Consider the following 288,358-nt stretch of genomic DNA (forward strand, 5'->3'; position numbering starts at 1 on the left):
CTCTATGTGCATGAGCTGCCACTACTATGGTGTCCAGATCCACCTCTCATAGTCAGTGGAGTGATGTCACGTCCCGCTCAGACAAGGGAGACAAGTGACTCAGATTTGCAAATCCCTGATGGAGCGGACAACAAGTCTCCAAGTCCAAACATTTATTAACTACCCACAATGTACTAATTGAACAGACGATAATTGGCTAAGTATATAGCAAGTTGTGGCAAGCAATACAATATGCCTTGCATTTCTTAATGGGAAAGGGAAAAGAGGGAGATAGAGGGAATGGGGAAATACAGATCACCGGTCTGGGTTTCTGCGCTGATCCCGCCAGCGAGGGTTCCAGGAGGCATCTGTCTTCTTCGCTTCACTGCATTCTCCAGGCCCCCCCCCTTTCTTTCCCCCCCCCTTGATTTATACACACTTTCCTTGGGTCCGTCCCCTAGGTCAACCCACATACCTATGTATCCCCTGTACGGGGAGGGGTAAGGTGTTTCATGGGATGATGTAATTAGCATGATCATGTTAGCCTTCGTTAGCATATTGAGGGGTGTTAACTTTAATATGCATTTCGTGGATAATGAAGCAAAGTTCATTCACCGGACAGATGGCTCTTGAAATTTGTCCAGGTGTCCCAGAGCAGAGCTGTCCTGTCTCCACAGGCCTCCCTCCTGCCGCTGCATGTTGTGTTATTCGGGCAGCCTTATCAGCTTCGAACTCCACACTATCCACCCTGTGACTCATAGTTTTGTCATGAGAGTGTTTGAGACATTTCTTCGATCAGCCTCAACTTTTGCTTTCTCAGGCTGTTTTTCTTAGTTTCTCACAGGCCTGGTTTCTCGTCTCTCACATCCCACCCTGTGACTCAAACACTCCAAGTTCTTCTTTGACCATTGTGATCTCAAAAGGTATAGGGAAAAAGAAGAGAGAAGGTGAGAGAGCATATATCTAACTGCTGCAAGGCATACCAATAAGAGCAAAAATTTTCATAATATCACAATACTAATATCTACAAACCATCTTCCCCACCCCATGAGTCCTGAGGATCCCAGTGATGTGACCCATGACCCAGGGTTCCATCCATCAAAGCAGTCCATCAGTCAAAAAAGTTCTCTGTTCCTGTTGGCGACCTTCTTCATTGTGGCACGGGTCTCCTCTATAGAGGTGGTGGCATTGTGGATGGGGATGCAGCATTCTCCCTCAGTTAGCACACCATGTTCCTTCAGCAATGCTAGCCGGATTCTGCAACACCATCTTAGATGCTTGTTGGGTCTGCACCTTTAATTCCCTAAAGGCATACCTTGTTAGTACATATAATTGCTAAGTTAAATTTTCTAAAACTATTTGAGGTTACACAATCACATTAGCAGGATTTAAATGGGAATACAATTCAATATTCAGGTACAACTCATTAATGCTTAATCTGTGGAATCAGACCCCTCCAGCCAGTCTTTGATTACTTCATCGTGCTGTTGGTGGATGTGGTGTTGTAAGGACCACATACAGTTATATGAGCGAGCACTGTAATCTGTTTGGTATTTACAAGCACCAATGTGCATTCACAGGTGACTCACAAGCTTCCTTTATTTTAGAGGTGATTCCCAATAAGGTAACTTAAGGCACAACTCCAGGTTAACCTTCCAATAAGTGGACTCATTAAATGTACCTGTAAAATTTCCTGGATTGTTGATTGTAATTGATTGGCAATGATTTACTCCACACTCAGCAAGTATGATTCCACAAATTATATAATAATGTAAGCAGATTAAAAATAATAAATAGCCAATAATGCCTATAACTATTGAAAGCACTAAAAGTAACATAGGTCTCCTGTCGTCCAGGATCAATGCCCTGTAAAACACATATATACATAACAAAACAATGATGGTTAGAAACAAGGGACAATCCACCTGGTATTGATGCAGTATTCTTTCCCATGGGCATCAGTAGCCACCCACGAACAAATATTGATGGGAGTTTTTAGGGTTAGGAGTACTTGCCCCACGGTGGGCAAGTCTACTAGAAGAGGTTGTCCAGGAGAATGGAGCGGGTTTGCAGGGTCTTTAGTCTCTTTTTTCCCGGCGAGTATGGACGGAGGCTTAGGAGAGAACGCGGTAAGTCATGGGCATCCATTAATTCCCCACCGGCTGTTTATCCTCATTACTGCGTCTGGCACCTGTTGTGGCCATCCTGGTTCGAGGGGTTTTAGGGCCTGTTTTAAAAGTCCGTTGGTGCGTTCCACAATCCCATTTGCTTGGGGATAGTTTGGAGTATGGAAAATCCACTGAATTCTTTCATCTGGAGCCCACTCCTGAACCACCCCGGCAGTAAAGTGACTACCATTGTCTGATTGAATCAATTTGGGCTTAGGCCCGCAGCTAAACCAGCGTTTAACCCCTTCACTGTATTTTCTGCAGTTGCTCGAGATACAGCTTTTGTTTGGGTTAGGTCCGACACTATTTCCACCCCCACCAATACAGAGCGTTTTCCCTCGGAGAGCTGGAAAGGACCAATATAATCCACGTGCCAGGTGTCCTATAGTCACTTGTTGTCCCTTAGGTGTAGGGGTTGGTCCTTAAGAGGGTTGTGCTCTCCCAGCCGAGTACAACATAGACTACACGCTGAAATAATGGTATTGCACAATTCCCTGGTTACGGACCATCCCCTGCTTATTGTCTCTTTAAACAAATCTTTGCTTCCTGAATGACCCCACTTTACATGCAGCCATTCCAGTAAGTGTTCCCATTTCTCCTCCTCACCTTCTGTAGCCATTCTCATCAAATGGGTCATTGAATCCACCTGGTTGTTTAGCAGGTGGGCAGGTGATTTCCTGACTGGTGTGCAGTGACTCATCCGACTAAAAAGGACTTCCATTTTGCAATGTTTAAGATTTCCTCCCACTTCTCACACTGCCACAGCGGTACCCGAATTACTTCCCAGTGGTTTTGTTCCCAACATGTGAGCCATTTGGTACACCCCTTGAATACAGCATAGGAGTCTGTGTAAATAAATCCTGGTTCTGTAGTCACAGCTTCTTTAACAATCATGCTCCATACCGCTGTTAACTCTCCCACCTGAACCCTTCCCTCACCCTCTGTTATGACTCGGTCCCCCAAGTCAACATGCAGTGCTACCGCTCAGTATCTCCATACCTTTCGCTCTCTTCTAGAGGACGCGACGGTGAACCATACATTCTTTAGGTGGGTTTCAAATGGGGGAGCAGGTTTTATGTATGAGGGAGGGGGTTCAGGGTGATCAGAGGGTGGATCGTGTATTTTGAGCACTTTGGGTGCCCCCTCCTCTATCTGATGCGTGTGTCAGTAATGATCTAATTGTGCTCACCACTTCCTCACTGCCTCTCGCTGCGCAACACCCACAGGAGGGGGGGTTCCGGCCAGTACTGGTTTCAGGACCTTAAAGGGTCCTCGTAGAATGATTGGTGGCTGCTGTATGATTTTTTCAGCTTCCTGCAAAGCTAGGCTAGCCACAAAAAGACCCTTCTTCCAGATCGAGTAACGCTTTTCTGCATCTTTGAAACTGTGCGAATGAAACCCTGTAGGGTGGGTTGTACCCTCCCTGGCCCCTAATGGTAAGGCATAAGGTTTCACATTAACAATTTTAGAAGGAGGAAATGCAGGCGCTTGCTGTAAAAGTCTTATAGAGGCAGTTGGGGACCCAAATTTCCATTCCCTTCCTTTTGAATCCACCCAGGTTCGTCCCTTCAATAGGTCAAGTCCCAGGATATTTGTGGGGAAATTTCCCAGGATCACAATAGCCTCTGTTGCAGTTTCATTCCCAGGTAGCCAGCATTTCACCCGAGCAGTCGGCTGTGGCTTAGAATCTCTGAAAACATCTGGAACCCAGACCTGCTTTTTGTCAGCAATTATGCCATTCCGCTTGGCAATATTAGCTTGGAGTGCTGAAATCTGAGCACCCATATCTACTAGAAATGTAACTGGAGTTTTAAGGGGGCCGAGCAGAAAGGTAATCAAGTCTCCTTTAGTATTGTCTGTGAGCCTCCTTAAGTGGACCCACCCGCCATCCCCCGGCTTACTTACTGGGGATGGCGTGTCCAGTTTCCTGACCCTAAATCAATCAAGCCCTCTTCAAGGGCAGTTGGTGTTTGAGAAGCAATTACCACCATCTCATTAGTTTTCAGTTCTGTCCCTTCCCTCTCCCGAAAGCTCTGCTTGGTTGGGGGGGGTGGGGGTGGGGGGGGGCAGCTTCTTTTTGTCTTTCCAGGCTCCAGTGAGCTTTTCTAAAACTGTAGTAGGCATACCATTCATTAACTCTCGGGGAATCCCCTGTCCAATTCCCTCAGCCCACAAGAGGTTTGTCTTTGCCCTTAAGACTTGTGGAGGGGAAGGAGACGGATTCTCTTGCTGTTCCACTCTGCGTACCGAGGGCTTAGGTTTACCCGTTCCCCCAGTAAGGCTCATTCTCTGGCCATAATTAATATATTAAGTCCTGAGCTATCTCTCCAAAGTCATGGGTCCTCTCTCTGCCCATCTCCACCCTTGTGGGGCTAATGCATCCTGCAAAAGATCTTGTAGTTGTACTGCATATAATTTCAAAGAGTCCGGCAAGCCCCGAATCAGAGGAGTCATTTGATCGGGGTTAGCAATTAATAGCATCGGGGAAGGCTGCTGCGGAACCAAATGCGTGTCATGCATTAATTGGAGACAAGCAGTCTTCTGCAGACTTTAGGTCAAATGATTTATGGTTGGGGTCTCAATACATACTGGATCCCCCCTTTCCAAGGGGTCCAGACCCCCAGCCCAATAAGCAGCTCATTGAGTTAATGACTACACCTCTCTCTGGTTGTCAGTAACTAAGAGAACACCTGTCCCCCAGTACCCCTGGGCCTCATTTTCTGATAACAGAGTTCGGTCACCACCAGTCAAAGATACCCTCCACACATATTCAGTCTCAGTTTCCAGAGCTTGTCTGGTATATTCCTCCTGAATGTTCGCAAGCTCAGTCGCTGGATACGGTGTCGTTCAAATGGTGACCTGCGGAGCTCTTCCACCCTGACCATCGGTGGTCTCCATTTTAATTAATAGTCTTAAATTTGCCCCCTCATTTTTGGGGTAAAAGCTTTCTCGGCTTATCTCTAAATTCTTTGTTGGATACAAGGGTCTGGCTGCTGATTTTGCCAGACTCATAACTCCCTGTTCACTATCTGGAACAGAGCCGAGATCTGTCCGGTTGTGGGTTTCGTGTTCATTCCCCTCTTTTTTGGACTGTAAGATTTTTTCTCGGTCCAAGGCATCTAACAGAGCTGTGTGGAGTCGCTGAGTGGTGTTACACTCATCAGCTAACTGGCTTTTCAAAACTTCAATTTGCTCTTGCAAGAATTTAGCTTTTTGTTCAGTAACTTTACGTTCCTCAACCAATTGATCCTGGAGAGCTTTTACCAGATCTTGTAAGGATTTGATCATTTTCCCTGCTACTTCTCTGTTAAAATGTTTCTCTTTTTGGGCTGCAGTCAGTGCTGTCCCTAATACAGCGCACACTACAGCTTTTCTTTGCCTGGTCACTACCCTTGCACCCCCGCAAGCACACTGATATAGCTTGCCACTGCTTCTGGATTATGCCAATTATCGTGGGCCCAAACCTCTACTAAAGGAGGAGGACAAGCCTTATACTCCTTCAGTTTCTCAAAAATAGGGGACCAGTCAAGCACCAACATTTCCTGGCCAGTCATGGCTTGCCAGTACTCGAACTTCTCCTGGCTTAGAGATAAGAGGTCACTCCCTGATTCTCCCTGTCCAAATTTATCGGATAGAGAATCGGTATGCCTCCGACCCTCTCCCAGCATATAGCTGAGGGGCCAATTCCCGATTGTCCCTGTCCAAATTTATCGGATAGAGAACCGCTATCTCTTAAGACTTTCCGACACCGAAGGGGATCCTGCTGACTACGTCAATTTTAATGTCACGTCCCGCTCAGATGAGGGAGACAAGTGACTCAGATTTGCAAATCCCTGATGGAGCGGACAACAAGTCTCCAAGTCCAAACATTTATTAACTACCCACAATGTACTAATTGAACAGACGATAATTGGCTAAGTATATAGCAAGTTGTGGCAAGCAATACAATATGCCTTAATGGGAAAGGGAAAAGAGGGAGATGGAGGGAATGGGGAATACAGATCACCGGTCTGGGTTTCTGCGCTGATCCCGCCAGCGAGGGTTCCAGGAGGCGTCTGTCTTCTTCGCTTCACTGCATTCTCCAGGCCCCCGCCCTTTCTTTCCCCCCCCCTTGATTTATACACACTTTCCTTGGGTCCGTCCCCTAGGTCAACCCACATACCTACGTATCCCATGTACGGGGAGGGGTAAGGTGTTTCATGGGATGATGTAATTAGCATGATCATGTTAGCCTTCGTTAGCATATTGAGGGGTGTTAACTTTAATATGCATTTCGTGGATAATGAAGCAAAGTTCATTCACCGGACAGATGGCTCTTGAAATTTGTCCAGGTGTCCCAGAGCAGAGCTGTCCTGTCTCCACAGGGCTCCCTCCTCCGGCTGCATCCTGTGTTATTCGGGCAGCCTTATCAGCTTCAACCTCCACACTATCCTCCACACTATTGTGAGTGTTTGAGGCATTCCTTAGATCAGCCTCAACTTTTGCTTTCTCAGGCTGTTTTTCTTAGTTTCTCACAGGCCTGGTTTCTCATCTCTCACAGTGAACAAAAGCAAACAAACCCCTTTTATTTCTAGACAATACCACCTTTGAGTCTTGTTAATTTCACTGAGTATAACTATATATAAATATCTATAGATTTGTGTGTATATATATATACACCAACATATGCCCAACAAGTACCTGTATCAGAGTACAGGATTTGGGTCATGGTTTTCTCTTTAAAAGCATAGTGTCATTATATAAATTATAAATTATATAAATTATTCTATAGTGTATTTAATAAGGATAAAATTACTTCACCGTACAGATACTTGATATCAAATGTAGAAATCTTTTTCTACATTGTTAACATTATTAACGTTAATAAAACTGTTCCGTCCAGCTTGTTATCCTTTTGGTTACGAAAACAGTCTGCCTGTATTGTATCAGAAAGAAGAAAACCATCTAATCTGCCAGTATAAAGTAATTACAATATGCTGTCTGTCTGAAAGGGAGGTAGTTTTTTGGCTTGTTGGGAGAGTTCTATCCTGTCATTGCATCTGATATTTATAGATGTTATTCTGCTGGGTGCCTTCCTCCCTCTTCACTTCAAATAGGATCTGTACACACTCAAACTGCGGATGTTACTAGGCCACGCCTACACGCTTAACTCCACTTACTCGAAATAGGAATTTTCTGTAAATCTTCCGTGATAGATGGATGGCTAAATTCCGTCCTTGGATATGCTTTATAAATCCTTCATACATATCCAACGACAGCCATTAGCAACTAAAGTTAATTAAGAAGTGGAATTTTCAACATTTTTTCAGGGGGTTTTGTTTTTGGTTTTCATGTATACCTTAATTTACATAGTCGTGTACCCTTAAAAGTATTCCTATCCCCTGTTTCTTTCATTCTAGATATTGTTTTCACATTAATTCTTAGAAACTGATGGATATCAAATATCTAACTAAGGAGGTAATTAACCTTTTAAATGTTTATTAGAATTTGTCTGTAGTATTACTGAATTTTTAAGATCTTTAGCAAAGATTTTTGAGCAATTTATTAAATACGATGTTTCTGTGTACTGCACTTTTTGATAATAGAAGGCAGTGAATTTTAAAGCCATGGTTCTTGGCTTCCATGCACTGCTTTTATACCCTCAATCCAAGGAATATATATATAAAAATATTTTTTTTTTAAACAGCAAACATACTGTTGTCCTAAAAATAAATGCAAACTTTACTGCAATGTGGGTATATTTTCATAAGTGGAATGTTTAATTGCAGACACTATCAGGACAATTATAAAAACCTCTTGAAGCTACAATCTTATTTAAATATAAGCCATGACAATTTTATTTTCCCTTCTTGATTTAAGTCACCTTTTGATATTTTCAAAGAGAAAAGGACTCGCTCTTAAATTTGTACATGCTAACCTATACATAATGCCAGGAACATGTTCTCCCTGTTGTTTTAATACTTTGATATATTTATGCAAAACCATTTGGTTAACATATATTCTCCCTGTTTACTAAATTTTCAATGTAACGAGACCAGAACCAATGCTGATTACAAATACACATCAGTTTGAAGATTAAGCACATAGACTTCAAAAACTTCCTTGAGTGATATGCTCAAATTTCTGTAAATACACACAAGTTTAAAAGCAATTATACTGTACATGTAAATATATGCTGTCTGTTATGTGTACAGTATGTATAAATTCCCTTTCTAGCTACAATAAAATGTAAGCCATCAAGAGGAATACTGAAGTGGTGTTGTACTAAACCTTTGCTAATGATCTTTACCCAATCACTTAACTTTTCACTTTCATGGACCTTTCCAACTCACTCTTACGATAGCCTGCTTATATTCCAGTTGGTTATTTTACTCAGTCTCGAAAAAAGTATTGTGATTCATTTTGTAAACATGACTGTAAAAATAAGAGATTTAATGCTGTCTTTTAAATACCCCAATTTTCATTCTAATATGCATGTTGTTATATTGTACTTAGAAACTGTACCTTTAATATTACATTACCTTTATTAAGTGCATTGAACACATCGATTTTAGATGTGCTTTACGTACTGTTATCCTGTAATAAAACTTCAGCTTCTAATGGAAAGATCTGTCTTAATTTTTTGTCAATAGCATCTTGTTTTTCTAAATTGTGGTTTATTAGGTTAATTCCTTAAAGAATGCGCCGTTACAAAAGTAGGCTGTGCTTCCAAACATGTATATCAGAGCTGTTTAGCATATACATCACGTAATGTTAGGCAGTAGAGAAACAAGAAGACTCCTTAAGATCCTCTTTGGCCAACAAGAGCTTTAAGCCTCCTCAGAACGAATGTGGATTAATCTACCTCCCCCCTCCTTGAAGGTATCATCTTGTTTGAAATCACAGTTCACTGCATCAAGTGCAAGATACAAGAAATCTAAATGAGAACTTAGGTATCAGAATTGACATTTTAATACAATTTAGGCATCAAAATTCAGAGCTGCAACTCCCCTCTCCTGTGCTAACTTTGGGAGCACCTGAATGTCAGCAGTACACTTTGGTCTTAAGACTTCAGGCATGTAAAATTAAACTTCTGCACCTACCTAGAACTGCTTCAGCCTTGACAGAGCTTTTACAGCTCAGCATTTATGTGCCTGACCACGATCCAGAAACAGATATCAGCATTCATCTTTGAAGCACTGTATCTGGAAGCAGCCTTCACCTACAGATCAAATCTACCAAAAAAAGTAGTGAAAGTGATCGCTTTCTTAGAACTGTAGCACTAAGTAGTGCCATTTGTTCTACAGCAGTTCCATGACTAAAGCTGTCTTTGGGACATTGAAAACCCAGATTTAATTTTCTTATCCTCAGGACATGATTCCTGCCCAATCTTTCCACTCACAGGAAAGTTCCTAACCACCAAGATACAGGTTAGGCAACAACTATTTATGTTCAATATAAAACACAGGAATTCTTCTGAAGTGAGACAAACCAAGGACTCCCATGTCCACCCATAAGGAAAGCTAAACTGTAGGTTATGAGGTGGTGTCATGTTTTTTTTCACAGAATCACAGAATGGTTGAGGTTGGCAGGAACCTCCAGAGGTCACAAGCAGGACCACCTAGAGCCAGTTGCCCAGGACCATGTCCAGCTGGCTTCTGACTATCTCCAAGAATGGTGACTGCACAACCTCTCTGGGCAACCTGTGCCAGTGCTGGTCACATTAGATGACTTTGTCACAGTGACAAAGTGTTTCCTGATGTTCATGTTTATGTCGTGGAAGTAGGAAGGTCACATGCAGGAAGCAGCACCATTTAAAAAGAAAGCAAAAAAACCCCAACCAGACACTGCAGGTTTTAGAGATGCAGATTGAAGTGGGACTTAACCTGCCATTTTCACAATACGAGATAAGTCTTCTAATTGTTCGGCTATGTAACTGTTACCATACCTGGCTTTTGAAGTAAGGTTACTCCTTACAAGGCTACCTCCAGGACTGGGCTCTGAGTGGATCCAGCAGGGAGATAGAAACCTTTCCACTTCTCTGAGATACACAAACCAAAAAAGGGCAGAATTAAAATCAAACAGTGTCCTTAAAACTGTTCTGCAAGCAAGCTAAAGTGACTCCTTTGTTGGTGGGTTTGGACATCATTCTGAATCATCTCAGTATTCTTACTATTTGTGTATAATGCCCAGGGTTTTATTTACAGGATTAGGTGCTGTGAACACTTTGCTTCGTGCCACTTCCCTCTTAGTTTCTCCACCTGTAGAGCTGTGAAGGGGATCGCCTTTTCTTGTAACACCACAGCAAATGGGCTTCCATCACCTAGACTTACAAATACTGAGAATATTTGAATTCCACATTTTACCACACTGGGAAGCCAGATCAGAAAAAAGGTTTTGCACCTCTGCTCACATGTTAACAAATGGGAAGTGTGAACTAGGGAAAGTGGAAGCCCAGGGAGAAGAGGGAAGCTGATAAATGCAGCAACCTCTGCGGGGCACCTCAGCCCTCTCACACACAGCCCCAACCCCCCTCAGGGACAAGCCACCAGGCAGAGCCCTGCCCAGACACCTCTGCACACCCAGGGTGGGAACTACCGCTCGAGGCACCCAACACCTGGCCAGGGCCACACCTTAGTGAAGAACATGGAGTCAGAGCAGAGCCCACAGCGTGGAGAGGCCTTGGGCACATTTCATCTCCCGGTGAGGCGGGACAGGGTCGGCACCGACCGGGGCGTTGGCGGCAGTGCGCCCTCCACTCCCTCACCCCCACCCTGCAGCGGTGCCGCCTGCCACAAGATGGCCACTGCAGAGCCGCCAGCAGCTGCGCGAGCCCACGTTGCCATTGTCTGGCTGAGAACACCAGATCCGCGTGCCAGACGCCCTGCTACGCCGATTGGCCAATGCTATGAGGCAGCCTCATGCGGCAGAGAGACGAGGAACTGGCGAATACGCTTCCTGGAGGGGTCCGCCAAGATGGCAGCCAATGGGCAGCTGCTGACCTGATAAGTGTGTTTCCCCTTCTCCCCCTAGCCTGGTAGGGCTGCTGAAGAGCGGAGAGAGGGAAGCAGCCCCGCGCTGCCCCGCTGAGAAGAGCACTCCACCCAGCCCACCATGCCGCGGGGGTCGCATCCGCGCGGGGGAGCGGGGTGGGGCTGTGTTCCTGCCCCTGCCCGGCTCTTCTCAGTCACTGGGGGAGGGGCGGGTGGCAACATTTTTTGTTGTTCTCTCAGTGGAAGAAGGGAGGAGTGAGTGTGCTTTGCCTGCAGAAGAGCCTGGATGTTTGTGTGTGTTCAGAAATGAGGAACAGTAATGCGCATCCATGGTATGAATTGGGGGTAGTGATATGGTTCTTGTTTTTAACACAAAAAGCCTTACAAAGAAGTAATTCGGCTTTGTAAGGGTGGAGAGGTGAGTTGGTTTTGAATTAGTTTATTTGTGAGGAAGACAGAAATGAGTATTTCCTCATGCTTTTCAAAATAGTTTGGGAAGAGTGGCACTGTGTAAACCCTGTACACCAGAAGAGCTATATTAAAAAAAAAAAAAAAAAAAAAAAAAAAAAAAGTGCTGTATAGAAGGCAAAATACCTCTTTTCTGAAAAATTAAAACCAAGATTGTTATATTGCTCTCAAAATTCCATCAAGTTCAACCCAATGTTTGGTTTTGGTTAATGAAGATCTGAAAGTGTGTAACTGCATCAGAATTTCTCTTGCCTTATCTAGAATTTATATCCTGTATTAATGAAATTGTTCTTTTTGAACTGTGAAGAACACATGTATTTTACTATTGAAAACCAATAAGGACTTGGATAGTATGTATGTAACTTCCATAAAGTGGGAATGGGGAAGCACTGTAGTGTGGTGGTGCAATTCTTACACACACACACCCCCCCCCCCCCCGGCCCCTCTTTGTTGGGCTCCTTGGTGCTATGTGCGATTCCACCCACATCCCCCGAGCTATACACCAATCTGTGGAGATAAGGACTGACAATGTTAACGAGCCTGGCTCCTGCCCCTCCCAATTGCTCGGAAACAGCTATAACGGCCCATCAACTCCTAAGGGCCTGGCACACCTGTGCCTGGGATGTGGTCAAATGGGAACAATAACAGAGTCGCACATTAATCAAATTCTTTTATAAGTACTGGAAGGCACCAGAAGGTATCTGACAAAAGTCAATTATCAGTGCAGGGACAGGGCTGGCTCTGACAGGGGTCATGGAGCAGCTGGCAGGAGGTGACACCACGGACTGTTCACAAAGGATAAATTTATGTATATTGACTTTGTTGTTTTTAGGAAGGCAAAGCTGGCCTGGAGCCTGTGATAGACAGTAAACTGTTTGTTCATCAAATTCCATTAAAGATACTGGGAGCTCGTGACATGTTATTCCATAAACTATGTAGGCCTAAACTTAACTATTACACTGTGTAACGACTAACTGACTGCAAGTGCTTATCTAAGTTGAAATGCTGAAGCAAGGACTCCTACTATGCAAAAGACTGAAAAGAGGGAGAAAGGGAAGAAGGACAAAGGGGAGAAGAAGAAGAAAAAAGGGGGTAGTGTCTATATTCTGTAAGATATAAACAAAAGCTTTGTGAGCCACTCTCAGGAAAGCAGGAAATACAAGGAGTTGGTGACGCGAGGAAGACCCAGATGGAACGACCCCCTAGCTGCAAAGTACGCAGACGCAGAGTACGCCCCTCAGAGAGACCCGGTACCGGAAGGCGGAGGATATAAAAAAGACGAACCCTCGGGAAGTGAGTGCGCGCCGTTGGTGGAGCAAGGACTCCCCGGCCGCCCAGCGCTGTTTTGCTTGTTGCCGCTTGCTAAATAAACAATTGAAATTTTGATTGACTCTGACTCACATCAATTTGAGAAATCTACTTATAACAGAGCCAATGGTTGTAAGGAAAGTCAAGAGCAAACAGACAAGCTTCAGTCACTCATTAGATGCCAAGGCTGAACAAGGGAAATGCAGGGCTGCTGCTGAATGGGGAGGGTGATTTCATAACAGCAGACACAGATGGGGCTGGGGGACTCAACACTGTTATAGACTATCTTGCCAAAATGATGCAAGTTAGGACAAATTAAATTTCAATTATTTATTTTAGCAAGCGGCAATAAGCAAAACAGCGCTGGGCGGCCGGGGAGTCCCTGCTCCACCAACGGCGCGCACTCACTTCCCGAGGGTCCGTCTTTTTTATATCCTCCGCCTTCCGTTATCGGGTCTCTCTGAGAGGTGTATCCTGCGTCTGCACACTTTGCAGATAGGGGGTCGCTCCATCCGGGTCTTCCTCACGTCACCAGCTTCTCGTATTTCCTACTTTCCTGAGAGTGGTTCACAAAGTCTTTGTTTATATCTTACAGAATATAGACACTACCCCCTTTTTTTTTTTTTTTTTTTTTTTTTTTTCTTCTTCTCCCCTTTGTCTTTCTCCCCTTTGTCCTTCTTCCCTTTCTCCCTCTTTTCAGTCTTTTGCCTAGTAGGAGTCCTTGCTTCAGCATTTCAACTTAGATAAGCACTTACAGTCAGTTAGTCGTTACACAGTGTAATAGTTAAGATTAAGCTTAGGCCAACATAGTTTATGGAATAACATGTCACGAGCTCCCAGTATCTTCAATGGAATTTGATGAACAAACAGTTTACTGTCTATCACAATCCCCCCTTTTTCTTTTTATCATTTTGTTCATCAAATCGTTGTAATTCTTGTTGACTTAACAGGAGAGTTTTTTTCAATTTAAAGTCATCATTTAATTGATTGTTTTTGGTTTTAATGAGTATTGGACGGGTGACAGATATCAGATATGTTACCCGTTGCATCATTCTCCAAGTTATGACATATAATATTATTGACAAAGTCAAACTGATTAAGATTAATATCAAGAGAACCACAATGGGGTGACACAACTTGTTCAAGATGCCTGTAGTAGTAGGTGACCATCCAAAAAGGGTGTCCCACCAGTTATGTTCTGCATTCTTTTTTGCTCTTTCCAAGACTCGGTGTATTTCTTCCACATTGTGATGAACAGTTATTAGAGTTTTCTGTCCGTTTTCTCTAACTTTTTCTAAAATTCTAACTAAGTCTTTGTGTTGAAGTAATTGCTTAACCAAAGTGAGATTCATTCCAATGGGTGTAGGTTGTAGATTATGTATTAATGTATAATTGGATTGCAGGAGTTGGTAAGACGTGACCGGGGTTAAATAGGAAAAGTCACATCCGATTATCTTTGTGAAGTTGCAAACACAGAGATTTGAATAATTTTTTGTCTCTATTATGATCTTGTCTACGGTTAAGAATTCACAAACCGTCCTCAAACATACGCAACCTTCGCCAATATATATAAGTACTGTTTTAGGATTTTCATTGGGATGGACCTCAAAGTGACAAATATTTTGTTCGGTATCTAAACAAATATCTTGTGCCTCAATTGCATTGTCTTCACAAATGAATCCTTGTTGTTCCCGTACAATGTAGGACTCTAGATTGACAGTTTGCCATTTTTCGTTTACCTTTCGGGTCCATACTCTATGTTCAGAAGGATAGAGTATGGTTCCGTTGTGATTCAGCTCTAATGTAATGATAGGATAAATTTGGTATATGGTGGCATTGTAAATAGTGAGTATAAAGGTAGTAGCTGTGTTTGTGATGGGGTCATAGGTAAAGTTTACCAGGTTCCACCAGGATTGGAGTTTCTTTTCAAAATTAGTAGCACTGTCCCAAATTATTCTCCGAATTTCAGTAGGAAGAATACCTTCTTCACCTTCTCTTATAATTGAGGCAGCTATCGACTGCATCCATATTTGAGCCTGGATGCAGCTGAGAGCTAAAGAGAGGTTATTTTGAAGCACACTGAGTGCATCTGTAATCAATTCATGATCCTTTATATTTACCTTTTCCCCTTTTGGTAATATATTCGACAACAGCCACTGGTTAGCCTCCAAAGCCAATAAGGAAGATTGCAAAGGTCTTTGTATATTAGTTAAATCACTAATTGAGGTAGTCAATTTGTTCATTATCACCTCCGAATCAATATTATTTAAAATTCCCAATCCTGTTCCCAAAGCACCGGTTAAGTCTCTCTGCGTTCTTTTTGTGTGAGGAGTTTGTTTTTGCAGTCAGGTTGTCCATCCCTCGTAAGAAGTCTTTAGGAAAGGTGAACATGTTGGTTGAATATTTGAAACATTATTTTGCATTAACAATTCAACTTGTTTGAGAGACCACGCCGGGTTAAACAGCATTTGTTGTTTACCTGTATTTTTAATTGCATATGGTCCAATTTTAAAAATTCTTGGGCTAAGCACGACTGTTGGTTGTGTTGGAACAGTATGAGTAGTCTGAGTAGTCTCTTTGGGAGTGTGGGTTGTGGTTGTTGTAGTTTCCTCCTGTATATTCAATGGAAATCGGAAAGATATAGCTTGATCTCCTGACCTGGTCCCTCCCAAACAAACTATGGACACTGGTTGGGTTGCAGTAAATGCATACCAACAGGCCTCTGACTCACAACGGGTTTGAGCTATTTTAGATTCTGTCTTGTCTCTGATAACGATTTGAGTAAAAGGGGGCTGACGGACGGTTTGAATTAAAGGGTGCCGACTTATTATCACATTTACATTGAATACTCTGCAGCCTATCTGTATCTCATCTCCTTTTTTAGCTGTCCAGGTATGGGATGAATTCTCCCATTTATATGTTTGGAGTGTTAGGTTATTGCTTAGTATGGCAGTTGCTAACTCTGTCCCATACAAATCTGCATCCATACTTCCTGTATGTCCATAATAAGCATCTGTCCAAGGCCATATAATTTGATTAGTTAGGGTATGTTCAAAAGGTTGGTGGGATTGGTTAGTCGTTTTAGCCCATTTTGGTAGTGTATTCATTGTAGCTAATACACCTAGCCAGACTATTCAATAGCTCCAATAGAAGGCTGACGGGATTCTATAGATTTGCATATTTTTTCTTAGTCTCTTTTGTATCGGGGTGTCTGACACTCTCGTCTGGTTCTTCTCCCTCAGAGGTTCTTTTTTCTTCAGAGTAGGGCAGTAAAGTTTTTCCCACTTTGGTACGTCTCTGCCTCCTCTGCCTACTCTGTTGCTTAGAGCAGCAGGGTGTTCCATCTTCTCGGCAGCAGCCGTATTCTTCAGGGGTACGTTTGCCTCTACTCCGGGACACATAGGTCTCCCAGTTTTTATCTTTGACTTCGGGTTCACGACAGGGGACCCAGGAGATGTGCTTTCTACAGATCACCCTTAGGATCTGAGAGTGCTATTGAGTAGGCCAATTAGAGTGAGTGTACTCTCTTTCGGGATTTATCCCTTTAGTAAATATTTTCTACCAAGTTTTAGAATCTCCAGTTTTAGGGCCTGATTAGTTAATCTCCGTTCTCGTTAATAACACTGATTACAACTAGACCGAAGATTTATTCCATGTGCATTATGAATCCCCCAGCCTTCTTTACATATATTACACTTTACACTTTATGCATATAAAAGGAAAACAAATATAAGTTTCAATTGGACAAAAATATCAGGGTCTCACTCATCGAGTCCTTCGTAGGTTCTTATCTCACAATGTGTAGAGAGTTCTTCCAGGTTTTCTGAAGGGTGACTCGTAGATCCCCAGGAGGGCTGGTCACTTTCCAGGCCGGATCCTGTATAGGTCCCTTTACTCGGCTTGCGTGTGTCCACCCCTTCTCAGCAGTCCGAACAGTAGTTTCTGTAGTGATAAGAGCAACATAGGGTCCTTCCCAACGGGGGGTCAAAGAAGATTCTTTCCATGATTTGATTAGTACTTTATCTCCTGGTTGGATTTGATGCATGGCCACATCCAATGGAGGTCTTTGTACTACCATCCCCCGAGTCTGTAGTTGTTTTCTCCTTGCCATTAGCTGTATCAGGTAGGACTTTATCTTTAATTCTTCAAGTTGGGGGTGATCCGGTGGCATTTCTAAATCGTAGGGCATCCCATATAGCATTTCAAAGGGAGAAATGCCTACATCAGTTCGGGGCTGAGTTCTGATATTTAACAAGGTTAAAGGGAGACACTTTACCCATGACATTTTAGTTTCTAACATTAGTTTGGTAAGTTGTTTTTTTATTTCTCCGTTCATACGTTCAACTTTCCCTGAGTTCTGCGGGTGCCACGGAGTATGGTATTGCCACTGTGTACCCAGGGCAGCCAAAGTCTATTTGGCTACTCTGGATACAAAGTGTGGATCTCTATCTGAGTCTATTGCTTCTATTGCTCCATACCGAGGTATAATTTCTTCAAGTAATATCCTTGTTACTGTGTGAGCTGTGGCTCGGGCTGTGGGAAAGGCTTCTACGAATTGAGTTAAATGATCTATAATTACTAATAGGTATTTATACCTCCTCACCTTTGGTAATTCAGTAAAGTCTATTTGTATTCTTGCAAAAGGTCTATGAGCCAATTCTCGCCCTCCATATACTCGTTTTCTTATTTGATGTTTATTTACTTTTTGAGAAACGAGACATTCTCCTATCACTCGTTTGGCTATATCATATATCCCAATGCACATATATTTAGTTGCAAATTGATCCACTAATGTTTGAGTTCCCCAATGAGTGTTTTTATGGAATTGCTGCATTATCTTGGTAGCTATGGGTTTTGGGAGAACTTCTCGGCCGTCCGGGAGTTCCCATTTTCCATTAGCTTTCTGTTTAATCCCCATTTGATTTAATTTTGCTTGTTTTTGAACAGTAAAACTTAAAAGTTCATAGGATTTTCCATGGAAAAAGCACCACTTAAACCCTGGTCTTTCACATACACATTCTATACCGTCTACTCCGTATTCTTTCCAGCAACCATAACAGGGGAGGTAATTATCTCCACAATTAACACACCGCTTTCTGTCCTCTATCGGATCATCCAAGTGCAGTGTTAATAGCGCTGCTCTCTTTGCCTCTTGATCCACAAGGTTATTCCCCCGTACTAAAGGATTTAGCCCCCTCTGGTGTCCTTTTACGTGTACTGCCGCAATTTCGCTGGGCCCTCGTATAGCTTGCAAAATTTGTGATACTAACTCCTGATGTACTAGGGCCTTCCCCCGAGAATTGATTAGGCCTCTCTCTTCCCATATTTTCCCAAAGGTATGTACTACTCCGAAGGCATATCTAGAATCGGTGTATATAGTTCCCACTTTTCCATTTAGTAATTGTAAAGCCTTTAATACTGCATATAATTCACATGCCTGTGCTGACCAGCTGGGACTCAAGGGTCCTGATTCTATCACCTTAAAAGTTTTTCCATCAATTATGGCATACCTTGATTTTCTTTTCCCTTCTACCACTCGAGAGGATCCATCTACAAATAATTTTTCTCCTTTCCCTAATTCCTCCTCTTCCAAATCTGGTCTTATCTTAGTCTGCTCCTCGATGTTACGGAGGCAATCATGAAAAAGATCTTGACTAGGTTCTCCATACAAAAATTGGGCTGGATTTTGTAATGATGTTGTTTCAAGGGTCAGGTGGGGGGGACGTAATGAGGATTGCCTCATATTTTACTAGTCTAGCATCGGTTATCCATTTTTCTGCTTTTTGTTGTAACACACCTCTAATATTATGGGGTGATAGTACCCTTAATTCACTACCAAAAGTTATTTTATGCGCTTCCTCAACTAACAAAGCAGTTGCCACCACAACTTGTAGGCACGTAGGCCATCCCCGACTTACGGGGTCCAGTAATTTTGAGATATATGCTACTGGTTTCTTTTTTCCTGCCCATTCCTGGGCTAATACTCCAAATGCAGTTCCTTCCTCTGTGTTGACAAATAAGAAAAATGGTCTTTTTAGGTCGGGCAAGCTCAGAACAGGAGCATTTACTAATTCAGTTTTTAGTTCTTTTAACCGTTGATCATCTTCCTGAGTCCATTTTAATAATCCATTTTTAGTTATTTTGGTGTATAAAAACTTTACCTTTCCACTATACCCTTCGATCCACTGCTTACAATATCCAAATAGTCCTAATAGCTGCCGGACTTGTTTTTTAGTTTTTGGACTTGGTAGGGAAAGTATCCCTTTCACCCTTTCTGGATCCAATTTCTTAGTTCCTTGACTTAATCAATGCCCTAGGTATTTAACTTCCTTTTCAACAAATTGCAATTTGGATTTTGACACTTTCAGTCCCTTTAAGCTCAGGAAATTTAACAACTTGATGCTTTCTTCCCGAACCCTTTCCTCATCCTCCCCTGCTATTAAAAGATCATCTACATACTGGACTAGGGTAAGGGTATCTCCTATCTGGTAATCCTGCAAAATTTGTTCTAAAGCTTGCCCAAACAGGTTTGGGGATTCAGTGAAACCTTGGGGTAGGACTGTCCACCGGAGTTGAGTTTTCCTGTGGGTGTCTGGGTCCTCCCACTCAAAAGCAAAATAGTTTCTACACTCCTCTTTTAAGGGACATGCCCAGAAAGCGTCCTTCAAGTCTATTACACTATACCACCGGTCGTTCGGGTCTAATTGACTTAAGAGAGTGTGTGGGTTAGCTACTACAGGGAATCTAGTTACAGTCCTTTTGTTAATTTCCCTTAGGTCATGGACTAATCTATACCCCCCATCTGCCTTCTTGACAGGTAAAATGGGAGTATTAAAAGGGGACATGCAGGGTTCTAATAATCCCTGCTTTATTAATCTCTGAATTTCTGGTTTTAATCCTTGTCTTCCCTCCAGAGGTATGGGATATTGCTTAATCCTCACCGGTACTTCAGGATCCCGGATGGTTAGCATAAAAGGTTTAACATTCAATTTTCCCACCGTATCCGGAGTGTACCACACTTCAGGGTTGATTTTAGTCTCATCTTCAACCCGTAGGGGGCATAGTTTGATTTCAAGTTTGTGTTCTGTTAATTCCAAACTAATTCCTAATTCAATCATTAGATCTCTCCCCAGTAGGTTATAATCTGCCTCAGGTACTAACAATAAGGATCCCACCCCCACTTTAGAATCTGTTTCAAGGAGTACATCTTTAATTACCGGTACTCCGAATGGTTCTTCTTTCGCCCCAACTACTTGTACTTTTTCTGATGAAATCTTACATCCTTGGGGCAATGATTGAACAGTAGATCTCTCCGCTCTTGAATCTACTAAAAATTCTACCTCCTGTTGCTGAGGACCTACTTTTAATTTTATCAAGGGCTCAGTTCGTTCTCGGGTCCCCAGAAAATAGAGCCCCTGATACCCCTAATCTTCTTTAAACATTCTCTCATCCATCATTCTCCTTCTGCAGCTCTTCTTTGTGTGACTTTTTCTTCCGCAATAAAAGCAGACAATACTCCCTTTTTCTCTCTCTCTCTCCGGTTCCTTTGATCTATAGCCTGTTCTTTGACTTTCTTGTTTTCTCCCAGCACTGTTCACTCTCTGTCCTTCCCTTATCGCAGTTACCATCATTCTGGTATGTTTCTTTTGAGTCTCGTCCTCCCTTCGGACATAGACTTTCTGTGCTTCTCTCAGTAATTCATCCAACCCGCGATCCTGCCAATCTTCTATTTTTTCTAGCTTCTTTCTAATATCTGTCCATGCTTTTGCCACAAATTGTGTCTTTAACAATGTCTGTCCCACTGGGGTATTAGGGTCTAGTCCTGAGTAAAGCTGAAGATTTTTCCTCAGTCTCTCTAACCACTCAGTAGGAGTTTCATCCTTTTTCTGATGTTCACTAAAGGCTTTATTTATATTTTGTCCTCTAGGGACTGATTCTCTTATACCCTGGATTACAATCGTCCTCAGGTTTTGCATATGACCTCTATCGATTTCATTTTGATTATTCCAATTAGGTCGATTTAGAGGCCATTTTACATCTGCTGCCGGACCTTGTTGATGCTGTTGATTCCAAATTCTCATTCCTGCTCTCCTGATCATATCCCTTTCTTCAACAGTGAATAGTATAGCCATTATGGCTTGTATTTCATCCCAGGTATAGATGTTTGGTCCTAAAAACTGATCCACCCGCTCCGCCACACCTAAGGGATCCTCCAATAGATTCCCCATCTCTTTTTTAAATTCTCTGACGTCCCCTGAATTAAGAGGGACAGTCACATATCCCATGCCAGGCTGGGGTCCTCCCATCGCAACCTCCCTTAGGGGGTACAAGCCACTATCACCCCACCCCATTCTAGTTTGACTACGGGTTATTCGTCTCGGTTCTTTTGGGGATTCAGGTGGGGAGTCTGAATTCTCTGGGTCCTCCGGCGCAGTCGGAGGAGGTGAAGGCGCCGGAGGTGGGGGTGGAGGTATGTAAGGAGGAGGAGAGGTGGGAGGTTCGTCCTCATCACGTACCTTCTTTTTCTTAACTTTTTCTTTTAGAGGATATAGATTTATTCGGGTATCTGATGCTATCCATATCTGTGCATATTCACTCTCCTCTAAATTAAAGGGTTCCCTTGAGTTGACATAAATGTTTAGGGCTTGGTAGACCCATTCTTCAAAGGACCCAAAAACAGGTCAATAGAGATGATCGCCTCTGATTTGTTTCCCTCCCCAAACTTCCATACAATAATAAATAATTTTTGCTTTGTCCTTACCCCACCTAGAGGGGTAATCTTCCCAATGGTTTAACATCAAGCCTAAAGGGCTATCTGGTGGTATTTGGGGGTACCTCACCTCGGGTCCCAAATCACCCATGGGATCAGAAGGCTTGCTTTTCTTCTGTCCCATCTTCCGGAGCGCCTTCACACACTCACACAATTCGCTTCCCCCTTTTCGTGACCCAGTCCCTCGCGGGATATCGGAACTGCACTACCGAGGGGTCCGCACTCGCTTCGCCCTGCTGGGCGTCTCACACACCATGCTCCGGGAAACCCAACCCCAACCGAACGGTAACCGGCCTATACTCACGCAACCCTGCGTCTTCGTCCGGGGCTTCGTGTACAAAGATTACGGGGTTATCGGTATTTTTTTTGCTTGTTGTCGAGTTTTGGAGTTCGTCGGTAGAGGGTGTGATGTGATAGCACTCAGCCGGGGCCGCTGAACTCAGCGGGGCGCGCCTCCCCGTATGGGGCTTCCCACCAGATTGCCTCTATCCGAGTCACGGCACCAATTTTGTTATAGACTATCTTGCCAAAATGATGCAAGTTAGGACAAATTAAATTTCAATTATTTATTTTAGCAAGCGGCAATAAGCAAAACAGCGCTGGGCGGCCGGGGAGTCCCTGCTCCACCAACGGCGCGCACTCACTTCCCGAGGGTCCGTCTTTTTTATATCCTCCGCCTTCTGGTATCGGGTCTCTCTGAGAGGTGTATCCTGCGTCTGCACACTTTGCAGCTAGGGGGTCGCTCCATCCGGGTCTTCCTCACGTCACCAGCTTCTCGTATTTCCTACTTTCCTGAGAGTGGCTCACAAAGTCTTTGTTTATATCTTACAGAATATAGACACTACCCCCTTTTTTTTTTTTTTTTTTTTTTTCTTCTTCTCCCCTTTGTCTTTCTCCCCTTTGTCCTTCTTCCCTTTCTCCCTCTTTTCAGTCTTTTGCCTAGTAGGAGTCCTTGCTTCAGCATTTCAACTTAGATAAGCACTTGCAGTCAGTTAGTCGTTACACAGTGTAATAGTTAAGATTAAGCTTAGGCCAACATAGTTTATGGAATAACATGTCACGAGCTCCCAGTATCTTCAATGGAATTTGATGAACAAACAGTTTACTGTCTATCACAAACACCATCTTTGCCTGAAACTTTATTGAAAAGATGTCCAGGCCTCAGTGCTCAGGGAAGGGGCCAAATGAGCAGGAGAGCACGTACTGGCAGGAATCTCAGGGAATGCAGCAAGGACAAGTGCCAGCATCTGACCCTGCAGGACATCCCCCTGGCAATGACACACGCTGGGGGCTGCCTGGCTGGGAGAAGCCCCATGGGAAAGGTCTTGGTGGGTTGGGCAGGAGGCAGCCGTGTGTCCTGGCAGCAAGGGAGGCCAGCTGCCCCCAGGGCTTTATGGCCAGGAGTAATGCCAGGAGATCAAGAGAGGGCATTGTCCAGGTTACTGCATCCAGATTTCCGCTCCCCAGTACAGGAATGATGTTGGCAAGCTGGAGGGGGGTTGGTGAATGGCCCCCAAGACAGACTGGGGCTGGAACACTTTTCCTGTGAGGAGAGGCTGAAGGAGCTGGGCTTGTTCAGCCTGGAGAAGGGAGGGCTGACGCGGAACTCATCGCAGCCTGTCGGCACCTTCGAGGAGGCCATAAAGAATAGACAAGTAGGCTTTCCAACACAGTGCATGTTAAAGGCATGAAAGATGAGTGTTGGGTGAAACAGGGGATGTTCAACCTGGAGATAAGGATAAGATTTTTCACCCATCTCAGGGCTAGTGTGAACATGGTGGCCATAAGCCCTGCCTGCCCTTCTGTCTGCCACAGATGGTCAGGTCACAATAACAGAAGTGCCCCCCAGACTCAGATCCCAGGTGGGCCTCTTCCACCTGCCTCACCTCACCCCTCCACAGTGATGTAATTTCTGTTGGGTGGGTTCTCTGACCAGCATGTCTCCTGAGGGCCAGGCAGGCTACTGCAGTGGAAGCGACCTCATAAGCATCCCCATTCCAGCAAGCTCCCCTTGGCCTGCCTCTCCTCTTCCTCTCTGTCCCTGTCTTGTCTCTGCTGGGATGAGCTGTTTTGTGATGAACATCTTGTCCTTAAATTGCTGGGGCCAGCTGCTGGCCAATCAAGCTCCTGTAACAGGAGTGGCCACACAATCAACATCACAAATTGTGGTGCCTTTGCCCATCCTTCCCCATCCACTCCCTTGACTTTTCATCACTGCTGGACTCCACGTTCAACAGCCAAACCCAGCCCCTTCACTGGCCTTTCCCTCTCCCCTGTCCCATGGGTTGGCAGAGCCAGGGTGGGACGCGTCATGTTTAGGCTTTTGCAGTGCTCATGCATAATTACTGTCACAAAGTCGGTGCGGAGATCAGACCCAGTGGTGTGGAGAAAACCCCATCAAGAAATAACAGCGTTAAACAGTAGATTTGCAGTGGTGGCAACCTCTGGCCTTGAGCTTAATCAGGTATTTGAGCTCTGCACTGATGCCATTACTCTACTTTGGGAATCATCTCATGGAGGCAATTAACAATTACACTTTTTCCTTTTCTGCTCCAAGGGGTTTTCAGTGGAGGAAACACAGAATGGTACATTCACTATCTTCTTCTGCATGGCAGATATTTACTCCCTTGTTACAAAACTCTTCAGTATCTTGAACATCCTTGGGTAACAAAAATACTCCTATTGGTACGTCTCAAGAATTTTTTTTCAGCTTTTTCTAGGGTTAACCAATTATTTAGGAATATCACTAATATATATTAATATAAAGGCAGGGACATGAGATGTTATACTGGGGTTCTGCTACAGGCCACCCAACCAGGAAGAGTGGATGAAGTCCTCTAGAGACAGATGGGAGCAGTCTCATGTTCACAAGCCCTGCTCCTCACGGGGTACGGCAAGCACCCCGATATCTGTTGGAGGGGCAACACAGCAGGGTATAAGCAATCCAGCAGATTCTTGGAATTTGTCGATGATAACTTCCTTCTCCAAGTGATAGAGGAGCCCACAAGGAGAGGGGCTTTGCTGGATCTTGTTCTCACCAAGAAGGAGCTGGTGGGGAGTGTGAAGCTCAAGGGCAGCTGTGGCTGCAGTGACCATGAAATGGTGGAGTTCAAGATCCTTAGGGCAGCGAGGAGGGCACACAGCAAGGTCATTACCCTGGAGTTCAGGAGAGCAGACTTTGGACTCTTCAGGGATCTGCTTGGCAGGGTAACATGGGATAAGGCCCTGGAGGGAAGAGGGGCTCAAGAGAGCTAGTGGATGTTCAAGGATCACCTCCTCCAAGCTTAGGAGTGAGGCATCTGGACAAAGGGGAAGTCGGGTAAGAATGCCAGGAGGCCTGACTGGATGAACAAGGAGCTCCTGGACAAGCTCAAGCATAAAAAGGAAGCCTACAGAGGGTGATAGCAAGAACTGGTAGCCTGGGAAGGATACAGAGAAATTGTCTGAGCAGCCAGAGATGAGGTTAGGGAGGCCAACGCCCTGATAGAATTAATTCTGGCCAGGGACATCAAGGGCAGCAAAATGGTCTTTTACAGTTATGTTGGTGAGAGAAGGAAAATGTGGCCCCTCTCTGGAAGGAAAAGGGAGACTTACTCACCTGGGATATGGAGAAGGCTGAGGTATTCAATGACTTTTTTGTCTCAGTCTTCATGGGCAAGTGCTCCAGCCACACCACCCAAGACACAGAAGGTAAAGATGGGGACTAGGAGAATGAAGAACTGTCCACTGTAGGAGAAGATCAGGTTTGAGACAATCTAAGGAACCTGAAGGTGCACAAGCCCATGGGACCTGATGAAATGCATCCATGAGTCCTGGGGGAACCAGTGCGTGATGTGGCTAAGCCACTATCCATCATATTTGAGAACTCCTGGCAGTCTGGTGAATTTCCCGCTGACTGGAAAAAGGGAAACATAAACCCCATTTTTAAAAACGGAATAAAGGAAGTCCAAGGGAACTACAGGCCCGTCAGTCTCACCTCTGCCTGGTAAGATCATGGATTGAATCTTCCTGGAAACCATGCTATGGCACATGGAATATAAGGAGGCGATTGGTGACAGCCAATGTGGCTTCACTAAGGGACTATGCCGCCTGACACATTTGGTGACCTTCTACAATGGGGTTACAGTGCTGGTGGATAAAGGAAGAGTAACTGACGTCATCTACCTGGACTTGTTCAAAGCATTTGACACTGTCCTGCACGACATCCTTGTCTCTAAATTGGAGAGACATGGATTTGACAGGTGGACCACTCGGTCGATAAGGAATTGGCTGGATGGTCACACTCAAAGAGTTAGGATCAACAGCTCTGTGACCGAGTGGAGAGCGGTGACGAGTGGTGTCCTCAGGGATCGGTGTTGGGTCTGGTGCTGTTAAACATCTTTGCTGGTGACATGGACAGTGGGATCGAGTGCACCCTCGGAAGGTTTGCCGACGACACCGAGCTGTGTGGTGCAGTTGACACGCTGGAAGGAAGGGATGTGCCATCCAGAGGGACCTGGACAGGCTTGAGAAGTGGGCCCATGAGAACTGCATGGAGTTCAACAACACCAAGTGCAAGGTCCTGCACATGCGTTGGGGCAATCCCATGCACAAATACAGTCTGGGTGAGGAGTGGATGGAGAGCAGCCCCCAGGAGAAAGACTTGGGGGTATTAGTGGATGGAAAACTGACTATGAGCCAACAATGTGCGCTCGCAGCCCAGAAAGCCAACTGTGTCCTGTGCTGCATCAAGAGAAGTGTGGCCAGCAGGTCGAGGGAGGGGATTCTCCCCCTCTGCTCTGCTCTCATGAGACCCCACCTGCAGTGCTGTGTCCAGCTCTGGGGCACCAACATCAGGAGGACATCAAAGCGGGTCACAAAGATGATCAGGGACTGGAGCACCTCCCTTATGAGGACAAGCTGAGAGAGTTCAAGATGTTCAGCCTAGAGAAGAGAAGGCTCTGGGGAGACCTTATAACAGCCTTCCAGTACTTAAAGGGGCTACAGGAAAGATGAGGAGGGACTCTTTATCAGGGACTGTACTGATAGGGTGAGGACTAACAGTTTTAAACTGAAAGAGGGGAGATTTCATTTAGATATAAGGAAGAAATTCTTTACTATGAGGGTAGTGAGACACTAAACAGGTTGCCCAGAGAAGTGGTGGCTGCCCGCTCCTTGGAAGTGTTCAAGGCCAGGTTGGATGGGACTTTGAGCAACCTGGTCTAGTGGAAGGTGTTCCTGCCCAGGGCAGAGGGGGTGGAACTAGATTATCTTTAAGGTCCCCTCCAACCCAAACCATTCTAGGGTTCTATGATTGCCATCATGGGGTTGCTCTCATTGAGGTTGTCATAGGTGGGAGCATACCAGTGTCTCTCTTTGTCTTCTCCAAGAGCACTGGCATTCCCTTCCTGCCTCTTCCCAGACACCTGCCTCTCCCTTCGATGCTGGGATAATGGGGCTGATGCTCAACAACTGGAAGGTAAGGAAGCCTAACAGCTGGGTTCCCTTGCTAGAAATTGAAGAATTGAAAGGGGAATCAGAAAAGAGACAGCAATTTTCAGTCTGTGGAGACGCCTCCTTTCAAGTGTTAGAGCAAGATATCCTTTCAAGGAAGATCTTATGGACAACTCCCCAGGGAAGTGGGCTACTGCGGATGAAGGTGTCCAGTACCTGAGAGAATTAGCAGTGCTGGAAGTCATCTATGGTAATCCAGATAAGATGTCCTGTGCACACGGGCCATGTGGAGGAAGGTGATTAAAGGTGCGCCATCCTCATATTCTGCCAGCTTGGCCGTGATGTACTACCCAGAAATGGATGCGGGAGAAGGGCTAAGATGTACACCAACTGCGGAGGCAGTCTCTTCCTGGCTTCAGAAAGTTGAAGAGAGTCTTGGTACCTCCTCATCTCTACGGGCAAGCACCCTGGATGTCAGGAGCACCCCAAGAAAGCAGTTCTCTTCCACCCCGGTCAGAGGGAAAGGGAAACCCAGGCGCGTGACATGTGGCGAACTTTGGTTCTTCCTGCGTGACCAGGGGGAGGATATGAGGAAGTGGGATGGTCACCCCACCTTCAAGTTGGAAGCTCGTGTACATGAATTGTGAGGAAAGACCCCTGCCAAGAAGAAGACATCCAAGAAGGTTGTTAATGTAACTGGTGTAAAACCACAAGAAAGTAATCAGCGATTTCCCAGATACAGGTAGACTGAGATCACCTGCCTTGGCCCTGATGAAGGAGTTTCTGGCCTGGCACAGCAACGGTCAGACAGTGAATACTCCGACCAAGGACAGGAATAGAGGGCCCCTGCCTCCAGCCAGGAGGAGGAAACGGATGAGCGGGTGTATTGGACAGTGTGGATTCGGTGGCCTGGCACATCAAATCCACAGAAGTACCAGGCTTTAATTGACACCGGGGCACAGTGTACATTAATGCCATCAAGTTATAGAGGGGCAGAACCTATCTGGATCTCAGGAGTGACAGGCGGATGTCAAGAACTCTCAGTACTGGAGGCCGAGCTTAGCTTGACCGGGGACAAGTGGGAAAAACATCCCATTGTAACTGGCCCAGAAGCCCCTTGTATCTTGGACATTGACTACCTCAAGAGGGGGTATTTCAAAGACCCAAAAGGATACCGATGGGCTTTTGGTGTGGCCAGTGTGAACACAGAGAAGGTCAAACAGTTGTCTAATCTGCCTGGCCTCTCAGAAGATCCTTTTGTTGTAGGACTGTTGCGAGTTTAAGAACAACAGGTGCCAATTGCTATGAGCACCGTGCACCGACGGCAGTATCACACAAACTGAGACTCTCTGGCTTCCATCCAAGAACTGATTCGTCAACTGGAGACCCAAGGTGTCATCAGTAAGACACATTCACCTTTTAATAGCCCAATATGGCCAGTGCGAAAGTCTGACGGAGGGTGGAGGTTGACAGTAGACTATCGTGGCCTGAACGAAGTGACGCCACCACTGAGTGCTGCTGTACCAGATATGTTAGAGCTCCAATATGAACTGGAGTCAAAGGCAGCCAAGTGGTACGCCACAATCAACATTGCCAATGCAATCTTTTCATTTCCTTTGGCAGAAGAGTACAGGCCACAGTTTGCTTTCATGTGGAGGAGTGTCCAATATAACTCGAATCAACTGCCCCAGGGGTGGAAGCACAGCCCCAGTATTTGTCATGGACTAATTCAAACTGCACTGGAAAAGGGTGATGCCCCTGAACAGCTACAGTACATCGATGACATCATTGTGTGGGGTAACAAGGCAGAAGAAGTGTTCAAGAAAGGACAAAGAGTAATTTCTCAATTCTACTGAGAGCTGGGTTTGCCATAAGGAAAAGCAAGGTCAAGGGACCAGCACAAGAGATTCAGTTCTTGGGAATAAAATGGCAAGATGGACGCCGTCATGTGCCTATGGATGTTGTCAACAAGATAGCAGCTATGTCTCCACCAACCAACAAGAAGGAAACACAAGCTTTCTTAGGACTTGTGGGATTTTGGAGGATGCATATTCCAGGTTACAGTCAGCTGGTGATCCCTCTCTATCAAGTAACCCGAAAGAAGAACAATTTTGAGTGGGGTCTTGAGCAACAACAAGCCTTTGAGCACATCAAACAGGAGACAGCTCGGGTGGTAGCTCTTGGGCCTCTTTGGACAGAACCAGCTGTGCAAAATGTACTTTACACATCAACTGGGGAGCATGGCCTCGCATGGAGCCTCTGGCAGAAGATACCAGGTGAAACTTGAGGTCGACCATTAGGATTTTGGAGCCGGGGATATCGAGGATCAGAAGCCCACTATAGTCAAACTGAAAAGGAGATACTAGCAGCATATGAGGGGATTCGAGCTGCTTCAGAAGTTGTTGGTACAGAAGCACAGCTCCTCTTGGGACCGCGATTGCCTGTATTACATTGGATGTTCAAAGGAAACATCCCTTCTATGCACCATGCAACCAGTGCTACCTGGAGTAAATGGGTAGTGTTAATCACACAACGAGCTCGACTGGGAAAACCCAACCGTCCAGGAATCCTGGAAGAGATCATGGACTGGCCAGAAGGTAGAGATTTTGGAGCATTGCCTGAGGAGGTGGCTCGTGCCCAAGAGGCACCACCATATAACGAGGTACGAGAAGATGAAAGGCGTTATGCGCTGTTTACTGATGGATCCTGTTGTGTGGTAGGAAACCATTGGACATGGAAAGCTGCTGTGTGGAGTCCCACAAGACAAGTCATTGAGGCCACTGAAGGAGAGGGCGAGTCAAGTCAGTTTGCAGAAGTAAAAGCGATCCGACTAGCCCTAAAGATTGCTGAACGAGAAAAGTGGCCAGTACTGTATCTCTACACTGACTCCTGGATGGTGGCTAACGCCCTGTGGGGGTGGCTACAGGAGTGGAAGAAGACCAATTGGCAGCACAGAGGTAAACCCATCTGGGCTGCTGCATTGTGGCAGGATATTGCTGCCCAAGTGGAAAACATGGCTCTAAAGGTACATCATGTAGATGCTCATGTGCCCAAAGGCCATGCCACCGAAGAACATCAAAACAATGAGCAAGTAGACAAGGCTGCTAAAATTGAAGTAGCTTGGCTGGACCTGGAGTGGGAGCACAAGGGTGAGCTATTTGTAGCTCGATGGGCACATGAAACATCCGGGCATCTGGGAGAGATGCAATGTACAGATGGGCTCGTGATCGAGGGGTGGACCTGACCATGGAGGCCATCTCACAGGGCACTCATGAATGCGAAACATGTGCTGCAATCAAGCGAGCCACACGAGTAAAGTCTCCCTGGAACAGAGGGCGATGGCGGAGTTTTTGGTATGGTGAGGCCTGGCAAATTGACTATATTGGACCACTGTCACAAACACTCCAAGGCAAGCGCTACATACTCACCATGGTGGAAGCAACTACTGGTTGGCTCGAAACGTACCCTGTAAATCATGCCACTGCCCGAAATACCATCTTAGGTCTTGAAAGGCAAATTTTATGGTGACATGGTACTCCTGAAAGAATCGAATCAGACAATGGAACCCATTTTCGAAATAATGTTATAAACTCCCGGGCAAAGAAACATGACATTGAGTGGGTGTATCACATCCCTTATTACCCACAAGCATCTGGAAAGATTGAAAGATACAGAATCACAGAATCACAGAATTGTCTAGGTTGGAAAAGACCTTGAAGATCATCCAGTTCAACAATTGACCTAACATTGACAGTTCCCAACTATACCATATCCCTCAGCGCTATGTTGACCCTACTCCTAAACACCTCCAGGGATGGGGATTCCACCACCTCCCTGGGCAGCCCAATCCAACACCTAACAATCCATTCTGTAAAGAAATGTTTCCTAATATCCAGTCTAAACCTTCCCTGGCGCAACCTAAGGCCATTCCCTCTTGTTCTATTGCTTATTACTTGATTAAAGAGACTCATCCCCAGCTCTCTGCAACCTCCTTTCAGGTAGTTGTAGAGGGCGATGAGGTCTCACCTCAGCCTCCTCTTCTCCAGACTAAACCCACCCAGTTCCCTCAGCCGCTCCTCGTATGACCTGTGCTCCAGACCCTGCACCAGTTTCGTTGCCCTTCTTTGGACACGCTCAAGTGATTCAATGTCCTTTTTGTAGTGAGGGGCCCAAAACTGAACCCAGTCATCGAGGTGCGGCCTCACCAGTGCCGAGTACAGGGGAAAGATCACTTCCCTCTCCCTGCTGGCCACGTTATTGCTGATGCAAGCAAGGATGCCATTAGCCGCCTTGGCCACCTGGGCACAGGTCCAAACCCCCCTGCCACAGGCAGAGATATCTTTCACTAGATCAGGTTTCTCAAAGTCCCGTCCAACCTGGCCTTAAACACTGCAGGAAGGATTTGTTTCACTGGCAGGAGAAGGGGAGAAGTTTACCTCCTCTCATCTACATCAGCAAATGACCCATCCAGCACCTAATATCAGATTTTTAACTGCTAACTCATAGATTCAAGATACCACAATGTGGTTCTCATAAAAGGACATTTACTGCAAGCAGAAATTCCAGCAGTATGTGACCATAGACCTCTGTGTTCCTGGCTGAATGGGTTACAGAGCAGATGGAGTTCATCTGAATGTTTATATCTGAGTAATGGGATGCTCTACCTGGACAAAATTTCCAGCATTTTAATAGTATTTATTTAAACACTGATGTTTCCGTTAGTGTTCAGGAGCCCCAGGCCTGGGCCTGCGCTAGCTGACAAGAGAATAGAGAGAGAATGCCTGTTTGTCACAGAGCTCACAATGTCTTTCAAATCAAAAGATGAATCTTTGGTGTCTTCCTAATTACAACAGGAGCTAACAAGCTGTTCTTTGAAAGGCAGTTCTTGGGGAATTTTCACAAAATAAATTATAGTGAAAGATGCTTCATTTTCTCCGATCCTTTGGAAATGTTACCATAGTTCTACACCTTCCCGTTTTCACTTCCCACTTTTCTACTCCACAGTTTTCTCACGGCACTCTTCACCTCCTTATTTCTTAGCGTGTAGATGAGTGGGTTCAGCATGGGTATGATGACAGTGTAAAACACTGCCGCGCTCTTGTCCTCCAACACATTTAGATGGGCGTATGTAGATGAATGTGCAAAGCACAGAATCACCACAGTGATGTGGGACCCACAGGTGGAGAGGGCCTTGTGCCACCCTTCAGCTATTTGACTTCAAGGAAACCAGGATGACAATGGAGGACATGACCAGGATGAAGAAACAGCTCAGAGTTATCATTCCACTGTTGGCAACAACAATGATGCCCACAGTGTAGGTGTCGGTACAGGCCAGTTGTAGTAGAGGGCGGACGTCACAGAAGTAGTGGTCAGTTTTGTTAGGGCCACAGAAAGGGAGCTGAGAGGTTAGAAGAGTTTGCACTATGGAGCGCACAAAGCCTCCTACCCACGAGCCAATCACCATCTGGTCACACACGCGCCTGATCATGAGGGTAGTGTAGTGGAGAAGTCTGCAGATGGCCACGTAGCGATCGTAGGCCATCACTGTGAGGATGAAGAACTCTGTGCAGACAAAGAAATGCACCCCAAACAGCTGTGCTATGCAACCCACAAAGGAGATGGTTTTATTTTCAGCAAGGAAGTCAGCAATCATTTTGGGAGCTGTGATGGAAGAGTAACAGATATCTAGAAAGGCCAGGTAGCAGAGGAAGAAATACATGGGGGAGTTCAGACACTGACTGCTAATTACAGTGATAACAATGAGCAGATTCCCTGCCACAGTAATCATATAGAAGAACAGAAACATCACAAAATGTATTTTCTGTGCTCCTTGGTTCTCTGAGAGGCCCAGAAGAATGAATTCCTTCACACTGCTTGCATTCTCCATGTTACTCAGTTGGGTGGCGATATGCAATGCACAGCCTAGGCACATGGAAAAATAAAGACAAATGATTCATCAGGTTTTTTCATTCTTAAAAATGAATTCTTTATCAGAAGTGCATGCACACTAAGAAATAGACAGGATTAGTATTAAGTTTATGAAGTGGTTTTTTTGCTGGTTTTTACTTTAGAGTTTCACCAAAAATAGGCACCTCTTAGAAACAAACTATCTGTATGGGATTCATCCTAGTATCAAAACATTCCCAGGCAACTGCTGTTAAAATGACCGTGGCAAGTCCTGCCCAATAAAAACACAAGCAGTTCTCCCTGTTTGTGAAGGTCATCTGAGCACTTCTGTGGAATGATTCAGTTAATTCAAATTATCTAGTGCCTATTTAAATTTACGGCAAAATCTCTTGTGCAAGCAAAAACTGGTCAAACATCCACAGGAAACACGGAAATGGAGAAAACCCAAAATTGCTCTCAAAGCCACAAAGTAAAGCCTAGAGAGGAAGATGGGAAAGTTAGGGACTTTTCCTGTGCTTACAGTTGTACTAACAGTAGGTAAAAGGTATTCAAGAAGGGGAGTAAAATTTACATGGATAATTCCTTTTCTGATATATCTCCAAGAAGAAAAGATCAGTAAGAACAATGTGACATCGATTTCTACCTAGTCTTACCAAGCTGTGATCCTCTCCATCCCTCCTCTTTTCACTTAGCACTGACATAGTTTTCTACAGAAAACAAAGGACAAAATGTGTGCATATTTATGGCTGGGCAGTAGTCAGAGGAAGAGAAACAGCTGGGCTCCATCTAGGCCAGGGCAGAACTGGAAGCAAACCCCTCCAGTCTCGGTGTCATGTTTAGGCAATCAGTGGTTCAGAAAGGAGTGACCAAGAGATAAATGATCAAGGAAAACTATATTCCTGAATAACGGCAGATGGGAAACTCCTGATGGAAATGGGAAACAAGGTGTATACTTTTAAAAAGATTGTAAAGATATGACCCACTCACCACAAGACAGCTCTACTGTGTGTCCCTCTTGGTAAGGCCCCCGTCACCATCACCAAACTGCATTTTACAGTATATTCACCTGCCTCATTCCATCTCATTGCCTTACGTCATGTAGGCACCTATATCTGAGCCAGTCGTGCACTCTTTTTTCTGCCTTTGCAGGGCAACTCATGACCAGCCTAAGGTGTGTACTTAAGGTGTCTAAGATGTGATGAATTACCTTCTGGAGATGCCTCTTTCTTTCTGTTGACTCCAAGAGAATGACTAGAATGACTAATTCAGGGGAAGATTCCCACAGAGGAATACTTCTAAAAGTATCTTTTCAGGGAGAGACTATAGGTATGCGATATAATGCAATCAATTGCAAAATAAAATAAATACAGTGTGGAAGGTTAACTTTCAAAAAGGATGGGTAATTGCACCATCTCCTTGCTCCTAAGGAGGAATGCTTCCCTAAAATCTCAGGTGGTTTATGGGAAACAAAACAACAAAATACCCTAATCTGGGGCTACAGAACTAGCTCTGCATGCTTCCAACCAAAGATAGCCATAGACAATTGATAACTTCAGTGAAAATTTCTTTTTGTATTTTCACACTTGTCCAAGAAGGGAAACAAAAGAGGAAAGTAAATCAGGAAAAGAGGAAAGGAAACAAGAAAAGAAAAGAAATGAAATAAGAAAGGATCTCGAGAACCTGGGAAACTTACCTCCTCTGTGTTTGGAGATCTAAATTTTTCTGTAAGAGCTGTATGATTTTATCTCCCCAACACCTGTCTTCCCTGGTAGGAATATGTTAGAGCACAGACTCTTTAAAGAACATAGAATACCTTCTGGAAATCTTCCAACACTTGCTTAGGAGGTGCCTTTTACTATATAATCCCGTCTAATTTCATTTCTTGCATCACAAGTGTATCTTGGTATTTTCTGCCTGTGTGAGAACTGCTTTGGTGGGCTGTCTGGGTAGTGTGGCCTGGCCTGGGTGCACGGAAGGATGCATTCACAACCCAGCAGCAGAAAGAAGACTGAGAAGAAAACTGCTTTGGTAGCACTCTTTAACCCTCTCCAAGGAAATCTCCCACCGCAAGGGCTCTTGGGGCTGGAGGAGGGAGGTGTGGAGGCTTACTGAAGGGAAGGCATGAAAGGAAGGGGCAAAGGAGGAGAAAATAACTCTCTCCTGACTGAAAAGTTTGAGCAAACATATATTAAAGAAATAGCCATCAGTCAGTGATGATGATATTCTGAAGGTATTTCAGGATTTCTCCAGTAGAAATAACAGCCAATGGATTAGCTGAATATTAAACTGGACAAGCATTTGCAATGACCTAGTCCAGTTAACCCTTTCCAGAGTCTTCCAGTAAGCCATGATTTAGGGTTTTCCCAAGAGTGGAGGCCCATTAGATCCACGGCTTTGGCTTTATAGCATTGTGAGTAATAAAACAATACATTTAAATCTTTGTGTATCCCAAAAACAAAACACATAAACCACAAATCTTTTTAAAAAAGTCAGAGAGATTTCTATTAGTAAGGAGAGCGGTGCCATGCTCTGGGGCTGGCAGTTACCTGTCACAATAGTCTTGTAAAGGGCAAGTCAGGCACACTTCTATCCGTGGTGCTTATGACTGAGCTTTCACAAAGACAGGAGATGCCCTGCGTTACCTCTTGATGGCCCTTCAAGTCCTCTCTTGCATGAAATTTCATCACTGGCAACCCAATGAATAAAGCCTCTTGTAAGAACTTGCACGTTTTAGCAAAGGTCAGCAAATTACAGAATGAGTAAAAAACATCCTGCTTTTACAAATGGGAGAACCGAGGGAGGAAGTCAGCTATTTTATGCTGTGGAAGTCAGCTGAGGTGAGTCTTCGTCACTCTAGGCTTTCCTATGGAAAGAAATACAACTCTCCAGAATTTGATTCACCTGATCTACCTCAGACCTGATTTTAGGATGGGATTAGGTCTGAAATAGACGTTTAGATGTTGAACAAAATTGCTTAGGGCAGACAAAGGCTGCGTCAAAGAGTTGCAGTCAATGGCTCAATGTCCAAATGGAAACCAGCAACAAGTGGTGTCCCTCAAGGGTCCATGCTGGGACCAATACTATTTAATATCTTCATCATTTATATAGACAGTGGGATCGAGTGCACCCTCAGCAGGTTTGCAGATGACACCCAGCTGAGTGGTGCAGTTGATACACCTGAGGAAGGGATGTGCCATCCAGAAGGACCTTGACAGGTGTAAGGAGTGGGCCCATGAGAACCTCATGAAGTTCAGCAAGGCCAAGTGCAAGTTCCTGCACATGGGTTGAGGCAACCCCCACTATCAGTACAGATCGGAGGATGAAGGGATTGAGAGCAGCCCTGCAGACAAGGACTTGGGGATACTGGTGGATGAAAAATTGAACATGAGCCGGCAATGTGCGCTTGCAGCCCAGAAAGCCAGTCATATCCTGGGGTTCATCAAAAGAAGCATGGCCAGCAGGTCAAGGGAGGTGATTCTCCCCTTCTACTCCACTCTGGTGAGTCCCCACCTGGAATACTGCATCCAGCTCTGGGGTCCTCAGTACAAGACAGATACGGACCTGTTAGAGCGGGTCCACAGGAGGGCCATGAAAAAGATCAGAGGGCTGGAACAGCTCTCCTATGGAGAAAGGTTGAGAGGCTTCAGCCTGAAGAAGAGAAGCCCCCTCAAGACCTTCTTGTGGCCTTTCAAAATTACATAAGAAAGACAGAGAAAGGTTTTTCAACAGGGCCTGTAGTGATAGGACAAGGAGCAACAGTTTTAAACTGGAAGAGAGTAGATTTAGATTGGACACGAGGAAGACATTGTTTATGATGAGGGTGGTGAGACACTGCAACAGGTTGCCCAGAGTATTCAAGGCCAGGTTGGATGGGGCTTTGAGCAAACTGATCTAGTGAAAGATGCCCCTACCTATGACAGGGAGGGTTGGACTAGATAATCTTTAAAGGTCACTTCCAACCCAAACCATCCTATGATTCTGTGCAATCTTGCTGTCAAGAAGAGCCTCGTCTTTCTTAACTTAAAGCTTCTGCAGCCAAAGTTGAATCTATGAAATCAAACAGAATAAAGCAAATGGAGATGCTATTTCATGCATCAGCTCAACTCATCACTGCTCTGAAGTCTACTGAGTATTTTTAGCTTCTGACTTACGGGTGTCAATTGTTTCATCCACAACCCATTACTTTGGTTCACTGACATTTCTTGAAATTTAGAATGGCCAAATAACAAGCAAGGCAATGTAGGCATCTCCCGACGCAGAATGCCAGCGATCCATGCAGTGGAAATGAAAACCCCCAAATTAATGAGGATGTTAAATACTGCTCTAAGTGAAAATAGTCTTCTAACTTAAATATCATTCACCCTGTAGCCTGGAGTCCTGGCCAGATTCACAAGCGGTCGCAGTAGTCACTATAGGAAACAGAGTATTGGGTAAGAAAGTAAAAACAGTCTTACAGTCTTTGGGAAAGGAAGAGGAACAGCAAATGACAGAAGCAGCTAAAGGTGAACCAGCAGGTATCTAGCCTGCTAAGCTGTTTGGGCCAGATCTGCCAGTTTCTGTATCCACTGACTCACATGGCAGCAATTTGGCTAGCATCATAGTCATCTCCTTTTGTCTCCCTGTCCAAACGGACTAGCAGAAGGGACTTAATTCACCAGCCCAAATCAAGAGTTGCTGGTATCTCCTGTTGCAAAACAGTTTCCTAGAAGGATGTGCTTACTACCAGGAAAGGAGAAAGGTGTTTTCTCCATTTTCACTCCACTGACCGTGACAGGTGGGTCTGGACACCATGGTGGTGGCAGCTCATGCACACAGAGGGACTGTACATGGTGAGAAGATGAGTGAGGTGTTGTGGGTAGGTAGTAAATGCTGGCAAGGGGCTGTCTTGATAGAGACATGAGGTGTGGATTTGATGGTGGGCAGGATGGGGCTGAGGCACTCTTTGGGGGGCAAGTTGTGAAACTGGAAGTGGAAGGCACAAGGCTGGAGGCTGTCTTGAGGGATTTTGGGAAACCTCAAGTGCCTGAGGTGTGGGGAAGGACTGTGCTGAAAGACAGCATGAAGTGGCAGGTAATACTGTGGGGCGTGAAGTTACATCAGAAGAGCTCCTGCCATCAGAACGGGCATTGTTTATTGAAGGCAGCACAAGCAGAGGTTGTGGGGTCCCAGCGCTGTCACTCCCCCACACACCCCCCCCCAGTTGCCCCACACACTGTGTGCCTGCTCCCCCCAACATCCCCTGCAGGGGTTTGGGGGGGGGGTCCCACTGATGCCAACCCCCCATCCCTGCACCCCCAACCCCTCGAGGACACCTCCCAATGCCCCCCACAACCCTTCCCCTCAGATTTGGGGACCCTGTTGTCACCCATGTGCCCCCCACCCCCCTGGAAGGGGACCACACCAGGCTGACAATCAAAGCCACCAGTGGCCTCCACTTGTGCATCAGCAGCATCGACCGGGATGAGGGACACAGGGACACCCCAGGGGGGACACAGGGACATGGAGACACTTCCCCCATACTCCCATGGGTCTCCTGGAGGTCTCCAAATTGATACCCTGGCGATGGGAGGGGACATGGGGACCCCAAGTTGGCTCTTGTGGACAGCCCCATCTATGACACATCCCCCACGTTGATACCCCATGACCTTGAGGGGACACAGGAGACCCCAAACTGGCTCTTGGGGACATCTCCATCTGTCGCGGATGAAAGTATTAACACGGTTATGATTTAACAGGAAATCTAGATTTATTAATAACTAACAGCACTTGATCATTACAAAAGAATTCAGAAAATGTTATAAAAATAGCAACTTATCTACAGATTCTAAGATGACAAGATTCACACTAACTTACTTTACAGTATCTTAATTTATACATATGTACATGCGCATAGACCAACACAAAACGTACAAACACACACAGAGACAAAAGTATCCGGATCCAGTAGAATGAAGTATGTACCCACACACCAGTAAGCAGAGAAAGAGTGGCTGAAAGAGAAGCTAGCTCAAAGGAAAATTTCCCTCCTCTTGAGTTTAGAGTAAATACCCACAATGCCTCGGCATTCCTCTGTCGCGGATGAAAGTATTGACACGGTAATATTTAGTAAGAAATCTAGGTTTATTAATAACTAACAGCAATTTATTATTATAAAATAATTCAGAGATACTAAAAGAAAGAAAAGCGACTTATTCAGATTCTAAAATGACAAGATTCACACTAACTTACTTAACGGTACCTATATATATATATACACATATGCATGCACATAACAAAATGGACAAACATACAGAAACAAAGGTGTTTGGATTCAGTAGAATGAACACAGAACAGACATACACACGCAGAAATGAGGGTACATACCCACACACACACACACACACACAGAGTAAAGAGAAGCTAGCTCAAAGAAAATTTCCCTCTCAAGTTTAGAGTAAATACTCACAATGCCTTGGCATTCCTCAACGGGCGATAATTGAGACTCAAGCGGGGGACTTCGCCCTGGCCTTCCGTCTGGAGCAGACGACACCTTAAGGGTTTGGTACCTGAGAGGCGTCCCAGCTCAGGGGAGATGCTGGTCACAGGCCCGCTGCGATCCAGGAGAGCTCAAAGGGTCTCCCTGGTGGTCGCCATTTATAGGGTCCAAGATAATTGACTTTTGTCAAATGCCTTCTGGTGCCTTCCAGCAGTTACAAAAGAATTTGATTAATGTGCGACTCTGTTATTGTTCCCATTTGACCACATCCCAGGCACAGGTGTGCCAGGCCCTTAGGAGTTGATGGGCCATTTTAACCATTTCCGAGCAATCGGGAGGGGCAGGAGCCAGGCTCGTTAACATTGTCAGTCCTTATCTCCACAGACTGGTGTATAGCTCGGGGGATGTGGGTGGAATCACACATAGCACCAAGCAGCCCAACAAAGAGGGGCGGGGGGGGTAAGGATTGCACCACCACAATCCACCCCGTGACTAAAGTCAATTTATCTTGTCCATAGAGTGGCAGTGTGGTTGCCTCTTGCCTCTATGCCTATAAACAGAGGATGCCATAATCCAATTACAGTTGAAGGAAATTTTGTGTTTGATTAGCTTCAAAAAGAAAAACAAGTTATTTTGGGATGGTGTACATACGGGGATACTTCTGTAACTGAGTAATCTGTCTAACCATCCTCCAAACCTTAATATACAATACAATTATGAGCAGTAAACATATTAGAATTAGAATTAAGAAAATCATGACCGGGTGGAACATAGAATTAAACAGTCCTGTTGCGGTGGGTGACCATCCAGATGAGCTTTCCCACCACTGATGTTCTCCATTCCTTTTGACTCTTGTTAACACTTGATGTATTTCTTCTATATCATGTTGGACCGTGATAAGAGTCTTTTGTCCAGTTTTCTGTGCTTGTTGCAGGAGGTCGATTAAGTCAGGATGTTGGAGGAGTCGTATGGACAGTACCATCTATTAATAAGGAATCACATCGTGTTCGCATGCAAACACATCCTTTTCCAACATATATGACTACGCTTTCAGGGGTTTCATTTGGGTGGATCTCAAAGTGACAAATGTTTTGTTCAGTATCAAGACAAATGTCTTGAGCCTCAAGAGTATTTCCTTCACAAATGAAGCCTCGTTGTTCTCGCACAGTACATGCATTTACATCAATTGTTTGCCATTTCCCCTCCTTCTGGTGGGCCCATACTTTATGTTCTGAGGGACAGAGTATGTTTCCATTGTGATTTAGTCCTAATGCAAGGATTGGGTGTATGTTGTACACTGAAGCATTGCGTATAGTGAGGACAAATGCAATAATCCTGTCACCTTCTGTGTAGTGAGGAAAGTTGACCAATTAGACCTGCCTTGTAGTGTTTTGATGCTTCCAGTGTATCTCAGTAATGCAAGATCCCAAGGATTTGATGTGTGAGCCATTGTAAGTGTCTTTACTCTCATGAGCAGAAAAAGGAAGAGAGAAGAAGAGCCGTATAGACACCATTGTTGTAGCAATCGAGGTATGATGGTGAGGGAGAGAAAGGGTAGGTGCAATGCTGTGAAGAGTCTCATATTGAAGATGAGGGTTGTTCCCACGGTGCTACTGGTGGACTTGCTGGGTATGGTGTCTGCTTCCACATTGTCGTTGGTGGAGTCGGTTATTTCTGAAAAGGAAAGAAAAGAGAACGGTCTCGGGGGTGGAGCGGGGGGGGCGGGGGGGGGGGGGGGAGGCTGAACAGGTTACCCCTTAGGATGCTGGATAAATCCATCTAGTACTGATTTTATGTTTTATTCCATTATTATCAATAGCATCCCATGCTAGAAATCCTCGTGGTTTGACCAGGATTACTGGTATTGTTCCTACAGATGGTATTTTTGCCATCACAGGCTGTCCTGCTTTCATTGAGGACCAGGTGTGCTCATTATTTAGGTTTGTTTCTGAAGAAAGTGTTAAGAAGGCTCGAGTAATTGGACTTCCATAGGGACCATACCGATTATTTAACTGCTGTAAAGTTTCAGAAAGACGTCTGTCCCATTGTCCTTCATGTGGTTTAAGATATTTTTTCAGCAGTCCATTGGCTCGTTCAACTATACCATTAGATTGTGGGTAATAAGGTGTGTGGAATACCCACTTTATTTCTTTTTGCTTTGCCCATTCCTGTACTTCTTTACTAGTAAAGTGTGAGCCATTGTCACTCTGGATAGAATCAGGGACAGGTAAAATTGAGAACCATGAGAAAAGGCCTTGGATAGTATTCTGTCCATTAGCCTTTTGCAACTTGGTAGCTGTAAGGAGTCCAGATATTATCTCTACACCTGTTAAAATATATTTGTACCCAGCAGAGGATTTTAAAGGACCAATGTAATCAATTTGCCAAGTAGACCACAAAGTTTTCCCTTCTTTAATGTGTAAAGGTGGTGCTTTGGCAGGGTGGTCCATCTGCAATTTTAATTTACACTGGGGGCACTCAGTGAGGATGGTTTCACATGTTTTCCTACTGAGGGGCCATCCCCGGCTTTGGGCTGAAAAGTAAAGTGCTTCTCGACCTGTGTGGCCTAATTTTTGATGTAACCATTCTCCTAGTCGATACCATGTGGGGTCTGAGGAATCTTCAATGTCTATTTTCCTAATTTTTGTCAATTCATCCACCCTTTGGTTCCAATTTGTAGCTGGTTTGTTGTCATTAGCATGAGCTTTTACCCATCCTATTTGGAATGGTGTTTTTCTGGCCATGGTTAATAGCAATTGCCAGTCTTCAGTTCTCCAGATTGGTGATTTCTTTATCTCTCAGTTTAGGGCTTCCCATTGGCAAAGCCACTGTGTGGCACCTGCCCAGACAGCATAAGAGTCTACATAAATGGCTTTTGCTTCATTTTGTGCTGCCAGAACAACTGCTCTTAACTCTCCTACTTGAGCACTGCCTTCACCCTCTTCAATAACTTGTTTGCCTGGTTTGATTTCTAATGCAACAGCTCTATATTGCCATTTACCATCCACTCTTTTTGCCGAGGCATCAGAAAACCAGACACCCTCGGTTGGTGAATCTTCAGTGAAGGGAGGTGCATCTAAAATTGGTGAAGGTTTGAATGGTTGTTGTAATGCCAGGGGGTCAGTATTAATAGGCATTTGCAATTTAGAAACTTTTGTGTGTCCTTCAGTTAATTGCATTTCATCTGCCACACCCACTAGATAGGCATACCATTTCCTGATTGTAGGTTTTTGTGCAATTCCCTCTGGGGGAGCAGTCCCTTTTAGGATTGTGTCTAATAAATTAAAGGGACCTCTGGTCTGAACAGCTTGTTCTTGACGTATTTTCTCAACTTGTTTGACTGCACGGACTAGAGACAAAAGACCCTTTTCCCACTCTGAGTACCTTTGTTCAGTCTCTTTAAATGCAGTTGAGCTAAACAGTAAAGGTCTCTTTGGCCCATCAGGGCCGATCTGAAATAAGTTACAATAAGTACCATGTTCTGCAAAACCCCATTCTGCTATAATAGGGTCACGAGGATGAACAGGTCCTAGGGATTGATATGTTTTTAATTCCAGTATTAGAGTTTTAATTGCTTCTTCATGTTCTGAATCCCATCTCCACGATTTTCCTTTTCGTAAAAGTGAATAAAGTGGGCGGGCAATGATGGAGAATCCAGGTACATGTTTTCTCCAATATCCTAAAGTGCCCATCAGCTGTTGTAATTCTTTTCTAGATTGGGGCATTTCTGATTGTTCTATTTTATTTAGAGTATCTGGTGGGATTGCTACACTTCCAGCAATCCACCAAGTGCCCAGGAATTTCACTTCTTTACTTGGTCCCTGACATTTTTCAGGTGGAATTTCAATTTTTGCTTCATGGAATGTTTGCCAAACTGTTGCTGCCACTTCTCCCACCTTGTCAGGAGAGGGTCCTCCGATTAGAATATGATCTATATACTGATACAGTTTTACATCTGCAGGGAGTGAAACTGTCTGTAAAAGTTCAGCAAGTGCAGTATGGGCAATTGTGGGTGAGTGTTTATATCCCTGTGGGAGCCTGTTAAAGGTATATTGGATACCTTCCCATGTAAATGCAAATTTTTCTTTATCTTTTTCCCTTAAAGGGACCATGAAAAACATGTCTTTTACATCTAGCACTGCCATCCAAGGATGTGCAGCTTGCAGCATAGCGGTTAAAGCTGCAATGTTGGGAACTGCCGCTGTCAATGGGGCTGTACTGGCATTTAAACGCCGATAATCGACTGTTAAACGCCACCTCCCATCTGGTTTGCGGACTGGCCAGACAGGAGAATTGTATGGGGAGTGAGTTCGGGAAATAATCTGCCATTTTTCTAAGTCCGCAATCACTTCAGAAATTCCAGTTCGTGCTGTAGCAGAAATTGGATACTGTGGGACATCAGTAATTTTTGATTCGGGAAGTGCTGGAGCTGCACGGAGTACACGCACTGTGGCAGTTTGTTGATTTTTATTATGGCTGGGGTTGGCAATTGAACCAAAAGACCACAGACTGCCGTCTGGCAAATGCCAGGTCCGGCCGTTCAGTGCATCAAAACCCAGGATATTTTCATAATGTTCCTTGATCGCAAAGCGAAGAGATGTTACACGTTTTTCACCAGGGAGCAGTAAATTAACTTTTGCTGTCTGGCACACAGTGCTAATTCCTGTAACTCCGGTAATTTTAACCTTTCGCCGGCCAGGTCGTATGCCTAGCTTATTGGCACCTCACTGTGTAATTATTGAAATTTGTGCACCAGTATCAAATAAAAATGTTATTAATTGTTGTTGAGGACCAACTGGAATTAAAATGTAAGGGCCGTTCTCATTTATCCACTGATAAGCTTCTACTTGCCGGACCGGCAGGCCCAATTGCCGTCTGGACCTTATCAGTTTTTTGATCCTGTGCTTTGCAACTGATCCTCTTGAGGGAGGAAAGGGTTATCTTTTTTTTTTTTTCTAGGAGCTGGCGACGGAGGGGGGGGGTTGGAGCATTTGAAGCCATACCCTTTAGAAATGCCTGAATCAGACTCAGAATGACGCCGCTAGGCTGTCTCTGAATGGCGGCTCTAGGAATTCCTAGTGACAGTGCTTGCTTCCACAGTTCATTTCTCCACTCCTGACCCCTAGATTGTTGGTCAGAGGGTTTCTGTTCCTGAGAATTATTTTGATGCAATTGTTTAATTTGCCTAACAGTGCGACCTATATTTTTTGTTTCATTGGGAATTTCATCCCATCCCATTTCTCGGGCATGATTTACAGTTTCATGTACTAAAGTTGCCCAAGTGGGTAATACTCTTGGTTCTAATTCTCCTTCCCCACTATTTCCAACAGTTTGTGTTAGATTTACCAATTCATTATAATTTAAGTCTCTCTGGATCTCATCCCGTTTTGCAATGAGAAAAGGTTTGAGCATGGCAGGGGCTCCTTTTATCAGTACTTTAAGTACAGCAGGAGCTACAGGTGCCGAAAGAGGACCATCAGTAGGCTTACGCTGATGCATGGCTTGAATACAGGCAGCTTTTGTAAAAGCTGTGGAGAGGTCACTTAGAGATTTGATAGGTATTAACAGAGGTTCTCCTCTCTCTAAGGCATCAATGCCACCAGCCCAATATGCCACTCTGCTTGTTCGTGAGTGGGGGTCATTCGGGGGGTTGGGACCAGCATCCAAAAAGACACCAGGACCCCAATATCCACTGGCTTCATCGCCATCTAGTAAAATTCTATCTCCCCCGTTTAGAGACACTCTCCATAGGTATTCAGTTTCAGTCTCTCCAGGCTTACGGCCGTAACGATCTTGTAAATGGGCTATTGGAATTGGATCAAAAAGGGTTGTTTTGCTGATGCGACTTCTCACACCACCCCGAGGTCCTGTTGTTTCCTCTGTTTTAATAATTGGTCTGACTGCAAGAGGGGGAGACTCAGGCGGCTGCAAATAATTATTTTCGTCTGAGTCGTCATTATGTGTATCACTCCAAATGTTCCCATCCCAGTCTTCAGGGGACACAATTAATTTTCTGATTTGAACAATATCAGGGGGGTTCGGAGACTGCATTAGCATCATTTCAACACGTTCCCCCAGTTTTTGTTGTTTCAATTGGGATTCCTTAAGTTGCTGTTGCAGCTGCTCTATTTTAATCGATAACAGCAGATTGGTGGATTTGTGCCCTGTAATCTCATCTTGTAAATTTTGTATTTTACGATTAACTTTCTCTCGTTCATGACAGGCAGCTTCCAGGCACACTCCCAACATTTTACAAATCATACCTTTATTTTTTCCAAATTTAGTTGCACCTCGAGCAATAGTTAACTGTTTTTCTACCTCTTCCCAGTTGTGCCAATTATTATAAGCCCAATCCTCTGGGAAGGTGGGATTTGGTTGGATACCGTGTTTTTGTAAGTATTTGGTGATTTTGCTTGTCATCCTGCCGACTACGCCAATTTGTCGCGGATGAAAGTATTGACACGGTAATATTTAGTAAGAAATCTAGGTTTATTAATAACTAACAGCAATTTATTATTATAAAATAATTCAGAGATACTAAAAGAAAGAAAAGCGACTTATTCAGATTCTAAAATGACAAGATTCACACTAACTTACTTAACGGTACCTATATATACATATATATATACATATGCATGCACATAACAAAATGGACAAACATACAGAAACAAAGGTGTTTGGATTCAGTAGAATGAACACAGAACAGACATACACACGCAGAAACAAGGGTACGTACCCCCCCCCACACACACACACACAGAGTAAAGAGAAGCTAGCTCAAAGAAAATTTCCCTCTCGAGTTTAGAGTAAATACTCACAATGCCTTGGCATTCCTCAACGGGCGATAATTGAGACTCAAGCGGGGGACTTCGCCCTGGCCTTCCGTCTGGAGCAGACGACACCTTAAGGGTTTGGTACCTGAGAGGCGTCCCAGCTCAGGGGAGATGCTGGTCACAGGCCCGCTGCGATCCAGGAGAGCTCAAAGGGTCCCCTGGTGGTAGCAGTCTATAGGGTCCAAGATAATTGACTTTTGTCAAATGCCTTCTGGTGCCTTCCAGCAGTTACACAAGAACTTGATGAATGTGCAACTCTGTTATTGTTCCCATTTGACCCCATCCCAGGCACAGGTGTGCCAGGCCTTTGGGAGATGATGGGCTGTTATAACCGTTTCCCAGCAATCGGGAGGGCAGGAGCCAGGCTCGTTAAGGGGGCGCCTTAACGTTAGCAGTCCTTATCTCCACAGATTGGTGTATAGCTCGGGGGAGGTGGCTGGAATCACACCTGGCACAGAGCAGCCCAACAAGGAGGGGTGGGGAGGGGTGAGAATTGCACCACCACAATCCACCCCGTGACTAAAGTCAATGTATCTTGTCCATAGAGTGGCAGTGTGCTTGCCTCTTGCCTCTATGCCTACAAACAGAGGATGTCACAATCCAATTATAATTGGAGGGGATTTTGTGTTTGATTAGCTTCTATTAAAAAGAAAATTATTTGGGGGATGTATACACATGGGGACACTTTTGTAACTGCGTAATCTGTCTAACCATCCTCCAAACCTTAATATACAAAACTATAATAAGCAGTAAACATATTAAAGTTAGAATTAGGAAAATCATGACCGGGTGAAACATGGAATTAAACAGTCCTGTGGCTGTTGGTGACCACCAAAATAAGCTTTCCCACCATCGATGTTCTCCATCCTTTTTGACTCTCATTAGCACTTGATGTATTTCCTTTATATCATGCCGGATCGTCATAAGAGTCTTTTGTCCAGTTTTTAAAGGCCTTTTAAAGCCAACCACCAGAGCCTACCTGGAGCCATCTTGGACCAAACCTGGCCAGCCAGATCCTAGTCAGGGTTGCCTTTGATCCTGGCCTGCCACGCAGAGACTAATTAGAGCCCAGTTGGACACCACCTGGTCACCCAGAGGCCACCTAGAACCTGCCTGGAGCAGAGGTAATCCCCCCAGAGCCTACTCAGAGCCCTTGTGGCCTACCGCCAGCTAGCCAGAGATTACTTGGAGCCCATTTGGACCAAAGGTGGCAAGCCAGAGGCAACTCAGAGCTCTCCATGAGGCATGCCACCCAGAGCCTACTTACTGTTCAGTTGGACACAAGCTGGTCCGCCAGAGGCTCTGGCTCTCTGGCTAATGCAGGAAGGTGGGCTCTGGCTCTCTTGCTTAGAACACAAGACAATGGGCTCTGACTCTCTGGTTAACATCAGAAGGAGGATTCTGGTTTACTGGATGACTCAAGGAAGGTGGGCTCTGGCTAAACAAAGGAAGGTGGGCTCTAGCTAAGGTTGGAAGACGGGCTCTGGGTGTCAGGCTAACAATGCCAGAAGGCGGGCTCTCTGGATCACAATGCAGAAACGTAGCTTCTGGCTCTCAGAGCCCTCTTGGACCCCGTCCTGCCAGCCAGATCCTACTCAGAGTTGTCCTGGAGGCGGGTATGCCACCCAGAGCCTATATAGAGTGCAGCTGGCCAGGCAGAGGAGACCAAAAACCTGCCAGCCAGGACCACAGGTCAGCCAGCCAGAGTCTGCTCAGAGCCCTGGTGGCCAGCAGCACTCCAGTCAGAGCCTACTTGCAGCCCTCTTGGACCAAAGCTGCCCAGACAGATCCTACTCAGATTTGTCCTTGAGAATGGCATGGCACCCAGAGCATAACAAAATTCGGTCGCCACCAGTCAAAGATACCCTCCACACATATTCAGTCTCAGTTTCCTGAGCTCGTCTGGTATATTTCTCCTGAATTTTTGCAAGCTCAGTCGCTGGATATGGTGTAGTTCGAATGGTGACCTGCGGAGCTCTTCCACCCTGACCCTCGGTGGTCTCCGTTTTAATTAATGGTCTTAAATTTGCCCCCTCATTTTCGGGGTAAAAAATTTCTCGGCTTATCTCTAAATCCTTTGTTGGATACAAGGGTCTGGCTGCTGCTTTTGCCAGACTCGTAACTCCCTGTTCACTATCCGGAACAGAGCTGAGATCTGTCCGGTTGCAGGTTTCTTGTTCATTCCTCTCTTTTTCGGACTGTGAGATTTTTTCTCGGTCCAAGGCATCTAACAGAGCCATGTGAAATCGCTGAGAGGTGTTACGCTCATCAGCTAATTGGCTTTTCAGAACTTCAGTTTGCTCTTGCCAGAGTTTAGCTTTTTGTTCAGTAACTTTACGTTCCTCAACCAATTGATCCTGGAGAGCTTTTACCAGATCTTGTAAGGATTTGATCATTTCCCCTTCTAATTGTTTCTTAACATGTTTATCTTTTTGGGCTGCAGTCAGTGCTGCCCCTAATACAGCGCACACTACAGCTTTTCCTTTGCCTGGTCGCGACCCTTGCAGCCCCGCAAGTACATTAATATAGCTTGCCACTGCTTCTGGATTATGCCAATTATCGTGGGCCCAAACCTCTACTAAAGGAGGAGGACAAGCCTTATACTCCTTCAGTTTCTCAAAAATAGGGGAGCAGTCAAGCACCGACATTTCCTGGCCAGTCATGGCTTGCCACTGCTCGAACCTCTCCTGGCTTAGAGCTGAGAGGTCACTTCCCGATTCTCCCTGTCCTTATCGGATAGAGAATCGGTATCCCTCCGACCCTTTCCCAGCGTATAGCTGAGGGGCCAATTCCCAGTTCTCCCTGTCCGAGTTGGTCGGATAGAGAACCAGTATCTCATAAGACTTTCCGACACCGAAGGGGATCCTGCCGACTACGCCAATTTTAATGTCACGTCCCGCTCAGACGAGGGGGACAAGTGACTCAGATTCGCAAATCCCCAATGGAGCAGACAACAAGTCTCCAAGTCTAAACATTTATTAACTACTCACAATGTACTAATTGAACACACGATAGTTGGATAAGTATACAGCAAGTTGTGGCAAGCAATATAATATGCCTTGCATTGCTTAATAGGAAAGGGAAAAGAGGGAGATAGAGGGAATGGGGAAACACAGATCACCGGTCTGGGTTTCTGCGCTGATCCCGCCGCCGAGGGTTCCGGGAGGCACAGGAGACATCCGTCTTTTTCGCTGGCATCCGTCTTCTTCGCTTCACTGCACTCTCTCTCTCCTCGGGGCGCGCCACCCCCCCCACCCCCCCTTCTTGATTTATACCCACTTTCCTTGGGTCCATCCCCTAGGTCGACCCACATACCTACGTATCCCATGTACGGGGAGGGGTAAGGTGTTTCATGGGATGATGTAATTAGCATGATCATGTTAGCCCTCGTTAGCATATTGAGGGGTGTTAACTTTAATATGCATTTCGTGGATAATGAAGCAAAGGTCATTCACCGGACAGATGGCCCTTGAAGTTTTGGCCAGGTGCACCAGAGCAGAGCCGTCCTGTCTTCACAGGGCTCCCTCCTCCAGTCCCATCTTGTGTTATTCGGGCAGCCTTATCAGCTTCGACCTCCACAGAATGCACCCTGTGACTCATAGTTTTGTCTTGCGAGTGTTTGAGGCATTTCTTTGATCAGCCTCAACTTTTGCTTTCTCAGGCTGTTTTTCTTAGTTTCTCACAGGCCTGGTTTCTGGTCTCTCACATCCACCTGGGCTCTAAGCAGGCTCTGTGTGCCATGCCAAGCTCAAAGACTACACTCAGTAGGATTGACTGGCCAGTTTTACTGTTCCACTGGGCTCCAAGTGGGCTCTGACTAGCAGGCTGCAGGCCACAAGGGCTCTGAGTAGGCTCTGCCTGGCAGGATGGGGTCCAAGAGGGCTCTGAGAGACAGAGCCCACCTTCCTGCATTGTTCACCAGAGACCAGAGACCACCTCCCTGCCTTGGTAGCCAGAGAGCCAGAGCCCTCCTTCTTTCCTTGTTAGCCAGAGACAGAGACCAACTTCCTGCCTTGACAGTCAGAGAGCCAGAGGCCCCCTTCCTTGTGTTAGCCAGAGCCCACCTTCCTGTGTGTTTAGCCAGAGAGACAGAGCCCACCTTCCTGCGCTCTTACCCTGAAACACAAAGCCCACCTTCCTGCATTGTTAGCCAGAGAGCTGGACTCCACCTTCCTGCGTTGTTCACCACAGAGCCAGAGCCCACCTTCCTGTGTTCTGCATCTGAGCCCACCTTCCTTTGGTTAGCCAGAGCCCACATTCCTTTGGGTGGCCAGAGAGCCAGAGCCCACCTTCCTAGGCTGGTAGTCAGAGCCCAACTTCCTGCATTGTTGCCCCGAGACCCAGAGCCCAACTTCCTGTGTTGGTTGCCAGAGCCCACCATCCTGCATTGTTAGCCAGAGAGCAAGAGCCACCCTTCCTGCGTTGTTAGCCAGAGATCAGAGCCCACCCTCCTATGTTGGTTGCCAGACAGCCAGAGCCCACTTTCCTGCCTTGTTAGCAAGAGAGCCAGAGCTCATATTCCAGCGTTGCACAGAGCCCACCTTCCTGCATTAGCCAGAGCCTCCCTTCCATGTGCTTGCCAGAGAGCCAGAGCCCACCTTCCTGAGTTAGGCAGAAAGATAGATCCCACGCTCCTTGAGTTGCCTTGAGAGCCAGAGCCCACCTTCCTGCGTTGTAAGCCAGAAAGCCATGACCCATCTTCCTGCTTCCTTAGCCATAGAGCCATGGCCCATCTTCCTGCTTTGTTAGCCACAGAGCCTGAGCTCACTTTCCAGCATTGTTCAGAGCCCACCTTCCTGTGCTAGCCAGAGTGTTAGAGCCCACATTCCTTCCTTGCTATCCAGAGAACCACAGCCCACCTTCCTGCATTACTAGCCACAGAGCCAGAGCCCACCTTCCTTTCATTAGCCAGAGCCCACCTTCCTTGTGTTCTTTGCCAGAGAGCTAGACACAGCTTCCTGTGTTGTTACCCAAAGAGCCAGAGGCCACCTTCCTTCCCTAGCCCACTAGCCAGAGCCTCCTCAGAGCCCTCTTTCACCCGTTCACGACAGCCAGAGACCTACATCTCTAGCTGAGCAGCCAGAGCATACTCAGAGCCTCATGGACCACACTGAGCCAATAGAGCCTACTCAGAGCATTCTTGTGACACAGGCAGCCAGGTCAGAGCCCTGAAACCAGCCAGCCATCACCTACCTGGAGATGTCTTCATGTCCAGCCTGCCACCCAGAGCCTACTGAGAGAGACCCACGTGGACATCAGCTAGCCGTCTGGAGGCAACGTAGAGCCCACCTCAACTATCATAGGTCAGCCAGGTGGAGTCTATTCAGAGTGTTCTTGGACCCCAGCTCACCAGACAGATCCTACTCAGAGCCCTTTTGGCCTGCAGGCTGCCAGCCAGAGCCTACCTGGACCCCTCTTGGTCCCAAGCTGGCTAGCCAGATCCTACTCAGAGTTGTCTTTCAGGCTGGCCTGCCACCCAGAGCCTCTTTAGAACCCAGTAAGACACCACCTGGTCAGCCAGAGGCAACGTGGACCTCGCCGGAGCCGCAGGTAATCCAGCAAGAGTGTATTAAGTGCACTCTTGGACCACAACCAGACAGCCAGGATGTACTTCTGCAACCAGCCCACCAGAGTCCACTCAGAGCCCGCCTGCACCCGAGCGGGCCAGCCCTAACCTTCTCAGACCCCTCTTGGACTCCAGCCAGCCAGAGCCCCACTTCCCCAACCAGCCGTCTAGACACTACTCAGAGCCCTCTTCCATCCTGCCCAGCCAGCCAGAGACTGCTTAGAGACCTCTTTTACCCCAGCTCCCCAGCCAGAACCCTCTTGGAGCCCAACCAGCCAAAGCCTTGCTTTCTATTAGCACCACCGTTGTGTTAGAAAACGTGTCACAAGCCTTTCTAAAGTCTAGGTGTAGAATATCCTTTGCTCCAGAACGTGGCCTCTGGCTCTCTGGCTAACAGCGCAGGAAGGTGGGCTCTTTATCTCTGGCTAACAGGGTAGGAAGGTGGGCTCCAGATCTCTGTATCAAAATGCAGAAAGGAAGCCTCTGGCTCTCAGAGCCCTCTTGGACCCCATCCTGCCAGCCAGAACCTACTCAGAGTTGTCCTGGAGGCGGGTATGCCACCCAGAGCCTATATAGAGTGCAGCTGGCCAGCCAGAGGAGACCAAAAACCTGCCAGCCAGGACCACAGGTCAGCCAGCCAGAGTCTGCTCAGAGCCCTGGTGGCCTGCAGCACTCCAGTCAGAGCCTACTTGCAGCCCTCTTGGACCAAAGCTGCCCAGACAGATCCTACTCAGATTTGTCCTTGAGAATGGCATGGCACCCAGAGCCTACTTAGAGCTCACTTGGACACAAGCTGGCCAGCCAGAGGCAATGTAGAGCCTGCCTAGACCACAGCTCAGCCAGCCAGAGCCTACTCAGGCTTGTCTTTGAGCCCAGTGTGCCAGCCAGAGCCTTCTTTGAGCCCAGCTGGACACAAGCTGGCCAGCCAGAGGCAACTTAGAGTCCACCTGCACAAGAGCTAATTCAGGCAGAGCCTACTTGCGTCCCTCGTGGAGCACAGCTGGCCGGACAGGTCCTATTCAGAGTTGCCTTTGAGCCCGGCCTGCCACGCACAGCTTATTTATAGCACAGCTGGATACCAGCTGGCCAGCCAGAGGCAACTTAAGAGTCCGTCTGGACCACAGCTCAGCTAGCCACCACCTGCTCACAGCCCTCTTGGATGGCAGCAGCTGGTCAGCCAGAGCCTACCCAGAGCCATTGTGGCCTGCAGCCTGCGATCCAAAGCCTACTTGGAGACCACTGGACAGCACAGCTGGACAGCCACAGCCTACTCAGAGTACTTCTTGAGGCCAGCATGCCATCCAGAGACTAATTGGAGCCCAGGAGGACACCACCTGGCAACCCAGAAGCAACCTACAGCCCGCCTAGACCACAGCTCAGCCAGCCAGATCCTACTCACAGCCCTCTTGGACCCTAGCTGGCCAGAGACACCCTACTCAGAGCCCCTGTGCTAGCATACTTGGGGCCCCCTTGGAGACTAAAGCTGGCCAGTCAGATCCTACTTAGAGTTGTCTTAGAGCCTGTCCTACCACCCAGAGTGTACTGAGAGCCAGTAGGCTATCAGCTGGCCATCCAGAGGCAACCAAGAACCCTCCTACACCACAGGTCAGCCAACCACAGCCTACTCACAGCCCTCTGGGACCTCAGCTGGCCAGACAGAGCCTACTCAGAGCCCTTTTGGCCTGCAGGCTGCAAGCCCGGGCCTGGAGCCTGTAGTATAGGCCCTTGAGACCCCAAGATGCTAAACACTGGTTAAGAAAGCAATTTTAAATATACAAATCTAATTTCCTTCAGTGTTTAAGTAACTGAATGAACTGCTCCTCCATCCTGGCTACCAGCTCTTGCTAGAAGGAGGATTCATTTCTCTGCATCTTGTATGCGGCTCCTGTTTAAAATACTGAGCTGAATCAGCAGATCCTGTCCTGGAGGAATAGGTAACCCTGTTCAGAACCTCTCTACATCACGCAGCCCCAATTTGTCTCTGCAGATTAAGGGCCAGAAGCAGGATAGCAACAGGACAAAGTATCAATCTGGCAAGTGACAAAGATACAGCAGCTTTTGGGAACAGTTCTTTGAAGGGAAAGCCAGAGTTGACAGGCATCCCCGCTGGAAGGCTCTTACAGAGGAGAGTGTTAAACAGTGTCAACTGGCAGGTTTAAGCATTGTCTGGGAAATGTCAAACACTGCCAAGATACCACAGAGCTCTCTGCAGCCAAGCCCCAGCGAGGGACAAAATAAAACCCAACCACTGCAGCAGCGAGACAGCTGTCCCAGGTGTAGAGATCTTCAAAGCCCTGAAATAAATACTCTTGCCTCTGGCTTCCAGCTGCATGGGATTGCTTTATAGCACCTTACACAAAACCCACAATAAAATAACTCCAACAAGTTACCAAACAAACAGCATTAAGGTTGTCCACGGGATCAGGCATTGGCTTCTAAACCCCCCATTCTTTGGTACCTTCAGCAAACCGCCAGCTCTGATTCAGCCCTCGGTTGGTTTCTGAAAGGGTGACAAAAGCAGCTTCAGCAAGATGAGAGTCAGACCACAAAATCTGCTTCCTTTAGAGATCAGGCCCTGCTGTCTCTGAGCAGCTCAGATCCCCCAACAGCCGCTGGGCCTGCAGGAACTGAACAGCTCGAGTCTGACCAGGGGACGAGGCAAAGCCTGGGGAAGAAGGCCAGCTGTGAAACAGTCTGACAGAGAAGAGGGGAGAGAGAAAATGTGGGGCAATAGAGCTTCCCAAGGAGATTAAAAGAATCAGGGCTTCACGAACCCAATCCATGAACTAGAGGTTCTGTATCTGTACAGATGTTACTGTACTCGGAATGGCAGAACACTACAATCCACTGCCCAGGGGAACAGAGAAGCTTTGGAGATGAGCACAGAGCACAGCGCTGCCAACTCTTTAACAGCCAGCAGAGCACACCTCCTCCCGGGGGGGCAGCTCTAACTGCCACACTGCTGCAGTGAGGACAGGGGAGGAGAGTCAGGACAGCTGCAAAAAGTTCAGGAGACTTCTCAAAGGGGAAAAAAAGGAAAGAGAAAATAACCAAGATCTTTTTACCAGGCTGTCTGTGACACGAGCCATCAAAACATGAGAGTGGGTGATGGACAGCTGGGGAGAACAGTCAGGATTTGACAAAACAGTTCAGACAGCATGAAATCAGAATGAGAAGGAACATTCATCAAAAAAATCACTTCGTATTCTGCTTTGCCCGAGAGGTACCTCTGTGTCACAGGGTAAATATCCCATTCTGCTGCCCAGGGCCAGACCAAGACCGCTCCTTTCCCGAAGGCGACTGCCACAGCCCCGAGGCAGGGTGACCATGGACACCATCTCTTCTCCAGCTGGTGAACCTGGGGAAGAGCAGCTCCCTCTGCTCCCACATGCTGACTTTGGCAGGTATTCGAGTGGGCTGTGCTGCTCACGGTCATGTATGGCAGGCTGGGCTCATGGGCTTGTCAGAGCCACAGCGGGAGCTAAATCCAAAGCTCAGCCACCCCGACCTTCCTCATCTGCTCTGGTTTCATAGAGGTAATGCGAGTTTTGAAATTAACTCCACACAACTCAGCTTTTGTGCCAGGGATCCCATCTTCAGTAGGGTTTTCCCTCTTTCCTTAAGGAAAAAGGAAAGGGCAGGGGGGAGACAGAGCAACTTGTTTCCCATCCGCGGGGAGCATTTGCTCAGCCCTCCAGCACTGGGAGGCAAATTATCTCTTGGTGCGAGGGCACAGAGTTCAGCACAGTTCTGCCAGCAAAGAGCTTGGCCCAGGACTCCCTTCTTGATCCCTGCTTTCTAACAAGCATCCCATTGCTGAGCCAGGATTCAGAAAAGGGGCACTCACACAGCTGAGGAGGCCCAGGCTCCCTCTCCCTCCTCCTGCCTTCCACAGCAGACCTAACACCCAGGAAAAATAAGATCTGGGAGTCATCACACATAACATCCCCTTTATTCCTTACAGCTGACCCTGTTCCTTCCCCCATGGCATTATGGTCAAAATACAAGGTAATTAGCATCCCCCCTGTGGGTACATTCTCCACAAGGTTTTGAAGGGCAGCTCAGAAGCAGAGCTCCATCTAAATGGAGCCACCTCTGAGATCTGCATCCCAAAGCTCAGTGGGAAGCGGGCAAGCCAAGTCTTGACAAAAAGTCAGTCTTGCCCAAGAAGCCACCTAGGACACAATTTCCGTGCCCTCTGCCCTGTGCTCTAGCAATTCCCTTTGTCACATCAAAGGGCTGCGATGTCTGACGGTGCAATTCGACAAACGGCTCCCTCTTGTTGCTTTACAGCACTCCTGCTGTCACAGTATTGCCTCCAGAGCTCCCTGTTTCCCAACGCGAGCAAGGCTGCCCTAGCAGTCAGACATCAGAGAACAGGTTTACCTGACGCTTTACAGTCAGCTCCGGCACAGATCAAGCCCTGCACACCTTATGGTGCTACTGGAAGCTGGTGGCTATGGTTCAGGTAGCTGTGCATTTGGACAGGCACAGCCTCATCCCACCCGCCACAGGTGTCACCAATTTCAGAGCTGTGGCTGCCCTGAACAAGTACCAGACTCGGCCACAAGCACCACAGTAGCATAAAAGAGACAATCCCCGACCCAGAATAATCACGAACTGTGTTATCAGCATGATCTCAGATGAAGACGTCTAGTTTCCGCCATGAACTACTTTATCCTTAAGGATTACAAAAACTGAGCGGACCACCTTCAGACAAAAGGCCAAGACTAGAAAGGGACACCCTAAGACACAGTCAGAGCGACCCTGGCTGTAGTGAGGGAATAACCAAGTCAGACAGAAGCAAAACACCTCTACCATTTACTTTCCAGAAATCCTCAACAACGGAGAATTCTTCCACTAACCCAGGGCTTTTCTACACAATGACCTCTGCAGCCTGGGGCCATGCAGCCGTGCATTCGAGTACATGCACACCCAGGGTGTGCAGGCTGGCAGCTGAAACCTTTGCATACTTCTCTCTTCATTGCTGCTGGAACATTTTGACTCCCCAACCCTACGCTCTGGTTCTGCAACAATTCCCCACACAGTCAAACTACAGCTTCAGGCACATCCCATTGCCTGCCCAGGATGGAATCCCCAAAGTGCCACTGCTCCCAATTCCATTTTTCCCGTAGGAAGCAATGGGATAGAGAGGAATGTGTGCAGGCACTTCAGCAATGCACACGGCCGAACCACGCAGGAACAGCTGGTGTGATGTGGAAGATGGTGAGACAGAAGCGAGACCTCTGGGGTTGTCAGCTGCCACTTCAACACCTGGGAATGACAGAAGTGGTAAAGGAGATTCTAACTGCTCTTAAAATACCAAATCTCTTACGGCCAAAATACTGAGCTTCTCCGGTAAGCTGGGGGTTAAAAACAATCATGCAGAATCACTGATGATCTCATCCAATACACAGAGAGCTCGAGGCTGAAGCGTCTAATTTGCTTGACAAGCAAAGCAGACGCACTGACAGGGAGGGAGTAAAACACATTAACTACAGACTGAGTGAGAGGGTATCAGAAAACATTCTGATATTTCAGAAAACCATCTTTATGATCTCAAAAGCGCATGCAAGGCACTTAGGGGGAATCTTTGGCTGGCTTCTCTTGCCAAAAACAACTGGAGGTTGACAAAACTCAGCACTATGGTGGGCCTGCACCTTCAGCACACACACAAACGTGTATTACCCCAAGGAAACAAGTCCCCCGCCCTCAGAGACCTGCAGGATGTGGGTTTGGTAGCCACTACATCCAAAGGCAGTGGTAGAAACTGTAACCAAGGCATAGCCAAGACACCAATCAAATGCAATAAAATCACAGAGCAGTAAAAATTCAGCTTTGGTCTAGAAAAAACCCCACCACTATTCTGCACGGTGTCACTAACGCTCAGGACAACATTTGAAGGCTTCACCAGATGCCAGATTTCTTTATCGTCACACACGATGGACAGCACTTCCCATCTTCAAAGCACACACGCACCGATGTGAAGGGATGTTTCTGCAGGAAACGCGACCAGGGACACCCGGCACAGTGACTGCAATGCCAAAACAAGCAGTGACACGGGATGGGAACAGCTGGCCAGGGAGCAGCCCTGCAGGAACAGGCCTGGGAGCTGCAGGGAATCAGAAGCTGGATGCACACCGTGTCTCATAAAATGACAGCAAAGGTCCGCGGGATGTCTGAGCCGGAGCAGAGCCTCCAAGGCACGAGCAGCCACCCCTCAGCTCTGCCCAGCACTGAGGAGGCCGCTGGGCACTCGGCTCCATGGGAGCGAGCTCACGGGCTGAACGACCAGCAATCTAGGAAGTACCATGGACACGTAGGAGAAGCGTGGAGCCAACGGAGCCGTCCAGCCTTTGGAGGAACTGGGCTCTGCATTTCTGCAGCAGAGGACCAAAGAGACAGAACACAGCACAAGGACAGCCAGAGAGCTGAGGAGCAGCAGCTCTGCTGAACGTCAGCCGTGAGCGAGACGGGAAACAGCAGATTTCAACAGCAGCAGGGATGCTCCAGGTTAGAGCTCAGGGCAAACTTCCTAGTGTAAAGGCTGATGAAGCACTGGCAGAGGGTGCTTACAGGAGAGGTGGAGACTTTGAGGATTAAACCAACATCTTGCAAGAAGAACACGAGCACATCTGACCCTGCTTGAGGCCAGGAGGCCAGACGAGGGGACAGCCCACGGCCCCGTCCAAGCCCACGGAGCTGCGTGTGGCAGCCCTGAGCCTCCCCACGGGGCCCTGCAGAGACACTGCAGAAGGACAGAGCTCACCCCGCTGACCTGGGACAGTAAAGCAGACACACGCCCAGGAGACCTCCAGCTACAAGGGCAAAGTTCTCAAAACCAGAGGCTTACTGAACTGTTTACCTCCCTCTCCTTTTAGAATTCCTCCACACACACAGTTTTAATAAAATTCCAGGAATCTGAAATATATGTAAGAATATATTCTTACAGCTATTATCTCCATACTACAGGTTTGACAGTGAACTCTGTACAGTGCCTTAAAACTCCAATGTAACTTGTCATCGGCTCCATCACCATTTTTCCTCTTATGAGCCTTCCCACACTCCTGCTACTTTCTTATTTTATTTATTCTTTTTTCCCCTACACTGTGGAATTATAGTGAAAAGCAAGATAAACAAAGATGATTAGATGAAGGCCACAAGCTGAAATATGAGAGATTTGGTATCAGCAGGGTTAAATACATCAGGGAGGAAGGAGATATATTGACAGCTGAAAGGTTTGTTCATTTGGGTTTGTTTTTACTGCAAATTTTCTGCTAGATCCACTTTTGAGAAAGTCAGAGTGCAATAAACAGAGTCATTCTCTGTGGGGTTATTGATGAGGGGGAAAAAAAAGAGTTATAATAGTATTGATTTGGGGTGAAATGGTAAAAAGTGACAATCAATAGAGCTTAGTCAGATATAAACCTGAAGGAGTCACACCAGGCATGACAGGATTGTTACAGGAGCCAAATCCTGGCACCAGCTCAGGAAGGGAAGAAGCTCTAAATGGGATCCCCAGTGTAAGCCGTGGATTGTTTGTACAAAAAATAACCCTAAACTATTCATTTTCCTCTTTAATATGTCAGATGGTTTGTATTTCAGCATATTGTCACTGCTGTTTTTCTAAGCTTTTGAAACAAACTCTTCCCACCTCTGTAGTATTTTCATTAAATGTCATCAACGCTCTTTGCAAATCTCTCAGAGAAGTACAATTCTCCTGATTTAACAGGTAACGAGGAGATGGAAAGGGATTGGGGCTACATTTTCCCGAGCAGTCAGTAATGCTGGCTATGCAAATCCATAAAACGAGAGCCGTACAGAAAGGGAATTTTCAAAGGTCCTGGGAAACTCTAACTTTGGTCGATGTCAACGGCTGCTTCCAAGTTCTCAAACTCTGGGTCACAGGCTGGGGGGCCAAAAGCGGAGCCTTCACAGAAAGCTGTGTAACGCACAGCAAGCTCGCTCCCAGCTACCCCAGAGCCTAAACCGGGAGGGATCCTAACTGACAGTCCTCTGCTCTAATTACAGGGCTAATTAACTTTACCACTCGAATGACTCAGGGTGAAAAACCCCACCACCATACACTATACCCCATGAAAGTTCTGTACATTCACTGGTGTTTATATAGCGCCTGACTTCTGAGCACAACCACACCGGAAAGTAACAGCAATAACAACTTCAGAACAGCAAGGAATGAGTATTTGTCACTGGTTATTTCACCCATGTACCATCGCTCAGTGTATTGCCTTTTTCCTAGACTCTGGACCCCAAAAAATAATCCTTGAAAGATCCTAAAATGCCTCACAAGTGGAATTTGATGCAGAAGTAGTTACACCCCCGAGGTGAACGGCAGCAGTGTTAGTAACGATCAACATCCCAGCAGAACTCCCTGCAGGCTGGGATGAACCTGCTGCACCCAAGGGAGACACAAACCCCGTTTGGAAGAACCTCTGGCACCCATCAGCTACAGAAATGCCGACAGTCAGCCTGGGGGATGTGCACAGCCTCGGGGAGGAGGGGCCTTGGGACAGTCTCGTGTGTAGGAGCGGAGCCGTGAGCAGGAGGTTGGGGAAGGACAGGGGCTCCCCCAGCTCTGACTGCGAGGAAGGCACAGGACAGGCAGAACGGCCCCGCCACGCCGAAAGGCGAGCTGGCCGGGAAACCGAGGGGAATGGGGAAAAGAGCCACTGATTAATAACGAGGGATTGGTAGAGACTGCGACGGGTTAAACGCTTGTTTAGCTGGAATGCCATTTGCACACACGGGACTATCGCCTCCAGATCGAAAATTCGGGGTGAAGCCCATCAAGAGGAGGATGGACAAGACGACCCTCTGAGCTCCTCTCCAGGTGTATTTCTGTAAGTCCACGCTCCATGACAGAAAACCCCCCTGGGTCAGAGCTGCCTGGGCTGAGGCGTTCACGGGAGCAAACTCTGCCCTAAGCTCTGGCAGGAGAAGCAGCCCAGGCAGTTTTTCCCTTGGGCTCTGTCTGCCATCAGCGATGGGATTCAACCATAAAATGGCTCCTTCCCCCACACCAATATCTCACCCCGTGCCGCAGTAGGGATGGGAATCTGCTCCCAGTGCCCAGCCAAGGCCATCTGGCAGCAGAGCAGTTTAGGCCTTTCCCAGCAATCCCAGTCTCACTCCGGAATCCATTTGGAGCAGTTTGTGATTAAAGGTACCTGCTGGAGATACCTCCCGGGCTCAGGGATTTACAGGGAGAGAGGCAAAATGGAATTAAAGCGGCCAGATGAGGCTGGCTCGCTCCTCCACCAGGACAGTGCTGAAGGACGTTGCCTTTCCAGCCCCAAACTGCTGCTTCCCCCCCCATTTCAGCTTCCCCCGGGAATTCAGCACCAAGAGCCACCGGACAGCCCGAGGGGCCGCGGGGGGTGAAGCCGCTTTTCTGGTTTTTTTTCCCTTTTCTCCCCCAAACGTGCCGCCGTTCCAGGGTCCCGCTGTACTCACCCAGAGTGGCTGCTCCCTCGCAGGGGCGGGGCAAGGCTGCCTCCTCCCGGGGGTCCCCACGGGGGGGGCAGAGGCGGTGGGGGCTGGGGGGGGGCAGGATGGAGCGGCGCTTCGCTCCCTCAGAGGGCGCCGGGCATGGGGCGGGGGGCAGTTTCCCTGCTCGCCCCTCCTGGGGCCGGGGCTGTGGGGGCAGCAGGGGGGGGGCGGTTCTCGGTGAGGGGCTGGGACGCAGCTTCTGCCGGCAAAGGCGGCCAGTTCGCTGCCGCCGCCATCACCGAGAGAGCCGCTCTGCTCCGCCCACTCCGCTCCCCCCGCCGGTGCCCGGGGCTCAGTGTCCCGTCCCCGCCCGCCCGCCTCTCCAGGCCCTCACGGCCCCGCCGCTCCCCCGGCCCCGCCGCCGCTGCCGAACCCCCCCCCCCCCCCCCCCCCCCCGCCAGCGCCGACCCCGGCAGGAACCTCCCTGGCTGCTGACACCGCCTCCGCCCCTGGGATAGGCCTGAGGGGAGGGGCGGGGCCAGGAGCCCATTGGCAGCTGGAGGGGAGGGGGCAGGGCAGCAGCCCCTCTGAGCACTGTTCCCACCCCCAACCGACCCTCTCCCTCAGGCCCCAGAGGGCGGTTCCAGTGCAGCCGCCTCCAGCTGGGAAATGCGCTGTGCTGGCCGGATTTCAGTCACACGAAGCGTTTTTGGCCAAGAAAAGGGCCAACGCAGCCCCAGCGCACACTCTGCAAACCCCGAAGCTGGTCACAGGCCTGAGCGGGGGCAGAGGCGGGCGAGCGGCCCTGCAGGAAGGGCTGTGGGTTCCGGCGCCAGCAGGGCCTGTGTGCGGGGCCTGGGGAGCTGGAGAGCAGAGGGATGGCGGGAGCTGGAGCAGCCCCAGGCCAGGCACCGGCCAGGCTCTGCCTGTGAGGAGCCAGGCAAGGCCCAGCAGAAGAGCCTGTGCAGGGCCCATCGGGGAGCTGGGAAAGGAAAGGGAACTCGTGGCACTGACACCCCCGGGAAGTTTTGTCAGACCTCTGTGGTTTGATTGCTCGAAAAATAAAGAGCATTTCATCCTTGCAGCGTGTTGGGATGTGGGTAAAGCTCACGGGAGGGATGTGCCAGCCACACGTCAGCTGGGACAGCCTGTGATGTGACGAGCACGGCGACGTCCCTGCAAGGAAATCCGCCACAGGCTACGGCAGAGAACTGCAGGAGCTCAGCGAGGGCAGGAGGAAGGAGGTCTCTGCCAAAAGCCTCGGCAGGGGCTGATGGGGAGAGGTGGCGCAGGAATGCAGCGCTGCTGTCTCCGTCCTCACAGCCAGTTTGGTCACAGACATATTCTCACCCAAATGGAACGTGTTTTTTCCATTGCGGTCCAGGACAGGGCATGAAAAGAAAGAAGAAAATGAAGAAGAGAAGCAAGAGTGACCTTGCAGGGTGGAGTAGCAGAGGGAAGATGTTTTGGCTGCTGGTATTTTCTGGTGCTGGCATGTCTGAGAAGCGGGTGCGAGGGGCTGGCTGCTCACATGGCAGCCCGGCTGCTCAGGAGCGTATCGAGCTGCGCGGAGCGAGCATTTCCCTCTCTGCATGCTGCCTGTCTTTCCGGGGAGCAGGAGGGCTCTATGGTTTGGCCAGCCAGGACAGAAGGACGCCTTTAGCCTGGAAGAGAGAGGGGCTGCCTGTGGAGGGCTGTGGGGGTGAGTGCTGGTGATCCTGAAGGGCTGGGAACGTCCTGGGGAACAGGCTGGGATGGAGAAAGAGACACTGAGGGAGTTGAGGCCTGAGCTCGATCCACTGCCCACAGCCGCCGATACACAGCAGGTCACACAGGAAGGCCTTCCGCAAGTGAGAGCTAAAGAGTTTCTGCACAACATGCCCCTCGTTCCCCGTGTCCCAGGGCCACGGCTGCCCCTCGAGGTGCCTGCTGTAGCCTACCTGCAGCTGGTGTTGCTGTCTCTCTGCAGATGGGCAGAGTGTTAAACCAAAGGCTCGACAGGTCTCCTGGGCAGGCTAGGCTCTGTTTCCTGCTGCTGGGGCATTTTTATGGTCCCCCTCGAGGGGAATTAAACTCACGTTTGGGCTTAACTATAAAGAAAAAAAAAAAAAACAAAACAAAAACAACCAATGCATTGGGCAGAGTCCTGCAGCACTAAGCGGTTCACAGCCAGGTTCTCGATCCCAGCAGCAATATCTCGCCCTCAGTCAGCAGCCCAGACAGATTTGCCTCTGCACTGCCAGTGGCTCCGTTTCCACTGTTGTAACCACCCCCGCAGCCCATTTGCCACCACCCATGAGTCAGTGCAGAGACAGAGCACTGGCCACCTTTCTCACTCGGCGATAGCCAAGGCCAGCTGGATGGCTTTCACCTCTGCACACTGACTCAGTAGGCACGGGCCAGTCCCCAGCACAGAATCACAGAATCACAAAATCATCTAGGTTGGAAGGTACCTTGAAGATCATCTAGTCCAACCGTTAACCCAGCACTGACAGATCCCAACTACACCATATCCCTAAGCGCTATGTCAACCCGCCTCTTCAACCCCTCCAGGGATGGGGACTCCACCACCTCCCTGGGCAGCCCATTCCAACGCCTAACTACCCGTTCTGTAAAGAAATACTTCCTAATATCCAGTCTAAACCTTCCCTGGCGCAACTTGAGGCCATTCCCTCTTGTCCTATCGCTTATTACTTGATTAAAGAGGCTCATCCCCAGCTTTCTTCAACCTTCTTTCAGGTAGTTGTAGAGGGTGATGAGGTCTCCCCTCAGCCTCCTCCTCTCCAGACTAAACAACCCCAGTTCCCTCAGCCACTCCCCATCAGACCTGTGCTCCAGACCCTTCACCAACTTCGTTGCCCTTCTCTGGACACGCTTGAGTAATTCACAGAATCACAGAATCAACTAGGTTGGAAAGGACCTTGAAGATCATCTAGTCCAACTATTAACCTAGCACTGCCAGTTCCCATCTACACCATATCTCTCAGCGCTATGTCGACCCGACTCTTAAACACCTCCAGGGATGGGGACTCCACCACCTCCCTGGGCAATCCATTCCACTGCCTAATAATCCGTTCTGTAAAGAAATACTTCCTGACATCTAGTCTAAACCTTCCCTGGCGCAACTTGAGGCCATTCCCTCTTGTCCTATCACTTGTTACTTGGTTAAAGAGGCTCATCCCCAGTTCTCTGCAACCTCCTTGCAGGTAGTTGTAGAGGGCGATGAGGTCTCCCCTCAGCCTCCTCTTCTCCAGACTAAACAACCCCAGTTCCCTCAGCCGCTCCCCATCAGACCTGTGCTCCAGACCCTGCACCAGCTCCGTTGCCCTTTTCTGGACACGCTCGAGTAATTCAATGTCCTTTTTGGAGTGAGGGGCCCAAAATTGAACACAGTAATCGAGGTGCAGCCTCACCAGTGCCGAGTACAGGGGTAAGATCACTTCCCTGTCCCTGCTGGCCACGCTATTTCTGATACAGGCCAGGATGCCATTGGCCTTCTTGGCCACCTGGGCACACTGCTGGCTCATGTTCAGCCGGCTGTCAATCAACACCCCCAGGTCCCTCTCTGACTGGCAGCTCTCCAGCCACTCCTCCCCAAGCCTGTAGCGCTGCTGGGGGTTGTTGTGGCCCAAGTGCAGAACCCGGCATTTGGCCTTATTGAACTTCATACAGTTGGCCTCAGCCCATCGCTCCAGTCTGCCAGGTCTCTCTGCAGAGCCTCCCTACCCTCGAGCAGATCAACACTCCCACCCAGCTTGGTGTTGTCTGCAAACTTACTGAGGGTGCACTCGATCCCCTCGTCTAGATCATCAATAAAGATGTTAAACAAGAGTGGCCCCAAAACCGAGCCCTGGGGGACACCACTCGTGACCGGCCTCCAACCGGATTTAACTCCGTTCCCCACAACTCTTTGGGCCCGGCCATCCAGCCAGTTTTTTACTCAGCAAAGCGTGTGATCATCTATGCCTCGAGCAGTCAGTTTCACCAGGAGAATGCTGTGGGAAACGGTGTCAAAGGCCTTGCTAAAGTCAAGGTAAACTACATCCACAGCCTTTCCCTCATCCAATAAGTAGGTCACTCTGTCGTAGAAGGAGATCAGGTTTGTCAAGCAGGACCTGCCTTTCATAAACCCATGCTGACTGGGCCTGATCATCTGGTTGTCCCGCATGTGTTTTGTGATGGTACTCAGGATGAGCTGCTCCATCAGCTTCCTGGGCACCGAAGTCAAGCTGACAGGCCTGTAATTTCCCAGATCATCCTTCCGACCCTTCTTATATATGGGCATCACACTGGCCAGTTTCCAATCTGTTGGGACCTCCCCAGTCCACCAAGACTGCTGGTAGATGATGGAAAGTGGCTTGGTGAGCACCCCAGCCAGCTCCTTCAGCACCCTCGGGTGTATTCCATCAGGTCCCACAGACTTGTGTGTGTCTATGTGATGCAGTAGGTCACTGACTGTCTCCTGGATAACGGGGGGGTCGTTCTCCCAGTCTCTGTCCTCTGGCTGAGGAGGCTGGATTCCCTCAATACAACTAGTCTTGTTATTAAAGACTGAGGCAAAGAAGGCATTAAGGACTTCAGCCTTCTCCTCATCACTTGTTATCATGTTTCCTCCTGCATCTAGCAGGGGATGGAGGCTCTCCCTGGTCTTTCTTTTGCTACTGACATACTTATAGAAACATTTCTTGTTGTCCTTGATTTCTGAAGCCAGATTAATTTCCAGCTGGGCTTTGGACCTCCTGATTTCTACCCTGCATAGCCTCACAGCCTCTTTGTAATCACTGTGAGTGGCTAGTCCTTCTTCCAAAGGCTGTAAACTTTCCTTTTCTCCTTGAGTTGCAGCCAAAACTCCCTGTTCAGCCAGGGTGGTCTTCTCTGTCGCCGGCGTCTCTTACAGCACCTGGGGACTGCCTGTTCCTGAGCCATAAACACTTCCTTCTTAAAGAGTGCCCAGCCTTCCTGGACCCCTATACCCTTCAGGATCGTCTCCCAAGGTATCCTTTCAAGCAGGTGCCTAAACAAGACAAAGTCAGCCCTTTTAAAATCCAGGTTGTCAGTTCTGCTTTGCTGACGCGGAAGTCCCGGACACAACTTAGACGATCAATGTGATCAAGTTGATGCCACTTTATTAAAGGCTACACAGCAATTTATACACTATCACAAGCTTCACACGCTGCTATCTTATTGCTTATAGGCTAAAGCTACTTGTTCACGCGCCCTTTTGCCCTCTATGATTGGTCCCGGTGTGGTGTCCATGCGCTGCTCTCCCCCCAGGTAGGCCCCCTGTTTTCGATGTTCCAACTTCTTTATCTCTTGGCCAGGAATGTAGTTTCTCAGGCCATCTCGGCCTTGTTTATGTCCTTGAACACAGCTGCAGCTTGTTGTTACAGTGAGGCCCCTCGATCTGGATCACTCATGATATGTCTGTTGTTTTCCAGCCATTCCACAAATCCCCCTTTTTGTTTTTGAGTGATCCAGACTTCTCCTTTCTTAAACATTTGTTCAATTAGACTATTCAACATCCATCGCAAACACTGAAACAGACAAGGAAGGAGCAACATCAAAATTAATAAAACTATTAGCACTATCAATACTCCTTTGACCAATGTCTGCAACCAGCCCCCCATCCCGAGTCTAGTGAGCCAATCGGAAAAGGGGTCATGTCCTTCAGTAATATGTTTCATATTCTCACGCAGTTTTGCTAATTGCTGGTGTATGCTCTGCGAATGGTCAGACAAATTAAAGCAACACATCCCTTCGAAGTCTTCACATCTGTGTCCATGTGCTAATAATAAAAAATCTATATCAGCTCGATTTTGTAAAGTAGCATGTCTAACACTATCAACATCAGTGAGTAACGCACTTATCATTTGCGAAGTCAAATTAAATTGTTTCTCACCCCAACAAGCCAATCGCTGTATATTTTTTGCATTTATGGCAGCCATTCCTCCTGGGAGGAAAAAGGATGTGACTATAATTGTGGCTAACGATGGCAGCCGCACTTCATCGTTGCATGTTTCATCAAAGTTTCGAATAGATCTGCGTGATCTTCACCCCTGACTCTGACTGGGATTTAGCAATTCTCTCATGTGGGGAGCAAACAATGTTAGTCATCCAAGATAGCAAGGACCACCGACAGGTCATATAGGAATACCAGGCCATGCTCTATCCCCACAAATCAGAAACACTCCGGGTGGAAGTTTAAAACCCCCTGTGGTTTTTACGGAGAACCCTCCTGTTCTCAAATCATTCCAAGAGGAATTCCCTGTTACATTTTGATAGCCTACAAACAAATCTTGGCGTCCATTCTGCGCCAACCAAATATGCCATGGATCGCCGAACCAAACCACTCCTGTGCCATTCACTGGCTGCAGCTGGGGAACCATGTTATGACAGTTCTGCATCCTGGTAACATCAACATACTCAACAGGTGTAACACTGGCCAACAAATCCAATTCTTGCAAGGGTAAAGAAGTTAACTGATTTAGATTCTCAATGACTGTCTTTTGCCAAGCTGCGTTACGCATGGAAGGCCAATTTAAAATGAAACAACTATCATCATTTTGACTGCCAATCAGGTTCACCCTCTGTTGTTTCCAATATCCTTCAAAATCAGTTTCATTTTCCCACAACGGAATGCCAATTAAACAGATTCTAAAAGGATCATCTGCTTGTTGCAGACTCAAACAGAAATCCTTTATCCCAGATGTGTTTGCCCAGGTTACCCAAATGTTTGCTCTGGGTTCGATGTCAAAAATCCCTTCACTGCCTAATATGAAACAAGTCAAAATAAACGTGATCCACGTTTGACGTGTAGTCATCATTTCACCTCCCTTTTTCAGTTGTCCTGGTACACCTGTCAGCTTTGAGGACCGTTTTTCCCAACACCACAACTCTTATCTACTATCTTATTGTTCTAATTAATACACTGCAAAGCCAAGCGTCTACAAAGCTCTGAGCTAATTTCTGCTAAAACCCTTTGTCCAAGGTTTTCAATTAAGCCTAAAACTTTAAAAAACTACTGCTGCTTTCTAAAAACTAAGCATGCCTTTCTGTATTAAAAGCAGATTGCTGATATGTTGGCTCGTCTACAAAGTCAGACAACCAACTTGCTTCAGTATAAAATTAAAACAGGGTCAGCAATTCAAACCAAGCCCTCCACAAGCTATGTCGTGTCCCTCTGTCTGATCTGTGATAAGCGGTTGTATTCGAACAGCCGTGCAAAATGACTGCAAGCCCGGTAAAAGGCAAAAACCTTCTCTGTTTGCTGGATGTAGTGCTGTTAGCAACGGGGTCAGAACCAGGTTCAGTCGATGTTGGTGTCTCTGAAGTGCCTCAAAACACAGGGTGCTTCGTCCACTTCGCAGGGGCCTACGTAGATGAATTGTTACCTGTAGAGACACAAGCATAAACCCCTGCCTAGGACCTGTGAGTGAGCCTAGTGCTCTGCGTCGTTCTTCCTGACTTCCCCTTTCCAGGGCCGCACCCATCAGCTCAGTACCCATCTGTAACAACACAAGCATATCCACGACCGGTCATTCTTAGTTCTGCAGGTCCTCTCCATTCTTCTGTAACGACATCCCTGTATTGAACAAAAACATTATTGTCACATTGGTTTGTACCAGATTTCAAACCCAAATTATGTATTATTACTGGTGGTTCATTTCTATCACCTGTGAACCGCAAAAAATTTAACACATACACCGCTTTTGCAAGTCGCTCTGCAGCAGCCAAGACTTCTCCCCCTTTTTGTTTTTGCAAAAGTGCTTCCAAGGTTTGATGCGCTCTTTCCACGATGGCTTGTCCCGTGGGGGAATGCGGTATTCCTGTGATGTGACGTATACCCCAGAGTTGACAAAAATGAGTAAATTTCTGAGAAGTGTAGGCCGGACCATTATCAGTTTTGATCTGTGCAGGCACGCCCAGTGCCATAATTGCAGCATGCATATGTTTAATGACATGCCGTGCTGTTCTCCTGTTTGTGCTGTTGCCCAGAGTGCTAGAGAAAAGGTATCAATAGAGACATGCACATATTTAAGCCTGCCAAATTCTGGGATATGAGTCACATTCATCTGCCAAAGTTGTAGAGGTTGGAGTCCTCGGGGGTTCACTCCCAAACCAAGGCCTACTCCCACCTTCTGGCAGTCGGGACAGGATTGCACAATTCCTCTAGCATCAGCCACAGGAATGTGAAATTGTCTGGCTAACATTTTTGCCGACTGGTGAAAAAACTCGTGCGACAGCCTGGCTTGTTCAAAGGTGTTAACAGCAGGACCCGTCCAGGCTGGAGCAACAAGCTGATCGGCCCGGGCGTTTCCCAACAGAAGGCCTCCACATCGCTGATGACTGCGAATATGCATAATAAAATATTCATTCTGACGTTGGTTCAAAAGTGTCAGCAATTGTAACAACAAAGTATGTAATACAGGATTTTGTACAGGTTTCACCATGCTGTTTTCCAGACGTTGTACTGTACCTACAACATGCAATGAATCTGATACTACATTGAGAGGTTCTTGAGACCAGCATTGAAATGTCCAAATAACAGCTCGAAGTTCTAAAGTCTGTAAAGAGTCACCAGGCACTCCAGGGAGTAATTGATGTTCCCAGGTGTCCCCTTCCTTCCAGGTGACTGCAGCCCTTCGAGATTTTCGTCCAGCATCAGTGAAGACAGTTATCCCTTCTACTGGAACCTCTGATCGCAGAGGTAAATGTACAAACCGCTGATGGCATAATAATGACAAAAGCTTATCCGATGGATAACTATTGGTGATAGTACCTAAGAAATCAGCAATTGCTATTTGAAAGGCAGTTGAAGCGGTTAATAACCAATCTAAATAGAACTGAGATACAGGTATGTAGATGAGTTCTGGTTTGATGCCTGAGATGTCTAAAATTCGCTGCCTCACTTTTATGATAAGCTGTGAAAATAATTCAGGGCGTGTAACAACTGTGTTTCTGGGCTGAAAAGGGAGAAAAATCCATTCTAAAATTCGTAAATTTGGTTTTGTTTCACTCAACTGAATAAGAAGCCCTAATGGGTATTCACATTTACCCCCAGAGTTAACTAACATAAAGGAAAGAGCTTTATCATCCAGTCGCCTGTGAACATAAGTTGTCATGATTTTATTGGTAATTACTTGTAAGGCTTGCTGTTGATCCTCATCCAGTTGACAGCGCTCCTGAGCTTGTACAGACGTGCCCAGGAGTGGCATCAAAGGTTTCAGATCATCGTTCGTAATTCCACAGATATTACGAACCCACTGGATATCCCCAATTAATCTCTGCACATCAGACAATGTTTCTATTTTTGCGTTAATTTTTACCTTTTGGGGACGAATCATTGCATTTGTAATAATCCAGCCCAGATACAGCCATGGTCCCTGTTTCTGAATTTTCTCTGGTGCTATCTCTAATCCCCTCTCCCTGAGACTGCATGTTAGCTGACCCAATATTGTCTCACAGTCCAATTGTCTTCCTGCCACTAAGATATCATCCATGTAATGATAAATGAGTAAATGAGGATACTGTTTCCGGATGGGTTCCAGAGCCCACGCGACAAAGGACTGACAGATCGTGGGTGAATTTTTCATCCCTTGTGGTAGCACCACCCAATGATACCTCTTTGCTGGTTCGGCCTTATTAATCGATGGCACTGTAAAGGCAAACTTTTCAGCATCCTCTGGATGTAAGGGGATTGTAAAGAAGCGGTCTTTTAAATTGATAACCACCAGATCCCAGCCTTCAGGCAACATTACTGGGGAAGGCAAACTGGGTTGTAAGGTGCCCATGTCACAGATAACAGCGTTAATCGCTCTCAAATCATGTAACAGACGCCATTTCCCAGATTTTTTCTGAATTGTAAAAATTGGAGTGTTCCATGGGCTAGTTGAAGGCAGGATATGTCTGGCATCTAGCTGTTCCTGTACCAAATCATTAATAATTTGCAGGCGATCCAGTTTCAGCAGCCACTGGTCGATCCATATGGGATCATCAGTTCTCCAGGTTAATTTTAGGATTGTCTGCTTTACCGTGGCCGCGCCTAAAAAGGTGAAGTAATCAATCGAGCTCCCACCTGACTGAGCAGATCTCTCCCCACCAGTGCCACAGGTGAGTGCATCACGTAGGGACGCGTGGTTACTACCTTGCCATCTGGGAATGGATGCTATTGTATCTCTGCTGATGGATGTGACTTGAGATCCTCCAATCCCTAGAACTCCTGTATTCGCTGGCACTAAAGGCCACTGTCTAGGCCACTGATAAAGGGGTACGGTCGCGACGTCTGCTCCAGTATCAATGAGCATTCGTAATTTACTCATCTGTCCATTAGGGTGTCTCATTTCCATCTGCTCCTCTGGCTTCCCCCGACTAATATCCATGGCTAACAAAACATCTGGTTGTCCGGTGGACCCAAAGACTTTTTCCCCCCTCCTCCTTTGTTCTGCATTAGGCACTTTTGATTCAAATGGAATTAGCTGAGCAATTTTCGATCCCTCCATGATAGTCAAGGGGGGAGTAAGTGTATATATTGGGGTCACCATCAGCCGGGGTCCTTATTTCTCCATGCGGGAACAGAAACGACGCAACACCAATGTGATGATCAGGTCGTCCATCTTTTTTTTTTTTTTTTTCCCCCAATCCTGGTTACATTTATATTCTACTAAGTTCCGTACATGCACTCATCTATCTTCTAATAGGCTACAGGTCATCTACACGCGCTGTTCACGCGCCTCTACAAGCATTTGCATTGGTTAATTGCAATTAGCACGTAAAGCCCAAAACTTGCCAAAACTCCCTTATCTCATACCCTGTTTTGCTCAGACGTGTGCTTTTGCTGACCACAGGTGTTTCTCACTTATCTGCTATCTTGTGTGTTTTTGCCAGCCTTATTTTGCTGGCCTTGTCTTCGTCCTTGCATTCTTCTGTCTGCACTAACTTTCTCCCAGCGCGGCCCAGACTCCTACATCTCCCCTTTTTTTTTTTATTTTATTTGCTCAACCAAACTTTGCAGCATCCTCTGCAAACATTGGAACAAGCAAGGAAGAATCAACATCAAAAGCAGCAATACCATCAATACCATCAATGCTCCTTTGACCAATGTTTGTAACCAACCTCTCAGTCCGAGATCAATGAGCCAATCTGAAAAGGGGCCATGTCCCTCTGTAATATGTTTCATGTTATGTTGCATTTTCGCTAATCGTTGGTGTATGCTCTGTGAATGGTCAGACAAATTAAAGCAACACATTCCTTCAAAATCTTCACATCTATGCCCATGTGCCAATAATAAAAATCTACAGCAGCATGATTTTGCAAAGTAGCATGCCTAACACTATCAACATCAGTAAGCAGCGCACTCAGCATTTGCAAAGTTAGATTAAATTGCTTTTCACTCCAACATGCTAATCTACGTATATATTTTTGCATTTATGGCAGCCATTCCTTGCGGAAAGAAGAAACAAGTAGCTATAACAGTGGCTAATGAAGGTAGCCGCACGTTGTCGTTGCAGGTGTCGTCAAAGGTTCGAACAGATCTGCGTGATCTTATCCTTGTGCACCTGCCAACTTCGAGGAACGTTTATTCCAACACCACAGCTCCTATCCACTACCTTATTATTTTGCCTAATACATTGCAAAGCTAAGCGTTTACAAAACTCAAAACTAATTTCTGCTAAAACTCTTTGCCCAAGATCTTCAATTAGGCTTAAAGCCCTAGAAAACTGCTGTTGTTCTCTAAAACTCTAATCTGTCCTTCTGTACTAACAGCTAATCGCTGATATACTGACCTACCTATAAAATCAGACAACCAATCTGCTTCGGTAAAAGATAATCCAGTCAGCACACAAGTGACATTTATACACACTTTCCCGATCATGCGCACGTGTGACTCTCCAAGTTCCCCTGTCACACCATGCACAATGTATAAAACCCCAAGGTCGACAGTTTAGACCATGTTCCATACTAGCTGTGTCATGTTCTTCAAGCTGTTTTATGGTGAGTGGCTGTGTTTGGATAGCCACATAAAATGACTACAGATTCGGTAAAAGACACAGAACTTCACTGTTTGCTGGATGTAGTGCCGTTAACAACGGCGTCAGGACCAAGTTCAATCAATGTTGGTGTCTCTGGAGTGCCTCGGTATGCAGGGTTGGTGTCGTCATTCTTTGCGATCCATGGTTTCACCCACTTTGCGGGGACCCATTTGGGTGGATCACTACCTGTGGAAACACAAGCATAACCTCTTCCCCAAGTTAGCAACTGCATAGGTCCCTCCCATTGCCCAGATTGAGGGGAATACAATTGCACTTGAATTTTTTGAAAAGAATAATCATGCTTGTTTGTTTGCATATGTATTTGCGCAGGCGGTTCATCTTGCCCTCCATGTATATTAAGCCAATTTAAAACAAATAATGTTTTTGCCAATATCTCATGAGGGGAACCCCCTGTCTCCCCCTGTTTTTTCAAAATAACAAGGTGATGTTTCAATATACGATGGGCGCGCTCAATGATTGCTTGCCCAGTAGAGTTGTGTGGTACTCCATGGAGAAGCTGAATTCCCCAATGTTGTAAAAAGGCAGTGGTGGAGGCTGCCCGATATGCGGGACCATTATCAGTTTTAATTTTCTTTGGACACCCCATAACCGCAATTGCTTGCTTCCAATGTTGATGAGCTGCTGCTGCCAAGGCAGGAGCATGAGCAGAGGCCCATATAAATGAGGAACAGGTATCCACTGACACATGTAAGTAGCGAAGACGCCCAAAAGGCGGAAATACAGTGATATCAGTTTGCCAAACTTCCCGTGGCTGTAAGCCACGAGGATTCGCACCACCGTCCTGTAGCGGTATGAGAGTGGCACAGTCTGGACAAGCAGCCACTATCGCCCGTGCTTGGGTCTTAGGGATGTTAAATTGCTTACGTAATGCAGTTGCAAACTGGTGAAAAAAGGCATGAGATTTATAGGCTTCTTGAACAATGTTATGCTTGTCTGCTAAAGTGGCAACCAACTGATCAGCTCGAGCGTTGCCTTCTACAAGACCTCCAGGGAGCCTAGTATGGCTCTTTATATGCATGATAAAAACCCGATGCGTGCGATGATTAACAGTATTTTGTAAGTCGACAAAAGCCTGAAAAAGGGTGGGATTGTTTACATGTCCTAACAAGGCCCTTTCGATTCGTTGTACTACACCTGCCACATATAAAGAATCAGTCACAATGTTTAAATCTTGAATGTTCCAGCGGTTAAGCACAGCAATCACCGCTTTAAGCTCCAAAATCTGTACAGATGTATCGCAAACAAAACGTTCTGATTGCCATATTCCATTCTCCTTCCAAACAAATCCTGCCGTTTTGGTCTTGCTGCTGGCAGTTGTAAATACTGTTAAAGCCTGTAAAGGTTGTCGACTAATGACAGGAACAGCAGTCATTGTTAAAGCTGTTTTAAATAATGGATGCTTTGGATAATGGTTGTCAATTTGATAGGATTTGTTCATCACAGCCAGTGAGAAGGACATAGATGATTCACACATAGCCTGAATTAGGTCCAGTGCATACGGCACAACTACTCGATCTGGTTCCTTTCCAGCAATAGATATTGCTCTCTGAACACCTTTTCGGATAATACTTGCTATCGCATCCACACGTGATGTTATTGTTCTATGTCCTCTGGCTGATAAAAATAACCATTCAATAATTCTGAGGGGATTAGACTGTTGTTCACACCATTGTCCTAGAAAAGCTGATACTTCTGACTCTGTATTATATACAAACAATTGTAATGCTTGAACAGGGTCAATACGAGCTGCAGAATTAACACTCAATTTCAGGGAAATATTATCCAGGGTGTGTTTAGCTGACGCTGTTAGAGACCTAGGTTCTTGAGGATTACAATTTCCTTGCAACAACTTAAATAAAGGCTGTAAATCTGTGTTAGTAATGTCACAAATACTGCGGATCCACTGAATATCTCCCACCAATTTCTGTAGATCATTTAATGTTTCCACTTTCTGTATTATTGATAGCTTCTGTGGCCTAACAGTAGATTCAGTTAAAGTCATCCCTAGGTATTTCCATGGCTCAGTCCATTGTACCTTTTCAGGGGCCACAACAAGCCCCATTATATTTAGAGCTTCTATCAGTTCTTGAATCAATTCTTCAGAAATGGGTGTTTTTTGGCAAAGCAACAAATCATCCATATAGTGATACAAAATACAGTCGATAGGATGTTCTCAAAAGGGTCGTAGAGCTAAATCCACATACCATTGACATATTGTGGGAGAATTTTTCATGCCCTGTGGTAACACTACCCAATGATATCTCTCAGAAGGTTTTGCTCTATTTGTAGAAGGGACAGAGAAGGCAAATTTTTCATAATCCTCTGGAAGCAAAGGTATTGTAAAAAAACAATCTTTCAAATCAATAACCACAATGTCCCAGCCCTGAGGGAGCATGGATGGATTGGGTAATCCTGGCTGAAGTGCTCTCATGTCCTGCAGAACTGCATTAACTGCTCACAGATCTTGTAACAGTCTCCATTTTCCAGACTTCTTTTTGATGGTAAACACAGGTGTATTCCATGGACTGGTAGAAGGGACAAGGTGTCCAGCATTCAATTGTTCTTGCACGAGATCCCTTAAATGAGCGAGCTTCTCAGTTGGTAGTGGCCATTGCTCCACCCATACAGGAGTATTAGTTAACCAGTTCAGTTTTAAAACAGGACGGGGGTCGCTCGCTACAATGGCCGCCTCTAAAAAGGTGTTTGTAATACACATCCCCACTGAGACAAGACATCTCGCCCTAATAACCAGAGTGTCGTATGTAGTACATATGGTTTCACTTGTGCTCTGAGACCTTCTTTGTCATCTATAATGGTAACAAAATGTGCACTTTGCTGTGTAGGGGATGCTCCTCCAATTGCTACAACCATGTTGGATGCCATAATCAAAGGCCAAGAAGGTGGCCATGCAGCGTATGGTATAATGGTGACATCAGCTCCAGTGTCAAGCATGACTTGTTCAGAGCGGATCTTAACTCCATCATTCCCAAGTATTGTGACTGTTCTCATGGGCTTATTGTTGGTGATCAATTGTGAAAAGGCAACAGTCACTGGTCCAGTAGACCCAAATCCTTGATCGCCTCTTTCGCGATCTTGACTCTTAATAACATGTGCTCGAAACGGAATTAATTGAGCAATACGGTCACCTTTATGCAATGTGGCTGGAGGGTTTAGAATTCTCACCATTATCCCAATTTGTCCAGTATAATCAGAATCAATTAATCCAGGAATAATCATAATTCCTTGCTTCGATGCCAAGGATCGTCCTATCAATAATGCACTAAGTCCATGTCCTAACGGTCCTGTAACTGCGGAAGGAACTACATGCACTGAATCATATACTATTGTGATGTCGACTCCCACGGCCAAATCGAGGCCTGCACTTCCTCGGGTGGCTGCTGAGAGCTCATCAAGGCAGCCGCCACTTGGGGGAATTTGAGTGTCTTGGCGCCCCCCCCGGAAAGGCGCTCTGCGAGGAGTTTCCCGGCAAGGGGCTCCCGTCTTTCTTGAATTTTGATCGACACTCGCTGGCCTTATGCCCAAATCTATCACATCGGTTACAGGTACCGGCACATGGCGCTGTTATGGTAGCTTTCTTTGCCTGAGGACATTGTCGCTTAAAATGATCAGGTTTACCACATAAAAAACATCCTTCCTTTTTCCTAGCATTTTTAAGTCTAGGATCTCCTTTTCCCTGACTTGTAACAGGTCTTAAAGCTGCAGCAAGGGCTCTTGCGTGGATAGTAGCCTTTTCTTGCTCTTCCAATAATGGTGGCAATTGTGAACATTCCTCAACCATCCGTGTCAGGGTAGCACCTCGTGGGAGACTGGCAATCACTTGTTGGCATCTTTGATTTGCATTTTGATATGCCAAATCTTTCCCCACTGCTGTTTTAGCATCAGGTGTAAGATTAGGTGCAGTATCCAGTGCCTCTTTCAATCGATCAATAAATTGCATATATGGCTCATCTGGCTTTTGCTTCACTTGATGATAAGGCAGTCTCAGTTTTCCAATTTGAGGCAGCTCTTGAAGTGCCTCTAAGGCCAGTGCCTGAGAGTGTTGTGTTATACGAGGGTGCAAGGCTGCCTGTGCTGCTCCATTACAATACTGTCCTGTCCCCATAAGTTGATCAAGTGTAACAAATCTTAAAGGATCATGTCCATCCAACTGATGGAGGTTGTTTACCATTGAAATCTCACATTTTTCATGCCATCTATCTTTAAAAATCATAAAAGCAGTAGGGAGAAGAATAATCTCCAAAAGTGCTCTGATATCAGTTGGCACTAAATCTTGATTGCGAAAAAAGGATTGTATCATGGTCATAACTTGTTTATTATCATACCCAAAGTCCATGACTGTTCTTTGTAACTGATTCACAGTCTTCCAGTCAAATGGATGCCACACCCGCTGGTTCCCTTGCACGACAACTGGCATTGCCATAACACTAGGTAGCAGCATCTGCCCTTCTATAACTGCATGTTCAATCACCCCCTTCCATCTCTGCCCCACAGTATAATTAGGGTCCTGGGGCGGGGGGGGGGGGCGGATCAGGCACGGGAGGACTGGATGCTGAAGAAGCAGCATTGTTTTCATGTCCTTTTCTTTCGTCTTTGCCCTGCAGCCATCCAGCAACCCGTTTTAATGGAGTCGTTGAACTAACTTCCCCTTCTCCGTTCTCTATCTGTTTATATTTTGCGTATGCTCGCCATTCCTTTGATGTAAGCCCATTTCCAAATTTACCTCTCAGATAACTATCTGCCTCTTCCGGAGTCATCTCTCCATCCTCTAACAGCTGCATTACCCAAGCTCTGGCTCTTTTTTTCTTCTCTCTCAATTTCTCCTCAGTAATCTGAGTCTCTTGTGGGGGTCTCTCAGAATTATTTTGCCCACCGGGCGCACCCCTAGCTTCTGGCCCACAGACGCTCTCTTCGACTGCTTTCAAACCATCCCTTATGGCTTGATGAGCCTTTTTATATGCCTCACGAATAGCCTGTTTGGCTGACCCATGATCTAGCCGTTGCATTTCATCCAAAAGGTCAGACATTGCTTTCTCTTGTTCTTTTAACAGACTAGCAAGCTGTTCAGAATGAGGTTTAGGATAGACTGCCCGAGACGACTCATCATCCACATCCATAGGGAGCGGCACTTTAACTGGGTCTATGGAATTCGACAAAGTATCAGGAGGAGGTGAACCAGGCAAAGGTGGGGCAGAGGGCATTGTTGGCGGCACCCAGGGTTCAATCTCAATCCTAGGACCTGCCCAAAATTCCCTTTCTGACACGGGACACACAACTTTACAGGACGCAGGCACACCATCAAATAACAAGTTCTTTTCCTCCTTCTCTTTCTCCTCCTTGTCACTCTCCTTCCACTCAGCGGCAGCAATTGCGCGAGCAGCGGCAGCAGCAACACAAGCCCGACCTTTCATTGTTTCCAATATCACTCGCACACTTCGATAAGTAGGTGCTAATTTTCTCGCTTCCTTTTTCCCTGCTTGAATCGATTCCCACAAATCAGTCCCAATAGATTTCCAAACTTCTTCATCATACAACTGATCAGTATTAGTGATTAATGTCCTACTTCTACACCAGAGAAGCAGCGTGGCTAAATCCCCTTCCTTGAGATCCACCTCTGTCTCCTCTGCGAGCTGCATCAAAGTTCGAACTGCAGCCTTTTCTGTCGCTGATGCAGCGAGCCCCATGCTGTCGGTATCTAAGCCCCTACTTTCCCGGCTTAGCGCAGATCTGCTCCTGCCTCTCTCGGGCAGCTCGGCTTACCTCCGATAACGCCGGCCGATAGCCCCCGCCTTCCTCCAGCTTCTGTTCAGACGATTCTATCAGAATCAGCAACGATTCTATCACGTCGTAAATCACGTCGATAGTAAATCACTCACATTGATAGCAGGTCACATCGGCATGCCGGCACGTCAGCACTTTGGCACGTTGGCACATCGGGGTCACCATTTATTGGGGTCACCATTAGCCGGAGTCCTTATTTCTCTGTGCGGGAACAGAAACAACGCAACACCAATGTGATGATCAGGTCGTCCATCTTTTTTTTTTTTTTTTTTTTCCAATCCTGGTTACATTTATATTCTACTAAGTTCGGTGCACACACTCATCTATCTTCTAATAGGCTACAGGTCATCTACACGTGCTGTTCACACGCCTCTACAAGCATTTGCATTGGTTAATTGCAATTAGCACGTAAAGCCCAAAACTTGCCAAAACTCCCTTATCTCATACCCTGTTTTGCTCAGACTTGTGTGCTTTTGCTGACCACAGGTGTTTCTCACTTATCTGCTATCTTGTGTGTTTTTGCCAGCCTTATTTTGCTGGCCTTGTCTTCGTCCTTGCATTCTTCTGTCTGCACTAACTTTCTCCCAGCGCAGCCCAGACTCCTACATGTATATACCATGATTTTAATTGTTCCCTCAAAGTCAGCATCAATAAGCCCTGGGACGACAAAAATAGCTCTTGTAGATGCTGAAGAACGTCCAATTAATAAGGCACTTAAACCATGTCCCAGAGGCCTCACCAGATTAGAATCAACCAGATGTATTGTCGTATCTGTAACGGCTACTGCTGTTGCCAAGTCCACCCCTGCGCTTCCGGAGGTGGCAGCGGAGCAGCGGTCCAAGCACCCTGGACTTGTGTCATCGCGCGAGGGCGGGGTGTGATCTGCCTCCCGTTTCCCCCCTTCCGACACACACGAGAATTATGGTTATCTGCTTGACAGTGCTCACACCAAATTCGCCAACATTCTGCTTTAAAATGACCCAGTTGCCCACAATTAAAACACTTCTTATCTCGCTTCCCTATATTGTGTTTGCCTCTGACAATTGGTGTTACTGCAGCTCCTACCGCAGCAGCCATAAAGGCAGCTTTCTCCTGGTCAAGTATTCGCTCAGCTGCCTCCAGCAGCTGACCTGCAGTAGATTCTCGCGGTAGGAGGCTTAAGGCTTTCTTAGTTTTCTCATTAGCATTATCATAAGCAAGCATATCAAGGAATTTAACTTTCATTTCATCACTTAAATCAGGATTGCTATTAATAGCGGCATGTAATCTGTCAATGAACTTTGGATAGGGCTCCGTGGGTCCCTGTCTCACTCCTGTAAATGCTGGCGCCGCTTTTTCATCATGTACGGCAAAAATCGTTTTTAGGGCCAATTCTTGGGTTAACCGTAACACTTCCGGTTGAAATCCTACTTGCCAGTCTGGGCTAGCAAAAGGGCCTGCGCCCATCAGCATTTGAGCTTGCACCTCATATAGAGGATCTCCTTGATGACGGGGTGTGGCTGCCGCAGCCTCGCAGGCCACTTGCCAACGTTGGAAGAATTGCAGTTGTTGGGAAGCTGTTAGTAAGGTTTGTATAATCATGCTCAAGTCATACGGAGTTAATAAATTTGCTGTAAAAATATGCTGAATTACAGAATTAGTATATGGCGATTTCAACCTATATTGTGTTACTGCTAATTTTGCCTCCTTAATTATTTTCCAATTTAAGGCTTCCACTCATTGCCTTGTGGGGTTACTATTACCGGAAACACCATTGGTCCAAGTTCGTTAAACTGCCCCTCTATTATTGCATCCCGAATAACTCCCCACCATCGATGTGCTGGATTACCATTACCACCCGCGCGTCCCAGTACCCCCCCTCCCATTTGAGCCAGTGCCCCCCCTCCCATTTGAGGCGACGATGGCAGCGGCCCGATAGCCACCGTCTCCCTCTGACCACCCCCCCCCCCCCAGTGTCACGGAAGAAGAGGTTAACAGAAAGAGTGGGTGGCGGCGGTGCCGTAGGAATAGGCTGAGCCGCTTCCTGCATTCGGATTTCAAGTTGCTCTAATTTTCTCGTTAGTTCTTGCAAGTGTTGATCTTGTAAATCATAATGAGATTGTTCATGCACCAATCGGGGTGACGGGGGCGAGGATGGGGGCAGGGGCGGGTCGGCGCTGTCCTCTAAGGAGGAGGCGGTGGCGGCGGCGGGCGCGGGGTCGGGCAGGAGGCGGCGGGAGCGGGGTGGGGCCGTGCAATCCAGTTATTGTTCTTTTGGGCTTGAGGGGGGGGAGTCAAGCTGTAGTAAATCTGTTGATTTTTGCTCTTGATTTTCCTGCCACACGGGTGCTGCGTGTGAAGTGTCCCCATCCCTCCTTTTGGGAGGTGCCTTGGGGAACAGGGATCCCGCCAATGTCATAACAGTAGCAGAATCCTTAGCGCCAGCGCTTTCTGCCTCTGCTGACAAGGCAGCGAAAGCAGAGGCGGTGGTCTGCCCTTCTGCTTTCAGTTCTTTCAGAGTCTCTAGGACCAATCTCCACACAGTGGAGAGTTTCCTACTGTCTTTAGAACCTGAACTAATGTCATCCCACAGTGCCGCGCCGATGTTTTCCCAAATAGCTGCTTCAAAGGCTGCGGTCACTGAAGGGATTAATTCGTGCTGCCGAGCCCACAACAGCACCCTCCTCAGGTTCCCCTCATCATAAGATACTCCTCTCTTAGAGAGAATATGTTGGAGGAGCTTAACCACTGCCGCTTCTTCTTTGCTTAGCGTGGACCCCATCTCCTCCCCAGCCGCTCACCTGATCAGGGCAAGATTCTGACGATTGCGCGTGCGCGTCTTCCCAGGCGCCAGGGCAGCGCCTGCTACGGCTGGCTTCCGCCTCCTCCAGACCGTCTTCTCTTGCTCAGGCGAGCACCGACAGGAGGGTCCCGATTCCCCAGGGTTTAAGTCCCGCGTATTTTTGATGAGGCTCTTGCAGGTCCCTGTTCGGGCACCACTTGCTGACGCGGAAGTCCTGGACACAACTTAGACAACCAATGTGATCAAGTTGATGCCACTTTATTAAAGGCTACACAGCAATTTATACACTATCACAAGCTTCACGCACCGCTATCTTATTGCTAATAGGCTAAAGCTACTTGTTCACGCGCCCTTTGCCTCTATGATTGGTCCCGGTGTGGTGTCCACACACTGCTCTCCCCCCAGGTAGGCCCCCTGTTTTCGACATTGCAACTTCTTTATTTTTTGGCCAGGAATGTAGTTTCTCAGGCCGTCTCGGCCTTGTTTATGTCCTTGAACACAGCTGCAGCTTGTTGTTACAGTGAGGCCCCTCGGTCTGGATCGCTCATGATATGTCCGTTGTTTTCCAGCCATTCCACACTGCTTAGCCCTCTCCTGGCCTCTGTAAGAATAGAGAACTGTATTATTTCATGGTCGCTGTGCCCTAGTCGTCCTCCGATCGCCACATCATCCACCAGTCCTTCTCTGTTCACAAAGAGGAGATCCAGCAGGGCACCTTCTCTGGTTGGTTCTCTCACCCGCTGCGTCAGGAAGTTGTCTCCCACACATTCCAGGAATCTCCAGGACTGGTCCCGCTCTGCTGTGTTGTATTTCCAGCAGATGTCTGGGAAGTTAAAGTCTCCCACAAGAACAAGGGCAAGCGATCGTGAGATTTCTCCTAAATGCCTACAGAATATTTCATCCACCTCTCTGTCCTGGGTGGGTGGCGTATAGTAGACTCCTACTACAACATCTGCCCTGTTGGCCTTCCCCCTGATTCTAACGCAAAGACACTCTACCCTGTCTTCGCTACACTTGTGCTCAAGGCAATCATAACAGTCCCTAACATACAGCGCCACTCGCCACCTCTCCTTCCTTGTCTGTCCCTCTTAAAGAGCTTGTAGCCCTCAACAGGCGCACTCCAGTCATGGGAGACACCCCACCATGTTTCTGTGATAGCCACAACATCATAATTTTCCTGTTTCATCATGGCTTCAAGCTCCTCCTGTTTGTTACCCATGCTGTGTGCATTGGTATACATGCACTTCAGATGGGCTGATATTTTGCCCCATTTCCACTTCAAATCTAGTTTAAAGCTCTGTCAATGAGCCCAGCTAACTCCTGCCCCAAGATCCTCTTCCCCCTCTGGGACAGGTGCATTCCATCTAATGCCAAAAGGTCTGGTGCCCTGTATACCAACCCATCAATGAAAAATCCAAAGCCCTTGATGGTAACACCAGTCTTGGAGCCACAAGTTCATCTGTTGAGTTCTCCTGTATTCTTCTTCATCCATCCCCCCAACTGAAGGGATGGAGGAGAACACAATTTGTGCCCCTGACCCCTTAATCACTTTCCCCAAGGACCTGAAATCTCTCTTCATTGTTTTAGGACTTCTCCTGGTAATGTCGTCACTACCTACCTGAAAAACCAGGAGAGGGTAGTAGTCCCTGGGTCTCACTAGAATGGGGAGTTTTGCCTTGAGGTCCTTGACGCAGGCCCCAGGGAGGCAGCAGACTTCCCTATGAAACAGGTCCGGTCTGCATATGGGGCCTTCGACACCCCTCAGAATGGAGTCACCCACTACAATGACTCTTCTGGGGTTCTTTTTAGAACTGGTTTTAATACCTGGTCTAGAATGACCCGGCCTTGGTGGACCTTGGTCTTCCTCCTTGTTTGTCTCATTTTCTTCCTCCTTCTCTTCTTCTCTCAAAAGTTTCAGGGCCCTGAATCTATTGTGAAGGGACACCATGGAGGGTGAGGGAGGTTGGGAGAGGATTTTCCTGCCTCCCTGAGCGGGGACCTGTTTCCAGCCTCCCCCATCTCTTAGGTCCCCTCCTTCTGCCTGGTAGCAATAGGTTGAGGGATTACCTGCCTCGTTTGGAGCCTCCATTTGCTCCTGTTGCTTTAGGGGTGCTAGGGTCTTACTCAACCAATCAAGTTCCCTTTTACACTCCCTAATACTTCTTAATCTCTCGACCTCTTCTTTGAGTTCCACCACCAGGCTGAGCAGGTCATCCAGTTGATCACAATGCACACAGGTGTTATCACTGGTGCCCTCCAACAGGACTGACAGTCTCAGACACTCCCTGCAGCCCGGGACCTGGATCGCTACACGTTTGCGTGGCAGTTCTGTCTGGGTCGCCACGTTCTTTCTGGTGGTGGTTTTGACCCGAGTGGAGACCATGGTTCTACTCATGGAGGACGATAAGATGAAACTAGCTCAGATAAGTTCTAGACCCCAGAGATAGACTGCGCCCTGTCCACTTGCCCTGCCTGCGTGAACTGCCGCATGTTGCAGTGAACTGTGTCTCTCTGGAATTACCCGGCTGACAGCATACCTTTTCCAAGTATTTTACTAGTTTTTGGGGATTCTGCACCTGCTCGGGAGTGAAGTTCCAATACACCGGAGGTGCCCACTGTCCTGGGCACTTGCCCATGCTGTCCCGCACCCCCAGCCACTCGTAATTCTCCAGCCTTGGGGTAGATCTCCAGTGATACTCTTAAATAGTTGCTTAACCCTGAACAAAGCCTGAACCACCTGCAGCAACACACTGGCTCCCAGCAGTAAGACGACCACGTTAGTGTCAACATTCCGAGGATATTCAAAATTCCCCAAATTGTCAAACACAATTGCAAGTAGCCTCAGGACCGATGACTTCATCGTGCCATAAATCAGTGTTACGCAGTTCAGAAAAAGAAAAATCTTAATCCAACTCCCACAAGTGGTAAACAGCAGCACGGGGACTGTATACAGCAAATGAGGAGAGGAAATTCTAAGGAGCCACGTGATTGACATTATGACCAGTCAATATCATGAACGCTTCTAACAAATGGTTATGGCACACTGACAGCCTCTGGGAAAATTGAGCAGTACAATGGGTTACTAAAAATGACACTGAGAGCAATGGAGGGTGGGACTTTCAAACCCTGGGACGTGCATTGAGCAGAAACCACCTGCTCAGTCAATCCCAGAGGATCTGCCAAGCAGGCTGGCCCTGCTCAGTCAAACCTCCTACGTACTGTGGATGGGGATAAAGCCCCCGTAATGCGCATTAAAAATATGCTGGGGCAGACAGTGTGGGTTACAGGTAAAGGTAAACCCATGTGTGGGATTACTTTTGCCCAAGGACCTGGGTGCACTTGGTGGGTAATGCAGAAGGACGGGGAAGTCCGATGTGTGCCTCGAGGGGATTGGATTTTAGGTGAAAAGAGCTGATGAATTGAACTGGATGATGTTAACTGTTGAATAAGCCTGTTATTGCATCGTGTCATCGCTATGGGTGATAGATCTTAGACTAATGGCGTCACAGTAATAAAAAAGATGAACTTTGGTAGGGTCAGGACTGATTTCAGCAGCTGGTGCCCAGCAGCGCCCTGGAGATGGACATCTTTGGCCTGCAGACTGTGAGCAGGGACTGCGCCAGATGCACCAGCTCCACTTGTAGCAGCGAGTTCACGCCATCGTCCCGCTGAGCCCAAGGTCACCCGCTCCACCGACGGAGCCAACTCCGCCTCATCCCTCCTGCCTTAAAAGACTGTCATGACAGATGGAAGCCGAAGTTATGGACTAAATGATCTCACTACACATTTTGGAGGGATGGCCCATAGACGAAGGGAATGAGATCTGTGGAGATACACTTGAGACCAGGGAATGGGATGGGGATTCCTTAGAATGTATTGGAAACCTGAGCCTAACGTAAATGGTATGTAAATGGTAGAATGTAAGGGGTGGAGCCTGTCCTGGTTTCAGCTGGGATAGAGTTAATTTTTCTTCTTAGTAGCTAGAACAGCGCTGTGTTTTGGATTCAGTGTGGGATTTGCTATGAGAAGAATGCTGATAATACAGGGATTGTTGTAGGAGATGGAGGTCTCTCCAGTTCCTGACGTCCTGTCCATGCGCAGGTGTACAGGAAGCTGTGAGGGGGCACAGCCAGAGCACCAAATTATCCAGTGGAATATCCCATATCCTGTAACGTCATGCTCAGGATGTCAAGGAGGGGCGGCTGGGAAGCAGGAGGTTCTCTCTTGCATCTGGGATTGCGGTTGCGGGGTCTTGTCGCAGTTGAGACGGACACGACAAACATCAGATTGTGTGAAAGCAACCAAAATGGCTGCAAAAGCCCCTTTATTGTTTTAACAAGCTTTTTTATAACCTCCTTCAAAGTAGGTGTTCATACAGGATTGGTTTACTTTAGTAACTAACAGTTCACGATTGGGTGATAGTTTCTCGCCTGAATCGTCAGGACAGTTCTTCTTATCTTAGTTCTCTAATCTTGTTTCCATGGCACTTCTCGGGACTTTCTCGCCTCTCATGGATACACTGGAATTTCTTCAAGGTTAAATTCTTCTTCAGTTAGACTAGAGGCAGACCCGCTGCCTCCCCCGACAATTCCCCCTTTTTGTATTTGTGCTAGAAATATTGCAGAAACAGTCTTCTGCAGGGCCCTTTGCAGAAGACTGACAAGACATGGCAACATCAAAAGCACAGTCACAATTACCAAGATCATGACCCCCACAGTTTTGACCAGAGATATCAACCATCCAGAAAGTCCCCATCCTTTAAACATCCTTGTAAGCCAATCCAATCCGTCCTCTTCTGTTAGACGCCTCACACCATCCTTCAGCTGCTGTATACTTTTAAAAATAGATTCTGAGTGGTCAGACAAATTCATGCAACACATTCCTTCAAAATCTTCACATCCATGTCCTTGCGCTAAAAGCAAAAAGTCAATTGCAGCCCTGTTCTGTAAAGTAGCATGTCTAACACTATCAACATCAGTTAAAAGACCACTTAAAGCTAAAGAAGTAGCGTTAGTCTGTTTGCTAAGCCAACATCCCAACTTTGTTAGTTTTTTCAATGCAGAGTCACCCAGACATTCTGTTTGGGTTGTGGAACTACCCATCCTTCAGCCTGATGCAGGTTCCAGCACAGGCCGAACACACCGAGCAGGAACCCAGCGAGGGCCGGCATCTGTAGAGACACAAGCATAACCCCTGCCCCAGGTTAATAATTCACATGGTCCACTCCACTGGCCAGTAATTAGATCTCTAACATGCACTTTGATGTCTTTTTGCAAATCCTGTTTTGAAAAAAGAGAAGAGAAATGCTGAAAAAGAGGAGGTAAAGAAGAATTATCCCCGTAATGGAGAAAGTTAAGAACATAAACTGCTTTATCTAAACATGCCTGTGGTGGTTCCCCAATCATTCCCCCTTTTTGTTTTTGAAGCTGCCGCTTCAACGTACTATGTGCACGCTCAACAATTGCTTGTCCTGTTGGGGAATGGGGAATTCCTGTAACATGAGTAACACCCCACAAATTAAAAAATGTTTGAACCTTCTGTGAAATGTATGCTGGGCCATTGTCCGTTTTTATTTGGTGTGGTACCCCAAACATAGAGAAAGCCTTTTGGAAGTGTCGAACTACATCTTTTCCTGTCTCCCCGTTATGTGCTGTTGCTACTACGGCATGAGAATAAGTATCAATGGAAACATGAACATACTTCTGTCGGCCAAATTCATTTATGTGAGTAACATCACTTTGCCAAATCTGTAAAGCCTGCATACCTCTGGGGTTAGTACCAAAATATACTGGTGTGTGAGTTCCTTGGCAGTCAGGGCAGGCGGCTACAATAGACCGAGCTTCCGCATGAGACAAGCCGAACTGCCGTCGTAAAGCTCGATATCCTTGGTGAAAAAATTGATGTGATAACACAGCTTGTTGCTTTATGTTAGGAACAGTATTCAGAGCCATAGCGGAAACAAGAGCATCCGCTCTGGCATTACCTTCTGTATAAAATCCTGGTAAAGTGGTATGACTACGGATGTGCATGATAAAATAAGGTTCTGTCCGTAGTTGAATACTTTTCCAGAGTTCTAAAAGTACATCAAATAATAATTGATTGTCTGACATGGTCAAAACCACTTTGTCTAGTCTAGAAACTAAGTTAGCTACATACGCTGAGTCAGTTACAATATTTACAGGAACAGAAAAAATAGAAAAAACAACAGTCATTGCACGTAGCTCTACTACTTGTGGAGAACCATTTTGATATACTACTTTGTTGTTCCAGTTGTTGTTTTCATACCATACTACTGCTGCTTTACCTGTTTTTCCTGAGCCATCTGTAAAAACAGTAGGGCCGTTCACTGGTTCTAGGCGGCTTAAATTTTTTTGACCAAATGGTATTTCTCAAGCAAATTTCAGTAGCGGATGTGACGGCAGGTGATATGACACCTGTCCTTGAAAACCCGCCATGGCCACCTGTAGTTCATAATTATTTGACAAGCACCATTCAAAATACCAATTCTGAACAGGTAAAACAATCTTAGCTGGGTCACGCCCTGTTAGTTCTGTACATCGTTTTCTGGCTTTTATGATTACATCAGCAATAAGCTCAAACAGTCCAGGAGCAGTTTTTCGTGGTCGGAATGACAGAAACATCCATTCTAGAATGTGCAGTGGGTCATCCCACTCAGAATTCCACTGCACCAAAGCACCAAATGGTACAGTTTTGTCAATTAGTACAAAGAGTTGCACCAATTGAGACAGATCTATTCGAGAAACAAATTTCTCGTGTATAGATCGTTCCACCATGTGAATTACCTTTAATGCTTCCTCAGTTAATACTCTGGGTTCTGTTGGATCATTGGAATTTTTTAATAATTCCAATAAAGGTTGCAGTTGTGAATTGGTCAGTCCGAGATAGGGTCTAATCCAATTCAGAGATCCCATTAACTTCTGTACATCATTAAGGGTTTTAACTTCAAGGTTAAGTTTCACAGGTTGAGGCATTACCTGCCTACCTGTGACTGTTAGTCCTAAATACTTCCAGGGTTCTACTTTCTGCACCTTTTCAGGGGCGATAACTAATCCATAGTGTTGTAATGAATTTCTAGTCACATTCTCCATGTCATTCAACTGCTCCTTGTTGTTTGATGCTAACAGGATGTCATCCATGTAATGGTAACAATAACTGGTAGGGAATCTTTCCCTTACAGGTGACAAAGCTTGTGCCACAAACCATTGACAAATTGTTGGTGAATTTTTCATGCCCTGCGGCAGAACTTTCCATTGATATCTTTTTGCAGGTTCTGCATGATTGACAGAAGGCACAGAGAATGCAAATTTTTCTCTGTCTTGAAAGGCTAATGGTATTGTAAAAAAACAATCCTTGAGATCCATGACAATGATTTCCCAATCTTGAGGGATCATGGCCGGTGAAGGCATGCCTGGTTGTAGAGCCCCCATCGTGGCCATGACAGCATTGATCTGCCGCAGGTCATGCAAAAATCGCCATTTTCCTGATTTCTTTTTTATCACAAACACTGGAGTATTCCAGGGGCTCTGAGAGGGTTCAATGTGTCCAGCAGCTAGCTGTTCTGCCACCAATTCTTGCAGGGCCTTTAATTTCTCCATTGGTAGGGGCCACTGATCCACCCACACAGGGTTATTCGTTAACCAAGTTAAAACAAGCGTGGGTTGCCTAACACCCTGCAGCACAGTGGCCCCCGTTAAAAATCCGTAGTAATCTTCACCCCCCACTGTGACAAGCAATCTCTCCCCCATAGATTGAGGGGAGCTGCTGTGACATATGGTTTAACGACTGCTTGTTGGCCCTCAGGATTGGTGATCAGAATTGCCATAGCTGCTGTTCTTGCTCGTGCGGAGCCTCCCAGCCCCACTACCCCTGTGTCCACATCCTCTGTTGGCCAGGTGGATGGCCACAGATAGTTAGAAATAATAGTCACATCGGCGCCCGTATCTAGGAGCCCCGCAAGCCTTACTGTAGTCGGTGAATGTCCATGATTTGACAGCGTGCACGTCATATGTGGTCGAGATGATGAGACAGTCTGAGACCAGCACACTTGAGGGGGTCCTGTAGAACCGAAGCCTCCATCGCCTCGCAGTCGCTGTTCTGCTTTTGGGACACAACTCAAAAAAGGAACAAGTTGAGCAAGACGAGTACCTTTTGGAATCGTAACAGGTGGATAAAGGGTCGAAACTAATGCACAAATTTGACCCGTAAAGTCAGCATCAATGACTCCCACATGCACGATTAATCCGTTTAAGGTGCTACTTGATCTTCCTATAAGTAACGCACTCAGTCCTCGTCCTATGGGACCCCTCGCCTCAAGAGGGACCTTAACAATGTCTTTTGTAACTATAGTTATTGTGTCGGCGGTGGATACATCCAACCCTGCTGAGCCAGTAGTTGCGGCTGATAGCTGCTCACAGAGGGGATTTGACCTGCTGTCTGGAGGGGATTTGATGTCCTCGCGCGCCCTCTCGCGCTCCTCTTGTGGTTTCCCTGTATCGGTTGCCCGTTAGCATGAAACTTGGAACGACATTGTTTCGCGAAATGTCCCGATTTCCCACATTTATTGCAATTAGTTCCTGGTGGGACAGTCATGGGCTGCTTGCCTGCCGACCTTCTGTTCGGGCAATTTACTTTCATATGACCGTCTTTACCACATCCAAAGCATTTTCCTGTATTTCGCATGTTCATGGCAGTAGCTAAAGCCGCCATTTTATGTTCCACTGTACCAACCTTTGAACATGCGGCCACCATGTCAGGAATAGAAGGATCTCCTGGTAAAGACTGTATTATCTTTTGGCAGTCCTCATTAGCATTATCCTTTGCTAGCTGTTTGCATAACATTTGTCTTAACGTTTCATCTTCTACCTGTTTCTCCAATGCAGCAGATATTTTTTCTACAAATTGCAAAAAGGGTTCTTTAGGACCTTGCCGGATAGCAATATACTTCTGTTTTGGAGCTGCCATTTCCATGGTTCGCTTTAATGCTGTAATCCCTATGTGTTGTGCCTGTTCAAGGACAATCGGAGGCCACGTAGCTTGCAGCTGAGGGTTACTAAATGGTCCCTCGCCAAGCAAGGCGTCTTCTCCGAGTCCTAACCTCGGATCGTCTTGTGGCAGTCGAGCATTATTTTGTGCAGCTGCTCGTGCCATCTGCCTCCAAGTAGATTGAAACACTTGTAATTGTACTGGCTGAAACAGCACTTGTGCGAGATGTGTAACATCATATGGACACAACAAATCTGTGCTGATTATTCGAATAAGTTGCATCACCTCAGGAGAATTGATTCCAAATTTCTGTGCTTTATTCTGCAAATCCTGCACCACCTTCCAACTGATCGGATTGTGCTCATCATGCTCATTTGTGCCTGCAACAGCTTTATAAACAGGGAATGCACCATAAGCCTCTGCTGCTATATCTACAGGCTTTGGACATGCCGGGGTTGGAGAGTATGGGCTGAGGCGTTCAACCAGATCCCAGTTGCCAGCCTCAGCAGCATACTTTCTAACTCCCTCCCAAAATCGATCAGGGGACCTTGGAATTACAGTTACTGTGGATGGAGGGAGAGTCCATGGCTGGGCTTTCTTCACCATGGGTTTATCTGTGATATGTAGAGTTTGTAAAGCCGTGGTTAAAGCTTCTTCTCCCTCACTTTCATTTTCGCTCTCGCTCTCTGGCTCTGTGTTACCCGCCCTATTTTCCTCCTCGGGGGGGGCTGATGGAATCACCCCTTCTGCTGCTGCGCCGCTAGGGGCCGCCGCTGCACCACTAGGTGGGGGGGGCTCCTCATCGCCCCGCAAAATATTTAATGGTGGAGGAGGAGGAGGTGGGCGAGGGCGCGATCTGCTTTTGCCCGTGAGGGGTTTCCTGCCTGCTATTCCTGAGGCTGAGGTATCCACTGCCTTTGTCCCTTTGCCACAGTCCTCCCCGTCATTGTCTCCAGGTCGAATGTCTGTTAGTTTCCCATCAGAGGCCTCACGCTCTATCTTCCATTCCTTTAAGGTTTCACTCAATAAGCGCCATGTGGTTGCCAACTCACATGCCTCTTTTTGTCCTTTAGAGACCTCATCCAATATTTTCAATCCTACTGCTTGCCATGCACTCACACTGAATGCAGTAACTGTTGTGGCTTCAAAGCCTTGCATCTTACTCCATAGCAAAATCTTTTTCAGGCTTTGTTCTGAGGTTTTAACCCCCTTTCTTTTTAATAGGGCTTTCCAGGTAGACAAAATTGTCTCCTCTTCCTTTGTTAATGACTGCCCCATAATTACAGTCCCGTTCCCGGTGGCTCACCTTTTTAGGTGTCGAAATTCAGGTCCGGACCAGGCAGATTCCCTCTGCTCTCAGCTACACCGGGCTCCGTCTCCGCGGCTCTTCCCGCCGCCGTTATACTTCTCCTTTAAATGACCACTTCGCTCTAATCACGTTGCTCTAATCAATCACGTCGCTCTAATTTATCACGTCGCTCTAATTTATCACGTCGCTCTAATTTATCACGTCGGGGTCACCATTTGTCGCAGTTGAGACGGACACGACAAACATCAGATTGTGTGAAAGCGACCAAAATGGCTGCAAAAGCCCCTTTATTGTTTTAACAAGCTTTTTTATAACCTCCTTCAAAGTAGGTGTTCATACAGGATTGGTTTACTTTAGTAACTAACAGTTCACGATTGGGTGATAGTTTCTCGCCTGAATCGTCAGGACAGTTCTTCTTATCTTAGTTCTCTAATCTTGTTTCCATGGCACTTCTCGGGACTTTCTCGCCTCTCATGGATACACTGGAATTTCTTCAAGGTTAAATTCTTCTTCAGTTAGACTAGAGGCAGACCCGCTGCCTCCCCCGACAGGGTCTCAGTATTTGGGGATCGCTGGCTGGGAAGGGGCTTGGTATCAGGCGGTGGGTGGTGAGCAATCACAGGGTGCATTACCCGTTTGTACTTTCTATCATTGTTATTGTTTTATTACAATTACTAAACTGTTTCTTATCTCAACCCATGAGTTTCCCTTTGTCCCTCCAATGGGTCCCCCATTTCCCGGGCAGGGGGAGGGTGAGCGATTGGCTGCGTGGGGTTTGGCTGCCGGGCGAGTTCAAAGCACGACAAGGGGCTGAGCAAGCGCAGAGCCCCAGGTTTGCTCTTGGGCTGAACAGGCTGCCAAGGGCTGGTGAAGGCCGGGGACAACATTCCTTCCTAGGACCTTCTGTGTGGCCTGAGCTGATGGTGTGTTTGGATGGGTCTGGTACAGCAGCAATCAGGGTGGGCAACAGGACCCGGAACTGGGCAAGGGGAATGCCCTTCGGCTACTGTCGCAAGACCATCTACAGCAATCTCCATGTCACAACTGCAGCCGTGACACTGAGCGGAACTTGTAAAGAGAAGTAGCTTTGCCACTGGTGTGAACCTTCCCCGGGGAGACTGAGCCGGCTGCGGGGCCAGCGAGGCCTGAAGCACTGGGCAGCCGGCCAAGGCCAGCCCGCAAGGAGGGAGGTGTGGGCAAGGGGCTGCCAGGCCCCGGGGGAAGAAAACCCTCTGGGCCCAGCCCCTAACGCTGCCCCTCAAGAAAGGGAGAGGAGGAGGAGGAAGCCGACAAATGAGCGTGGAGTCTCCAAGGGCAGACATCAACGGCCAACTTTATTGCACCGGTGTAGGGGGATCAGGGCCAGCACGCGGGGATGGGGCACGGCTGGTCCCACGTCTGTGTCAGTGCCGGCTGTAAGGGTTTTGGGCCCGACGTTCTACACGGGAGCGGTCCCTCATCCGCACGGGCCCACGGCGGCTGGAGTGGCTGCCACTCTCGGGCGCTGGAAAGCGGCAGGAGGACCCTGATGGCAGCTGGCTGGTGGTGCTGGGGCTGCTGCTCTCCGGTACTGGGGAGCTGTGGGACGTCCCCAGTGCTGCCTGGCCAGGGGTGCTGCTCACAGCACTTGGTGCTGGTGCGCGGCTCCTCTCCCGGCGTCTTCTCGGCCGGCTGTAGGGCGTCTGGGCCTGACGTTGCACCCGGGAGCGGCGTTGCCTGTGGTTGGGCCCAGGTGAGCTAGAGCTGCTGCTGCCCTGAAGCACTGAGGAGTCGTGGGATGGCCCTGATGCCACCTGGCTACCGGTGCTGGGGCTGCTGCTCTCCGGTACTGGGACGCCGTGGGATGTCCCCAGCGCTGCCTGGCCGTGGGTGCTGCTCTCAGCACTTGGTGCTGGTGCGCGGGTCCTCTCCCGGCGTCTTCTGGGCCGGCTGTAGGGTGTCTGGGCCTGACGTTGCACCCGGGAGCGGCGTTGCCTGTGGTTGGGCCCAGGTGAGCTGCAGCTGCTGTTGCCCTGAAGCACTGGGGAGTCGTGGGACGGCCCCGATGCTGCCTGGCTGCCAGTGCTGGGGCTGCTGCTGTCTTGTGCTGGCAAGCTGTCAGATGACCCCGATCCTGACTGGCTACCAATGCCAGAGGCAGCGAGCTCTGAGCTGTCACTGAAGGCTGTAAGGGGAAGCATGAAGGTCATGGGCACAGAGGCCACTGTGGAGAGGCCGGAGCGGTGCCCCCAGCCCTCCTGGAGCAGAGAGGCTCTGCCAAGTCCAGCCTGGGCACCCGCTGCCAGGACTTGCCTGGGCCCTGGCCCCAGCCCAGGGGCATGAAGGTGCTTTGCCTCTTACCGGTACCCTGGCCAGCACAGCTCTCACACTCCCAGCTGGTCCTGCTGGTCCTCAAGTTGGAGCAGCGCCGGTGGGTGCCCGCGGCAGCGCAGGAGCTGCACAGGAGCAGTTCCCAGGGCCTGGGGAAGCAAAAGGGTTCATGGCTGTGAGGACAAAGTGACCGCAGCATGGGATTGTGCGGCACAGCTCCTGTTCTCAGTCCTTCCGCTTCGAGCTCTTGGCGACACAGAGATCCCGTGCAGAGCCCAGGTGCCGCTTTGGCAACTTACCCCCATTCCTCTGCCTGCTCCCTGCCTCCAGGACAAAGGCACTCACGGACATCACAGCGGCTGTGCCTCTGGATTAGTGCTTCATCTGGAGGCTCGTTGTCCTGTGATGAATTTCTGATGGAAAAAGGGAAATCATTGAGCCCCTGCTGCCCAGGCATAAGGCCGATGCAGGGCAGCCCTGCTCCTCCCTGCTGCCTGGTTTACAGCTCCTCCGTGAAGCTGAAGCCCAGGCTGATGGGACAGCAGAGGGCCAGGACTGCAGGGGCAGCTCCTGGCATGACACAGGGCTTGCAGCCTCCTGTCCTGTGAGCCGGCAGGACACCAACCTCAAGGGGATTCGGATGCCCATTGTGGCCATGTCCACGAGAAAGTCACACTTGTCTCTGCAGAGGGGGCAGTTGAAGGAAATTCTATTGACGTACTGAGCCTGGCCCTGCAGAGGAAACAAGTAGGAGTGAGGCCCTGGTGCTGCCCAGTGCCTGCCGTGCCTCGGGGGCGAGGGAACGACTCCTACCTGGATGCAGCCCCGGTGGAACCAGGCGTGTTTGCAGGCGGGGCACACCATGGTGTGGTAGGACTTTCTGTCCTCCACAGGCTCCAGGCAGATGAGGCAGTCGGTGTTCTTCTCTGGAGCCGCCTCCACCTCCTGCTCTGGGCGGTGCTCCCTGCAGAAGGACCTGGGGGGAAGAGGGAAGGGATGGGTGAGGTGAGAAGTGCTGGGTCCTTCCCCGGTGGGGGTGAGGAGGGGAGAGGATGTACCTGTGCGGAAAAAAGTACTGGGTGATACATTCACCCTCCATGGCACAGGGCAGATGGAAGCTGCGGTCGCAGCCCTCCCAGCAGCAGGTGATGGCGGCCCCGCTCTCACCACAGACAAAGCATTTCTAGGAAGAGCAGAGCATCCCCCATCAGCGGCAGCCTCAGGGCCTCCCCACCCAGCCCCATGCCTCCAAGCAGGGCGCAGGATGTGGCTGCTGCTGGGCTACAGCCCACAGATCTGCCCCGTGCACAAGGCTCCTGGGCTGGAGCCTCTGTGGAGCTGCTGGGAGCAAGGCTTTTGTCCCGGAGCTGCTTGGAGGGGCTGGGATCTCTTTCCTGGGCTCTGGGCTAAGCTCCCCCCAAACCTCTCCTGACACAAATGTCCCTGACCTTGTCAGGTCCTCACCTTCTCCACTGCCCGCTCGACTACGCGGGGAATGTTGTCATGGTCACATGCCAGCCCTGATTCCTCGTCCAGCCAGAAAAAAAGCTCACTGGCAAAAATCTGCAGAAGAGAGGAGAAGAGAAGAGAGGAGGAGCTGATGAGGAGAGCGTGGCAGGGAGTGCCTGTCTGCGAGCTGGAGGGAGCCCCTGGTCACTCACCAGGCAGAAGAAATGGACACAGAAGTCTTCAATCTTGATCTTCTGCCCACAGAGAACTGGGTCCGCCACTGCCCGGCCGCACAGCACACACGCTGGAGGGGAGAGAGCAAATGCCGGTGGGAATGAGCACATCTGCGGGACCGGGGGAAGTGTCCCTGAGGGCTGGGGGCCGTGTAGAGGAAGGGGCATCGCATGCACTGCCTCCCCCTGCCACCCCGCGCTTGGCCCCACGCTGACCGCCCCGACAGCCCCTCTGCTGTGCTGCGGGATGGAAACTTGCTCTCACCCTCCTCCATCGAGTCGGGGGCCTCCTCCTCTTCCCTCTCAGACATGGCGCACGACCAGAGCGAGCGTTGGGAGCGTTCCTGTCCCAGCAGCACCGGGGTGTCTCTCCCAGATGCTCCTCGGCTCTGAGGGAGAAGCGGGGTGCAGGTCAGCTCTCAGCACAGCCCCAGCGACCCGAGTTGTGGGACACACCTCATCCCTCGGCAGCCCGCCGCAAGCCCCATCCCTCCCCTGCCCTCTCCTCACCTCCCAGGTCGCACTGACACACGGCTGGAGCCCAGCGATCCTTTTTATAGGCTTGTCCCTGTGGGTCACAGTGGCCACAGTGACATCAGCACCCCCATATATGGGCAGGGACACGTTTGGCGGGTCACTATGGCCACAGTGACATCACACCCCATATATGGGCAGGGACACCCTTGGCAGGTTACCATGGCCACGGTGACATCAGCACCCCCACATACGGAGCGCTGACCCGACCAGTCCGAGAGGACTCCTGACAGCAGGGCTGGGCTGCAGATGTGGCTGCAGGTGCTGCGGGGAGATGCTGGGTGTCTGGGTGGGCTGACCTGGCTGGTTTGGTGGTTTTGAGGGCGCTGTACTCTCTGCACCAGCTGCTAATAAGGTGTTTTCTGTGGGCAGGGCTGGTGGCCCATCAGTCTGTGTTCTCAGAGATGAGCCCACAGGAGTCCCTCGCTGGGGCTTGGCTGCAGAGAGCTCTGTGGTATCTTGACAGTGTTTGACATTTCCCAGACAATGCTTAAACCTCCCAGTTGATGCTGTTTAACACTCTCCTCTGTAAGAGCCTTCCAGCGGGGATGCCTGTCAACTCTGGCTTTCCCTTCAAAGAACTGTTCCCAAAAGCTGCTGTATCTTTGTCACTTGCCAGATGTCACCTTGTTGCTTTGGGCTTTTACATGTTGCCTTTAATTAGGATGTGTGCTCGTCTGTCCAGGGGCTGGTGGGCAGCCCTCTGGTGACCAAACCCCAGAGAAAACAAGGGGGTTTACTGTATTACCTCTTGTACTTGAAGGAACAATCCTTTAGCCCAGGTGTCTTTGGACGTGTCTTTAGGGAGGGGGATACCAGGCCTCCAAATCCAACAGTTTCTGTCAGCTTATTCTTTGTCCTGTTTCTGTTTTGCTTCTGGTCCTTAATCTGCAGCAGCAGACTGAGGCTGTGTGATGCAGAGAGGTTTAGGGCAGGGTCACCTGTTCCTCCAGGACAGGATCTGCTGATTCAGCTCAGTATTTTAAGCAAGATGGAGCCGAATGAATCCTCCTTGTAGCAAGAGCTGGTAGCCAGGATGGATGAGCAGTTCATTCACAGTTACTGAAGCACTGAAGGAAATTCGATTTGTACGTTTAAAATTGCTTTCTTAACCAGTGTTTAGCATCTTGGGCTCTCAAGGCCTAAAATACCTCTGGCACCTTGGATCAGTGTATGGGGATTTAAAAGTGCTCTAGATTAAGCAGGCAGATGAGTTAAACTGCATTTAGCTGATTCCCTGGCTGTCAATAATCCAGCCAACCCTGTGCTGAAGACATCTGGGGCTCGTGTGCTGTTCGTAGTGGAGGTTTCGGACCCTTTCTCAAAGCTGTCACCGGTCTGTAAGTTACGGCTTTACTGACCAGAATGTAGGAAGCACTCTGGGAGTGGCCCCTTGTGATGGAGACTGGAGACCTCTGCTCTTCTGTCCTGGACGTCAGGCAGTGGCTTTCACAGTGGTCCCATCTCTCAGCTCAGCTCTGCTTTCTGTCCTTAGGATACAGCTTTTATTTGCCAGGGCTGAGTGAATTGGGACATCCCCTACTGCAGATCTGCACGAGACATACCCCTCTAGCAAGCCATATTCTAGCAAGGTACAGGACAACCTTACAAATACAGAAAGCTAAACCTCCCGCTAATTACTCAATGGGAATGCAGCAGGCAGAGCTTTTTGTCTAGATTGCATCCGTGCTGCTGTTAGCTTCAGGAACCCAGTGCTTCCAGCCCTGCATCTTCCTCCCCGTTCTCCCCCATGCCCTGGGCAGATCTCTGTTTCAGGGCTGGCCCTGCTGTTCCATGAGCTGTGCCCTCTAGGCGTGGTTATCCAGTGTTAGGACAGACTTTGGGTGTTGCGCTGTGTTGTTGCAGTGGTTGTGTCAGTCAGATGTGGGCAAGTCCCAAGTGCAGATGTGTGGTGACAAGTGCCCGTTATTTGGCCCTGACTGCAGGAAGGAATGAACCCCTTCAGCCTTCTCAGTCTGGGTGGAGATGAGTGATGGAAAGCAGTTGCATACTTTGAAGGGATCAGTGAAAGGAGGATCCTTTGCTCTGCTCCCTCCATTAAAATGCTCTGCTGGCAAGCAGCATCTCTGGTTTTCTCTGATTTTTGCAGTGACTGCTTGTTGTGTTTAATCTGCTGCGCTGTTATAAGCAGTCTCCCTGCGAGCGAGAAACTTGTGAGTGGCTGAGCTGAGATTTCCAGGTTCCTGATCAGAGGAAAGGCTGTCCCAGCCAAATTGGAGTTGGGTTCCTCATTGCATCCCGACAGAACAGATTATTCATCCAGTTGGAAAAATAACCAAACCAGAACTGCTGTTTTATTGAGTGTTTGGCCTATCTCAGCTGAGCAGATCTTGGCGCTCAGTACAAGCTACAGCTCTGCTTTTCTGAGCCCGTGAGCTGGGCTCACTTACAGCTGGCCTGACTCTCAGGAATGCTGCCTGCTTTCTGACTTTTCCTGCCTCGTGGGGCTTGGGGGCTTCAGGAACCCTTTTCCTCCTTTCCTTTCCATCAGCCCGTTTACCACATGCTCTATCAGGTTGTAATAGTGCGGTTAACTTTGGCATGAGGAAATGATGTTCCTTTTTGCCACTGGCCTGGCCGGAGCCTCAGTGCCAGCGGCTCATGGCCAGGCAGTCTGGGTCTGCATCTGTGCCCGCAAGTGCTCCCCATGTGGGGGGTCATTCTGACCCGGCTCACTGAGGCTGGGTCCCTGTGAGGGTCAGCACTGCCGGAACAACAGTGGGTTGGTGGTTTCAAGAGGGGTGTTGTTACACATCATCTGCTGTAAACAAGCGTGCGGAGGAGACCCAGGTGTGAAGCACGAGGCTTTGCTGGAAAAGCAGCTTGTGTGGTTGTGTGTATGGAACTGTGCTTTGTGCCCCTTGAGAAGGTGAAGCACTGAGTCATTTCTGACTCGTCTTTGGCCTGTGATTTTGGGAAGTGGGGCTTTGGGTCTAGAGGGGTGTTCTGCAGGGCTCTTGGATATCTGTCTCGGTCTGTTTCCCTAAGGGACTGGTTTACATCATCTTACAGTCAACGAGGATTGATTATGGTAGAAACCAGGCAATTTCCTTTGGGCTTTAATTTCAATATTCTTATGATAATCTCGTGGCCTCTCATCTAATAGCTCTGAAAAGCTGGTTGATGTCTATCACTGAATGGGCTACAGACCAAAACTGTTAATTTGGGTGCTTGGAAAAATTAAAGAAAAATTCGCATTTACTTGGGAAGGTATCCAATATACCTTTAACAGACTCCCACAGGGATATAAACACTCACCCACAATTGCCCATGCTGCACTTGCTGAACTTTTACAGACAGTTTCATTCCCTGCAGATGTAAAACTATATCAGTATATAGATGATATTCTAATCGGAGGACCCTCTCCTGACAAGGTGGGAGAAGTGGCAGCAACAGTTTGGCAAACATTGCATGAAGCAAAAATTGAAATTCCACCTGAAAAATGTCAGGGACCAAGTAAAGAAGTAAAATTCCTGGGCACTTGGTGGATTGCTGGAAGTGCAGCAATCCCACCAGATACTCTAAATAAAATAGAACAATCAGAAATGCCCCAATCTAGAAGAGAATTACAACAGCTAATGGGCACTTTAGGATATTGGAGAAAACATGTACCTGGATTCTCCATCATTGCCCGCCCACTTTATTCACTTTTACGAAAAGGAAAATCGTGGAGATGGGATTCAGAACATGAAGAAGCAATTAAAACTCTAATACTGGAATTAAAAACATATCAATCCCTAGGACCTGTCCATCCTCGTGACCCTATTATAGCAGAATGGGGTTTTGCAGAACATGGTACTTATTGTAACTTATTTCAGATCGGCCCTGATGGGCCAAAGAGACCTTTACTGTTTAGCTCAACTGCATTTAAAGAGACTGAACAAAGGTACTCAGAGTGGGAAAAGGGTCTTTTGTCTCTAGTCCGTGCAGTCAAACAAGTTGAGAAAATACGTCAAGAACAAGCTGTTCAGACCAGAGGTCCCTTTAATTTATTAGACACAATCCTAAAAGGGACTGCTCCCCCAGAGGGAATTGCACAAAAACCTACAATCAGGAAATGGTATGCCTATCTAGTGGGTGTGGCAGATGAAATGCAATTAACTGAAGGACACACAAAAGTTTCTAAATTGCAAATGCCTATTAATACTGACCCCCTGGCATTACAACAACCATTCAAACCTTCACCAATTTTAGATGCACCTCCCTTCACTGAAGATTCACCAACCGAGGGTGTCTGGTTTTCTGATGCCTCGGCAAAAAGAGTGGATGGTAAATGGCAATATAGAGCTGTTGCATTAGAAATCAAACCAGACAAACAAGTTATTGAAGAGGGTGAAGGCAGTGCTCAAGTAGGAGAGTTAAGAGCAGTTGTTTTGGCAGCACAAAATGAAGCAAAAGCCATTTATGTAGACTCTTATGCTGTCTGGGCAGGTGCCACACAGTGGCTTTGTCAATGGGAAGCCCTAAACTGGGAGATAAATAAATCACCAATCTGGAGAACTGAAGACTGGCAATTGCTATTAACCATGGCCAGAAAAACACCATTCCAAATAGGATGGGTAAAAGCTCACGCTAATGACAATAAACCAGCTACAAATTGGAACCAAAGGGTGGATGAATTGACAAAAATTAGGAAAATAGACATTGAAGATTCCTCAGACCCCACATGGTATCGACTAGGAGAATGGTTACATCAAAAATTAGGCCACACAGGTCGAGAAGCACTTTACTTTTCAGCCCAAAGCCGGGGATGGCCCCTCAGTAGGAAAACATGTGAAACCATCCTCACTGAGTGCCCCCAGTGTAAATTAAAATTGCAGATGGACCACCCTGCCAAAGCACCACCTTTACACATTAAAGAAGGGAAAACTTTGTGGTCTACTTGGCAAATTGATTACATTGGTCCTTTAAAATCCTCTGCTGGGTACAAATATATTTTAACAGGTGTAGAGATAATATCTGGACTCCTTACAGCTACCAAGTTGCAAAAGGCTAATGGACAGAATACTATCCAAGGCCTTTTCTCATGGTTCTCAATTCTACCTGTCCCTGATTCTATCCAGAGTGACAATGGCTCACACTTTACTAGTAAGGAAGTACAGGAATGGGCAAAGCAAAAAGAAATAAAGTGGGTATTTCACACACCTTATTACCCACAATCTAATGGTATAGTTGAACGAGCCAATGGACTGCTGAAAAAATATCTTAAACCACATGAAGGACAATGGGACAGACGTTTTTCTGAAATTTTACAGCAGTTAAATAATCGGTATGGTCCCTATGGAAGTCCAATTACTCGAGCCTTCTTAACACTTTCTTCAGAAACAAACCTAAATAATGAGCACACCTGGTCCTCAATGAAAGCAGGACAGCCTGTGATGGCAAAAATACCATCTGTAGGAACAATACCAGTAATCCTGGTCAAACCACGAGGATTTCTAGCATGGGATGCTATTGATAATAATGGAATAAAACATAAAATCAGTACTAGATGGATTTATCTGGCATCCTAAGGGGTAACCTGTTCAGCTTCCTTCCCCCCCACCCCCCCCCGAGACCGTTCTCTTTTCTTTCCTTTTCAGAAATAACCGACTCCACCAACGACAATGTGGAAGCAGACACCATACCCAGCAAGTCCACCAGTAGCACCGTGGGAACAACCCTCATCTTCAATATGAGACTCTTCACAGCATTGCACCTACCCTTTCTCTCCCTCACCATCATACCTCGATTGCTACAACAATGGTGTCTATACGGCTCTTCTTCTCTCTTCCTTTTTCTGCTCATGAGAGTAAAGACACTTACAATGGCTCACACATCAAATCCTTGGGATCTTGCATTACTGAGATACACTGGAAGCATCAAAACACTACAAGGCAGGTCTAATTGGTCAACTTTCCTCACTACACAGAAGGTGACAGGATTATTGCATTTGTCCTCACTATACGCAATGCCTCAGTGTACAACATATACCCAATCCTTGCATTAGGACTAAATCACAATGGAAACATACTCTGTCCCTCAGAGCATAAAGTATGGGCCCACCAGAAGGAGGGGAAATGGCAAACAATTGATGTAAATGCATGTACTGTGCGAGAACAACGAGGCTTCATTTGTGAAGGAAATACTCTTGAGGCTCAAGACATTTGTCTTGATACTGAACAAAACATTTGTCACTTTGAGATCCACCCAAATGAAACCCCTGAAAGTGTAGTCATGTATGTTGGAAAAGGATGTGTTTGCATGCGAACACGATGTGATTCCTTATTAATAGATGGTACTGTCCATACGACTCCTCCAACATCCTGACTTAATCGACCTCCTGCAACAAGCACAGAAAACTGGACAAAAGACTCTCATCACGGTCCAACATGATATAGAAGAAATACATCAAGTATTAACAAGAGTCAAAAGGAATGGAGAACATCAGTGGTGGGAAAGCTCATCTGGATGGTCACCCACCACAACAGGACTGTTTAATTCTATGTTCCACCCGGTCATGATTTTCTTAATTCTAATTCTAATATGTTTACTGCTCATAATTGTATTGTATATTAAGGTTTGGAGGATGGTTAGACAGATTACTCAGTTACAGAAGTATCCCCGTATGTACACCATCCCAAAATAACTTGTTTTTCTTTTTGAAGCTAATCAAACACAAAATTTCCTTCAACTGTAATTGGATTATGGCATCCTCTGTTTATAGGCATAGAGGCAAGAGGCAACCACACTGCCACTCTATGGACAAGATAAATTGACTTTAGTCACGGGGTGGATTGTGGTGGTGCAATCCTTACCCCCCCCCGCCCCTCTTTGTTGGGCTGCTTGGTGCTAGGTGCGATTCCACCCACATTCCCCGAGCTATACACCAGTCTGTGGAGATAAGGACTGACAATGTTAACGAGCCTGGCTCCTGCCCCTCCCGATTGCTCGGAAATGGTTAAAATGGCCCATCAACTCCTAAGGGCCTGGCACACCTGTGCCTGGGATGTGGTCAAATGGGAACAATAACAGAGTCGCACATTAATCAAATTCTTTTGTAACTGCTGGAAGGCACCAGAAGGCATTTGACAAAAGTCAATTATCTTGGACCCTATAAACTGCGACCACCAGGGGACCCTTTGAGCTCTCCTGGATCGCAGTGGGCCTGTGACCAGCATCTCCCCTGAGCTGGGACGCCTCTCAGGTACCAAACCCTTAAGGTGTCGTCTGCTCCAGACGGAAGGCCAGGGCGAAGTCCCCCGCTTGAGTCTCAATTATCGCCCGTTGAGGAATGCCAAGGCATTGTGAGTATTTGCTCTAAACTCGAGAGGGAAATTTTCTTTGAGCTAGCTTCTCTTTACTCTGTGTGTGTGTGTGTGTGTGTGTGTGTAGGTACGTACCCTTGTTTCTGTGTGTGTATGTCTGTTCTGTGTCCATTCTACTGAATCCAAACACCTTTGTTTCTGTATGTTTGTCCATTTTGTTATGTGCATGCATGTGTATATATGTATATATAGGTACCGTTAAGTAAGTTAGTGTGAATCTTGTCATTTTAGAATCTGAATAAGTCGCTTTTCTTTCTTTTAGTATTTCTGAATTATTTTATAATAACAAATTGCTGTTAGTTATTAATAAACCTAGATTTCTTACTAAATATTACCGTGTCAATACTTTCATCCGCGACACCGATATTCTGTATATTTCTGTCACACCCTCCCATTCCTCTCCTGCTTTTTCCAGTCTTCCTTTTTCCCTTAGAAGCTTCTTTCTCCTCCTAATTTCTGTCGCTGTTTCCAGCATCTTTCTCACATTTTTTGCTACATCCATTTAAAAAACCCCAAATGTTAAACGAATCCCGTATCTAAGCAATATTTACCGAACTGTTTGCCACTGTAGTCTATTCCACTTACAACTTTTCCTCGTTAGTCAGTCAGTACTTTGCAATGAACAAAGGTTTTCACCACCTGCCCTTGAGTGCTCTCCACAGCTTTCTTGAAGCGATTATATTTCTTTCTACTATTCATCACTGTTCTCAGTGTTTGTGTATTCACCACAAGGTCTCATTTCAGTGCATATTACGTTGCACTAAGTTCACCAGTGCTGAATTAAGGCGGTAATGGAGTTGTCCAGGGACCATACTATGAACTCTGTCTTGGCTTTGTCTTGCCCTGGGCCACCTAAAGAACGTACAGAAGTTCCCATCTTACTGATTGCTGCTTTTTGTTGCGTGTTGTTCGGGGTGGGGGTGGGGTGGGGGGAGTGTTACCAATTGAAAAAGAAGTCATTTGTCTTCCTGCCTCGTTTCACGTCTCTTTGAATCTATAAAAGCACTTTGCATCTCATCTGTAACTGTATGTCGTTAAAGAGCCTTTTGTGGGGGAGTTTGCCAGAAGCTTTGGAATCTGCACATAACCGTGCCAGCTTGTTTCCCTTCTCCCCGCCGTTGTTCTGATTACAGTAATAAATTACCAGTGAGTTCCTGCTGAAGAACACCCAAGTCCACGTGGCCTGAATGACAAATTTTGAAGGGGATGAGGAGTCAGTAACTTATTTCAGAGAAAACTTTCCTTTTCAGCCAATCCTGAGGATTTCCTGAATTCCATTTGAATTTTCTGGATAGTTTCAGCTGACAAGAACAAATGGAATGGACTTTTTTTCCCTCCAAATTGTCTGGTGGAATGACAAAGAGCCTTTAATCTTTGGTTTGCAGAGACCCCAGCAATATGGCCTCAGCAAGAACCACACAGGAAACACCTGTCTAGTCTGGTCATGTCTCTACTTCCTCCTTGCTGCGTGCCTGGACTGCAGCATCCTCATTTCTCCCTCCTGGTAAGACAGGGAAAATAAAAGCATTATTCAGAATGCAGGGGAAATACTTTTCTGCTGCTTTCTAAAGAATCAGGAAGAATTTTCTGAAATTATCTCATGGTTGCTGCATTATATGTGCAATGAAGTCTGCATTTTCATGTAGTACATCTTCAAAATTTGTGATTTTTTTTGCAAGAATGTGGTTGTGCAAAGCTGGAAATGGCTTGGCTGTTTGGAAATGGCTTGGCTGTTTGTCGGGAAGAGGTGGCCACACTGTGTGACCCCCGGGACAGGGAAGAGGTCCCATGGGAAAAGGCGGTAATGCCATAGTGGTGTTTCTGCACAAGCAGCCGATCTTCGCCTGTGGAGCAGGTTTCTGGAAGACCGACCCCCTGGGCCTGTTTCCAGGCCCAGCACCCAGCCCCGGCTCAGGCTCTCCTGGCTGTGCCCCAGCTGCCCTGCTGCAACGCACCCCGTCCCTCTGCACATCCGAACTGCAGGCTGGGAACAGGACGGAGGGGCGGTGCTTCAGGGAAACAGTCCTCCAGCCAAGGCAGAGAGCGGCCGCCTGCCTTTGGTCTGTCCGCGAGTAGGCAACCAAGGCTCAGGACCGTTTATTTCCAGAATTATTGCTGGCTTGTTGAACAAAAGCTCCATTTCAAATATCCTACCGCTATTTCTTATGTTTGAAAAATGCTAAAGACCTGTTTCTGGAGGATTAGCAATATGTTAATCTCCCTGTAGAAAGAATTAAGTCTGTACACTCACGGGATGTCTATACAAACTACTGAGGGGAAGAATTCAAAAAAAAGGAAGAGCCCTAGGCTAAATTTGAAAAGATATTTAAATGCCATAACTAGTCTTCCTTGATCACTGTTAGTGGATCACAGAAGACAATAAAACACAGCTGAAGTTAAATTTAAATGGTAGAGAAACAGAAAATTCTGTTGGGCAGGAATTCTTTGATTTGATAATAACCTGAGACCTGTTGGATGTAAGACTTGAGATGGCAACAGATAAACCAGTCTAATCTCTGGAAGAGCCTCTGAGAAATACACCCTCTGACAGATGAATCAGGACTTCAGGACAGGCTGTGGTAGACACTGTGGAAGTTACAGCAGCCTCATGAGGGGGAAGGTGAGCACAGCACCAGGAGGAGGAGGAGAAAGCGTCACGGGTGGCGATGACAGCAATGCCAGCCGCACTGCGTGTAAGGAGAGACTGAGACTTCTCATGCAGTTTTCATCGTTTTATTTTCCTTCTTTCATGATGAGGCTACTAACACGCACCTCCAAGTCCCCTTGGGGGCTGGTGCGCACCCCTGGCTTCTGGCCACCCTAGCGTCGCCGGCGGCGTGGCCGCTTGTGGGCTGAAGAGTCCTGGGAGCAGCTGGCCTTCCTCTTGGGGCGTCGCCGGGGCCCTCCGGGTGAGCAGTCCGTGCCCTGGCCAGCAGCGGAGGGACCTGCCACCGCCTGCCCCAGCTCCTCACGGGGCTCCTCCTGCGCTCTGGGGTCGGGGGCAGGAGCGTCCCCCGGGGCGGCGGCAGGGGCAGGGGTGGCCGCGGGGCTGTGCTCCTGCTCCTCAGCAGCCTGGGAGTCCCGGGGCTCCAGCTGCTGCATGAAGCGCTCCCTGCACCGCTCTGCCACGACGGCGACCAGCTGGCGCACAAACGTCACCGTCCGGTGCTGCAGGAAGGTCTGCAGCTGCCGCACCAAGGCCTCCTCGTCTGGCCCGTAGTGGCACAGATGGGTGATGATGTCGGCCTGTACCAAATCCACCATCCACCAGCCCTCCCTGTACATCTGCCGGAGCTGCTGCCTCAGCCAGGGCATCAGGGGCTCCAGGATCTCCGTGCAGTCCCGGAAAAAGCGCGCCCAGACTCGGGGCAGAAAGCCACCCACGGGCACTGGGTCTGCAGCCCGCTGCTCGTCCTGGTGGCCGGCAAGTGACGGACGGGAGGGGCGCCGCCGGAAAGACATGTCCAGAAAATCTTCCTCTGACTGCACAGAGTAGAGGATGTCCTTGACAGTCTGCCTGCAAAGGGGGCACGACGCTTTCCTCTTGGCCCACCGCACAATGCAGCCCAGGCAGAACTGGTGCAGACAGGGGTTCACATAAGCGGCGCCATCTCGGGTCTCGCCGCAGATGGGGCAGCTCCACTCGCTCTCTGCAGCCATGTTGGCTTGTTGCAGCAGGCTGGGGAGAGCTGAGGATGAGGAGCTGCTCCCCCTCGCTGGCGTCACACGCTGCAAAATGGAGACAGGCCCCGGTCACTCACTGTCCCAGCAAGGGGAGGAGGAAATGCCCAGGCCCGTGGCGAAGGACACCCTCCGGCTCCCCGAGCCCCTTCGCCCACCCCGGGGGGACGCTCCCCCGCACAGCTCACCTCTGCTGCCGCGAGTGCACCCGTCGGTGCCCGGCTGCCTGACCCAGGCAGGGCCGGGGAAACACAGGGGATGGCTCCGGGACGGGCACCGAGAGCTGCCGCCAACAGCCCCCAAAGCACCACCCAGCACCCGGAGCAGCCTCGCTCGACCCTCCAGACCTCACAGACACGCTCGGCAGGAGTCCAGGCAGGAGCCAGACTGGGCCGGGCGCAGGCAGAGCCTGCAGGGGGGGACGTGAGGTCACATTCCATTGCTCGCTGACGTCACAGCCCACCGCACAGTGACGTGACAGTGGGCCGCCTGTCGCCATGGCGCTTGCCTGTGTCGGGGCCTGGCTGGCACTGGCACTTGTGCAGATGGAAAATGTAACCGTTCCCCTGTTCCTTGGACGTAGAAACGAGCCACTCTTCTATGGCTTGTACCTGTTCCATTGCAAGCACAAGGGGTCTAGAGAAGACATAGCTGAAGCGTGGCAGATGAGAAGGAGCCGTCAGTAATCCATGTGAGGAAGCTCGAAAGCAGAGGCACAGTTTGCACAGAAAATGAGACAGGGAATGCAAACAATTGTAGTTAGATGGCGCAAGACAGAAGGACTCGCGCAGAGACGAGGAGGGCTATGTGCAGAGACATACCAGGTGCTGATAGTGTTGCTAGGCTACTATCTCCTGGTCTGGGCAGAAGCTTCCTCTACCCTTGAAGATGTGTGTGTCAGCAGCAAGATTACCCCGGATTCCGGTACAAACTGGCCTGGTAGTTTGGCCAGGGAACAGGGAATGACTGATGCTGTGCAGAACAACTGGGTGAAAAGTTCACCAGCGAGGAAGAGGAGATACTTCATCTATACAACCCCCGCCCAGGAATTTAGGACCACTGCCCAGGGCTTGAGGACCTCAATGCGCAGACGCAAGGGGAGGAGACCTAATTACCATGAGAAGCGAGGGGAGGCGGTGATACGCTATGAATATGTATAGGCGTCTTATGAATATACAATACCATGTACCATATAAGCAAGGCAATAACTACAGGAGGGCGTGCATGCTTGTGGAGGAGCGATCCCCCGTGTGCCCAGCACTGAATAAACATACCTGCCTTACAACTCCAAAGTTGTAGAGTTCTTTTCTCCGCAAGTCAGAAAATGCCCTGGTTATGGCAGAAACACAGTTCTCACTGTCAGAGATTTGTGGAGAGCTGCTCATTACAGGGAACTGACGCCCAAAAAGGGTTTCTCCGCGTTCCTTTCCCTGGTCATCACGTACAGCTTAAGTTAATTTTAAATGGCAGCACAATGGAAAATTCTGTTTGCCTGGAATTCCTCCATTTGATAAGCTGAGAGACATGTTGGAAGTAAGACTTGAGATGGCACTAGCTGGAACAGTAAAATCTCCTGAAAAACCTGTGAGAAATCAACTCTGACGAGTCGGGGCTTCAGGGGAAGCTGTGATGGACCATGTGGAAGTTTCAAAGCTGTTTGTAAGAGGGTTTAGCACCAAGTAGAGAAGAATACTTTTTAAAAAAAAAATGGTGGATTTGAACAGGATTATTGGATTGGCCAAGTTATGCCAAGCTTTGAGAAACAGTTAAAGCCTGGCTTGAACACCCTGCTTTGTGCATTTCCAAACTCTGGCCCGTGGATCACCCCACCCACCTCCAGCTCGCAGAGGGAGAGATCCTGGTGCTCGTTTTTGGGGTAACACTGGCTGTGAAACCAGTGCTGGCACCTGTGAGATCTGAAACCTTGCCACGGTACCACATTCAATAAAGAGATTAAAGTCTTTGTTTTACCAGGCAGCAACGTTTCGGCTTACCATTTCCCCCACACCTCGAATTAACCCCCTCCAGAATTTGCTCTGCTTTCCTGCATTCTCTGTGTTGGTCACGATTTGCTCCTGTCCCAGAGCAGGCAGAAACCCCCAGCAGAGACACAGTCCCGGTGTTGTGAGCTAACGGCATGCCAGCCGGGCCAGGAACGTTTGGATCACAGATTTCCCCGAACGGCCCGAGCCTCCGCTCCCTTCCTCCCCACGCGCTGCCCTCTGACCCACGCTCGCTGCTGCCGCGTCTCCCACACGTGGCACTTGCCTCACCTCAGCCACCTACGGCCGATTCGGCTTTCCCGTGTGGGCCAAAACGCAGCGCGCAGAGTAATGAGGTGAAGGACAGCACGAGTGTGTGCACCTGGAGTCGTGTGCCACAGCAGCTCTGAGCTGACATGCCAGCAGATGTCACAGCCTCCCCTGACATTCTTGGTCATCCCCAGGATTTTGACTGAAAAGCTAACAGGTGTTGTATATTTGAGTTAGTCTGTTTGCATTGACATCCAAACCTATCAGCACAAGCAAAGAAGGCCAGACTTGTTTTTTGTGTGTGGTGTGAGAAGAGGATGGGGAAAGCCCAAACAAACCCTACTGTCAGGGTGCAGATTAATTGTTTTTGCTTTGAACTAATGCCCCTGAGTGCTTGGAAGAACCTAAGCCGTGCCACTTAGTGAGCTGTGTGTTGGGCTGCCCACAGTGTACCTGAAGGAGAGATCCTGGTTCCAGGTACCAGCTGAAGAGGAGAAGCTGCTGAACTGTGCTCTGTTGCCATTCAACATCTCCCCGGTCCCTCTGGCTTTAGGAGGTGAGTTAAAAGTAGAGAAGTAGGAGAAAACTTCAGAGGCAGGCATCTGGTTTTGTGTGCAATAGCAAAACCCTTACCAATGAGTAGTGTGTACAAAATCCAAATATTTATATTCAAAGAGTGTGCAGTCCCACAGAAGTGGCTTGTTGCTCTAGTAGCAAATGAGCTTAGAAGTAAAGCAAGAGAGTCTTTGTGTCAAGAGAGGCTTAACAGACATATGGAATGATAAGTTTCAGTACTTCAGGCTTCTGAGATTTAGAAAACTTCCTACATTTCTGAGCTGTAGCTGATCAGAATTTCCTGTGGAGAACATGCAGAATAAATATTAAAGAGAGTGACTGTGAAAAATAATGATATGGTGTGAGAGTTTGGCACAGTAACAATGGCAAAACCCTCCTCCTGTGGTTGTTTATTTTTGAAAACAGCTGGAGGTATCTCCAGCAGGTACCTTTAATCACAAACTGCTCCAAATGGATTCCGGAGTGAGACTGGGATTGCTGGGAAAGGCCTAAACTGCTCTGCTGCCAGATGGCCTTGGCTGGGCACTGGGAGCAGCTTCCCATCCCTACTGTGGCACGGGGTGAGATATTGGTGTGGGGGAAGGAGCCATTTTATGGTTGAATCCCATCGCTGATGGCAGACAGAGCCCAAGGGAAAAACTGCCTGGGCTGCTTCTCCTGCCAGAGCTTAGGGCAGAGTTTGCTCCCGTGAACGCCTCAGCCCAGGCAGCTCTGACCCAGGGGGGTTTTCTGTCACGGAGCGTGGACTTACAGAAATACGCCTGGAGAGGAGCTCAGGGGGTCGTCTTGTCCATCCTCCTCCTGATGGGCTTCACCCCGAATTTTCGATCTGGAGGCGATAGTCCCGTGCGTGCAAATGGCATTCCAGCTAAACGAGCGTTTAACCCGTCGCAGTCTCTACCAATCCCTCGTTATTAATCAGTGGCTCTTTGCCCCGTTCCCCTCGGTTTCCCGGCCAGCTCGCCTTTCGGCGTGGCGGGGCCGTTCTGCCTGTCCTGTGCCTTCCTCGCAGTCAGAGCTGGGGCAGCCCCTGTCCTTCCCCAACCTCCTGCTCACGGCTCCGCTCCTACACACGAGACTGTCCCAAGGCCCCTCGTCCCCGAGGCTGTGCACATCCCCCAGGCTGACTGTCGGCATTTCTGTAGCTGATGGGTGCCAGAGGTTCTTCCCAACAGGGTTTGTGTCTCCCTTGGGTGCAGCAGGTTCATCCCAGCCTGCAGGGAGTTCTGCTGGGATGTTGATCGTTACTAACACCGCTGCCGTTCACCTCAGGGGTGTAACTACTTCTGCATCAAATTCCACTTGTGAGGCGTTTTAGGATCTTTCAAGGATTATTTTTTGGGGTCCAGAGTCTAGGAAAAGGCAATACACTGAGCGATGGTACATGGGTGAAATAACCAGTGACAAATACTCATTCCTTGCTGTTCTGAAGTTGTTATTGCTGTTATTTTCCAGTGTGGTTGTGCTCAGAAGCCAGGCGCTATATAAACACCAGTGAATGTACAGAACTTTCATGGGGTATAGTGTATGGTGGTGGGGTTTTTCACCCTGAGTCATTCGAGTGGTAAAGTTAATTAGCCCTGTAATTAGAGCAGAGGACTGTCAGTTAGGATCCCTCCCGGTTTAGGCTCTGGGGTAGCTGGGAGCGAGCTTGCTGTGCGTTACACAGCTTTCTGTGAAGGCTCCGCTTTTGGCCCCCCAGCCTGTGACCCAGAGTTTGAGAACTTGGAAGCAGCCGTTGACATCGACCAAAGTTAGAGTTTCCCAGGACCTTTGAAAATTCCCTTTCTGTACGGCTCTCATTTTATGGATTTGCATAGCCAGCATTACTGACTGCTCGGGAAAATGTAGCCCCAGTCTCTTTCCATCTCCTCGTTACCTGTTAAATCAGGAGAATCGTACTTCTCTGAGAGATTTGCAAAGAGCGTTGATGACATTTAATGATAATACTACGGAGGTGGAAAGAGTTTGTTTCAAAAGCTTTAGAAAAACAGCAGTGACAATATGCTGAAATACAAACCATCTGACGTATTAAAAAGGAAAATGAATAGTTTAGGGTTATTTTTTGTACAAAGCAATCCACGGCTTACACTGGGGATCCCATTTAGAGCTTCTTCCCTTCCTGAGCTGGTGCCAGGATTTGGCTCCTGTAACAATCCTGTCATGCCTGGTGTGACTCCTTCAGGTTTATATCTGACTAAGCTCTACTGATTGTCACTTTTTACCATTTCACCCCAAATCAATACTATTATAACTCTTTTTTTTTCCCCCTCGTCAATAACCCCACAGAGAATGACTCTGTTTATTGCACTCTGACTTTCTCAAAAGTGGATCTAGCAGAAAATTTGCAGTAAAAACAAACCCAAATGAACAAACCTTTCAGCTGTCAATATATCTCCTTCCTCCCTGATGTATTTAACCCTGCTGATACCAAATCTCGTATTTCAGCTTGTGGTCTTCATCTAATCATCTTTGTTTATCTTGCTTTTCACTATAATTCCATAGTGTAGGGGAAAAAAGAATAAATAGAATAAGAAAGTAGGAGGAGTGTGGGAAGGCTCATAAGAGGAAAAATGATGATGGAGCCGATGACAAGTTACATTGGAGTTTTAAGGCACTGTACAGAGTTCACTGTCAAACCTGTAGTATGGAGATAATAGCTGTAAGAATATATTCCTACATATATTTCAAATTCCTGGAATTCTATTAAAACTGTGTGTGTGGAGGAATTCTAAAAGGAGAGGGGGGTAAACAGTTCAGTAAGCCTCTGGTTTTGAGAACTTTGCCCTTGTAGCCGGAGGTCTCCTGGGCGCGTGTCTGCTTTACTGTCCCAGGTCAGCGGGGTGAGCTCTGTCCTTCTGCAGTGTCTCTGCAGGGCCCCGTGGGGAGGCTCAGGGCTGCCACACGCAGCTCCGTGGGCTTGGACGGGGCCGTGGGCTGTCCCCTCGTCTGGCCTCCTGGCCTCAAGCAGGGTCAGATGTGCTCGTGTTCTTCTTGCAAGATGTTGGTTTAATCCTCAAAGTCTCCACCTCTCCTGTAAGCACCCTCTGCCAGTGCTTCATCAGCCTTTACACTAGGAAGTTTGCCCTGAGCTCTAACCTGGAGCATCCCTGCTGCTGTTGAAATCTGCTGTTTCCCGTCTCGCTCACGGCCGGCGTTCAGCAGAGCTGCTGCTCCTCAGCTCTCTGGCTGTCCTTGTGCTGTGTTCCGTCTCTTTGGTCCTCTGCTGCAGAAATGCAGAGCCCAGTTCCTCCAAAGGCTGGACGGCTCCGTTGGCTCCACACTTCTCCTACGTGTCCATGGTACTTCCTAGATTGCTGGTCGTTCAGCCCGTGAGCTCGCTCCCGTGGAGCCGAGTGCCCAGCGGCCTCCTCAGTGCTGGGCAGAGCTGAGGGGTGGCTGCTCGTGCCTTGGAGGCTCTGCTCCGGCTCGGACATCCCGCGGACCTTTGCTGTCATTTTATGAGACACGGTGTACATCCAGCTTCTGATTCCCTGCAGCTCCCAGGCCTGTTCCTGCAGGGCTGCTCCCTGGCCAGCTGTTCCCATCCCGTGTCACTGCTTGTCTTGTCGTTGCAGTCACTGTGCCGGGTGTCCCTGGTCGCGTTTCCTGCAGGCAACATCCCTTCACATCGGTGCGTGTGTGCTTTGAAGATGGGAAGTGCTGTCCATCGTGCATGACGATAAAGAAATCTGGCATCTGGTGAAGCCTTCAAACGTCGTACTGAGCGTTAGTGACACCGTGCAGAATAGTGGTGGGTTTTTTTCTAGACCAAAGCTGAATTTTTACTGCTCTGTGATTTTATTGCATTTGATTGGTGTCTTGGCTATGCCTTGGTTACAGTTTCTAACCACTGCCTTTGGATGTAGTGGCTACCAAACCCACATCCTGCAGGTCTCTGAGGGCGGGGGACTTGTTTCCTTGGGGTAATACACGTTTGTGTGTGTGCTGAAGGTGCAGGCCCACCATAGTGCTGAGTTTTGTCAACCTCCAGTTGTTTTTGGCAAGAGAAGCCAGCCAAAGATTCCCCCTAAGTGCCCTGCATACGCTTTTGAGATCATAAAGAAGGTTTTCTGAGAAATCAGAATGTTTTCTGATACCCTCTCACTCAGTCTGTAGTTAATGTGTTTTACTCCCTCCCTCTCAGTGCGTCTGCTTTGCTTGTCAAGCAAAATAGACACTTCAGCCTCGAGCTCTCTGTGTATTGGATGAAATCATCAGTGATTTGGCAGGATTGTTTTTAACCCCCAGCTTATCGGAGAAGCTCAGTATTTTGGCTGGAAGAGGCTTGGTATTTTGGTATTTTAAGAGCAGTTAGAATCTCCTTTACCACTTCTGTCATTCCCAGGTGTTGAAGCGGCAGCTGACAACCCCAGATGTCTCGCTTCTGTCTCACCATCTTCCACATCACACCAGCTGTTCCTGCGTGGTTCGGCCGTGTGCATTGCTGAAGTGCCTGCACACATTCCTCTCTATCCCATTGCTTCCTACGGGAAAAATGGAATTGGGAGCAGTGGCACTTTGGGGATTCCATCCTGGGCAGGCAATGGGATGTGCCTGAAGCTGTAGTTTGACTGTGTGGGGAATTGTTGCAGAACCAGAGCGTAGGCTTGGGGAGTCAAAATGTTCCAGCAGCAATGAAGAGAGAAGTATGCAAAGGTTTCAGCTGCCAGCCTGCACACCCTGGGTGTGCATGTACTCGAATGCACGGCTGCATGGCCCCAGGCTGCAGAGGTCATTGTGTAGAAAAGCCCTGGGTTAGTGGAAGAATTCTCCGTTGTTGAGGATTTCTGGAAAGTAAATGGCAGAGGTGTTTTGCTTCTGTCTGACTTGTTTATTCCCTCACTACAGCCAGGGTCGCTCTGACTGTGTCTTAGGGTGTCCCTTTCTAGCCTTGGCCTTTTGTCTGAAGGTGGTCCGCTCAATTTTTGTAATCCTTAAGGATAAAGTAGTTCATGGCGGAAACTAGACGTCTTCATCTGAGTTCATGCTGATAACACAGTTCGTGATTATTCTGGGTCGGGGATTGTCTCTTTTATGCTACTGTGGTGCTTGTGGCCGAGTCTGGTACTTGTTCAGGGCAGCCACAGCTCTGAAATTGGTGACACCTGTGGCAGGTGGGACGAGGCTGTGCCTGTCCAAATGCACAGCTACCTGAACCGTAGCCACCAGCTTCCAGTAGCACCATAAAGTGCGCAGGGCTTGATCTGTGCCGGAGCTGACTATAAAGCGTCAGGTAAACCTGTTCTCTGATGTCTGACTGCTGGGGCAGCCTTGCTCGCGTTGGGAAACAGGGATCTTTGGAGGCAATACTGTGACAGCAGGAGTGCTGTAAAGCAACAAGAGGGAGCCGTTTGTCGAATTGCACCGTCAGACATCACAGCCCTTTGATGTGACAAAGGGAATTGCTAGAGCACAGGGCAGAGGGCACGGAAATTGTGTCCTAGGTGGCTTCTTGGGCAAGACTGACTTTTTGTCAAGACTTGGCTTGCCCGCTTCCCACTGAGCTTTGGGATGCAGATCTCAGAGCTGGCTCCATTTAGATGGAGCTGTGCTTCTGAGCTGCCCTTCAAAACCTTGTGGAGAATGTACCCACAGGGGGGATGCTAATTACCTTGTATTTTGACCATAATGCCATGGGGGAAGGAACAGGGTCAGCTGTAAGGAATAAAGGGGATGTTATGTGTGATGACTCCCAGATCTTATTTTTCCTGGGTGTTAGGTCTGCTGTGGAAGGCAGGAGGAGGGAGAGGGAGCCTGGGCCTCCTCAGCTGTGTGAGTGCCCCTTTTCTGAATCCTGGCTCAGCAGTGGGATGCTTGTTAGAAAGCAGGGATCAAGAAGCGAGTCCTGGGCCAAGCTCTTTGCTGGCAGAACTGTGCTGAACTCTGTGTCCTCGCAGCAAGAGATAATTTGCCTCCCAGTGCTGGAGGGCTGAGCAAATGCTCCCCGCGGATGGGAAACAAGTTGCTCCGTCTCCCCCCTGCCCTTTCCTTTTTCCTTAAGGAAAGAGGGAAAACCCTACTGAAGATGGAATCCCTGGCACAAAAGCTGAGTTGTGTGGAGTTATTTTCAAAACTCGCATTACCTCTATGAAACCAGAGCCGATGAGGAAGGTCAGGGTGGCTGAGCTTTGGATTTAGCTCCCGCTGTGGCTCTGACAAGCCCATGAGCCCAGCCTGCCATACATGACTGTGAGCAGCACAGCCCACTCGAATACCTGCCAAAGTCAGCATGTGGGAGCAGAGGGAGCTGCTCTTCCCCAGGTTCACCAGCTGGAGAAGAGATGGTGTCCATGGTCACCCTGCCTCGGGGCTGTGGCAGTCGCCTTCGGGAAAGGAGCGGTCTTGGTCTGGCCCTGGGCAGCAGAATGGGATATTTACCCTGTGACACAGAGGTACCTCTCGGGCAAAGCAGAATACGAAGTGATTTTTTTGATGAATGTTCCTTCTCATTCTGATTTCATGCTGTCTGAACTGTTTTGTCAAATCCTGACTGTTCTCCCCAGCTGTCCATCACCCACTCTCATGTTTTGATGGCTCGTGTCACAGACAGCCTGGTAAAAAGATCTTGGTTATTTTCTCTTTCCTTTTTTTCCCCTTTGAGAAGTCTCCTGAACTTTTTGCAGCTGTCCTGACTCTCCTCCCCTGTCCTCCCTGGCAGCAGTGTGGCAGTTAGAGCTGCCCCCCCTGGGAGGAGGTGTGCTCTGCTGGCTGTTAAAGAGTTGGCAGCGCTGTGCTCTGTGCTCATCTCCAAAGCTTCTCTGATCCCCCTGGGCAGTGGATTGTAGTGTTCTGCCATTCCGAGTACAGTAACATCTGTACAGATACAGAACCTCTAGTTCATGGATTGGGTTCGTGAAGCCCTGATTCTTTTGATCTCCTTTGGAAGCTCTATTGCCCCACATTTTCTCTCTCCCCTCTTCTCTGTCAGACTGTTTCACAGCTGGCCTTCTTCCCCAGGCTTTGCCTCGTCCCCTGGTCAGACTCGAGCTGTTCAGTTCCTGCAGGCCCAGCGGCTGTTGGGGGATCTGAGCTGCTCAGAGACAGCAGGGCCTGATCTCTAAAGGAAGCAGATTTTGTGGTCTGACTCTCATCTTGCTGAAGCTGCTTTTGTCACCCTTTCAGAAACCAACCGAGGGCTGAATCAGAGCTGGCGGTTTGCTGAATGTACCAAAGAATGGGGGGTTTAGAAGCCAATGCCTGATCCCGTGGACAACCTTAATGCTGTTTGTTTGGTAACTTGTCGGAGGTATTTTATTGTGGGTTTTGTGTAAGGTGCTATAAAGCAATCCCATGCAGCTGGAAGCCAGAGGCAAGACTATTTATTTCAGGGCTTTGAAGATCTCTACTCCTGGGACAGCTGTCTCGCTGCTGCAGTGGCTGGGTTTTATTTTGTCCCTCGCTGGGGCTTGGCTTCAGAGAGCTCTGTGGTATCTTGACAGTGTTTGACATTCCCCAGACAATGCTTAAACCTGCCAGTTGACGCTGTTTAACACTCTCCTCTGTAAGAGCCTTCCAGCGGGGATGCCTGTCAACTCTGGCTTTCCCTTCAAAGAACTGTTCCCAAAAGCTGCTGTATCTTTGTCACTTGCCAGATGCCACCTTGTTGCTTTGGGCTTTTACATGTTGCCTTTAATTAGGATGTGTGCTCTTCTGTCCAGGGGCTGGTGGGCAGCCCTCTGGTGACCAAAGCCCAGAGAAAACAAGGGGGTTTACTGTATTACCTCTTGTACTTGAAGGAACAAATCTTTAGCCCAGTTTCTTTGGACGTGTCTTTTGGGAGGGGGATACCAGGCCTCCAAATCCAGGAGTTTATGTCAGCTTATTCTTTGTCCTGTTTCTGTTTTGCTTCTGGTCCTTAATCTGCAGCAGCAGACTGGGGCTGTGTGATGCAGAGAAGTTGAGGGCAGGGTCACCTATTCCTCCAGGACAGCATCTGCTGATTCAGCTCAGTATTTTAAGCAAGATGGAGCCGAATGAATCCTCCTTGTAGCAAGAGCTGGTAGCCAGGATGGATGGGCTCCTACTAGTCTCTGGATGGCATGCTGGCCTCAAGAAGTACTCTGAGTAGGCTGTGGCTGTCCAGCTGTGCTGTCCAGTGGTCTCCAAGTAGGCTTTGGATCGCAGGCTACAGGCCACAATGGCTCTGGGTAGGCTCTGACTGGCCAGCTGCTGCCGTCCAAGAGGGCTGTGAGCAGGTGGTGGCTAGCTGAGCTGTGGTCCAGACGGACTCTTAAGTTGCCTCTGGCTGACCAGCTGGTATCCAGCTGTGCTAGAAATAGGCTGTGGGTGGCAGGCCGGGCTCAAAGGCAACTCTGAATAGGACCTGTCTGACCAGCTGTTGTCCATGAGGGATGCAAGTAGTCTCTGCCTGAATTAGCTCTTGTGCAGGTGAACTCTAAGTTGCCTCTGGCTGGCCAGGTGGTGTCCAGCTGGGCTCAAAGAAGGCTCTGGCTGGCACACCAGGCTCAAAGACAAGCCTGAGTAGGCTCTGGCTGGCAAGCTGGGGTCCAAGATGGCTCTGAGTAGGCTCTGGCTGGCTGAGCTGTGGTCTAGGCAGGCTCTACATTGCCTCTGGCTGGCCAGCTTGTGTCCAAGTGAGCTCTAAGTAGGCTCTGGGCGCCATGCTGTTCTCAAGGACAAATCTGAGTAGGATCTGTCTGGGCAGCTTTGGTCCAAGAGGGCTGCAAGTAGGCTCTGACTGGAGTGCTGCAGGCCACCAGGGCTCTGAGCAGACTCTGGCTGGCTGACCTGAGGTCCTGGCTGGCAGGGTTTTGGTTTCCTCTGGCTGGCCAGCTGCGCTCTAGATAGGCTCTGGGTGGCATACCCGCCTCCAGGACAACTCTGAGTAGGATCTGGCTGGCAGGACGGGGTCCAAGATGGCTCTGAGAGCCAGAGGCTACCTTTCTGTGTTGTGATCCAGAGAGTCAGAGCCCACCTTCCTGCCCTGTTAGCCAGACACCCAGAGCCCATCTTCCAACATTAGCCAGAGCCCACCTTCCCGCATTGTTAGTGAAGGGAAGCTGCTACAAGTATACTTGAAATTGCTAATGTACAGGGACCTGTAAAATAAGACGTTTAGTTTTTATGTTAGACATCACTGACGTTTTACTAGCTTTTATTTATTCCTGTATTTTTCCCTTGTTTTACTGTAATTTATATAACTTCATTTATACTGTTTCCTAAGTAGCCTCTGTAGTCGTAAACCAGTTGCCCACTTGTAAGATATTTTAAAACCTTTAACTCCTTGCCTAGTAAAGATAAGACAGACCTTGGACAGTCTGAAAAAACTCCCTGAGTACATCCCTAATAGCAGGAACCTAAAGAAAACAAGGGCCTAAGAAGACGCCAGTGTCAAGATAATTGAAAGCTGGAAGAAACCAGAGCTGAAGGACGGATGAAGTAACTCTCTGACCAGAGATGGACACTAGAAACCTAAAGTTCACTAACGGACAGTGTGAGAAAGGCTGTGGGGATCCCTAAGGACAGGAGAAGACCCTCACTCCGTTTTTACTACGCATGCTCAGACTATGTAAATGAATTCTAAGAACCCATTAGCATAAGACTGCCTTTTCTAAGAAATCTAATGCATACGTGTGCTTTTTGTGTATATTAGTCAGAGAGTTTTGTTAGTAAGCGCGGCACTTGTGATGGAGCGATCCCCAGTGCTGCCCAGCACTGCGATAAAGAATCCCTGCTGAACAGTCATACTCAATTCTGACTGTGGAGTGAAGCTCTTTGTTTCAGTTGACAACCCAGATGGGACCCTCTCTGCTCGGCTGCAGGACCCATTGAGAACACGACTCCCTTGGATGCCCCCAGGATTTTCATGGAGGGACTCCTCGCCTCAATTGGATCACTGCGGGAACAGACAAGGACCATCTGAATAAAGGTATTTTTAAAATTTTTGTTGGGGGCCTGGCCATTAGGAAGCTGTTCATAAATCGTAAGACGAGATCTTACGTGGAACAGCGTATACCGGGTTGCTAGCACCTCACTGGTATGCGTTTGGGTACGCTTCGATGTACATTTGGGAACGCTTTGGTGTTCATTTGGGAACATTTTGATGTGCATTTGAGTGTGTGTTTTCTGGTTCTGACATTGGAAATTGTACTCTCGGATCTCGCAATTTTGGTTTTGTGCTCCTGGATCTTGCAATATCGGTAATGTAAATGATAATGAGATATTGTTGAAACTCTGTATGTACGTATGAATGAGACGTGCAATTACGCACGAAGCGAGTGCGGAGTCTGGATCTGCGGTTCTGTTATTCCGTGAGGAAAACAGCCAGAGAAGGACGAAGCGAGAGGAGAGGAGTGAACGGTGATTTTAAATAATATTATTGTTTGTATAAATAATTTTTGATAGTTCTCACCATTATAAGATAACCCCAGCTGTGTGGTATAATGGGTGGTCAGCAGAGTCGGGGAGTTCTGAAAAAGAGCCCGTTAGGATGTGTTCTGGAACACTGGAAAGATATTGGTAGTCCACCGGGAGGGAATGTAAATAAGAAAACTTTAATCAAGTATTGTAACCAGTGGTGGCCATTATATAAAATGGATGATGAGGAAAAATGGCCCAGTAATGGAACTTTAAATTATAATACCTTGTTGCAATTGATGCTGTTCCTCAGAAGAAACGATAAATGGGATGAGGTGGTATATGCTGATACGTTTTTCACCTTAAGAAATCATCCTGAGTGACAAAAAGAGTGTGGTATAAATTTGGCTCCTCAGGATCCCCTTGTTTTGGCATTAGAAAAGGATAAAAAGAGAGAACAGGGAAAGTTGAAGTGATGTTGCATAGTTTAGATGCAATGACTGAAACTGAGAAACAGATGGTTTTAAAAACTGCCCGAACCCATGTGCAGGCTCAGAATACAGCTGGAACGCTGGCAGGGGGAGTCGATCAGTATGTTCCCCTGACTGACCCGAATTGGGATCCAGATGATAATACGGAATATCGCATATTAAAGCGATATCAAGATCGGATAAGATTTGGATTGGAGAATGCAATCCCAAAGGCTATAAATTGGTCAGCACTTTATACTGAGAAGCAGGGGCGAACTGAAACCCTCACAGAATTCTTAGACAAATTACGACTGGCAATGCGTAAATACACCACCTTAGACCCCTCATCTGATGTAGGGCAGCAACAATCGGTATCGTTGGTTTTGAGCCAATCATCGGAAGATATTAGGGAAAAACTCCAGAAACTAAAAGAGCCTGAAGCGCGGGATTTGGAGAAGTTAATTGAAGAAGCCTGGAGGGTATACAGAAATAGGGAAAACAGTGATAAGAGAAAATTAAATAAAACAATAGCCATAACAACAATTGCAGCATTAGAATGAAGTGCGGGACCTCAGAGACTCCCTGGATGCAGAGGTAAGGGAGGACCTCCTGTGGGAGCTCGAAGTTTCCAAACAACACTGAGACAAGACAGTGTGCTTATTGCGGAGGAGGCGGGCATTGGAAAAGGACTTTACTGAGAAAAGTAAAGCCTGAAGTGGTTGCTGAAATCGAATGACGGGGACCTGGGGAATCTACTGTAGCGGATCCACTGGTTAAATTGAAGCCAGGGAATCAGAAAGAGGAGATAGAATTTCTTATAGATATGGGTGCCTGATATTCTGTGTTAAATCAAGAACTAATACCTGTAGGTCACGATTTTATAACTGTAATAGTAGCTACCAGCCAGCAAAAGAAGGCTTTGTTTTTACAGCAAATTGAATTTAAGATTGGAAAACAAATGAGAATTCACAAATTCCTTTATCTACCAGAATCTCCGAAATCCTTATTGGGACAGGACTTATTAGAGCAATTAGAGGTACAAATAATTTTTGAAAAGGGTAAAATAAAACTCAGAGTAAAAGATGATCGACTAATTGAAATTTTAAGTTTGGCTATGATTGAAATGGAAAAACAAACTGAGGGTACCCCAGAACTTGGAGAGATTTTAGATCAAGTGTATCCATGAGTATGGGCCTCTGAAACTCCTGGGAAGGCCAAAAATGCTATGCCAGTAGAAGTGGAATTAAAACCTGGTTCTGTACAATTAAAATAAAACAGTATCCTTTAAGACTGGAGGGATATAAAAGAAACAATTGAAAGATTCTTAAAATTTGGGTTATTGATAGAATGTGAATCAGACTTTAATACCCCAATTTTACCAATAAAGAAGCCGGATGGGAAATACAGAATAGTACAAGACTTAAGGGCAGTTAACAGAATTGTGGAAGATCTATACCCAGTAGTAGCAAATCCATACACCTTATTAACTACCCTGAAAGAAACATATGAATGGTTCACAGTATTAAATGTAAAAGATGCATTCTTTTGCCTCACCTTGGTCCCTGAAAGCCACAATCGGTTTGCCTTTGAATGAAAAAACCCCGATTCAGGGCGTAAAACTCAGCGGAGTTTTGGACAGTGTTACCACAGGGATTTAAAAATAGCCCTACAATATTTGGAAACCAATTAGCAAGAGAACTAGAATGTTGGGAAAGGCCTCCAGGTAATGGCAACCTTTTACAATATGTAGATGATATCTTGATAACTACAGAGACAAGAGAAGAATGTAAAGAATGGACTGTGAGCTTACTGAACTTTCTTGGACTAAGTAGTTATCGAGTGTCATTACAGAAAGCTCAAATCCTGAAAAAAGAAGTGGTCTGTTTGGGATTCCTGATCTCTAAAGGACAACGACAGCTTGGAAATGAAAGGAAAGAGGCCATCTGTAGGACTCCAGAGCCAACTACAGTAAAGGAACTTCGAACTTTTCTAGGAATGCAGGTTGGTGCCATCTATGGTTTTATGATTATGGACTGATAGTAAAGACTTTATATGAACTACTGAAAGGTAATCAGAAGCAATTAATCTGGGCTGATGAGGCTAAAAGAGCATTTAGAGTTAAAATTAGAACTGATGAGAGCCCCTGCTTTAGGCTTGCCAGATGTGACTAAACTTTTTTGGTTGCTTGCCTGTGAAAAACAAGGAGTGGCCCTTGGAATTTTAGCCCCAAAATTGAGACCCTACAAGCCAGCAGTAGCATACTTTTCCAAACACTTGGATGAAGTCAGCAAAGGATGGCCAGGATGCCTCCGGGCAGTGGCAGCTGTTGTCATAATCATTCAAGAGGCTCACAAGTTTACCCTGGGGCAGAAGATGATTGTTTACACTTCCCATGCAGTAACTTCCGTTTTGGAACAAAAAGGCGGACATTGGTTATCACCATCTAGATTTTTAAAATATCAGGCAGTCCTAATGGAGCAGGATGATGTGGAAATTATTACATCTACAATAGTTAACCCTGTCTCTTTTCTAAGTGACAAACAGGAAACTGACCCCATTATACATGACTGCATAGAAACAGTTGAAACCATCTACGTGAGTCGACCTGACCTGAAAGAAGAACCGTTGGAAGAAGCCTACCATACCTGGTATACGGATGGAAGCAGTTTTGTGAAAAATGGGGTCCAAAGGGCCGGGTATGTGGTAACAACGACAGATCAGGTAATAGAAGCAAAACCTCTCCGGAAAAGGTACATCAGCACAGAGGGAGGAGATAATCACCTTAACAAGAGCACTGGAGCTCACTGAAGGACTATGTGTAAATATATGGACAGATTCAAGGTATGCCTTTGGTGTAGTGCATGCTCATGGAGCAATCTGGAAAGAACGAGGACTTTTAACTACATAAGGAAAAAGTATTAAACATGCAGATATAATATTATGACTTTTGGAAGAAATCCAACTTCTGACAGCTGTGGCCATCATGCATTGTGAGGACACCAGAAAGGTAACACTGACCAGGAGGTAGGTAACAAATTGGCTGGGTATAAGGCAAGGCAAGCCTCGGAACAAGGTGAGGTATTAAGTTTGATTCCTGAAAAATCTCTATCATTACCTGAAACAGTAAAATATGATGAAAAAGATTAAAAGCTAATCAAGGACTTAAAAGCTAAGATTGATCCGTCAAATTGGGCAACAGTAGAAGACAATCGAGTAATAGTTCCCTTTAGATTATTGTGGACATTAGTAAAAATTGAACATGACAAAACTCACTGGGGAACAGAAGCTCTGTATAATTCTCTCTCTAAGCAAATAATAGCCCGAAGCTTGTTTCAAACTGTCAGAAATGTGGTTAACAGATGTGAGACATATTTGAAAAATAACCCAAAAGTAGAGCACCGAGTAAAGTTTGGAAATAGTAGCAAAGGCTGTGTTCCAGGTCAAAGTTGGCAAATAGACTTCTCAGAATTGTCTAGAAAAGGAGGGTATAGATATCTGTCAATATTAACAGAAACCTATTCCGTTTGGCCTGAAGCATTTCCCTGTTGAACTCATAAAGCTCGAGAAGGAACTAAAATTCTGTTAGCAAAAGAATGTGCTTAGGGAAAAGAAAAGGGGGGAAATGAAGGGAAGCTGCTACAAGTATACTTGAAATTGCTAATGTAAAGCAGTAGTGTACTTTACCTGTAAAGTTGGACATTTAGTTTTAACGTTAGACATCACTTATGTTTTACTAGGTTTTTTTTTTCCTGTATTTTTCCTGTATTTTACTGTAATGTACATAATTTCATTTATAGTTTTTCCTAACTACCCTCTGTAGTCATTACCCAGTGTGGTGGTGCAATTCTTGCCCCTCCCCGCCCCACCTTGTTGGGCTGCTCTGTGCCAGGTGTGATTCCAGCCACCTTCCCCGAGCTATACACCAGTCTGTGGAGATAAGGACTGATAACGTTAAGGCGCCCCCTTAACGAGCCTGGCTCCTGCCCTCCCGATTGCTGGGAAACGGTTATAACAGCCCATCATCTCCCAAAGGCCTGGCACACCTGTGCCTGGATTGTGGTCAAATGGGAACAATAACAGAGTTGCACATTCATGAAGTTCTTGTGTAACTGCTGGAAGGCTCCAGAAGGGATCTGAAGAAAGTCAATTACCTTGGACCCTATAGACTGCTACCACCAGGGGACCCTTTGAGCTCTCCTGGATCGCAGCGGGCCTGTGACCAGTATCTCCCCTGAGCTGGGACGCCTCTCAGGTACCAAACCCTTACAGTGTTGTGTGCTGCCACAGCTGACGGAAGTCCAGGGTGACTTCCAAGTCAACCCTCTCGAGTCTCAATTATTGCCGGTTGAGGAATGCCGAGGCATTGTGGGTATTTTCTCTAAACTTGAGAGGGAATTTTTCCTTTGAGCTAGCTTCTCTTTCAGCCGTTCTTTCTCTGTTTATTGGTGTGTGGGTACGTACTTCATTCTACTGGATCCAAATACTTTTGTCTCTGTGTGTGTGTTTGCCCGTTTTGTGTATGCGCATGTATATATGTATAAATTAAGGTACCATTAAGTAAGTTAGTGTGAATCTTGTCATTTTGGAATCTGTAAATGAGTCGCTTTTCTTTCTTTCAACATTTCTGAATTATATTGTAATAATAAATTGCTGTTAGTTATTAATAAATCTAGATTTCCTGCTAAACCATCACTGTGTGAATAGTTTCATCCGCAACACCTCCCCTGTTGCAGTTTAAAGCCGTTCCCTCTTGTTCTGTCCCTAATTCCCTGTGAGAAGAGACCAGCACCAACCTCTCTACAACGTCCTTTCAGGGAGCTGTAGAGAGTGATGAGGTCTCCCCTCAGCCTTCTCCTCCTCGAACTGAACAGTCCCAGCTCCTTCAATCGCTCCTTCAATCTAAAAGCTGTGCTTTTAGATAAGATAGAGGTGGTAAACCAGCTGGAACCACTCTGGTTGTTCAAGAAATTGGCTAAGAGAATCTGTGTATTCTCCGAGGATAAGTACAAGGTGAGGAGGACTGTGAGCCTTCCTCCAAAAGCCCCCCGAAGACGCCCTCCAGGAGGCAATGCACAGGTGCAAAGAGAACATAAACTGCTGACCCCAGCATCTAGAACTAACCCAGCCTTACTCATGCATATGTATGTTTGTGTTATGTAATCCAATGACTATGTATATCCACACTTGATAAATTTTTGGTAAAATGTGCTGTTGGGGTGCAAGCTTTGTGGAGAAATCCCCTTGCACCCCAGTGCCGGAGTAAACATACCTGCTGTATAACTCTCCCCGACTCGTAGAGTTTGTTTTGCCCGTAGGACCCCAGTAACCCCCACGACTCCCACAGAACCCCAGTAACACCCCCCCAGTAACACCCCCAATGTCCCTTATCCCCCCCCTTCACGGTGCAGGCAGGAGTGTGGGCAGGTTCTGGGAGGGCACAATGCAGTGGAGCCCCCCCAGGGGGTCCCCCTGGCCCCCACAGGGCCTACTTCCTGCTTAAAGTCTGTGAGGGCTCTATGGTCTCCAGTGAGGCGGCCTAGGTAGGAGGTCCTCCAGCTCTCTATGGTCTCCAGTGAGGCGGCCTAGGCAGGAGGTCCTCCAGCTCTCTATGTTCTCCTGTCATTGCTGAGACAGACACGACAAACACCAAATGGCGAGCAGAAAGCTACTTTATTGTTTTAACAAGTCTTTTTATAGCTTTCTTAAGAATATGTGTCCATATGTGATTGGTTTAATTAGAGACTAACAGTTCATGATTGGATGACCTTTTCTCTGTTGCAACCTCGATGAGCTTCCTCTCCTTGCGGTCTGGCAGTTCCGGTTAGGCAGTTCCTTAATCTTGTTTACTCAGCTCTTCTCGGGACTTTCCAGCCTCTTAAGAGTCCACGGTTATCTGCTCAAGGTCAATATCAAACTTGTATTCCGATCCCTCGGACCAGCCGTTCATTGTTATTACTGTTACTGTTATTGTTGCTGCTTGTTGTGTTGCTGTTGCACTGTTGTATTAAACCTCCCCTTATCTCAGCCCCGGGGCTTTGTATTTCACTCCCTTTGTGGGGGAGGGGCAGCGGCCGCGTGGTCTCAGACCCCGGCAGAGACTAAACCACCACAACTTTTGGCGCCCATCATGGGGCACGAGAGGGTTGAGATAAGGACAAAAGGAGAAGGTGTGTTAGAGCAATCTGTTAAGTGTAATTTTTCTGTTTTTATTTGTATTTGTTTGATGAGAAACGTTTGCAATGCTGGCCAAGTTGCTTGCGTGGTGGGGCTGGATTAATCCTTATATCCATTGTGCATTCCCAGTGCTGATGTTTGTTTTCGGTGGAAAATGCGTCAAGGGTCTTGTTTTGCTGTACTGGCTGCAGACTGCTTATAATATGCTTGTGTCACTGCTTGTGGGGGTGAACCGGTACCTGTTTGCTGCCTGGGCTTTTGTTTGGGGTCTCACCCCCTTAATGGGTGAGCCAGGGGAAGAGATCCTCTTGGTTTTTGAGAGCTTCAGCTATCCCTGGAGCACCCAGGCCAGTGTGCTTGCAGCACTGTGCTTTCTAAATGTCTGCCAGATCTTGTTTTGGGCCATGCGGTATTTCTCCAATAATGGCACCACCCGGAAACCTGCCCTGAGGGCAGATAGTTATAAATGGCAAGGTGTGTGGGAGAAGATGGGCAAGTACCTGAGTCAGTGGTCACCCCCAACGTTCTGGGATTTCACTCCCAAACAAGTGCAGAGTCCTGATAAACTGGTGGTGTGTTTGGAAAAGGTGTGCTGCCAATCTGACAAACCCCAGGAGACACAATTCCCTGCGATGTGCTGGGGGCTTGCCCATGCTTACCGCATCGCCCTTAACACTGATCACTGCCCTCAAGGGGGAGAAAGGGCTGCAGGATCTGAAAGTGAACTTACTGGTGCAGCAGCTGGGCCAGGGGGACAGGCAGTGCCAATATCAGTCGCCCCGATAAGGAAAACCAAATATACCAAAAAATCCCCTCGCAGTGCACAGGGTGTTAATGAACCAGGCCCATCACGAGAGCAGGAGGAAGAGCTGGAGGTAACAATCCGATCTCTATCCCTGAGTGAGTTGCGAGATATGCGGAAGGATTTCAGCCGCCTTCCAGGCGAGCAAATTTGCACCTGGCTGCTCTGATGCTGGGATAGTGGAGGCCAAGCAGCTGGGACCTTTAGCCAAGCAGGCTGGTATTGACAAGGCAATAGGGAAACAGGCTCAAACCCTCAGCCTTTGGAGGCGACTCCTGCTCGGTGTGAGGGAGAGGTACCCCTACAAGGATGATGCTCTGTGTCGGTTAGGCAAGTGAACCGACATGGAGAAAGGCATTCAAAATCTCAGGGAATTGGCTGTGTTTGACATGGTCTATGGTGATCTGAATGATAAGTGGTCACCAATGGATCCAGATCAGGCCCCTTGCACACAGCTGACGTGGCGGAAATTCCTGCAAAGTGCACCAGAAGCACATTCCAAAGCATTAGCGGTAGCGTCCTGGTGGCGAGACACCCAGACTCAAACAGTGGACGAAGTGATTATGCAGCTCCGGCAATATGAGGGAAGTCTCCCTTCCTCCCAACATGCTTTGGTTTCAGCTGTAGAGGAACTGTCTCAGAGGCTCCAGAAAATGGAAGAGGACATGTCCTACATTCCACCTGCACGGGCTGATGTCTCAGCTACTAGAAGCAGGCGCTTCCCCACCCAAGAGAAGGGCAGTGCAAGACACACACCACGGGGCACCCTGTGGTTCTTCTTCCGCGACCATGGGGAAAACATGAGAAGGTGGCATGGACAGCCCACTTCCGCCCTAGCTGCACGAGTACAGCAACTGAAAGGGAAGACCACCATGAAAGGGGAGTCTTCCAAGAAAGATGCAGCTCCAGTGTCCAGTCGGAAATCCCCCAGACAGAATAGAATGGCCAACACTATGCCTGACCCTCTTGAGGGGACCAGGAAGTCATTCTTGCAGGAGTCACTCTTAGATCAAGTGAGTGATGGTGAGCAGGATTAGAGGGACCCTGCCTCCAGCCAGCTGGAGGAAAGGGATAATCGGATTTACTGGAAGGTGTGGATCCGATGGCCTGGCACATCAGACCCACAAGAATATAAGGCCTTGGTAGACACTGGCGCACAGTGCACCCTTGATGCCATCAAGTCACAGTGAGGTTGAATCCATCTGCATCTCCGGAGTGACAGGGGGGTCCCAACAGCTGACCCTATTAGAAGCTGAAGTAAGCTTAACTGGGAAGGACTGGCATAAGCACCCCATTGTGACTGGCCCAGATGCCCCGTGCATCCTAGGTATAGACTACCTCAGGAGAGGGTACTTTAAAGACCCAAAAGGGTACCGGTGGGCCTTTGGTATAGCTGCCCTGGAGGAGGTTGAGCAATTGTCCACCTTACCCGGCCTCTCAGAGGACCCCTCGGTGGTGGGGTTGCTTAAGGTTGAAGAGCAGCGAGTGCCAACTGCTACCAAGACAGTGCACCGGTGGCAGTACCGCATTAACCGAGATTCCCTGGTCCCCATTCATCAGCTGATCCGTCGACTAGAAAGCCAGAAGGTGATCAGCAAGACTCATTCACCTTTCAACAGCCCTATATGGCCAGTGAGAAAAACTAATGGCGAGTGGAGACTTACCGTGGAGTACCGTGGCCTGAATGAAGTTATGCCAGCGATGAGTGCTGCAGTGCCGGACATGCTAGAGCTCCAGTATGAGCTGGAGTCGAAGGCAGCCAAGTGGTATGCCACAACTGACATTGCTAATGCGTTCTTCTCCATCCCAATAGCACCAGAGTGCAGGCCACAATTTGCTTTCACTTGGAGGGGTATCCAGCACACCTGGAATCGATTGCCCCAGGGGTGGAAACACAGCTCCACCATTTGCCATAGACTGGTCCATACTGCACTGGAGAAAGGTGGGGCTCCGGAACACCTGCAGTTCATTGATGATATCATTGTATGGGGGGACACAGCTGAGGAAGTCTTTGAGAAAGGAAAGAAGATAATTGAAATCCTCCTGAAGGCTGCTTTTGCCATCAAGCAACAGAAAGTTAAGGGGCCTGGAAGGGAGATTCAGTTCCTAGGAATAAAATGCCAGGATGGGCGTCGCCACATCCCAATGGAGGTGATAAACAAGATAACAGCCATGGCCCCACCAACGACCAAAAAGGAGACTCAGTCTTTCCTGGGCGCTGTGGGGTTCTGGAGGATGCACATCCCAAACTACAGCCTGATTGTGAGCCCTCTCTACCACGTAACCCACAAGAAGAACGATTTTAAATGGGGCCCTGAGCAACAACAAGCCTTTGAAGCAATTAAGCAGGAGATTACCCAGGCAGTGGCTCTCGGGCCAGTCCGGACAGGGCAGGAGATTAAGAACGTGCTCTACACCGTAGCCGGGGAGAATGGCCCTTCCTGGAGCCTTTGGCAGAGAGCATATGGGGAATCCCGATGCTGACATCTAGGCTTTTGGAGCCGGGGATACAAAGGCTCTGAAGCTAACTATACCCTGACTGAGAAGGAGATACTGGCAGCATACGAAGGAATTCGAGCTGCCTCAGAAGTGGTCGGCACTGAGACACAGCTCCTCCTGGCACCCCGACTGCCGGTGCTGGGATGGATGTTCAAAGGAAAGGCTCCCTCCACACATCATGCAACAGATGCCACGTGGAGTAAATGGGTTGCGTTGATAACACAATGGGCTCGAATAGGGAACCTCGACCCCCCAGGATTAGTGGAAATGATCATGAACTGGCCAGAGAGCAAAGATGCTGGGATGTCACCAGAACAAGAGGTGAAACATGCTGAGGAGGCCCCACCATATAAGGAGCTGCCAGAGGAGGAGAAGCGATATGCCCTGTTCACTGATGGGTCTTGTTGCATTGTGGGGAAACATCAACGATGGAAGGCTGTGGTGTGACATCCCACACGAGAAACCACTGAAGCTGTTGAGGGACAAGGTGAATCGAGCCAGTTCGCAGAGGCGAAAGCCACCCAATTGGCTTTGGAGATTGCTGAGCAAGAAAAGAGGCCGAGGCTCTATCTCTACACTGACTTGTGGGTGATGGCAAGTGCCCTGTGGATGTGGTTGCAGCAATGGAAAGGGAACAACTGGCAACACAAGGGCAGATCCGTCTGGGCCGCTGAAGTGTGGCAGGATATTGCAGCCCGGGTGGAGAAGCTCGTTGTGAAGGTGCGCCATGTGGACGCCCATATACCCAAGAGTCGAGCCACTGATGAACATCAACACAACCAGCAGGCAGACCAGGCTGCTAAGATCGTAGTGGCTCAGGTGGACTTGGACTGGCAGCGTAAAGGTGAACTGTTCATAGCCCGGTGGGCCCATGAGACCTCGCGCCACCAAGGCAGAGATGCAACATACAGGTGGGCTCGAGACCGAGGGGTGGACCTCACCATTGACACCATCGCAGAGATCATCCACGGATGTGAGACGTGTGCTGCAATCAAACAAGCCAAACGGGTGAAGCCCCAGCGGAATGAAGATCGATGGATGAAATATAAATATGGAGAGGCCTGGCAGATCGACTACATCACACTGCCACAGACCCGCCGAGGCAAGCGCCACGTGCTCACAATGGTGGAAGCAACCACTGGATGGCTCGAAACTTATCCAGTGTCCCACGCCACCACCCGGAACACCATCCTGGGCCTTGAAGAGCGAGTCCTGTGGCGACACGGCACCCCAGAGAGGATTGAGTTGGACAATGGGACTCACTTCCGAAATAACCTCAGAGATGCCTGGGCAGAAGAACACGGCGTCGAGTGGGTCTACCACATCCCCTACCACTCACCAACCTCTGGGAAGATCGAGCGCTACAATGGAGTGTTAAAAACTACATTGAGATTTCACTCCCTTTGTGGGGGAGGGGCAGCGGCCGCGTGGTCTCAGACCCCGACAGGGACTAAACCACCACAGGTCTCCAGTGAGGCAGCCTAGGCAGGAGGTCCTCCAGCTCTCTGTGGTCTCCAGTGAGCGATGTTCCTATACAGAGATTTGCTTAACCTAGCAAGTGTCAATGACTCCTTCTAAAACTCTCGCTTTGTTCTGGATGACTACCTGAATTTTTTTCCTGCAAATCCTTAAGAATTTTTGTTTCCATGTCCTCTGCCAAGTATTTCATTAGTTCGTCATCGAAGTTAGTTTAACACCCAGTTGATGCCCGCTAGCTGATGCCTGCGAGCAGTTGGCACCTGCATGTTGAGGCCTGTAACAATCAGTGGTAAGAGAAGTGTTACATTATACCTTAAATGGTCATGTACCCAATTGTGTATCCCTGTAAGTTGACAATATTATTAGAATTATGCAATCTAGGTGAGACTCGCAAAGAAATCTTTGGAAGTCTCCAAGGGGGAAAATGTTAAGAAATTCTTTAACCAAACAACATTTAACTTTTTGTATTTAACAAGGCCTGAGTGATTAAAATGTACAGAGAAGATCTCCTAACCTTGAGAATAGACCTATCCTGGCAGAATTGCTCAAACAAGGGCGATGAGAAAGAACTTGGCCAGACAACAGAGTTGGGAAATGTCCAAAGGAGAAGAAATTGTCCTCAAAATACTCGTGACCATAAAAGGGGAAAAGGAGTTGGGGGCTAATCCCCAGACGACCACCCGAGACCCCCATGCGTGCGTAGTGCAATTTTGCAATGCCAGCGTTATGTAAATGTAGTAGATAGGTGGAAAGGCGGAGATTTTTTGGGAAATGTATGAATATTCATGTCTTTAAGGTACATAAAAGATGAACTCCTGTTTTACTGTGTGCACGTTCGGCGGGGCGATCCCCTTGCACCCAGGCTGCAATGCAGAATCGTGCCCTCTCAAACTTCAAACTAAGCCTTAGAGGGTACTTTTGAGACCGGATTTTTGGTAACAGGGGTGTTGTGCTTTGCACGCTGTGGGGGCTGCAGAGCCGGGGCAGTGGCTGTGGCCCAAGGGGTGGGTGTCCCCGTGGGGCTCTGGCGCCTGTGACATCACAGAGGACAAGTCCACACGGGGTGTCACCAGGGTGCCAGCCGGCATCACCCGCTGCAGTACGGCGCAGGCCAGCGGTGAGTGAGGCCGGCAGGGGGAAGGCTGGGCCGGATGAGGGCCGGGGCAGAAGCTCTGGCCTCTGAGGGGGGTTTCTACAGCCAGGGCGAGGGCGCAGCCACTGCAGGGAGCGCCTGGGGCAGGGCAGGTGCCGCCCTCGGGGCTGGGCACAGGGGTGCCGGGGCTGCCGGTCACAGCCAGTGCCTGGGAGCTGTGGGGAGATGTCCCCGTCCCTGCAGCACTCACCACCCTCCCCCTTACTGCCTCCCAGCTCCCTCGGCCCCTCTCCCACCTGTCCCCAGTCCCGGCATATTCTCCCCTGCTGCTCCAGCTGCCATCTCCCTCTCACCCAGCCCCACTGAGCCCCTTCTCTCCCTTCTCCTCCAGACCATGGCTGTGGGCATCTGAAGTGCTGAGGCTTGGAAAACTGGCCCAAGCCAGAGCTGACCTATAGATGAATCCTGTATATTTTATAACTGATAGCCATTGTGCTAGTAGGTATTGTACTAAGTTATAACCAACCACCTATACTGATGTAAAAAGCGCTAAAGCTTTGAAATACTAAAGCCTGAAAAACAGGCCCTGCACCAAAGCTGCTAACTTAGCATGTAGTCATTAACAAAATATGTAAACTCACTAGTGAAAGATGTAGCTTAGACAGGATATAATCAATAGTGAGGATGAAAGACCGAGACAATGTATCCAACGTTCCTTTCTCAGCCTTGTTCAAGGCTGAGAAACCAAGTATTTAGCCTTGTTGGAAGCTCCCTTGGTCTTGCCTACCAAGCCCTGGCCAGGCTTTGGGTGGAATCCAACAGGAGAATGAAACCAGATATTTTCTGCTCAAAACAAAGGTGCCAGTTATTCTGCCTTGCTGATTTTTGGTATATAAGGCTGGACCTGCTTGCAGCGACTTTGGATGCCTCACCTACAGGTGGACACACTGCGTGGGACTTCCCACTTGCTGGGAAAGGCTCAACAGATCCTCGCTGCAACCAAGGCTGCCCAGCGCCTGCGGGTCTGGATGATGATAATGGGTGCAAGTGGTGATGGATCTTTCTTAATCACTATTCTCTCTGCCGTGTAGTAATGATTTGGTGCATTACCCTGTATTTTCCTATTTGTTGCTTTAGGTGTATTATTCTGCCTTTTCTTACTGCATGTTTTCTGTATTATTCTGTTACATTATTTAGTTATCCCCAGTAAAATATGCTTACTCTTTTCACTCTGGTGTCTGAGTTTAATTGGTATCCCTAATCAGCAAAACAGCATCCCCCATGTCCTGATGGTGCTGAGCATCGTGCAGTACGTGCTGAGGGTGGGTGACCGGGTAGACACGGCCACACAAGACCACCTGCGGCACCGTGAGGAGCAGGAGAGGCAGGACATGACCTGGCTGCTGGAGGAGATGGAGCAGAGGAGCCAGGAGCTGCACGGCCTCGCACTGGAAGGTGTTCTCCTCACTGCCCACTGGACCTGGTGGGTTTGGGCCTCTGCTGAAACCCTGCTCAAGCTCTTCAGGCTCTACTGGCTACCCAGGCAGAGCAGTGCTGACTCTGACGGCAGCAGCCAGCAGTGTGGATGAGGACTGGGAGGGCAAAGCAGACCCCAGTGACACCTCAGGTCAAGACAAGCCTCTAGAGAAAATGGGGACCTCCACTGCACCTGCCAAGCCGTCCCCAAGAACTCCTTTCTGATGGGGCTGCATCCAACCTTGGGATGGGGCAGCGCCTGTGAAAACCTGAGCAGCTCCAAGAACAACATCACTAACCGCCTGCTGCGTGCGTCCCTGAGACCAACCTTCGGGCACGTCTTCCACCAGAGCTGGGCACCGTGGGGGATCTGCCGGCAAGGTGCTGCTGCACCCCCAGGGAGCACCTCATGGGGAACGTGCTGCACCTCCTCCTCTGCCCCGTGACAAGCTGAACACGAGCTGGTTCCCCGCTTCCCGTGCAGCCTCTGCACCCGCTCAGTTGTGATGATCCTCCAGCTTGGAGGTGCAGGAGGGATTTACCCTAAATAAATACCCAATAAATGGGATTGTTTGAAGAAATTCTGTGTCCATGAGCGTCTGGGCAGCACTTTGTTGGGGAATGATACCCCTTGACTCCATCTCCGCTTGATAACCAATAGATGAAGTTTCTTCTTGTTGCTACACTTAGAAGTTCAACGCCTTGTTCACTTCTCTGTCTTGTTCCTCAGGGCTCGGTGTTGGGGTCATTTCTTTTAACATCTTTATTGATGATCTTGATAAGGACACAGAGTGTATCATCAGTAAGTTCGCAGATGGCACCAAGTTAAGCGGGAGTGTCAATCTGCACGAGGACAGGGAGGCTCTACAGAGAGACCTGGATAGATTGGATCGGTGGGACAACATTAACGGGATGAGCTTCAACAAGGACAAGTGCCAGGTCCTGCGCTTGGGCCACAACAACCCCCTGCATGGCTACAGGCTTGGGGAGGTGTGGCTGGAGCTGTCTGGAAGAGAAGGATCTGGGGGTTCTAATTGACAAGCAACTGAACATGAGCCGGCAGTGTGCCCAGGTGGCCAAGAAAGTCAACGGCATCCTGGCTTGTGTTAGAAATAGTGTGAACAGCAGAAGCAGGGAGGTGATAGTCCCCCTGTGCTCTGCACTGGTGAGGCCACACCTGGAGTTTTGTGTCCAGTTTTGGGCACCTCAATACAAGAGAGATCTTGAGGTGCTGGAGCGAGTGCAGAGGAGGGCAATGAAGCTGGTGAAGGGCCTGGAGAATAAATCCTGTGAGGAGCGATTGGAGGAGCTGGGACTGTTTAGTTTGAGGAGGAGAAGGCTGAGGGGAGACCTCATCACTCTCTACAGCTCCCTGAAAGGACATTGTAGAGAGCTTGGTGCTGGTCTCTTCTCACAGGTGATTAGCGATAGAACAAGAGGGAATGGTTTTAAACTACAACAGGGGAGGTTCAGACTGGACATGAGGAAAAAATTTTTCAGAGAAAGAGTGGTCAGACAGTGGAATAGGCTGCCCAGGGAGGAGGTGGAGTCCCCATCCCTGGGTGTGTTTAAGGGTTGTTTGGATGAGATGTTGGGGGATGTGGTGAAGGGGAGAACTTTGTAGAGTCGGGCTGAGGGTTGGACTCAATGATCCGAAGGGTCTTTTCCAACCTGAATGATTCTGTCATTCTGTGATTCTCCTGGTGTTCACCACAACCCCTCCTCCCTGCCTCCTTTCCCAAGGCCCCGACCACCTCTGTCCTTGCTTCAAAGGCCGCTGCTGAAAGCAGCTGTTCCATCCCTGGGTCGGGCTTTTTCTGGCTGCCGGGCATCTGGCTGAGATCAACCCACCACACGTGGGTCCCTTCTTTTCCTCAGGGAAAGAGCCCAGAAAACACAAACAAAAGTAATTGTATTAGTGACGAGCAGAGTACCAGCAGGCAATGGTCTCTGAAGTTCAGAGATGTGTGAAAATCTAGAAGATGGCTCTTTGTCCCCAAAATGAGAATTAAAGCGTTGTGTGGTGATTCGTACACGTATAATGACAGATTAGATGATTTTGTCATCGCTTGGGTGAACGCTGAAACTACATCTTAAATGAAAGGAGGTTGCTGCAGATGCAGCGCTGCCCTGAAGGACCCAGTCACCCAGGAAGCGGGGGAAAGGGGGCCTCCCGCTTAGGGCTACCCACACCACCAGCACCCCCATTCCTGAGGACCCCATTTCCCCCAGCACCCCAAAACTCCCATCCTGAGCAGGGAGGGAAGGGGTGTTGAACACAGCGCTGCCCTAGGGGACCCAGGTGTCTGGGAGGAGGAGGGGGTGGCTATGGGGAGTCAGGGGGATTTGGGGGACACCTGATGTCCCAAAATTGCCAAATCCCACCCCTGCTGCTGATCAGCGAGGGTGAGGCAGAGAAGACCCACTGCAGCAGCACCGTGGTTTGGAGCTGGTGGTGAAGGGAGAGCTGGAGTAGGGTGAAGTGAAGGGGCATGGCCGGGGCGGGTGATGGGATTGGGAGGGTCAAAGGGAGCGGGGAGGGGCACGGGGAGCTGAAGGAAGAGGGGCAGGGAACTAGGAGCTGCTGGTTTAAGTGGAGCTGGTCCCACTCCGCATCTACCTCCAACCACTGCCCTCCCCTGAGCAGGGGGGCGGGGCAAAGAGTTGGATAACAGTGGGGCTTCTGCAAGTGGGTGTGCAAAGGTTGGGGTTTGTGTAAAGGCTTGTGCGAGTTTGAGGGCTGGGGGAAAGGCTTGTGCAACCTTTGGGACTTGTACAAACGTGTGTGCAAACGTGTGCAAAGTTTGCAGCTTGTGCAAAGGCCTGTGCAATGCTCAGGCTAGTACAAAAGCACGTGCCACGTTTGGGGCTGGTGCAAATGCTGGTGCAATACCCAGGACTTGTGCAAGCCCTGGTGCGTCTCCAAGAGCCCCCGGACATGGAGGGACAGGGCTGCACTGTGGGGCACTGTGGGGCACTGGGATGAACTGGGGGCACTGAGAGTTCATTGGGTTATTAACAGCATGCGGGTGCAGATAGTTAGAGGGGATCCCCGGGGGTGAGCAGCCTGTGAAGGGGGTCCTGGGACCCTTGGGTCATCGGGGGGCACCCAGGTTACCCCGTGTCCCCCCCACCCAGAGGGGTCCCATCCCATTGGAGAACACTGGAAGACATTGAGGGAGGACATGAGGAAACTGGGGGACATTCAGGGACACTCTGGGAATCCCCAGACCATCCTCAATGTCCCCATAGAAGGGTTCCAGGACACTAGGGGGACACTGGGGGGAACACATGGGGACATTGGGTGACCCCAGGGACATGGAGGGACTCCCCCAGGCCAACCCCCATCCTCATAGAGGAGTCCCAGGACACTTGGGGATGCTGGAAGACACTGGGGGACACACATGGGGACACTGAGGGATGCTCAGGGACACTTTGGGGATCCCCAAGCCACTCTTTGTGTCCCCATAGTGGGGTCCTGGGGACACAATGGGACACAGGAGGGGAACACTGTGAGATACCACCAGGCAACCCCACCCATCCACATAGAGGGGTCCCAGGAACACATGGGGACCCTTAAGTCCCATGGGGACACTTCAGGGGGGAACATGGGGACACTGGGGAACCCCCAGGCCACCCCCTGTCCTTACAGAGGCATCCCAGGACACTGGGAGACCTGGGGGAGCCACTGGGGGGCCCCCAGGACACTCCCCAACCCCATAGGGATGTCCCAGGACACTTGGGGACACTGCAGGGGTGACACAGGGAGAGCAGAGGACCACCAGGCCACCCCGTTCCCAGCAGCAGGGTCCCAGTGTGGTCACTGGACAGACTGGGTGGACTGTGCCACTGCCCGGGGATCCTGTTGTCTTTCCCAAAGGAGGAGGGGGGCAGTTTTGGACTGTCCCCAGGTTCTGATCTGGGGGGGACAACACTTGAAACGGTGGCAGAGGGGGCAGTTTGGGTGCTGGGGTGGTGGCACCCGTGGGTGTCGTCCCCGTGTCCACCTTGGTGTCACTGGTGGGGGACAGGAACACCATGCTGTACTTCTGGATGCTGCCGGTGACAGTGACACTGGGGATCGTGGGTGCCACTGACACCAGTTTGACCACAGGCTGGACACTGGGGAGAGTGGTAGTGCCAGGGGAGGTGGCTGTGGGCACTGGTGCTGAAGGTCACCTGTGGGGCACTGGGACAGCATGGGGCACAAGGACCGTGGGGGTTTTGGGGATGTGGGGACAGTGTGGGGCATGGGGACACAGGGGGTGCCCCTCGGAGCGGGTGGGATGGGCGAGTCCAGGATCCCCCATGGGACCAGGTGTTTGGCTCTGCACTTGCCGCAGGATCAGCTGCCCTGGTGACGTGGGTGCCACCAACCTCAGAGGGGGTGGCAGGAGGCTGAGGACGCCCCTGCCTGGGGCTGCCGAGGTCACCATGGCCACGGTAACCCACCAAGCGTGTCCCTGCCTATATATGGGGGTGCTGATGTCACCGTGGCCACTGTGACCCACTAAGGGTGTACCTGCACATATATGAGGGTGCCGATGTCACTGTGTCTACTGTGACCCGCTAAGAGTGTCCCTGCCCATATATGGGGGTGCTGATGTTCACCGTGGCCATGTTAACCGCCAAGGGTGTCTCTGCCCATATATGGGGGTGCTGATGTCACAATGGCCGCTGTGACCCACAGGGACAAGCCTATAAAAAGGATCACTGGGCTCCAGCCATGTGTCAGTGCGACCTGGGAGGTGAGGAGAGGGCAGGGGAGGGATGGGGCTTGCGGGGGGCTGCCAAGGGAAGAGGGGGGGTCCCACACCTCGGGGCGCTGGGGCTGTGCTGAGAGCTGACCTGCGCCCCGCTTCTCCCTCAGAGTCAGCCGAGGAGCATCTGGGAGAGACACCCCGGTGCTGCTGGGACAGGGACGCTCCCAACGCTCGCTGTGGTTCGTGCGCCATGTCTGAGAGTGAAGAGGAGGAGTCCCCTGACTCGGTGGAGCAGGGTAAGAGCAAAGTTTCCATCCCACAGCACAGCAGAGGGGCTGTCGGGGCGGTCAGCGTGGGGCCGAGCGTGGTGGCAGGGGGAGGCAGTGCCTGCAATGCCCCTTCCTCACCACGGCCCCCAACCCTTCCCCTCAGCCCCTGAGGGACGGAGCAGGCCCCTGGGGACAATCCCTCAGGGACGCTTCCCCCAACCCCGCAGAGGTGCTCATTCCCACCAGCATTTGCTCTCTCCCCTCCAGCGTGTGTGCTGTGTGGCCGGGCAGAGGCGGACCCGGATCTCTGCGGGCCAAAAACCGATAACGAAGAATTCTATTTCCATCTCTTTTGCGTGGTGAGTGCCCCGGGGATCCCTCCACCTTGCCGACAGGCACTCCCAGCCATGCTCTCCTCATCAGCTCCTCCTCTCTTCTGCAGATTTTTGCCAGCGAGCTTTTTCACTGGCAGGACCAGGAATCAGGGATGGTGGCAGTTCTCCCTGAGGACATTCCCCGCATAGTCAAGCGGGCAGCGGAGAAGGTGAGGACCTGACAAGGTCAGGGAGATTTGTGCCAGGAAAAGTTTGGGGGAGCTTAGCCCAGAGCCCAGGAAAGAAATCCCAGCCCATCCAAGCAGCTCCGGGACAAAAGCCTTGCTCCCAGCAGCTCCACAGAGGCTCCAAGCCCAGGAGCCTTTTGCTCCAGGTGGATGGATCTGTGGACTGTGGCCCAGCAGCGGCCACATCCTGCGCCCTGCTTGGAGGTGTGGGGCTGGCCAGGGAGGCCCTGAGGCTGTCGCTGATGGTGGCTGCTCTGCTCATTCTAGGAATGCTTCGTCTGTGGTAAGAACGGGGCTACCATCACCTGCTGCCAGGAGGGCTGCGACCGCAGCTTCCATCTGCCCTGTGCTGTGGAGGGTGAATGCGTCACCCAGTACTATCCTCCGCACAGGTACCTCCTCTCCTTGCCCGCACGGGGGAAGGACTCAGCAATTCTCACGTCCCCCATCCCTTCCCTCTTCCCCCCAGCTCCTTCTGCAGGGAGCACTGCCCCAAGCAGGAGGTGGAGGACTCAGCACTTCTCACCTCACCCATCCCTTCCCTCTTCCCCCCAGCTGCTTCTGCAGGGAGCACCGCCCCGAGCAGGAGGTGGAGGCAGCTCCAGAGAAGAACACTGAATGTCTCATCTGCCTGGAGCCTGTGGAGGACAGAAAGTCCTACCACACCATGGTGTGCCCCGCCTGCAAACACACCTGGTTCCACCGGGGCTGCATCCAGGTAGGAGCCGTTCCCTCGTCCCCGGGACATGGCAGGTGCTGGGCAGCACCAGGGCCTCACTCCTGCTCCTTTTGTTTCTGCTGCAGGGCCAGGCTCAGTACAATGGTATTTCTTTCAACTGCCCCGTCTGCAGAGACAAGCATGACTTTATCCTGGACATGCTCAAAATGGGCATCCGAATCCCCGTGAGGTTGGTGTCCTGCCGGCTCACAGGACAGGAGGCTGCAAGCCCTGTGCCATGCCAGGGGCTGCCCCTGCAGTCCTGGCCCTCTGCTGTCCCGTCAGCCTGGGCTTCAGCTTCACGGAGGAGCTGTAAACCGGGTGGGGGGGGAGGAGCAGGGCTGCCCTGCATCGGCCTTATGCTGGGGCAGCAGTGGCTCAGCGATTTCCCTTTCTCCATCAGATTGCCATCATGGGACAACGGGCCTCTAGATGAAATGCTAATTGAGAGGCACAGCCGCTGCGACGCCCGCGAGTGCCTTTGTCCCGGAGGAAGGGAGCAGGCAGAGGAAGAGGGGTAAGTTGCCAAAGCGGCACCCTGGGCTCTGCACATTATCTCTGTGTTGCCAAGAGCTCGAAGCGGAAGGACTGAGAACAGGAGCTGTTCTGCACAATCCCATGCTGTGGTCACTTTGTCCTCACAGCCATGAACCCTTTTGCTTCCCCAGGCCCTGGGAACTGCTCCTGTGCAGCTCCTGCGCTGCCGAGGGCACCCACCGGCGCTGCTCCAACTTGAGGACCAGCAGGACCAGCTGGGAGTGTGAGAGCTGTGCTGGGCAGGGCACTGGTAAGAGGCAAAGCACCTTCATGCCCCTGGGCTGGGGCCAGGGCCCAGGCAAGTCCTGGCAGCGGGTGCCCAGGCTGGGCTTGGCAGAGCCCCTCTGCTCCAGGAGGGCTGTGGGAAATGCTCTGGCCTCTCCAAAGTGGCCTCTGTTCCCATGACCTTTCTGCTTCCCCTTACAGACTCCAGTGACAGCTCAGAGATTGATGGCTCCGGCACTGGTGGCTACCAGTCATCCCACGGCTTGCCAAAACCAGAGAGCAGCAGTTCCAGCACCGGTACCCAGGCAGCATTGGGGCCACCCCACGACTCCCCGGCGCTTGAGGGCAGCAGCAGGTCCAGGTCATCTGGGCCCGACCACACACGCCGCCGCTCCCGTGTCCAACGTCGGGCCCAGACACCCTACAGCCGGCCCAGAACACGCCAGGAGAGGAGACGTGCGCCAGCACCAAGTGCTGAGAGCAGCACCCCCGCCCAGACAGCACTGGGGATGTCCCACAGCTCCGCAGTACCCGAGAGCAGCAGCCCCAACAACGGTAGCCAGGTGGCATTGGAGCCATCCCACGACTCCCAAGTGCTTGAGGGCAGCAGCAGCTGCAGGTCATCTGGGCCCGACCACACACGACGCCACTCCCGTGTCCAACGTCGGGCCCAGACACCCTACAGCCAGCACAGAACACGCCAGGAGAGGAGACGTGCGCCAGCACCAAGTGCTGTGAGTAGCACCCCCGCCCAGGCAGCGCTGGGGACGTCCCACAGCTCCGCAGTACCGGAGAGCAGAAGCCCCAACAACGGTAGCCAGGTGGCATTGGAGCCATCCCACGACTCCCAAGTGCTTGAGGGCAGCAGCAGCTCCAGGTCATCTGGGCCCGACCACACACGACGCCGCTCCCGTGTCCAACGTCGGGCCCAGACACCCTACAGCCGGCCCAGAACACGCCAGGAGACGAGACATGTGCCAGCACCAAGTGCTGAGAGCAGCACCGTCGGCCAGGCAGCGCTGGGGACGTCCCACAGCTCCCCAGTACCGGAGAGCAGAAGCCCCAACAACGGTAGCCAGGTGGCATTGGAGCCATCCCACGACTCCCAAGTGCTTGAGGGCAGCAGCAGCTCCAGGCCATCTGGGCCTGACCACACACGACGCCGCTCCCGTGTCCAACGTCGGGCCCAAACGCCCTACAGCCGGCCCAGAACACGCCGGGAGAGGAGCTGTGCGCCAGAACCAAGTGCTGAGAGCAGCACCCTCGGCCAGGCAGCACTGGGTACATCCCACAGCTCCCCAGTACCGGAGAGCAGCAGACCCAGCACCGCCAGCCAGCTGCCATCGGAGTCCTCCTGCCCCTCTCCAGAACCCCAGAGTGGCAGCCGCTCCAGCCACCGTGGGCCCATGCGGATGAGGGACTGCTCCCGTGTGGAACGTCATGCCCAAAACCCTTACAGCCGGCGCGGACGCAGACGCGGGACCAGCCGTGCGCCGTCCCCGCGTGCTGGCCCTGATCCCCCTCCACCGGCACAATAAAGTTGGTCATTGATGTCTGCCCTGGGAGACTCCACGCTCATTTGTCTGCTTCCTCCTCTCTTGAGGGGCAGCGTTGGGGGCTGGGCCCAGAGGGTTTTCTTCCCCCGGGGCCTGCAGCACCTTGCCCAGACCTCCCTCATTGCAGGCCGGCCTTGGCCGGCTGCCCAGCGCCATGGCCCTGTGCTTCAGGCCTCGTTGGCCCCACAGCCGTCTCAGTCTCCCCGGGGAAGGTTCACACCAGTGGCAAAGCTACTTTTGTTTACAAGTTCCACTCAGTGTCACGGCTGCAGTTGTGACATGGAGATTGCTGTAGATGGTCTTGCGACAGTAGCCGAAGGGCATTCCCCTTGCCCAGTTCCGGGCCCTGGTGCCCACCCTGATTGCTGCTGTACCAGACCCATCCAAACACACCATCAGCTCAGGCCACACAGAAGGTCCTAGGAAGGAATGTTGTCCCCGGCCTTCACCAGCCCTTGGCAGCCTGTTCAGCCCAAGAGCAAACCTGGGGCTCTGCGCTTGCTCAGCCCCTTGTCGTGCTTTGAACTCGCCCGGCAGCCAAACCCCACGCAGCCAATCGCTCACCCTCCCCCTGCCCGGGGAATGGGGGACCCATTGGAGGGACAAAGGAAGAATCATGGGTTGAGATAAGAAACAGTTTAGTAATTGTAATAAAACAATAACAATGATAGAAAGTACAAACGGGTAACGCACCCTGTGATTGCTCACCACCCACCGCCTGATACCCAACCCCTTCCCAGCCAGCGATCCCCAAAAACCGATACCCTGCAACCGCAATCCCAGATGCAAGAGAGAACCTCCTGCTTCCCAGCCGCCCCTCCTTGACATCCTGAGCATGACGTTACAGGATATGGGATATTCCACTGGATAATTTGGTGCTCTGGCTGTGCCCCCTCACAGCTTCCTGTACACCTGCGCATGGACAGGACGTCGGGAACTGGAGAGACCTCCATCTCCTACAACAATCCCTGTATTATCAGCATTCTTCTCATAGCAAATCCCGCACTGAATCCAAAACACAGCGCTATTCTAGCTACTAAGAAGAAAAATTAACTCTATCCCAGCTGAAACCAGGACAGGCTCCACCCCTTACGTTCCACCATTTACATACCATTTACATTAGGCTCAGGTTTCCAATACATTCTAAGGAATCCCCATCCCATTCCCTGGTCTCAAGTGTATCTCCACAGATCTCATTCCCTTCGTCTATGGGCCATCCCTCCAAAATGTGTAGTGAGATCATTTAGTCCATAACTTCGGCTTCCATCTGTCATGACAGTCTTTTAAGGCAGGAGGGATGAGGTGGAGTTGGCTCCTGTCGCAGATGAAAGTATTGACACAGTAATGATTTAGTAAGAAATCTAGGTTTATTAATAACTAACAGCAATTTATTATTACAAAATAATTCAGAAATACTGAAAGAAAGAAAAGTGACTTATTTACAGATTCTAAAATGACAAGATTCACACTAACTTACTTGACGGTACCTTAATTTATATATATATACATGCACATACACAAAACGGACATACACATAGACAGAAACAAAAGGTGTTTGGATTCAGTAGAATGAACACAAAATGGACAAACACACACAGAAACAAGAGTACATACCCACACACACACACCAATAAACAGAGAAAGAACGGCTGAAAGAGAAGCTAGTCAAAGAAAATTTCCCTCTTGAGTTTAGAGCAAATACCCACAATGCCTCAGCATTCCTCAAACAGCGATAACTGAGACTCGAGAGGGTTGACTTTGCCCTGGCCTTCCATCTGGAGCAGACGACACCTTAAGGGTTTGGTACCTGAGAGGCGTCCCAGCTCAGGGGAGATGCTGGTCTCAGGCCCGCTGCGATCCAGGAGAGCTCAAAGTGTCCCCTGGTGAACGCAGTCTATAGGGTCCTGACTTGCGGAATCAAAACTCCAAAGCCTGAAAGGTTTTAGAGTAGGTATGTTTATTCAGTGCTGAGACGCATGGGGGATCATTCCTCCAAACATGCGTACCTGAAGTGACAGGTCGCCCCATATTTATACAATGAAACAATGAATATTTAACTAACGCCTATACATATTCATTACCTGAACCCACCTACTCCCGCTCTGTATGGTAATCAGGTCTCCTCCTCTTGCATCTGCGCATTGAGCCCCTCAAGTCCTGGGCAGTGGTCGTAAATTCCTGGGCAGGGGTCGTATAGATGAAGTATCTCCTCTTCCTCACTGATGAACTTTTCACCCTGTCGTTCTGCGCAGCCTCAGTTGTTCCCTGTTCCCTGGCCAAACCACCAGACCAGTTTGTGCCGGAATCTGGGGTAATCTGTTGCTGACACACACATTTCCAAGGGTAGAAGAAGCTTCTGCTCGGACCAAAAGATAGTATCCTAACAACACTATCAGCACCTGGTATGTTTCTGCACATAGCCCCCCTCATCTTTGCCCAAGTTCTTCTGTCTTAACTACAATTGTTTACATAAGACATATAGTTATAATTAGCCTGTTGTCCCTAGTTCTATATGGTCCCTTACATCAGTCCAAGATAATTGACTTTTGTCAGATCCCTTCTGGTGCCTTCCAGCAGTTACACAAGAATTTGATGAATGTGCAACTCTGGTCCCATTTGACCCCATCCCAGGCACAGGTGTGCCAGGCCTTTGGGAGATGATGGGCTGTTATAACCGTTTCCCAGCAATCGGGAGGGCAGGAGCCAGGCTCGTTAAGGGGGCGCCTTAACGTTATCAGTCCTTATCTCCACAGACTGGTGTATAGCTCGGGGGAGGTGGCTGGAATCATACCTGGCACAGAGCAGCCCAACAAGGAGGGGCGGGAAGGGGTGAGCATTGCACCACCACAATCCACCCCGTGACTAAAGTCAATTTACCTTGTCCATAGAGTGGCAGTGTGCTTGCCTCTTGCCTCTATGCCTATAAACAGAGGATGCCATAATCCAATTACAATTGAAGTAAATTTTGTGTTTCATTAGCTTCAAAAACATCTATTTTGGGATAATATATACACATGGGGGTACTTTTGTAACTGAGTAATCTGTTTAACCATCCTCCAAACCTTAATATACAATACGATTATGAGCAGTAAACATATTAAATTAGAATTAAGAAAATCATGACCGGGTGGAACATGGAATTAAACAGTCCTGTTGCGGTTGGTGACCATCCAAATAAGCTTTCCCACCATCGGTGTTCTTCATCCCTTTGACTCTCATTAGCACTTGATGTATTTCTTCTATATCATGCTGGACCGTGATAAGAATCTTTTGTCCAGGTTTTAAAGGGTAGGCAGAATTCTGCAGAGATTCTCATATTAAAGACAAGGATTGTTTTCGCAGTGCTACTGGTGGGCTTGCTGGATGCGGTGTTTGTTTCCACGATGTCATTGGTGGAGTTGGTTATTTCTGAAAAGGAAAGAAAAGAGAACAGTCTTGGGGGTGGGGCGGGGGGGGGGTGGGGCGGGGGGGGGGGGTGGGAGGCTGAACAGGTTACCCCTTAGGATGCTGGATAAATCCATCTAGTACTGATTTTATGTTTTATTCCATTATTATCAATAGCATCCCATGCTAAAAATCCTCGTGGCTTGGTGGGGGTTACTGGTATTGTTCCTACAGATGATATTTTTGCCATCACGGGCTGTCCTGCTTTCATTGAGGACCAGGTGTGCTCATTATTTAGGTTTGTTTCTGAAGAAGGTGTTAAGAAGGCTCGAGTAATTGGATTTCCATAGGGACCATACCGATTATTTAACTGCTGTAAAATTTCAGAAAGACGGCTGTCCCATTGTCCTTCATGTGGTTTAAGATATTTTTTCAGCAGTCCATTGGCTCGTTCAACTATACCATTAGATTGTGGGTAATAAGGGGTGTGAAATACCCACTTTATTTCTTTTTGCTTTGCCCATTCTTGTACTTCTTTACTAGTAAAGTGTGAGCCATTGTCACTCTGGATAGAATCAGGGACAGGTAAAATTGAGAACCATGAGGAAAGGCCTCGGATAGTATTCTGTGCATTAGCCTTTTGGCACTTGGTAGCTGTAAGGAGTCCAGGTATTATCTCTACACCTGTTAAAATATATTTGTACCCAGCAGAGGATTTTAAAGGACCAATGTAATCAATTTGCCAAGTAGACCACAAAGTTTTCCCTTCTTTAACGTGTAAAGGTGGTGCTTTGGCAGGATGGTCCATCTGCAATTTTAATTTACACTGGGGGCACTCAGTGAGGATGGTTTCACACGTTTTCCTACTGAGGGGCCATCCCTGGCTTTGGGCTGAGAAGTAAAGTGCTTCTTGACCTGTGTGGCCTAATTTTTGATGTAATCGTTCTCCTAGTCGATACCATGTGGGGTTTGAGGAGTCTTCAATGTCTATTTTCCTAATTTTTGTCAATTCATCCACCCTTTGGTTCCAATTTGTAGCTGGTTTGTTGTCATTAGCATGAGCTTTTACCCATCCTGTTTGGAATGGTGTTTTTCTGGCCATGGTTAATAGCAATTGCCAGTCTTCAGTTCTCCAGATTGGTGATTTCTTTATCTCCCAGTTTAGGGCTTCCCACTGACAAAGCCACTGTGTGGCACCTGCCCAGACAGCATAAGAGTCTACATAAATGGCTTTTGCTTCATTTTGTGCTGCCAGAACAACTGTTCTTAACTCTCCTACTTGAGCACTGCCTTCACCCTCTTCAATAACTTGTTTGCCTGTTTTGATTTCTAATGCAACAGCTCTATATTGCCATTTACCATCCACTCTTTTTGCCGAGGCATCAGAAAACCAGACACCCTCGGTTGGTGAATCTTCAGTGAAGGGAGGTGCATCTAAAATTGGTGAAGGTTTGAATGGTTGTTGTAATGCCAGGGGGTCAGTATTAATAGGCATTTGCAATTTAGAAACTTTTGTGTGTCCTTCAGTTAATTGCATTTCATCTGCCACACCCACTAGATAGGCATACCATTTCCTGATTGTAGGTTTTTGTGCAATTGCCTCTGGGGGAGCAGTCCCTTTTAGGATTGTGTCTAATAAATTAAAGGGACCTCTGGTCTGAACAGCTTGTTCTTGACGTATTTTCTCAACTTGTTTAACTGCATGGACTAAAGACAAAAGACCCTTTTCCCACTCTGAATATCTTTGTTCTGTCTCTTTAAATGCAGTTGAGCTAAACAGTAAAGGTCTCTTTGGCTCGTCAGGGCCAATTTGAAATAAGTTACAATAAGTACCATGTTCTGCAAAACCAGTTTTGCTACAATAGGGTCATGAGGATGGACAGGTCCTAGGGATTGATATGTTTTTAATTCCAGTATTAGAGTTTTAATTGCTTCTTCATGTTCTGAATCCCATCTCCACGATTTTCCTTGTAAAAGTGAATAAAGTGGGTGGGCAATGATGGAGAAGCCAGGTACATGTTCTCTCTAATATCCTAAAGTGCCAATTAGCTGTTGTAATTCTTTTTTAGATTGGGGCATTTCTGATTGTTCTATTTTATTTAGAGTATCTGGTGGGATTTCTGCACTTCCAGCAATCCACCAAGTGCCCAGGAATTTCACTTCTTTACTCGGTCCCTGACATTTTTCAGGTGGAATTTCGATTTTTGCCTCATGCAATGCTTGCCAAACTGTTGCTGCCACTTCTCCCACCTTGTTAGGACAGGTTCCTCCAATTAGAATATCATCTATATACTGATACAGTTTTACCTCTTCAGGGAGTGAAACTGTCTGTAAAAGTTCAGCAAGTGCAGCATGGGCAATTGTGGGTGAGTGTTTATATCCCTGTGGGAGTCTGTTAAAGGTATATTGGATACCCTCCCATGTAAACGCGAATTTTTCTCTATCTTTTTCCCTTAAAGGGACCATGAAAAACATGTCTTTTACATCTAGCACTGCCATCCAAGGATGTGTGGCTTGCAGCATAGCGGTTAAAGCTGCAATGTTGGGGACTGCCGCTGTTAGTGGGGCTGTATTGGCAATTAAACGCCGATAATCGACTGTTAAACGCCACCTCCTGTCTGGTTTACAGACTGGCCAAACAGGAGAATTGTATGGGGAGTGAGTTTGGGAAATAATCTGTCATTTTTCTAAGTCTGCAATTACTTCAGAAATTCCAGTTCATGCTGTAGCAGAAATTGGGTACTGTGGGACATCAGTAATTTTTGATTCAGGAAGTGCTGGAGCTGCACGGAGTACACGCACTGTGGCAGTTTGTTGATTTTTATTTGGGTTAGGGTTGGCAATTGAACCAAAAGACCACAGACTACAGTCTGGCAAATGCCAGGTCCGGCCGTTCAATACGTCAGAACTCAGGATATTCTCATAAAGTGGCATCAACTTGATCACATTGATCGTCGAAGTTGTGTCCAGAACTTCTGCATCAGCAAAGCAGAACTGACATCCTGGATTTTAAAAGGGCTGACCTTGTCTTGTTTAGGCACCTGCTTGAAAGGATACCTTGGGAGACGATCCTGAAGGGTATAGGGGTCCAGGAATGCTGGGCACTCTTTAAGAAGGAAGTGTTAATGGCTCATGAACAGGTAGTCCCCAGGTGCTGTAAGAGATGCTGGTGACAGAGAAGACCACCCTGGTTGAACGAGGAGCTTTGGCTGAAACTCAGTGAGAAAAGGAAAGTTTACAGCCTTTGGAAGAAGGACTAGCCACTCACAGTGATTACAAAGAGGCTGTGAGGCTATGCAGGGCAGAAATCAGGAGGTCTAAAGCCCAGATGGAAATTACCCTGGCTTCAGCAATCAAGGACAACAAGAAATGTTTCTATAAGTATGTCAGTAGCAAAAGAAAGACCAGGGAGAGCCTCCATCCCCTGCTAGATGCAGGAGGAAACATGGTAACAAGTGATGAGGAGAAGGCTGAAGTCCTTAATGCCTTCTTTGCCTCAGTCTTTAATAACAAGACTAGTTGTATTGAGGGAATCCAGCCTCCTCAGCCAGAGGACAGAGACTGGGAGAACGACCCCCTGCAATCCAGGAGACAGTCAGGGACTGTCACGTAGACACACACAAGTCTGTGGGACCTGATGGGATACACCCGAGGGTGCTGAAGGAGCTGGCTGGGGTGCTCGCCAAGCCGCTTTCCATCACTTACCAGCAGTCCTGGCTGACCGGGGAGGTCCTGACAGATTGGAAATTGGCTGATGTGACGCCCATCTATAAGAAGGGTCGAAGGATGATCCAGGAAATTTCAGGCCTGTCAGCTTGACGTCGGTACCCGGGAAGCTGATGGAGCAGCTCATCCAGAGTACCATCACACGACACATGCGGGACAACCAGATGATCAGGCCCAGTCAGCATGGGTTTATGAAAGGCAGGTCCTGCTTGACAAACCTGATCTCCTTCTACAACAGGGTGACCTGCTTATTGGATGAGGGAAAGGCTGTGGATGTTGTTTACCTTGACTTCAGTAAGGCCTTTGACACCGTTTCCCACAGCATTCTCCTGGTGAAACTGGCTGCTCGAGGCTTGGATGGGCACACACTTGTCTGGGTAAAAAACTGGCTGGATGGCTGGGCCCAAAGAGTTGTGGTGAACGGAGTTAAATCCAGTTGGCGGCCGGTCACGAGTGGTGTCCCCCAGGGCTCGGTTTTGGGGCCACTCCTGTTTAACATCTTTATTGATGATCTAGACGAGGGGATCGAGTGCCCCCTCAGTAAGTTTGCAGACAACACCAAGTTGGGTGGGAGTGTTGATCTGCCCGAGGGTGGGGAGGCTCTGCAGAGAGACCTGGACAGGCTGGAGCGATGGGCTAAGGCCAACTGTATGAGCTTCAATAAGGCCAAATGCCGGGTGCTGCACTTGGTCCACAACAACCCCCAGCAGCGCTACAGGCTTGGGGAGCAGTGGCTGGAGAGCTGCCAGTCAGAGAGGGACCTGGGGGTGTTGATTGACAGCTGGCTAAACATGAGCCAGCAGTGTGCCCAGGTGGCCAAGAAGGCCAATGGCATCCTGGCCTGTATCAGCAATAACGTGGCCAGCAGGGACAGGGAACTGATCTTACCCCTGTGCTCAGCACTGGTGAGGCCGCACCTCAATGACTGTGTTCAGTTTTGGGCCCCTCACTACAAAAAGGACATTGAATTACTCGAGCGTGTCCAGAGAAGGGCAACGAAGCTGGTGAAGGGTCTGGAGCACATGTCGTACGAGGAGCGGCTGAGGGAACTGGGGTTGTTTAGTCTGAAGAAGAGGAGGCTGAAGGGAGACCTCATCGTCCTCTACAACTACCTGAAAGGAGGCTGCAGAGAGCTGGGAATGAGCCTCTTTAATCAAGTAACAAGCGATAGGACAAGAGGGAATGGCCTCAAGCTGCGCCAGGGAAGGTTTAGACTGGATATTAGGAAGGTTTTCTTTACAGAACGGGTAGTCAGGCGTTGGAATGGGCTACCCAGGGAGGTGGTGGAGTCCTCATCCCTGGAGGTGTTCAAGAGGCAGGTTGACATAGCGCTTAGGGATATGGTGTAGTTGGGATCTGTCAGTGCTGGGTTAACGGTTGGACTAGATGATCTTCAAGGTACCTTCCAACCTAGATGCTTTTGTGATTCTGTGATTCTGTGCTGGGGACTGGCCCTTGCCTACTGAGTCAGTTTGCAGAGGTGAAAGCCATCCAGCTGGCCTTGGCTATCGCCGAGGTAGAAAGGTGGCCAGTGCTCTGTCTCTGCACTGACTCATGGGTGCAGAAACCAAAGTTAGAGTTTCCCAGGACCTTTGAAAATTCCCTTTCTGTACGGCTCCCATTTTATGGATTTGCATAGCCAGCATTACTGACTGCTCGGTAAAATGTAGCCCCAATCTCTTTCCATCTCCTCGTTACCTGTTAAATCAGGAGAATCATACTTGTCTGAGAGATTTGAAAAGAGCGTTGATGACGTTTAATGAAAATACTACAGAGGTGGGAAGAGTTTGTTTCAAAAGCTTAGAAAAACAGCAGTGACAATATGCTGAAATACAAACCATCTGACGTATTAAAAAGGAAAATGAATAGTTTAGGGTTATTTTTTGTACAAAGCAATCCACGGCTTACACTGGGGATCCCATTTAGAGCTTCTTCCCTTCCTGAGCTGGTGCCAGGATTTGGCTCCTGTAACAATCCTGTCATGCCTGGTGTGACTCCTTCAGGTTTATATCTGACTAAGCTCTATTGATTGTCACTTTTTACCATTTCACCCCAAATCAATACTATTATAACTCTTTTTTTTTCCCCCTCGTCAATAACCCCACAGAGAATGACTCTGTTTATTGCACTCTGACTTTCTCAAAAGTGGATCTAGCAGAAAATTTGCAGTAAAAACAAACCCAAATGAACAAACCTTTCAGCTGTCAATATATCTCCTTCCTCCCTGATGTATTTAACCCTGCTGATACCAAATCTCTCATATTTCAGCTTGTGGCCTTCACCTAATCATCTTTGTTTATCTTGCTTTTCACTATAATTCCATAGTGTAGGGGAAAAAAGAATAAATAGAATAAGAAAGTAGGAGGAGTGTGGGAAGGCTCGTAAGAGGAAAAATGGTGATGGAGCCGATGACAAGTTATTTTGGAGTTTTAAGGTACTGTACAGAGTTCACTGTCAAACCTGTAGTATGGAGGTAATAGCTGTAAGAATATATTCCTACATATATTTCAAATTCCTGGAATTCTATTAAAACTGTGTGTGTGGAGGAATTCTAAAAGGAGAGGGGGGTAAACAGTTCAGTAAGCCTCTGGTTTTGAGAACTTTGCCCTTGTAGCCGGAGGTCTCCTGGGCGCGTGTCTGCTTTACTGTCCCAGGTCAGCGGGGTGAGCTCTGTCCTTCTGCAGTGTCTCTGCAGGGCCCCGTGGGGAGGCTCAGGGCTGCCACACGCAGCTCCGTGGGCTTGGACGGGGCCGTGGGCTGTCCCCTCGTCTGGCCTCCTGGCCTCAAGCAGGGTCAGATGTGCTCGTGTTCTTCTTGCAAGATGTTGGTTTAATCCTCAAAGTCTCCACCTCTCCTGTAAGCACCCTCTGCCAGTGCTTCATCAGCCTTTACACTAGGAAGTTTGCCCTGAGCTCTAACCTGGAGCATCCCTGCTGCTGTTGAAATCTGCTGTTTCCCGTCTCGCTCACGGCCGGCGTTCAGCAGAGCTGCTGCTCCTCAGCTCTCTGGCTGTCCTTGTGCTGTGTTCCGTCTCTTTGGTCCTCTGCTGCAGAAATGCAGAGCCCAGTTCCTCCAAAGGCTGGACGGCTCCGTTGGCTCCACACTTCTCCTACGTGTCCATGGTACTTCCTAGATTGCTGGTCGTTCAGCCCGTGAGCTCGCTCCCGTGGAGCCGAGTGCCCAGCGGCCTCCTCAGTGCTGGGCAGAGCTGAGGGGTGGCTGCTCGTGCCTTGGAGGCTCTGCTCCGGCTCGGACATCCCGCGGACCTTTGCTGTCATTTTATGAGACACGGTGTACATCCAGCTTCTGATTCCCTGCAGCTCCCAGGCCTGTTCCTGCAGGGCTGCTCCCTGGCCAGCTGTTCCCATCCCGTGTCACTGCTTGTCTTGTCGTTGCAGTCACTGTGCCGGGTGTCCCTGGTCGCGTTTCCTGCAGGCAACATCCCTTCACATCGGTGCGTGTGTGCTTTGAAGATGGGAAGTGCTGTCCATCGTGCATGACGATAAAGAAATCTGGCATCTGGTGAAGCCTTCAAACGTCGTACTGAGCGTTAGTGACACCGTGCAGAATAGTGGTGGGTTTTTTTCTAGACCAAAGCTGAATTTTTACTGCTCTGTGATTTTATTGCATTTGATTGGTGTCTTGGCTATGCCTTGGTTACAGTTTCTAACCACTGCCTTTGGATGTAGTGGCTACCAAACCCACATCCTGCAGGTCTCTGAGGGCGGGGGACTTGTTTCCTTGGGGTAATACACGTTTGTGTGTGTGCTGAAGGTGCAGGCCCACCATAGTGCTGAGTTTTGTCAACCTCCAGTTGTTTTTGGCAAGAGAAGCCAGCCAAAGATTCCCCCTAAGTGCCCTGCATACGCTTTTGAGATCATAAAGAAGGTTTTCTGAGAAATCAGAATGTTTTCTGATACCCTCTCACTCAGTCTGTAGTTAATGTGTTTTACTCCCTCCCTGTCAGTGCGTCTGCTTTGCTTGTCAAGCAAAATAGACGCTTCAGCCTCGAGCTCTCTGTGTATTGGATGAAATCATCAGTGATTTGGCAGGATTGTTTTTAACCCCCAGCTTATCGGAGAAGCTCAGTATTTGGGAAAGGACAGATTTTTCCCACTGTGACACAATCTCATTCTCAGTCCCAGCTCTGCCTCATACAACCTCCGTTCCCCTCTCTGCAGACTTGAGTCAGCAGTTAAGTACCATTTTGTCGCTGTTCGGAATGCAAGTGGCAGGGCCAGTGACATCATAGGACGGCAGCTCCTTGTTTCTTTTGGTGGCCCATCCTTCTGCCTGCAGCCTGGCGAGGGTGGGCATGTTTGAGAGATTCACCTGAAATCAGTGTCTTAGTACCCTGCAAGGAGGTTTATCCCTGATTTACCGTGGGATTTGGAGACTGGGGTTAACGTCGCTTCTCTGTTTGGCTCCCTCACTTCCAGAATTACAGTAATCTTTGATCTCTGTATAAGGGATGTTTGCAACTTTAGAAGGATGAATTAATTACGCTTTGCTTGATTTTCTCATCTGTAAGGGAGGCAAGTGATGTATTTCATGGGCATGTTATGAGGTAGATTGAGAACCTCCCAAAGAAAATGTTACAGGAGTGAGAAATAGGGATTTTAACAAAGTATGAACTAAAGTTTACCGAAGCAGAAGGTTCTTTAACATTCACGTTTTTTGTTGTTGTTGTTATGTGGATTAATAATTAACTATTCTTACCAGAATTAGGAAGATGTTGTCTTTTTTGACTTTTACAGCTCTTCTGGATTCTTTCTACAGTGTTGATCATGTACTCCGTCTTTTTTCCCAAATATTGTCTACCTCTGATTCTGATTGATTTTTTTTTACAACAAAATACACATTATTAAAAGTAGAAAACCTTGCAGTTGTGCTGTGCATTTCAGTGAGGTTTTAGACATGAAAAGGGCAACCGAGTGTGGCCCGAATCCATATTTGCTATATCCTACTGCAAATGGGAATGAAAAACTGGGCTGCACTTAGTGATGAACATGACTTGGTCAGAAACTGAGCTCGAGGGATCAAGCCGTGTGGTGTGTACGGTTTGATTCAGTAAGTGTAAAAATTTGCTCTGCTCACATATTAAGGGCACCGAAGGTCCCAGTATCTTCCCAAATTCAGCAGCTTAACTGTGAAAGCAACACCTCCTCCCTTGGTTTTACATCTTCTCAGCTCCTTTCTTCGATGTGGCACAAGCACAGCATGATGAACCCAGTCGCAGGCTGTACATCGACTGGATTTCACAGCGGAGCAGTTCATAGCAGCAGTTTGTAACGTCCACGCTCACCCTCTGACTGCCTTAGCCCGTTGCTTCTCTCGACAGTGAGTTTGGCAGCCTGGCTTTTCCTGAACAGCCGGGCTGCTGATGGATTTATCTGAATCTGGGTGTTTCTTTCTTCACGTGCTGAAAGCAGTGGCAGAGGTTGTTGGTCCCGTCTGTGCTCATGGAGCTCCTGCGGGGAAAACATGACGGACATGTTTTCACGCTCGTGATGGGTGACCCCTGAATCTTATCAACTTTTAAATTGGGTAGTGTCTGTCCTGGGTTGCTCTTCTGCTCCTCGTTAAGGGATTATACAAAGCTTTTGCTCTGTGGGGAAGTTCCAGAATTTATCAGGAACATTTCTGTATTAAACAAGCCTTGTTTTTGTCAGTATGATCAACTGTAGCAAGCAGTATACGGGGCTTTTCTGCCACTGTCGCTACTTACTTTTGATAAGTATGTGTCATTAAACCCATCATTTGACAAATCGTCTTGCTGATATTAGGTTAATAGTAACAATAGTGATAAAAATGTGACTTTTTTTTCATACGGTCCTTCTCATCCATAGAGGTCAAAGCACTTTATAAAGGACAATAAGGTTTGTTATGTCCCTTTGTAGATGGGGAAATCACTATAGAAAGATTAAATGACTTAAAGGCACATTTCATGTAAGAAACCGAGCTTGTCATGGACAGTGACTATGAGCCAGCAACGTCCACTCGCAGCCCAGAAAGCCACCCGTGTCCTGGGCTGCACCCAGAGCAGTGTGGGCAGCAGGGCGAGGGAGGGGATTCTCCCCTCTGTTCTGATCTGGTGAGACCCCCCTGCAGTGCTGGGTCCAGCTCTGGGGGCACCAACATCAGAAGAACACGGACCTGCTCGAGCAGGGCCAGAGGAGGCCACAAAGATGTTCGGGGGCCTGGAGCACCTCCCCTGTGAGGACAGGCTGAGAGAGTTGGGGGGGTTCAGCTGGAGAAAAGAAGGCTCCGGGGAGACCTTAGAGCGGCCTCCCAGGACTGAAAGGGGCTACAGGAAAGGGGAGAGGGACTCTTGATCAGGGGTGTAGGGCTAGGACGAGGGGTGATGGTTTTGAACTGACAGAGGGTAGATTTAGATCAGATATCAGGAAGAAATTCCTCCCTGTGAGGGTGGTGAGGCCCTGGCACAGGTTGCCCAGAGAAGCTGTGGCTGCCCCCTCCCTGGAGGGGTTCAAGGCCAGGTTGGACGGGTCTTTGGGCAACCTGGGCTAGTAGAAGGTGTCCCTGCCTGTGGCAGGGAGTGGGACTGGATGGGCTTTAAGGTCCCTTCCGTCCCAAACCATCCTGTGACTCTATGACAGGGCAGTGATGGGTTTGCCAGGTCTGTTGGTAATTCGGCATCTGGGTCTGTTGTGATCTCCTGGGCTTCCCCTGCTGACCTGGGCTGGGTTTGGTCCCTGCTCTGGCTTTCTCCAAGGGCTGGCAGTGGGGCCTCTCGCCGGGTTTGAATGACGGCGACACTGGAGATTCAGGGGTTTGTAAACACTCTGAGAAAAGGAAATACAGACCATCTCTTGAAACTGCAACCAAATTCTCAGCCAGTGAGGAGTGTTCATATCCCCCATATCACCCCAAACCCCCCAAATCACCCTCCCATATCCCCCCCAAACAACCCCATATCCCCTCAAATCACCCCAAAACACCCCATATCCCCCAAATCACCCCAAAACTTCCCCATACCCCACACATCACCCCAAAACCCCCTATAATCCCCCAAATCATCCCAAAATAACCCCATATCACCCCATATACCCCATATGACCCCAGAACCACATGTATCCCGTCAAATCACCCCAAAACCACCCCATATCCCCTAAATAACACCCAACTGCCCATATGCCCCCAAATGCCCCCATATCACTCCCATTAAACTGCCCCAAACATCCTCTATATCTCCTGAATCACCCCAAAACTCCCCCATATCCCCTAAATCACCCACAAAACCTCCCATATCCCCCAAAACACCCCATATCCCCCAAAATACCCCCCAAAACCAGCCATATCTCCCCAAAACATCACAAATCACCTCAAAACCTGCCTATATCACCCCCAAAACCCCATAACCCCCATATCCCCTCAAACCCCCCATATCACCCCCAAACTTACTATACCCACCAAACTTCCTCTATGTCCCCCAAATCACCCCAAAACCTCCCTATATCCTCTAAATCACCCCAAAGCCTCCCCATATGCCCCCAAATTCCCTCATACCCCCCCAACCCCCCCAAACTCTCCATATCTCCCCATATCCCCACAAATCATCTCAAAACCTGCCCATTACACCCCAAAACTCCCATATCCCCCCAAAATCCCCATATCCCCCCAAATCACCCCAAAACACCCACATATGCCCCCATATCCCCCATATTACCCCAAAACCACCCATATCCCACCAAATCACCCCAAAACACCCCCATATTTCCCAAAGCATCCCAATACCTCCCCACATCCCCACCAAACCCTACCATATACCACCAAATCACCCCCAAAACCCCCCATATCCCCCAAATCACCCCCCATATACCCCCAACACCACCATATAGCCCCATATCACCGCAAACCCCCCCATATCCCCAAAATCACCCGAAAAAATTCCCTGTGTACCCCATATCTCCATATCCAAAACCCCCCATAACCCCCAAATCACCCCCAAAACCCCCCATATCCCCTCAAACCCCCCATATCAGCCCCAAACTTACTATTACCCACCAAACCTCCTTTATATCCCCCAAACCACCCCAAAACCTCCCCATATCCCCTAAATCACCCACAAAACTTCACCATATGCCCCCCAACCCCCCCAAAACCCTTCGTATCTCCCCATACTCCACAAATCATCTCAAAACCTGCCCATTACACCCCAAAACACCCCGTATCCTTCCAAAATCCCCCTATATCTCCCATATTTCACCAAACCCCCACATATTCCCCCAAATCTCCCTCCAATATCCCCCCTAAACTGCCCCTATATCCCACCAAAAGACTGCAAAACCCCCCCACATCCCCCCAAATCACCCCCCATATCCTCCCAACCCCCCATGTCCACCCAATTCACCCCTCATATCCCCCCACCCCCCATATCCTGCCAAATCACCCAAAACACTCAATATCCCCCCAAATCACCCCCAAATATCCCCGTACACCCCCCATTAACCCCATATCACCCCAAACTCCCCCATAACCCCCATATCCCTTCAACCCCCCATATCACTCCCAAACTTACTATACCCCCAAACCTCCTCTATATCCCCCAAACTACCCCAAAATGCCCCCATATAACCTAAATCACCCCCAAAACCTCTCCATATCCCCCCAACCCCCCATATTCCCCCAAACCTCTCCAAACCCCTCCATATCTTCCCAAATCATCACAAATCGCTTCAAAACCTCCCCATATCACCCCAAACTCCCCATATCCTTACAAAATACCTCTTATATCCCCCATATCCCCCCAAAGGCCCCCATATCCCCCCAAATCACTCCCCCATATCCCCCAACCCCCCCATATCCAACCAAATCACCCCCCATGTCCCCCATATCCCCCCAAGTCACCCCCATATCCCCTCAAACCCCCCATGTCCCCCAAAATCACCCCAAAACTTCCTCATATACCCCCATATCACCCTAAAACCCCCATAACCTCCCAAATCACGCCAAAACACCCCCATATCCCCCGTATCCTCCATATTACCCCAAAACCTCCCATATGTCACCAAATCACCCCAAAGCCCCCATATCTCCTAAATCACCCGCAAATCACCTCCCATATCCCCCAACCCCCCCATATCCCCCCAAATCCTCCCCAAACCCTCCATATCTCCCCAAATCCTCCCAAATCACCTCACAACCTCCCCGTATCACCCCAAAACCCCCCATAACCTTCCAAAATACTCCTTATATACCCCATATCCCCCCAACCCCCCCATATCCCTCCTAATCACCCCCCCATATCCCCACCAAACCCCCCCATATACCACCAAATCACCCCCCAAAAAAACCAATATCCCCCCAAATCACCCAAGTTTCAGCAGCTCCAAGCTCATGTACGCTGAATTCCTGTGACAGGAAATTTTAGCTTTACTCTGTCTGAGGTTTTGAAGAGCAGGCAGGTCCATAGCCTGGGTGTGTCTAGTGGAAATAAAAATGAACGTTTGCATCTCTGCACTTTTGTAAGCAAAAGTCTCCTTCCTGATTAAATAAGGCCCATCCCATTTTCTTTCACTGCTGTGATCTGTTTTCAGATTAGCTTCTGGCAGGCAAGAAGAACACATTGGATGTTGGGAAGCTCTTCTGAGAAAATGACAGCTGTGCCCTTCTGCTGGTATTATGCGTTTTGGGAGGCTGTGCCACCACTGCAGGCAGTGTGCTGAGCTGAGGGACCTTGGGGCTGATTTACTGCAGTGGTTCTTGTGTCGTGCCCCTTGTCAGGGCTCAGGGGAATCTCTCTTTTGGCTGCTGGGAGGGGGAAGATGACGAGACTGGCTGCCCTCAGAGCATGCACCAGCGCTGTCGCCCGTACCTGCGTGGGACTTCCCCGTTGGGAGTGAGTGTTAGGAAGTTACTAAGACTGAAGGTGTGGGCACCAGAAAAAGTGTGTGCTGCCTGGCCCTGAGTAAATTTAAGCTGCAAACTGGAAGAAAACTCTTTAATGCTTAGAAGATTTGGGTTCTGCAACAGCCTTCCAAGGGAAAGAAAGAAAGGAGGAAGCAACCAGCCAATCCCTGACTGCTTACTATGGAGCTCAGTAACGTTTTGATGGGCCTGGAGACCCCTCCAGTCTCTCCTTCCTCCAAATTAACTGCCTCTGCAACCATTGTCTTTCAAGGCATGCATTCCCTCTTCACTTTTTAATTGATCTGATGTCTTCTTGTTTGAAACACTGAACTGTTGCTGTGGTGGTTTGACCTTGGTTAAATGCCAGGTACCCACCAAGTCGCTCTATCACTTCCCCCCAACCCTTCCCCCTTTTTTCTCAACACGGCAAAGAGGGGAAAGAAAATAAGATAGGGAAAAAAACAATCCTTGTGGGTAAAACAAAAGCAGTTTTAATGTAAGCAAAGTGAAGCAAAGGTCCGCGCGCGGAAGCAAAAAAAAAGAAAACAGATTTTTTCTCTACTTTCCCTGAAGAGGTGATGTTGGGCCTTCTCAGGAAGCAGAGCTCCAATACGCGTAATGGTTGCCTCGGAGGACCAAGGGTGACCCCACCCCCTTCCTCCTTTCTCCCAGCTTTATACTGAGCAGACGTCATATGGTCTGGAATATCCCTTTGGTCAGTTCGGGTCAGCTGTCCTGGTTGTGTCCCCTCCCAAGATCTTGCCCACCCCGTCCCACTGTGGGGGGGAAAATGTCAGAAAGAGCCTTGGTGCTGTGTAAGCACCACTCAGCAGTAGCCACACCACCAGTGTGCTATCAACACCCTGCCAGCTCCCAACATAAAACACAGCACCATGAGGGCTGCTACAGGGGAAAACCAATTCTGGCTCAGCCAGACCCGGTACAGTCTCCACCCCTTATTCCATACCATTTTCGTCATGCCCAGGTCTCACATAACACTCATTTATCCATTCCGTAAGCTTTCTTCACTCCTCCAGATGTTCAGTGACTTGGCTCCTATCTGTCAAGATGGATGTTCAGGATAGGAGCAGTATGTTTGACTGTTGGACTCCAGCACCGGCTAGGTTTGGGTCATCATCGCACGTATCTGGTTCACTCTTCGTCGTTCCTACTTCCTCCATCACTTCCTGCAACATACAACTCAACCCACAGATTATTTCCCCCCCAAGGTTAAATCTCCTTGAGGCACACACTGAGTAGCCCCATTCTCCCGCATTACCCACCAAGTACATCCAGGTCCCTGAGCAAAACCAATCCCACGAGTGGGCTTGCCTTTTCCCAAGGGAGGAGCAATCCATACTGCCTTCCCCAGCCATTTCCCTGTGTGTACTACAGGGACCTTATCTCCTCCCACAGTATGAAGGGGTTTTGTTTGGGCAGGACCAGGACGGTTAACAGATCCTCTGGTGTTAATTAGCCAAGTGACTTCTGCTAAATTTATATCCCAGTGTTTCCATCCCCCATTGTCCAATGCTCTCAACATAGTCTTCAACAGTCCATTGTATCTTTCAATCTTTCCAGACGCTTGTGGGTAATAAGGGATGTGATACACCCACTCAATGCCGTGTTTCTTTGCCCAGGAGTTTATGAGATTATTTCGAAAATGGGTTCCATTGTCTGATTCGATTCTTTCAGGAGTACCATGTCACCATAAAATTTGCCTTTCAAGACCTAAGATGGTATTTCGGGCAGTGGCATGATTTACAGGGTACATCTCAAGCCAACCAGTAGTTGCTTCCACCATGGTGAGTATGTAGCGCTTGCCTTGGCGTGTTCGTGGCAATGGTCCAATATAGTCAATTTGCCAGGCCTCACCATATCGAAAACTCAGCCATCGCCCTCTGTTCCAGGGAGACTTTACTCGTGTGGCTCGCTTGATTGCAGCACATGTTTCGCATTCATGAGTGACCTGTGAGATGGCCTCCATGGTCAGGTCCACCCCTCGATCACGAGCCCATCTGTATGTTGCATCTCTCCCAAGATGCCCGGATGTTTCATGGGCCCATCGAGCTACAAATAGCTCACCCTTGCGCTCCCAGTCCAGGTCCAGCTGAGCTACTTCAATTTTAGCAGCCTTGTCTACTTGCTCATTGTTTTGATGTTCTTCGGTGGCACGGCTTTTGGGCACGTGGGCATCTACATGATGTACCTTTAGAGCCACGTTTTCCACTTGGGCAGCGATGTCCTGCCACAGTGCAGCAGCCCAGATGGGTTTACCTCTGCGCTGCCAATTGGTCTTCTTCCACTCCTGTAGCCACCCCCACAGGGCATTAGCCACCATCCAGGAGTCAGTGTAGAGATACAGTACTGGCCACTTTTCTCATTCAGCAATCTTTAGGGCTAGTCGGATCGCTTTTACTTCTGCAAACTGACTTGACTCGCCCTCTCCTTCAGTGGCCTCAATGACTTGTCTTGTGGGGCTCCACACAGCAGCTTTCCACGTTCGATGGTTTCCTACCACACGACAGGATCCATCAGTAAGCAGAGCATACCACCTTTCATCTTCTGGTAACTCGTTATATGGTGGTGCTTCTTGGGCACGAGCCACCTCCTCAGGCAATGCTCCAAAATCTCTACCTTCTGGCCAGTCCATGATCTCTTCCAGGATTCCTGGACGGTTGGGTTTTCCCAGTCGAGGTCGTTGCGTGATTAACACTATCCATTTACTCCAGGTAGCACTGGTTGCATGGTGTGTAGAAGGGATGTTTCCTTTGAACATCCAATGTAGTACAGGCAATCGCGGTCCCAAGAGGAGCCGTGCTTCTGTACCAACAACTTCGGAAGCGGCTCGAATCCCCTCATATGCTGCCAGTATCTCCTTTTCAGTTGGAGTGTAGTGGGCTTCTGATCCTCGATATCCCCGGCTCCAAAATCCTAATGGTCGACCTCAAGTTTCACCTGGTATCTTCTGCCAGAGGCTCCATGCGAGGCCATGCTCCCCAGTTGATGTGTAAAGTACATTTTGCACATCTGGTCCTGTCCGAACAGGCCCAAGAGCTACTGCCCGAGCTATCTCCTGTTTGATGTGCTCAAAGGCTTGTTGTTGCTCAAGACCCCACTCAAAATTGTTCTTCTTTCGGGTTACTTGATAGAGAGGGATCACCAGCTGACTGTAACCTGGAATGTGCATCCTCCAAAATCCCACAAGTCCTAAGAAAGCTTGTGTTTCCTTCTTGTTGGTCGGTGGAGACATAGCTGCTATCTTGTTGACAACCTCCATAGGCACATGGCGGCGTCCATCTTGCCATTTTATTCCCAAGAACTGAATCTCCTGTGCTGGTCCCTTGACCATGCTTTTCTTTATGGCAAACCCAGGTCTCAGAAGAATCTCAATTACTTTTTGTCCTTTCTTGAACACTTCTTCTGCCTTGTTGCCCCACACAATGATGTCATCGATGTACTGTAGCTATTCAGGGGCATCACCCTTTTCCAGTGCAGTTTGAATTAGTCCATGACAGATAGTGGGGCTGTGCTTCCACCCCTGGGGTAGTCGATGCCAGGTATATTGGACACCCCTCCACGTGAAAGCAAACTGTGGCCTGCACTCTTCTGCCAAAGGAATTGAAAAGAATGCACTGGCAATGTCGATTGTGGCGTACCACTTGGCTGCCTTTGACTCCAGTTCATATTGGTGCTCTAACATATCTGGTACAGCAGCCCTCAGTGGTGGCGTCACTTCGTTCAGGCCACGATAGTCTACTGTCAACCTCCACCCTCCATCAGACTTTCAAACCGGCCATATTGGGCTATTAAAAGGCGAATGTGTATTACTGATGACACCTTGGGTCTCCAGTTGATGGATCAGTTCTTCGATGGGAGCCAGAGAGTCTCGGTTCGTGCGATACTGCCGTAGGTGCATGTTCCTCATAGCAATTGGCACCTGTTGTTCTTCAACTCGCAACAGTCCTACAACAAAAGGATCTTCTGAGAGGCCAGGCAGATTAGACAACTGTTTGACCTTCTCTGTGTTCACACTGGCCACACCAAAAGCCCATCGGTATCCTTTTGGGTCTTTGAAATACCCCCTCTTGAGGCAGTCAATGCCCAAGATACAAGGGGCTTCTGGGCCATTTACAATGGGATGTTTTTCCCACTTGTCCCCGGTCAAGCTAACCTCGGCCTCCAGTACTGACAGTTCTTGACATCCGCCTGTCACGCCTGAGATCCAGATAGGTTCTGCCCCTCTATAACTTGATGGCATTAATGTACACTGTGCCCCGGTGTCGATTAAAGCCTGGTACTTCTGTGGATTTGATGTGCCAGGCCATCGAATCCACACTGTCCAATACACCCGCTCATCCCTTTCCTCCTCCTGGCTGGAGGCAGGGGCCCTCTATTCCTGTCCTTGGTCGGAGTATTCACTGTCTGACCCTTGCTGTGCCAGGCCGGAAACTCCTTCATCAGGGCCAAGGGAGGTGATCTCAGTCTTCCTGTATCTGGGAGATAGCTGGTTACTTTCTTGCAGGGGTCTTTCCTCGCAATTCATGTACACGAGCTTCCACCTTGAAGGTGGGTTGACCATCCCACTTCCTCATGTCCTCCCCCTGGTCACGCAGGAAGAACCAAAGTTCGCCATGTGTCATGCGCCTAGGTTTCCCTTTCCCTCTGACTGGGGTGGAAGAGAACCGATTTCTTGGGGTGTTCCTGACATATAAGGCACTCGCCCGTAGAGATGAGGAGGTACCAAGACTCTCTTCAAAGTTCTGAAGCCAGGAAGAGACTGCCTCCACAGTTGGCGTATATCTTAGTCCTTCTCCCATATCCATTTCTGGATAGTACATCGCAGCCAAGCCGGCAGAATACGAGGATGGCGCACCTTTAATCACCTTCCTCCACATGGCCCGTGTGCACAGGACATCCTCTGGATTTTTAAGGGCTTCATCATTATCTGGATCACTATAGATGACTTCCAGCACTGCTAGTTCTCTCAGGTACTGGACACCTTCATCCGCAGTAGCCCACTTCCCTGGGCAGTTGTCTATAAGATCTTCCTTGAAAGGATATCTTGCTCTAACACTTGAAAGGAGCCGTCTCCACAGACTGAAAATTCCTGTTTCTTTTCCAATTCCCCTTTCAATTCCTCGATCTCTAGCAAGGGAACCCAGCTGTTGGGCTTCCTTACCTTCCAGCTGCTGAGCATCAGCCCCATTATCCCAGCATCGAAGCAGCCAGGCAGCAATCCGCTCACCCGGCTGGCGGCGATAGTCTTTCCGCAGATCTCGCAGTTCTGATGATGTCAGGGACCGGGTAGTTTCTGCCTCCTGTTTGAGTTCTGTAATTCCCTTTTCTGACCCCTTTGCTGAAGGACCCGCTTCTTCCTCCTCTTTCTCGTCCCTTATTAATCGAGGGTATGGACCTGTTGTTCTCCTTGTCCACTGTTTCTTTTTTACTACTGGGGCAATCTCTGCTGTTATTGTTTTTGTTTGAGTCCCCATCTCCACCACAGTCCTTTGAGAGCACTGAACTGCAGCTCGATAAGCACAGGCCAGGCCCCAGTACAGCGCTAGGAGTTGCTGATTTTCATCGGGATAGACAAGGCACCCTTCTATCAGGTGTTGTGTCAATTTTGCAGGGTTGCTTGCCCATTCAGGGGTAAGATCTCAGGCTACAGGAGGTGATAACCGCCCTAGGAATCTGCCCAAATCCTTCCACTCCCCCTGCCACCCACGGACAGGCCGCCTCAGGGCACATTTTGGTATTCTCTCACCCAAAATTTGCTTTCTCTTACACCAAAAACCTAACGAGCTCCACACAGCCCACACTAGGTAAATAGCATTAATGAACACTATCAAAGAGCTAACATAAGGATTAATAAGTACTTCAGGAGCTTGCAGAATAAAACCACTCATGATATTCCCAATTTCTTCCAGCATGTTCCCGAGCTTAGCAAAATAAAGATAAGCAGAGCAATAAACAAACCCGTGACCAGCACAAGAGCTTGTCGCTTACTAACTGCTATAGCTATAGCACAATTAATATAAAACTGCCGTTGTCCTGCCCCACGTTGGGCGCCAAAAAAGACTGTGGTGGTTTGACCTTGGCTAAATGCCAGGTACCCACCAAGTCGCTCTATCACTTCCCCCCCCTTTCCCCTTTTTTTTCTCAATAGGGCAAAGAAGGGAAAGAAAATAAGATAGGAAAACAAAACAACCCTTGTGGGTAAAACAACAGCAGTTTTAATATAAGCAAAGCGAAGCAAAGGTCCGCGCGCGGAAGCAAAAAAAAGAAAACAGATTTTTTCTCTACTTCCCATTAACAGGTGATGTCGGGCCTTCTCAGGAAGCAGGGCTCCAATACGCGTAGTGGTTGCCTCGGAGGACCAAGGGTGACCACCCCCTTCCTCCTTTCTCCCAGCTTTATACTGAGCAGATGTCATATGGTCTGGAATATCCCTTTGGTCAGTTCGGGTCAGCTGTCCTGGTTGTGTCCCCTCCCAAGATCTTGCCCACCCCGTCCCACTGCGGGAGGGAAATGTCGGAAAGAGCCTTGGTGCTGTGTAAGCACTACTCAGCAGTAGCCACACCACCAGTGTGCTATCAACACCCTGCCAGCTCCCAACATAAAACACAGCACCATGAGGGCTGCTACAGGGGAAAACCAATTCTGGCTCAGCCAGACCCGGTACACCCGATCATGGGGCTCATGGTCCCATGGTCCTCCATGTGCGGATGCCCAGGCGTTCGCGCTGGTCATGCCGGCCCACACGTCTTCCTCACCCGATTTAGCTTCGGGCGGATGTCGTGGTTTCATCGGGGACCCTTCATCTCCTTCAGAATGTACTCCTCCATGGCAACAGGGTGCCAAGGCCAGGAAGTAGTGGTGGTGCAACAGCAGTGTTGAGACAGATGCAGTCCAACACAGTCCCTTACACATGTGAGAAAAATATTTCACTGTGGGAGACATCGGTCTGTCAGCCTTGCACAGCCTCTGAATCAACAGCTAGGCTTTGATGAGAAACAGGCCTTGGGAGAAAGATAAGAAACTGCTGAGTTGTGCAAGGTGGCAGGGAAAAACAATGGACAGCTGCAACACTGAGCTGTGGGAAAGTGCTGAGCTGTGAGAAGTTACCGCTGCGTGAACAGCACGTGAACGAGAGGGTGATTGGTCTGCACAGCGCGTGTTAGAGTGGCCTTATGCTGATAGGAGAAAAGGTTGATAGCTGTCTAATTGCTGATTTGCTAATTATGAAGTAAGAGCTTTGGTGAGAGCATAAGTATGTACTATTAGAAAAATAAACGGCTTTGCCTGATATAACTCTCATAGAGTTGTGCAAGTCCGATATCCTCCCGCAACACTTCACTGCCATTTTTTGGTAAAATATCCCTGATAATTAAAAAAACCCAAGAACATTACAATACACAAAAAATTAAAGGCCACATCTACCCCTGAGAAACATCAATCAGAATTATTTGTTTTTTAAAAAAAGCCTATCTACAGTGCTTCCCCATTCCCTCTTTATGGAAGTTACATATATACTATCCAAGTCCTTACTGGTTTTCAATAGTAAAATACATGTGTACTTCACAGTTCAAAAAGAACAATTTCATTAATACAGGATATAAATTCTAGATAAGGCAAGAGAAATTCTGATGCAGTTACACACTTTCAGATCTTCATTAACCAAAACCAAACATTGGGTTTGAACTTGATGGAATTTTGAGAGCAATATAACAATCTTGGTTTTCATTTTTCAGAAAAGAGGTATTTTGCCTTCTATACAACACTTTTTTTTTTTTTTTTTTTTTTTTTTTTTAATATAGCTCTTCTGGTGTACAGGGTTTACACAGTGCCACTCTTCCCAAACTATTTTGAAAAGCATGAGGAAATACTCATTTCTGTCTTCCTCACAAATAAACTAATTCAAAACCAACTCACCTCTCCACCCTTACAAAGCCGAATTACTTCTTTGTAAGGCTCTTTGTGTTAAAAACAAGAACCATGTCACTACCCCCAATTCATACCATGGATGCGCATTACTGTTCCTCATTTCTGAACACACACAAACATCCAGGCTCTTCTGCAGGCAAAGCACACTCACTCCTCCCTTCTTCCACTGAGAGAATGATAAAAAATGGTGCCACCCCCCCATCCCCCAGTGACTGAGAAGAGCCGGGCGGGGGCAGGAACCCAGCCCCACCCCGCTCCCCCGCGCAGATGTGAGCCCCCGCAGCATGGTGGGCTGGGTGGAGTGCTCTTCTCAGCGGGGCAGCGCAGGGCTGCTTCCCTCTCTCCGCTCTTCAGCAGCCCTGCTAGGCTAGGGGGAGAAGGGGAAACACACTTATCAGGTCAGCAGCTGCCCATTGGCTGCCATCTTGGCGGACCCCTCCGGGAAGCGTATTCGCCAGTTCCTTGTCTCTCTGCCATGTGAGGCGGCCTCATAGCATTGGCCAATCGGCGTAGCAGGGTGTCTGGCATGCAGATCCGGTGTTCTCAGCCAGACAATGGCAACGTGGGCTCGCGCAGCTGCTGGCGGCTCTGCAGTGGCCATCTTGTGGCAGGTGGCACCGCTGCAGGGCGGGGGTGAGGGAGTGGAGGGCGCGCTGCCGCCAACGCCCCGGTTGGTGCCGACCCTGTCCCACCTCACCGGGAGATGAAATGTGCCCAAGCCCTCTCCACGCTGCGGGCTCTGCTCTGACTCCATGTTCTTCACTAAGGTGTGGCCCTGGCCAGGTGTTGGGTGCCTCGAGCAGTAATTCCCACCCTGGGTGTGCAGAGGTGTCTGGGCAGGGCTCTGCCTGGTGGCTTGTCCCTGAGGGGGGTTGGGGCTGTGTGTGAGAGGGCTGAGGTGCCCCGCAGAGGTTGCTGCATTTATCAGCTTCCCTCTTCTCCCTGGGCTTCCACTTTCCCTGGATCACACTTCCCATTTGTTAACATGTGAGCAGAGGTGCAAAACCTTTTTTCTGATCTGGCTTCCCAGTGTGGTAAAATGTGGAATTCAAATATTCTCAGTACTTGTAAGTCTAGGCGATGGAAGCCCATTTGCTTGTGGTGTTACAAGAAAAGGCGATCCCCTTCACAGCTCTACAGGTGGAGAAATTAAGAGGGAAGTGGCACGAAGCAAAGTGTTCACAGCACCTAATCCTGTAAATAAAACCCTGGGCATTATACACAAATAGTAAGAATACTGAGATGATTCAGAATGATGTCCAAACCCACCAACAAAGGAGTCACTTTAGCTTGCTTGCAGAACAGTTTTAAGGACACTGTTTGATTTTAATTCTGCCTTTTTTTGGTTTGTGTATCTCAGAGAAGTGGAAAGGTTTCTATCTCCCTGCTGGATCCACTCAGAGCCCGGTCCTGGAGGTAGCCTTGTAAGGAGTAACCTTACTTCAAAAGCCAGGTATGGTAACAGTTACATAGCCGAACAATTAGAAGACTTATCTCGTATTGTGAAAATGGCAGGTTAAGTCCCACTTCAGTCTGCATCTCTAAAACCTGCAGTGTCTGGTTGGGGTTTTTTTGCTTTCTTTTTAAATGGTGCTGCTTCCTACATGTGACCTTCCTACTTCCACGACATAAACATGAACATCAGGAAACACTTTGTCACTGTGACAAAGTCACCTAATGTGACCAGCACTGGCACAGTTTGCCCAGAGAGGTTGTGCAGTCACCATTCTTGGAGATAGTCAGAAGCCAGCTGGACATGGTCCTGGGCAACTGGCTCTAGGTGGTCCTGCTTGTGACCTCTGGAGGTTCCTGCCAACCTCAACCATTCTGTGATTCTGTGAAAAAAAACATGACACCACCTCATAACCTACAGTTTAGCTTTCCTTATGGGTGGACATGGGAGTCCTTGGTTTGTCTCACTTCAGAAGAATTCCTGTGTTTTATATTGAACATAAATAGTTGTTGCCTAACCTGTATCTTGGTGGTTAGGAACTTTCCTGTGAGTGGAAAGATTGGGCAGGAATCATGTCCTGAGGATAAGAAAATTAAATCTGGGTTTTCAATGTCCCAAAGACAGCTTTAGTCGTGGAACTGCTGTAGAACAAATGGCACTACTTAGTGCTACAGTTCTAAGAAAGCGATCACTTTCACTACTTTTTTTTGGTAGATTTGATCTGTAGGTGAAGGCTGCTTCCAGATACAGTGCTTCAAAGATGAATGCTGATATCTGTTTCTGGATCGTGGTCAGGCACATAAATGCTGAGCTGTAAAAGCTCTGTCAAGGCTGAAGCAGTTCTAGGTAGGTGCAGAAGTTTAATTTTACATGCCTGAAGTCTTAAGACCAAAGTGTACTGCTGACATTCAGGTGCTCCCAAAGTTAGCACAGGAGAGGGGAGTTGCAGCTCTGAATTTTGATGCCTAAATTGTATTAAAATGTCAATTCTGATACCTAAGTTCTCATTTAGATTTCTTGTATCTTGCACTTGATGCAGTGAACTGTGATTTCAAACAAGATGATACCTTCAAGGAGGGGGGAGGTAGATTAATCCACATTCGTTCTGAGGAGGCTTAAAGCTCTTGTTGGCCAAAGAGGATCTTAAGGAGTCTTCTTGTTTCTCTACTGCCTAACATTACGTGATGTATATGCTAAACAGCTCTGATATACATGCTTGGAAGCACAGCCTACTTTTGTAACGGCGCATTCTTTAAGGAATTAACCTAATAAACCACAATTTAGAAAAACAAGATGTATTGACAAAAAATTAAGACAGATCTTTCCATTAGAAGCTGAAGTTTTATTACAGGATAACAGTACGTAAAGCACATCTAAAATCGATGTGTTCAATGCACTTAATAAAGGTAATGTAATATTAAAGGTACAGTTTCTAAGTACAATATAACAACATGCATATTAGAATGAAAATTGGGGTATTTAAAAGACAGCATTAAATCTCTTATTTTTACAGTCATATTTACAAAATGAATCACAATACTTTTTTCGAGACTGAGTAAAATAACCAACTGGAATATAAGCAGGCTATCGTAAGAGTGAGTTGGAAAAGGTCCATGAAAGTGAAAAGTTAAGTGATTGGGTAAAGATCATTAGCAAAGGTTTAGTACAACACCACTTCAGTATTCCTCTTGATGGCTTACATTTTATTGTAGCTAGAAAGGGAATTTATACATACTGTACACATAACAGACAGCATATATTTACATGTACAGTATAATTGCTTTTAAACTTGTGTGTATTTACAGAAATTTGAGCATATCACTCAAGGAAGTTTTTGAAGTCTATGTGCTTAATCTTCAAACTGATGTGTATTTGTAATCAGCATTGGTTCTGGTCTCGTTACATTGAAAATTTAGTAAACAGGGAGAATATATGTTAACCAAATGGTTTTGCATAAATATATCAAAGTATTAAAACAACAGGGAGAACATGTTCCTGGCATTATGTATAGGTTAGTATGTACAAATTTAAGAGCGAGTCCTTTTCTCTTTGAAAATATCAAAAGGTGACTTAAATCAAGAAGGGAAAATAAAATTGTCATGGCTTATATTTAAATAAGATTGTAGCTTCAAGAGGTTTTTATAATTGTCCTGATAGTGTCTGCAATTAAACATTCCACTTATGAAAATATACCCACATTGCAGTAAAGTTTGCATTTATTTTTAGGACAACAGTATGTTTGCTGTTTAAAAAAAAAATATTTTTATATATATATTCCTTGGATTGAGGGTATAAAAGCAGTGCATGGAAGCCAAGAACCATGGCTTTAAAATTCACTGCCTTCTATTATCAAAAAGTGCAGTACACAGAAACATCGTATTTAATAAATTGCTCAAAAATCTTTGCTAAAGATCTTAAAAATTCAGTAATGCTACAGACAAATTCTAATAAACATTTAAAAGGTTAATTACCTCCTTAGTTAGATATTTGATATCCATCAGTTTCTAAGAATTAATGTGAAAACAATATCTAGAATGAAAGAAACAGGGGATAGGAATACTTTTAAGGGTACACGACTATGTAAATTAAGGTATACATGAAAAACAAAAACAAAACCCCTGAAAAAATGTTGAAAATTCCACTTCTTAATTAACTTTAGTTGCTAATGGCTGTCGTTGGATATGTATGAATGATTTATAAAGCATATCCAAGGACGGAATTTAGCCATCCATCTATCACGGAAGATTTACAGAAAATTCCTATTTCGAGTAAGTGGAGTTAAGCGTGTAGGCGTGGCCTAGTAACATCCGCAGTTTGAGTGTGTACAGATCCTATTTGAAGTGAAGAGGGAGGAAGGCACCCAGCAGAATAACATCTATAAATATCAGATGCAATGACAGGATAGAACTCTCCCAACAAGCCAAAAAACTACCTCCCTTTCAGACAGACAGCATATTGTAATTACTTTATACTGGCAGATTAGATGGTTTTCTTCTTTCTGATACAATACAGGCAGACTGTTTTCATAACCAAAAGGATAACAAGCTGGACAGAACAGTTTTATTAACGTTAATAATGTTAACAATGTAGAAAAAGATTTCTACATTTGATATCAAGATCTGTACGGTGAAGTAATTTTATCCTTATTAAATACACTATAGAATAAATTATATAATTTATAATTTATATAATGACACTATGCTTTTAAAGAGAAAACCATGACCCAAATCTTGTACTCTGATACAGGTACTTGTTGGGCATATGTTGGTGTATATATATATACACACAAATCTATAGATATTTATATATAGTTATACTCAGTGAAATTAACAAGACTCAAAGGTGGTATTGTCTAGAAATAAAAGGGGTTTGTTTGCTTTTGTTCACTGTGAGAGATGAGAAACCAGGCCTGTGAGAAACTAAGAAAAACAGCCTGAGAAAGCAAAAGTTGAGGCTGATCTAAGGAATGCCTTAAACACTCACAATAGTGTGGAGGATAGTGTGGAGGTTGAAGCTGATAAGGCTGCCCGAATAACACAGGATGCAGCCGGAGGAGGGAGCCCTGTGGAGAAAGGACAGCTCTGCTCTGGGACACCTGGACAAATTTCAAGGGCCATCTGTCCGGTGAATGAACTTTGCTTCATTATCCATGAAATGCATATTAAAGTTAACATCCCTTAATATGCTAACGAAGGCTAACATGATCATGCTAATTACATCATCCCATGAAACACCTTACCCCTCCCCGTACATGGGATACGTAGGTATGTGGGTTGACCTAGGGGATGGACCCAAGGAAAGTGTGTATAAATCAAGGGGGGGAAAGAAAGGGGGGCGGCCTGGAGAATGCAGTGAAGCAAAGAAGACAGATGCCTCCTGGCGGGATCAGTGCAGAAACCCAGACCGGTGATCTGTATTTCCCCATTCCCTCTATCTCCCTCTTTTCCCTTTCCCATTAAGAAATGCAAGGCATATTCTATTGCTTGCCACAACTTGCTATATACTTAGCCAATTATCGTCTGTTCCATTAGTACCTTGTGGGTAGTTAATAAATGTTTGGACATGGAGACTTGTTGTCCGCTCCATTGGGGGTTTGCAAATCTGAGTCACTTGTCTCCCTTGTCTGAGCGGGACATGACATCACTCCACTGACTGTGACAGGTGGGTCTGGACACCATGGTGGTGGCAGCTCATGCACACAGAGGGACTGTACATGATGAGAAGATGAGTGAGGTGTTGTGGGTAGGTAGTAAATGCTGGCAAGGGGCTGTCTTCATAGAGACATGAGGTGTGGATTTGATCGTGAGCAGGATGGGGCTGAGGCACCTTTTGGGGGGCAAGTTGTGAAACTGGAAGTGGAAGGCACAAGGCTGGAGGCTGTCTTGAGGGATTTTGTGAAATCACAAGTGCCTGAAGTGGGGGGAAGGACTGTGCTGAAAGACAGCATGAAGTGGCAGGTAAGACTGTGGGGCGTGAAGTTACATCAGAAGTGCTCCTGCCATCAGAACGGGCATTATGTATTGAAGGCAGCACAAGCAGAGGTTGTGGGGGTCCCAGCGTTGTCACTCCCCCACACACAGACCCCCAGTTGCCACACACACCGTGTGCTTGCTGTCCCCACCATCCCCTGCAGGGGTTTGGGGGGGGGTCCCACCGATGCCGACCCCACATCCCTGCACCCCCAACCCCTCGAGGACACCTCCCAATGCCCCCCACAAGCCTTCCCCTCAGATTTGGGGACCCTATTGTCACCCATGTGCCCCCCACCCCCATGGAAGGAGACCACACTGGGCTGACAAAAAAAGCCACCAGCCGCCTCCACTTGTGCATCAACAGCATCGACCGGGATGGGGGACACAGGGACACCCCAGGGGGGACACAGGGACATGGAGACACTTCCCCCATACTCCCATGGGTCTTCTGGAGGGCTCCAAATTGATACCCTGGGGACGGGAGGGAACATGGGGACCCCAAGTTGGCTCTTGGGGACAGCCCCATCTATGACACATCCCCCACGTTGATACCCCATGACCTTGAGGGGACACAGGAGACCCCAAACTGGCTCTTGGGGACATCTCCATCTGTCGCGGATGAAAGTATTAACACGGTTATGATTTAACAGGAAATCTAGATTTATTAATAACTAACAGCACTTGATCATTACAAAAGAATTCAGAAAATGTTATAAAAATAGCAACTTATCTACAGATTCTAAGATGACAAGATTCACACTAACTTACTTTATGATATCTTAATTTATACATATGTACATGCGCATAGACAAACACAAAATGTATAAACACACACAGAGACAAAAGTATCCGGATCCAGTAGAATGAAGTATGTACCCACACACCAGTAAGCAGAGAAAGAGTGGGTGAAAGAGAAGCTAGCTCAAAGGAAAATTTCCCTCCTCTCAAGTTTAGAGTAAATACCCACAATGCCTCGGCATTCCTCAACCGGCGATAATTGAGACTCGAGCGGGTTGACTTCGCCCTGGCCTTCCGTCAGCTGTGGCAGCACACAACACCGTAAGGGTTTGGTACCTGAGAGGCGTCCCAGCTCAGGGGAGATGCTGGTCACAGGCCCGCTGCGATCCAGGAGAGCTCAGAGGGTCTCCCTTGGGGTCGCCATTTATAGGGTCCAAGATAATTGACTTTTATCAGATACTTTTTGCTCACGCCCAGCTCAAACAACGAAGTATTCTGGTGCCTTCCAGCAGTCGCACAAGAAGTTGACGAATGTGCAACTCCGTTATTGTTCCCATTTGACCCCATCCCAGGCACAGGTGTGCCAGGCCTTTGGGAGATGATGGGCTGTTATAACCGTTTGTGAGCAATTGGGAGGGCAGGAGCCAGGCTCGTTAAGGGGGCGCCTTAACGTTAGCAGTCTAAGGAAAGAGAACTGTATTCATTCCTAGATCCAGCAGTGCCACGTTGGATGACATTGAAGTTCTTTCATCCCTCAGTTTCCATCCTTTACCAGTGTTTTTTAAAAGTTATAATCACCTTCCTCTGCAAAAGAATGGTGAGTAATTTTTTTGTAAGCTCGGGATTAAGCTTTACCAAAAGATAATACAGACTTTACCGGGAGATCCTTCTATTCCTGACATGGTGGCTGTGTGTTCTAAGGTTGGGACAGTGGAACATAAGGTGGCTGCTCAGATGGCAGCGCAAGTGGCCACCCTAGCTACTGCTATGAATATAAGAAATTCAGGGAAATGCTTTGGGTGCGGCAAAGAAGGGCACATGAAGGTAGCCTGTCCAAACAGAGCATCACCAGGTAAACAACCGGTGAACATCCTACCGGGAACTAATTGTAACAAATGTGGAAAACTGGGACATTTTGCAAGACAATGTCGTTCCAAATTTCATGTTAACGGGCAGCCACTAGAGGGAAACCACAAAAAGAGTGCGAAAGGGCACGCGAGGACAACAAATCCCCTCCCGACAGCCGGCCAACTCCCCTCTGCGAACAGCTATCAGCCGCAACAACTGGCTCACCAGGGTTGGATGTATCCACTGCCGACACAGTAACTATAGTCACCAAAGACATTGTTAAGGTCCCTCTTGATGCGAGGGGTCCTATAGGACGAGGACTGAGTGCATTGCTACTAGGAAGATCAAGTAGCACGTTAAATGGACTGATTGTGCATGTAGGAGTTATTGATGCTGATTTTACAGGTCAAATCTGCGCACTGGTTTCAACCCCCTACCCACCAGTAACAATCCCAAAAGGTACTCGCCTGCTCAACTTATTCTTTTTCCGAGTTGTGTTTCAAAAGCAGAACAGTGACTGTGATGCGATGGAGGCTTCAGCTCTACGGGACCCCCTCAAGTTTGCTGGTCTCAGACTGTTTCATCATCCCGACAACATATGACGTGTGCGCTGTCAAATCACGGACAATCGCCTACCACAGTAAGGCTTGCGGGGCTCCTGGACACTGGAGCCGATGTGACTATTATTGCTGATTATCTGTGGCCACCCACCTGGCCGACAGAGAATGCGGGTTGCAGGGGTAGTGGGGCTGGGAGGATCCGCGTGAGCAAGGACGGCAGCCACGGCAGTTCTGATTACCAATCCTGAGGGCCAACAAGCATATGTCAAACCATATGTGACGGCAGCTCCCCTCAATTTATGGGGGAGGGATTACTTGTCACAATGGGGGGTGAGAATTACCACGGATTTTTAATGGGGGTCACTGTGCTGCACGGTGTTAGACAGCCCACGCTTGTTTTAACTTGGTTAACGAATAACCCTGTCTGGGTGGATCAGTGGCCCCTACCAATTGAGAAGTTAAAAGCCCTGCAAGAATTGGTGGCAGAACAGCTAGCTGCTGGACACATTGAACCCTCTCAGAGCCCATGGAACACCCCAGTGTTTGTAATAAAAAAGAAATCAGGAAAATGGCGATTTTTGCATGACCTGCGGCAAGTCAATGCTGTCATGGCTACGATGGGGGCTCTACAACCAGGCATGCCTTCACCTGCCATGATCCCTCAAGATTGGGAAATCATTATCATGACCCTTAAGGACTGTTTTTTTACAATACCATTAACCTCTCAAGACAGAGAAAAATTTGCATTCTCTGTGCCTTCTGTCAATCATGCAGAACCTGCAAAAAGATATCGATGGAGAGTTCTGCCGCAGGGCATGAAAAATTCACCAGCAATTCGTCAATAGTTTGTGGCACAAGCTTTGTCACCTGTAAGGGAAAAATTCCCTACCAGTTATTGTTACCATTACATGGATGACATCCTGTTAGCATCAAACAACAAGGAGCAGTTGAATGACATGGAGAATTTAGCCAGGGATTCATTACAACAATATGGATTAGTTATTGCCCCTGAAAAAGTACAGAAAGTAGAACCCTGGAAATATCTAGGAATGACAGTTACAGGTAAGCAGGTAATGCCTCAACCTGTGAAACTTAACCTTGAAGTTAAAACCCTTAATGATGTACAGAAGTTAATGGGATCCCTGAATTGGATCAGGCCCTATCTCGGACTGACCAATTCACAACTGCAACCTTTATTGGAATTATTAAAAAATTCCAATGATCCAACAGAACCCAGAATATTAACTGAGGAAGCATCAAATGTAATTCACATGGTGGAATGATCTATACACGAGAAATTTGTTTCTCGAATAGATCTGTCTCAATTGGTGCAACTCTTTGTACTAATTGACAGAACTGTGCCATTTGGTGCTTTAGTGCAGTGGAATTCTGAGTGGGATGACCCATTACATATTTTGGAATGGATGTTTCTGTCATTCCGACCACGAAAAACTGTTCCTGGACTGTTTGAGCTTATTGCTGATGTAATCATAAAAGCCAGAAAACGATGTACAGAACTAACAGGGCGTGACCCAGCTACGATTGTTTTACCTGTTCAAAATTGGTATTTTGAAGGCGTCTGGCGAATAATTATGAGCTGCAAGCAGCCATGACAGGCTTTCAGGGACAGATATCATGTCGCCTGCCATCACACCCACTTCTGAAATTTGCTCGAGAAGTACCATTTGGTCAGAAAAATTTAAGCCACCCAGAACCAGTGAACGGCCTTACTGTTTTTACAGATGGCTCAGGAAAAACAGGTAAAGCAGCAGTAGTATGGTATGAAAACAACAACTGGAACAACAAAGTAGTATATCAAAATGGTTCTCCACAAGTAGTAGAGCTGCGTGCAATGGCTGTTGTTTTTTCTATTTTTTCTACTCCTGTAAATATTGTAACTGACTCAGCATGTGTAGCTAACTTAGTTTCTCGACTAGACAAAGTGGTTTTGACCATGTCAGACAATCAATTATTATTTGATGTACTTTTAGAACTCTGGAAAAGTATTCAACTACGGACAGAACCCTATTTTATCATGCACATCCGTGGTCATACCACATTACCAGGATTTTATACAGAAGGCAATGCCAGAGCGGATGTTCTTGTTTCTGCTATGACTCTGAGTACTGTTCCAAACATAAAGCAACAAGCTGTGTTATCACATCAATTTTTTCACCAAGGATATTGAGCTTTACGACGGCAGTTCAGCTTGTCTCATACGGAAGCTCGGTCCATTGTAGCTGCCTGCCCTGATTGCCAAGGAACTCACACACCAGTGTATTTTGGTACTAATTCCAGAGGTATGCAGGCTTTACAAATCTGGCAGACTGATGTTACTCATATAAATGAATTTGGCAGACAGAAATATGTTCATGTTTCTATTGATACTTATTCTCATGCCTTAGTAGCAACAGTACATAGTGAAGAAACAGGAAAAGATGTAATTTGAGATTTCCAAAAGGCTTTTTCTATGCTTGGGGTGCCACACCAAATTAAAATGGACAATGGCCCAGCATATGTTTCACAAAAAAGTTCAAACATTTTTTAATTTAACTCATGTTACAGGAATTCCCCATTCCCCAACAGGACAAGCAATTGTTGAGCATGCACATGGCACACTGAAGCGGCAGCTTCAAAAACAAAAAGGGGGAATGATTGGGGAACCACCACAGGCATGTTTAGATAAAGCAGTTTATGTTCTTAACTTTCTCCATTATGGGGATAATTCTTCTCTACCTCCTCTTTTTCAACATTTCTCTTCTCTTTTTTCAAAACAGGACTTGCAAAAGGGAGTCAAAGTGCATGTTAGGGATCTAATTACTGGCCAGTGGAGTGGACCATGTGAGCTATTAACCTGGGGCAGGGGTTATGCTTGTGTCTCTACAGATGCCGGCCCTCGCTGGGTTCCTGCTCGGTGTGTTTGGCCTGTGCTGGAACCTGCATCAGGGTGAAGGATGGGTAGTTCCAGAACCCAAGCAGAATGTCTGGGTAACTTTGGCAAACATGACACATCAAGAAACCTTGTGCCTCTCTACTGCGAACCCGGAAAATCCATTCTCCACGTGTTTGGTGGGATTGCCAGTAGACACATGGCCAATCCCACAAACCCTTCAGCCCTTCTCTCTTTGCAACTCTCCAAAAAATTGTATAGATAATTGGGATGGTGTATATAGTCACCTTCCACAGGTTACGCAAGAACCCCAAGAACTAGAGTTGCTAGACTCTGTCATAATGGATGCTTGTGTGTTCATCAGTTTAGCAGTTCTTGTCAGATAACATTGAATTCTGGAATCCAGGTCAGATCATAACAGCCTCCATATTGGCACCAGGAGTTGGTGTTGCAAATGCCCTAAGAACTTTAAATAAGTTGGGATGCTGGCTTAGCAAACAGACTAATGCTACCTCTTTAGCTTTAAGTGGCCTTTTAACTAATGTTGATAGTGTTAGACATGCTACTTTACAGAATAGAGCTGCTATTGACTTTTTGCTTCTAGCACAAGGACATGGATGTGAAGATTTTGATGGAATGTGTTGCATGATTTTGTCTGACCACTCAGAATCTATTTTCAAAAGCATACAGCAGCTAAAGGATGGTGTCAAGCGTTTAACAGAAGAGGATGGATTAGATTGGTTAACAAAGATGTTTAAAGGTTGGGGACTTTCTGGATGGTTGATATCTCTGGTCAAAACTGTGGGGGTATTGATCTTGATAATTGTGACCGTGCTTTTAATGTTGCCCTGTCTTGTCAGTCTTCTGCAAAGGGCCCTGCGGAAGACTGCTCTCGCAATATTTCTAGCACAAATACAAAAAGGGGGAATTGTCGGGGGAGACAGAGGGTCTGCCTCTAGTCTAACTGAAGAAGAATTTAACCTTGACGAGATTCAAGTGTATCCATGAGAGGCCAGAAAGTCCCGAGAAGTGCCATGGAAACAAGATTAGAGAACTAAGATAAGAAGAACTGTCCTGACGATTCAGGTGAGAAACTATCACCCAATCGTGAACTGTTAGCTACTAAAGTAAACCAAACCTGTATGAACACCTACTTTGGAGAAGGTTATAAAAAGGCTTATTAGAACAATAAAGGTGCTTTTGCAGCCATTTTGGTCATTTCACACAAACTGATGTTTGTCATGTCCGTCTCTACTGCGACAGGGGACAAGATTCCTTCCTAGGACCTTCTGTGAGGCCTGAGCTGATGGTGTGTTTGGATGGGTCTGGTACAGCAGCAATCAGGGTGGGCAACAGGACCTGGAACTGGGCAAGGGGAATGCCCTTTGGCTACTGTTGCAAGACCATCTACAGCAATCTCCATGTCACAACTCCAGCCATGACACTGAGCGGAACTTGTAAAGAAAAGTAGCTTTGTAACTGGTGTGAATCTTCCCCGGGGAGACTGAGTCAGCTGCGGGGCCAGTGAGGCCCGAAGCACACGGCCATGGCGCTGGGCAGCCAGCCAAGGCCAGCCCGCAAGGAGGGAGGTCTGGGCAAGGTGCTGCCAGGCCCCGGGGGAAGAAAACCCTCTGGGCCCAGCCCCTAGCTCTGCCCCTCGAGAAAAGGAGAGGAGGAAGCCGACAAATGAGCGTGGAGTCTCCCAGGGCAGAGATCAATGGTCAACTTTATTGCGCCGGTGGAGGGGGATCAGGGCCAGCACGCGGGGACGGTGTACGGCTGGTCCCACGTCTGTGTCCGCGCCGGCTGTAAGGGTTTTGGGCCCGACGTTCCACACGGGAGCAGTCCCTCATCCGCGTGGGCCCACGGCGGCTGGAGCGGCTGCCACTCTCAAGCGGTGGAGAGGGGCAGGAGGACCCCGATGGCAGGTGGCTGGCGGTGCGGGGGCTGCTGCTCTCCTGTACTGGGGAGCCGTGGGACATCCCCAGCGCTGCCTGGCCGACGGTGCTGCTCTCAGCACTTGGTGCTGGAGCGCAGCTCCTCTCCCGGCGTGTTCTGGGCCGGCTGTAGGGCGTCTGGGCCCGACGTTGCACCCGGGTGCGGCGTCGTGTGTGGTCGGGCCCAGATGACCTGGAGCTGCTGCTGCCCTCAAGCACTTGGGAGTTGTGGAATGGCCCCAATGCTGCCTGGCTACCATTGCTGGGGCTGCTGCTCTCCGGTACTGGAGAGCCGTGGGACGTCCCCAGCGCTGGCTGGCCGACGGTGCTCCTCTCAGCACTTGGTCCTGGCACGCGGCTTCTCTCCCGGCGTGTTCTAGGCCGGCTGTAGGGCGTCTGAGCCCGACGTTGCACCTGGGTGCGGCGTCGTGTGTGGTCGGGCCCAGATGACATGGAGTTGCTGCTGCCCTCAAGCACTTGGGAGTCGTGGGATGGCCCCAGTACCGCCTGGCTACCAATGCTGGAGCTGCTGCTCTCTGGTGCTGGCAAGCCGTGGGATGACTGGTAGCCACCAGTGCCAGAGCCATCAATCTCTGAGCTGTCACTGGAGTCTGTAAGGGGAAGCAGAAAGGTCACGGGAACAGAAGCCACTGGTGGAGAGGCCAGAGAGGTAGCCACAGCCCTTCTGGAGCAGAGGGGCTCTGCCAAGTGCAGCCTAGGCACTTCCTGCCAGGCCTTGCCTGGGCCCTGGCCCCAGCCCAGGGGCATGAAGGTGCTTTGCCTCTTACCGGTGCCCTGGCCAGCACAGCTCTCACACTCCCAGCTGGTCCTGCTGATCCTCAAGTTGGAGCAGCGCCGGTGGGTGCCCTCGGCAGCGCAGGAACTGCACAGGAGCAGTTCCCAGGGCCTGGGGAAGCAAAAGGGTTCATGGCTGTGAGGACAAAGTGATGGCAGCACGGGATTGTGTGGCACAGCTCCTGTTCTCAGTCCTTCCGCTTCGAGCTCTTGGCGACACAGACATCCCGTGCAGAGCCCAGGGTGCTGCTTTTGCAACTTACCCCTCTTCCTCTGCCTGCTCCCTGCCTCCGGGACAAAGGCACTCTCGGGCATTGCAGCGGCTGTGCCTCTCAATTAGCGTTTCGTCTAGAGGCCCGTTGTCCCATGATGGCAATCTGATGGAGAAAGGGAAATCGCTGAGCCCCTGCTGCCCTGGTATAAGGTCGGTGCAGGGCAGCCCTGTTCCTCCCCCCTGCCCGGTTTACAGCTCCTCCGTGAAGCTGAAGCCCAGGCAGTAAGGACAGTGGAGGGCCAGGACTGCAGGGGAAGCCCCTGGCATGGCACAGGGCTTGTAGCCTCCTGTCCTGTGAGCTGGGCGGGCAGGACACCAACCTCAAGGGGATTCGAATGCCCATGGTGAGCATGTCCAGGATAAAGTCATGCTCGTCTCTGCAGACGGGGCAGTTGAAAGAAATACCAGTGTACCGAGCCTGGCCCTGCAGCAGAAACAAAAGGAGCAGGAGTGAGGCCCTGGTGCTGCCCAGCACATGTCGTGTCCCGGGGCAGAGGGAACGGCTCCTACCTGGATGCAGCCCCGGTGGAACCAGGCGCTTTTGCAGGCGGGGCACACCATGGTGTGGTAGGACTTTCTGTCCTCCACAGGCTCCAGGCAGATGAGGCAGTCAGTGTTCTTCTCCGGAGCCGCCTCCACCTCCTGCTCTGGGCGGTGCTCCCTGCAGAAGGACCTGGGGGGAAGAGAGAAGGGATGGGTGAGGTGAGAAACACTGGGTCCTTCCCCAGGTGGGGGCGAGGAGGGGAGAGAGAGCCGCCTCCACCTCCTGCTCTGGGCAGTGCTCCCTGCAGAAGGACCTGGGGGGGAGAAGGGATGGGTGAGGTGAGAAGTGCTGGGTCCTTCCCCAGGTGGGGGCGAGGAGGGAAGAGGAGGTACCTGTTCGAAGAAAAGTACTGGGTGACGCATTCACCCTCCATGGCACAGGGCAGATGGAAGCTGCGGTCGCAGCCCTCCCGACAGCAGGTGATGGCGGCCCCGTTCTTACCACAGACGAAGCATTTCTAGAAAGAGCAGAACAGCCCCCCATCAGCGGCAGCCTCAGGGCCTCCCCAGCCAGCCCCACACCTCTGGACAGGGTGCAGGATGTGGCTGCTGCTTGGACCACAACCCACAGACCTGCCCGGCACATGAGGCTCCTGGGCTGGAGCCTCTGTGAAGCTGCCTGGAGCAAGGCTTTTGTCCCAGAGCTGCTTGGAGGGGCTTGGCTTTCTTTCCTGGGCTCTGGGCTAAGCTCCCCCAAACCTCTCCTGACACAAATCTCCCTGATCTTGTCAGGTCCTCACCTTCTGTGCTGCCCGCTTGACTATGCGGGGAAAGTCCTCAGGGAGAATTGCCAGAAGCCCTGATTCCTCATCCTGCCAGTGAAAAAGCTCACTGGCAAAAATCTGCAGAAGAGAAGAGAAGAGAAGAGAGGAGCTGATGAGGAGAGTGTGGCCGGGAGTGCCTTTCAGCGAGCTGGAGGGAGACCTGGGGCACTCACCACGCAAAACAGATGGGCACAGAGCATTTCCTTCTCGATTTTCTCCCCGCAGAGATCCAGGTCAGCCTGTGCCCGGCCACAGAGCACACACACTGGAGGGGAGAGAGCAAATGCCGGCAGGAATGAGCACCTCTGCGGGGCCGGGAGAAGCGTCCCTGAGGGATTGTCCCCAGGGACCTGCTCTGTCCCTGAGGGGCTGAGGGGAAGAGCTGGGGGCTGTGGCAAGGAAGGGGCATTGCAGGCACTGCCTCCCCCTGCCACCATGCTCAGCCCCACGCTGACCGCCCTGACAGCTCCTCCTGTTGTGCTGTGGGAGGGAAACTTTGCTCTCACCCTCCTCCATCAAGTCGGGGGCCTCCTCCTCTTCCCACTCAGACATGGCGCACGAACCACAGCGAGCGTTGGGAGCGTCCCTGTCCCAGCAGCACTGGGGTGTCTCTCCAAGATGCTCCTCGGCTGACTCTGAAGGAGAAGCGGGGTGCATGTCAGCTCTCAGCACAGCCCCAGTGCCCCGAGGTGTGGCACCCCCCCTCTTCCCTCGGCAGCCCCCCGCAAGCCCCATCCCTCCCCTGCCCTCTCCTCACCTCCCAGGTCGCACTGACGCATGGCTTGAGCCCAGCAATCCTTTTTATAGGCTTGTCCCCGCAGGTCACAGCGGACATTGTGACATCAGCACCCCCATATATGGGCAGAGACACGTTTGGTGGGTCACAGTGGACACGGTGACATCGGCACCCCCATATATGGGCAGGGACACACTTGGTGGGTCACCATGGCAACAGTGACATCGGCACTCCCCAGGCAGGGACATCCTCAGCCTACTGCCACCCCCTCTGAGGTTGGTGGCATCCATGTCACTGGGGCGGCTGATCCTGCGGCAAGTGCAGAACCAAACACCTGGTCTCATGGGGGATCCTGGGCTCGCCCATCCCACCTGCTCCGAGGGGTACCCCCCGTATCCCCATGCCCCATACTGTCCCCACATACCCATAACCCCCACAGTCCCCGTGCCCCATGCTGTTCCACTGCCCCACAGGTGATGACCTTCAGCACCAGCCCGGTGCCCACAGCCACCTCCCCTGGCACCACCACTCTCCCCAGTGTCCAGCCTGTGGTCATGATATAGAAATGTTAAGAAATTGAGCACATAACTAAAAGATGGTTAGCCACAGTAGGCCTAAGAGTTGTCTGTTTAACTAAGGCCTTTTGAGCTGTGGGAACAAGGCATTTTGAGCTGTGGGAACAAAGAAGCAAGCTCACATAAACAAAGATAGAGGCCCCAAGGACAGAGGATGTAGAACCATGGCGACAGAAGATAACGGGCATTTTATGACCCAACAGAATGGGTCTGGGCCCCTGGCACCAGAAGATAACGGACATTTATGACCCAAAAGAATGAGTCCAGACCCAAGGGTGCGCATCTCATTTCAGTTAAGGTGGATGACGGGGGATTTAGTCAGAAGGATCTGGTTTTCAGGGGACTGGTGATGTCGAAATTGGGGAAAGGGTGACGAGGAAGACTACTGGCCTTCCTCCTGAAGACCCCCGACAACCACCACCAGGAGACAACGTGCAGGCGCAAGAGTGACATAATTGTTTTAGAACTGCTGACACATCTTTTTGAACTAACCACACCTTTGCAGTAAATATGTATGTCTGTGTTGTGTAACCTCATGAATATGTATGAGATACCTGCATTTAAGTCATACACTAAGGGGCTTGGGTGTGCACGCTACGTGGAGGAATCCCCCGTGCATCCAGCGCTGCAACAAAGAATGCCTGCTTTGTAATACTCTAACTTTGAGTCTTAGAGAGTTTTCTTCAACCAGTTTTTCCAGTATCAGTCAAACTGGTGTCAGTGGCACCCACGATCCCAGTGCCACTGTCACCGGCAGCATCCAGAAGTACAGCATGTTGTTCTTGTCCCCCACCAGTGACACCAAGGGGGACACTGGGACACCCATGACTGCCACCACCACAGCAACCCCTCTGCCACCGCCTCCAGTGCTGTCCCCCCCAAATCAGAGCCTCGAGACAGTCCACAACTGCCCCCCTTCTCCTTTGGCAAAGCCAACAGGATCCCCGGGCAGTGGCACAGTCCCCCCAGTCTGCTCAGTGACCGCTCTGGGACCCTGCTGCTGGGAACAGGGGGTGGCCTGGTGGTCCTCTGCTCTCCCTGTGTCACCCCCCACAGTGTCCCCAAGTGTCCTGGGATGTCTCTATGGGGCTGGGGAGTGTCCTGGGGGCCCCCCAGTGTCTCCCCCAGGTCTCCCAGTGTCCTGGGATGCCTCTATAAGGACAGGGGGTGGCCTGGGGGTTCCCCACTGTCCCCATGATCCCCCTGAAGTGTCCCCATGTGACTTAAGGGTCCCCATGTGTTCCTGGGACCCATATATGTGGGTGGGTGGGGTTGCCTGGTGGTCTCTCACAGTGTTCCCCTCCTGTGTCCCACTGTGTCCCAAGGACCCCTTTATGGGGACACAAAGAGTGGCCTGGGGATCCCCAAAGTGTCTGTGAGCATCCCCCAGTGTCCCCATGTGTGTCCCCCAGTGTCTTCCAGCATCCCCAAGTGTCCTGGGACCCCTCTATGAGGACAGGGGTAGCCTGGGGGAGTCCCTCCATGTCCCTGGGGTCACCCAGTGTCCCCATATGTTCCCCCCAGTGTCCCCCAGTGTCCTGAGACATTCTTCAGCATCCTGAGATGTTGTCCCGATCCAATATCGGGGTGGGTTCTTAAACGATCCCAAGAGCGAGATTAAGACACAAACGAGGTCAGATGCTGTATAACCTTGTGAACTTTATTTCCCGTAACAATTAGTAATTGCGATAGGACAGAGAGAAAAGGAAAGAGAAAGTCAGAATCCCTAAGCCAGAAAACAGTAGAGATGCAGCTAATTACCGCCACCACCAGGGATCCAGCGATGTTCCGTAGACTCGGCCTCGGTGCAGGTGGTGGTGCTCCAAGCTCCGCCGAGGTCCCAGCTCCAGGTAACAGTTGTTAGTGGCAGGTTGCAAAGACAGTGGCACCAAGAGAGGAGTACGCAGTCCTTTAGTCCCCACGATTTCCCCGAAGAGTCCGCCCATTTCCACGGAGCTCATTGTAATATGTGCCGCCCCGTGGTCCTCCGTACGCGCATGCCCAGGTGTTCATGGTGGCTGTGCTGGTGGTGGTGGGGGGGTTGTCGACCTCCTCCCCGCACCCAGCTTGCGCGCAGGTACAGCTTGGCAGGCACTGCCAAGGCTGTCGTTGTTCTCACTTTGAGCGGACGTCGTGGTTTTGTCGGGGACTCTGTAGCGTACTCCTTTAGAACAACAGGATGCTGGGGGTGGGAAGTGGTGGTCGCGGAGCAGCAATGTTGAGACAAACAATGTCTAACACAGTTCCTTACACCACCCCGTGGCTCAACATTGCTGCCTTCATGGTGGCGATAAAGATAACAGTACAGAGAGAGAGAGAGAATACCAGAAAAGAGCAAAATACAATAACAAATGAGATTTCCAACAACTTTTCTTTCCATAAACATGTCTTTAACAATATCCTTAACAGCTATAAGCATTTTTACTAACAAACATATCATTAACAACAAATATAAACATTTTTAACTGACAAACACATAACCAATAACATCTTTTAACAGATATATCACGCTTACAACTAACCAACTTTATAAAGCCAAAGCATCTTATGAACTAATTTTAAGGTTCCGATGAATTAACAGAAGAACGTAATGGCAGTTTACATGATCGACATTTACAGGGACAAAAAAGGAGAATAAGCATAACAATTAGGATAGCGATTAAGAAAGCAAAGACTACAATGTGAATCAAAATAAAATCTGACACATCTTCCATCTTTGCCCGCGGTTTTAACCAAAATACCACAAAATGTTTGAGTCTCTGGCCGTCCACACCGTCCGCTGCAGTTGGGATCAGCATGCGCAGCAGGAAAAAATTCCTTTCCCTGCCCCCTTTTCCTACTGCGCATGCATCATTAGGGCCTAGAAACTTCTTTCCCAAACTTAAAGGTAAATAAACAACACTATCTATAACAACATTAACAACATCCTAAGTAAACATATAAAAAGATAACAGTAACAGTATTGACTAACAGGTTTTTTTAACTAAACAAAGTTAAAGCGCTGTCTCAGCCAGGGCCGGGAAATGCGTCCTCAGTTCTATCCCAACCCGGACTGAGGAATGCGATCTTGGTTCCACTTCAAACTGGACCAAGGAATGAGCTCTCGGCTCTGTCTCAGACCGGACCGAGGAATGTGCCCTTGGTCCCGTCTTAGGGCGGACCGAGGAATGTGCTCTCGGCCCTTGGCGGCGGGGAGGGGAGGGAGGTGGTTGTTTACACGAGACAGCACAACTACAAGACGGTTTACATGGACACTTACCGGATGAAAACATACAAAACGCAAGAGTAAATACAGCAATAGCCAACAAAGTAAGAGCCAGAAAATCAAGTATTAAAAGGGCATACATTCTGATTATTATCACCAACTGCGATGCCGGAGAGTAAAAGGTGGTCGGACTGGCCTGAGCCGGGGATCTGCCAAAATGGACGCCCTCAGCCCAGAGCGCATGTGCTGTTTAAATGATTGATACAGCTACAGGCTTTGGTTGGCGAACGATACGAATCTGCTTTACACCATCAGGTGTGACAATAGATATAAATTGCATGTTAGAAACAACATGTTGGATTAACTGAATAAAGCAAGGAAGAATACACGGCAAAAACATCAGGGCGGCAAATGCACATAGGAGATAAAATAGAAGTTGCTTTACCCATGGTGCTCCGGGTAGCCAAGACCATAGATCACCACTCCAACCATTCCATGTTTGAACAGGGACATGAGCTGGTTTCCTAATATCTGTGGTCAGTTGAAGGACTACTTCACCTACATCGGCTATTTCCAGACAACAATTAGAAACATTAAGTTTTCCACACACTCCTCCCTCTTCAGCTAGTAGGTGGTCTAAAACCATACGATGTTGAAGGATTGCAGTGCGCATCTGTTGAGATTGTTGATAAACTCAACAGATCGTTTGCTGCGGACAGTCCTCTTGTTCCCTAGCTTATCATATAGTCTTATTCCCAACTGAGGTAGTGGGTTGTTATACCACCCCGTGACTGGAGTGGTGGCCTACAATAGGGGTCATAATAATCAAAGCCTGGGGATAAAGCCCATTCACAAACACTTTCCCCAACTCGTACTCCTCTCTCTTTTTGTCCATTTAAGGCAACAAATACCTTTTCCAGGAAAGTGGAGTTGCCAGGGATCAGCATCCTCAGTCCAGTATGGACTGTATTGAAATTGCTGACCCACCATTCTCGGTTAGCACTTAGAGAGCCAGAGCTTCCTCCGGAACCAAGGGAGAGGAGAACAGTCGCCCAAAACAGTTTCGACGATGGTACACAACACATCCTACAAATATTAATAAGGCAACAGACATCAATACTATACAAAGGGTCAAAATCCACATAAGGATCCCCCGTCGTGACTCAGGATATCGTTCTCCAGGGAAGGTTTGACCTGCGAGAGAAAAGGAAAGAAAAATCTTCTCGGTTCCTTTTGAGAACCGGAGGTGAGTTATAATCAGAAAGATGGAATAATCCACCTTGTATTAATTTTGTGCTCCTTTCTATAAGCATCTTTGGCCTTCCAGGTGTACTTATTAAGGGGTGTGTCCAACACCAGTGGCACTGTGCCCACTGTAGGAAGTGCGACCAAGACAGGTTGTCCTGGAAAATGAGAGGGATTGCTGGGGGTGGAGGTGTAACAGCTGCGAGCTGTCCTCCAGGCCGGGCAGGAGGCAACTGACCTCGCCATCCTCTTTAGGGACCTGGAGACCTTGTGCAGTGACACCCGCCAGTTCTGCACAAGTTGTTCTAATTTTTGGGTTGGGAGTCCGTCCATCAAGTCACGGGGAATGCCTTTCTGAAGCCCTAGTTGCCACAGTCCCTGTCGAGTTAGGGGTCTCTCTCTCCCAGAATTCTGACATCGGGGTGATCCCAAGCCTTGGCCCTTCCTCATGGATGATTGTCGCCCATTCATTTGCTCCACAGCCCGTACGACCTTGGTTTCAGTTCTTTGGGACGATCCACCAACGGGGCCATATTTTCTCCCAAAATTAATCAATTCCTGGGCTACCTCTCCCCATGTCCATACTTTCCTCCCTGGCTGTCGGTGGTCAGGGGTCACTATCCCCTCCAGAGCAGCCGTCATTCTTTCTGCATTGGGGGTGTTTTGAATCTTCCCTTGCAACTGAATGCCAATGGGTTTCAGGGAGTCAGGAAGTCCTCGTATCAGGGGAGTCATCCTCTCTGGGTCCACAGGCATCATCATCAGGGAGCCCTGTTTAGGCTTGAGCTCCCGATCATACATCATCTGCAGACAGGCTGCCTTCTGCACACTTTCCACTAACTGATCCACTGTTCCTGTTATGGCGAGGGGATCCCCCCTCTCCAAGGGGTTCAGCCCTCCAGCCCAGTACGTGACTCTCTGAGTTAATGACCATGGGGCTGTGCGGTCGCCGGTAGTTAAAAACACACCCGGACCCCAATATCCTTCTGCTTCTTTCTCTGACAACAAGATTCCATTCCCTCCTGACAAAGACACACTCCACACATATTCTGCCTCTGATTCCTTTGCAGTCCTTGCAAAATCCTTTTTCAACTTTGCCAATTCGGTTGCTGTAAATGGGGCTTCTTTGGTGATAACCTGAGGACGGTTATCTCTATCATCCTCGTACACATACTCTGTTTTAACCAACGGATACATGTGGGGGGGGGCTTTTTACAGTTTCTTTTGTCTTTTGCAAATCCCCTTGGGGACAAATTTGCCGTACCCCTTCTCCAGAAGTTTCACCTCTGCCTTCGCCAGTGTATCCGTCTTCCTCAAAAGTTGCTCCCTCAATTCATCCTTTAATATTATATTTTGTTTCCTCTCCTTCTCTAGAAATTCTTTGGTTTCTTTCAATTGTTCCTGCAGGGTCTGTATGACCCTCTGCAGGGAGTCTATTACCATATCAGTTTGATACGACTTCTGCCTTTTCTCTTCCACCGCAGCTGCCAGACTGGCACCCAGGACTGCACATATAAAACCTTTGCCCTTGCCAGACCTGACTTTCGCATCTTTCTGCAGGGCAACAATCCTATCAGTAACAGCCTGTAAGTTGTACCAGTTCCCTCGGGCCCAATCCATCCCAGGCACCGAAGGTCTTGATTTATGTTTCTCCAACAATTTAAACAAAGTTTCCTTCCCTATTTTGGATACTTCCTCTTTTGAGGGGTTTTCTAAAGCAATACTCATTTTTCTCCAAAGCAAAACAACAACTCCTCAGTTACAGAATATTACACAATGTCAAATTTCCCCTGTTCACTCTCAGGAGGCCAAATCTGAATTTAACACAAAAGCAATGCAAAGGGGATTTATCGTCCTGAGAGGGCCACACCTGGGTATGCAAGTACCCCCTGTTCAGTCTCAGGAGGTCACAACTTACTGTAACACAAAAAGGGGGTTATTTCATCCTGAGAGGTTTGCATCCAACACAGCAAGTTAGTACAGCACTCTCATCTCAAGGGATCCTGTCCGTGACGCCATTTAAAATGTCCCGATCCAATATCGGGGTGGGTTCTTAAACGATCCCAAGAGCGAGATTAAGACACAAACGAGGTCAGATGCTGTATAACCTTGTGAACTTTATTTCCCGTAACAATTAGTAATTGCGATAGGACAGAGAGAAAAGGAAAGAGAAAGTCAGAATCCCTAAACCAGAAAACAGTAGAGATGCAGCTAATTACCGCCACCACCAGGGATCCAGCGATGTTCCGTAGACTTGGCCTCGGTGCAGGTGGTGGTGCTCCAAGCTCCACCGAGGTCCCAGCTCCAGGTAACAGTTGTTAGTGGCAGGTTGCAAAGACAGTGGCACCAAGAGAGGAGTACGCAGTCCTTTAGTCCCCACGATTTCCCCGAAGAGTCCGCCCATTTCCACGGAGCTCATTGTAATATGTGCCGCCCCGTGGTCCTCCGTACGCGCATGCCCAGGTGTTCATGGTGGCTGTGCTGGCGGGGGGGGGGGGGTGTCGACCTGCGGTCCCTTCTCCCCGCACCCAGCTTGCGCGCAGGTACAGCTTGGCAGGCACTGCCAAGGCTGTCGTTGTTCTCACTTTGAGCGGACGTCGTGGTTTTGTCGGGGACTCTGTAGCGTACTCCTTTAGAACAACAGGATGCTGGGGGTGGGAAGTGGTGGTCGCGGAGCAGCAATGTTGAGACAATGTCTAACACAGTTCCTTACAGATGTGTTCTTCAGCGTGCTGGGACCCCTCTGGTTGGGGGGTACAGGGGGTGACCTGAGTGCCCCCCAATGTCCCCGAGGGTCCCAGGACCCCCTTCACAGGCTGCTCACCCCCGGGGATCCCCTCTAACTATCTGCATGTGCTGTTAATAACCCAATGAACTCCCAGTGCCCCCAGTTCATCCCAGTGCCCCACAGCGCCCCACAGTGCAGCCCTGTCCCTCCATGTCCCCGGGGCTCTTGGAGACGCACCAGGGCTTGCACAAGTCCCAGGTATTGCACCAGCATTTGCACCAGCCCCAAATGTGGCACATGCTTTTGTACTAGCCTGAGCATCGCACAGGCCTTTGCACAAGCTGCAAACTTTGCACACATGTTTGCACACGCATTTGTACAACTCCAAAACGTTACATGAGCCTTTCCCCCAGCCCTCAGACTTGCACAAGCCTTTACACAAGCCCCAGCCTTTGCACACCCACTTGCAGAAGCCCCACTGTTATCCAACTCTTTGCCCCGCCCCCCCACTCAGGGGAGGGCAGTGGTTGGGGGTAGATGCAGAGTGGGACCAGTTCCACTTAAACCAGCAGCTCCCAGTTCCCTGCCCCTCTTCCTTCAGCTCCCAGTGCCCCTCCCCACTACCTCTGACCCCCCAATCCCATTACCCCCTCCGGACATGCCCCTTCACTTCACCCTACTCCAGCTCTCCCTTCACCACCAGCTCCAAACCACAGTACTGCTGCAGTGGGTCTTCTCCTGTCCCGCCCTCGCTGATCAGCAGCGGGGGTGGAATTTGGCAAATTTGGGATGGCGGGTGTCCCCCAAATCCCCTTGCCCCCCATATCCAACCCCTCCTCCTCCCAGATGCCTGGGTCCCTTAGGGCAGCGCTGTGTTCAACACCTGTCCCCTGCCTGCCCAGGATGGGAGTTTTGGGGTGCTGGGGGGAATGGGGTCCTCAGGAATGGGGGTGCTGGTGGTGTGGGTATCCCTAAGCAGGAGGCCCCTTTCCCCCACTTCCTGGGTGCCTGGGTCCTTCAGGGCAGCGCTGCGCCTGCAGCAACCTCCCCTCACTTAAGATGTAGTTTCAGCGTTCACCCAAGCGATGACAAAATCTCCTAATCGGTCATTATACGTGTACGAATCACCACACAACGCTTTAATTCTCATTTTGGGGACAAAGAGCCATCTTCTAGATTTTCACACATCTCTGAACTTCAGAGACCATTGCCTGCTAGTACTCTGCTCGTCACTAATACAATTACTTTTGTTTGTGCCTTCTGTGCTCTTTCCCTGAGGAAAAGAAGGGACCCACGTGTGGTGGGTTGATCTCACCAGATGCCTGGCAGCCAGAAAAAGCCCGACCCAGGGATGGAACAGCTGATTTCAGCGGCGGCCTTTGAAGCAAGGACAGAGGTGGTCAGGGCTGTGGGAAAGGAGGCAGGGAGGAGGGGTTGTGGAGAACACCAGGAGAATCACAGAATGACAGAATCACTCAGGTTGGAAAAACCCTTGGGATCATCAAGTCCAACCATCAGCCTGACTCTACAAAGTTCTCCCCTACACCACATCCCCCAACATCTCATCCAAATGACCCTTAAACACATCCAGGGATGGGGACTCCACCACCTCCCTGGGCAGCCTATTCCACTGTCTGATCACTCTTTCTGTGAAAAAGTTTTTCCTCATGTCCAGTCTGAACCTCTCCTGTTGCAGTTCAAAACCATTCCCTCTTGTTCTATCGCTAATCACCTGTGAGAAGAGACCAGCACCAACCTCTCTACAATGTCCTTTCAGGTAGTTGTAGAGAGTGATGAGGTCTCCCCTTACACTTCTCCTCCTCACGCTAAACAGTCCCAGCTCCTCCAATCGCTCCTCACAGGATTTATTCTCCAGGCCCTTCACCAGCTTCGTTGCCCTCCTCTGCACTTGCTCCAGCACCTCGAGATCTCTCTCGTATCGAGGTGCCCAAAACTGGACACAATACTCCAGGTGTGGCCTCACCAGTGCAGAGCACAGGGGGACTATCACCTCCCTACTCCTGCTGGTCACACTATTTCTAATACAAGCCAGGATGCCATTGGCTTTCTTGGCCACCTGGGCACACTGCTGGCTCATGCTTGTCAATTAGAACCCCCAGATCCTTCTCTTCCAGACAGCTCCTGCCACACCTCTGAAGACTGTGGCCATGCAAGGGGTTATTTGTGGCCCAAGTGCAAGACCTGCCACTTGTCCTTGTTGAACCTCATCCCGTTAATGTTGGCCACCGATCCAATCTATCCAGGTCTCTCTGTAGAGCCTCCCTGTCCTCATGCAGATCGACACTCCCGCTTAACTTGGTGTCATCTGCAAACTTACTGATGATACACTCTATGTTCTTATCAAGATCATCAATAAAGATTTTGAACAGAAATGGCCCCAACACCGAGCCCTGAGGAACAAGACAGAGAAGTGAACAAGGCGCTAAACTTCTAAGTGTAACAACAAGAACAGACTTCATCTCTTTGTTACCAAGCAGAGATGGAGTCAAGAGGTATCATTCCCCAACAAAGTGCTGCCCAGATGCTCATGGACAGAGGATTTCTTCAAACAATCCCATTTATTGGGTATTTATTTAGGGTAAATCCCTCCTGCACCTCCAAGCTGGAGGATCATCACAACTGAGCGGGTGCAGAGGCTGCACGGGAAGCGGGGAACTGACTCATGTTCAGCTCGTCATGGGGCAGAGGAGGAGGTGCAGCACATTCCCCATGAGGTGCTCCCTAGGGGTGCAGCAGCACCTTGCTGGCAGATCCCCCACGGTGCCCAGCTCTGGTCGAAGACGTGCCCAAGGGATGGTCTCAGGCACGCGAGCAGCAGGCTGTTGGTGATGTTGTTCTTGGAGCTGCTCAGGTTTTCACAGGTGCTGCCCCATCCCAAGGCTGGATGCAGCTCCATCAGAAAGGAGTTCTTGGGGAGGGCTTGGCAGGTGCAGTAGAGGTCCCCATTTTCTCTAGAGGCTTGTCTTGACCTGAGGTGTCACTGGGGTCTGCTTTGCCCTCCCAGTCATCCTCCATTCCTCATCCACACTGCTGGCTGCTGCTGTCAGAGTCAGCGCTGGTCGAGCCAGTAGAGCCTGAAGAGCTTGAGCAGGGTTTCAGAAGAGGCCCAAACCCACCAGGTCCAGCGGGCAGTGAAGAGCACACCTTCCAGAGTGAGGCCGTGCAGCTCCTGGCTCCTCTGCTCCATCTCCTCCAGCAGCCAGGTCATGCCTGCCTCTCCTGCTCCTCACGGTGTCGCAGGTGGTCTTGTGTGGCCGTGTCTATGTGGGGGATGCTGTTTTGCTGATTAGGGATACCAATTAAACTCAGACACCAGAGTGAAAAGAGTAAGCATATTTTACTGGGGATAACTAAATAATGTAACAGAATGATACAGAAAACATGCAGTAAGAAAAGGCAGAATAATACACCTAAAGCAACAAATAGGAAAATACAGGGTAATGCGCCAAATCATTACTACGCGGCAGAGAGAATAGTGATTAAGAAAGATCCATCACCACTTGCACCCATTACCATCATCCAGACCTGCAGGCGCTGGGCAGCCCCAATTACAGCGAGGATTTGCTGAGCTTTTCCCGGCAAGTGGGAAGTCCCACGCGGTGTGTCCACCTGTAGGTGAGGCATCCAAAGTCGCTGCAAGCAGGTCCAGCCTTATATACCAAAAATCAGCAAGGCAGAATAGCTGGCACCTTTGTTTTGAGCAGAAAATATCTGGTTTCATTCTCCTGTTGGATTCCACCCAAAGCCTGGCCAGGGCTCGGTGGGCAAGAGCAAGTGAGTTTCCAACAAGGCCAAATACTTGGGTTCTCAGTCTTGAACAAGGCTGAGAAAGGAAAGCTGGATACATTCTCTCGGCCTTTCATCCTCACTATGTGGGAACTCAGACATAGGTCCTGCACAGACAGGCGACTGTGCAGGTCTCTGCTTGCCAAGAGTGCCTGAGCCTGGCACTCGCATCGGAGGGAGTCAGAGACACCGTCTGTGTGCAGTGTGATCAAGTAAACGATCTGCTCAGGCAGGTGATCGAATTGAAGGAGGAGGTAGAAAGGTTGAGATCAATCAAAGAGTGAAAAAATGAGATTGACTGGTGGAGCTACACTCTGAGTCAAAGACAACAGGTAGAGGCTCTACAAGAAATACATGACTCCCTCCCCTCCTCTCACCAGGCAGAAGGAGGGCATGTGGAGGGCAGGGGGGAATGGAGTCAGGTCCTTCCTCGGAAAGGCAAGCAAAAACCTCCTCCACCCTCCTCACCTTCCCAGTTGTCATTATACAATAGGCATGAGGTGTTGGAACTAGACAGCCAGCCAAATGAAGATGGAAATGAGGACTCACTTGGTGAGTCATCTACTGCTTGTCCCTCAGCCCCAAGACTTATGACTTCTTCAAGTAAGAAGGAAAGGAGGGTAATTGTAGTGGGTGACTCTGTTCTGAGGGGTACAGAGGGGCCCATATGTTGACCAGACCCATACCTTAGAGAAGACTGCTGCCTCCCTGGGGCTCAGGTCAGAGATATTAAAAGGAAAATCACTAGTCTGGTGCGGCCCTCTGATTACTACCCCTTATTGGTTATCCAGGCAGGTAACAATGAGGTGGTAGAAAGAAGTTTTAAGTCACTCAAAAAGGACTTCAAAGCACTGGGGTGGCTAGTTGAAGGCTCGGGAGCTCAGGTCGTGTTTTCGTCAATCCCTCAAGTGTAAGGGAAAACCACTGATAGAGGGTGGAAAACATATCTGATTAACACGTGACTCAGAGACTGGTGCCACCATCGGAATTTTGGGTTTGACCATGGCGAGGTTTATAAGGCACCTGGTCTGCTGGCAACAAATGAGCAGCTGTCTCTGAGGGGGAAAAGGATTCTGGGGCAAGAGTTAGCAGGGCTTATTGACAGGGCTTTAAACTAGATATGAGGGGGGACGGGGAGATAACTGGGCATGTTAGGAACAAGCTCAAGGGAAGCGTGCCAAAGCTTGAAGGCTGGTGGACTGGTGAGGGCTCTCCCTCTGCCACTTCATTTGAGAGAAGGGAAAGATGTTTAGGAACCGTGGAAGCACTTGAGAAGGGTCTGGTAGGGAATGGGGTCCGTGCTCACAAGAGGGTATTGGATTCACGAGCTCTTCTCAAGTGCATCTATACCAATGCACCAGTATGAGCAACAAACAGGGGGAGCTTGAGGCCATGATGCAGCACGAGAACTATGACATAGTAGCTATAACAGAAACGTGGTGGGATGCCTCACATGACTGGAGTGCTGCAATTGATGGCTACAAGATCTTCAGAAGGGATAGACAGGGAAGGAGAGGTGGTGGAGTGGCCCTGTATGTAAGAGAATGCTATGACAGCTCAGAAATCAAGTATAGTGATAATGGGGTTGAGAGTGTTTGGATTAGGTTAAGGGCCAATAGAGCAGATCTTGCTGTGGGAGTCTGCTATAGACCCCCCAACCAAAGCAGTGAGTGGATGAAGCTTTCTACAAACAGTTGGGAGAAATCTCGTGGTCACTTGCCGTTGTTCTTGTGGGGGACTTTAACCTCCCGGATATCTGCTGGGATCACAGCACAGCAGAGAGGGAACAATCCAGGAGGTTCCGGGAATGTGTGGAGGATAACTTCCTCATACAGCTGGTGAGTGAGCCGACCAGGGGAGGTGCCCTCCTGGACCTGCTTCTTGTGAACAGGGAAGAGCTTGTGGGGGAGGTAAAGGTTGGAGGCCATGTAGGGTGCAGTGATCATGAGATGATCAAATTTTCGATCCTTCGAGAAACAAAGAGAGGAGTTAGTAAAACTGCCACCTTAGACTTCTGGAGGGCTAACTTTGACCTGTTCAAGAGACTGATTAACAGAATCGCTTGGGAGGCTGCCTTGAAGGAAATGGGAGTCCAGGAAGGCTGGACATACTTCAAGAGCGAAGTCTTAAAGGCACAGGAGCAGGCTGTTCCCGTGTGCCGAAAAATAAGCAGGCGGGGAAGGAGACCAGCCTGGCTAAACAGGGACCTTTGGCTGGATCTCAAGAACAAAAGGAGAATCTATCGCCTTTGGAAGAGGGGCCAGGTCTCTCATGAAGACTGTAAAAATGTAGTGAAGTTATGCAGGGAGAACATTAGGAGAGCCAAAGCGCAGCTAGAGCTCAGCTTGGCTACAGCTGTTAAGGATAACAAAAAATCTTTCTATAAATTTGTCAACAGCAAGAGGAGGATTCGAGAAAATCTCCCTCCCCTACTGGATGCAGAGGGAAACATGGTAACTAAGGATGAGGAAAAGGCTGAGGTGCTCAACACCTACTTTGCCTCAGTCTTTAGCAGTGGAACTGGCTGTTCCCTGGACACCCAGCCTCATGAGCTGGGAGATGGGGAGGGGAAGCAGAATGAGGTCAGCACCGTTGAAGAGGAAGTGGTCAGAGACCTGCTACACCATTTGGATGCACACAAGTCTGTGGGACTGGATGGGTTACACCCAAAGGTGCTGAGGGAGTTGGCAGATGTGCTCGCCAAGCCGCTGTGCATGATTTATCTGAAGTCATGGCTAACTGGGGAGGTCCCATTGGACTGGAGGGTGGCAAATGTGACACCCATCTACAAGAAAGGCAGGAAGGAGGATCCAGGAAACTATAGAGCTGTCATTCTGACCTCGGTGCCAGGGAAGGTCATGGAGCAGGTCACCTTGAGTGCCATTAAAAGTCATATAATGGACAACCAGGGGATCAGGCCTAGACAGCATGGGTTTATGAAAGGCAGGTCCTGCCTGACAAACCTGGTCTCCTTCTATGACAGGGCGACCCGCTTATTGGATGTGAATGTTGTCTACCTTGACATCAGTAAGGCCTTTGACACCGTTTCCCACAGCATTCTCCTGGCGAAACTGACTGCTTGCGGCTTGGATGGGCGCACGCTTTGCTGGGTAAAAAACTGGTTCGATGGCCGGGCCCAAAGAGTGGTGTTGAACGGAGTTAAATCCAGTTGGCGGCCCGTCACGAGTGGTGTCCCCCAGGGCTCGGTTTTGGGGCCACTCCTCTTTAATATCTTTATTGATGATCTAGATGAGGGGATTGAGTGCACCCTCAGTAAGTTTGCAGACGACACCAAGTTGGGTGGGAGTGTTGATCTGCTTGAGGGTAGGGAGGCTCTGCAGAGAGACCTGGACAGGCTGGATTCATGGGCTAAGGCCAACTGTATGAGCTTCAATAAGGCCAGATTGCAGGTGCTGCACTTCAGCCACAACAACCCCCAGCAGCGTTACAGGCTTGTGGAGGAGTGGCTGGAGAGCTGCCAGTCAGAGAGGGACCTGGGGGTGTGGATTGACAGCTGGCTGATCATGAGTCAGCAGTGTGCCCAGGTGGCCAAGAAGGCCAATGGTATCCTGGCTTGTGTCAGAAATAGTGTGGCCAGCAGGGACAGGGAAGTGATCTTACCCCTGTACTCGGCACTGGTGAGGCCGCACCTCGATTACTGTGTCCAGTTCAATTTTGGGCCCCTCACTACAAAAAGGACATTGAATCACTTGAGCGTGTCCAAAGAAGCGCAATGAAGCTGGTGAAGGGTCTGGAGCACATGTCGTACAAGGAGGTTGTTTAGTCTGGAGAAGAGGAGGCTGAGGGGAGTCCTCATCGCTCTCTACAGCTACCTGCAAGGAGGCTGCAGAGAACTGGGGATGAGTCTCTTTAACCAAGGAACAAGCGATAGGACATGAGGGAACGGCCTCTAATTGCGCCGGGGAAGGTCTAGACTGGATATTAGGAAACTTTTCTTTACAGAACGGGTTGTTAGGAGTTGGAACGGATTGCCCAGGGAGGTGGTGGAGTCCCCATCCCTGGAGGTGTTTAAGAGTAAGGTTGACTTAGCGCTTAGGGATATGCTGTAGTTGGGAACTGTCAGTGTTAGGTCAATGGTTGGACTGGATGATCTTCAAGGTCTTTTCCAACCTAGACGATTCTGTGATTCTGTGATAACTACAAATAGACCTTTTTCCCAAGTTGTATACCTTTTTTCAGCATCTTTAAAGCTACGAGAATAAAAACCAATGGGCCTAACAGGACCCTCTGGTCCCTTTTGCCACAAATGGATGGACAGTCCAGTCTTGGCGAACCCCCATTCAATTTCAACTGGATCTGTTGGGTGAATTGGACCCAGGGCTTGACAGGCAGTCGCTTCAAACACCAACAGCTGTAAAGCCTCGTTATGGACTGGAGTCCATTTCCACCAAGCTCTCTTTCACAATAAGTCATACAACGGCCTAGCAATAATTGAAAAATCAGGAATGTGATTCCTCCAAAACACAAGCAACCCTAGTGCATGCTGTAAGTCTTTCTTTGACTCTGGCATCTTGATCTGATCGAGAGAGGAGAGAGTATCCAGTGGGATACACGTCATGCCTTCCTCCCACCAGATTCCTAAAAATTTTACCTCGCTTGAAGGCGTTTGTGTTTTCTTAGGTGGAATTGTCAGCCCTATACTTTCTAGATGCGTGATGATGTCCTTCTGAGTTTCTCTAACTTCTTCTACCTGACTCCTTCCTATGAGTACATCATCTATGTATTGATAAATCTTCACCTCTGCTTTTCTGGGGATTGTTTCCAGCTCTTGTGCTAGAGCATGGTGAGCTAGTGTGGTAGAGTGCTTGTATCCTTGAGGCAGTAGTGTAAAGGTGTACTGCTGTCCTTCCCAGGTGAAGGCAATGCGATCCTGGTCCTCAGGCTGTAAAGGGACCATAAAAAACATATCTTTGACATCAATTGTTGCCATGACAGGGTGGGATTGTTCCTGAATGGTTGCTATCAATTCAGCAATGTTTGGTACAGCAGCTGTTAGTGAACCTGTGTTGGCATTGAGCCTCCTATAGTCTATTGTCAATCTCCATTTGCCATTTGGTTTTTTGGACCAGCCATGCTGGAGAGTTGAAGGGGGAGTGAGTGGGGACCACAACCCCTTGTTTTCTCAGTTCTTCCAGAACTGGTGTAATTCCCTCCCTTGCTCCTAGAGACAATGGGTAGGGTTTAACATTGGTCAGTTTAGAGGGAGGTAGGGTAGGTGCCGCTTGCAATAAACGCACCTCTGTGCCCAATGTTTCAGTCAATTGCCTGATCTGGGGAACACCAAAAGACCATGAGTTTCCCTGGGTGTCCCGCCACTCCCTACCCTTTAAAACATCTATACCTAAAAGATTCATCTGAAAAGATCCTATGGCCACCATGGTGTTGACAGGGTTTTCCTCTCCTGGTAACCATAGTGTCACCAGAGTCATAGGTACTGACTGTGTTTTTCCCAAGGCATTTAAAACAATTAGGTTTCTAGATGGAATTGAGATTCCACATTGTTCTGCTTCGGTCCGCGTTAGCGCAGTGATTTCTACCCCAGTATCAATCAGAAATGTTACCAGTCTTTTCTTTGGTCCTACAGCAACAGTAATCAATAAATCCCCTTTTGTGTTGCAGGTGAGTTGTCTTACAAACATCCATCCTCCACCTCCCCCCTCACCTTTGGGGGGCGGAGGGTCTAGTTTCCCGCCACCTACTTTTCCCCAGTCAGCTCCTCCCAAGGTCTATCAAGGGTGGAGCATTAGGGGTTGGTCTGAAAGTGACCCTTTGTCCTGACCATTTCTGCACAAGTTGTTCTAATTTTTGAGTCGGGAGTCCACCCATCAAGTCCCGGGGAATGCCTTTCTGAAGCCCTAGCTGCCACAGTGCCTGTCGAGTTAGGGGCCTCTCTCTCCCAGAATTGTGACCTCGGGGTGACTCCGAGCCTTGGCCCTTCCTCATGGATGATTGTGGCCCACTAATATGCTCTGCAACCCATACGAACCTGGTTTCGGTTCTTTGGGACGATCCACCAACAGGGCCATATTTTCTCCCAAAATAAATCAATTCCTGGGCTACCTCTCCCCATGTCCATACTTTCGTCCCAGGCCGTAGATGGTCAGGGGTCACTATCCCCTCCAGAGCGGCCATCATTCTTTCTGCATTGGGAGTGTTCTGAAACTTCCCTTGTAGTTGAATGCCAGTGGGTTTCACGGAGTCAGGAAGTGCTCGTATCAGGGGAGTCATCCTCTCTGAGTCCACAGGCATCATCATCGGGGAGCCCTGGTTGGGCTTGAGCTCTCGATCATACATCATCTGGAAACAGGCTGCCTTCTGCACACTTTCCACTAACTGATCCACTGTTCCTGTTATGGCAAGGGGATCCCCCCTCTCCAAGGGGTTCAGCCCTCCCGCCCAGTACGCAGCTCTCTGAGTCAATGACCACGGGGCTCGGCAGTCACCGGTAGTTAGAAACACACCCAGACCCCAAAATCCTTCTGTTTCTTTCTCTGACAACAAAATTCCATCCCCTCCTGACAAGGACACTCTCCACACATACTCTGTCTCCGATTCTTTTGCAGTCCTTGCAAAATCTTGTCTCAGCTTTGCCAATTTGGTTGCTGTAAATGGGACCTCTTTGGTGATAACGTGAGGGCAGTTATCGCTATCGTCCTCGTACACATACTCTGTTTTAACCAGTGGATACATATGGGGAAGGCTTTCTACGGTTTCTTTTGCCTTCTGCAAATCTCCTTGGACATAAATCTGCCGTATCCCCTGTCACGTCCCGCTCAGACGAGGGGGACAAGTGACTCAGATTCGCAAATCCCCAGTGGAGCGGACAACAAGTCTCCAAGTCTAAACATTTATTAACTACTCACAATGTACTAATTGAACACACGATAGTTGGCTAAGTATATAGCAAGTTGTGGCAAGCAATAGAATATGCCTTGCATTGCTTAATAGGAAAGGGAAAAGAGGGAGATAGAGGGAATGGGGAAATACAGATCACCGGTCTGGGTTTCTGCGCTGATCCTGCCGACGAGGGTTCCGGGAGGCACGGGAGACATCCGTCTTTTTTGCTGGCATCTGTCTTCTTCGCTTCCCTGCACTCTCTCTCCCCAGGCCGCACCCCCCCCCCCCGCCTTCTTGATTTATACCCACTTTCCTTGGGTCCATCCCCTAGGTCGACCCACATACCTACGTATCCCATGTACGGGGAGGGGTGAGGTGTTTCATGGGATGATGTAATTAGCATGATCATGTTAGCCCTCATTAGCATATTGAGGGGTGTTAACTTTAATATGCATTTTGTGGATAATGAAGCAAAGGTCATTCACCAGACAGATGGCCCTTGAAGTTTTGGCCAGGTGCACCAGAGCAGAGCCGTCCTGTCTTCACAGGGCTCCCTCCTCCAGCCCCATATTGTGTTATTCGGGCAGCCTTATCAGCTTCGACCTCCACAGAATGCACCCTGTGACTCATAGTTTTGTCTTGCGAGTGTTTGAGGCATTTCTTTGATCAGCCTCAACTTTTGCTTTCTCAGGCTGTTTTTCTTAGTTTCTCACAGGCCTGGTTTCTCGTCTCTCACATCCCACCCCGTGACTCAAACACTCCAAGTTCTTCTTTGACCATTGTGATCCCAAAAGGTATAGGGAAAAGGAAGACAGAAGGTGAGAGAGCATATAGCTAATTGCTGCAAGGCATACTATTAAAAGCAAAAATTTGCATAATATCACAATACTAATATTTACAAGCCATCTTCCCCACCCCGTGAGTCCTGAGGATCCCAGTGATGTGACCCATGACCCAGGGTTCCATCCATCAAACTAGTCCATCAGTCAATAAAAAGGTTCTCACTTCCCGTTGTTGATCATCTTCATCATGGCACGGTCTCCTCTATAGAGGTGGTGGCATTGTGGATGATGATGTAACATTCTCCCTCAGTTAGATTCAGCACACCGCACAGTCCATGTTCCTTCAGCAATGCTAGCCGGATTCTGCAACGCCATCTTAGATGCTTGTTGGGTCTGCACCTTTAATTCCTTAAAGGCATATCTTGTTAGTACATATAATTGCTAAGTTAAATTTTCTAAAACTATTTGAGGTTACACAATCACATTATCAGGTCTATAAGGATTTAAATGGGAATACAATTTAATATTCAGGTACAATTCATTAATGCTTAATTTGTGGGATCAGACCCCTTCAACTAGTCTTTGATGACTGCATCTTGCTGTTGATGGATGTGGTGTTGTAAGGACCACATACAGTTATATGAGCTAGCACTGTAATCTGTTTGGTATTTGCAAGCACCAATTTGCAGTCACAGGTGGCTCACAGGCTTCCTTTATTTTAGAGGTGATTCCCAATAAGGTAACTTAAGGCACAACTCCAGGTTAACCTTCCAATAAGTGGACTCATTAAATGTACCTGTAAAATTTCCTGGATTGTTGATTGTAATTGATTGGCAATGATTTACTCCACACTCAGCAAGTATGATTCCACAAATTATATAATAATGTAAGCAGATTAAAAATAATAAATAGCCAATAATGCCTACAACCATTGAAAGCACTAAAAGTAACATAGGTCTCCTGTTGTCCAGGATCAATGCTCTGTAAAACACGTATGTACATGACAAAACAATGATGGTTAGAAAGAAGGGACAATCCACCTGGTATTGATGCGGTATTCTTTCCCATGGGCATCAGTAGCCACCCATGAACAAATATTGATGGGAGTTTTTAGGGTTAGGGGTACTTGCCCCACGGTGGGCAAGTCTATTAGAACAGGTTGTCCAGGATAATGGAGCGGGTTTGCAGGGTCTTTAGTCTCTTTTTTCCTGGCGAGTATGGACAGAGGCTTAGGACAGAACGCGGTAAATCGTGGGCACCCATTAATTCCCCACTGGCTGTTTATCTTCATTACTGCGTCTGGCACCCGTTGTGGCCATCCTGGTTCGAGGGGTTTTAGGGCCTGCTTTAGAAGTCCATTGGTGCGTTCCACAATTCCATTTGCTTGGGGATAGTATGGAGTATGGAAAATCCACTGAATTCCTTCATCTGGAGCCCACTCCTGAACCACCCCGGCAGTAAAGTGACTACCGTTGTCTGATTGGATCGATTTGGGCTTAGGCAAGTAGCTAAACCAATGTTTTAACCCCTTCCCTGGAGGGATTTGAGCAAGCTCCTGTGCTAGTGCATAATGAGCGATGGTCGGCGAATGGCAGTATCCCTGGGGGAGACGTGTAAAAGTAAATTGCATGCCTTCCCATGTAAAGGCAAAGCGATCTCTGTCTGCCTCCTGTATGGGGACCATAAAGAACATATCTTTCACATCAATAGTTGCTAAGATCTGGTGGGCTTGTTCCTGTATGGTTGCAATCAGTTCAGCTATATTAGGCACTGCAGCTGTTAGAGGACCTGTATTGGCATTTAATCGCCGATAGTCAATTGTCAGACGCCACTTTCCGTTAGGTTTACGGACTGGCCACACTGGGGAATTATAGGGTGAGTGAGTTGGAACGATTATCCCTTGCTCCCGCAGCTCTGCTATTACCGGAGTGATCCCCTCCCTTGCACCTAACGGTAAGGCGTAAGGTTTCACATTAACAGTTTTAGAAGGAGGAAGCGCAGGCGCTTGCTGTAGAAGTCTTATAGAGGCAGTTGGGGACCCAAATTTCCATTCCCTTCCTTTTGAATCCACCCAAGCTTGTCCCTTCAATAGGTCAAGTCCCAGGATATTTGTGGGAAAATTTCCCAGGATCATCATAGCCTCTGTTGCAGTTTCATTCCCAGGTAACCAGCATTTCACCCGAGCAGTCGGCTGTGGCTTAGAGTCCCCGAAAACATCTGTAACCCAGATCTGCTTTTTGTCAGCAATTATGCCATTCCACTTGGCAACCTCAGTTTGGAGTGCTGAAATCTGAGCACCCGTATCTACTAGAAATGTAACTGGAGTTTTAAAGGGACCGAGCGGAAAGGTAATCAACAAGTCTCCTTTAGTATTCTCTGTGAGCCTCCTTAAGTGGACCCACCCGCCATCCCCCGGCTCACTTACTGGGGATGGCGCATCCAGTTTCCCGACCCTAAATCAATCAAGTCTTCTTCAGGGGCAGTTGGTGTTTGAGAAGCAATTACCACCATCTCGTTAGTTTCCAGCTCTGTCCCTCCCTTTGCTCGAAAGGTCCGCTCGGTTGGGGGGGGCAGCTTTCTTTTGTCTTTCCAGGCTCGAATGAGCTTTTCTAAAACTGTAGTAGGCATACCATCCATTAACTCTCGGGGAATTCCCTGTCCAATTCCCTCAGTCCACAAGAGGTTTCTCTTTGCTCTTAAAACTTGCGGAGGGGAAGGAGGCGGATTTTCCTGCTGTTCCACTCTGTGTACCGAGGGCTTAGGTTTACCCATTCCCCTGGTAAGGCCCATTCTCCGGCCATAATTTATTAAGTCCTGAGCTATCTCTCCCCAGGTCATGGCTTCTCCCCCCGCCCGTCTCCCCCCTCGCGGGGCTAATGCATTCCGCAAACGATCTTGTAATTGTACTGCATGTGATTTCAAAGAGTCCGGCAAGCCCCGAATCAGGGGAGTCATTTGATCGGGGTTAGCAATTAATAGCATCGGGGAAGGCTGCTGCAGAACCAAACGCCTGTCATGCATTAATTGGAGACAAGCAGCCTTCTGCAGACTTTAGGTCAAATGATTTACAGTTGGGGTCTCAATACATACTGGATCCCCCCTTTCCAAGGGGTCCAGACCCCCAGCCCAATAAGCAGCTCGTTGAGTTAACGACCACGGCTCTCTCTGGTCGTCAGTAACTAAGAAAACCCCTGGCCCCCAGTACCCCTGGGCCTCATCTGCTGATAACAAAATTCGGTCACCACCAGTCAAAGATACCCTCCACACGTATTCAGTCTCAGTTTCCTGAGCTCGTCTGGTATATTCCTCCTGAATGTTCGCAAGCTCAGTCGCTGGATACGGTGTCGTTCAAATGGTGAGCTGAGGAGCTCTTCCACCCTGACCCTCGGTGGTCTCCGTTTTAATTAATGGTCTTAAATTTGCCCCCTCATTTTCGGGGTAAAAAATTTCTCGGCTTATCTCTAAATCCTTTGTTGGATACAAGGGTCTGGCTGCTGCTTTTGCCAGACTCGTAACTCCCTGTTCACTATCCGGAACAGAGCCGAAATCTGTCCGGTTGCAGGTTTCTTGTTCATTCCTCTCTTTTTCGGACCGTGAGATTTTTTCTCGGTCCAAGGCATCTAACAGAGCCATGTGAAATCGCTGAGAGGTGTTACGCTCATCAGCTAACTGGCTTTTCAGAACTTCAGTTTGCTCTTGCCAGAGTTTAGCTTTTTGTTCAGTAACTTTACGTTCCTCAACCAATTGATCCTGGAGAGCTTTTACCAGATCTTGTAAGGATTTGATCATTTCCCCTTCTAATTGTTTCTTAACATGTTTCTCTTTTTGGGCTGCAGTCAGTGCTGCCCCTAATACAGCGCACACTACAGCTTTTCCTTTGCCTGGTCGCGACCCTTGCAGCCCCGCAAGTACATTAATATAGCTTGCCACTGCTTCTGGATTATGCCAATTATCGTGGGCCCAAACCTCTACTAAAGGAGGAGGACAAGCCTTATACTCCTTCAGTTTCTCAAAAATAGGGGAGCAGTCAAGCACCGATATTTCCTGGCCAGTCATGGCTTGCCACTGCTCGAACCTCTCCTGGCTTAGAGCTGAGAGGTCACTTCCCGATTCTCCCTGTCCTTATCGGATAGAGAATCGGTATCCCTACGACCCTTTCCCAGCATATAGCTGAGGGGCCAATTCCCAGTTCTCCCTGTCCGAGTTGGTCAGATAGAGAACCAGTATCTCATAAGACTTTCCGACACCGAAGGGGATCCTGCCGACTACGCCAATTTTAATGTCACGTCCCGCTCAGACGAGGGGGACAAGTGACTCAGATTCGCAAATCCCCAATGGAGCGGACAACAAGTCTCCAAGTCTAAACATTTATTAACTACTCACAATGTACTAATTGAACACACGATAGTTGGCTAAGTATATAGCAAGTTGTGGCAAGCAATAGAATATGCCTTGCATTGCTTAATAGGAAAGGGAAAAGAGGGAGATAGAGGGAATGGGGAAATACAGATCACCGGTCTGGGTTTCTGCGCTGCTCCTGCCGACGAGGGTTCCGGGAGGCACGGGAGACATCCGTCTTTTTTGCTGGCATCTGTCTTCTTCGCTTCCCTGCACTCTCTCTCCCCAGGCCGCACCCCCCCCCCCCGCCTTCTTGATTTATACCCACTTTCCTTGGGTCCATCCCCTAGGTCGACCCACATACCTACGTATCCCATGTACGGGGAGGGGTGAGGTGTTTCATGGGATGATGTAATTAGCATGATCATGTTAGCCCTCATTAGCATATTGAGGGGTGTTAACTTTAATATGCATTTTGTGGATAATGAAGCAAAGGTCATTCACCGGACAGATGGCCCTTGAAGTTTTGGCCAGGTGCACCAGAGCAGAGCCGTCCTGTCTTCATAGGGCTCCCTCCTCCAGCCCCATATTGTGTTATTCGGGCAGCCTTATCAGCTTCGACCTCCACAGAATGCACCCTGTGACTCATAGTTTTGTCTTGCGAGTGTTTGAGGCATTTCTTTGATCAGCCTCAACTTTTGCTTTCTCAGGCTGTTTTTCTTAGTTTCTCACAGGCCTGGTTTCTCATCTCTCACATCCCCTTCTCCAAAAGCTTCACTTCTGCCTCCGCCAGTGTATCCGTTTCCCTCAAAAGTTGCTCCCTCAACTCATCTTTAATATTATATTTTGATTCCTTTCCTCCTCTAGCAATTCTTTGGTTTCCTTCAATTGTTTCTGCAGGGTCTGGATGACCCTCTGCAGAGAGTCTATTACAGTATCAGCTTGACAAGGCTTCTGCTTTCTCTCTGCCACCACAGCTGCCAGACTCACTCCTAACACTGCACAAATTATAGCTTTTCCTTTCCCCCTCCTAACCTTAGCTTCCTGCTGCAATATGCTTATCCTATCCACCACCCTCTGCAGTTGAAACTAGTGTTTTTTCGCCCAGTCTTGTCCCTGAACTGAGGGGTGAGACCAGTGTGCCTCCGAAAGATCATATAATTTACCTATGCCTTCAACCCGTGAGGACACATCATCACAAGCATCGGCTGCCTTCTGGGCAGCTATTCTTTTTCCTTTTCTTAATGCAAAAGGGGATTATCATCCTGAGAGGGTCACACCTTAATGTCAAATTCCCCCTTTTCTCTCCCAGGAATCCAGACCTGAATCTAACACAAAAGCAACTCAAAGGGGTTTTCGTCCTGAGAGGGTCACACCTTAATGTCAAAATTCCCCTGCTCATGCTCATTCTCAAGTGGTCACACCTTATTCAAACACAAATGCTCACTCTTCCTCCTGTTCACTCTCAGGAGGTCACACCTTAATGTAACACAAAGGGGGTTATTTCATCCTGAGAGGTTTGCATCCAGCACAGCAAGGTAGTACAGCACTCTCGTCTGTAGGGATCTTGTCTGTGACACCAATTTAAAATGTCCCGATCCGATATCGGGGAGGGTTCTTAAATGATCCCAAGAGCGAGATTAAGACACAAACCAGGTCAGATGCTGTACAACCTTGTAAACTTTATTGTACACATAGCTGGTAATAGCAGTAGGACAGAGAGAAAAGAAAGGAAAAAAGTCAGAATCCCTAAGCAATCAAGTGGTAGAGATGCAGCAAGACTAATTACCACCACCACAAATCCAGCGACATCCTGTTGGCTTGATGCAGGTGATGGTGTTCCAAGCTCCAAGCTCTGCCAAAGTCTCAGCTCCAAGGAAGGATGAGATGACAGGGGTGAATAGCGTGCTCATGAAAAAGGAGTGCCCCGCCCTTTTATTGTCCCAGTTCCCACGATCTCTCCGAAGAGTCCACCAATTTCCAGGGAGCTCATTGTAATACATGCCGCCCCGTGGTCCCATGCCAGCCTGCACGTCTTCCTCATCCCGATTTAACTTCGGGCGGATGTGGTGGTCCGTTGGGGACAATTTGTCTTCTTCAGAGCATATTCCTCTGTCAGCAGGATGCCGAGGCCAGGAAATGGGGGTGGTGTGACAACAATGTTTGAGACGGATAACACAGTCCCTTACACCTGGCAGCTGGAGAGAAGGTTCTCCCCACTGATCCCTGGCCCTTTTTGGGTGGACATCACTGTCCCCATCTCATCTTCCAGTTTTTGGTGAAACCTGCCTCATCCTTTCTCCTGATCCTGGATCTGATCTTTTGTCCCTGCTCTGGAGCCCCTGCCAGCAGCTGGGAGATGCTTGTCCCGATAGAATGGACCCATTTTCCCCTCCATCCCATACTGGATATTGCAGCAGCTGAAATGAAAAATTAATCCTGAAGGTGCCTGTGGGAAAGGACCCTCCAGGGGCTTATTTGGGTCACAGCCAAGGATTTGCCCGGTGGTTTCAGCAGTCCTGAGACCCTCCCAAAGAGCAACATCTCCCGGGGTGAGTAGTGTTTTTGTCTTTGGGTTCAGGGCTTGGAGTTTTGGGGGCTTTGCCTGCATGTAGAATGGGGAAATGCTTTGAAATCTCTATTTTTTAATAGCTTGGCAGCCAACAGGTTCTAATATTGCTTGTAAAATCCAGGTCTCCCCTGATCACCCTCAGGCAGGGGGAGGACTGGTGGGATGAGTGTGTGGGGCATGGGAATGGAGATGGAAATTCCAGATTTCTGGAGTTTTCTGCACTGGTGGGGATTGCAGCTGCTTGCCTCTGCAAGGGTGCTCTGCTTTTGCGTGCAAGCAGCACCCCTTTCCACAGCACCCCCTTCTGCAGCCCTGGAGGTGACCTGAGGGGGGCCCCAGCAGCTCATTTAACGTGAGGTAGAAACGGGGAGAAAATCCTCCAAAATACAGTAATAGTAATAATAATAACAAAAAAAAAAAAAAAAAAAAAGCCAAAGCAGCAGAACGGGGAGACTTAGCACTGCCACAGCTTTCTCACATGTGGATTCACAGGTGTGTAGCAAAGGCTCAACCAGAGCCATCTCAATAACTTTGCAAAAAATCCTTTTAAAAACATTTCCATAGAAATGAATGCTTACAAAAATTATTTTCTTAATTTCCTGCCTCTCTTTCTAATGTCACTATCCAAGGATGTGTGCAGCCTGCAGGGGAGCAGGGTGGGAGGGAGCACGCCATGTCTCATCTTAGATAATGCTCTTGGGTTTGTTTGGATCAAGTTGCCTTGGCTATAAAGGTCTCTGATGTGCCCAGGAGGAAAAACTACCCTGGGGAAAGGGGATAAAAACCTGCTGCCCGAGCCAACAGTGGCAAAATAATTGGGGTTTGAGTGCTCGGTCACCGACAGCCACTTTTTGGGGCTGATAAAGCATCTTTTTCACCTGCCTTTAGGTCAAAGAAATGCAGCTGTGCCGTTGCTGGGGGGCAGTGGCGGGGGGATGTGACTGGTGGGTATGCTGAGCTGGGCAGGGGCAGCACCCAGCCCCGGTGGGTGCTTGGCCCCAAAAGGCAGTGTAGCAGCCGTGAAGGAGGCGGCAGCGGCCGCAGCAGCCTGGGACGAGGGGGACAAGTGGGTCCCACCCCATGAGCTCACATCTGCGGGTGGCCTCTTGCCCGGTTGGAGCTCTGGGTGCCCGTTCCCTCAGGCGAGGGCGAGGGCAGCACCGCCGGACCGTGCCTGCAGGTAATTTCATTCGCTGTTCTGTGCATTAATCAAATAATTTTACAGGCAAGAAAGAAGGGGGATGGAAAACCAGTGTTGCATTTCCCCTCCGCTCTTTCTCTAACCACCCCTGCAATATTTTTTCTGCACCCCAACGGCTATTTACTGCTGCCTTGCAAACTGAGATGCAAAGCTATGCTACTTCATGAAACAAAAGCCAGAAGGGCTACGGAGACTTGAGCGCTGCCTTGTTTCCCCTCGGCTGCTGCCCCATCTCCCCTCCTGTGGCTCTCAGCCACGTGTGTCCATCTCTGCGTGCTGAGTGGATGCTGCTGGCCATGCCAAGGGGCTGAGCTGACACCAGACACATGGTTTGCAGTCAAGCTGCCGTCACAGCCAGCACCAAGCCTGACAGAGGGATTTGCCGAGCAGCAGCATGCAGAGAAAGGCTGGAAAAGAGACTCCTCTTACCTCCAGATTACTGCAAAGAGAAAAGACTTCTGGCTTAATTTTAATTTTTTTTTTTTTTTAATATTTATTTGGAGCAACCCAAGAAGAGGGTTTTTTTTTCTTGTGCTGCTGCAGGAGAGGAGAGAAAGAGTAGCTGGAACATCCCACCACCATCGCACCTTGCCACTCACCCATCCCACCTGCCAAATCCCCAAGGCCGCTTGGATCTCGGGCTTCAGGGAGATGACAGACCCCTGGAAAGGCACCGTCGGCTGCCTCAGCATGGCCATATTCTTTGCCATGACCATCAGCATCATCTCCTGGCAGGTGCTGGAGCACTCCCCGGCGGGAGGAGTGGGTGCTGCGGGGCTAAGCTGGCGGGATGCTGTGGCAGCGCCAGCGGGGGGGCCTGCTGCTGCAGGCACTGCCGACAGGGCGGACGGTGCCGGAGATCGCGGTGGGCAGTGTGCCAGCTGCAGAACCCTCGCCAGCATGGGACCGCTGCTGAACCCTGCTGCGCCCTGACGTGATGCTGAAGGTAACAGTGACCCCTGTGCCTGTCTCTGAACTGTGGCGTTTGGGGTCAAACGAGCCAAAGCAGGGAGGATCTGGCCTGACCACTCCATTTCCCAGCACAGTTACGGGGTTGCACCATGGCCAGGGGCACCCCATCTTCCAAAGTCTCCAGTAACTGGAGGGTCCCAGGTGGGAAAAGGCCCTTTGGAAGGTTCGTTCCCTGATGCTGAGCTCCCAAACCACCGAGGGGCTGTGGCTGCCTCCTCCTGATGCCGCACTGGTAACCCCAGGGTAGGAGAACTGTATTTATATAGAGACTGAATAAATAACTGTGTAAGATCACAATGTTGGTGAGAAATGCGAGGAGCTCAAAGGTCTCTTCCAGCCACAGACACAATGTGTCAGCTCTCTTGGGATGGGATTAAGCTATGTCGGCTGCTGCAAAAATTTATGGGGTTTTTTTTGTATCCTTCCCAGTCTTGTCCCTCAGTTAAATAAAAACAGACTCTGAAGATGAGCCTTAGGGAGAGAAAGGAAAAAACCTCATCAGACCGTGGTGACATGTTGTGGTGAGCCACTGGGACAGGCACCGAGTGGGATGGGATCCTGCAGGATGGGGAATTTTCCGCTTTAGCTGTAAATCGCCTGTTGACATCGTTGTGGGCTGGTGGAAGGTGTTGCCTGAAGACAACCGCTGTGCGTGGGGCTGGTTTTCCTGCTGATATCAATCTGGGGTGGTTGAGAGGATGAGAAAAACAGAATAAGTTTTTCTCACTTTAAAAAAACCCAAACCAACAAAAACCCAAACAAAAAAACCCCAAACCCCCCAAAAAACAAAACCAAACATTAGAAATTATGATCCAGTGAAATTTAAGAGTTAAGAATAGGCTTTTTTTCCCCCCTTCTTTCCCAGCTGGTGTAACTAGTTCAGCTGACACCTGGTACAGCTATTCTGAGCCTCCAGGGTTTCCACTTTAATAATTTACATCTCCTCTCGCCACCCCTTAATGAGACTTAACCTCTCTCTGCCCCCCCGGGCTCCAGAAGCACTGCCTGAGCCGTGGGGTCAGGGTTGGGGTGAATAAAACTTGGTTGGGTTGAGCTGGGAGATCATTGGGTCGCCCTCTCCCCGTCCCAGCATCCCTCTGCAGCCCCAAATCCCCAGGATTTTGGGGAAGCCTGTCCTCCCATGTGAAGTCACGTGGGATGCTAAATCCTGCTGATCCCCTGCTTTGGCAGAAAGGGGAAATTTTTAGAGTCTTTGAAGCAGAAATTGATGGTTTCTGAAAGGAGGAGGGCCAAGGATGGGGGTGTCCCCCGGGACCAGCAGCTTTCGGAGATGGCTCATTGTTCAGCTGCTCCGTCAGCCCTATGAGAAGTGCCCCAAATACACCCACTGATCTGCTCTTGCTGAGGGAAGCACTTTTTATCATCAGCCCTCAGGGAAGAGGGAGACTTTGTCTTGAGGGAGAGCAGAAAACCCACAAGTTACCCCGGGGACACTGTAGGGCCATCAGATGAGCGCTCAGGATGGGGTTAAAATCTCCCTGTGTGCACGCAGCTGGGGAGAGCTGCTAATTCAGGCTGTAAACTCATCCCAGAAACACTGAAGAAAGTAGTTAGGAGAGGTTTCTTCCTTTTCTTTTTTTCTTTTTTTTTGAAAAAAAACCTAACAAACGGATTTTTTCTAAGCTGGGTTTGTGAAAGCGCTGTCACTGCAATTTAAAGCTGCTGCCTTGAATTTTCCACCTCCACCATCACTCCTGTCCTGCAGCGACAGACACTTGCAAAGCCTCTTCTCTTAAACAGTTTTCAGCATCTTTTCACCAGCAACTCAAAACCCTGTTAATTTTTGATAATCGTGGTTGGGAGCAGAAATGTAACCAGGTGGGGTCTCTGAGGCACAGGGTGTTGTGTGCGGGTGTTACCAGGTTACTAGGCTGCTTCACAGCAATTTTATTTTATTTAAGTTCACCTATCTAAAACTGGCAGCCTTTGGGGAAGATGTCCTGTGGGTTTTTTATTTTAAAGGAAACCATAATTTTTAAGCTATAGTTTTTCTTCCTGTGGTGGGATGTTTATATTCCTCCACATGACTGCATGTTGAAAGCAGACCCGTGAGGGGAAAAGGAAGAAAACTTGTTGTCTTTGGCTTTAATTAGCCTTTAATTAGCAAATTAAGGCGTGGTTTTGTTCTTTGAGGTAAATAAAGCATGTATCTTGCACTTCCGATTCTTGTTGCAATTTTTTTTTCTCTTCCTACTCTTACATCATTTGGTGACTTTCATCAACTGCAGGCTGAGGAATCAAGCAGTTAGGCAGAATTTCAGCATGTTTTGGTACCTGGAAGCCCAGCTCCTGTTCTTGCAGAGCAAAAACTTAAATCCAAGTATCTTCTCCTGGGTTAGATGTGGAAAGCAGAGTGAGCACCCGCTGCTTTTTGCATAAAACACCTAAATCTCATGGGGTTGGGGTTTTTCTTCCTGGGAAAAGACCTGTCCCATGACTGCTCTGACAACACTGGAGTAACACGCAGGGGTTTTGCCTCTCTAAGTGCAGCTACTCGTGTGTTCATCCTCACCCCGAGGCGCTTCCCCCCGACCTGAGGATGCTCTCTTGGCTGCAGGATTGCATCTCCATGGCCAACATCTCCTGGTACGGAGGGGTGAGCATCTGCGCCCAGCGCTGGCCGCTCAACGGCGCCAAGAGCCCCGCGCAGCCCTTCATTAGCAGCAACTTCAACAAAAACCCCGCTGGCTAAAGGCCTGTTCTGGAGAGATACTTTTTACACTCAACAGGTAATCACGTCCTTCCCTGTCCAGGTCCTCCCTGCAGGCCATGGCCCCCGGGCCACCCGCATCGCAAGGAGGTTGGTGCTTTAGGTTTGGGGGACCATGTGACCGGGGCTGAGGGGGTGGCTGGGCTACCCCTGCTGGCCTCGTGGGTTTTGGTGAGCGTGTTCCCACCAGGGTCGGTGTTGCCATATGAGAAGCAGTAGCAAGACGATGACTACAGCCCAGAGTGTGGCTGTGCTGCCGTCAAGGTGGGCCACCCAACTGTGGTCCTCATGAGAGCAAGCCAGAAGGAAAGCTTTGAATAGGGGATTTGGGGAGGAGGAGGAGGATTGGGGTTGCCAAAGTCAGCAGGGCAGGCGCAGCGCATGGGAGTGGTATGGGGGAGTGCTGATTTCCCTCCAACGGAGATGCCGAGTTGTTGGAGAAACCCATATCTGACCACAGCGATGGCCAAGACAGACAGGCGTCGGAGCATTTTGTGTCCTGCAAGCCATCTAAAGACATTGGGTTTGTGCTTGTTTCCCCCAGAGCCAGTCACCTCCCATTCTTTGTTCAGATGAGCCCGCTGCACTCGGACTGGAGCCACGTGGGGCTGAAGGGGCTTATTCCCTCCGTGCTGCACAACAGCTTCTTAGGCTACAACTTCTTCATCCCCGATGCAGTAGGTAATAATTTCTTTTCTGCCTTTTCCCCTATTTATGGCTTTGCTGCAGAGGGTTTTGCAGCAGTTGCTCAGGCAAGAGGAGCTCGGGAGGTGTGTTTGCACCACCTGGCTTAGTTGGGCTGTAGGAAGGCTCGAAGCACTTTGTTCCCGGTACCCAATTTTCTGCTGCGCTGACTTCGATTGTTGAATGTTACTAGGGAATCGGCTGAGGAACTGAAAACAAAAAAACATGTTGTAAATTTTAATAGGCAGCCCCAGAAGCAGGCAGGTCTCTGGGGATTCGCAGAGAGCTGCCTCGACTGCAGGCGGTGGGCAGCCTGCCACCTCCCGCGGCTTTGCTGGAGCTAAAACCCACCCAGCAAAGGCAAGGAGGGAACACACAGCCAAGAAACTGCACACCCAGGCTCCAGGGTGGGAACTAGATGTTCCTAAAACACCAGCAGCCCTGCTCCAAGTTTGCATTTCTGCTCAAAAGCACAATGGCTTGAGAAATCCTGAAATAAAAATGTTATAAAAGTTTAGAAACAATCCTTTGACTGGGGCCAAGCAGCTCATTTTTCCTCTCTTCTTGGAGGTGACCAGGTTATTTGTGTTTAAAACACTCCCCAAACAGGCAGAGGCTGCAGGTGAAATGTCAGACTGCAAAGACAGCCCTGAAAAAGGGGGTTGTTGGGCAATTTTTCAATTTGGCCTCTATTTTTAGCTGGTTTTCTTTAGAAAACAAGGCTGAGGCAATCACAGCATACCGGTTCCCTTCCCAAAGAGACGCTGAACCCATTGGTTGTGGCATTTGGTGCTGGGGTTGTGGCCCATCGGGTTGGGTCACCGCAGCTCGGGGCCACTCCAAATGGGAAAAGCCTCTGGAACAAATGGGGCTTTGGCTGGTCTGGGTGAGCCCTTGGCATTGGGGTTCTTGTGCCATCTCTGGGGGAAGCTGGGCCAGATTTTGAGCAGTGGCTCCTAAGGACGCTTCAGCCCCAAGGGCTTCGTTTTCCTTTCCCTGTCCCATCCCATCCTCTCCTGTCCTTCCCAAGCCCCTCTCTGGTATTTGAGAGGGGAACTAGAATCCCCTTCCACTACATGTTTCTGATTAATTAGTTAGCAATAATCTGCTTCTCCACCACTTTTCACTATGAATTTGAAGGGATGCAAATTACAGGAGTATTTTCCCATGATGTTTCATCTTTGTACATCAAAGTGGCAGGAAAATCCAGCATTTTCCCAATGTTTTGCTTTGCATGAGACAAATCCCTTTTTACAACGTTCTGCTAAAATTCAGAAACTCCTGAGACATCCTCCCCAGCACATCTGGTCTTAAAAGGGCCAGGGGTAGATGTCTGATCCACATTTGCTGATGACACTCAAGGAATAAAAACACAGGTGGGGAGGATTCAGCTCCTCTGGCAATGGGGTGAGGTGTCCTGCCCGCACAGAGTGCAGGTCATGTGGGACTCATCCCACCATGAGATGCCCCCAGGCAGCTTTACTCAGCTCCTTGTCCCCGGCAGGAGGGAGCCTGGCCGGTGACATCCCAGAGGACCCGGAGCTGTACATGCAGTGGCTGCAGATCGTGATGTTCCTCCCCGTGATGGCCTTCGGCACGCCGCCCTGGCTCTGCTGCAACGCCTGTGTACGTGCCCCCATTCCCCACAGAGGAGGACACTGTCCCTCGTATGACAAACACTTCCAAAAGCCATTAAGGTCCCTACTGGGGAAAGCTGAGGCTAAAAATCATTGTCCTCTTCTTGCTACCCCCAAAATCCTGCGCTCTGCCCCAGCACCCAGATCGCTGTATGCGTTCAGCAGTATTTTTGCTGCAAAATTAACGTGAGTTTTTTGTGGCTTTAAACTTCATGGCTCTGTGCAACCATGGGGCTGGTATATGCAATGCCTGTAGAAGTGACAATAATCGTCATGTGTGTCTCCTTCCCTTTTGCTGCTGGAGTTGTTTAATTATAGTTTGATCAAATAGTTAATGTCTACAGTAGGGCGAAACCTGCAGATTCACATTCAAGATCTGTTTAAACAGTTGGGGGCACTTTTCCCAGGGATGTCCCCTTTAGGGCAATAAAAGGGGAGAGCGTGTCTTAAGACTGGGGACACAGGGGGAAACGTCATTAAATGTCTTTGCCAGCAACAAAAGAGTTTGTTGCTTTCGTTAGACACGAACACCCCGGCGGATACCACCTGCCAGCGGCTGTCCCTGGCTTTTGCACCTAAATGGGAATAAATCCCCTGAATCAGCCCTGTTTGCACCTTGTTAGCTGTCATTACTTGATCAGGACATTGCAATTTGGTAATCTCTCTTCCCAAGGGAATATATATATTTTTTTCTTCTGCTTGCTTTGCTGTTTATTGGATGAAGGACTTGTCATGGGTTTCTTTTTCTTCCCCCACCCTGCAGGTACTGAACCTCACCCGGCAATGCATACAGAGGCACCAGGATTTCGTTGTGCCACTCCTCCTAAAATACAGTGAGGAATGGCTCAGTTCCAGGTACCCTATCTTCCGGCTGGCGTGGTGGCTCAGCCCCATGGATCCAACCGCTTTCACCGTAAAGGATGAATTTCTCATTGGAGATGAGGTAGGAAATGCAGGGACTGAATGTGCCCCCCAAGGGTAACTGGGGGTAATAAGGTGACCCCTGTGCTCGCCCGTCCACCCCTCTGCATCCTGCGCTCATACAGAGGTGGTGTGAAACCAAAGGGCTGAGGGGACCCTGCTGGCTCCACCAGGTTTGCCATTTATTCAAAATGAAGGGTCTATGAGACTTGTTTGTTTGTTTGCTTAATATCAGGGTATTTTTCAGTCCTTTCTGCCAGAAGACACCTCCTGACGATCAGCACTGTTCCTTTCCCCCCTCTTTTTGGGCTGCTAATCCCATTACGTGGAGCTCCAGCCCACAATAACCAAGGAGCAGCACAACATGCGCTCCTTGGTCCTCTCAGGGAGCTCCTCACACCACATTTTGGGGTCTTTCAATACAAATCAAATGCAACCCAGAACAGATGGGGACCATTGGAACACAGACCCCGAGGCCCAAATTCAGGCTCACATCAATGTCCCAGCTGAGCTCACCCATCCACACATTGCTTATGGGACTTACTCACTGGAATCCGTATTTGCGCGCCCCCCCCCCCGCCCTGCCCCTGCAACTGCACTGAGGATTTGTTCAGCACAGGCGAGTGCTGCGAATGGAGCCCATCAGATCTGAGCCCATCAGATTTAGAAGGCCACAGCAAGTTAGGTGCATGCTATCAAGCTCTCTGTGGCACGTTTAAGATGGATGGATGTTTTTATCCCTTTTTCTAGTAGAGATTTAAACATGGCTGGCATCTGCTTCCCCAGAGTTTTCCCCTGCTTGTTCAGATTTCAGTAGTTTCATGCTGCAAATATTCCTTGCAGGTCTGGTGTTTTCACACTTTGGGCGTGGCTTGTAGCGGGGAGTTTCTCCCTGCAGATGTGTCCTCCTCATCCTACTGCGGCTCGCAAAGTCATTTAGCACACAGAAGGCATGATTGATGTGATGGATGGTCCTTTAGATCTAAAAGGTCTTGGAAAGGCAAGTCAGGCCTTCTGAAGAAGACTTCTCTTAAAGAAAGCTCTGCCTCATCCTTCCAATTTTGTAAGGAGACATTTTATTTCGTGCGGTGGCGTCACTTCATCTTTGTCCCTCCTGCTCTGCCTGGGTGCAGGATCAACAGCTCAAGATTTTGGCAGTTTCTACAGGTTTTTCTTTTCGTTAAAAGCATAATCCTCAGATCATCCTATTGCACCCATTTTGCAGCAACGTGTCAGTCTGTCTTTACAGGGGGATGCTGCTAATCATGGGGACATCGTCTCCCTGGAAAAAGAAATCTCAAACCCAAAAGCAAAGCTCAACAGGAGTTTGTTTCTTGATTTAATAGAAAACCAGCTTGTGCTGCAGAGTTCTCTTTTCAGGCCCTGCCTGCAGCCTCCAACAGACATTGCAATACCTGATTTCCAAGCTTGACTTTCTGGCAACAAATCCTGTGGATTCAATTCAGAGTTCTGTTTTTCAAAGGAAAATTACTTTCGAAGAAGCAGCAGAAAGGCATTCTAGCAGAGAGCTCAGATAATCCAGCGGGAAGGTTTTAAAACACAAATCCTTGGCACAGATGACTTTGAGACCAGTGCTGTGCAAGCACAGAGGCTGGAGGGAGCCGAGGCATTTCTGCTGTCCCCGTGGGCTGTAGAGCATTAGTTATACCTGTGAGCAAGCTAAAGCCTAGTTCCTGCCCCCAAAAGCTCTCGAACTGAGAATCCCTGATGCCGTTGAATCAGCCAGGGCAGAAATGTGGCCTGCGTTAGTGAGGTGAGATGCCCAGTAAAATACCGCAAACTTGTGGAGAAAACAGAAGGTGGGAGCAGCTTTAGCCCTCTCTTCCAGGAGGTGCAAAGCTCTGGCTTGGCTGAAAGGTCCTAAACTATGGTAAAATGTGATTGTCTGCTCCATAAACTTGTCAAGGCCAAGCATTTCTGATAAAACATGATGTGAATCTGGCAAAAAGCTCACCTGATTTTTTTAATTACTTGTTGCTTTTTTTTTTCCAAAAGAGCATGAGCCTGTGGCAGGAGAGCCCAGACAGGGGATGTTTTGACTTCCAAGCTGGTTTTTGGAAGCTGTAAGAATAGAAATGCACTCCAAAACTGGCTTTGGTGCAATTTGGAGCGTCATTAATAATAAACTATGGAAAATACACAGGGTAGTTCTGTCCCGGTGTGGTCTGAGGCAGGACTAAGCATTAGGACGCTGGGATAAAGCTTTGGGGCATCATCCCTCAGTGCAAGCAGTGGCTGTGGGGTGCTGATCAACACGGCTTTGTGCTATGGCTGAAGCCCTCCCGCTTCTGAGTTGCACCCCAAGCTTTTCTGGGGGTAACTCTGGGCTGGAAGGGATAGCCCTGCTTTGAAATCTGACTTTCAAGCTGGGATTTGTACACTCATTTCTTCCAGATCTCATTCACCCGGATCTCTTGGCAGCGCACGTTCAACCTGAATCAGGCTGAATGATGTATCTGTCAAATTAGCAAGAGTGCTCAATAATCTCTTCTGTCAAATGTTTGCTGACTACAGAGGGAGACAAATACCTGCTCCCTTTGAGCAGACAGGACAGTGATGCCTTTGGGTTTCTGCGAGTGCTTTTGGGATGCTGTGGTGTGGGACTGCAGTGGTCAGGGTGGTTTTGATCCCTGACCAAAGGTCTCGAAACTGTATTTAACACTGCACAGCCATATTCCAGCACTGCTTGTGAGCCAATTTCCACTACTGGGGAAGGGAATTGGACCTGACTGCTGCTGAATCCTTCCAACAGAGCATGTTGAAATGTAACAGCAAAGAGACAAGTTGCACTGATTTGGCAAAAAAAAAAAAAAATACTGGTGTGTGCTGGTTTGTAGCTGTGATGCAGCATCGCTGCTTGTCAGTGCCATCTGCCTGGCGAAAGCGGATGCTGCAAGAGGCCGGGAAGCCAGGTCTTGCTGTCAAATATATTTATAAAGGCCAGGAGGGTCCAAAAGTGCCCCCCAAAGTGTGCCAACACTGTGATGTCTCCCTGGGATGATGGTGCCATGCAGTTCAAGGAGCGTCACGAAGTGGTGCAGGGATGAGTTGACCAGGACCTCCAAAAATGGGATTTAAGGACTGATCCATAAATTTCATACCCAGTTTTCACTATTTAGGAAAAACAGATTTCTGATGGTTTTTTTTCTGTTCAGGTTTTCCAAATTATGAGCTGGATTGACTCGAGGGGCTGCTGCAGGCAGGGATGATCCCAGTCCCATGTAACCAAAGGCCAGTGCATCATCTTTTCTCATCATCTTTGTGGTTGCTTGCTTCTCCCTTCGGCCTCATGGTTTGCTGGGTGCAGGTAGCAGCATGTCCTGGCTAATCCTCCGTGCACTAAATTTCTCTTTTTTCTTTTTTTCACCGCAGGTCCTGGTTGCCCCAATAACAGAAAAAGGGCAAACATGGCAAGATATCTACCTAACTGGAGAAGGGCACCTATGGATGGACATCAACACTGTCCGCATCTTTGACGGAGGCACAGTGCTCAGGAATTACTCTGCCAGCCTTGCAGAGGTCCCAGTTCTTGTAAAGACCTCCTAAACCCCCAGACTGCCACAGCTCTGGGACAGTTGACCTCTTTCAGAGCAACACTGGCCAAATGTGGTCACTCTGCCTTGAGACTACTTCAGCCTCTTTGCACTTTTCCAAGAACCCCTTTTTAAATTATTATTTCCACAGAAAATGTTTGAATCATTTATTATTTACTGTTATTCTAAGAAGGCGGAAGTGCAGCTGTGGCACAAACATCCCTCCACACAAAATGCTGACCTCTATCATTCCAGGGCTGTCCCAGTGAAATGTGTGTGTGTGTGTTTAGGTGGGCACACCAGCATTTCCTGGTCCCTGGCATCACGCTCAAAGGTGCTTCCCCAGCCAGAGAGTGGATTTTCCAGAACAGGAGACAAAGGAACATCAGCTTATACCAGCAGGGAGGTTTTGCAGTTAAAGAAATAAGTATAGACAAGGAAAACACACCATGACAACTTTATTCATGTGTATGGGCATCCCACTTGCACAGCGGTACCTGCTTCTCACATCTGATGCAGGGAAGTCCTGGGTAGCAAGAGCCTGACTTTGAGGCTAATTGGAAAATTAGGTGAATGAGGCTGGGGACACCGGGGCCCCAGGGCCTCTCCATCCATGTTGGGGCCCTGACCTGCCCCAGGGAGGTACCCAGGTCCCCCCGGGGGCGCAGGACAGCCCCACAGTGGCCTGATGTTGCTCTGGTGCTGTCACTCGCTGCCGCCATCTCCAGAACCGCCAAGCACAGGGATTTGCCTGGGGGGGCCCTGCCACCCTGGCCCCAAGTAGCCCCCCTGGCCCCGAGCAGCCCCATTCCTCTCGGCACTGGAGGGTGCTGAGCTGGGCGGTCCCATGAGCCCGAGGCCAAGGAAATGGCCGCTGTTGCTCATGGCACATAGTCTGGCACCCACACAGAGACATGTGGCGCAGTGTCACGTACATTATAGGGACACCTCTGTGAGATCACAGCCCCACAGTGGGGACACCTCTGTGAGGTCACAGCCCCGTGGGCGGGGACACCTCTGTGAGGTCACAGCCCCGCGGCCCCGCATCACGCCCACATGTCACTGGCCCCCAGTATAACAAAGAGCCACCCAGGGCAGAAGCGCCACAGCTTCAGGCACACTGCTGCACACCGGCTGGGGCTGCCACTGTGACGAGGCCAGGAACTGCTTTCCTGCCTTCCCAGCTCCTGCCTGCACGTGTCGCAGAGCTCAGTCACTGCCCTGCCCCAAGGAGGGCAGCGGTTTGACGAGGTGTTTGAGAAGCGAGAAAAAGTAGAGGAGCCTTAGGTGCAAGGTATCTTGTTTGGACTTTTAGTCAGCCCTGACGTGCACAGGCTGTTGGACTAGATGGGCATTGTAGGCCCTTGCCAACGGCATGATTTGATTTAATTTGATTCGATTCTGTTTGATTTGATTCGATTCAATTCGATTTGATTCTGGATCTGCCTGGCAACAGAGACTTGAGAAAAACTCCCTGAAGGTTTTGGCCTGCATGTGGCCAAGGCACATAAGCGCCCCTGATCATCAGCTCTCCTCTCTGCATAGATGCTCCAGTCCAGTCCCTTTGACATAACTGTGGCCTTGTGTTGGACTCTCCAGTATGTCCACGTCTCTCCTGTACTGGGCAGCCCAGCGCTGGGCACAGTACACTTGCCAAATGGGGCTTTTTTTTCCAACTTTGGTTCCCAAGAGCCCTGTGATGTCACCAGAGAGTCACTGTGACTCTGTTACATCACCCCCGTGGAGGCGTGGCGCAGCCCCGAAGGGCCACAGTGCAGGAGGTCACAGCTGTCTGCAGGTGGGGGGACCGGACCGGACCCCCATCCTGTGGGCTCGCTGCTGAGGGCGCATAGAGGATCTGCCAGAGGGGGACATCAGTCCCGACCTGCCGCACCCTCACCCTTGTGCCACCATCACGGCGAGGCCAGGAACCACTTTCCTGCCTTTCCAGCTCCTGCCTGCTCATGGCCGAGAGGTCACTGCCCTGCCCACAGAGCAGGAGCACACAGAGATGCCCCCAGTGTCACTCATCTGCCCCAGGACAGTCCCTGGTGTTGGTGGCACCACCGGCACAGCCCCCGGGCAGAGCAGACGCCTCTTCAGCAGTACTGCTGCTTCCTGCAGGTCACAAGTTTTGTCTGTCTCTCGTTTGCAGTGCGAGATAGCATTGGAGGAGGAGAAGGACTTGGCAGAACAGGGCGCATCGTCCCCTGCTGCAAACACCAGCCAGGCACCCCAGGCTGCGCTGCTGGATGCCCCTGAGGACCCAAACGGCTTCGTCGTCCTGGAGAGCACCGGCTACGCGCCCTGCAGGAGCTCGTGCAGGCACTGCTTCTGTTTGTCCTGCATAGAGGAATGGGCCCGCAACCAAATCATCTGCCCCAACTGCGGCCATGTCTTCCACCACATCTTCCCCCAGCTGAGCCACAAAGTGCATGACATCACACCTGGCAACAGTCCAGGGAGATCTCGCCGTCACCCTGCACAGAGGAGGAGGCAGTGGCGACGTGGCTCTTATGGCAGAGACCATGGTAGTGACCATGCCAGGGCACCCAACAGGAGCCAAAGTAGGTCCCAGAGGTGGCACCACCATGGCCACAGACAGACCCAGCACGCCCAGGGCTACGACTCCTCCAGAAACAGGAACCGAGTTCACTGGGCGCACCCATGGGGCCCCCGCAGACAACAGCAGTGGAGGGAGGACAGGGAGCACCCCCGTGCCTGGGACAGCCACCGGAGCAGGTCCCCCAGGCAAGGCCAGGAAGTCCCCATGGCGCACTCGGGCACCATGGCCCATGATTCCTCGGCAAGGTGGAGGTGGAGGAGCAGGAGCAGGAGCAGGAGTAGGAGAAGGGACCCTCAGGGCCAAGCTCCAAGCTGCAGCGGCTTCTCCAGGAGTACCCGTTCCCGACGCAGGTCCCGCAGCACCCAGGGCCGAGAGCAGCGGGAGCATCGAAGAATGGACTGGGAAGGGGGCCAAGCTCTGAGCCACAACCAGCAAATGGCAGCTTATTCTGGGAGAAGAGCCCAACGTCAGCAGGGAGGCCGTGACTACTACAGACAATGGCAAGTGGTAAGGAGCCGGTCCCGGCGCAGGTCCCACAGCACTGCCGGGCACAGGGGCTGGTAGCACACCCTGGCAAGAAGGGACACACAGCGCTGACCGCCTGACCAACAACTGCTGGGGGAACACAACGAGCCCGGGGACACAGAAGGCCCTCGAGGGGGTGGTTGTGCGACATGTGGACGGTGGCAGTGGCACAGTCACCCCACTGCTCCTGCTGAGGAATGCCACCCGTGGCACAAAGCCCTCCCGTCATCCCCTCCCAGGGCAAATCATGGCCTATGCTCGAGCAGGGGCAGCGGGAGCAAGGTGCCCAGGGCCGCAGCCAGCCAGGCGTGGGTCAGCTCTCAGGACGGAACCTGCAGAACTCCTCTGGGCAACCTGTTTCAGGACTTCACCTCGCTCCAAATAAACACAAGTTTTGCACCGCACTTGATGGGGCCTTGAGCTGAGCAGGTCTGTGTTGCGGGAGGATATCAGACCTGCACAACTCTATGAGAGTTATAACAAGCAAAGCCATTTATTTTTCCAATAGTACATACTTATGCTCTCACCAAAGCTCTTACTTCATAATCAGCAAATCAGCAATTAGACAGTCATCAACCTTTTCTCCTATCAGCATCAGACCACTCTAACATGCACTGTGCAGACCAATCACCTGCTCATTCACACGCTGTTCATGTGGCGGTAACTTCTCACAGTTCAGCACTTTCCCACAGCTCAGTGTTGCAGCTGTCCGTTGTTTTTCCCTGCCACCTTGGCACAACTCAGCAGTTTCTTATCTTTCTCCCAAGGCCTGTTTCTCATCAAAGCCTAGCTGTTGATTCAGAGGCTGTGCAGGCCTGACAGGCCGATGCCTCCCACAGGTCTAGGGAAGGGCCTGTAGCGGGCTCACAGCACCCCCCAGCCTGGCCCTGCTGCAGCCTAGCGAGCTGCCTCCTCAGGAAATGGCTGCCTGAGGGACACTCACCCCGGAGGCCGGTGCGCCATTACAGTTCACTTTGGAGCTGTTGTTCTGCTCACACCGCCACAAATCTCAACTGGGACAAAGCCTGACAGGAGTTGCAGTCCCCGGGCTGCCGTGCCCCGCTGGCTGCAGCTGGCATAAAACTACAACTCCCAGCATGGCCTGCGCACTGCGGTGGTCCCTGGGAGCGGTGGCTGAGGGTGCACGGTGCACCCTGGTCCATGTAGTTGCAGTGTCGCAGCGGGCGGGCGGCAGCGGCGGAGGGAGACTCCATTTCCCAGCAGGCCTGGTGGCGGCGAGGGGGAAGTCGGTCAGCACCAAGATGACAGTCAATAAGGAGCTGCTGGAGCTGGACCTGTACAGCCTGTTGGGGGTCAGTGAGAAGGCAGCGGAGAAGGAGGTTAGGGCCACAGGCCGGGAACCCTCACGGGGCCGCTGAGTGGCTCGGACCAGGGCCTCTCTCTTCCCTCCCCTGCCCGCCCCTCGGTACCGGGGTCTGTCGGCGAGGGCAGAAGGCGTCTCAGTCGTGGGGCTGCGTTTGCTGCTCTGCAGGTATTGAGTTGAGTGGTTGCTCCACATGCTGTTTTAATAGGACATCGCTGCCGCAGGCTGCTGCGTGCTCGGCTGGGGCTGTTAATAAGTGGGAAAGTCCCTTTTTTCTGATGTTGGCTTTGCTGCGTGCAACTTACCCTTCCATTTTCTCTTGAGCCTGGGAGGTGGGACCTGGCTTTGGAGGAGGATGAAATCAGTTGGAGCGAGCTGCAAAATGTATTTCGGACAATATTTCTCTTTGTTTGTTTATGTGCCTTCAAAAGGAAAGCTCGTGTGTTTACCAAAAATCCAGTTGTTAGAGGTTGGTCTAGGTACTGCACGTTTCCATAAGTCCTCTTGTTAGTTTTGTGAGTTGGAAATGACATGTTTCCCTTTTTAATTTAATTATAAGTCAATAATAAACACAAGATTTGAGTAACTGAGCTGGGAAAGTGACTTTTTCAGGGAAACTAAGGTGCTGAGTACCGTTGCTGCCACCATAATATGGACCCCCAGGACCCTTGGGGTGACACGGGTGACCAGACCCAGCTGGGTCTGGCGTGAGTGCTCGTTCAGGGGCTTTCCTACCCTCTAAGGCTCGGCTCATGCTGACTCCAAAGGGCAGTTTACTGCCACAGAAAAGGGATGTTTCCACTGTGACTCCTCAGCTTGCAGCCCCACTGCTGTTTGTTCTGGAGGTAGCACATCACCAAAGCGCTGAGGAGTTCAGGAGAAAGACGTTGGGCCAACTGCAACATTTCAGTGCCGTCCTGAAGGCCCTGGGCTGTGCCCCGGCCACCCACCACCTAGGACCGGGTACGATATGCGAGCCCAGGATCCTCCATGAGACCTGGTGTATGGCTCTGCTCCTTGCCACAGGAGCAGCCGCCCCAAGTGACGTGGGTGGAACTCACCTCAGAGGGGGTGACAGGAGGCTGAGGGCATCCCTGCCTGTATGTGGGCATGATGATGTCACCGTGGCCACTGTGGCCCGCCAATGATGTCCCTGCCCATATATGGGGGTGCTGATGTCACCATGGTCACGGTGACCAGCGGGGACAAGCCTATAAAAAGGATCGCTGGGCTCAGGCCGCGTGTCAGTGTGACCTGGGAGGTGAGGATAGGACAGGGGAAGGATGGGGCTTGCGGGAGGGGCTGCCGAGGGAGGAGGGGGGGTCCCACACCTCGGGGCGCTGGGGCTGTGCTGAGAGCTGGCCCGCGCCACGCTTCTCAGAGTCAGCCGAGGAGCATCTGGGAGAGACACCCTGCTGCTGCTGGGACAGGGACGCTCCCAACGCTCGCTGTGGACATGTCCATGTCTGAGAGAAAACAGGAGTCCCCCGACTCGATGGAGGAGGGTGAGAGCAAAGTTTCCCTCCCACAGCACAACAGGAGGTGCTGTCGGGGCGGTCAGCATCAGGCCGAGTGCAGTGGCAAGGGGAGGCAGTGCCTGCGATGCCCCTTCCTCACCATGGCCCCCAGCCCTTCCCCTCAGCCCCTCAGGGATGGAGCAGGCCCCTGGGGACAATCCCTCAGGGATGATTCCCGCGGCCCCGCAGAGGTGCTCATTCCTGCCGGCATTTGCCCTCTCCCCTCCAGTGTGCGTGCTGTGCGGCCGGGCAGCGGTGGACCTGGATCTCTGTGGGCACAAAATCGATCTGGAAGTGATCTGTGCCCATCTGTTTTGCCTGGTGAGCGCCCCGGGGCTCCCTCCAGCTCGCCGACAGGCACTCCTGTCCATGCTCTCCTCATATCACAGAATCACAGAATCATTCAGGTTGGAAAAGACCCTTGGGATCATCGAGTCCAACCATCAGCCCGACTCTACAAAGTTCTCCCCTACACCACATCCCCCAACACCTCATCCAAACAACCCTTAAACACATCCAGGGATGGGGACTCCACCACCTCCCTTGGCAGCCTATTCCACTGTCTGATCACTCTTTCTGTGAAAAAGTTTTTCCTCATGTCCAGTCTGAATCTCCCCTGTTGCATTTCAAAACCATTCCCTCTTGTTCTATCGCTAATCACCTGTGAGAAGATACCAGCACTAACTAATGTCCTTTCAGGTAGTTGTAGAGAGTGGTGAGGTCTCCCCTCACCCTTGTCCTCCTCACACTAAACAGTCCCAGCTCCTCCAATTGCTCCTCACAGGATTTATTTTCCAGGCCCTTCACCAGCTTCATTGCCCTCCTCTGCACTCGCTCCAGCACCTCGAGATCTCTCTCGTATCGAGGTGCCCAAAACTGGACACAAAACTCCAGGTGTGGCCTCACCAGTGCAGAGCACAGCGGGACTATCACCTTCCTACTCCTGCTGGTCACACTATTTCTAATACAAGCCACATACACACTGCTGGCTCATGTTCAGCTGCTTGTCAATTAGAACCCCCAGATCCTTCTCTTCCAGACAGCTCCAGCCACACCTCCCCAGGCCTGTAGCCATGCAGGGGGTTATTTGTGGCCCAAGTGCAGGACCTGGCACTTGTCCTTGTTGAAGCTCATCCCGTTAATGTTGTTCCACTGAACCAATCCATCCAGGTGTCTCTGTAGAGCCTCCATATCCTCATGCAGATCGACACTCCCGCTTAACTTAGTGCCATCTGTGAATTTACTGATGATACACTCTGTGTCCTTATCAAGATCATCAATACAGATGTTGAATAGAAATGGACCCAACACCGGGCCCTGAGGAACACCACATGTGACCGGCCACCAGCTGGATTGAGCTCCACTGACTGTGGCAACTGAGGCACGGACTCTCGAAGAAATCCAGAAAGAGTTTATTGTTACAACAGTACATACTTATGCTCTCGGATGCTGTTGGTAAAGCTCTTACTTCATAGTTAAGAAATCAGCAATTAGCTATCAACCTTTTCTCCTATCAGCATAAGACCATTCTAACACGCGCTGTGCAGACCAATCACTGTCTCGTTCATGCGCTGTTCTCGCGGTAGCAACTTCTCACAATTCAGTACTTTTCCACAGTTTGGTGTTGCAGCTGTCCGTTGTTTTTCCCTGCCACCTTGGCATAGCTCAACAGCCTCTTCTTTTTCTTCCAAGGCCTGTTTTTCATCAAATCCTAGCACTTTCTCACAGGCTGTGCAAGGCTGACATGCCAATGCCTCCCACATCTCCCTTTTCTTTGTTTTGCAGCTGCACCTGCAAGACTTGTTTCAAGACTTTATCAATTAAGGGTTAAGCAAAGTTGAAAAAACACAGCATACTTAAAATAGTTTCACAGAAGGCTAGAAACAATACAGCAGTTACAGTTACTAGTTAAAAAGAGTAGGCGAAGTTCATTACGCATAATTAAGGGATATGACTAAATACTACAAAAGTAAACAGTAAGGAAAATACAGAATAGCACACTTACTTAATGGGGAACTAACATTCAGATCCGCAATTGCTGGGGAACCCTGGATGCAGTGAGAATTTACAGTGCCCTTCCTCACAAACTGGAAATCCTACGCAATGCATCCATCCGTAGGTGAGGCATCCAAAGTCACTGCAAGCAGGTCCAGCCTCTAAATCATCAGGCCAAAATAACTGGCAATTTTCTTTGAGCGGAAACATCTGATCTCATCCTCCTGTTGGGTTCCACCCAGAGCCTGGCCACCACTCAGGGGGGAAAACCAAGGGAGTTTCTAATAAGGTTAAACACTTGAGTTCTTAATTCTTAATATTGCTAAACAAAGGAAGTTGAATACACACATTCTTATAGCATTTCATCCTCATTAATAACTACATTTTGTGTAAGATACATCTTTCACTAGTGACTAGTAAGCCTATATATTTCATCAAGGAGTTGCAATTACTGTTAGCATTTTCTCTTAAAAGAGTTGGCAACTCTAGTGTGATTAAGGACAGAGATAGTGTATTTTGTCCTATTGCAGCAGCAAGCATTACCCATACATTCTGCTTAAATGATCAGTCGAAGAGACCGCAAACTGTTGGCACAGGGGCATCCACAGCACCCACATCTGGCTCCTGAGTGTCCACCAAAAGCTGCCTCTCACGCCTCAGGTGTGGTTGCACACATTCTGCCGGTAACCACCAGGGACCGTGACCTGTGGAGACACAAGCATAACCTCTTCCCCAGGTTATTAAAGGATATGGTCCTTCCCAGTTACCACTTTCCAGGTTTTTTGCTAACACTTGAGCCTTGCCCTGGACTTCTTGGTGATCTGGTATCTGCGATGAGAAGTGATGCAATATTGGTGGCACCTGTGAGGCAGGGGAAATGTTTAAAAAGTTCATGACATATAATGCCTTATTTAGGCTTCCGTGAAGTGTAGATTGATACCCTTCCTCTCCCCTTTTTTTCTTGTTGTAATAGACACTTTAACGTGCCATGCGTACGCTCCACAATGGCCTGTCCGGTCGGTGAATGAGGAATGCCAGTCAGACGCTTGACTCCCCACTGTTGTAAGAAAGGAAAAAAAGAAACAGAAACATAAGCAGGTCCATTGTCTGTCTTAACCTGTCATGGCACGCGCAAGGAAGCAAATGCAGCTAAAATGTGTCTTCACACATTGCATGCTTTTTCACATGTATGGCAGGACACAGACACTGCTCCAGAAAAGGTATCAACAGACACATGTACACATTTTAACGTTCCAAATGCAGCGAAGTGAGTGACATCATATTGCCATAATTCTAAAGAGGCAAGTCCCCGAGGGTTGACATCACTAGCTGTTGAAGAGAGGGAGTCCTTCTGGCACTCAGGGCAAGTGGCAGTGATGTCTTTAGCCTGATGCCTTGATAAAGAAAACTGTTTTTGTATTGCTCTGGTGTTTTGGTGGAAAAATGCATGTGAAAGCCGAGCTTGATCAAAGACATTAGGTACCATTTGTGCTGCCAGAGTCAATGTATCTGCTCGTCGATTGCCTTCAACCAAAGGTCCAGGTAGTGCAGTATTCGCTTGAATATGTACAATAAAATAAGAAGTCTTGTGGTTATTTAATAATCGTAAAAGGGTGTACATTAATGTATATAGCAGTGGATTATTAACGTCCTTCAGACATGAATTCTCTATACGCTGTACAAGATTGGCAACATAAGCAGAATCAGTAACAATGTTAATTGGGGTATCCCAGCATTGAAATACACGGACTACTGCAGCTAGCTCAACCATCTGTGGTGATCCCAGGTATCAAGTAATGTCTGCCAAATTTGAGTATGTGGGTCTTGCCATACTATGAATGACTTTCCCGTTTTTCCAGATCCATCAGTAAACACAGTCAAGGCTTGCAACGGTACATCGCTGCACTTTGGCATGGCATATAATAAAAAATTTTGCTGTAATAATTTATGTGATGGGCTGTGTACTAAAAGCTGTCCGGGGTAGTCACAGATCGCTGTCTGGAATTCTAAAGACATTTGTATTAGCCACTGTAACATGTGCATAGTAACCAGAACAACGATACACACAGGCTCCTGACCAGCAAGTAATAGTAGGCGCTGCCTACCTTTCATGATCAGTTTGGCAAACATTTCTGGATGAGTAGTGACCGTCTTGTGCATTTGGTGTGGCAAAAAAATCCGTTCAGTAATAACAAGACGGTCACTAAGTGTTTCATCCCACTGAAACACAGAACATAGGGCTGCCCTGAAGGATTAAATAATATCAGTTGATATGGATGGCTGGGCACACATGGCGATGCTTGTCTTTCTGAGATGGCGTTAGCTACCCGGTGGAGATCTTGTTTCGCTTTCTCTGTAAGTACTGTGGGTGATGTCAGTGAAGGATCTCCTCACAAAATATCAAACAAGCTATGCAGATCATCATTAGTTAGACCCAACAATGGCCGTATCCAATTTATAGCTCCGAACAGTTTCTGCAAATCATTTAAAGCCTTAACATCAGTTTTAAGTTCAACCTGTTCTGGGGCAATGGTCTGTTCACAAATTCTCCACCACAGGTACTGCCACAGTGATGATCTCTGTACCTTTTCAGGTGCTAACTGTCACCCCATTTGAGATACTGAGTCTTTGGTTAAAGCAAGAGCCTTTTCCATGATCTCCTGTGCTTCTGCTGCTATAAGGAGGTCATCCATATAATGATATATAACAGCCTGGGCGACCTGCATTCTAACAGGGCTCAAAGCCTTTGCAACAAACCACTGACACATTGTGGGGCTGTTTTTCATGCCTTGTGGCAAAACAACCCAGTGGTACCATCTTGCAGGTTCACTAACATTAATACTGAGAACAGAAAAGGCAAATTTGGGTGCATCATCTGGGTGCAAGGGAATAGTAAAAAACAATCTTTTAAATCAATTATTACAAGATGCCAGTTTCGGGGAATCATTGTTGGGGAGGGCATTGCTGGCTGTAACGTACACATATCCTCCATGGCATCGTTAATGCGTTGGAGATCTTGTAAAAGTCACCATTTATCACTTTTCTTTAAAATAACAAACACCGGGGAGTTCCAAGGACTGGTGGTAGGTACGATATGTCCTGCACTTAACTGTTCCTGAACTAAATCATTAAGGTGGTGCAACTTTTCCATTGGCAAGGGCCACTGACCCACCTGCACAGGTGATTGTGTTTTCCAGGTTAGTTTCAGGGTGGGTTTAGGGGTGGGTTGCGCTGCAGTGGCGATTAAGACAAATTTGATTCAATTTGAGTTCCCCATCGAGCCATACAGTCACGACCCGATGATGTAGTAGGGGTTTCTAATATAAATGGACGAATATTTGCTACCCAGTTTACTGGGCCCCTTACATGAATGAGATCTTTGCTTTGAAATGTTACAGCAATTCAAGACAACAATTAGCACAGAATTTCTGCATCCTGCTAGAGGAGATGTTTCACCTATGTCACTTAAAACACTTAGCCCGAACAAACAGGCAGCACCAGTGACCCAGCAGGCAGGCACTAGGGCGCTCTGTCAGAGAACTCCGCACTCCGCAGCTGCAGCTGGGATGCGTCTCACACATGCAGAACAGTCACACAAAGAGGCCCCTCACACTTATTACTCACACAACATAAAATGACAAACACTACAAACATCAAAACACCATTAAGAATATATAAAGCCATTGCTTATTGATTATGTGGTGTTGGCAGACAAGGGACGCCGCATCCCCGTGTCAGCACCTTCTGTAAAAACTGCTGCTTTTGGCATTGGGGTGGGCAGGTGGGCCGAGAGCGCGGTGCCGGGCTTGGCCGCCTGCAGTCGCTCTGCAGCGGTGCGGGGGCTCAGGGAGGCCCCAGGCCGCCGTCACCAACTCCGCGCTTGCAGGTGCGGGGGTGCGAATGCTGAGTACAGAAATCCACACACCCGATTTTCCAGATAGAATACTGTGCCGGCGTTAGTACCGTTTTTAAAAGTGCCAGCCAATCCCACGGGACCAACTGATACCCATGAGCGATTGCCTCCACTATACCTGTTGTAAATGAGTTTTGAGGCCCGTCCTCATTAACGCTTTTCTGTCGTTCTTTAATAACAGAAAAATGCAGTCCTTCCCAACGTGGCTGATGTCCTGACTCATAAACTACAGGAGCAACAATCTTTCTCGCCATGTCCATATCCCCTTGCACCAAGGCTTCTTGCCTCACTTTTACCCACCGATCATCCCCAGCTAAGGGAGGACACAGGCCAGAGTCTCTTTTAGGATTTACAGCACCAGGGTCTGAAAGATTATCACAGTCTACAGGGTCAGCATATAAATCTTGCTCCCGAGGTTCAACATATGCGTCCTTGCCCTCTCACTTGTGATTTCACAAAATCCCTCAAGACAGCCTCCAGCCTTGTGCCTTCCACTTCCAGTTTCACAACTTGCCCCCCAAAGGGTGCCTCAGCCCCATCCTGCCCACCATCAAATCCACACCTCATGTCTCTATGAAGACAGCCCCTTGCCAGCATTTACTACCTACCCACAACACCTCACTCATCTTCTCACCATGTACAGTCCCTTTGTGTGCATGAGCTGCCACCACCATGGTGTCCAGACCCACCTGTCACGGTCAGTGGAGTGAAAATGGAGAAAACACCTTTCTCCTTTCCTGGTAGTGAGCACATCCTTCTAGGAAACTGTTTTGCAACAGGAGATACCAGCAACTCTTGATTTGGGCTGGTGAATTAAGTCCCTTCTGCTAGTCCTTTTGGACAGGGAGTCAAAAGGAGATGACTATGATGTTAGCCAAATTGCTGCCATGTGTGTCAGTGGATACAGAAACTGGCAGATCTGGCCCAAACAGCTTAGCAGGCTAGATACCTGCTGGTTCATCTTTAGCTGCTTCTGTCATTTGCTGTTCCTCTTCCTTTCCCAAAGACTGTAAGACTGTTTTTACTTTCTTACCCAATACTCTGTTTCCTATAGTGACTACTGTGAACCCTTATGAATCTGGCCAGGACTCCAGGCTACAGGGTGAATGATATTTAAGTTAGAAGACTATTTTCACTTAGAGCAGTATTTAACCTCCTCATTAATTTGGGGGTTTTCATTTCCACTGCATGGATCGCTGGCATTCTGCATCGGGAGATGCCTACCTTGCCTTGCTTGTTATTTGGCCATTCTAAATTTCAAGAAATGTCAGTGAACCAAAGTAATGGGCAGTGGATGAAACAATTGACACCCATAAGTCAGAAGCTAAAAATACGCAGTAGACTTCAGAGCAGTGATGAGTTGAACTGATGCGTGAAATAGCATCTCCATTTGCTTTATTCTGTTTGATTTCATAGATTCAACTTTGGCTGCAGAAGCTTTAAGTTAAGAAAGACGAGGGTCTTCTTGACAGCAAGATTGCATAGAATCATAGGATGGTTTGGGTTGGAAGAGACCTTTAAAGATTATCTAGTCCAACCCTCCCTGTCATAGGTAGGGGCATCTTTCACTAGATCAGTTTGCTCAAAGCCCCATCCAACCTGGCCTTGAATACTCTGGGCAACCTGTTCCAGTGTCTCACTACCCTCATCATAAAAAATGTCTTCCTCGTGTCCAATCTAAATCTACTCTCTTCCAGTTTAAAACTGTTGTCCCTTGTCCTGTCACTACAGGCCCTGTTGAAAAACCTTTCTCTGTCTTATGAAATATTGAAAGGCCACAAGAAGGTCTTGAGGGGTCGTCTCTTCTTCAGGCTGAAGTCTCTCAACCTTTCTCCATAGGAGAGCTGTTCCAGCCCACTGATCATTTTCATGGCCCTCCTCTGGACCCGCTCTAACAGGTCCGTATCTGTCTTGTACTGAGGACCCCAGAGCTGGATGCAGTATTCCAGGTGGGGACTCACCAGAGTGGAGTAGAAGGGGAGAATCACCTCCCTTGACCTGCTGGCCATGCTTCTTTTGATGAACCCCAGGATATGACTGGCTTTCTGGGCTGCAAGCACACATTGCCGGCTCATGTTCAATTTTTCATCCACCAGAATTCCCAAGTCCTTGTCTGCAGGGCTGCTCTCAATCCCTTCATCCTCCAGTCTGTACTGATAGTGGGGGTTGCCTCAACCCATGTGCAGGACCTTGCACGTGGCCTTGTTGAACTTCATGAGGTTCTCATGGGCCCACTCCTTACACCTGTCAAGGTCCTTCTGGATGGCACATCCCTTCCTCAAGTGTATCAACTGCACCACTCAGCTGGGTGTCATCTGCAAACTTGCTGAGGGTGCACTCGATCCCACTGTCTATATAAATGATGAAGATATTAAATAGTATTGGTCCCAGCATGGACCCTTGAGGGACACCACTTGTTGCTGGTTTCCATTTGGACATTGAGCCATTGACTGCAACTCTTTGACGCAGCCTTTGTCTGCCCTAAGCAATTTTGTTCAAAATCTAAACGTCTATTTCAGACCTAATCCCATCCTAAAATCAGGTCTGAGGTAGATCAGGTGAATCAAATCCTGGAGAGTTGTATTTCTTTCCATAGGAAAGCCTAGAGTGATGAAGACTCAACTCAGCTGACTTCCACAGGCATAAAATAGCTGACTTGCTCCCTCAGTTCCCCCATTTGTAAAAGCATGAATTTTTTTTACTTATTCTGTAATTTGCTAACCTTTGTAAAAACGTGCAAGTTCTTGCAAGAGGCTTTATTCATTGGGTTGCCAGTGATGAAATTTCATGCAAGAGAGGACTTGAAGGGCCATCAAGAGGTAACCCAGGCCATCTCCTGTCTTTGTGAAAGCTCAATCATAACCACCACGGATAGAAGTGTGCCTGACTTGCCCTTTACAAGACTATTGTGACAGGTAACTCTGCCAGCCCCAGAGCATGGCACCACTCTCCTTACTAATAGAAATCTCTCTGACTTTTTAAAAAAGATTTGTGGTTTATGTGTTTTCTTTTGGGGATACACAAAGATTTAAATGGATTGTTTTATTATTCACAATGCTATAAAGCCAAAGCCGTGAATCTAATGGGCCTCCACACTTGGGAAAACCCTAAATCATGGCTTACTGGAAGACTCTGGAAAGGGTTAACTGGACTAGCTCATTGCAAACGCTTGACCAGTTTAATATTCAGCTAATCCGTTGGCTGTTATTTCTACTGGAGAAATCCTGAAATACCTTCAGAATATCATCATCATTGACTGATGGCTATTTCTTTAATATATGTTTGCTCAAACTTTTCAGTCAGGGGAGAGTTATTTTCTCCTCCTTTGCCCCTTCCTTTCATGCCTTTTCTTCGTTAAGCCTCCACACCTCCCTCCTCCAGCCCCAAGAGCCCTTGCAGTGGGAGATTTCCTTGGAGAGGGTTAAAGAGTGCTACTTAAGCAGTTTTCTTCTCAGTCTTCTTTCTGCTGCTGGGTTGTGAATGCATCCTTCCGTGCACCCAGGCCAGGCCACACTACCCAGACAGCCCACCAAAGCAGTTCTCACACAGGCAGAAAATACCAAGATACACTTGTGATGCAAGAAATGAAATTAGACGGGATTATACAGTAAAAGACACCTCCTAAGCAAGTGTTGGAAGATTTCCAGAAGGTATTCTATGTTCTTTAAAGAGTCTGTGCTATAACATATTCCTACCAGGGAAGACAGGTGTTGGGGACATAAAATCATACAGCTCTTACAGAAAATGTTAGATCTCCAAACACAGAGGAGGTAAGTTTCCCAGGTTCTCGAGATCCTTTCTTATTTCTTTTCTTTTCTTGTTCCCTTTCCTCTTTTCCTGATTTCCTTTCCTCTTTTGTTTCCCTTCTTGGACAAGTGTGAAAATACAAAAAGAAATTTTCACTGAAGTTATCAATTGTCTATGGCTATCTTTGGTTGGAAGCATGCAGAGCTAGTTCTGTAGCCCCAGATTAGGTTATTTTGTTGTTTTGTTTCCCATAAACCACCTGAGATTTTAGGGAAGCATTCCTCCTTAGGAGCAAGGAGATGGTGCAATTACCCATCCTTTTTGAAAGTTAACCTTCCACACTGTATTTATTTTATTTTGCAATTGATTGCATTATATCGCATACCTATAGTCTCTCCCTGAAAAGATACTTTTAGAAGTATTCCTCTGTGGGAATCTTCCCCTGAATTAGTCATTCTAGTCATTCTCTTGGAGTCAACAGAAAGAAAGAGGCATCTCCAGAAGGTAATTCATCACATCTTAGACACCTTAAGTACACACCTTAGGCTGGTCATGAGTTGCCCTGCAAAGGCAGAAAAAAGAGTGCACGACTGGCTCAGATATAGGTGCCTACATGACGTAAGGCAATGAGATGGAATGAGGCAGGTGAATATACTGTAAAATGCAGTTTGGTGATGGTGACGGGGGCCTTACCAAGAGGGACACACAGTAGAGCTGTCTTGTGGTGAGTGGGTCATATCTTTACAATTCTTTCAAAAATATACACCTTGTTTTAGCTCAGGAGTTTCCCATCTGCCGATATTCAGGAATATAGTTTTCCTTGATCATTTATCTCTTGGTCACTCCTTTCTGAACCATTGATTGCCTAAACATGACACCGAGACTGGAGGGGTTTGCTTCCAGTTCTGCCCTGGCCTAGATGGAGCCCAGCTGTTTCTCTTCCTCTGGCTACTGCCCAGCCATAAATATGCACACATTTTGTCCTTTGTTTTCTGTAGAAAACTATGTCAGTGCTAAGTGAAAAGAGGAGGGATGGAGAGGATCACAGCTTGGTAAGACTAGGTAGAAATTGATGTCACATTGTTCTTACTGATCTTTTCTTCTTGGAGATATATCAGAAAAGGAATTATCCATGTAAATTTTACTCCCCTTCTTGAATACCTTTTACCTACTGTTAGTACAACTGTAAGCACAGGAAAAGTCCCTAACTTTCCCATCTTCCTCTCTAGGCTTTACTTTGTGGCTTTGAGAGCAATTTTGGGTTTTCTCCATTTCCGTGTTTCCTGTGGATGTTTGACCAGTTTTTGCTTGCACAAGAGATTTTGCCGTAAATTTAAATAGGCACTAGATAATTTGAATTAACTGAATCATTCCACAGAAGTGCTCAGATGACCTTCACAAACAGGGAGAACTGCTTGTGTTTTTATTGGGCAGGACTTGCCACGGTCATTTTAACAGCAGTTGCCTGGGAATGTTTTGATACTAGGATGAATCCCATACAGATAGTTTGTTTCTAAGAGGTGCCTATTTTTGGTGAAACTCTAAAGTAAAAACCAGCAAAAAAACCACTTCATAAACTTAATACTAATCCTGTCTATTTCTTAGTGTGCATGCACTTCTGATAAAGAATTCATTTTTAAGAATGAAAAAACCTGATGAATCATTTGTCTTTATTTTTCCATGTGCCTAGGCTGTGCATTGCATATCGCCACCCAACTGAGTAACATGGAGAATGCAAGCAGTGTGAAGGAATTCATTCTTCTGGGCCTCTCAGAGAACCAAGGAGCACAGAAAATACATTTTGTGATGTTTCTGTTCTTCTATATGATTACTGTGGCAGGGAATCTGCTCATTGTTATCACTGTAATTAGCAGTCAGTGTCTGAACTCCCCCATGTATTTCTTCCTCTGCTACCTGGCCTTTCTAGATATCTGTTACTCTTCCATCACAGCTCCCAAAATGATTGCTGACTTCCTTGCTGAAAATAAAACCATCTCCTTTGTGGGTTGCATAGCACAGCTGTTTGGGGTGCATTTCTTTGTCTGCACAGAGTTCTTCATCCTCACAGTGATGGCCTACGATCGCTACGTGGCCATCTGCAGACCTCTCCCACTACACCACCCTCATGACCAGGTGCGTGTGTGGCCGGATGGTGATTGGCTCGTGGGTAGGAGGCTTTGTGCGCTCCATAGTGCAAACTCTTCTAACCTCTCAGCTCCCTTTCTGTGGCCCTAACAAAACTGACCACTACTTCTGTGACGTCCGCTCTCTACTACAACTGGCCTGTACTGACACCTACACTGTGGGCATCATTGCTGTTGCCAACAGTGGAATGATAACTCTGAGCTGTTTCTTCATCCTGGTCATGTCCTCCATTGTCATCCTGGTTTCCTTGAAAAGTCAAATATCTGAAGGGTGGCACAAGGCCCTCTCCACCTGTGGGTCCCACATCACTGTGGTGATTCTGTGCTTTGCACATTCATCTACATACGCCCATCTAAATCTGTCGGAGGACAAGAGCGTGGCAGTGTTTAACACTGTCATCATACCCATGCTGAACCCACTCATCTACACGCTAAGAAATAAGGAGGTGAAGAGTGCCATGAGAAAACTGTGGAGTAGAAAAGTGGGAAGTGAAAACGGGAAGGTGTAGAACTGTGGTAACATTTCCAAAGGATCGGAGAAAATGAAGCATCTTTCACTATAATTTATTTTGTGAAAATTCCCCAAGAACTGCCTTTCAAAGAACAGCTTGTTAGCTCCTGTTGTAATTAGGAAGACACCAAAGATTCATCTTTTGATCTGAAAGACATTGTGAGCTCTGTGACAAACAGGCATTCTCTCTCTATTCTCTTGTCAGCTAGCGCAGGCCCAGGCCTGGGGCTCCTGAACACTAACGGAAACATCAGTGTTTAAATAAATACTATTAAAATGCTGAAAATTTTGCCCAGGTAGAGCATCCCATTACTCAGATATAAACATTCAGATGAACTCCATCTGCTCTGTAATCCATTCAGCTCAGAACACAGAGGTCTATGGTCACATACTGCTGGAATTTCTGCTTGCAGTATCACAGAATCGCAGTATCACAGAATCACAGTATCACAGAATCACAGAATCAACTAGGTTGGAAAGGACCTTGAAGATCATCTAGTCCAACCATTAACCAAACACTGCCAGTTCCCATCTACACCATATCTCTCAGCGCTATGTCGACCCTACTCTTAAACACCTCCAGGGATGGGTACTCCACCACCTCCCTGGGCAATCCATTCCACTGCCTAATAACCCGTCCTGTAAATAAACCTCTCCCCTTCCTCCTTTCTTCCACTGACCTTGGTGTTTGCACAGATGTTCTCCTCTCAGCTCCTCACAACTACAACTCGTCCTCCCAGGTTCCCCTTTCTAAATACATTATCACAGATGTGCAGCCACCGTCGCTAGTTGGCCTGGCCTTGGTGCAAAGGTGGGTCCGCTTTGGAGCTGGGGGAGCTTTGAGAAGCTTTTTACAGGGGCCACTGCTGTAGCCCCCTCCCCTGCTACCAGAAACCACCGCCACTCACTCAAACCCAGGACAGTGGGCAGTGGGCTCTTCTGCTTCGCCCTCTTGGGAGGAAAAAAGAATGCTGTTATTTATCCATTTGAGTCTTTTTCTTAATCTACCTATCAGGTCTATATGGACCTCATTGAAATGTAAAAAGTTTGAAAAAGCGCTCTGGAGGACTTCAGGATTTGAACGGTGAGAAGTGCTTTTGCTCTGAAATAAGCACATTACTTAAGAGAAACAAACAGTTAAGCATGTTTGAAATTGGATGTTAAGGTGCTTTTGTAGCCATTCAAACAATTTTAGTTGTTAAATTACGGATTTGAATTAACAGTTAAATAGTTACCTAAAAGTTGTGTGAATAAAAGAATACTGTCAATTCTGGCTTGCTCTGAAGATCTGGGACTGGCTATAAAATTGCATTTTGCTGTGAAGTATTTTACGTTGAATGGTACTAGCTGTCCTTCAAAATGTCTAAGGTTAGGTATTCTTACTGATACTATATTGCAATTTTTTTCCCCTTTTCTATGAGTAATTCCTCGCCAGCTGGATTTATGATCTTGATGTCTTCTCATGGGTTTATTAACGTTCAACAGCTGTGTTCTCCTTTAAAAAAAATAAAAGTTTGTATTGCATCCCAGTAGTTCTCCCTGTTGTCTTCAGATTAACTTTTGGGTTTATTCTGCCTCCAATAAAGGCAGAAGAAAAATGGGTTTTAGAATTGGGGATGGTCAAAAAAGAAGCATAAAAGGAGCAGAAGTGTAAAACTGGAAAAATAGTAGAACTTTTGTTAGAACTTTTAGGACTTTGGATTTTATAATGACGGCTGTAAACTGTTATTGTTAAGTATTTGAGATTACGTAATGTTTAGCTCATTATTCTTTATGCAGGTATAGTAGCTTGACCAGCAGTTGCATTTGAACCAGTCATAATGTTCATACATAGTTTCTCAGCCCACACACTGAGCTGTCATGTGAAGGTCTGAGTGGGTAGAAAATAAGCCCATAACAAATTTTAAGACTTTACTGAGGGCACTTAATTTTTAACATTAACACTTTAAAATTTGGGGGCAAGGGATGATGAAAGCAACTTGTACGTTGACCAGATCTGCGCTATTTCTGAAATTCTATTTAAATCTTTTTAAACCATAAAGAATTCAGTAGGTTGTCCCCATATTGGCTAGTTCAAGAAACCTAAAACACTTTGTACTTCAAGTTTATAACCATTTTTTTGCATGTGTCTCAAGTTCATACTTTATGTAAATTGCATGCAGTAATTGCCTTTTTATGAGAACCACATTGTGGTATCTTGAATCCATGAGTTAGCAGTTAAAAATCTGATATTAGGTGCTAGTTGGGTAATTTGCTGATGCAGGTAAGAGGAGGGAAACTTCTCCCCTTCTCCTGCCAGTGAAACAAATCCTTTCTACAGTGTTTAAGGCCAGGTTGGACGGGACTTTGAGAAACCTGATCTAGTGAAAGATGTCTCTGCCTGTGGCAGGGGGGTTTGGACTAGATGATCTTCAAAGGTTTCTTCCAACCCAAACAGTTCTATAATTCTATCTACTTCACCTATCACTGATGCCATCCTTCCAACCATCCCCTCTATCCTTCAGCTCTGACTCAAGATTTTTATTTTAATGTTTAGACTAATACGGAATCATAGATCTAATGAAAGACACCTTTCTGACTGTAGGAAATGAAGGAGTCACCAAAGAAGGCATTTGGATGTGCAATTTCATTTATCAATGGAAAAATGAAAGAATTGCTTAGAGACTATTCCAGTATGCAAGACAACTCCTATCCTGACAGAGCACATTTACACACACACACAAGGGAAGAAGGCGTTTGCCATGGGAACAGATGGTACCCCTACTATTGCAGGAGGGAAGAGAAGAAACATGAGGATGAAAAACCAAACCTGTTCGGTGCCAGTCAAAGCTGTCACCGGGTGAGAAGCTATAGCAGCCTGGGGTCTCCATCTGAGGAGCACAATGAGACAAGAGACCCTAGCCCCTACGTTGCCTGCAGAAAAACCACCAAATCAGCTGAGTGAGGAAGGAGAAGCCCTGCTTGGTTGCATCCAAAAGTAACTGAAGCTCTTTTATTTCTCCACTTACATTCCCTATAAACACCTGCAGCTGTGTTACATGTTAATGTCACTTATGTAGGATTGAAGGTTACAAGGTGTTCCCAGCCCAAGCTAGGGCTATATAACTATATATAATATATATGCACAAAACTATACCTCTATATATATATATTAAAAATAGATTATTTTTTTTTTTTAAATGCTTGGGGGGGCAACACCAAGTTTTTTTTCTGGATGTCTCATTTCTGGGTGCTGCTGGGCAAATATTTGACCATAGCTTATAGAAGGTGTCACTGAAAACATTATGCTCCTTTACACTTTGGTAAGAATTCTTATAAGAACTTAATACTTGGGCTAAAGAGTTGCTTCTGTGTTTTGCATTACCTCAGTAAAAATACCTGGTAAGCAGTGAGGACTAACCACAAACCTCTCTAAATTTTTGAAGTAATTTCCTGTTTAACTTCTTGTTCCAAATTTGTACAGCTTATGTCTAAGGGGTAACAGTCTATAAAGCATACAATCATAAGAACAAGTTAATAAGAAATAAGAATGCATATGAGAAATATTAGCTTAGGACCGAAGGCAGAATTTATATAAATGTCCTCTGTAAGAGACATCTTTACTCCAAGAATATTTGATTGCAAATTAAGGTGAATACAAATCTTGGAAATGGACAGGTGTGATGTTTATTTGAACCAGAAATGCTTCCAGAAGAAATACATGTCCAATAGTAAATAAAAAGCCAGACAGCAAACAAACAAGCAAACAAGCAAACCCATGTGCAATCTAACAGTCTAGATGACCACACTCCAACATCACTCTCCAGAGACTGCCCTAATAACTATCCCAAGTACAATTTTTAGCTCCTTGTCCACTGATGATTTCTGACAAAATGTTTTATGCCTCTGGGATCTCATTACTCCTGATAGTCTTGTGCTTCTGCAGCATGATTCAGTTTAAATATTTCTGCTACAATTTCCTCATCTTCTGAAAGATAATTGTTCTTGTAGATGTTCTTGGAAGTAGTTCTTTGAAGAATGGGAAATGCAGGTAGAGAGTCAGGCTGTTCTTTTCAGCCACTGTAGGTTTCAGAATTGGTGGAGATATGCTCTCACAACATCCAAGCAGCAACTTGCAGCTGAGATGTTCTGATGAAACCACCTGAAGTGGTTAGAGGAGGTCATCAGAGGAGGAATAGCATGAGAACTCTTGGATACTGGCAAATATGAACTGCGTAAGTTTTCTGATATTGTTCTAGCATGACTGAAATTCTACCTTTGAAAATAGGTATTTCTGGTGAGTGACTTCTGTGAGGTCCATTTGATGAAATAGAAAAAACTCAATTACAGGTTTTTCAACCTTTGCTTTAGTTGGTGTCTTATCTGTTGTTTTTGTTTGTTTGGTTGGTTGGTTGGTTTTTTCCCCAGTTATATGCTGTTTCCAGAAAGATCTGTCAAAAGGATATTGTCAGTGTTACAGAGAGGACTCGGGAGCTGATGGCAGCACTTCCTACGTGATCAGTCTTACATTGTCTGAGCTGGACATATCAGGCAACAACGGTCACGACACATACACTTTGGTCTTTCTCATAGTGCCTTCATTCTGCCCATGGAGGGGCATGGAGATAGGGATGGAGACATTAAGGAGCCTTTCCTCTGCTGCCCTAGTTGGGGAGTAGCCAGGAGGTGAGGCAGAGAGCTCAGGAGAAAGAACCGAGTGTCCTGTGATTGTCAAATAGAATTCAGACCCCAAAGGGCTTGCTGATATCACAGGCAAGATTATTACACATTTGCCACCTCTATCTTCATGTATACATGGAGCACTAGTGATACTTGTGTACATGGGAATCCTGCAGAGGTCAATTCATGGGTGTTTGTGAGTAAAGGAGGGTCACCAGCAGTACATTCATGACCCCAGTGTCACTACAGGTGTATTTATGAGGTGTTCCAGGACCTGGGTGAGGTATACAAACCCCTGTTAATGCACCATTAATGCAAATTACCTCCAGATTAGTTCATTCATGTACTGTAAGAAAGGCAGTCCAAGAAAACACCAGCCAGCTCTTTCTGTGACTGAACTTATTCAGGTGTATCACAGTCAGAGTGAGAAGAAGTAGTTCTGCTGCAATCCTTTAGAGGACTGAAAAGGAAAGTACAGTCACTGCTTAGGCAACGATCTTCCTCGGGCCATGATCAAAGTGTTGTATTAGTGAATTATAGATGCACTGTCTCTTTTGGTCAACTTTTATTTCCAAATCAAAGTATATTTCCAAATCAAAGGGTAAAAGTGGGTTGTGAGGGGATCTGGTAATTAGTCTTCTTTTTTAAAAAAGGCAAATGTGAGAACTAGGATTCAGGAGGGTATTATTTCTACCACCCTCCTCAAATAAATAATTTGAGCTTGTTATTGCATACCTCCATAATATGTTCTGATTTGGATATCACCTGTTACTCCTTGAGGGAAACATTGACTTTAAATGGAAACTGTCCCCAAAAGACAGCAAAGGAAATATGTCTAATACTTAACATACCAGTGGTCTGTATGTGTGTGTGCTGATAATTTCCCATGTCTAATGCCATAGCTGGTGTCTTTTCTGTGCTTCAGGTCCTGACTACGTGGTGCCTATGGAGAATAAAAACAATGTGACTGAGTTCATCCTCCATGGACTAACACAAGACAAGACAGTAGCAGAAATGGGCTTCTCATTTTTCTTAATCTTCTATGCCACCACCATTCTTGGAAACCTGCTTATCATCACTATGACAAAGACAAGTGAACAGCTGAACTCTGCCATGTACTTCTTCCTGAGCTACTTGTCTTCTGTAGACATCAGTTAATCTACTGTCACAGCTCCCAAACTCATTTATGACCTTCCTGTTGAGAAGAAGACCATCTCTTTTGTGGGCTGCATAGCTCAACTGTTTGCAGGTCATTTCTTCAGGTGCACTGAGATCTTCCTTCTCACAGTGATGGCCTATGAGCGTTGCGTCGCTACATGCAAGCCACTTCATTACACAAATATTGTGAACAACATGTCTGTGGCTGGCTGGTGGCAGCTTCTTGGGTGGTGGTCTTTGTACACTCAGTGGGGCAGACCTTGCTGGCCATTTGGCTACCGTTTTGTGGGCCCAATGAGATTGACCACTACTTCTGTGATGTTCACACTTCACCAAAGCTGGCCTGCACTGACATCTACATCACTGGTGTCATCGTGGCTGCCAATAGTGGTGGGATTTCCCTGAGCTGTTCTGTTGTTCTTGTTGTGTCCTATGCTGTTATCGTGGTTTCTTTGAGGACACGCTCTGCCAAAGGGCGTCTCCAAGCACTCTATACATGAAGTTCCCACATCGCTGTTGTAATTCTGTTCTTTGGGCCATGCGTTTTCATCTATATGCGCCCTTCCACCACCTTCTCAGCAGACAAGATGGTCTCTGTGTTCTACGCCATCATTACGCCTACGCTCAATCCCTTAATCTACACCCTCTGAAATGAAGAACTGAAAAATGCCATGAAAATGTTGTGGATCAGAAAAGTGAAGAGGAGTGAGAAATGTAACAACACAGTGCATGTTTGCGAGATGATGTGAGCTTAAGAAAGCATGGGGAGTGAAAGAGAAGTGTTCAGGAGAGACTTTCCAGTAATCACAGAATCACAGAATTGTCTAGGTTGCAAAAGATCTTGAAGATCATCCAGTCCAACCATTGACCTAACACTGACAGTTCCCATCTACACCATATCCCTAAGCGCTAAGCCAAACTTACTCTTAAACACCTCCAGGGATGGGGACTCCACCACCTCCCTGGGCAGCCCATTCCAAAGCCTAACAACCCGTTCTGTAAAGAAATGCTTCCTAATATCTAGTCTAAACTTTGCCTGGTGCAACTTGAAGCCATTCCCTCTTGTCCTATCGTTTATTACTTGGTTAAAGAGACTCATCCCCAGTTCTCTGCAACCTCCTTTCAGGGAGTTGTAGAGGGTGATGAGGTCTCCCCTCAGCCTCCTCTTCTCCAGACTAAACAGCTCCAGTTCCCTCAGCCGCTCCTCGTACGACATGTGCTCCAGACCCTTCACCAGCTCCGTTGCCCTTCTTTGGACACGCTCAAGTGATTCAATGTCCTTTTTGTAGTGAGGGGCCCAAAACTGAACACAGTAATCGGGGTGCCGCCTCACCAGTGCTGAGTACAGGGGTAAGATCACTTCCCTGTCCCTGCTGGCCACACTATTTCTGACACAAGCCAGGATACCATTGGCCTTCTTGGCCACCTGGGCACACTGCTGGCTCCTGTTCAGCCGGCTATCAATCAACACCCCCAGGTCCCTCTCTGACTGGCAGCTCTCCAGCCACTGCTCCCCAAGCCTGTAGCGCTGCTGGGGGTTGTTGTGGCTCAAGGGCAGCACCCGGCATCTGGCCTTATTGAAACTCCTCCAGTTGGCCTTAGCCCATCGCTCCAGCCTGTCCAGGTCTCTCTGCAGAGCCTCCCTACCCTCAAGCAGATCAACACTCCCACCCAACTTGGTGTCATCTACAAACTTACTAAGGGTGCATTCGACCCCCTCATCTAGATCATCAATAAAGATATTAAAGAGGAGTGGCCCCAAAACCGAGCCCTGGGGGACACTACTCGTGACCAGCCGCCAACCAGAATTAACTCCATTCACCACAACTCTTTGGGCCCGGCCATCCAGCCAGCTTTTTACCCAGCGAAGCGTGTGCCCATCCAAGCCGCGAGTAGCCAGTTTCGCCAGGAGAATGCTGTGGGAAACGGTGTCAAAGCCTTACTAAAGTCAAGGTAGACAACATCCACAGCCTCTCCCTCGTCCAATAAGCGGGTCACCCTGTCGTAGAAGGAGATCAGGTTTGTCAGGCAAGACCTGCCTTTCATAAACCCATGCTGTCTAGGCCTGATCCACTGGTTGTCCATTATATGACTTTTAATGGCACTCAAGGTGACCTGCTCCATGACCTTCCCTGGCACCGAGGTCAGACTGACAGCTCTATAGTTTCCTGGATCCTCCTTCCTGCCTTTCTTGTAGATGGGTGTCACATTTGCCACCCTCCAGTCCAATGGAACCTCCCCAGTTAGCCATGACTTCAGATAAATCATGGACAGCGGCTTGGCGAGCACATCTGCCAACTCCCTCAGCACCTTTGGGTGTAACCCATCCGGTCCCACAGACTTGTGTGCATCCAAGTGGTGTAGCAGGTCTCTGACCACCTCCTCTTCAACTGTGCTGACCTCATTCTGCTTCCCTTCCCCATCTCCCAGCTCATGAGGCTGGGTGTCCAGGGAACAGCCAGTTCCACTGCTAAAGACTGAGGCAAAGTAGGTGTTGAGCACCTCAGCCTTTTCCTCATCCTTAGTTACCATGTTTCCCTCTGCATCCAGTAGGGGAGGGAGATTTTCTCGAATCCTCCTCTTGTTGTTGACGAGTTTAGATTTTTTTTAGAAAGATTTTTTGTTATCCTTAACAGCTGTAACCAAGCTGAGCTCTAGCTGTGCTTTGGCTCTCCTAATGTTCTACGTGCATAACTTCACTACATCTTTACAGTCTTCATGAGAGACCTGGCCCCTCTTCCAACGGCGATAGATTCTCCTTTTGTTCTCGAGATCCAGCCAAAGGTCCCTGTTTAGCCAGGCCAGTCTCCTTCCCATCCTGCTTGTTTTTCAGCACACGGGAAAAGCCTGCTCCTGTGTCTTTAAGACTTCGCTCTTGAAGTATGTCCAGCCTTCCTGGACTCCCATTTCCTTCAAGGCAGCCTCCCAAGCGATTTTGTTAATCAGTCTCTTGAACAGGTCAAAGTTAGCCCTCCAGAAGTCTAACGTGACAGATTTACTAACCCTTCTCTTTGTTTCTCGAAGGATCAAAAATTTGATCATCTCATGATCACTGCACCCTAGACAGCCTCCAACCTTTACCTCCCCCACAAGCTCTTCCCTGTTCACAAGAAGCAGGTCCAGGAGGGCATCTTCCCTGGTCGGTTTACTCACCAGCTGTGCGAGGAAGTTATCCTCCACACATTCCCGGAACCTCCTGGATTGTTCCTTCTCTGCTGTGTTGTGATCCCAGCAGATACCCAGGAGGTTAAAGTCCCCCACAAGAACAACAGCAAGTGACCACGAGATTTCTCCCAACTGTTTGTAGAAAGCTTTTTCACCTCACTGCTTTGGTTGGGAGGTCTATAGCAGACTCCCACAGCAAGATCTGCTTTATTGGCCCTTAACTTGATCCACACACTCTCAACCCCGTTATCACTATACTTGATTTCTGAGCTGTCATAGCATTCTCTTACATACAGGGCCACTCCGCCACCTCTCCTTCCCTGTCTATCCCTCCTGAAGAGCTTGTAGCCATCAATTGCAGCACTCCAGCTGTGTGAGGCATCCCACCACGTTTCTGTTATAGCTACTATGTCATAGTTCTCGTGCTGCATCACGGCTTCAAGCTCCCCCTGTTTGTTGCTCATACTGCATGCATTGGTATAGATGTTGCTCTGTTTTCAGCACAGCTGTTCAGAATACAGCTGATACTAAATTAAAGGTTTTGTGTAACTCATCTTCTTTGGAAACTGTCAGTCAAAAGGATGTGAAGCTATTGTCAGCTACCAAACCTGAGCATTGGGGGTTGTATTGTGGTATTTACCTCCAGGCACCTCATAGCTGTATCTTGGGTGTTTGTCTAGGCTTCTCCTGACAATAGGAGAAATGACGAAGTATTTTGAGAGGTTGTTCTTTCCTACTGGCTCCTAAAAGGTTTGGAGAGTAGCATTTCCTTAAATTTTTACACAAAGGAGTGATGGTGGTAGCAAGCTTCCAAGAGTACACAAACCTTTCAGTACGGCAGAGCACTGCCAGCTTTTATCTCACATATTTTGATGTGCTAACGTGAGGTGTCTACAACTGAGCAAGCTGCTGAGGACAGTCAGCAGTCTTTGGGCAGGTGGGACTCATTTAATGGTACAACAGGACCGTGAGAGATGTCGGAGTTTTCATTAGGTCTCTGCATGACAGGGAGAGATGTCAGGCTGTACTGAAACACCAGCAAATTATGTAAATATTAAAAATGTTTTCCAGGTAGAGCATCCTGTCAGTTAGCGTGACCTTTCTGTCAAACAACCTGCAGCTCCTCTCTAGTCCCTTCAGCTGGAAAATGGTGGCCCAAGGTGTTTGCAAAAACTATTGTTGCCTCCCGCTGGAAACAATCGTACCACTGGTGTTCCCGTTCTGCTTGCAGTACATGCCCTGCTATGAATATTGCATTGTCACATGCTGAATCCATGAGTTAGCTGTTAAAAAACTGGTACTAGATGCAAGTTTGATCCTTTGCTGATGCCAATAACAGGAGGGGAATCTTCTCTCCTTCCCCTTCCAGTGCAACTTCCAGTAATGATAATTACTATTGTTACAGCGTAATGTCAGCTGTGATTCAAAAGCTCACCAGGATAACAGCTAAAAGCTTTCCTTTCTTTCAAGTCTGAATGTTCCCATTTTTATCTTTTGGTACTTTCTGGTGAATGTGCTATCTACTTCAGTTTTGTTCTCCCTCCTGCCCCTGGTTCCTCAAACACTCATAATCTAAGCTGTCCAGTGACAACAAACGTAAGACATGCAAATTAATGCCCAGGTCTAAAAAATCCTCCTGTGCTATCAACCTGAAATTATGGCTGGTTTTGCTTGGATCAATATAATTTAAAGGAGCCCTGCTGTCTAACACCATTCCGAACCCTTGAGTTTATGTCACAGGTAACCTTTATAATCTCTCAGGGCAGCAATCCAAGTGTGGTTTAAGACCATAGACACTGAGTGATCCACAGCCCAGTGCATTATCAGGATATTTTTCATAGTTTTATTTAGATACTGGATTAAATTTCATGGTTTGGTCAGTACTCTGGTGCTATTGCACTAGTGTTATCTGAGGGATAGGTATCTCAGTGGCAATATGAGAATTAAATATTTCTCCATACTGAAATACAACCAAGTTCCTAGTTGAACATGGAAAACATTCCTCATCTTCTTAATAAGAATGTTATTGTTTGGTTGACATTTTCCTCAGCCATTTCCAGTATGGAGATGTAGAAATGTCTCTAGAATCTCATGACTCTGGGCAATGCTCTTCTACTGCAAAATGACTGACTATGTGCGTGTAAGCATCTGCCTCTGTGTGTTTCTCTGTGTCTCTGTGTGTGCATGTGTGTCTGTGTGTTTGTGTGTGTCTCTGTGTGTGTGTGTGTGTGTGCATGGGGGAACAGTGGTTCGAGGGGATCCTGGGGCCAGGTTCTGGATAGATGAAAGGTGTAAGACCAGCTCTTGGAGGGATCCATTTTGGCTGTTTGTCTGTATACTTATACATCTTACAGTAACAGTTGTAAGGGACTGTGTTGGACTGTGTTTGTCTCAACATTGCTGCTGCACCACTACCACTTCCTGGCCTCAGCCCCCTGTTGCCGTGGAGGAGTACGCTCTGAAGGAGACAAATTGTCCCCGACGAAACCACGACATCCGCCCGAAGCCAACATTCTTGGCAGTGCCTACCAAGCTGTACCTGCGCACGAGCCGGGTGGAGAGGAAATCAGGGTGAGGAAGACATGCAGAGGCTGAAGGCACCGCAGGTTGACCCCCCGCCGGCACGACCACCATGAACACCTGGGCATGCACGCATGGAGGACCACGGGGTGGCACGTATTACAATGAGCTCCGTGGAAATGGGCAGACTTTTCGGAGAAATCGTGGGGACTGGGGCAATAAAAGGACTGTGTACTCCTCTCTCGGGACTCTTGTTATCACTCTTGTTCTCACTCTTGTGGCCCTTCTTGATTTTGGTCCTCCTTCCTCGGAGCTGGGACTTTGACAGAGCTTGGAGCTTGGAGCACCATCACCTGCACCGAGACTGAGCCAATGGTACATCACTGGATTCGTGGTGGTGGTAAGTAATCTTGCTACATCTCTACTGTTTTCTTGCTTAGGGATTATGACTTTCCCTTTCTTTTTCTCTCTGTCCTATCGCTGTTAGCAGTTGTCATGGAAAATAATTTACAAGGTTGTACGGCATCTGACCTTGTTTGCATCTTAATTTCACTCCCGGGATCATTTAAGAACCCTCCCCAATATCGGATCGGGAAACAGTTTAGCAGACCAACAGCCCACCCTCATTTCCCTTTCTCCACTGATCATGTTTTTGATTGGCCTAGAAACCTTTCCTTGCACCACGGGTCTTCCCTTGACAATAATGCATGTGTGGGGCTGGGAGGCTGGCTCTGACAGGGGCCATGGGGCAGCTGCCAGGAGGTGACACCACGGACTGTTCACAAAGGAGAAATTTATACAGATTAACTTCAGTGTTTTTAGGAAGGCAAAGATTGACTGGAGGGGGTAGTTACAAGGAAAGTCAAGAGCAAAAAGATGAGTCATACATAGGAGACCAAGGCTGAACAAGGGAAATGCAGGGCCCTGCTGAATGGGGAGGGTGATTTCATAACAGCAGACACAGATGGGGCTGGGGGACTCAACACCATCTTTGCCTGAAACTTTATTGAAAAGGTCTCCAGGGCCCTGTACTCAGGGAAGGGGCCAAACAAGCAAGTGAGCACGTGTTGGCAGGAACCTCAGGAAATGCAGCAAGGACAAGTGCCAGCGTCTGACCCTGCAGGACATCCCCCTGGCAATGACACACGCTGGGGGCTGCCTGGCTGGGAGAAGCCCCGTGGGAAAGGTCTTGGTGGATTAGGCAGGAGGCAGCCATGTGCCCTGGCAGCAAGGGAGGCCAGCTGCCCCCAGGGCTTTATGTCCAGGAGTATGGCCAGGAGATCAAGAGAGGGCATTGTCCAGGTTACTGCATCCGGATTTCAGATCTCCAGTACAGGAATGATGTTGGCAAGCTGAGGGGGGTTGGTGAATGGCCCCCAAGACAGGCTGGGGCTGGAACACTTTTCCTGTGAGAAGAGGCTGAGGGAGCTGGGCTTGTTCAGCCTGGAGGCGCGAAGGGTGACAGGGATCTCCCTGCAGACTGTCAGCACCTACAAGGATACCAAAAATACAGAACTAGGCTCTGCACCATGGTGATGTTAAGGGGATGAAAGATGAGTGCTGGGTGAAACAGGGGATGTTCAACCTGGAAATAAGGGCTGGAACACCACCCCTAGGAGCACAGGCTGAGAGTTGGGGTTGTTCATCCTGGAGAAAAGAAGGCTCCAGGGAGAGCTTGTTGCAGCCTTTCAATACTTAGAGACATTTTAGTAGGGCCCGTTGTGATAAGAAAAGGAGTAATAACTTTAAACTAAAACATGGAAGACTTAGATTTGTGTTGAGGTTTGAACTCAGCTGGCAGCCAGACGCCACTTCCCCGGCAGTTCACCTCCCCCCTCCCTGGTGAAATAGGGGAGGGACAAAAAGAAGAGAATTCATAGGTTGAATAAAAAGAAAGAATTTAATAAATCTAACAAGAAAACAACAATAACAATAGTGAGTCCAAAAAGAAATGGGTAAAATGCAGCAGTGGCTTACCAAGTGTGGCAACCGCCCCCCCCCCCCCCCGCCCCCCCCCAGCACCAATATGACCCGACGAGCAAACACCGCAAGCCCAAGCCCGAGCAAGAGCCTGCCCGAGAGAGCCCATCCACCCAAATCCCTGGGCATGACATCACATGGTATGAAATATTCCAATGAAAGTAAACTCCATCCTGGTCAAAACCAGGACAATTTTACATAAGAGAGACTTTTTAATGATAAGGGTGGTGAGACAGTGGAAGAAGTTTCCCAGAGAACTGATGGATGCCCCTGTCCCTGGAAGAGTTCGAGGCCAGGTTGGACAGGGCTTAGAACAACCTGATCTAGTGGAAGATGTCGCTGCCTATGGCAGGGAGATTGGGACTAGATGACCTTTAAAGGTCCCTTCCAACCCAAACCATTCTGTAATTCTGTGGTTCTATGGTTCCGTGGCTCTATGACTGACTGTGCAGGGCAGAATCCCAGTGCAGAGGTTTGGCTGTTTTTTTTTTTTTTAAGTTCATACTCCCTCCTGCACAAACCAATTCATAAAATTAAAGAGCCCTTTGCAATGCAGACTAGGGCAAAGGCTCCAGTAGAATGATGTAATATAGATGCATAAAGTGCAGTTTTGGATGCTGAGCTGTCCTGACACCTTGTTCCGTCAGGATTCCCTTCAGGTTTACCATCATGGGTAAACAGAGTCACACGGTGCCACATGCTGTACCACCCCTGGCATTGTCACCTTGGATCAGATACCTGTGAGGAGAGGAGGGAAATGAAGGAAGCCCTGTCCTGCTCCTGCTGTTCCCCAAAGCAGACTCTTCTTCATCCTGAAGGACTTTCTTAGCCAATGGAGAGGCACATGGGAGAGCTTCAGTGCCAGGAGGGGCACGAGCAATCCCAGGAGTCTGTTCCAAGGTGTTCGTATCCTTCCTGGGAGAAACTGTACCCAAACACAAGTCCTCTTTGCTGCCATCTCGTCTCTCTTACTCGTAGTGCACGTCGACAACAGACTAGTATCTTTCCTCCAAATCTACAACATAATTTCAAATTCTGATCTTCTCAACCAGTTTTCAAACGCTCCTAGAATTGTTCTGTAAAGGGCCCTCTCCATCCCTGCAGCCATTAATAGGACTGCCTAGCAGCACTGGATGGAAGTCAGGGCTCTGCAGAGCCCCACCAGACACAGGCTTACCTTTGAGAAACAAGTACCCCCTCCTGTGTACACTGGGCTCAAGAAGACGTTTAGGAGACATTTGAATCTTCGAGTCCCACACAAGACATGTTAAGGGCACAAGCACGTGACTGGAATCTATAATCCTTAGATCATAGGTGCATTTTGTGTAAAAAGCAACTCCCAAGAAATATTAGAATCAGACTTTTTCTTTCTCTATATTTTTTTTATATATATATTTTGTGGTTTTATTAAAAAAGAAAAGAAGGGAAATATAAATTTTTCTAAGCGGTGAGGTTTGTTCCTTGTCATTGTCTCCATGTTTGCTCTGTCAGGTCTGTGTCCTAGTACATTATGATTTCTGGCTTCCCCTTTTTCTACTGGTTTCCCAATTGAGAGCTCTTGCCCTGGCCCCACAACCTAGGGACAAGCCCCATTGTGCTGGTGCCCATCAGCCCCGATTGCATTCTGTTGCCCTGGGGAATCTTAGGTCCCCCCTCAGTTCCCCTGGAGATACTGCCTGGAGAGACGAATCCACAGCTGAAAGATAATAAACACAAAGTCCCACAAAGCCAGGCCACACATGGTGGGGGATGGGGGGAGGTCAGTCCAGCATCTGGGAACCATGACCTGCCTTCCTGGCTGTGGTGGGGCTGTTGCACCCTAGAGGAGAGAGTGGGCTGGGGACCCAGGAAGGCACATGGGTCCAGTGTTGGTCTCTGACATCTCCTGTGAACCCAGGAGAGCTGAGTCCATGGAACAGGGAACCACCGCCCCTCCCAGAGTGGGGCAGAGGACCCAGCGGTCTGGGCTGCCTGTCCACGCTCCTCTCCTGCCCAGACACCAAATTGTGCTTTTTGGGGGACGGTGCTCCCTAATGTCCAGGCTAAACCTGCCCTGGCTCAGCTTTGAACCATTCCAGGCATCTTGTCCCTGGATCCCAGGGAGAAGAGCTCGGCACCTCCCTCTCCATGTCCCTGCCTCAGGAAGCTGCAGAGAGCCATGAGGTCACCCCTGAGCCTCCTTCTCTCCAAACTAGACAAACCCAGAGTCCTCAGCTGTCCCTCACAGGACGTTCCTTCAGCCCTGCCCACCAACTTTGGTGGCCTTTTCTGTGCGCATTTGAGGACCTTCACATCCTTCTCAAATTGTGGGGCCCAGAACTGCACAAAGTGAGCCCGAGGTGAGGCTGCACCAATAGAGCGGAATAATCCCCTCTTTTGACTGGCTGGTAATAGTGTGTCCTCTTGTCCCTTGCGAAAGTCAACAGCACCTCCCCATTTAGTATCATCATCAAACTTGTTAATGGTGCATTCAAGTCCTTCTCCAGATCGTTGATAAAAATATTGAACAGAACCAGCCTAAGACTGAGCCCTGAGTAACACTACTGGTGACCAGTTGCCAGCCAGATGTAGCCCCATTCACTACAACCCTTGGAACCTCCCCTTCAGCCAGTTCTCACCCACTGCACCGTGAACCTTCTCATCTCACAGTTGGCAACTTGTCCAGAAGGATGCTGTGAGGGACAATATCCAAAGCTTTACTAGAATCCAGAAAAACTACATCCACTGCCTTCGAGGCAGGTGACCTTATTGTAGAAGGATATCAAGTTAGTTAAACAGACTTGCCCTTTGTGAACCCATGTTGACTGTGCCTGATGGTTTCACTGGTCTTTAAAAGCCTTTCAGTAGCACCCAGTATGATATTCTCCATAATTTTTCCAGGTGCTGATGTTAGACTGACAGGTCTGGAGTTCCCTGGGTGGGTGAGTGAGTGGTTAGAGGCTGTGTCTGCAGTCCTTCAGGCTCTGGGAAAGGAGGCCTGAGCATCATTAGTGTTCCAGTGGGCCAAAGACGTGGAGACAGCAGACCCCATGGGAGAAACAGAGGGGTTTCCTCTCTACCCTGGGAAATGTTTTCTTTTCTTCACTGTTGATATTCTAAAACTATTTAAGGTAAAACCATCACGACTTGTCTAAATGCTACCAAAGCCTGTGAAGGTGTTCAAAAGGGCTTTAGGGAATTAAATTCAACCCCTTCTGCCCTGAAATCACTCTGTACTGGGAAACACTTACAAAGGCTGGGTTGGGAGGGTGTGTTTGGTTTGTTTTCTTTTTTTTTTTTTTTTTTTTTTTTTTTTGTTAAAATATGACCAAGAACTGTAGGAGGAAACAGAACAAGGTCTGGGCTGAGGTAGAGGTGATCAGCTGCCCCTTGCCAGGGAGCCCCAGGACATGACAGCTGGGTGGACCTTACAGCCAACCCCCCCAGATTCTGCTGGGTGAGTGCCCAGGGCAGAACTTGGGGACAGCTCCTGCCCCGAGCCCACAAGGACAATCTGTATGATGGTGCCCATCTGTCCCGCTCACTCCTACTGGGCCTGGGGACTCTCAAGTCCCCCCTGGCCCCCTGGGAAATATTCCCCTGCAGTTAACCCCACTGAAGACATGGAATGCAGTGGGGTGAGGAAAAAATTCCCGACATAAAAGTCAGTGGTAATCCAGTGCGTGCCTGGAGAGATGAAACCGCAGTCAAGAGATAACGAACACTGTTCATCCTGGGGGGAAATTATCAGCAAAGGCTGACAAGAGTCGATGCTGGCACATGTCCTTAAATCCTCCTTCACACAACCCTGCCACTCCTCTGAGTGTTTGGTGGTGGCAATAACGCAAATGGGTCCAAAGAGACTTAAACAGATTGACAGCAAAATGTTCACCAGCTCCTTAGTGCGATGGTACAGACGCTTCTAGGCCACAAGTCCTGTAACTTCCAGGTGTTGCAAAACAGGGAAAGACTGACTGCTCTGGGTTAACATGGCAAGGTTTGGAGGGGGGAAGGGGCTGTGGGGTGGCTTCTGTGAGAGGAGACCAGGGGCTGCTCCTCTGTTGGACAGAGCCAGTTCCAGACAGCTCCAAGCTGGACCCATTTCTGGCCAAAGCTGAGCCCATCAGCAAAGCTGGTGGTGCCTTCATGACATATTTAAGAAAGAGTGAAAGAACACTGCAGGACTGGCAGACAGCAGTGAGAAAATGTGAGAGAAACAGTCCTGCAGACCCCAAGGTCAGTGAAGAAGGAGGGGAAGAAGCTGCTCCAGGCACTGGAGCAGAGACCCCTGCAGCCCGTGGGGAGAGGGCAGGCTGTGCCCGCAGCCCATGGCAGTCAGTGGTGCAGCAGATGCCTAGCTGCAGCCTGTGGAGGACCCCATGCCAGAGCAGAGGCTGTGACCAAAGAAGGTCGAGACTCTGAGGAGAGCCCACGCTGCAGCAGTCTGTTGCTGGGAGGGAAGTTCATGGTGGGAGAAGTTCATGGAGGACTGTGTCCCATGGGGAGGGACCTCACGCTGGAGCAGGGGAAGAGTGTGAGGAGTCCTCCCCCTGAGAAGGAAGGAGCCTCAGAAAAAATGGATGATGAATTGACTGCAACCCCCATGCCTGTCCCATTGCACCACTGCAGGGGAGGGGGAAGAGAAATCATGAGCAAAGATGAGCCTGAGAAGAGAAGGGTGGGGGAAGCTGTTTTTAAGATGTGGTTTTATATCTCACTGTCCTACTCTGATTTGATTGGTAAATTAGTGTTCAAATTAAATTGATGTTCTATCTTCCCAAGTCAAGTCTGTCTTTTGTCTGTGACCATTAATGATTAGTGAGCCCTCTCTGTCCTTATCTCAGTCCCTGAGCCTTTTTTTTATATTTCTTCGTCCCCGTCTCACCAGGGGAGAGGGAGTGAGCAAGCAGCCACGTGGTGCTCAGTTGCCCTCTGGTATTAAACCACGACAAGAGAGCAGGCCCTGCCTGTGCTTTTTTGTGGAGGTGCCAGCTGTAGCTGGTGCCAAACCCCACTCCTAGCTATCAGAGAAAAGCCACAGAGGCTCAGCACCTGTGAACCAGCTTCTCCCATTCTCATGGTGATGGAGCCACACATGCCTGGGGGTTTCACTGCAGTATCCAGTGGCCCCAACAAGCCTTCTGGGCCTGTGGTGGGGGATGCTCCACAGAAGGGCATAGGATGGAGGTCCAGGAAGGCAGATAGGCCCAGTGTGGGGCTCTGACATTTCGAGTGAGCCCAGGAGTGCTGAGTCCATAGGACAGGGAACCACCGTCCCTCCCAGAGTGGGGCAGAGGACCCAGGGGTCTGGGCTGCCTGTCCACACTCCTCTCCTGCCCAGACACCAAATTGTGCTTTTGGGGGGATGGTGTTCACTCGAGCCCCGGTAAGAACCTCATTCCTGCTGTGCCTCCAAAACACAGGGTGCCCCAAGGGCTGGCACCCTCTGCTCCTCGCCTCTCCCAGCCTCATGGCGGGACACTGCAGTTTGACCTAATTTGCCTTTATCTGGGGGCACATGGTGGGTGGGAAGGGGATGTCCTTTACAGAGACACCCCAGGCGCCCAGGCTCCCTCAGCCACTCTGCTTATCGTTGTGGTGCAGCCAGAGAGGACCCCGGCGTCCGGGCACTGGCAGAGGAGAGGGGACGTGGACACGGGGACACACACACACACACACACAGAGCGAAGCTTTGCTCAAGGGGTTTATTGATCATTAGAAGGAAATGCCCAGGGCTCCCGGGGGATCAGGTGGGGTCATCCAGGGGTGATCATCTCCTCATGCCGCTGGAGGGGGACCGGACAAGGGTGTCACCACCAGCTTTGGTCCTGAAAGACAGAGCCCAAAATGTGACCCCCAGTGTCAACTGGGACATGAGAGGGGCCTTGTCCCCACCGTTTCTCTCTGCAGAGACCTGGGGAAGGAGAAGGGAATGGGAGACCTCAAGATACCCAGGACAGGACTTGGTTCTCCTGAGACCCATGAGGCACCCAGAGCCCCTTGCCTGGTGTGTCATTGCCCCGTGATGCCCCTACATCTCGCAGAGCCCTGCTCAAGCCCTCACAGTGATCCTGGGGGTCTGGATGACACCAGAGACCCTGCCTGGCCTGCACAGTGACCCTCTGAAACCCCACAGAGTGCACGGAAAGGCATGGGGACAGCTCTGTCCAGCTCACCCTGATGGGGGACATGGGCCTGGGACAGTCCCCTCTGTTTCCCTCTCCCACACCCAAGGTCTGCCCACCCCCGAGGGCTCAGGCATCGCCCGGGGCCCAGGATCCTTTGTGGGGGTGGAGACACCCTGATGCTGCTCACCTAAACATCAACAGCTGCAGCCAGGCGTTTCTGGTCCACAGCCTCCACCAGCTTGTCATCCATAAGGGGCTGGGGAGAAAGGGAGTGTTACAGACATACTTGAGGGCACTGGGAGGTACTGGGAGGCAGGGAACACCAATGGGATCCTTGGGGAAGGTGTCTCAAGGGACAAATGGCATATGTGAGTCAGTGTGGTGCTGCGCAGAAAGGAGTGGGGGTCCTGGGGAAGGGGCCTACCTAGGTGTGTGGCTGTGTACTGGGGCATCCTGGGGTGCACTGTGTTGTAATGGGATGGATGGGAATTCAATGGGGACCCCGGGGAACGGAGCCTCCCTGGGAAAACACTGGGGTACAGGGGTGTTCTCTGGGGTTGCAGTGCGGTGCACTGGGGTTTTACTGGGTCGCACTGGGGTTTTACTGGGTCACACTGGGATGCCCTGGAGTGTCATGGCCATGGGAGGGGAGGGTCTGAGGCTAGCAGAACTTGTGGTACCCACCTTAGCCCTCTTCACTCGCCCAACACCAATTCCTCCCTGTAGAGAGACCATGAGACCTCACTGGTCACTTGGTACCAGCAAGGAATGGGAGGACCAATGTGCCTTCCAGTCCCCCACACTGGGTGCCCTCCAAGTTCACCCCACTACTTACCCCCAGGCAAACACCTCCACTTGCTTCTATTAATGCCTAGGGAAGAAGAGCAAAGGAGTGGTCTGGATTGGACCTTGGTGGGGCTGTGGGTGAGGCACAGATGTCCCCAGTCCCCCCAGGCCATTGGCTTCCCCCTGGTCTGAGCAGGAAAATCCCTTCTGCACCCCCCAGTCCCATTCCTCTGAGTTTCACCTGGGATAACTGTTCATGCAAGGACCAGAGGTGGGTATGGGGACAAGGAGACCGTGGGAATTTTGGGCCTCCAAATAGGACAGGGGTGGGGATGGGGGGAGCCAAAGACAGGGCACTGGGGTGAATTAGTGGACCCCAAGGGACTGGGCTGGGGATGTTGAACGGACAGGACTGCATAAGATGCAAGCAAGGGGTAAAGAAATTCAACTGGCGGGGACATGGGGAATTCAAATGCGGTGCTTGGTGGAGACAGAAGGAAGAGGACTGCAGAGACCAAAAATGAAGGGATTGGGAGAGTGTTTGGGTGTGAGGGTTCAAGGAAGGGGATCGGGGGACACTGCTGTGGTGGACACGATGAAAAGGGAAGGACTGAAGGGAAAGATGGAAAGAAAGACCTTAGGAACGATCAAAGGGTGGACATTTGGGTATCCTAGAGAGGAAACGGAGGAGATCCCAGGGGTAAGATGTCTGAAGGGACATCACAAAAGGGAGGACGGTGCGGGCACCAAGGCAAGGAATCCGTGGGGGCCCTTCCAGGGAGGAGACAGGTCTGACCATTCAGTGAGGAACTCAGACTCCAGGCAGAAGAACATTAATTGTGGGGGAAGTGGGGGAAGAGAGAGAATTGTGGAAGGCAGAAAGCTGCACTGCCTGGGTCTGAAGGTGCAGGGGAGCCTGGAGGAGCCTTTTGCTAGGGAAAGGGAGAGGCCAAGGCAAGGGGTTTCCTGCTCCCCACTGTAATTCTATTCTGCAGGAGAGCTGATGTCCTGCAGCCAAGACCCATCCTCAGACTTGAGCCCTTTCCCGTGGCATTGGGGACTCACCTGAGCATCTTCTGGGGTGCACAGCAGGATGGTGAAGAGCAGGGCCACGCTGAGCACTGCGACCTTCATCTTCCTCAGAGGTGTGGTGAGTGCTGAGTGAAGCTGGAGATGGTGAGGGGCAGATTTATCCCTCCCAGAACTCCTCCTTGCCCACCCCCAGCACCCACCCCAAGAGCCCCCAGGGCAAAGCCAGGCTTGGCAAATACACCAGCTCTGGCCGCAAGCCCAGCGCAGGCACAGAGTCAGCCCCGCCTCCAGCATGGATCCAGCCACCTTCCCTGGCATCAGTCCACCTTCCTGCATGGGTCCTCTGCACAGGGCTCAGGCATCTGGGGGTGGTGAGGGGGGGTGGATAGAACACCCCTGACAGCAAGACACCCTACAGTCATGCCCCACTCCTCCAACAGCCCCCCAAAGTCAGGTCCCCCCATCTCCCAGTGCCCTTTACCTCCCAGCACTGCCATATCCCAGTGCCACTCATGTCCCAGAGCAGTTTTTCCTTCCAGGATTCCCCCAGAGATGATGCCAGCCTCAAACTGTAGCGACCAAAATAACAAGTCAGAGTGTTCTCTGTCTTTTTCTGCAGGGCAGGAGGCCGTTTACTCTTACAATAGTACATACTTATGCTCTCGTTAAAGCTCTTACTTCATAATTAGCAAATCAGCAATTAGACAGCTATCAACCTTTTCTCCTATCAGCATCAGACCACTCTAACACGCGCTGTACAGACCAATCAACTTGTTCATGCGCTGTTCACGCAGCGGTAACTTTTCACAGTTCAGTGTTGCAGCTGTCCGTTGTTTTTCCCTGCCACCTTGGCACAACTCAGCAGTTTCTTACCTTTCTTCCAAGGCCTGTTTCTCATCAAAGGCCTGTTTCTCATCAAAGCCCTACTGCTTCTCAGGGGCTGTGCAGAGCTGACAGGCCAATGTCAATTTGCCTTTCTCCCACATCAAACCAGCGGTGTCTAAACAAGAATCATCTCTGCCCCCTCTCCAGCCCCTTGGATAAACAGGGGGCTTGGGACTGACCCCTCTTCTTGGGGCACAAGGGACACCAGGGCTAGGGAAGACTGGAGGTGAGATGACAACTGAGGGTATGGACAATGGGGACAGCCACGTGACTGGGCTCTTCAGTCACTGGAAGCACTGGGCAGCACTGTTGAATGTTGGACACTGGGAGACGATGGCTTGGAGTGGGGGATATGCTGGTGTTGTTGCAGTGCCCATCTCCAGCCCACCCTATTTCCCTTGCACTGCAGGCCCGAAACTGGTCCAGTCTGCAGCCACAACCTCCCCAGAGCAGAGACTAGAGGGGAATATCCTCTTCCCTGGCCTCTCCCTGCCACTGCCTGGGGCCACCATGCCCTTCCAGACAACCTGGGTCCCACTCTGCAGAGCTGTCCCCAGACAGTGGGACTGACCAGTGACTCTGTCCCCAACAAGGCTCTGGCTCCAGCCCCGTCCCTGGCTGGGACTCAGACACAGCTCACCCAAGGGAGTGTCCCTTCAATGCCCTCGTCCTTGGCCCAGGTCAGCGCTGTCCCTGAGCAGGATGTGGCTCTCCAGGCGGACACAATCAAGTGGGCACTTGTCCTCAGGCAGCCACTCAGAGCTAATTGCAGGGACAGAGCTCTCCTGGTGAGAGGATGGAAGTTTCTCCCCGCAGCATTTCTGATAAGTCATGTTTGCCCAGAGCCCGTGGCACAAGGAGTCTGTACATAAAGCTCAGTGCTTCACGAGAGTGCCCAACCAGGGGGAGTCTGTGGGGGCTTAAAGCAGCCTTGACAGCTGGGCTCCCTCCAGCCCCAGCAGCGGGCAGAGCCCACAGAGGAGGGTAGTGTTGGGGGGAGCGGGGAGGAGCAGGTCCTGGGGCACCCCACATGCCCGGGGTCCCTCACTCCCCTGATCACAGGCTGGAATCCTGGAGGTGGCGGCAGACCCGGGGGAGCAGCCTGACAGCCGGGGTGTCCCTCTCCTTCGGGAAAGCCTGGTGGCAGGGGAGTCCTACAAAGCGGGGCTTAGAGAAGCCTGGGGGCTGGAGCGGCCTCCCCAGGGGCATGGCGTCCCTTTCCCTCTCCCCTCCTTGCTTGCCCTGCAGCTATCTCTGCCTTTCCAGGATGGTTTCCTTCACAGCACCCCTGGCCCAAACGTCTGCATCCTGGGGCTGCCTCTGTACAGTGTGCGACATGCGCAGCGTGGGGCTGTAGGCAAGGGGTTCAGCTCTGCACTCAGAATGGGGAGAGCTGCTGGTTGAAGATGCTGGCCTGGCTCGCACAAGCCAAGCAGCACCTTTCCTAGCAACCCAGCATTGATGCAGCCGTGCTTTATGGTTGTGAAACTCACGCATCTGCTCTCACTGCTCTCATCAAGGATGCAAATGTCCCAAACAGCAGAGGGAATAGATGCTTCCTCTGTTAGCAGGGACAAATTCATGAAGAACATGGGCATAGTTTAGATCCACAAGCTCAGGCATCCCTGCTTTGCCTCCCTGTAGATGCACACAACTATCAGGATAACAGGACAGATACTTACTTATTTCTGCATAATGAGAAGAGGACATTTTTCCTGGTGGTGTGACCTAGAACTGGGAGGAGATAGGGCCAGTAAAGTCTCAATTAGGAGATGCAGCACATAGTTATTCATCTCTTTCGGTAGCTGATAATCAGAAATAACCACATGTAATGACCAACAAAGCCACTGGCCGCACTGAGTAACAGCAGCACTGAATGCGTTGGGCTCACCACCTGTGCTGAGTTCATGGGACATCACCATTTTGACAGCAGTTCCAGGAACACTTCGTAAGGCCGGCACATTCTTCTGTAAACTCATCCCCCGGCTGTTATGTGCCTCAGTAATTCAAGCCGCCACGCTGTGCTTCCCAATCAGCATTCATTTCCAAATCCACCCAGCAGTCCTTGTCACATGTCTGAAAGTAAAAGAGTGCTCTTTTTAGTCCTCTGTCTATGAGGGTGTGAGGATCATTTTTTTTTTTTTATGAGACACAAGCTGGGAATAAAAGACTGGTGTTAAAAATCTGTTTTTGAAGTCAGTGGGAGGTTTGACTGAGTTCAGGGAATACAAGATGTCACTGGTTTTGTTCCCATGATGGTACAGACTCCTGTCACAGCTTCAAAGAAAGCCTGTCTAGTTTTATCCACAGGAAAAGAGATAAATAAAAATACACGGAGAAGTGGCTCACAAGAACTGTAAAGGCTCAGATTCTTCATTAACATTATATGTCATTTTTAAGGGTTATGGATAAGGTTATGTCTTCATGTGACACTAGCTATAAATAAGAGCTCTGTTGTGGATCAGTTGTGAAAAGATTTAAGGCAACTGACTTGAATATTTGCTTTGGCTATTATCAAAGAGCAGGCAGGCACCTGGAAGACTTCATTTTGACTGCTTCTGCTTTGTGTGTTATTTATTAGATAACTAAGTTACACAGTATTGATTTTTTTATCACATTTTGAATTATTTATAATATTTAAATATTCTGTGATGTTATTTGTATTCTGAAGTTATTTGGAAAGAACTGATGAATTGTATGCACTGTCCTAATTGAGGAATGTTGACTTAGGAGAGGTCAAGGCTGCCTTTGAGATAAACGCAAATCAGGTGGATGGCATTTAGTAGCCACTTAATGTTAAAGGTGCTATTCAGGAAGATCCCATCTGCTGGTTTAATGACATCTAAAAAGATGTGCTCATGTTTTTGTAACAGTATCACACTGAAAAAATAAGATGTCATGAGTTTGCCATTTTGATAATGAGATGGACAAGGATCTTTACAAGGTTGGTCCAATGTGTAGCTAATCCTGCTAGTGCTGTCTTCCTCCACCTACTCCAAATAGGGTAAAAGTACCTCATGTATACGGTCACATACCTGAGAGTCGTGTCACTGAAGACCATTGAAAGGACAAGCAGGTGGACCAGGCTGCTAGAATGGAAGTGGCTCAGGTGGATCTGGACTGGGAATATAAGGGGGAGCTATTTATAGCTCACTGGGCCCATGACACATTAGGACATCCAGTAAGGGATGTAACATACAGATGGGCTTGGGATTGAGGGGTGGACTTGATTATTGATGCCATCGCACCGGTTATCCTGAGTGAGCAGCTGTGTGGTGTTTACATTACCAGCCAAGGTGAAACCTGCAAGGCCGTGGAGGGGCTGTGCATCTTGAGATATGTGCATCTCGAGATACCCAGGGTGGGAAGATCTTACCTGTGGCCAGGATGAGTGCAGCCCATGGCAGTGGGACCGTCTCCCAGTTGCAGGTATTGTGTGGAGAGAGGAATGTGACTGATGCATCTTCCAGGTCGCTCAGCCCCACAGCTCCCTGCTCCTGCTCAGTCCCTGCCCCTCCCACCATGTCATAAGCTACCCCATGGTTTACGTTTGAACTGGCCCATGGCAGTTTGGGCAGGAGCCCAGCATTTGGTCGCAAGTCTTGAGAGGCATCCCAACTTGCTTTGCCCCACAAGCCACAGTCACAGCTGGGGGTTCCCGGCCAACATCCCTGAAGTGCTGCCAGATCCGCAGGGGAGAGGAACAGGGTCTTGGGCACCTGAAATCCCTCTTCAGCTCCAGGTGGTAAACAGGGGCTTCTGATGGAAACCAGTCAATTCCCATATCCCCATGGGGTACAACTCACTCAGCGTGGAGTAATGAACCAATTCCCTGGCACCCACATGGTCCCTGCCCAATACTGGACAGAGGCTGCTGCCCAGGGCCCCCAGGATGCGGATGTTTGGGCCAGGGGTGCTGTGAAGGAAACCATCCTGGAAAGGCAGAGATAGCTGCAGGGCAAGCAAGGAGGGGAGAGGGAGCCCAGCTGTCAAGGACGCTTTAAGCCCCTACAGATTCCCCCTGATTGGGGACTCTCATGAAGCACTGAGCTTTATGAACAGACTCCTTGTGCCACGGGCCCTGAAGAGCCCAGTCACATGGCTGTCCCCATTGTCCATACCCTCAGTTGTCATCTCACCTCCAGTCTTCCCTAGCCCTGGTGTCCCTTGTGCCCCAAGAAGAGGGGTCAGTCCCAAGCCCCCTGTTTATCCAAGGGGCTGGAGAGGGGGCAGAGATGATTCTTGTTTAGACACCGCTGGTTTGATGTGGGAGAAAGGCAAATTGACATTGGCCTGTCAGCTCTGCACAGCCCCTGAGAAGCAGTAGGGCTTTGATGAGAAACAGGCCTTGGAAGAAAGGTAAGAAACTGCTGAGTTGTGCCAAGGTGGCAGGGAAAAACAACGGACAGCTGCAACACTGAACTGTGAAAAGTTACCGCTGCGTGAACAGCGCATGAACAAGTTGATTGGTCTGTACAGCGCGTGTTAGAGTGGTCTGATGCTGATAGGAGAAAAGGTTGATAGCTGTCTAATTGCTGATTTGCTAATTATGAAGTAAGAGCTTTAACGAGAGCATAAGTATGTACTATTGTAAGAGTAAACGGCCTCCTGCCCTGCAGAAAAAGACAGAGAACACTCTGACTTGTTATTTTGGTCGCTACAGTTTGAGGCTGGCATCATCTCTGGGGGAATCCTGGAAGGAAAAACTGCTCTGGGACATGAGTGGCACTGGGATATGGCAGTGCTGGGAGGTAAAGGGCACTGGGAGATGGGGGGACCTGACTTTGGGGGGCTGTTGGAGGAGTGGGGCATGACTGTAGGGTGTCTTGCTGTCAGGGGTGTTCTATCCACCCCCCCTCACCACCCCCAGATGCCTGAGCCCTGTGCAGAGGACCCATGCAGGAAGGTGGACTGATGCCAGGGAAGGTGGCTGGATCCATGCTGGAGGCGGGGCTGACTCTGTGCCTGCGCTGGGCTTGCGGCCAGAGCTGGTGTATTTGCCAAGCCTGGCTTTGCCCTGGGGGCTCTTGGGGTGGGTGCTGGGGGTGGGCAAGGAGGAGTTCTGGGAGGGATAAATCTGCCCCTCACCATCTCCAGCTTCACTCAGCACTCACCACACCTCTGAGGAAGATGAAGGTCGCAGTGCTCAGCGTGGCCCTGCTCTTCACCATCCTGCTGTGCACCCCAGAAGATGCTCAGGTGAGTCCCCAATGCCACGGGAAAGGGCTCAAGTCTGAGGATGGGTCTTGGCTGCAGGACATCAGCTCTCCTGCAGAATAGAATTACAGTGGGGAGCAGGAAACCCCTTGCCTTGGCCTCTCCCTTTCCCTAGCAAAAGGCTCCTCCAGGCTCCCCTGCACCTTCAGACCCAGGCAGTGCAGCTTTCTGCCTTCCACAATTCTCTCTCTTCCCCCACTTCCCCCACAATTAATGTTCTTCTGCCTGGAGTCTGAGTTCCTCACTGAATGGTCAGACCTGTCTCCTCCCTGGAAGGGCCCCCACGGATTCCTTGCCTTGGTGCCCGCACCGTCCTCCCTTTTGTGATGTCCCTTCAGACATCTTACCCCTGGGATCTCCTCCGTTTCCTCTCTAGGATACCCAAATGTCCACCCTTTGATCGTTCCTAAGGTCTTTCTTTCCATCTTTCCCTTCAGTCCTTCCCTTTTCATCGTGTCCACCACAGCAGTGTCCCCCGATCCCCTTCCTTGAACCCTCACACCCAAACACTCTCCCAATCCCTTCATTTTTGGTCTCTGCAGTCCTCTTCCTTCTGTCTCCACCAAGCACCGCATTTGAATTCCCCATGTCCCCGCCAGTTGAATTTCTTTACCCCTTGCTTGCATCTTATGCAGTCCTGTCCGTTCAACATCCCCAGCCCAGTCCCTTGGGGTCCACTAATTCACCCCAGTGCCCTGTCTTTGGCTCCCCCCATCCCCACCCCTGTCCTATTTGGAGGCCCAAAATTCCCACGGTCTCCTTGTCCCCATACCCACCTCTGGTCCTTGCATGAACAGTTATCCCAGGTGAAACTCAGAGGAATGGGACTGGGGGGTGCAGAAGGGATTTTCCTGCTCAGACCAGGGGGAAGCCAATGGCCTGGGGGGACTGGGGACATCTGTGCCTCACCCACAGCCCCACCAAGGTCCAATCCAGACCACTCCTTTGCTCTTCTTCCCTAGGCATTAATAGAAGCAAGTGGAGGTGTTTGCCTGGGGGTAAGTAGTGGGGTGAACTTGGAGGGCACCCAGTGTGGGGGACTGGAAGGCACATTGGTCCTCCCATTCCTTGCTGGTACCAAGTGACCAGTGAGGTCTCATGGTCTCTCTACAGGGAGGAATTGGTGTTGGGCGAGTGAAGAGGGCTAAGGTGGGTACCACAAGTTCTGCTAGCCTCAGACCCTCCCCTCCCATGGCCATGACACTCCAGGGCATCCCAGTGTGACCCAGTAAAACCCCAGTGCGACCCAGTAAAACCCCAGTGCACCGCACTGCAACCCCAGAGAACACCCCTGTACCCCAGTGTTTTCCCAGGGAGGCTCCGTTCCCCGGGGTCCCCATTGAATTCCCATCCATCCCATTACAACACAGTGCACCCCAGGATGCCCCAGTACACAGCCACACACCTAGGTAGGCCCCTTCCCCAGGACCCCCACTCCTTTCTGCGCAGCACCACACTGACTCACATATGCCATTTGTCCCTTGAGACACCTTCCCCAAGGATCCCATTGGTGTTCCCTGCCTCCCAGTACCTCCCAGTGCCCTCAAGTATGTCTGTAACACTCCCTTTCTCCCCAGCCCCTTATGGATGACAAGCTGGTGGAGGCTGTGGACCAGAAACGCCTGGCTGCAGCTGTTGATGTTTAGGTGAGCAGCATCAGGGTGTCTCCACCCCCACAAAGGATCCTGGGCCCCGGGCGATGCCTGAGCCCTCGGGGGTGGGCAGACCTTGGGTGTGGGAGAGGGAAACAGAGGGGACTGTCCCAGGCCCATGTCCCCCATCAGGGTGAGCTGGACAGAGCTGTCCCCATGCCTTTCCGTGCACTCTGTGGGGTTTCAGAGGGTCACTGTGCAGGCCAGGCAGGGTCTCTGGTGTCATCCAGACCCCCAGGATCACTGTGAGGGCTTGAGCAGGGCTCTGCGAGATGTAGGGGCATCACGGGGCAATGACACACCAGGCAAGGGGCTCTGGGTGCCTCATGGGTCTCAGGAGAACCAAGTCCTGTCCTGGGTATCTTGAGGTCTCCCATTCCCTTCTCCTTCCCCAGGTCTCTGCAGAGAGAAACGGTGGGGACAAGGCCCCTCTCATGTCCCAGTTGACACTGGGGGTCACATTTTGGGCTCTGTCTTTCAGGACCAAAGCTGGTGGTGACACCCTTGTCCGGTCCCCCTCCAGCGGCATGAGGAGATGATCACCCCTGGATGACCCCACCTGATCCCCCGGGAGCCCTGGGCATTTCCTTCTAATGATCAATAAACCCCTTGAGCAAAGCTTCGCTCTGTGTGTGTGTGTGTGTGTGTCCCCGTGTCCACGTCCCCTCTCCTCTGCCAGTGCCCGGACGCCGGGGTCCTCTCTGGCTGCACCACAACGATAAGCAGAGTGGCTGAGGGAGCCTGGGCGCCTGGGGTGTCTCTGTAAAGGACATCCCCTTCCCACCCACCATGTGCCCCCAGATAAAGGCAAATTAGGTCAAACTGGAGTGTCCCGCCATGAGGCTGGGAGAGGCGAGGAGCAGAGGGTGCCAGCCCTTGGGGCACCCTGTGTTTTGGAGGCACAGCAGGAATGAGGTTCTTACCGGGGCTCGAGTGAACACCATCCCCCCAAAAGCACAATTTGGTGTCTGGGCAGGAGAGGAGTGTGGACAGGCAGCCCAGACCCCTGGGTCCTCTGCCCCACTCTGGGAGGGACGGTGGTTCCCTGTCCTATGGACTCAGCACTCCTGGGCTCACTCGAAATGTCAGAGCCCCACACTGGGCCTATCTGCCTTCCTGGACCTCCATCCTATGCCCTTCTGTGGAGCATCCCCCACCACAGGCCCAGAAGGCTTGTTGGGGCCACTGGATACTGCAGTGAAACCCCCAGGCATGTGTGGCTCCATCACCATGAGAATGGGAGAAGCTGGTTCACAGGTGCTGAGCCTCTGTGGCTTTTCTCTGATAGCTAGGAGTGGGGTTTGGCACCAGCTACAGCTGGCACCTCCACAAAAAAGCACAGGCAGGGCCTGCTCTCTTGTCGTGGTTTAATACCAGAGGGCAACTGAGCACCACGTGGCTGCTTGCTCACTCCCTCTCCCCTGGTGAGACGGGGACGAAGAAATATAAAAAAAAGGCTCAGGGACTGAGATAAGGACAGAGAGGGCTCACTAATCATTAATGGTCACAGACAAAAGACAGACTTGACTTGGGAAGATAGAACATCAATTTAATTTGAACACTAATTTACCAATCAAATCAGAGTAGGACAGTGAGATATAAAACCACATCTTAAAAACAGCTTCCCCCACCCTTCTCTTCTCAGGCTCATCTTTGCTCATGATTTCTCTTCCCCCTCCCCTGCAGTGGTGCAATGGGACAGGCATGGGGGTTGCAGTCAATTCATCATCCATTTTTTCTGAGGCTCCTTCCTTCTCAGGGGGAGGACTCCTCACACTCTTCCCCTGCTCCAGCGTGAGGTCCCTCCCCATGGGACACAGTCCTCCATGAACTTCTCCCACCATGAACTTCCCTCCCAGCAACAGACTGCTGCAGCGTGGGCTCTCCTCAGAGTCTCGACCTTCTTTGGTCACAGCCTCTGCTCTGGCATGGGGTCCTCCACAGGCTGCAGCTAGGCATCTGCTGCACCACTGACTGCCATGGGCTGCGGGCACAGCCTGCCCTCTCCCCACGGGCTGCAGGGGTCTCTGCTCCAGTGCCTGGAGCAGCTTCTTCCCCTCCTTCTTCACTGACCTTGGGGTCTGCAGGACTGTTTCTCTCACATTTTCTCACTGCTGTCTGCCAGTCCTGCAGTGTTCTTTCACTCTTTCTTAAATATGTCATGAAGGCACCACCAGCTTTGCTGATGGGCTCAGCTTTGGCCAGAAATGGGTCCAGCTTGGAGCTGTCTGGAACTGGCTCTGTCCAACAGAGGAGCAGCCCCTGGTCTCCTCTCACAGAAGCCACCCCACAGCCCCTTCCCCCCTCCAAACCTTGCCATGTTAACCCAGAGCAGTCAGTCTTTCCCTGTTTTGCAACACCTGGAAGTTACAGGACTTGTGGCCTAGAAGCGTCTGTACCATCGCACTAAGGAGCTGGTGAACATTTTGCTGTCAATCTGTTTAAGTCTCTTTGGACCCATTTGCGTTATTGCCACCACCAAACACTCAGAGGAGTGGCAGGGTTGTGTGAAGGAGGATTTAAGGACATGTGCCAGCATCGACTCTTGTCAGCCTTTGCTGATAATTTCCCCCCAGGATGAACAGTGTTCGTTATCTCTTGACTGCGGTTTCATCTCTCCAGGCACGCACTGGATTACCACTGACTTTTATGTCGGGAATTTTTTCCTCACCCCACTGCATTCCATGTCTTCAGTGGGGTTAACTGCAGGGGAATATTTCCCAGGGGGCCAGGGGGGACTTGAGAGTCCCCAGGCCCAGTAGGAGTGAGCGGGACAGATGGGCACCATCATACAGATTGTCCTTGTGGGCTCGGGGCAGGAGCTGTCCCCAAGTTCTGCCCTGGGCACTCACCCAGCAGAATCTGGGGGGGTTGGCTGTAAGGTCCACCCAGCTGTCATGTCCTGGGGCTCCCTGGCAAGGGGCAGCTGATCACCTCTACCTCAGCCCAGACCTTGTTCTGTTTCCTCCTACAGTTCTTGGTCATATTTTAACAAAAAAAAAAAAAAAAAAAAAAAAAAAGAAAACAAACCAAACACACCCTCCCAACCCAGCCTTTGTAAGTGTTTCCCAGTACAGAGTGATTTCAGGGCAGAAGGGGTTGAATTTAATTCCCTAAAGCCCTTTTGAACACCTTCACAGGCTTTGGTAGCATTTAGACAAGTCGTGATGGTTTTACCTTAAATAGTTTTAGAATATCAACAGTGAAGAAAAGAAAACATTTCCCAGGGTAGAGAGGAAACCCCTCTGTTTCTCCCATGGGGTCTGCTGTCTCCACGTCTTTGGCCCACTGGAACACTAATGATGCTCAGGCCTCCTTTCCCAGAGCCTGAAGGACTGCAGACACAGCCTCTAACCACTCACTCACCCACCCAGGGAACTCCAGACCTGTCAGTCTAACATCAGCACCTGGAAAAATTATGGAGAATATCATACTGGGTGCTACTGAAAGGCTTTTAAAGACCAGTGAAACCATCAGGCACAGTCAACATGGGTTCACAAAGGGCAAGTCTGTTTAACTAACTTGATATCCTTCTACAATAAGGTCACCTGCCTCGAAGGCAGTGGATGTAGTTTTTCTGGATTCTAGTAAAGCTTTGGATATTGTCCCTCACAGCATCCTTCTGGACAAGTTGCCAACTGTGAGATGAGAAGGTTCACGGTGCAGTGGGTGAGAACTGGCTGAAGGGGAGGTTCCAAGGGTTGTAGTGAATGGGGCTACATCTGGCTGGCAACTGGTCACCAGTAGTGTTACTCAGGGCTCAGTCTTAGGCTGGTTCTGTTCAATATTTTTATCAACGATCTGGAGAAGGACTTGAATGCACCATTAACAAGTTTGATGATGATACTAAATGGGGAGGTGCTGTTGACTTTCGCAAGGGACAAGAGGACACACTATTACCAGCCAGTCAAAAGAGGGGATTATTCCGCTCTATTGGTGCAGCCTCACCTCGGGCTCACTTTGTGCAGTTCTGGGCCCCACAATTTGAGAAGGATGTGAAGGTCCTCAAATGCGCACAGAAAAGGCCACCAAAGTTGGTGGGCAGGGCTGAAGGAACGTCCTGTGAGGGACAGCTGAGGACTCTGGGTTTGTCTAGTTTGGAGAGAAGGAGGCTCAGGGGTGACCTCATGGCTCTCTGCAGCTTCCTGAGGCAGGGACATGGAGAGGGAGGTGCCGAGCTCTTCTCCCTGGGATCCAGGGACAAGATGCCTGGAACGGTTCAAAGCTGAGCCAGGGCAGGTTTAGCCTGGACATTAGGGAGCACCGTCCCCCAAAAAGCACAATTTGGTGTCTGGGCAGGAGAGGAGCGTGGACAGGCAGCCCAGACCGCTGGGTCCTCTGCCCCACTCTGGGAGGGGCGGTGGTTCCCTGTTCCATGGACTCAGCTCTCCTGGGTTCACAGGAGATGTCAGAGACCAACACTGGACCCATGTGCCTTCCTGGGTCCCCAGCCCACTCTCTCCTCTAGGGTGCAACAGCCCCACCACAGCCAGGAAGGCAGGTCATGGTTCCCAGATGCTGGACTGACCTCCCCCCATCCCCCACCATGTGTGGCCTGGCTTTGTGGGACTTTGTGTTTATTATCTTTCAGCTGTGGATTCGTCTCTCCAGGCAGTATCTCCAGGGGAACTGAGGGGGGACCTAAGATTCCCCAGGGCAACAGAATGCAATCGGGGCTGATGGGCACCAGCACAATGGGGCTTGTCCCTAGGTTGTGGGGCCAGGGCAAGAGCTCTCAATTGGGAAACCAGTAGAAAAAGGGGAAGCCAGAAATCATAATGTACTAGGACACAGACCTGACAGAGCAAACATGGAGACAATGACAAGGAACAAACCTCACCGCTTAGAAAAATTTATATTTCCCTTCTTTTCTTTTTTAATAAAACCACAAAATATATATATAAAAAAAATATAGAGAAAGAAAAAGTCTGATTCTAATATTTCTTGGGAGTTGCTTTTTACACAAAATGCACCTATGATCTAAGGATTATAGATTCCAGTCACGTGCTTGTGCCCTTAACATGTCTTGTGTGGGACTCGAAGATTCAAATGTCTCCTAAGCAGCTTCTTCTTGAGCCCAGCGTACACAGGAGGGGGTACTTGTTTCTCAAAGGTAAGCCTGTGTCTGGTGGGGCTCTGCAGAGCCCTGACTTCCATCCAGTGCTGCTAGGCAGTCCTATTAATGGCTGCAGGGATGGAGAGGGCCCTTTACAGAACAATTCTAGGAGCGTTTGAAAACTGGTTGAGAAGATCAGAATTTGAAATTATGTTGTAGATTTGGAGGAAAGATACTAGTCTGTTGTCGACGTGCACTACGAGTAAGAGAGACGAGATGGCAGCAAAGAGGACTTGTGTTTGGGTACAGTTTCTCCCAGGAAGGATACGAACACCTTGGAACAGACTCCTGGGATTGCTCGTGCCCCTCCTGGCACTGAAGCTCTCCCATGTGCCTCTCCATTGGCTAAGAAAGTCCTTCAGGATGAAGAAGAGTCTGCTTTGGGGAACAGCAGGAGCAGGACAGGGCTCCCTTCATTTCCCTCCTCTCCTCACAAGTATCTGATCCAAGGTGACAATTCAGCCCTGAATTGGTCAGGTGGTTGGACTTGATGATCGTTGTAGGTCCCTTCCAACTGAACTACTTTATTCTATTCTACCTGTTGATGGCACTAAATTGGGAGGACCATTCCTGTGCCTTAGGGAAGCCATTCAGAGGAAACCTGACAGGCAGGAGCACTGTCCTGTCAGGAAATTCATGAAGTAGAAGGACAAAGCCAGGTCCTGTGTTTGGGCTAGACTAACACCCTGCAGCGGTGGGGGCTGGAGACTGCCTGGCTGAGGGGCAATTCTGTGGAAAAGGCCCTGGTGGTGCTGCAGGACAGAAAGCAAAACACAGTCCAGCATTTATTCACCGGATCCAGGGTGACCTGTCAGCAAAGGTGTCCAGCCGTGTCCTGAAGTGTATAGAGGAACCTCACAAAAAAGCGTGAGGGAAGTGATTGTATATCTCTGCTCATCACTCGTTAGACCACCTGTACAGTACCGTGTACAGTTTGGGGCACCCAGATCAAGTGTACTGGGTCTGGCTGGGAAGGGGTTCACTTTCTTCGTAGCAGCCCGTAAGGTGCTATGTCTTGCATTTGGCCTAAAACAGCACTGATAACACACCAGTGATTTGGCTGTTGCTGAACAGTGTTTACACAGCATGAAGGTCTTCTCTGTTTGTCACTCTGCTCCCTCCCAGTGTTTAGGCTGAGGGTGGACAAGAAACTGTGAGGGGACACAGCCAGGACAGGTGATCCCAACTGACAGAGGAATATTGTGGAATATGAGCATATGACTTCATGCTCATCAATAAAACTGGGGCAGAGGACTGTTCTATCTACCCCTCCATGCCTTCAGATGAAGTGACGCCACAGGGCAGCACTCAGGCTGTGGGTGAAGTGAGGAAGAGGAGGAGGAGAGATAAGGCAGATAGTCCCCACAGGAAACCAGAATAGTCTCTTTGCCCAGGCACTGTCGGTGCTGACCTTGAGCCGAGGGGATCAGAGGGAAATCTCACCCGCTAAACCTGGGGTGCCCCTTGCAGCACACTGAGGACATGCACCCACTGTGTTTATAAGGGACTCTCCTCTTGCCATGGGCACAACCCTGGTCTCCCCAGTTGCTCTGGCGGTCCTGCGTTCAGCTCATAGCAGACAGCTGAGTGTCTCCCTCGCAGAGTGCTCTCAACGTCTTCCACCAACCTTTCCAAGAAAGGTTCCTAGCAAATTACAAGTTGGCTCTTTCTGGTTTGGGATAAGGGTGCCCTCCTGTACATGGAACAGTGAATGTTTGACATCTCCTATTTCCCCATGGAATGACATACTGAGGAACTGAGGCAACAGCTCAGAATCACAGAATCACAGAATCAACTAGGTTGGAAAGGACCTTGAAGAACATCTAGTCCAACCGTTAACCTAACACTGACAGTTCCCATCTACACCATATCTCTCAGAGCTATGTCGACCCTACTCTTAAACACCTCCAGGGATGGGGACTCCACCACCTCCCTGGGCAATCCATTCCACTGCCTAACAACCTGTTCTGTAAAGAAATACTTCCTGACATCTAGCCTAAACCTTCCCTAGCGCAACTTGAGGCCATTCCCTCTTGTCCTATCGCTTATTACTTGGTTAAAGAGACTCATCCCCAGTTCTCTGCAACCTCCTTTCAGGGAGTTGTAGAGGGTGATGAGGTCTCCCCTCAGCCTCCTCTTCTCCAGACTAAACAACCCCAGTTCCCCCAGCCGCTCCTCGTACGACATGTGCTCCAGACTCTTCACCAGCTTCGTTGCCCTTTTCTGGACACGCTCAAGTGATTCAATGTCCTTTTTGTAGTGAGGGGCCCAAAATTGAACACAGTAATCGAGGTGCCGCCTCACCAGTGCCGAGTACAGGGGCAAGATCACTTCCCTGTCCCTGCTGGCCACACTATTTCTGATACAGCCCAGGATGCCATTGGCCTTCTTGGCCATCTGGGCACACTGTTGGCTCATGTTCAGCCGGCTGTCAATCAACACCCCCAGGTCCCTCTCTGACTGGCAGCTCTCCAGCCACTGCTCCCCAAGCCTGTAGTGCTGCTGGGGGTTGTTGTGGCTCAAGGGCAGCACCCGGCATGTGGCCTTATTGAAGCTCATACAGTTGGCCTTAGCCCATCGCTCCAGCCTGTCCAGGTCTCTCTGCAGAGCCTCCCTACCCTCAAGCAGATCAACACTCCCACCCAGCTTGGTGTCATCTGCAAACTTACTGAGGGTGCATTCGATCCCCTCGTCTAGATCATCAATAAAGATGTTAAACAAGAGTGGCCCCAAAACCGAGCCCTGGGGGACACCACTCGTGGCCGGCCGCCAACCGGATTTAACTCCATTCCCCACAACTCTTTGGGCCCGGCCATCCAACCAGTTTTTGACCCAGCAAAGCGTGTGATCATCTAAGCCTCGAGCAGCCAGTTTCGCCAGGAGAATGCTGTGGGAAATGGTGTCAAAGGTTTTGCTAAAGTCAAGGTAAACTACATCCACAGCCTTTCCCTCATCCAATAAGCAAGTCACTCTGTCGTAGAAGGAGACCAGGTTTGTCAAGCATGACCTGCCTTTCATAAACCCATGCTGACTAGGCCTGATCCCCTGGTTGTCCTGCATGTGTTGTAAGATGGTACTCTGGATGAGCTGCTCCATCAGCTTCCCGGGTACCAAAGTCAAGCTGACAGGCCTGTAATTTCCTGGATCATCCTTCCGACCCTTCTTATATATGGGCGTTACATTGGCCAATTTCCAATCTGTCGGGACCTCCCCTGTCAGCCAGGACTGCTGTTAAATGATGGAAAGCAAATGATGGAAAGCTCCCATAAAGCTGTCCCTGATTATTGTTTATTCTGGGTGAAATTGCAAAAGAAAATAATTACAAGGGTCTAATATTGCTTATGCAGTGATATTTACAAAAAACAACTACCAACCACCTCTTAGGAAGTAGATTATATCACAGAATCACAGAACGGTTGAGGTTGGAAGGGACCTCTGGAGGTCACCTAGCCCAACCCCCTGCCTAAGCAGGGTCACCTACAGCAATTTGCCCAGGACCATGTCTGTCGCAGGGGGATATTGGACCTGCACCACTCTATGAGAGTTATATCAAGCAAAGCCGTTTATTTTTCCAATAGTACAATACTTATGCTCTCGCCAAAGCTCTTACTTCATAATTAGCAAATCAGCAATTAGACAGTTATCAACCTTTTCTCCTATCAGCATCAGACCACTCTAACACGTGCTGTGCAGAACAAACAACTTCTTGTTCACGCGCTGTCCACGCAGCGGTAATTTCTCACAGTTTAGTACTTTTCCACAGTTTGGTGTTGCAACTGTCCATTGTTTTCCACTGCCACCTTAGCACAGCTCAGCAGTCTCTTATCTTTCTCCCAAGGTCTGTTTTTCATCAAAGCCTAGCACTTTCTCAGAGGCTGTGCAAGGCTGACAGGCCGATGCCTCCCACATCTCCCCCTTCTTTGTTTTATAGCTGCACCTGCAAGACTTCTTTCAGAGCTTTATCAATTAAGGTTTAGAAAAAGTTCAAAAAACACAGTATACCTAAAACAATTCTATAAAAGGCTAAAAATAAAATAGCAGTTACAGTTACTAGTTGAAAAGAGTAGGACAGTCTTTGACTATTACAAAATAAGGAAGATACAGAATAGCATACTTACTTAATGGGGTACTAATATTCAGATCCGCAATTGCTGGGGAACCCTGGCTGAGGCGAGAATTTAGAGTACCCTTCCTTGCAAACTGGAAATCCTATGCGATGTGTCCATCCGTAGGTGAGGCATCCAACATCGCTGCAAACAGGTCCAGCCTTCAAATCATCAGGCCAAAATAACTGGCAATTTTCTTTGGGCAGAAACATCTGATTTCATCCTCCTGTTGGGTTCCACACAGAGCCTGGCCACCACTCAAGGGGGAAACCAAGGGAGTTTCTAATAAGGTTAAACACTTGAGTTCTTAATTCTTAATATTGCTAAACAAAGGAAGTTGAATACACACATTCTTACAGCATTTCATCCTCATTAATAAGTACATTTTGTGTAAGCTACATCTTTCACTAGTGACTAGTAAGCCTATATATTTCATCAAGGAGTTGCAATTACTGTTAGCATTTTCTCTTAAAAGAGTTGGCAACTCTAGTGTGATTAAGGACAGAGATAGTGTATTTTGTCCTATTGCAGCAGCAAGCATTACCCATACATTCTGCTTAAATGATCAGTCGAAGAGACCGCAAACTGTTGGCACAGGGGCATCCACAGCACCCACAGCTGGCTCCTGAGTGTCCACCAAAAGCTGCCTCTCACGCCTCAGGTATGGTCGCACACACCCTGCTGGTAACCGCCGGGGACCGTGACCTGTGGAGACACAAGCATAACCTCTTCCCCAGGTTATTAAAGGATATGGTCCTTCCCAGTTACACTTTCCAGGTTTTTTGCTAACACTTGAGCCTTGCCCTGGACTTCTTATTGATCTGGTATCTGCGACGAGAAGTGATGCAATAGTGGTGGCACCTGTGAGCAGGGGAAATGTTTAAAAAGTTCATGACATATAATGCCTTATTTAGCCTTTCGTGAGGTGTAGATAGATATCCTCCATCTCTCCCCTTTTTGTTGTTGCAATAGATGCTTTAGCGTGCCATGCGTACGCTCCACAATGGCCTGTCTGGTCGGTGAGTGGGGAATGCCGGTCAGATGCTTGACTCCCCACTGTATGGCAGGATGCAAACACTGCTCCAGAAAAGGTATCAACAGACACATGCACATATTTTAACATTCCAAATGCGGCAAAGTGAGTGACATCAGATTGCCATAATTCTGAGGAGGTGAGTCCCTGAGGGTTGACACCACTGGCTGTTGAAGAGAGGAAGTCCTTCTGGTATTCAGGGCAAGTCACGATGATGTCTTTAGACTGACGCCTTGATAAAAAAACCTGGTTTTGTATTGCTCTGGTGTTTTGGTGGAAAAATGCATGTGAAAGCCGAGCTTGCTCAAAGACATTTGTATTAGCCACTGTAACATGTGCACAGTAACCGGAACAATGATACACACAGGTTCCTGTGCTAAATCATTAAGGTGGCACAACTTTTCCATTGGCAAGGGCCACTGACCCACACACACAGGTGATTCTGTTTTCCATGAAGTTTCAGGGTGGGTTTCAGGGTGGGTTGTGCTGCAGTGGCGATTAAGACAAATTTGATCCAATTTGAGTTCCCCATCAAGCCATACAGTCATGACCCCATGATGTAGTAGGGGTTTCCAATATAAATGGATGAATATTTGCTACCCAGTTTTCTGGGCCCCTTACATGAATGAGATCTTTGCTTTGAAATGTTACAGCATGACCACCAACCCTGAAAAGCATGCGAGTTACCCAAGCTAACGGCCAGTCTGCTCGCAGATATTACAGTCACATCCGTACCAGGATCTAAAATGCCTGTCAGTTCAACAGATTCTTCTGCTTTGGTGAGGGTACATTTTATCAGAGGTCGACCTTGTGTTGCTGTCTGAGCCCAAAATATTTGAGGAGTACCTGCTGATCCAAATCCTGAGTCACTCCGGCTTCTCAGCATAGTATTAGGGGGAGCCACAGTAAGATAAACAAGCTGAACAATTTTTGACCCTTTTGCTACTGAACAGGGGTCCAGGGTTCCAGGCCATAATTCTGATTTCCCCTTCATAATCGGCATCTATGACCCCTGGTAAAATGAACAACCCCTGTAAGGTTGTAGATGATCTTCCCAGTAATAATGCACTTTTTTTTTTTTTTTCTTTTTTCATTTCCCAACAGTCTATATACTCCTGTTGGTATCAAGGATACCGTGGTATCTAGTGATGTTACTGACTCAGAGGCTGCTAGGTCCACGCCTGATCGGTATCAACTAAATTATTATAAACCACATTTGATTAGTGTCTCTTTGTTCACACTTGCGCCTGGAGGTCCCCCTATCTTCTTCAGCATTTTAAAATACAGCCTAGGGGACTCTTTTTGACTGTTGCCCCAGTCTGGCGGCTTCCCATCTCGTCTACTTTACCTTAAAACGTTACCTGATTAAGCTGACAATACCCCCTCAGGCAGATGGTACAAGGGTGCACTCTCCCCACAGAGTATGCACCCAAATTCAAGACAACAATTAACACAGAATTACTGCCTCCCACTAGAGGAGATATTTCACCCATGACACTTAAAACACTTAGCCCGAACAAACAGGCAGCATTGATGACCCAGCGGACGTGCACTAGGGCACTCTGTACTAAGGAATGTTCCCTCGTCCTGCACTACCCCCCCACTGGTACAGAGTCTGCCCTGCGCTGCGTTCCTCTGCAGCCGCTTCCCTTGTGGGATAACGGAACTGCGCGTCAGAGAACTCCGCACTCCGCAGCTGCATCTGGGCTGCGACACACACACACAAGACAATCACACAACCACACAAAGAGACCTCTTACACTTATTACTCACACAACATAAAATGACAAATACTACAAACATCAAAACACCATTAAGAATATATAAAGCCATTGCTAGCTGATTATGTGGTAAGTCCAGAAAATTTCCCCTTCTTTGTTTTTAATTCAAGGCTTTTGGTGTACTGACCATCAGAAAGGTTTAAAGTTAGTCCTTTTAGAATGGACAAGGGACTCCGCATCACAGTGTCAGCACCTTCTGTAAAAAACTGCCGCTTTTGGCGTTCAGGGGAGGCGGGACGGACAATCGCACGGTGCCAGATGGCCTCAGGCAGTCGCTCCGCGGCGGGGGGGCTTGGAGAGGCCCAGGGCCACCGTCGCCAACTCTGTGCTTTAAGAGTGTCCAAAACCAACTTCCAAGTGGTCGCTAGCTCACTAGCATGCTGATCCCCCTTGGAAATAGCATCCCACAACTGTTCACCTATTTCAGTCCATTTTGCTGGTTCAAAGGCTGTGAGGGTATCGGCAGGATAGCCGTGGTTTCTGCACCATTTAAGTAACCTTCGTACAGAAGTTTCATTATAAGTTATCCCTCTCATAGAGAGTATATGCAGCAGGAGTCTGACAGTGGCCGTCTCCTCTGTGGACTTTTTCTGCCCCATGCTGCCCCCGATTGATCACCTCTCCCGGGTGAGTTTCCATGGATCAACTCTTCTCCTACCTCCCTGTCACAGTCCCGCTGTAGACAGTACCTCCAATCGGGGATCCTCCTGCGGCGTCTTCCGTGCTCCGTCCTGGGACATCATGGTCACCATTTGTCACGGGGGGATATTGGACCTGCACAACTCTATGAGAGTTATATCAAGCAAAGCCGTTTATTTTTCCAATAGTACAATACTTATGCTCTCGCCAAAGCTCTTACTTCATAATTAACAAGTCAGCAATTAGACAGTTATCAACCTTTTCTCCTATCAGCATCAGACCACTCTAACACGTGCTGTGTAGAACAAACAACTTCTTGTTCACGCACTGTCCATGCAGCGGTAATTTCTCACAGTTCAGTACTTTTCCACAGTTTGGTGTTGCAACTGTCCATTGTTTTCCACTGCCACCTTAGCACAGCTCAGCAGTCTCTTATCTTTCTCCCAAGGTCTGTTTTTCATCAAAGCCTAGCACTTTCTCAGAGGCTGTGCAAGGCTGACAGGCCGATGCCTCCCACACTTGTCCAGGTGGATTTTGAATATCTGCAAGGATGGAGGCTCTATCACCCCACTGGGTAACCTGTGCCAGTGCTCAGTCACCCTCAGAGTTTCCTGATGTTCAGAGGGAACCTTCTCTGTTCAGTGTGTGTCCACTGCCTGTCACTGGACAGAGAACACCCCTGCACCACAGTGTTTTCCCAGGGAGGCCCCCTTCCCCAGGGTCCTCATTGAATTCCCAGGCCTCTTCTACTTGTTTGTTGCTGTGGTTTGGTGTTTGCTAGTGGTTACACTCACCGACATACACACTAACATCACATACACACACACACCGTTCCTGCCAGTTGCTGGCCCCGAAAGAACAGTTGGAAGAGCAACTGACATCATCTACCTGGACTTGTGCAAAGCATTTGACACTGCCCCGCATGACATCCTTGCCTCTAAATTGGAGACACATGGATTTGATGGATGGCCCACTTGGTGGATGGTCTGGATGGTCACACTCAAAGAGTTGCGGTCAACAGCTCCATGACCGAGTGGAGAACAGTGATGAGTGGCATTCCTCAGGGGTTGGGGTTGGGACAGGTGTTGTTTAACATCTTTGTTGGTGACATGGACAGTGGGATTACAGAATCACAGAATCACAGAATCGTCTAGGTTGGAAAAGACCTTGAAGATCATCCAGTCCAACCATTGACCTAACACTGACAGTTCCCAACTAGACCATAACCCTAAGTGCTAAGTCGACCTTACTCTTAAACACCTCCAGGTGTGGGGACTCCACCACCTCCCTGGGCAGCCCGTTCCAGCACCTAACAACCCATTTTGTAAAGAAATGCTTCCTAATATCCAGTCCAAACTTTCCCTGGTGCAACTTGAAGCCATTCCTTCTTGTTCTATCGCTTATTACTTGGTTAAAGAGACTCATCCCCAGTTCTCTGCAGCCTCCTTTCAGGCAGTTGTAGAGGGTGATGAGGTCTCCCCTCAGCCTCCTCTTCTCCAGACTAAACAACCCCAGTTCCCTCAGCTGCTCCTCGTACAACATGTGCTCCAGACCCTGCACCAGCTTCGTTGCCCTTCTTTGGACACACTCAAGTAATTCAATGTCCTTTTTGTAGTGAGGGGCCCAAAACTGAACACAGTCATCAAGGTGCGGCCTTACCAGTGCCGAGTACAGGGGTAAGATCACTTCCCTGTCCCTGCTGGCCACGCTATTTCTGATGCAAACCAGGATGCCATTGGCCTTCTTGGCCACCTGGGCACACTGCTGGCTCATGTTTAGCCAGCTGTCAATCAACACCCCCAGGTCTCTCTCTGATTGACAGTTCTCCAGCCACTGCTCCCCAAGCCTGTAGTGCTGCTGGGGGCTATTGTGGCCAAAGTGCAGAACTCAGCATTTGGCCTTATTGAACTCATACATTGATTGAGGCACCCTCAGCAAGTTTACTGATGACACCAAAATGTGTGCTTCAGTTGATATGCTGGAGGCAAGTGATGTTGCCATCCAGAGGGACCTGGACAGGCTGGAGAGGTGGGCATGTGCAAAACTCCTGAAGTTCAACAAGGCCAAGTTCAACAAGGTCCTGCACATGGGTCGGGGCAATACCAAGCACAGATACAGGCAGAGCGATGAGTGGATTGAGAGTGGCTCTGCGGGGAAGGACTTGGGGGTATTAGTGGATGGAAAACTGACTATGAGCCAGCAGTGTGTGCTGACAGACCAGAAAGCCAACTGTGTCCTGGGCTGCATCAAGATTCCAGCAGGTCGACGGAGGGATTTTCCACCTCTACTCCACTCTCATGAGACCCCAACTGCAGCACAATGTCCAGGTGTTGGACCCCCAACATAAGGACACAGACCTGCTCAAGCAGGTCCAGAGGAGGCCATGAAGATGATCAGAGGGCTGGAGTGTCTCCCTTCTGAGAGAGTTGAAGTTGTTCAGCCTAGAGAAGAGAAGGCTCTGGGAAGACCTTATAGCAGCTTTCCAGTACCTAAAGGGGGCTACAGGAAATGTGGGGAGGGACGCTTCATCAGGGAGTGTCGTGATAGGTTGAGGGGTAACATTTTTAAACAGAAGGAGGATAGATTTCAATTAGATATAAGGAACAAATTCTTTACTGTGAGTGTGGTGAGACACTGGAACATATTGCGCAAAGAGGTGGTGGATGCCCCCCTGCTGGAAAATCTCTAGGCAACCTGTTCCAGTGTCTAAAATCTAAATCTAATCTAAATTTAATCCAGTATCTAAATCTATGCTCTTTTAGCTTACAATCATTGCCCCTTGTCCTGCTAGTACAGGCCCTCATAAAAAGTCTCACCCCCTCTTTCCTGGCCTATGACCACTATATTTTCATCCGCAAACACCTTGGAGACTGCCCAGACATATCCCAAGATGGGGCTTGGAGGCCCCAGTATAGAGAGGCTGAACACCCTGGCCTCAGTGTATACTCCTACACTTGAGACAGTATAGGAGTAGCCCGAGAGTGCTTGAAGAGAGGGTTCAGAGATGGTGGAGCTTTTCTTCTCAATGGAAAACAGCATGAGAAAGAAATAATGCCACAAAGTGCAGTTGGGGAAGTCCACACTGGACACAAGGAGAAAAAAATTTCACTCCAAGGGCAGTGCTGCAGTGCAACAGATCACCCAGAAGGAGCCTGGATCAACCCAAAGCTTTTTGTTCCACGGAAGAGCAGGGAGGATGGTGAGATATCAGTAAAGGAAGGAAGATGCTCAGGTGAGAGCAAGGTGGGACAGCTGAGTGGGTGATTACAGCCTGCAGAAAGAGAGGCACAGCTGATGCAACACCATAGAACAGTCTGTGGAGGTGACAGAGGGTTGTGGAAAAGCTGGAAGCCCCCAACAAAGTCAACCTCTTCTTGACTTTGGCCATGGTTGTTCTTTCTGTCACGGATGCCTATAAGGAGGCACAGTCCCTTGCGGCACTGGGGCCTCATTGCCCCCTTGTCCCTACTCAGGAGCCTGGGAGGTGCACATCTCCATTGCCCACTGCCCCAGGAAGAGCCCTAAGGAATGTGTGAGGGAAAGGATCTCTCTTCCCAGGGGCTGGGGATCAGGGCTTGGCCCTTTGGTTAATGGGGTCAGGGCTTGGTCCTTTGGCTTCATGAAATACATCCAGGTTTCCTCAGCATCAGAGCCACCTTTCTTTTGCTGTTCCCTAGCTGCCATCACTGCCTCCAGTTTTCTGCTCTAACTGGAGCCTGGGGAGGCTTTGTCAACAGTGTCCCTCTGTGGGACTCATTAAAACTAGAAGAAACTTTGTAATTTGAATCTGACTTTGACATCTTCAGAGGTTTCTTCAGCAGTTTCTTCCTCGTTGTCTCTAAGGTTCATGGAATTTGCACCAAACCCACCCGAGGGTTCATTAAAATGCCTCCGGCTGGTTCTGTGCTGCGGAGCTGGGCTGGGGTCCTGGGATGGAGGGAGGTGACAGCAAGTGGGCAGCACTGCAGAGAGACAGCTCTGTCCAGGAGCAGCTCCTCTGCAAAGCGCAGCAAGGCTGAGGGCACTGCCTGCAGGCACTGGGGGAAGATGAGCTGGGCAGAGAGAGGGGAAAGGCAGATGGGAGTGGGAGGATGCTGAGAGCTCACTAGAGGTGAAATCATCAAGGCCCCTGACACAATCAGTCTCTGGGTGCAGGGCAATGCAGCTGTAGTTCGTGGAGGGATCTGGTCAAGCCGGCACAGCCCCCAGGAATCTCACTGCTCTCTAGACGAAGAGGACGTGCTCCAGAACACGGCTTCCCTGCTGCACTGTCAGAGGGACAGGCCATGGCGGCTGCCTTCTCCCGGGGACGGCAGCCGGGGCTGCAGCCAGGGGTGCCCAGGGCTGTCCTTCAGATCAGGGTCCCTGCACCCCAGGGGGTGTGTGCTGGGGCAGGGACTCTGCCACCTGCCAGGGTCAGCACTCAGCCTGCCTGGGGAGCTCCCCACGGCGCTGTGGGGAGAAGCTGTAGGGGGAAGGAGAGACCCCTGGCAGGGCAGGGTCCTTCTGCTGTCCAGAGGTGCTGGGTGGGTCAGGGCTGCTCACAGCTCCAGGGCATTGTCAGAGGCTCTTTTCCAGAAGCACATCAAGGCATGGGCTACCTGAAGGGGAAGGAGTCTGTGCTGTCACTCTTGTACTCTTCTTTTTTGGTGTGGTGGGTAAGATGGATATTTATCTCCCAGTTCTTGAGAAGGCATTGGATCTCCAAATCTATTTCACTTATGGGTGAATACATCTGCGAATATGAAAAATCAATATCCTGCAGGTTAGAGAGAGCACTCAATATCACCTTTCCAGCCTTATCGGGGTTGATCGGATATTCCTGTCAGACCTTGCACCCACAGAGAAGACCCTGGGCAATGTCCTGCTGCCAGGAGGGGTCAGCAGGGCAGAGCTGAGCACACTGACAGGGAGGAGATAAGTGTGACACAGCTCCCAACTGTGACAGCCCCAAGCAGCAGAGACGTGGGATGGGAGGGAGAGGAAGTTGCTGCCACAAAAGCTGTGGGAGGGGGGATTTGGGCACCTCCCTGCCATCCCTTGCAGTGCAGATGCCTTCAAGGAGCATCCCCCTTGGTCTCCTCTCCCACCCAGCACAACCTTTGCCCCCATGGTAGTGGGGTTTCAGGCTAAGTCTTCATGGCAACCTGATCCACAGTGAGGATAAACCCCTGAGTGCCTGTCTGTCTGTCCCTGCCTTTCCTCCCTTGGCAGGAGCATTGGGTGCACCATGGAGCGCCTTCCCAGCGGCCTCACCCTTGAAGAGGAGAACTTAACAAATGCTCAAACACTTGTCCCTTTCTGCCTCCAGTAGCAGCAGCACTGTAGAATTTCTCCATTTTTCTCCTCCTGTATCTGCTCTCCTTATTGTCGTCCCTGGACTTGCTGGGATGAGGGAGTGGGGTTAAGCTGCAGTTCAGACACCAACCCTACCATGTAGATGTGTCTCTTGGAGTAAAATCCCCTCATAATCTGTGGGGTCAGGGCAGAACAAAGGACACAATTCTCTCTTCAGGACACCCCATCTTTAGGACTTTCAGCTCTTTCTCTGAGGGGCTCATGCTGGGCTGCAAGGTACTCTCCAGGTGGGCAATGCTTTCCTGTGGCATCTCTGTGTTCTTCAGGAGCCCCATGGAGGAAACACCTCAGTGCTAAGGTCATAGAAATGTTGCTGGGCATCTGCACACAGGCAGCTGCAATGAGTCCTCTGTATCCCTGGTTGGGAGGGGAAAGCTGAGATCCTCCTCAGGTGCAATGAGATGGGACTAGGGCTTTGGAGAGCTGCACTTGGA

The 288,358-nt window shown here is 48.9% G+C and overlaps 3 protein-coding genes, 2 long non-coding RNA genes and 4 pseudogenes across 6 annotated transcripts in view; 3 read left to right on the top strand and 6 right to left on the bottom strand.

The window, feature by feature from the left end:
* Positions 1–32,060: 32,060 nt before the first annotated feature.
* Positions 32,061–32,985, bottom strand: LOC141937281 (olfactory receptor 4S2-like; annotated as a pseudogene).
* A 15,205-nt stretch (positions 32,986–48,190) lies between these two features.
* LOC141937304 (uncharacterized) lies at positions 48,191–203,514 on the bottom strand. Its single transcript, XR_012626885.1, has 2 exons — positions 203,374–203,514; positions 48,191–49,535 (listed from the first exon to the last, which is right to left on the bottom strand). It is a non-coding gene; the product is annotated as an uncharacterized LOC141937304 (long non-coding RNA).
* LOC141937282 (uncharacterized) lies at positions 188,291–192,199 on the bottom strand (annotated as a pseudogene).
* On the bottom strand, positions 201,373–202,949 carry LOC141937301 (uncharacterized). The gene has a single exon (XM_074854889.1). The coding sequence runs from the start codon at positions 202,947–202,949 to the stop codon at positions 201,969–201,971; it is 981 nt and encodes a 326-aa protein (XP_074710990.1). The 3' UTR covers positions 201,373–201,968.
* A 2,512-nt stretch (positions 203,515–206,026) lies between the features above and the next one.
* On the bottom strand, positions 206,027–210,219 carry LOC141937294 (uncharacterized; annotated as a pseudogene).
* A 5,699-nt stretch (positions 210,220–215,918) lies between these two features.
* Positions 215,919–222,501, top strand: LOC141937295 (SITS-binding protein-like). Its single transcript, XM_074854884.1, has 5 exons — positions 215,919–215,956; positions 216,237–216,373; positions 217,881–218,002; positions 218,777–218,956; positions 222,328–222,501. Exons 1-5 carry the CDS (start codon positions 215,919–215,921, stop codon positions 222,499–222,501), a joined length of 651 nt encoding a protein of 216 aa, XP_074710985.1.
* An 8,412-nt stretch (positions 222,502–230,913) lies between these two features.
* The window catches only part of LOC141937302 (uncharacterized), a 201,756-nt gene continuing 144,311 nt past the window's right edge, over positions 230,914–288,358 (bottom strand). The window contains exons 1-2 of one of the 2 annotated variants that reach the window (XR_012626883.1): positions 232,521–232,635; positions 230,914–231,276 (exon numbers count right to left, since the gene is read on the bottom strand). This is a non-coding gene — a long non-coding RNA (uncharacterized LOC141937302). Of the gene's footprint in view, positions 231,277–232,520; positions 232,636–288,358 lie in introns of those variants that run through there. The other variant, XR_012626882.1, reaches the window with a different exon arrangement.
* Positions 239,786–243,674, top strand: LOC141937283 (olfactory receptor 4S2-like). The gene is given in 5 exon segments (XM_074854878.1): positions 239,786–240,184; positions 240,186–240,722; positions 241,471–241,541; positions 241,746–241,814; positions 243,503–243,674. Coding segments are annotated over 5 exon segments (1,233 nt in total). The 5' UTR covers positions 239,786–239,800.
* On the top strand, positions 246,335–247,296 carry LOC141937284 (olfactory receptor 4S2-like; annotated as a pseudogene).

The sequence above is a fragment of the Strix uralensis genome, chromosome 39 (assembly GCF_047716275.1).
Source record: "Strix uralensis isolate ZFMK-TIS-50842 chromosome 39, bStrUra1, whole genome shotgun sequence".
In the NCBI taxonomy this organism is placed as follows: Eukaryota; Metazoa; Chordata; class Aves; order Strigiformes; family Strigidae; genus Strix; species Strix uralensis.

What these genes read in the sequence shown, in the direction of transcription:
- LOC141937301 (XM_074854889.1), bottom strand. Translation starts at nt 202,949, where the DNA reads ATGTATCCACTGGTTAAAACAGAGTATGTGTACGAGGACGATAGCGAT.
- LOC141937295 (XM_074854884.1), top strand. Translation starts at nt 215,919, where the DNA reads ATGACTACAGCCCAGAGTGTGGCTGTGCTGCCGTCAAG. An exon ending in GTGGCTGTGCTGCCGTCAAG is followed by an intron (nt 215,957 to 216,236) that starts GTGGGCCACCCA and finishes TGTTTCCCCCAG; the next exon opens with AGCCAGTCACCTCCCATTCT. An exon ending in AATTTCTCATTGGAGATGAG is followed by an intron (nt 218,957 to 222,327) that starts GTAGGAAATGCA and finishes TTTTCACCGCAG; the next exon opens with GTCCTGGTTGCCCCAATAAC.